The 288,358-nt window shown below is 43.3% G+C and overlaps 2 protein-coding genes across 7 annotated transcripts; one reads left to right on the top strand and one right to left on the bottom strand.

Annotated features, from left to right (window-relative positions):
* Positions 1 to 50,370: 50,370 nt before the first annotated feature.
* Positions 50,371 to 203,311, top strand: LOC137448916 (bifunctional heparan sulfate N-deacetylase/N-sulfotransferase 4). The gene is made up of 16 exons (XM_068153922.1): positions 50,371 to 50,423; positions 95,916 to 96,670; positions 112,036 to 113,281; positions 142,629 to 142,716; positions 148,057 to 148,211; positions 158,653 to 158,838; positions 160,849 to 160,977; positions 181,290 to 181,472; positions 183,133 to 183,229; positions 185,239 to 185,362; positions 186,948 to 187,122; positions 188,158 to 188,328; positions 191,673 to 191,782; positions 196,575 to 196,677; positions 196,934 to 197,469; positions 202,811 to 203,311. Exons 3-15 carry the CDS (start codon positions 112,301 to 112,303, stop codon positions 197,051 to 197,053), a joined length of 2,622 nt encoding a protein of 873 aa, XP_068010023.1. The 5' UTR covers positions 50,371 to 50,423; positions 95,916 to 96,670; positions 112,036 to 112,300; the 3' UTR covers positions 197,054 to 197,469; positions 202,811 to 203,311.
* Positions 203,312 to 242,667: 39,356 nt separating this feature from the next.
* On the bottom strand, positions 242,668 to 284,561 carry UGT8 (UDP glycosyltransferase 8). Of its 6 annotated transcripts, none has more exons than XM_068153920.1 (6): positions 284,555 to 284,561; positions 265,045 to 265,868; positions 249,306 to 249,448; positions 248,344 to 248,420; positions 246,617 to 246,836; positions 242,668 to 245,025 (listed from the first exon to the last, which is right to left on the bottom strand). In XM_068153920.1, the coding sequence occupies exons 2-6, from the start codon at positions 265,864 to 265,866 to the stop codon at positions 244,662 to 244,664; spliced, it is 1,626 nt and encodes a 541-aa protein (XP_068010021.1). In that variant the 5' UTR covers positions 265,867 to 265,868; positions 284,555 to 284,561; the 3' UTR covers positions 242,668 to 244,661. The 6 variants fall into 6 exon arrangements, with proteins under 6 accessions (XP_068010021.1, XP_068010017.1, XP_068010016.1 ...); XM_068153916.1 differs by lacking the exon at positions 284,555 to 284,561 and adding an exon at positions 283,792 to 284,349; XM_068153915.1 differs by lacking the exon at positions 284,555 to 284,561 and adding an exon at positions 283,847 to 284,349.
* Positions 284,562 to 288,358: the final 3,797 nt, after the last annotated feature.

Raw genomic sequence — 288,358 nt, 5'->3', positions numbered from 1 at the left:
GCAAACCAGTTCAGCATGAACAGAAAGGTGCTCTGGGCAAGCTGCAGTTTTGCTTTTGCCTTCAGACAGCCCTGTTTCTCTTGATCTCTGTTGACTTTGAGGGTGGAAGTCTGGCATTCATCAGGTTGCTCGTCCTCTTGTGATCTCAGGTGGCCTCCACAAATTGTCTGCCTGTATTCAGGGGCAACAGCCCTTGCCCTGCATCAGCTGCTGCAACTCAAGTTTGCCTACACTGAAAGGTCCCAATGTCAAATTAACTTTTCTACCTCATTTGGCCCAGCCAGGTCCATTGAGTCATCACAGACATCCCCCAGTGTGAGGCATCCAGAGTAACCTGGTTCCATGGAGGCTATTTGGTGGCCCTCCAAGAAAACATTTCCTGCGCTTTACTGTCACATGCCTCTGGCTCCCAAGACAGAGGTATCTTTGTTCATCTCCTGATTGTTAACCTGATATCAAGTCACCCCCAGGCATCCCTTGGCACACACTGAAGCCTATCAACTACAGTTAACCCCGTGTTATTTTTCCATGCACGTGGGAAAAGTGGCATCCTTCATGATTGCCAGCTCTCAGTATTCTCAAGGGAAAGTCTGAAATCCTCAGCAAATGAGGATGGTGAACTAAAAAAAGAAGATTGTTTTGGGTGATGTGTCTCTAAGCTGCCCTAATGCCCGTTTCATTCGAAGACAGATGAAGCTTCTTGCAACACAGACTGCAAAACCTCTATTTCCCTCACATAGATTAAATTAACTTCTTTGAACCCACTTCCCACCACTTCTGTTCTAACTTAAAAATCATCCCCTTGCTTCTTGTCACTAACTTTTCAAATGCCAAAGCCTACTATATAGCAACAGGGAGTGTCAAACAGCTTTTAATCCCCTTTTGTTTTGTACCGCTTGGCTTAGAGTACAGCTGTACTTACAAGGTTGGCTTTTATTTGTACTTTACCCACCCTCTGTAAGGAGGAAAACACTATTAGCCAAACTGAACAAGATGACAGAGCTCAGATTTATTCCTGTGAGATACATTCCTTCAAGCCTCCCACCCTCTGCCTGTATCTGCCACCATTTTTTTTCACTCTTTTAATTCACAAAGTGTAATATGAGGCTTTTTAAATAGTTCTGAGCACTTGCAGTAGCTGAAGCTATTTGTCCTTAGGTAAACTTGGCTAATAAAGTAGTTTAGTAGTTCAGTAACTTTATTATCTCCGTGTATTTAAAGCAATTTGAATATGAAAACAAGCTCAGACTTTCCTGCCTTTCTCTTTTTGTGATCGCAGAGTCTGACAGACAACTAACAACTTCTCCTCCTCACCAGTGTAGCTCTTTTCAGGCAGCTCTCTGAAATGGAAGACTGCTAATCAATTTCTGTTAATTTGATAAATATAATCAAATCAATCAAGCATTTAAAAAAAAAAAATCCTGGGCAAAATGGATCACAGTAAGTGCAGGGCTTTAAAAGCTCATTTAATCTGGGCACTCTGCTCACAGCTGAACTGCTGGAGGAGGAATCAATTCCATGCACCTCAGTAACCACCTTCCCTATAGGAAAAGGCCTTTCTGTGAGATCATGAGTGTGTGAAATATTTGCAGCTTTATTCAAGATGGTGCAATTTGAACCTTAATGCTATTTTTTCAGATGCTCCTAGTTCTGCATCACCTCTATTTTTATCATAATATCAATTCAAAACACTAACAGAGATCCTGAGTGTGAGATATTACTATTAACAGGCCAGCCTTCTTGTGTTAAAGACGTTTAAGCTGGAGAAAGAATGCACAGGTTAAATGATTATGTAAGTGGATATAGCTGGGACTTAATGGGACAGAGGTTCAAATATCTAATTATACCGGAGGACAAAGAAGATGGGAACAAATCACCTCAGCCATGCTATCCATCCCGTGGGCTTTTTATTATCATGCTTGATCTTACAAGCCATTAATAAGCTGCAGGCAATTAACCCATTTAGTAGTACATCTCAGATGTTTACAAACACTCAGGCTGAAGCACTATGAAGTTCAGCAGAGGAAACCCTGCTACTGAAAGAATCAGATTCATGCTGAGTCAACTACAGGGAGGTAATTGGTTTCTCAAGGACAGGAGATGGCATCAGATCTAATCAAGAGACATCTGCATCTTCAGGAATGAGGAAAAAGGTAGTTTAGGAAACATAACTGACAAGACTGGCTCCTGAGTAAGAAAGAAAAAGAAAAGTTTGGGAAAAACATTTAGAAGTCCTCCTGTAGGTGGGAGCAGACTTAAAGAAGGTGAGCTGTGGAGGGGATTTCCTCTGGTGTGTGCGACTGCAGGCATACAGCAGGCAGAAATACAGAGCACCATAGAAGACATGTCAGCAAGTTACAAGGAGCAGCACCACCTCTCCAGTCTAATCTTTGTGTAAGCTGATTAAATGAGGTTGTTCTTTCATCTCTTCAAACATCTTCTAGAAAAACCTGCAATAACGTTGTCTATTTTGGAAGCAGTAAATAAACATCTTCATTTGCATTACAATGCAGCTTGAGTTAGGAGCAATTACCATGTAAATTGAGAGTCGAATTTATCACACTGAAAGGCATCCTGCTTGTATAAATCAAGACACTGCGCTCCCATAACAAGTGCCCCCGTCTCCAGCAAGATGGAAGGTAACAGCATGTGGTCCTTTCAAAGCTTCCTGATTAGGTGGAGAGTTGATAGCTGAGAGTTCAAGATCCTTTTCGAAACTACCTGTTGTCTTTTTTCTATTTTTCCTCTTTTTTCCTAGATGATCTGAAAATCTGTTGTCAATTGCTCCATTTTCAGAAATTATAAATAGCAGGTACAACAGATATTTAACCTTTCTTCCTTTACATTCATTGCCATCACCTCTTCCAAGACTCAAAACCTTCCTGGGTTAGTCATCCAATGCAAAGATGGTTTGGCTTCCTTTACTGCAAAGGTATAAACATACAAGAAACTCCTTTCCAGCTCTCCCCCTAGGCTTTGATGCTGAGTGAAATTGATATTTTGAAACAATCAAAACTAATGAATCCAAAATATGTTGATATCCAGGGAGAATCCCTCATCCCTGGGGGTAGGCAGGGCCAAGATGAATTGGGCCTTGAGCCGCCAAGTCTAGTTGTGAGGTGACCCTGCCAATGGCACGGAGATTGAAGTAGGTGATCTCTGAGGTCCCTTCCAACCTAAACCATTCTGTGATTTTCCCACCTTCCTTAGAATCATACAATTGTTTCATTTGGAAAAGACCTCTAAGATCATCAACTCCAACCAGCATTTAGGATTGAGCCCTTTAGTAAACATTGTGCTTGTGAAAGACCTGAGCAACACCACCGATTTTTTAACTCAGCTCACACTGTATTAACCTAAGAATGCAATTCCAGGCCATTATGACAATTCTCTCCTCTCAGTCTCTCTTATGCAAAATCAGGAGAGAGGCAAATTTTAGAGTGCTTTTGGGAAGATAAGTCTCAGCTACATTAATTCCAAGTTTGTCCAATTTTAATTACACTATTTGAAATGAGATAATGTGGTACCACAGAGAGAAACTCCAGCAACGTGCCAAATGTTTTTATAATTCACCACAATATCCTTACATCCTGCTGTTCAGCTTACAGTAATTTTTCCTTTGCCAGCCAGTAATACCACCCTAATCACCTCCTATATTTGAATTTTCCCCCTAAGAATTATATACTTGATATTATTAGTGCTCCTGTACAGAACTGTAATAATAGTTCTGTTTCTTTAATTTAATTTTCTAGCTACCAAAAGGTATTTGAATGTGTAAAACTTCACAAGAAATTCAGAGGAGTGGAAGTTTAATATGCAAGCCTCTTCTATGTCGAAAAATGGACAACTTAAAGTCAATTCTTTGCTCACTCAGTGGGTTCACATTTCTGTGGGTCCTGCTTAGCAAAGCAATGTGCACTGGCAGAGCACAAGCTGCCTTTTGGTAAATCTCTTTGAGTGAAGCAGCTATTAGGAGGCTCTGGCAGCCTGATATATGCTCAGGTTGATATATAAAGCCATGAGACAAAGGGCAAGGGAAGTGTGAAAATGCAGCAAGGGCAAGGCCTGTTCTCTTTTAGCTTCTAAAAGACAAACTCTTCATAGTGAGGGTGGTGAGACACTGGAACAGATTGCCCAGGGAGGTTGCCAATGACCCTTTCTTGAAGGTGTTCAAGGCCAGGTTGGATAAGTCCTTGAGCAACCTGGTCTAGGGAAAGGTGTCCCTGTCCATTGAAAATTGCTCAGTGGAGAATTAGGGAATAGGTTCTGGGAGTGCAGGAGCAGTGTAGCAGAGCTAAGGGGTGACCTTGATGGGGAAGGTAAGGCTTTGGGACCTACATCAACGCAACCATCTTGTTTCCCCACTTTGAGACTATTTGTAGCTGAATGTATCACAGCCTCTCGAGGCTGCATTGTGAACAATTTCACACAGAAATGCTGATACCTTTTTTCCACAGAAATTACATTGACCTTTCTGTTTTGTTAACAGTTCTCATGGATTACTTTGACCACTTTACCACAGCATTTGCACCGTATTAAGTGCCATTAATATTTTCTTAGCTAGAAAAGAGGTTCAGTCAAAAATGACCCTGTGCAACCCTACCAATTCCCAACATCACTTGAAGATTCATCAGTTTTCTGTTTCCACACTTGTATAGCTGAGACCTTTGTGCTGATGAGGTCTCCCCTTCCTCACTCTCCATTTCACTTTACTGGTTGAGGAAAGGGGAGATGTTAGTTTTCAAAATATTAGAGTTTCCCAGGATGCTTTATTAATTCCTAACACTCTTTAACTTTATTTCACTACTGATACAGATACATAAAGTACCAAAAAGTTTAGACCTTGTTTCCTTTATATGTTTTAAAAAATCATTATTTATTATACAGATTTTAATGTAGTCTAAAACACCCCTTAGGGAGAGAGGGGCTTCCTATTTATTTCTGGTTAAGTTTAAAACCTCTGGGGAAGATGACTCCACCACCTCCCTGGGCAGCTTGTTCCAGTGTTCAATGACACTGAAGAAATTTTTGTGGATTTAAGTCCATGAATTGAAGAAATCACTTGGAAAAGCTTCACTGAGGGGGGACAGGGAAAAATCTTGCAGCACAGCACCCAGTGCCAAGAAGCCAGCCCCAGGCAGGCAATTTCAGAGGGCAATGCCCCACACACTGTGGCCCCATTCCTACAGCCAAGAGCAAGTTTTTCCTGCTATTTTCAGCCTTAGGTAATCACAATTGAAGTCAATACAAGACTTGCTTAACTACAAGCAGCACACTGTGTTTGTTCCCGAATTATCAAAGGCTATTAGTTCAATTACATCATTCGATTGACAAAATATTCCCTTTATAAGTGCTGCAAAACCCAGTTGGCCCTGGCTCTTTAAAATAAAGGTTGTTTGTCTGAAGTGTGCCTTCTCCATTTATTATTACTCAAGGTGCTGGAGAACAGTTTAAATATTTGCTTTTAATAACAAGAATTGCTAGCCATGTTAAAATGCACTTGGGAAATCATTCAGAGAGTCATTTTACCTGAAAAGAAATATTGAAAAGCAAACACCTTCCCAAATTATTAGTACCAAAAGGCACTTTTAGCTATGGCACTTGATGTTCATTAGGACACACCAAACAGATTCCTTACTGTGTCTGCTCATGTATTAAAAATACTAATGTTACATGCATAGAGGATTTTTCATTACCCTAATAAAGGCAGCACTTCAGTGTACCTGAAGGATTGCCAAAATGCCAACAGCAGTGTTGAAACAAAATCCTCTCTCAATGGCATGACACAGGGGCATGGCTGGCTGTTGTTAGTAGTGATAAATTGGTGGAAAGTCCTTTAGCTATATCCAAAGTCCCAGTAAAGACTGATGATAGAAACATCATGTGGCCCTCTCTCCTTCATGTCTTATCAGGGTTGTGTTGCTGGATTAATATTTTGGGGGTTTATAAATAGAACCTTTTGGGCAAAACCAAATTGAAGCTTACCTGCTCCTACCTAAAATTTCCTTATGATTATTTGGCAAATTCCAATTATTTTCTGAAATATTCCAGTGATTACTCCAAGAAAAGGTCAACCTCTAATAAAGCTTGGGACAATCAGTTCCCTGTTGACAGATGTGGTTTTCCTGTATGCAAAATGGCAAATAGCTGTCTCCCAAAGGCAAAATTTTGAGGAAATATTTGTGGTTTGTTTTTAAATTGCAGATCAGTCAGTATCATTGCTTTCATACAAGGGGTTTATATTTCAGGAAGATTCTCTCTTCTGTGTAACTTTATGAGCTCTCACTTTCTAGAGGATCCTCTTAAAACACCTAAAGATCACCACCCTGATCTTTTGCTTTGAAAGCTGAGGAACTAAATTACATTTCCCAATGATCCAGCACCTCACAGGCAATGAATCATAAAATGGCCTTGATCGAGCAAAACTTCACTGGAACTGGGAGAGAAGGAAAATACAATAACAATTCAATCTGTGAAACCAGAAACCTCCCTGAATTGATGAGCCGCTTTGCTGCCTCCCCAGGAACACACAAGCAAATGTTCTTCCTGGTATCCCACTTCTTTTTGACTGGCAGCTGCTGAATTGCAGAACATCTGGGTTTCCTGAGGCCATCCTAGCTTCAGGGGGTCAGTGCTGGTAGACTGGTAGCTTTGCTGGTAGCTACTCCTCTTAAGAGCATTTCTTGTGTACCTTTTCCAGCTCTAGGGCTGTCTGATAACTTACAGAATGATAGAATAGTTTGGGTGGGAAGAGACTTTTAAAGTCATCTAATCCAACCCCTCTGCAGTCAGCTTGGACATCTGCAACAGGATCACATTGCTCAACCTGACCTGGAATAGTAAGAGTGATGGAGCATATATCACCCCTCTGGGCAACTGGGAATGAGTCTCACCCTCCTCAGAGTAAAATATTGCTAGTCACACAAGCCAACCCACCGGCTGCATCTGTGATCCATTCTTGGACACTGTGACCTGGCCAGCTCTCCTTTTTGCTACCCACTCTCACCCTCTTTCACTTAACCACCCTGCTTGCTTTGTATATTGTTCAGCAACATACAGGTCTACAAAGAAAGAGAGCTCCTTAATAAGGCTTTTCCTTTTAAAACAAGACAAAAATCCTTTCTGCAGTGAGTGTATTTTGGAGAGAGTCTCACATTGCATTGACTAAGGTGCTTGCTCATGCAGTTAGTTTCACCTTTTGCTTACTTAGAAAGTGGTCTCAGCTGCTTGTAAAAGAAGTGGACTGAATACCAGAGGTAAAAATATGGCTATCAAAGCCATGAGGTATCACCTTTTTTTTTTTTTGGCCAGGATTTCCTGCAGCTTAATGCACATTGGTAAGAGCTTGCAGAAATACCCAGAAGTGTGTCATACAGAAAATGCCCAAGGTGGGAACAAATACTTGGCAGCTGTATTTACAGGTCCTACTGTCTTCCTGAAATTTGGAACTAACCCCTTGGCAGAAATGGAACAATGAAAGCTCTTTAACAAATTAGTCTGCCCTGAAGAAAACAGTCTGTCTTCTTGCACTATTTACAGCTATTGAATGATGTTATTAGAGAAGAAGGAATCAGAGTAGGAATTCCACTGATTTAGAGATTTTATTCCTATTCTTTTTCACTTTTTTTTTCTTCCCCCACACTACTGTTTTACAATTAAGTGTGATTCCATTAAAATATCTGCAATTGTGTACTGAGGAACTATTCTTGTAAGAAAAAAAAGGAAGTATGGAATTTACTTAAAATATGTAACCTACAAGATGTGACTGAAGTAAAAAGTAAGAGATACTGTTGATGTTCTACAACATGTATCATGGATACAGGCAGTGATCCTGTGAGCTACACTTGGGCTGTTATCATGCAAGTCTGAAAAGCAGTATGCCTTTAACTTCTTCTCTTGGAAAGTTTATCACTCAGGTTTTTCACACATAGTGGCATATCATCAAGTAATAAAATGCTCTGTGATCAGAAGTTTTCAACCGAGTTCTTACAATGTTGTCGGCTTGAATAATGAATAAATATCCCCACCCAAGAGCTGCAATGCTGTCTTTCAGCAGACACTTACTGTAGCTGCAGCCTGGTAGAAGATTGCAGCTGATGGAACTCTGAGAAGCTTTAATATTTACTTTAAATCAGTGATGGCTTCATACAGGGATTTTGGGAAACACTACCTGATATTCATTTGCTTCTTAAGCTATGTTTAAAATAATGATGTTGGGTTCCCCTCCCCTTTCTTTTTCCTCTAAGTGGGAAATCTGTCTTTTTTTTTGGTCAAGTCCATAAAGCCAGTTCCTAGGCAGATAAACAGAAGGATAAGAAGAGGATGTCAATTGTTACTTCCATACCATCAGAAACATACATCTCCTGAAAGATAAGAAACGGAGCCTTACCCTGAAGTTAACAGCAGCTTCAATAAGCTACATACTAGGCATTTACTGGAGACTTTTGATATGCATGGATGCTCACAGCAATTCAGCTCTCCCTCCTGACAACCACTTTGCTTGAGGGAGAGGTTATTAGATGCCATATAATTACTTCTTTTTTTTTTTTGTAAAGATTGTTTATGTTATAAAGACCAGTAGAATCTTCAGCCCCATACCCTCCTCCATCCAACTGTTCCTACAGACAGCAAGTGGATGGAACAAATGAGAGCATCTAGCATATATCGTTAGCATTTGATGGATGTACACTGGCTTAAGTGAAATGGATTTGTGGTCTCAGGAAATTTCCAGCTGGCGAGAATCCAAGCTGTAAAACGCCATGACCACAACAAGCACTAAGTAGCATTCTCAGCAAGAGGCAAAAGGCGAAGGAGACTGCAGTCCCTTCAGGCTGTGGCAGATAAGCGCCTGCTGCACAGCAGCACAGTCAGAGCAGAGTGCTCATTACTGCTGAATATGTATTTTAATTATTTACATAAAACTCAGCTTTTATTTCTTCAGTGCCAAACTTTCTGTGTCCTTTTGTACAAAGTGCAGGTTGCAGGCACTTCCCACAATGCCCACACTGGATTTTCGGGATTCTCCCCACCAGAACAGTCCTGCCAGAGGTGGTTTCCAGAACATGTGAGGCTAGCAGGGACATGAAAGTGTGAAACTTCCTGAGGAGCTCAGTACTCTCATGAGTGAACTCATGAGAAAGGGAAGTGAAGATAAGAGAGGAGATCTAACCCTGAGTTCAGAATCAGAGCTGGAGCGATCTGATATGTGCTAGCAAGAAATCACTATGACCTCAAGTTCCAGGAGTAGGAGAGTGATTCCACTACAAACAGAGTGATAAAAAAAGGCAGAGAAAGGCAAACGAAATAACTGATCGCTGTGCATGAGATGACCTTACACTCCTGGAGCTGCTGTAGCTATTGTACAAGGAACTTCAGAAACGTAGAAGAGAGATGTTTTGATAAGTAAAACGCAGAATCTTGCAGCTTGATTCAGAACTGGCAGTAATTCTAACAATTACAGGTGCAGAGAAAGCCTTGCAGCCACCTGTCAGAATTACTCAGACATGTTTATGCTTGATATATGTATTTTTAATTTAAACCACCAGGAGATTACTCTTAATAGTCTTGGTCTTTCCCATGACCAAAAGGCAGTCTGGTCTCAAGGGCTATTTGCTAGTGGTGATAATATTTTTGTCTTTTAATTAGCAGTACATTTCATATGTTAGAGCTCTTAAAGTATAATGGGGTTGTTCAAGCTAGAGAAGAGAAGGCTCCGGGGACACCTAATAGCAGCCTGCCAGTACCTGAAGGGGCTACAAGAAGGCTGCAGAGGGACTGTTTGCAAAGGCCTGCAGTGATAGGACAAGGGGCAATGGTTTGAAATGAGAGAGGAGCAGATTGAGATTGGATGTTAGGTACATGCTCTTTAGCATGAGGTCAGTGAACACTGGAACAGGTTTCCCAGTAAGGTAGTTGAGTTCTCACCCCTGGAGATAATCAGGGTCAGGCTGGACAAGGCTCTGAACAACCTGATCTAGTGGAAGATATTGCTCACTTACTGCAGTGGGGTTGAACTGGATGACCTTTGGAGGTCCCATCCAACCCAAACCATTCTATGATTCTATAATATTCCCCTATGATCTTGGAACAAATCTCTATCTGGACACCTGACACAGCGGGCTGAAAGCAGTTCCAATGCTGTTTCTCAATACCCTGTGTTTATATCTTACAGCTTTTTCTTTCTAAATTATTTAAATACATCCAAGTTCTTTGAGTTTATTCCATGTTAACATCCTAATTAAAAAAACAAAAAGAAAGAAAGAAAAGCAGAAATTAGGCTCCCATTCTTGGCCCCCACATGATGAAAGTACTCATGTGCATTTGAAAAAAAGGCAGTAACTCTCCAGCTTTGGGTGACTAAGTTTGAAGAACATTGCTGGAGGTGACACAGTGAAGCTCAGACTTCAGGCACACAAGCCCCAGCTTCCCATACATTAATATTTATGGTATATTTCAACTTTAGTTATATTAAACCACTTAGAAGGAGTCCTGAACATTAGCCAGGATATTTGCTTGTATTCAGAAATGGGCTTGAAGTAATAAATCTAGCAGAAGGAATATTGCCGAAGAAAATGCCTTTATTGTGCTGCTAAGAGAATTTTATAGTCAAAAGATTCTGCCATATGTCAGGACTGGGAGGTTTTCCTATTTGCTTCTCTCTTCATATTGCACCCACCCAGAGCTGATTTTTTTTTCCCCACTAGATAAACAGCAACATCATGCTTTGTGAAAAACGTGGTGCCTCAAACATTCTACAGATGATCAAGGCCTGAAGACAATTCTAAATACCTCTTTCATAAAATCTTAATGGCAATGGAGTGTGGAGGTATGGGGTTTTTTTTTCTTGTTTTAAAACAACAGATGGGGGAGACCTTATCACCATCTAGAACTACCTCAAAGGAGGTTGGAGTGAGTGGGGGATTGGGCTTCTCTTGTGTGCAGCAAGTGACAGGACAAGAAGAAACGGTCTCATCACCAAGAGAGGGTCAGGCTGGATATTAGGAAAAATTTCTTCATAGAAAGGGTTATCAAGCACTGGAACAGGCTGCCCAGGGAGATGGTGGAGTCACCATCCTTGAAGATATTTAAAAGACGTGCTGAGGGATGTGGTTTAGTGGTAGCAGCGGAATTGTGAGCTCTAGGTGAGCAGTAGGACTTGATCTCAAAGGTCCCTTCCCACCTCAACAATTCTGTGCTTCTATGATTCTAAATAGAGAAAAACTTACAAAAAGAAGATAGAAATCATGTTTTAGAATTGTAGACCAAAGAAAAGAAGAGTAGCCACCTTTGAGAATACCCATGGCCCTTGCTGCTGTCTGATAACAGATCCTGTACACAACTTGAAGAAAATGTCCTCTGAATGTGTAGTAAGAGGTGAGGCAATATATGATCTAAAGGATAGCCCTAGAATTTCATGCATACTTCCTAATGTTCAGCTATTTAGCACCTTTTTAAGACAATATTTTTGGTTTAGCTAGCTTTAAGAACCCAGTCTGTAACAAAAAGAGAAGCATTCCTGCCCATTCCATCAGCATTCCTCAGACAGGGTCACCAGCATGAGCTTCACAGCTGGCCCTGAATTTCAAGTGGCGTTTCACAAGCTCCTGGTTTTGCTGTGTATCACAATCAGTGGTGCAGAAGTCAACAGATGCAATTACTGGCAATTCCTGTCTCTGCTCCAGGATATTTGTCTCTAAGTGGCTAGTTGTCAATATCACAGCACAGCTGAGGATCCTCTGGGCCACTTATGCTATGGGGCAATCAGTACACACTTTAACCCATCAGATCAGAAGAGGGTGAAGCATGGATAGAGTATGATAAGAACAAGGGAAGCATTAGGACTGTCAATGCAATGCCATACTCCCAGCAGTCTCCTGAATCATTTCTTGGACTCTGAGGTTGAGGGTTTTTTCCCTACCAGAGAGAACAGATGTCATCTTGGATAAAGTGATTTTACCCCCCAGTTACCAACGAGATGGAATCATAGAATCATTAAGGTTGGAAAAGACCTCCAAGATTATCAAGTCCAACTGTTAACCTAATGCTGCCAAGTCCATGTGGATCTACATGGAAAGAAGGTAACTGCATCCAAGCACATGAAACTGAGCATCCCACAGGTCTAGCTGTGAGTGCTGGTGGAAATTGTCAGTTACAGCTGGAGGTCTATTTACAGGAAGGCAGCAGGATGCAAAAGTGCTGATGGGGACAATCTCAATTTTTTTTTTGTTTCTTTGCTGGTTAGCTGCAAAATGTTCCTGTTCAAGTGAGGTGACCTTGTTGAAGTGATGTATTTATTACAAAAGACCTCATCCATTAGAAGAGCACATAGATCAGGCCCCATCATTAGTGGTAGGAAAGAAACAACGATTTCCACTTACCTAGTATCTCTAAGATACAACAGAAACATGCTGAGTTTGGTGAGATTTTTCTGCTGGGCTACTGGACAGAAACCTGCAATTCTGATTTAAGGCTGAGCTGGGGTTTGGCTGAGAAGTCTGATCAATGCCAGTAGGCAAATAGGAATGGCACTGCAAATGGTTTCACTGGATCTCATTTGAGGCAAAAGGGAAATTGCAGCTACAAGCATACGGGGCACAGTGACCCCAACATCAATTCCTCAGGGCAAAAACGTTATGAGATAAAGGGTGCAGCCTTTTGAAATAACTAAATCTACTGCTGGTCACATTAACAGTGGGAAGAGATTTACCAATTGCTTCAAGGGGAACCACTAGGTTAATACAAAGCATTTTGAATAATGCTTTCCCTCCAGGATAAAGGAACATTTATCTCCAAAAGAACTGAAATCAGCTGTAAGAAAAGACCTTTCAAAGGAGTATGTATCAGGAATTCAGCAAGCAATTCTCTACTGCTATGCACAAGATTGTGAAACAAAACAAAGTTTGCTTTGTGCTTTCATTGTATCTGTCTTTACAGTCAATCAGTTGGCCTCCTCACAGCATGGTTTTTTTTGGCCAGGTTGTTTTGAAGATTTGCATTATGACATATCATGATTTGACAAAGAGAAAACCACTTTATTCCATACTGCAAATGGATCTAACTGAGGAATTGTTCAACACTCCTAAAAGTTTAATTAATAAACCCCAGTCATTTTACCTAACATTCCTTGGTAACCCAAGACAAAACCACAACTCTTGGATCACACAATAAGAAAATGTGCTCTTCTATTAAGCAAAAACACTGAAAGAATTAAGCATTGAGCAAACTCTTACATGATCTTATTGCTGCTTTTTCTGCACAATTTGATCAGCTTTAGAATTCCATCTCTTAATGAAGAAACTCCCTACTTCTAACCCAAAAGAGGGAAAAATATTTTCTAGGCACAAGATAAGAGACAAGGTAGGGGAAAAGTGAGACTAAAATTTCAAATTAGTCTCCTAAATGAGTCCTCTCCAGTGTTCATATTTTCTTCCTGTAAGTAATTAAGGTTTTAGCTGCACTCAGGGATTTTTTTTCCCTAGGCATGCCATTATAAATTCTGTACCTAATTAATAAATGCTTAAAAAAGCTGAATTAATTAATATCAGAAGCTTGTGCTGAAGCACCAGTGAAGAGATACATGTACCAACACATCATATAAATCAGCTCTAGATGTTCCCAGCTATAGGATTTATAGCTCTTGATAAGGAGCAGAAGAGTAAACTCTTCTGAAACACTGTTTTGAAGCGTGAACCCCAGTGAGTGACTGCAGCTATGTCAGGCATTCTTATTCACTGGTCTGATCCCATAACAATATCTCAAAAATAAAATCAGAGAACTGTTACAGTGTTCTGCAAGGTTCTGGGGCCCTCAGTTCAAGAAGGACCTCAGGGAACTGCTTGAAAGAATCTTGTGCAGAGCTGCAAAGATGATGAAGGGAGTGGAACATCTGCCTGATGAGGAAAGGCTGAGGGAGCTGGAGCTCTTTATCTTGGAGCAGAGGAGCCTGAGGGGTGCTCTCATTCGTGTTTATAAAGATGTGAAGGGTAGTGTTGGGAGGATGGAGCTAGGCTCTGCTCAGTGATGTCCAGTGATAGGACAAGGGGCAATGGGGGCAAGCTAGAGCAAAGCGGGTTCCACATGAACATGAGGAAAAACTGAGCAGATAGAACTGTTGCTGTAGAACCAGATAAAGTATGGCTTCAAACCTTACCCCAGCTCACACATACCTACTTCAAGAGATAGAAAGAGTGAAGGCAAAGTATTAGGATATTCAGCAGAAATTGTGGTGACTCATTTACATGGTAGGAGAGAGGGAATAGGACAGCTTTGGGGAGGCACAGCCATAACAAATATGGAGAGATGAAAGTATAAGGGGATAAAAAAAGAGCTAGGCTATAAAGCATCTCATACACAATAGAAAGGGGGTGGGGAATGGGGGGAATAAATAAATAAAAAAATCTTCATTTGGTGTTTGGCTGTCAGTGAAGTCATAAAAACTCAGAGAGCTATATAATCTATAATAAGATGGTCCATCTCTTTTTTTACAGCTTCACTGACAGGTATAGCAGATTCAAATCTTTCCTTACAACAAACTGAGAAGAGTTTTACAGCCCATGCTCTCCTTTTTTCCCTTTCTCCAGTTAGCACTCCTATTGTCATGAAAAATGGCTCACTTGTTCAAGCAACACCTGCTCAGCTGTGGAAGAAGAGCACCTCTCAGTCCTCCAGCCCGACCACAAGCCCAGGCAGACACAGCAGCCCTATTAGAGCTTTTATAACAGGCCCCATTACCACAGTATTTGAACTAAACTGAAACCAGAAATTAAAGGCATACCACTCAATATCCCCCTGTAGGTAATGGCAACATCACTGAGATAATTTTTTAATGAAGCCATCTCAGATATTTTAGTATTGCTAAACCCAAATGATAACCATATTGCAGGAGGGCTGTACAGACCGTGAGACTTCAGAAATGTTTAGCAAGATGCTCATTGCATTTTGATGCAGATCACTCCACAAGTGGCAGCTAAGTAGAGCATAGTGAAGTAAAAAGCAGCATTTAATTTGTTGCTTCTCACTTCTCACTTATTGTCATTTCTCTGCAATATAAAGAAGGGACTGGAAAGATTATTTTAGCATAATTGTCACAGAATCAGTTCCACACTTCCACTTCATGTGTAAGAGAGTGGCATGTGCTTTATTATGCCTGATCTGTACTGATATAAAACATCTGTTCCTGACAGAAATAACAATTGTTGATATAAATTGTGATGCAGGTAATGAAAACATCTGGGAATGGTGGCAAGGAAAGGGAGAGAAAGAGGAGGATGGTAGAACACTTCCATCTAAATGCTGCACAGATCAGCTCAACATTTAACAAGGTATATATCGCATGGTTTAACAAGGGTCTACAGCACCATGGCTTAGCTTTTCAAGAGAGTCAAAGGAGAATGAGAAAAACCTGTCAGTTTTGGCAACAGTTCATCTATACAGGCATTGCAGCAGTATCACTGCAGAAAGATAGAAAGGTATCTATAGGACAAGCAGGCAGGGTAAAGAGGAAAAATGGTGGAATTTAAATGAGGGAACAGTCACCAAATGTGGAATCTGGGCTTAAATGCTGAAAATTTCTCTCTAAATATTATTATGTGGGAACTTTAAATATTCATTTGGAAAGCAGAATCTAATTCATACAGCTGAAAGGCTCCCAATGAACTTTGATTTTACTGCATCAGTCTTCATTCAGCCTGTGCTGATTTTTTAGACATAGTCATTGTCAGTAAATTCTAAGATGATGAAGGTAGGTGTTAGAAAAGAGGCAGATGCAGGGTGTGTGTACAAGTTAACAGCTCCACACACAAGGTATGCAGGATGCAGCATGCTTTTAAATGAGATCACTGGCAAAAGTTAGAACACTTCTACATTCTCCCAAATGTGTTTTCCACTTGCGAGGTGATGTTAAGGCCCTTCACACTGGTGTAAACTACGCAGTAGATAATTACCACCAGTGCTAGTTGCCCTTAGAAGACAGTCTGGGGAGAGCACTATTTTGCAATAGTACCTTCACATCTTCAGAGCCCAGCTTGGTCTGAAGGAAGTTCTAATTAAGCTCACTGTCACTGGGAAAACAAGGGCAAGAGGTGCAAATAGTGATGAAAGCATCAGAAAATGCTCGAGACGTGACTGAGAGCTCAAAGCATGATCTCTCCACATAAGAGATGTAAGATAGCAGGCAGGCTGAATATATATTTTTCTCTTAGGAATAAAGTTTTTCTCTTTAGGTACACACATGGTAACACTTTGGAAAGGAGATAAATTCAGTGTCTCAGGCAAGTCAGTGGGGATTAGACTGCTGTGAGGCTCTGACGCTTTTGGTATATATTTTTTTGATGATGGTTATTTGGAGGCTAAAGATCAATTAATTCCACACAACTGAAACATTTTGTGCAAGTTAACAGATTTTTAGATATAAATGTGCTAACAAAATGAAAGCAAGACATCAAGAAACATTTGAGATGACATTTAGTTAATGCAAAAACTGGCGGAACCACATTTACAGTAACAGAGCAACAGTAGTTGAAAGCTCAGAGCTCAGGCAAAGTGGCTAACTTGAAAAGACACAGGAGAGGTGACCCAAGGAGCTAGAGATAGGTACAGTTCCCCTGCCAAGCAGAACATCACCATACAAATGTGAAACTACTGCTGAGAGCAGTTTGGGCTTCATTGGCAAAGCTACTTCTGACGTGAATGGAGGATTCTTCAGGTATGAATGCAATTATCAACTGAAAAAATGTTTTAGTGGCCATGGTGGTGTTAGGTTGATGGTTGGACAAGATGATCCTAAAGTCTATGAACAGCAAGCCTGTAGCACAAGGACTAGAATATGTCAAAAGTTAACTGTTTACTAGCACAGTAGGTCAAAGCATTCACAGCTACACCCATTATACGATGTATGTTTGCTATCTGAGAAGTCCAACGTCCCTAGTATGACTTTAACTGCTGTGTAAAACACCAGCAATATTCCTACCTTACAAGACTTCTCATAAATAAAATATTCTCCTGTTACAAATGGAACACTTTAGAGCAAAGCTTTCATTGCAGGAAACATCCAGGGCTTTATCTAGACACCTGAAACAACAAACGATGCCCCTTCGGTAAGCTTATGACATAAAAGGTTGGTCGACCTGCTTCATGAACCACACTGTTTATGACATGTAACCCTCTCTGACTGTTTGGGGTCAATAACATCAGAACATGGAAATAAGCCTCACCACTGTAGTTTTGGGTTGTTTTTTTTCTTTACAAATTGAAGTGTCAGGCTGGTTACACTTGCTCCTCGCCCTCCTATGCCTGTTATGACTGCTGGGATGCTAAAATGAGTACACTGCAGTAAAAGCAAATGAGTCAATCATTTACAGATGGCAGTCAATCAATGCCTCTAGAAGATATGCCCAGCAGTCAAGGAAGTGTGCTTTCGCACCCTTGCTGGACAGGGCTTTACACACTGTTAATTAACTTACTTACTGTAACAACAGCAATAAGGGACAAGGACAGCCTGTTAACAGCATGTGTTACAATTAAAAGCTTGGTAAATTGTTTTTTAAGTGTATATAGGATCAAAAAAACCAAGGTGGAGTTCATAAAAATCGTAGATTTGCTTCAGTTGAAAAAGACCTTTGAGATCATTGAGTTCAATAATTTTCTAACTCTCCTTAGTTTGGTGCTAAACCGTGTCCCTCAGCATCACATCTCTGTGTCTTTGAAACATCCCTCCAGGGATGGTGACTCAAACACCTTTATTAGAATAAACCTTTATTAGAATAAACCAAACCAGGTTGGAAGAGACCTTCAAGATCATCGTGTCCAACCCATCAACCAATCCAACCCACCCAAACAGCTAGCCTCCCTGGGAAGCCTATGCCAGAGTTTGAGGACACTTTCCACAAAGAAGTTTCTTTTAATATCCAACCAAAACCTCCCCTGCTGCAGCTTGAGCTAATTTCCTCTCATCCTAACACTTGTTACTAGGGAGAAGAGATAGACCACCTTGCTCCAATCTTCTTTCACATAGTTGGAGAGAGAGATGGTGTTGCCTCTCACAGACCTTGTTATTCAGATCTATATCACTATTGTGACTTCTGACCACAACATTTGCCTTTTGCAATGGTTCTCTGGTAGTGAATACAAACCAGGTGTCCAACCCCAACATTTCTGCTCTGTTATTGAGATGTTCTGTTACTAGAGGTGGTTGTTGTGGTGCTACTTCACCTAGAAATTATAACTGTGTAAGAAAAGAAGCAGTGCAGTGGAATGCAATCATTCACTGGGGGATTGCTTTGTATTTTATATTGGTGTGAAAGAACACAGCAAAGAAAAAAGGCAGACGCTAAACAAAATAACTCAGAGAAAGAAATTCTAAAGGCCATTACACAGTGATGTAGACTGTGTATCTGACTTAAAATTGGTAGGAGACTTATTCAATTATCTGACTGTTGAAAGAGAAGCTAAGAATAGCTGTAGGAAGATAATTACATTCTCATGGTTTAGTGCTGCCATTTGATTACTTGAAATGTCCTTTAGACTTTCAAAAGTGATGCAACAGAAGAACAAAACCACTTATCTCATGTTCAAGTCAAAGGCGTTTTTCAAACATTACATGCTGTATAGTTCAGAATTTATGTAACAGTTAAAGATCTTATTGAGCTGGAAAATAGAGAGACTTTGAGCTTCCAATTTGTTCTTCAGTTATTTTCCAGTCAAGTAATATAATCCTGCTTTAAAACTTAGAGTCAGTAAAAGGCAGTTGACTGTTCCTGGGTTTCCAGCAGTACAAATTGACAGTAATACTTGATAAAATATCGAGAGCTCTGGGAGAAAGTTGGTTTGACAAGGGTTTAAATGTAAGCTTTACCCCTTTATACCTATTATTGCAATATTTTCCTACAACTGCTTTTGGTGTATTGTTATATAGTATACTGGGGGGGGGGGGGGGGGGGGGGGAATGGTTTAAGTGGAGAAATTAATTGCACACACACACACACAAAAGGCTTCTACAGTTTAAAACAATTACACCCACAAAGAAAATCAAAATCCAAATAATATTAATTCATTTTTCTTAACTGAAACTAAATATTAAACTTTTGCTGTGGATCACTCATACGAAGTCAGCATCATGTGATAAAATGATGAATGTATTGTCAATAGTTTTAAACGTTGTCCTTTGTGCACAACTTTGATAAACCAACATGGAAGAACATAACAGCTCCAAGCAGCCTAAGATTTGTCAGTGTTGAAAGGTTTTGTTTCAAAAGCAGAACATTTCAGAGATGCATCACGTATCATAGTATCAGTCAGGGTTGGAAGGGAGCACAAGGATCATCTAGTTCCAACCCCCCTGCCATGGGCAGGGACACCCCACACTAGATCAGGCTGGCCACAGCCTCATCCAGCCTGGGCTTAAACACCTCCAGGGATGGGGCCCCAACCACCTCCCTGGACAACCCATTCCAGGGCTTCACCACTCTCATGGTGTGGGACAGTGTCGAAGGCTTTGCTCAGGTCCAGATAAACGACATCATTGCTCGCCCCTCATCTATTAATTTCGTCACCTGCTCATAGAAGGCCACCAGGTTGGTCAGGCAGGATTTGCCCTTGGCAAAGCCATGCTGACTGTTCCCAATCACCTCTTCGCTATTCTGCTGAGCCAGTAGTGCCTCCAGGAGGATCTGCTCCATCTTCCCAGGCACAGAGGTGAGACTGACTGGCCTGTAGTTCCCTGGTTCCTCCTTCTTACCCTTTTTGAAAATGGGGGTGATGTTTCCCCTTTTCCAGTCTGTGGGGACTGCCCCAGACTGCCATCACTTTTGAAATATAATAGGGAGGGGTTTAGCAACCTCATCTGCCACTTCTGACAAGACTTGGAACATGAAGATGTCTGAAGGTCCAAGATGAACACTCCCTGCTTACTCCTGACAAGACAGACTCAAATCAAAAGTGTGACCTTTCAGGCTAGTAGTAGATATTTCCAGATAGATATATTCCATTTCAAAAGACACAGACATGGGTTTGGTTCATCTTCACACAGACTGCTTGTAAAAAATGGCTGCTGTTCCCTAAACATCATCAATGAGCCATTCCAACGAGGACCTTTTCTTATTATTTGGTTTTAGCTTTCATTAAAAACTTCAATTTTCTTTTCAGGTGAAGCAAACACAAACAATTTCAGACCATCACAGCAGAAGACTGAGGCAGTATGTCACACATTGATCAGGAACCCATCTACAGCCCTGCTGCTATTGCTTAAATGTCATTTGGTGAGTTAGCTGAGATTCACTAACAAGGATGTTTTCTACCTATATGAAACAATTAAATATGATACTATTAGCAGTATCAATTAAGGTAGATAAAGTAATAGTCTAATTGAATGCTTGAGGAGGCTAATGGTTTTGCTTTCACTTCATAATGGATTGCACTCTGTATTCATGTGCCATAAAGCCAGACATGGGATCAATAGTTTCTCCTGCTTCAAAACCCTCCTTGCCTGGAGCATAATAGATACCTAATTTAAGATTAACTGCTCAAGCTTTCTTCTCTTAATCAAGAACTAATATATCATGAAGAAAAATAAAATAAAATAAGAAAGCACTATTTTAGAGACATAATTTCCCCAGTGTTGCATTTTAAGAATGTTTTAAGTAACTTCCTGAGCTTTAATCCCATGTAAGCAAAAGCTCCATTTATCTTCAGACACATTCCGGTTCTGGCTTGGTAAAGGAGAATCTCCTGATCAGCTCAACTGCAGAACACCACCACATTTGGAGCCTTGTGATCTTGAGGAGGCTCTTTAAGGACTGCAGAATGCACTACATAAACAAAGTCTGAATATTTTCAGTTAAATAAACTATGAGAGAAAGAAATAAATTCATTTGGATCATCTCATTCTTTTTCTTGTTCAAGCTCACAGCAGTGGAAAAAGCAATATTTTATAGTATTGGTAACTAGGAGATAGGTCACCTAGCCTCAGATGATGATTGCACACAGACCTGAAGTTAGCTACTGACAAGGCAGCATGAGGCACCTGACTCAGGGCAGAGATAAGTGGCACAGCTGGAATTTCAAACCCGCATGCGGGGCACTGACATTAGGAAAGCACACAGAGGTCACCAATGAGTTAAACAACAGAATTCATCTCTAGATGAACCATTACATTTGACAGATGCCAAGAGAAGGATAATACAAGGATAGAAGAGGGGGAAAGTACTAAAGATTCTATCACTTTGTCAGAGCAATCTTGAACACCACAATTCACATTTGTGGACAGAGTACTTGAGTGGAAACTGATCAAAATCAGGGGCAATATGGTCACCAGCAACAAACAGTCTCCATGCTCAGTTTCTAATCTGTTAGAGAGACATCAAAGCTGCAGAATAAGGTTCAGAGCTTAAAACTATACACAACATATCCTAATATTTTTTAGCCATACTGACTGATCTCAAGTAGTGTGTGAGAGACAGCAGCATTTGTGACTGTTTCTATGGTAAGAGCTGGTGAAACAGTCCCAGAGCACACGCATGGCAGAGCAGGGAGAGGTGCACTACCTCCAAGAAAACGCTGATAACGTGAGGGAGTCCAAGCTGTGTCAGGGATTGAATCGTGTCAGTGAGCTCAGGTAGTGGTTATAAATATTCTAAATTGTGCTCCATAATGTCATTTATTCACTGTTATTACGGCAAAGTTTGACTGGAAAACTGTACTTTTGAGACTAGCGTTATACAACTCAGAGACAATTGGAACAAACACCGAATGAAGCAGATCTCTCAAGTGCCTGGTCCTGGAGTAATTCCCAAGGATTGCAGCCATACATCTTTTCCAGACATGCAATGTAAAATACATTTGAAATACATATTATTAAAGCAGCCTCTTCAAATGACTCCCTTTCCTACTCTAAGCTGAGAAATTTGTATTACTGCACTATCAGTTCTTCTCCTGAGCAATTCCCATGCCCATTCCATCACTGCTTTGGTCTAAGAAGGCTCTACCTCAGGGTTTTACTAAACCAAGAGATTTACCTCAAAACTCTAAACACAGGAAATGCAAATAAATAACTTCTAACACAGCAAGAATGCAGAAAATTAACTGTGAATATTTTTCCATACACAAAAATTCTGCTTTTGCTTCATAGTCTCTCAGACAACAACAAAAAAAAAAGTTAAAAAAGGTTTTAAGTGTCAGTACAGAAGCTGCCAACACTTTTCCCAATAGAAATGTGTATTTATATAAATTTCTAATAGAAGCATGCATTAACCTCAGAAAAATACATACTGTTTCCACTGCTGCTTTTTGGAGGTATATAAATGTACAAATTATCAGCATGAGAGGAACAGGGAACTGCTGGAGTGGGTCCAGAGGAGGGCCACAAAGATGATCAGAGGGCTGGAGAGCCTCCCCTGCAGGAACAGGCTGAGGGAGCTGGGGTTGCTCAGCCTGGAGAAAAGGCTCCAGGGAGACCTAATAGAGGCTTTCCAGTACCTGAAGCGGGATGCAAGATATCTGGGAAGAGATTTTTTACAAGGGCTTTTAGTGATATGATGAGAGGGAATGGATTGAAGCTTCAAGAGGGAAGATTTACACTGAAGACTAGGAAGAAATTCTTTGCAGTGAGGGTAGTGGAACACTGGAACAGGTTGTCCAGGGAGGTCATGGATGCCCTGTTCCTGGAGATGTTCAAGGCAAAGTTAGATGGGGTCTTGAGCAACCTGGGCTAGTGGGAGGTGTCTCTGACCATGGAGGGGGGGGTGCTGGAACCAGATGATCTTTAAGGTCCCTTCCAAGTTAAACCATTCTATGAATCTATGAAAATATTTATTTCTTACTAACTCCAGGACTGACTTGCATGGAGACATAATGCCCTCCTCTCCAGCCAGTGACAGAGTATAAATTGCAACACTACTTCAAAAAATGTCCTGGCTACTCACTGCCTTTGTTCAGCTCCCTATTCATTGAGGTGCTTTTTCCCATTGCAAATTAATCAAAGTAAACTTTTAATGCTCCTTTCACAACCAAATATTTGCAGAGACATAGAACTCCTCTGTGAGATTTGGACTCCCTAAGCTCTGTACAGTCTTTAAGCAGACACATCATTTATGGATGATCCAAGAACTCATTTAAAATAGCTTCTCTTACACTAGAAAACAAGGTGCCTCTTATTAGGAGGGAAGTGCAATGTTCAAGCAGGAGGACAGAGAAGTCAGGTGAAGAAACCTGGCCTTGTGAGCTCAATTACTGCATTTCTGGTGCTCTGAGAATGGATACTTGCAACACAACTTTCAGTTTTAAAGAGGAGAAATGCCTCTGTGTCAGCACGGTGAAGTCTCCAGAATGAGAATGAGAGAAAAGAGGTACAAGCAGAATTGTTTTATGGCCGTTTACCTCTTACCATAGGTGCCCAAGTTCAGAAACTAGACCTTCAAAGCCAGTCTCTCCCCACCTACTTTCTGAAGTTCTTCAGTACATAAGATGTTTTCCAGTAAGATCCCAAGGCTTACCAAGAGCTACTTTAATTTCTACAGTCACACTCTAAACCTAGGATTATCTTCCTTTCCTAATCCTTCTCTGTGTGACCATGGCCCCCAGACACATGTCCCATTAAGCCACCATAAATCAAAGTTGAAGGAGATTTTTTCACCCCCCTCTGCCTACAGCTCCCATTCATCTTCTACACCCAGTAGAGCAGTCTAGAGGCAAACCCATCCATCCACAGTGTCAAAGTGTACATGTGTAGTTCTCCTCTTTGAGGAAAGTGCAGTTCAACTTTCACTCTTGGCAGACACACCATGAAAGGGAGGTTGGGCTTCCTCTCAAAACAGGAGTGCTCTGCCTGCCCAGTAGAGAGGCTGTGCCTCTGCCCCCACACTGCTGTTCCAAGGGAGCAACAAATATCCAAGTGGTTATGAAATTATTTGCAACAAGAAAACCCTCAGAAACTTCCTGAGAACATCACCCTATTTAGTGAGAATGTTGTATCTAAACCTCTTCAAATCTAGACCTGTAACAGCAGGTTTACAGAGAAAGAGCAGAGATAATCCAGGTTTAAGCCTCCCTCCTGCTTTTGTCCTACAGCACATAAATACTTATTTTTCACTCAGTAGGCTTTTGATGGCTTTAGTTCTTTTCAGATGATTTGATTAATAAGGTCTGGGGTTTTCACCTACAATGTCCAGTGGGAAAATGTTTGAAAACACAAGTTTGCAACAGAATAGCCAAAGTATTTCCTAGCCCTGCAAGAGCATAGCTGTTCTGAAGAACCTAGATGACAGTCTTTTGGAGCAATTTATTGGTACTGATTTAACCCAACAGACTGAATTGTTGGTGAGCCTTTTTAAACCCCTCTAGCCCAACTTCACTGGGAGATGCTCTATTCTTCCCCAGTACTCTGCTGTCATAACCCAGCACACACCATATAACAACATGACTTTGAGTTTTATACTGCAAAGAATCTCTACAATTGTGCCCATTTTCAGAAGGTTCTATTTTCTGACAGCTTCTGCAAGCCATTTGTACATCTCTTTGGGTTGGGTCCAGAGGGAAATCAGGTAACACAGTTACAACTCTCACTGGGGTATAAACTTCAAGGTCAAGATTGTACAGATTGATTGCATGCCACCTTTCTGCCACTGTTTACACTCTTCTGTTGTGTGCTCATGCTCTTGCGAATCACGCTCCTGGTTTCCAAACAGGCACCATAATCAAACCACACAGCACTCTATTTGTAGTGATGCTGCCTACCATATCCCCAAAACAGTTAGATGGGGTACAAAGCTCCTTTCCCTCCCTGCTAATCAATAGTATTTTATTCCATGCACCTCCTTGCTTGTTTTCTACATACCCACTGGACATGAAGTGTAAGCAGCTCTCTACCAAATGAAGCCGGTGAGAAATGTTTTAAAGCTCATGAACATGACTGAGAATGACAGCTGGCACAAGGCAGACCCAGCATGGGAAGGGATGGTCTGAATTCAGCCAATCCAGTACAAGGAAGAGCACATGCACATGATCCTTTTGGTCAGGACAAACCAGAACTAGGTCCTACCCACTGGAGAAATAAGGACCAAAAGTTTGTAAGGGTACAGAGAACATTCCCAGCAAAACAAGGTTCAGAGTGAAATCCAGGGAGCTGCTGGTACTTCAGAGAAAAGAAAAACAAAACCACAGAAAGACAACATCGTGCATCTTTGCCCTTATGACACCGAGACTGTTTGTGAGGGTTGTTGCTGTGACAGTCACAGCTCTGCAAGCAGCCTCCCAGGCAGTCAGACACAGCGGCAGCGAAGTGACATCATCTTGAAACTCCCAGGAGAACTGGCAGAAGAATGAGGAGTGACAAAAACACAGAGGGCACTGATTTAGAGCTCTGCCATGATCAAAACTGAACTAATCATCTCACTGCTGCTTGACAAGTGATGTTGAACTCCCGGGGGAATGTGCAAACCCAGTGTGATGTACTAACAGCCTGATCACTTCCTGCCGCCACATCGTGCTGGATACCTCAGGAATTACCAGAGCATTGTTATTCTGTGTGCTGCTTGAAGAGGTTTAAATGTGGAGATGTTAATGTTTTGCTGTTGTTCGGCTTTGGGAGGAAGATGAAGGGAACCACATCCTCAGGAACCTTTCCAGCAAAAAGCACTATTCATTGTGTAGAAACTCATATCATGTCATGTGAAGCATTTAAATCCAGGCCACAAAGCCATTTCCATTCAGCCAGGGAAAAGAAACCGTGAGCTAGGGCTGAACAAAAGAAAACTTATTTTCTTGATTACAGAAATAAAGAAACTTGAGGCAGCAGTTCTCAGCAGCAGCAGTAAAGTCATTCCTCTTCCAGATCATTTCTCTTGAAACAAGGTAAAGAAGTGGCAGTATAAGCATGGAGGCAGTTATTTTGTTATCACTTAGAATATAGAATCATAGAAACATGGAATGACTTTTGTTGAAAGGGACCCCACAGACCATCTACTCCAACCTCACTGTCATGGGCAGGGATGCCTCTCAGCTAGATTCAGCTGCTCACAACCTCATCCAATCTGGCCTTGAATAACCCCAGGGAGGAGGGATCCACCACCTTCCCAGGCAGCCTATTTCAGAGTCTCACCACCCTCATGCTGAAGAACTTCCTAAGATCCAGTCTAAACCCACTCTCTTTCAGCTTCAAACCATTGCCCTTTGTCCTGTTGCTAGTCACCCTTATGAAAAGTCCCTCTCCAACATTTCTGTAAGATCCCTTCAGGTACTGGAAGGCAGCTCTAAGTTCTCCTTGGCCTTATAGTTTAAGATTCTAGCAGGCAAACAAGGATGTTAGTGCATGCATTTTTGGTAGCTTGAAAATCTGCAGCCATGAAGCAGCCCAAAGTCCACACACCCCAAGTTTTTCTGTGGTGCATTACTCTTAATGAAAGAAATTAAATTTGAACTTCAGTACAACATTAGACTTTCATTGCTGAAACTTGGGACCTCAAAAGGTGTTCAGCCAAAAAGCATTCTATGGGACAGGTGAAAGCGCTCACATTTCAGTTCCAGTTATCTGTTGGTGTTTTTTTTGTTTGTTTGCTTGCTTTTTGGTTTGTGTTTTGTTGTTGTTGGTGGTTGTTTGTTTTTAAGCTGATAGAAAAATAGTACATTTTGTACATTAAATATTTCTTTTGTGTTGAAACAAGCAAGCAGGTAATCACAATCCATTTTCTTAACTCATTCTTTATTCATCTTTTTATTGACTACAGTATTGGTAATATCCTTCCTCCTGCAACATTCATCACAATATTCTCATTAGATCAATATTGTGTCTCTCCAAACTGCCTTCTGTGGCCTCCCTCACTAATCTTAGTTGTAGCACATTGTCTCAAATCCTTGTTGTAAAGAGAAATGTTTCAATATAGGATAAAATGTCTTCAGTAGACAGTTATCAGACAAAAGTACCAGGCACAGAACAAAGACAGAAGCAAAAGTCCTTGCAGTATAATTTTCAAATATCAGCATAATTGCAAAGGAAAACTAATCAGGAGAAAGCAGTGGAAAGGAGGAAAAAATGAAGAGTAAAATAAGAGTATTCAGAGAGCAGCAGGTTAAAAGATATTTGGGGGGGAAAAGGAAAGAAAACGACAACTTGGATCTCTTTTTTTCCCTCCCATTCAACACTAACCCCAGCTGCCCCAGAGCTGCCTTGTCTTTTGGAGTCAAAAAGGGGTCAAACAGTATATTTTTGTTCCTTACAAAACTAAGAGGGGGGAAAAAAAACAAACAATATGTTTGGGGTTTTGTTGTTTGGGGTTTTTTTGTCCAAGTATGGGAGAGCATCAGAGATGGCCCCTGGAGTTACAGAGCAGGGAAGGATGCTAAATATTTAATGAACTCTGAAGAAAGAGTAGGCAGAGAATAGGAGGGGTTGCTGCACTGCCTGCAAGCTCCAGCACAGCCAAGGGGACATGGGTTTTGTCAGTCTAAACTGGTAAATGGAGAGGGTTTCACATGTTTCAGCTGACTTTCAGTCAGCAGTTGATGGGAAAGCAGACTCCTTTAAAAGGATGCAGGACCATTTCTACCTGGACAGGAGTTGTCCTCTCTATGGTCAAGTTCTTCCTCCCAGTTTCTACACCAGTGCCAACCTCTCCCTTCACCTGTTGCTGCCTGCAGGCACACCTGTACCAGACAGGTGAACCAAGTTATGCCAGGGGACCGTGAAATGCTCCGAGTCCCCACAGGGGAGCACACACTGCAGTAGGCAACACCAAAGGCTCTTCCTTTTGACCACAGCCCAGTTTCCTCAGTTTGATGGAGAAGGTGGGAGACACAGGTCACCAGCTGTGACCAGAGAGGGCTGACACGCACCCATCCTCCATTCCTAATCCCAAACTGTAGTGTATAGTGTCACACAGAAGAAGAAAGTTTAACTAGCTCTATACCCCACATTGAAAAGAGTAATGCACCTTTTGTGGCTTAAAGAGTTATTAATTCACTGGCTATGACTTATATCAGTTTTAGGTTTTGTTTACTTGCTATGACTGATGATCAGCTGTTATTTCTGAATTTGTTCTATTGATCTCCTTTAACATATCGAGCTCAGAACCATGCTCTACCTGCTTTAGTATATCTAAATTATTTCAGGTTTAATTTGTTTGCAGAGACTTCTGGTTAACTTATGACAAAGGACTCCAGGCCCAGATGTGTGAACAGCAACAAAAGCATTTGATGAATATTCTTTGGACAAGTCATGTTTCCCTAGCGGCATGTCCATTTCTACTCTGTACAAGGTGCTGTCCTTAACATAAGCAAGGAGTTAACAAGTAAAAACCTGTCAGGAGAAGGCATTGAAATCCAGCAACAACTAGAACCCTGTCAGAAGGTACCAGAATCCAGCATTCAGACCTTCCATATTTCACCCAAAATCAGACTGTGAAGAGATGTACTTGAGCTACTTACTTCTACCAGGGTATTTTCCAAGTGAAAATGCCATGCGAGACCCCGAGTAAATATTTGAGACCCAAATGGTGTATGAACTGAATTTCTGATGTGAATTCAGATTTGAGAGTGGCTGCCAGCTTGAGCTGGAAGTTGTGCAAACAGAAATTAGTTTTGGAACCTCATTAGAGCATTATCTCCTTCTATCTGCAAACTTGGCATGCAGCTTCCAGCTGTACTCACGTTATAAAGCTCGCAGGGAGAATTGCTGCTTTCCTGTTATTTGTACAGCATTGGCTTTCAAGGAGAGCCCTGATATATTAATATAAATAATAATTACAGTCTTGATGAGTGGCTTGTAGCCAATAAATCCTTTCTACAGAGTTAAAAAAAAAAAAAAGGGGGGAAAAAAATAATCCATGGGATTAAAAAGTGAGAGTCAATCACAAGGAGACAGCATTAAAATTACTTTTTTCTTCAGAGCAGACAAACCTGCCTGGAACAGCAAATGTGACCTCTGGGTTTCATTTTCTGTTGTAAATAATCTGCTCACTAAAGTTGCTTTGTTCCTGTAGCAGGAAAATATTTTCTTGCGCACAAGCAGGAGTTATTTTGCTTTTATTTCCAACTCCGCTGAGTGCAGCTGAAGGCAGAATTGAAGAATTTGGTCCATAAACTCCTTAAGGAAGCTTGTTGATAATAAGCATTGATAAATTAAGGTAAAATAAGAACTGACAGCACTGTAAAAACTGCCTTCTTGACTACTCCTTTAGCAAAAGTGCCGTACTATGCCTGGCTAAACAAATCTTTTGACTGCTTTGAACTTTGCATTCTTAAGATATGAGCTGCATGGTGTCTGTGAAACATCTTGCAGTACAAAAAGCTTTCTTTCATAATCATTCCTGTCTCCACTATTAACTCTAATAAGGTGGCCTCGATTTTTCAGGTACTACTTATTTTATCTGGCTGATAAAGGAGAGGCTTCCCAGAGGGGTTGTGTTCCTGTGTGAATTATTCTAGGTGACCCTGCTCTGGCAAAGGGCTTGGACTAGGTGGTCTTCAGAGGTCCCTGCCAGCCCCTACTAGTCTGATTCTATGATTGTGTTGTGGAGTCTCTTTCTCTGGAGAGATTCTAAACCTGCCTAGACATGATGCTGGGCAACCTGCACTGAGTGACCCTGCTGTAGCAGGAGGGGTTCCAGAGGTTCATTCCAACCCTTACCATGCTGGGGTTGTGTGATAACAAATTCAGGCCATTCTTTTTCAAAGTCTAAAGAAATTCAACCTCTGAAGGCTGCTGTGTCCACACTAGACTTACTCCCAAGTCCAAAACCACTCTTAGATTTTGCATTTCAAATCTGTTATGAATAAAGGAAAACAAACAAAAAACCACCACCACAACAAACCAAAAACCACCCAACCCACAAGAAACACACAGAGAAATTACTTTAAAACATCATTTAGTCCCATAGTCACAGCTGTAAAAGTGGCATGAACCACTCCTGGAGTGCCTCAAAAGGCCCAGTACAAATGTAAACTCATCTGGCTGGGATGGCACTGCACTGTCTGCTGCAATAAGGATCCCAAGTGGTAAAGAAAACAAACTAACCAACCAACAAAAAACCAAACACTTTCTCCTTTCTATTGCAGAAGGTATTGCTGTTATTTTTCCCTCCAGCGTTTTCAGTGTAGACTATTACAACATCTTCTTTGTCAACAGCATTTCTGAAAGGCTGCCTGAGCTGGTGATTAACAATCCCTGATGTGTTTCTTAATTGGAGCATATGTAGCGTTTTTCTGTCGCCCACCCCACGTCTATTTCCAGAGGCAATCAATATCTGTTTCCAGCAGGAGTAGCAAGATCCACTCCTGCAAACTTTCAGCAACACTTGGAGCACATCGATGCCTGGCTGCATCTCAGGCTCTCTCTGTATGTTTGCAGGCGTATATGGACACTTGGATCAAGACCTGGCCTCATTTCAAGCTGCCTGAAAGCTGAGTAACTCCAGTTAACATTGCTAAAACACCACACTTGAGAGAGAACACTGGAACAGGCCGCCCAGAGGGGTTGTGGAGTCTCTCTGGAGATATTCAAGACCTTCTTGGATGAGTTCTTCTATGACCTGCTCTAGGTAATTCTGCTCTGGCACAGGGGTTGGACTGGATGGTCTTTCAAGGTCCCTTCCAGCCCCTGGCATTCTGCAATTCTGTGAATCCCATTTATCATTTAGACTTGGCACTGCTCTAACAGGGACAAGCCTCCACTGATTATGTTCCCTGGTCAGAGAAAGCAGGGTGCAGGTAGCAGGGTACAGTACCCACACACAGCTCACTCAACCAGCTTGAGACTCCCCAGCACCCGAGCCCAGGAAGCAGATGGAGCCTGGGGCAGAGTCTTATACAGGATGTGTCAACCTTCAGCTTGAATCCATCTTCTGATCCTGCAGAAAGGTCCAGCTGTCTGCATAAACAGCACTGAGGGACCAGCACAAGTAAAACCGAAGAGAAACAAACAAACAAAAAGTCTTGCTCGAGTATGATTGCTGCTGGAATGAAGGCAGCAGCATTTCCTCAGACAGACACAAGCAGATTAAGGCAGTGCTGTCACTCCTCTTAGCCCTGCCAGATGCATGAGTATCCAACAGGAAAAAATTAAGTCAGTTATGCTGTCTCAGGGCAAAGCACATTTAAGCACAGGTGAAAAGCCCAACTAGCCCTGTCCCTTAGCAGTTTGGACTGTCTCGTGGTAGTTAAAAACCACATGTAAGTTTTGCAGTTGCATTTCAGTTAATAAAACTGTCACCAACTACTCCCCAAGTCACAAGAGCAGGCAACAGTGGCCAAAAGCTGAAGCACACCAGAAAAATCACAACTGCTAGTAGTGCCACTGACAGAGGAGGCTGAGTTCTCAGGAAGGGGAAAACAATGGACTATGGCTGTGTGCTAAAAGAGAAATGTGTGAACCTCTCTAAATCAGATGCTGCTAACAGCTCCAGAGCTTTTTATAGCTAAACCCCACCATGTAAACTGGAGTTTTAAGCATAGAAAACACAGACTGATAGAGCAGCACATTCGAGTTGGATTAGGGGGAAAAAAATGCCATCATGCCTCCCATAACTAGTTATGATTTCTCATTATACAAATGTGCCTTGAAGAGTCACATTACTGCAGGGTTATTACACCCAATAACCACTGACCCCTGGGTCACAAATTAAAATCAACCAGATCTACAACTCTATTTAAATTATAATACACCTCTCATTTCATGGAGGAATCTCATCAGGAAGATCATAATTGCAAATTGCCCACCACATACATTAGGCAGAAGTTGGATTTATTTTCAATTAAAAAGTGGCATCTCTTCTACCCCACCAGCATAATGTAAGGGTGATTAAAACATTTGGGAAAGCTCTTAGTTTTCCTTTGCCTTGAACTTTTCTGCTGCAGAAAAAAACAACAACCAACAAGTTCCTTGTTACAAGCAAGAGGAATTGTCAGCAAAACTTGCAAGAATTGTTATGGTTGATACAGTTTATAAGGTGGTTCTCTCTCTCTTTAGGCTTGGCTTTTCTAAGGGGGTCAGAAACAGTTAAATTCATCCTTGCTACCACAGAAGAAATTTAGGAGCCTACTGTTAAAAATGGATTTGCAAAAAAAACAGGGTATTTTGATTAGGTTAGGGGTTATTAAAGTTTATGCTGCAGGGAAAGGAGCATATGCAGCCAAATAGGTGATTATTCATAAAAACATATTAATGGCACTGACAAACTGTCAGCTGCTTGATAATCCAAAGTGGTTACAAGACATGTACAACATTTCTGAAGTGGGTTTTTTTTCTTTCCTTAAAGTACTACTCAAACTTTTTGTTTTCACCTCTCTCATGCATGCCACACAATACAGGCAACAGTAGCTATGACCTAAACTGCAAAACCAGAAAACCAGAACCATTTTCTTCCTGAGATGTTGGTATTTGTCAGCTTCTCACCCATCCTGGTTTCCAGGGAAAAGAAAACCACAGCACCCAGTGGGTAACCAGAGGTCTGGCACTCCAGCAGACAAACCAGTGAACACCTGGCTCCTAGGTCAAGCAGAGATGCTGTGGTCTGACATTCTCATTGTAGTACTGAGACACTCAAGTCAGACATCTAGATTCCCTCCCCAGGGGGATCAGTTGTGTCAGATTTATACAGTAGACATTTGCTTTGTTTCTGCTTTCTGTGGACTTTGTCTGGAGGATAGTGAGTCTTGAAAGGTCTCATCCAGTAAAGATCCATATGATTATTTTCCCTTAGAGTCTGTTTCATTTAACTTTCAAGTACCCCTGTGTTTTTGATAGTGCACAATGCTCTGAACATCACTGTGTGCAAGACTTGGCAGTAACAGAGAGCAGAATATTTCAGTTGTAAGGGATCTACAATGATCAATTAATTCTTGTGGAATAAAAATGATTGATGATATATATTGCACTTGAACTTTACAAGTTTAACAGACTTCATGTACAAAGATCACCTAATCCACTGCCATGCAGTCTACAATAGCTAAATTAATTAAGGCTAGAACTGAAGGCTAGGGATAAAGGTTTGAGAGAACACTGTCCTTGTTTAGAATCTACAAGATTTGATAAAGGACATAAAATTGAACTATGGAGAAGCACCTAAGAAAAATGCATTAAAAAAAAGGAGGGGAAAGTGAAGCAATATTATCCAGACCCAGGGCACTGTGAGCAGTCAGCATTCAAAATAAAAAGCTAACAGCTGACAGGAGATGAACACAAACATTCAAATATCAAACCCTTCCTACAGAGCAAAGGGCATTGTCCAGAATTTCATTGCAGCAGCACTTTCAGAGGACACCAAAGATTATAAACTTGTTGCAGAAAAGCATTGGGAAAGTAAAACCAGATAGGGCTGATCAATAGGGATGAAGTGGAGCAGCACTGGAAAATAAAGGGACACAGATCATCATGATGGACAGTTGATGTGTATGCAGAAGAGTTACTGTCAGGCATTTGAAAGAATACGACCTACAGGTGTTTCCAGAAGTTTTGTCACAAGAAATATGGGGTCAAGGTGGGGAGAAAAAATAATACACAAAAGTGTCTATTTGAAGAGAATGGACCCAAGCAGAACACAACCCATAGATAAATGGCAATGTGAAAAGTGGCAAGGGAAGCAAGGTCCTCTGAAGGTGAAGTGAAAGTGTTTGTTGTGAGAGAAAATTGGGAACCTGGAGAGAAGTACAAAGAGAAGTTAAAAACGGTCAAAGTCACCAACACTTCACAATCTTTTGGCAGTATTTCCAAATCATACATGAATTTGTTACAAAAATTGGGACATTAAGTGTTGAAAGCTTGCTCAGGGAGCAACAGAGCAGAGCACACATCTTAAAGATGCTGTGGAGAAAGAATCTGTAACGGTCAGAGGCACCCGAAAGGCCTGAGTTAAATCAGCAGAAGAAACCCTGAGAACTGAGGTTATAGATACTGAAATCACAGGCAGCTCACAAGAAAAGGAATCAAGCAACAATGTCCCTTGGAGAAAAGGGCAGAAGCAGTCATCTTAAGCTTGATGTAATTGCAAGGAGATGGATAGTGGGATAAATAGATCAAGATATTAAATCAGAAGGAAAACAATACTGAAAGAGGGCTGTGTCTAAGGGCTGTTCATGTGAAGGAAATTATGTAAACATATTCATAGCAGTTCTTCAAGGGGCTCCCAGAGCTGTGATTCTAACTCCTTTCACAGGTAGCTGCACCTCCCTAAATCATCTTTTGAGAATCTGAGAGGATCAGAGTTCTGTTTTTCCTTTCCAGACAGCTCTCTCCCTCATATACCTCTCTGGTTATGATAGAAACAAGGGCAGAGTCATCTTATTCCTCAGCCCTCTGCATAAAATATGTTCCATAGAGCTACAGTACACAATGGCTTCACATTTTTATTCTTGTTCAAATTCAGTACATGCCAAGCATTCTGCGGGCCCTGGTAGACAGTTTAAGCTGAAAGCTTTCAAATCTCATGCAAAATGCAGTCTATCTGTTGACCTCAGATGCTGTGTTTTCATAAGGACATCAAAACAGAACAAATACTCTGCTCTCAGCAAGTTACCAAAGATTCTCAAGGATGTATTTTCAAGAGCTCAAACCGTCCTGATAACCACAGTGTTGATTATGTCGATCTCTGTTTTCTTATTTCCTTTCCTGTAGTCTGAAACCACAGCATGAACCTTGTCTATGAACCTGAACTTGTTTGGGTTTTAACTCTGAAGGCCTGTGAACATGTTGGGCAAAGCATGAAGCTGATCCATTGTTCTCTTCAAGTCTACTTCAAACTATAAAATACAACAGTTTCAGTCATTTCTCTACAGAGGCACTAGAAAACCACACATTCTCATCAGAACAAGGCACAGCCTACTACCCATGCAGAAACTATCATAAGCCACATTAATAACTTTCCCTTCTAGTCAAAGTTGAAAAGAAAAACCAAACCAAATCATAACATTTAGGTCTCTTTTGACCCTAAGAAAAGTGAAATTCTTTCTCAGCAGATTTAGTTCCCATCTCAGATGGGAACAACCAACTCCTCTTCCTCCACTTCGATTGAACAGTGACAGGAATATGGAAGACTGATCTCTGCAAAAGTCTCAAGCAGATAAACTCTAGAGCTGAAGGAACAGTCAAGCATAATTCTTACAATGCTTAGGACTGGGGGTTTTGTGGGGGGAGGTGCTGGAAGTTTGGGTTTTGGTTGGAGTTTTTTTTATATTGAGTTCTTCAAACTCATATTTGAAGTTAGTGAGTTTGAGGAGATTTCAGAGAGAATGGTTGGAATTTTAAAAGTCAAAGTTATTTACTTAGATAAGAAAACACCTACATTCACTATGCAGCAAGGTAAATGTTTTAGCTGAACACACAGACAAGATTTTTCCTAAGCCTGTTTTCCATGCAAATACTCAAAACAAGCAAGTCCACACAGACAAAGGTGGTTTCTTAGCCAAGCTTTATCTGTGCTGAATGAATGAATCATAGCTGACTGAGGGGATCTTTCAAGAGTACAAAGTAATAACCAGAATGATTCAGTTTTTCTGCATTTTTACTATTCATTTGTTGAATCAGCTAGACTATGAAAGTGGAGAAATACCTTGATTGCCTGGATATATCCCATACAAATATTTGTGGTTTCCATTATCATAGAATGGTTTGGGTTGGAAGGGATCTCCAAAGGTCATCCAGTCCAAACCCCCTGCAGTCAGCCAGGACATCCTCCACTAGATCAGGTTGCTCAGAGCCTTGTAAGTCTGACCTTGATGATTTCCAGGGATGGAGCCTCAACTATCTACCTGGGCTACATCTTCCAGGGTTTCATCACCCTCATGGTCAAGAACTTCCTCCTAACATCCAATCTAAATCTGTTCTTCTGTCATTTCAAACCATTGCCCCTCATCCTATCACTGCAGGCCTTTGCAAACAGTCCCTCTGCAGCCTTTCCTTAGGCTCCCTTCAGATACTGGAAGGCCACTATTAGTGTCGCTGGAACCTTCTCTTCTCCAGGCTGAACAACCCCAGCTCCCTCAGCCTGTTCTCATAGCAAAGGTACTCCAGCTCCCTGATCATTTCCATGGCCCTCCTCTGGACCCACTCCGTCAGGTCCATGTCCTTCCTGTGTTGAGGGCTCCAGCATGAGGGCTCGACAGCACTGCAGGTGAAGTCTTACCAGAGCAGAGTAAAATGGTGGAATCACCTCTCTCAGCCTCCTGGTCATGCTTGTGATGCAGCCTGGGATGCCACCGGCCTTCTAGGCTACAAGTGCACATCTTTAGCTCACGTCTACCTTCTCATCCACCAGAAATCCAAAGTCCTTTTCTGGAAGACCGCTTTCTATTACCTCATCCCTCAGCCCATATTGTTCTTTTACAGCATACAATCAACCTTGCAGACAACTGAGTCAAAAAGCTGAATTAGTACAAATGTGGTGGTCAAACATTATCATTAAACTCAGTGCTTTGGAGTTGCGTAGGTGTCTGTTCCTTACATCAATCTTCCCTACGCAATGCAAAGTTCATGCTAAGAAGAAGTAAGGCAACCTAATTGTTAGATATTTTGCTGTTTCCAACCTAATCTAATGAGAAAAGTGGAATACTATTCATGATGAAATGTCTTGTCAGTAACATCCAGGCCATCAAATTCAGTTTTATTTTCTCTAGAGAAGTTGCAGTGAGCTGTTTCATTAGATTGAAATTGTTTTGTCAGCACGTTGTTTAAAAGAGCAATAGGGCTGTGCTGTACAAAAATACAGCTGCTGTTTACTGTAAGTTATCAAAAGAGAGAAATCATATCACCTAGTGATCTTCTCAGAGTGTTCACTGCTAGGAATATGTCAAAATTCATTAAATCTCCAAGTACCTGAGAAGGTACAGCACGAGTACAAGACATTGAGATGAATCAAATTACAACGAAAAACCTTTAAAGATACTTTTTGCAAAGACATTCAGTGAAAACCTAGTAAAAGAGATTTATTTAAGTGATTATTTGATCACTGCATGTAATGAATGTAATGGTGGTTAACCCTATTGTAAATTAAATGCACTTTCTTTTCAATGGCCAAAGCCATCTTTTGCCTTCAGCCTCATCTTCAAACCTCGATGTGCTTTTGATTACCTGTGGCTAAACTGTCGTTTCATCTATGAATAATTGAGAGGAAAAGAGTTTCTCTCTTCACAGTCAAAAAATAAGCAAATTGTAACATAAATACTGTCTTTCATCCTATAAATGTCATTGTTGAAACTTAGCTTTGACATCAGCACACATTGACACAATTAGCCCCATTTTTCTGCACTAAGCTTTGATTATCTAATATGTTACTTCCAGATTCATTCAGGAAATCATAGTGGAGAACATGGGCTGCCATTTCTTGAGGTGACTGACAAGAAGTGCATAATTTTCTCTTAGTCCATAAAGTCTGCAATATACTTGAACTCAATATCCTGACCAGCAAAAGATAATTGGTTCCCAAAGAGCTAGGATTTCCCTTACTGTCCCCCACCACCTCCCTGCTGGTTTACCTACAGTCTATTTTTTTTCAACCTCTCTACTCACCGAGGGTAATAACAGTTATGCAATATTGCTTGTCACAGCTTTAAGAAGTTGAAGAATCCATACAAATTTCTGTTAATATTTGAGGGCTTAAGTCAACCTATTTATGGGTGCTCTTGTTAAGTGTGAGGCTGTTATTAACACCTTTCCCACATACACTGCTTGCAATAGTAACTTACCAGTTACTATTTGTATTATCTCTCCTGCAATGTTACCTCATCTATAAAGAAATAGATCTTTAATGCTTTATAAAGGTCAGTGATAGTGTCTTTCTCCTCTGAAAAACAAACGTGGCTTGCTTTATTTGTACCTTATTTCATACATCAGATATATCTGAAGTCTGTGGGTTTAGAGAGATTAAAGAAGTCTGCTTTGACTCATGTAACTTTCAGTTTAAAATGGAGTGTGTGAATTAAGCAGAATACCGAAACCCATTTTGAGCAGGTAATATGAAGCAGTGATTCTAAACTCTTTCAGGAAGAAAAATGGTATGTGATTTTTGTGTGCTTAGAGTTAAGCACAGACTTGGCTAAAGGCATCAGATTTCAGACTGAGCAAGGCACAAGGATGTATATTTTGTTTAATTTCAAGTACCAATCAGTCAGCAGTCTTTATTTCTCCTGGTTTCCCCTTGGTTTGAATATTCAGAAGCACATATACCTTTCCAGTTCCCTGCACTTAGCTCGCCCTTGTTGAAATCCAACTGAAAATGCCACTAGAAGTGTAAGGAGGCCAGGTCCTTGGAGCATTCAGTGTTCATACTCCACTTGAATTTAAAACTCGCCTTCTCATTTGCAAATTTTTAATTCAATTAGCACTTTTTTCTTCTGATGCAGAAGTGTTGATGAATTAGCCTGGTTAAATCTTCCTCTATAAATTTAACAATTCATGAATACATGAATACAAGTATTTTTCTCCCTCCAGACTCAGAACTCATTTCTTTTGATCCATGCTCTGAAATATTCCCCTCAGAAACTCTTCCTAGTTTGTTTTCAACTTTTATGTCTGTATCAGAACTTCAGCAGCATGGAAAGTTACACTTCATGGCAAAACACATCTGAGCCTGTTGGCTCCTGTCCAGCACTAAAGCACTTGCTGACTCTAAGCATGGAGACAACTTCAGCTCCTGCAGCAAAGTAAAAGCTTTCCCTGAGAACATCTGTGGGGCCAGGATGCTCAGGAGCAGGTCACCTCTCAGATATACCAACACTGGGCAACTTGGTGGAACAAGGTTGAAACCTATAGAGGACCACTGCACAAACCCTTCTGTGTAGTTCCAATATTCATCAAGTTCATCGACATTACAAATCTCACTTTGTGCTTTCTCTCTCCAAATAATTCATAGATTCACAGCTTGCATTGGGATGGAAGGGATCCTCAAATGTCATCTTGTCCAAATCCCCTGCAACAAGCAGGGACATCTCCAACTAGATCAGGCTGCCTAGGGCCACATCAAGTCTGATCTTGAGTGTTCCCAGCACATCCCTGGGCAACCCATTCCAGTATTTTACCACTCTCATTGTAAAGAACTTTCTCCTTTTTTTTCTCCAATTTAAATCTAACCTGCTCCAGTTTAAAACCATTGCCCCTTGTCCTATTGCTACAGGCCCTTCTAAACAGTCCCTACCCAGCTTTCCTGTAGGTCACCTTCAGGTATTGAACTGTAGCTCTAAAGTCTCCCTGGAGCTTTCTCTGCTCCAAGCTGAACAGCTCCAGTTCTTACATCCTGTCTTTGTAGGAGAGGTGCTCCAGACCTCTGATCGTCTTTGTGGCCCTAGTGACACAAGGGAGTCTGAAATGCATTTACTTATGGCTTGCTCGCTTAAAACTATTTCAAGAGAAGGAGTTCATAGCAAGCAAACCAGCCTTAGAGCAAATAAGATTTGTGTAAGGCAAATAAGATCTGAAAGCAGCTGTCAAACGATACAGCAGAATTCCAGCAGGAAATGATGTATTTCAAGTACTTTACAGAGATGTTAAAAAAAATCATAGCAAGTCATCTAAAGCAAATTGTGTTGTATTAGTACCAGAATGGTTGCAGAATATGCTGATTGCAACCCAGGATCTGACCTACTTTGAACTTCCTCACTGAGAGACAGAGTGCCACTTTTCCTTACTGAAACTTTCATCAGAGCAATGGGGAAACAACCACTAGGGAGGCCAGTTTGATGGCATGTCCTGGAATAATTTGAAATAGGAAGCTCCATTTCCCAGGTGAAAAGGCAGTTTCTACTTAGTGGCTGAAGCTATCTACAGGAAAAGTGTTATTAGCACAATAAAAATCATGAGCGGTTCACAGCCACATTCCCAAGTAAGAAACGGAATCTGGATTTATGAGCTACAAATATTCCTGGAGTCAAAAGACACCCAGCATCCTTTGACTATATCCCTTAGCTATGCCTTATCTTTGGGGATAATATGGAATAGAAAGTAAAAAAAGCAGCATACTTGACTGTAAATGAGTGTGCAAAGGATGGAGCTGGCCTTTCTTGTCATGAAGGGTATCTATGTCATGGATGTGTCATCCTTGCATTATCAGCCACCATACTCTGACACTTTGCCACATCCCAACATTGCCTGTACATACATCCACCTCAAGAAAAGGTCTTGAAAATGACACCTAGGTTATGCCAAGACAATTAACATATCCAGGCACACGTCCATAGAAGTTTAGCTCAAACTGATTTAGGGCCACCTGGCTTTCCCGTTCAGATCCCTCGCTGATGAGAGCTGCCAAATTAAGCTCTTCCCTTCAATTGTCACAAGAGTGCTTTATTTCATCTCCAGCCTTGATTGCCCCCTTAATGCACACCACTGAAATATTTGCTATGCACACCAAGCAGGAAGATAAAAGAGTGTAAATCATATATCTAGGGTGATTATCCAAAAATCAGGCTGCTGAGAAATGAAGCATAATATCAGTTAAAGTGTCACTAAACCAGAGTTATGAGTATAGGCAGGTAAAATACTTGATAATTGCTTATTATTTTCAGTGTTTGGAAAACAATTTCCTGGCCAGATGTTTTCACACTGTATTAGATGTTTCACTCCCTGTCAAGTGTTGTACATTTTCTCTGGTTTATGAGTCGAGGTGTTAATCATATCCAGTCTTTCTGGATGATTACCTGGTAACATTAACATACAAATGTACAGAGATTATCTCTGCTTTCCCAAATTCCTTGCATTTTGCACAAGGAAAAAAAAATAAAAGAATAAAAGGAATAAATCAGTCTCCCTCAGCTTGCGTGAAGCCCATTTCAGAAATGAACTTACTATGACTCAGAGCCTATGAAAATTAGCCATTAATCCACATCAAAGCACAGAAAACTTTCACCTGAGCTGGAAAGTAGCAAGGCAGAGTTAGTGTTTTACAACACTCTCCATAATTTTCCAGCAGTCCTGGCTCACTGGCGAGGTCCCAGAGGACTGGAAGCTGGCCAATGTGGTGCCCATCCATAAGAAGGGCCGGTTGGATGAGCCAGGGAATTATAGGCCTGTCAGCCTGACCTCAGTGCCAGGCAAGATCATGGAACAGGTCATCCTGAGTGCAATCACACAGCACTTAGAGGATGACCAAGGGATCAGGCTCAGCCAACATGGATTTCGGAAGGGCAGGTCCTGCCTGACCAACCTGATCTCCTTCTATGATCAGGTGACCCGCCTGGTGGATGTGGGGAGGCCTGTTGATGTAGTCTACCTGGACCTCAGCAAGGCCTTTGACACCGTCCCCCATAGCAAACTGCGATGGGTTAGGAACTGGCTGGATGGCCGAGCCCAGAGAGTGGTGGTGAATGGTGCCACATCCAGCTGGCAGCCAGTCACTAGTGGTGTGCCCCAAGGATCAGTGCTGGGCCCTGTGCTCTTTAACATCTTTATTGATGATCTGGATGAGGGCATTGAGTCCATCATCAGTAAATTTGCTGACGACACCAAGCTGGGGGCAAGAGTTGATCTGCTAGAGGGTAGAGAGGCTCTGCAGAGAGACCTCGACAGGCTGGACAGATGGGCAGAATCCAACGGCATGAGATTTAACACGTCCAAGTGCCGGGTTCTGCACATTGGCCACAACAACCCCAGGCAGTGCTACAGACTGGGGTCAGAGTGGCTGGAGAGCAGCCAGGCAGAGAGGGACCTGGGGGTACTGGTCGATGGTAGGATGAACATGAGCCTGCAGTGTGCCCAGGCAGCCAGGAGGGCCAATGGCATCCTGGCCTGCATCAAGAACAGTGTGGCCAGCAGGAGCAGGGAGGTCATTCTGCCCCTGTACACTGCACTGGTTAGGCCACACCTCGAGTACTGTGTCCAGTTCTGGGCCACTCAGTTTAGGAAGGATGTTGACTTGCTGGAACGAGTCCAGAGAAGAGCAACAAAGTTGGTGAGGGGTTTGGAACACAAGCCCTATGAGGAGAGGCTGAGGGAGCTGGGGCTGCTTAGCCTGGAGAAGAGGAGACTTAGGGGTGACCTTATCACTCTCTACAACTACCTGAAGGGAGGTTGTAGACAGGCGGATGATGGTCTCTTCTCCCAGGCACCCAGTACCAGAACAAGAGGACACAGTCTCAGGCTGCACCAGGGGAGGTTCAGGTTGGGTATTAGGAAGAAGTTCTACACAGAGAGAGTGATTGCCCACTGGAATGGGCTGCCCAGGGAGGTGGTGGAGTCGTCGTCATTGGAGGTGTTCAGGAGGAGACCTGATGGGGTACTTGGTGCCATGGGTTAGCTGTTTGGGTGAGTTGGATTGGTTGATGGGTTGGACACGATGATCTTGAAGGTCTCTTCCAACCTGGTTTGGTTTATTCTAAATAAAGGTTTATTCTAAACAGGCCTGAGTTTATAGGCACAGCTACCTCATAAAGCATGCACCTTCTCTACTTGCAGTCTCTGGTGTTTTCATATCATATGGATGAGACCTACAAAGAGATGAGTAACTACAGCCATCCTGAAGAATACACAGTAATTTACAGTGTACAATCATAAAAAATGAGGACCCTATTTCAGAATGGAGAGGCAATCACTATCAAGTCTCTCTATCATGAAACAGTAAGAATTAGGTAGCAAAATTGGGTCAATTTCATCACCACCTGAATCTAAAAACACTGGAAGTTACTTACAATGGAATTTGATAAAGGAAGGATGATGAGAATACATCTCTAGGTGAAACTGATTTAACAGAAGTTCCATGCAGTGTCTACATTTGTTCCTAGCGGCATGAATACATAGCCATTTGTGTGTGTCTGAATTGATCATGTCCTGCTGCAGAAAGAAACTGGGGAACATCACAAGAAGATGATTGTGTAGAGGCATTGCTATACAGTGGCTGGAATCTGGAGGGTGCTAAAGAGAGAAAAGACCTTTGAACTACTCTTACAAAAATATTGGTACATCAATGAGTCTGGGCTCCTCTGCAGTGCCCAGGTTCCTTCTGCACACCTTGAGGCTGGGCTGGTTTCTCAAAAGCACATTCAGCCCAGGCAGCCCACCTGTACTCTCTACACTTATCCCAGGACATGCCTCCAGTATCCCAGTAGAAGTGCCTAAATTAACCAGGATGCTGTGCTTGTTCACTCACCTTCTGCTCAAGTTTGACTAACACAGCTCACGCTAAAGCAAAATTGCTCATAGGTGCACAAGTTAGAGGTGCAAAAGTTGAGTTATCAAAGCTCATGATTTGAGCATGCAATGAGTGAATTCACGTGATAGACTATAGTCTGTGTAAAGAGAGCTGAACTCCTGTTTGTTATACAAACTGGTTGCCCAGGGAGGTTGTGGATGTCCCCTCCCTGGAGGTGTTCAAGGCAAGGTTCGATGAGGCCTCGAGCAACCTGGGCTAGTGGAAGGCATCCCTGCCCATGGCAGAGTAGGGCTGAAACCAGATGATCTTCAAGGTCCCTTCCAACCCAAACTATTCCATGATTTGGGACTAAGATATTTCTTAATAAGCTCATAAAATAAACTTGAATTTACACAGTACATTGTTCTGTAAATTTGAGATACCCAAAGAGCCCAGGACAAGTAGTCAGAGGCATAAAGCACAACTCTCCTTCATTCTCAGCAGGAATCAGCAATGACACACGAGATCACAATCTGGGTAGGAATACTTGACCTAGATTTACTCACACTCCCCACTAGAAATAATGGGGCCTAATGCCTCGGCTAATTCCTGGTGCTATGCTCTGCCCATTACTCTTGCTTCTACTTTCATGTGGGGCCTTTCATCTGACAGCATCAAGGTTGGAGAATTTGCAAAAATAAAGCCGATTAGTCTTTCGATCATTTCCTTTCTATTTCTTTATTCTGTGCTCTCATGCTTGATACTCCCCACCCTGTCCTTCTGCCTCCTCCACGGCTCTGGCACCGAAAGATATCCTTTTCAAGGAATGGGGGAGAGAAAGCCAAAAGGAAACATCAATGCATGTACATTTTACTTTGTTTTTCTGTCACTCAGCTCATACATATTTCTACTGCAGACCAACAAAGAGTTTCTCTTATCAGGCAGGAGCCAGGATCACCTATTTCAGAGTTGGGTAAATATTATCAGAACACCTGTATTCAAATCCAGAACTGATAAATCGTCACAAGCAGCAACTGAAGGGAGATGTTTCTCTAAGTTCACAGGAAAAAATAATAATATATAAATGGCAAAGTTTGTATCAATTTCATACCAAATGAGCTTCAGCATTCTGTCAGTATTTGATGAAAGTGCTTCTACTCTCCCTCAGTTTTAAGAGGTTGATGTACGTTTTGCTTCCTCACATTGAATGATATCTTTCTTTGCAAGCAATGCCAAGCTGATTACTGAGCTAGACTTCAAGCTCCAACGTCACTGATGACTCCAGCAACTTCACAAAGTGAGGCAGCAACAGAATCATCCACATCCTTCAAACCAAACTTGTGCCCAAATCACCATTCCTTTATCCAATTCCAGGATGGTCCTGATAAACATTAAGGGTGAATTCCAGGCATCTTTGGTTATTTGCTATTCATTTGCATGAAAACAGGGTTTCACTTTAAATTTCACACCTCAAAGCCCCACCAAATGTAGAATATGCTACTGAACAAAATCCCATAAAGACGGGGGGGGGGGGGAGGGGGGGTGGAATCAAAAGAATTAATGCCACATATTTTTTAAGCTACAGGCAAAAGGATTAGAGTTTCTTCACTGGGGTGAGGTCTGTGCAGAGTAAGAATAACAATTAAGACCTGGATTTGTATTTAATAGACCTTGTGATGATTGTATAATGTTCTACAACTTTGGCATTTAATATTAATTTGACTTTTCTTCCTATTTATTCTATGCATTATCCACACACATTTTCTATTTCTATCATTCAGTTTTTCAAAGTTCACCTAAAAAAATAAAATCTGTGTAGGAGTAAGCCTGAGCTTTGCCCCCACTGATTCACCCAAATCCCTCAAGCTATTTAAATAAACTTGTTTCTCAAGGCTTATCAGTTCACAGCATATTCCTTCCTCTGCATATGGGCTTTTAAACTTTATCTGTTGGCTACTAGTGCAGTCTAATGACTCAGGATCTTGAAAGGCTGCATTTGCAAGGCAAGACACTAACTTTTATTTGGTTTTAAGGCTTGTGGATTGGAAAGAGGAAATAAATACAGAGTGATTTAAGGGCACAAGCCCCCAGTACTGCTTTTCATCAAACTTCCCTGTGGTTCCTGAGTGAGATACTGCAAGTAAACTGGCATCAAAGGAAGAGATTAAAAGATTTTTACTTATTATTTTTAAGAAGATTCAAAATAAGAATCAATAAACCAAGTATGTATTCCTTATTCTCTCTCTCTCTCTCATCTTCTGAGCTACGTATATTTTATTCTTTACCACTTTTCCTCCCTTGTCAAAGTGATATCACATACTAAGATTGCAGGAGAATAACCTGTAATTAGCTCCTTTTTAAAGGAATAACTACTCCAGCACAGAATTTGACTTCGAATTTCAAGCTCATTAATCTGTATTTCCTTGTGTTGTTATTCAAGACATTATTCTGTTAAAACTTTCCTGATTATTCAGGAAAAAAAAACCACACAGCAAAGTGAGTGTTATTTCTGGAAAATCAGCTATCATTCAGCATTAGCTAAGAAAAAAAATCACACCAAATGTAACTGTTGGAGAAGTAATTAATGCTTTTTATGTCTATTTTTATTGTAGGACTATATGATTAATGAGCTGCCAGAGTCTTAAGGCATTCATTGACATGTTTCTGTAAGCTTGTTCAGATAATAAGCCTTAAGAGATGAATGAAGCATGTCCTGCCAGATCTGCTGTGATGATTTCCCTCTACTGTAACTGGAGGACATGAAGGAGCTCAGCTACTCCTAAATAAAAAAACAACATAAAAATCTGTCTTCTCATTAATCAAATCCTGCCTTACATTGTGTAAGTGTTATAATGAAGAAGAGAAGCACATGGTCCTAACCCACTCATAGGATCAAATAGTCTGGCTTCTTCCACTGTGTGAACATTGCAAGGTGGAGGGAAGGTGTCAGTAGGATGTAGCCAGCCCCCAGAGAACTATGCCCCAGGGCATAGTGTGCAATAACTTTCACACCACAGTTAAATCCAGACAAGCACAGAAAAACTTCCTTGGCCTGATTAACCATATTCCATGATCTTTGTGAGCAGAACAGTCACCAAGACACAACATACCCTGCCAGACACTATCCTTTCATGTGGAAAGGAGCAAGTTCTTTACCATGAGGGCAGTGAAGCACTGCAAGAGGTTGCCCAGGGAGGTAGCTGAGGTCCCATCCCTGGAGATTTTCAAGGTGAGGCTTGACAGGGTTCTGGACAACCTCATCTAGTTGAGGATGCTCCTGCTTAATGCCTTAATGAGCTTTGAAGGTCCCTTCCAACCCAGACATTTCTATGATTCTATGTGGCCTTACCAAGGAATGAGTAGCTGGAGACAGACCATCTTGGCATCACTGCACAAAAATTGCCTGACAAGGAGGATTTCCTGCATGGAAGAGGACAAGCGTGGTCAGCCAGCTACTCTCAGCAGGGTTTTCTGTACAGAGTGCAGAAGTTTAAAGATCACAGGAAAATATTTACAAAAAGAAGTATTCTGCAGTGAACACAGAGTACTTTAAAAGCATCTTTGCCTAATTTTAGGGAAGTTGGTTTTTTCTGTGGTTGTTTCTTGCTTTTTATGTGTTTTGTTGTTGGGGGGTTTTCAGTTTGGGTTTTTTCTCGTTGTTGTTGTTGGGTTTGAGTTATATCTTTGGCTGGTTGTGGGTTTTTTTAATAGCAGAATCACACTGACTCTAGCTCTGAACAGAGTTCCTGAGTTTACTTGCATCTTACTGTGTACAGCACAAATTACTTTCCTGAGATGTGTCCAGATTAGCTCAGACACTCAGGTCACGCGCATCTGAAAGCAAAAGGTGCGTGTTTGTTTCCTATCTTATCAGTACAAACTCGCAGCAAGAGAGCAAACAGCAAGGACTGAATAAATAGGGCAAGTATCTCACACAACCAAGCAGCCAAACACAGGACGAGAAAGCAGCCTGTGCTTAGTGAGGGCCTTGCCTTTTGATGAATGCCCTGAATTGTGCCTTCCATCACTCCTGAAGATATTGCATCTAAAGCCACAGGGATAGCAGACACTTGCCCAGTGGTCTTTGCTGGCTTATTTGATAAGTTCCTGAAGTGTGCCTGCCCACCTTAGGAAATTATCTAGATGACTTTAAAGAACAATGGAGCAAGACAGACTGAGAACTTAAAGTTGTACCTTGATAGTCCCTCGGTATCTACTGAATAAGGTAGAAACTCAGAGCAGCAGGGAAGCTGGGAAGCTGTCCCAGCACTCCTAATGATAGCCTTGGGTTATTCATCACTAACACCAGCATCAAATGCAAAATTATCTATTAGAAACAAAGTCCTTAGAGCTTCTGGGTCTCTTTTTGGTGCTGTCAAGAGCAGAGCTTTCTATTGCCTGAACAAAAAGGATGGCTTAGCATACAAGTTGTAAGATTTCACATCACTGTCATATGGAATGAATTTACAGGGAACCATTTCTGGACTGAGGTATGTTGCCAGGAAACAAATTATTCCTGCCTTTTTCTTATGTGCTTCTCTAACCTGATTTCCCTTTCTGTGCTCCTGTTCATCACATGCAATGGTTTGTCCATCATATTTTGCACTGTAGTATTTTGACAGATCTAAAGCTTTTTTATAGTCAGCCAATAACTAGGTTTGCCAGTTTTCAACTGCAGAAAAAGCCCTCCCAACATTTCTTATAACTTGTCTCTTTTTTATTCCATTAATTTTATTTGCCAAGCATAGAACAAAGACCAAAGCTAGATGAAGATAATTTACAGGAGTGCAACAGCAAGTCATGACGTTGTCTGAGTTCTTAAACATCCAGAGAACTGGATTTGGGGTATTTTCTTTTTGTCACTGTTTGGGTGGGTTTGTTTAAAGGAAGACATAATCTGAATGATTCTTGAATAAAGGTGTTTCAGTGATCAGAGGGCTGGAGCACCTCTCCTATAAAGGCAGGATGAAAGAACTGGAGCTGTTCAGCTTGGAGAAGAGAAAGCTCCAGGGAGACCTTAGAGCTACATTTTGATATTTGAAGGGGACCTACAGGAAGGCTGAAAAAGGACTGTTTAGAAAGGCCTGCAGCAACAGGAAGAGGGGCAATGGTTTTAAACGGGAGCAGGGTAGCATGGCACTTGGTGCCATGGTCTAGGCATGGGGTCTGTGTTGATAGGTTGGACTCGATGATCCTCGAGGTCCTTTCCAACCTAAGCGATACTGTGATACGGAGGAAGTTCTTTACAATGACAGTGGTAAAATACTGCAGCAGGTTGCCCAGAGATGTGGCTGAGACCCAATCCCTGTGGACATTCAAGATCAGAATCAGTGTGGCCCTGGGCATTCTACTCTAGTTGGAGGTGTCTCTGCTGACTGCAGGGGTGTTGGACACAATGACCTTTAAGAATCCCTTCTAAGCTGCTGCAATCTGTGAATCTATTTTCAAAATGGAAGTAGTTATTGCAAGGTTATCTCCAGAGATTCCTGATGAAAGACAAAAGAGAGCTGAACTATTTATCTTTACAGAGGATAGGACCAGGAGAACTGGATGCAGTGATTACACTGCTTTTCTTGACTGAAATCTAGGCCAGGAAGAGAACATTTGAATCCACTAATTTGACTGCTGTTTCTGCAACATAACCACCCTATGATGATGCTTATGAACCAGCAAAGTCTGTGTGTAGCAAGTGAAAAAGAAGATTTATAACAGCTGAAGTAACAAATAGAAGACAGGGGAAATCTTGTGCTATTCATTTTTAAGCTAATTGCCAAGGAGAAGCTTTACTAGAAACATTTTTGCAGTAACAGGTATGGTTTAGCACATAATTTATTATGAAGCAAGGAAATGCACATCTACATTTACAGCAAGAATTAAGTTCAATATTATCGGATAATTAATGTGACATTGACAAAGTAGCTTGTTGTATGAATACATGCATACATTACTTAGCAGAAATGAAATATATTTGTGCTCTCCTGATAACCAGGGGTGCAATAAATCACAGCAGCAATTTGTATAACTCTGCACACTGGAAGGTAAGGACTGACACCATTAGATCAGGTAATTTCTGGCTCCCAGTATCCCTGCAGTTTTTCTGAACTGGCCATGACCCCTGTTGTGGTTAAGCATGGTAAGGAGCTAAGCGCTACACAATTGCTTGCTCATTTCCCCCTACCCAGCAATACAAGGGAGAGAAATTAGGAGGGCATAAGCAAGAAAACACAGGCTGAGATAAAGACATCTTAGTAAGTACCAGAGGAAAAGATGACAAAGGAAAAGCAAGCAACGCGAAAAGCAATCACTCAGCACCGGTTGCCTGCCCAGGTGCTGAACAACAGAAACCCCTGGCAAACTCCTCACCCCAACCAGTTTTACTGTTGATCACGATGTGATATTGCATGGCATATGCCTTTGGTCACCTTGGGTCAGCCCTCCTAAGGCTTTGTCCTCTCCCAGTCTCTTGCCTACTCCCACTTTGATGTTCTGTAAGCACTATTCAGCAATAACTAAAACATTGGCCACACTTTTGGGTCACAGATCCAAAACATAGCACCCTACAGGTTGCTATGAAGAAAATTAACTCCACCCCAGACAAAACCATAGAATCACAGAATTGTTTTGGGTGGAAAAGACCTCTAAGATCATGGAGTCCAACCATTGACCTAACATCATCATGGCTATTAAATTGTGTCCCAAAGTGCCATGTCCACATGTATCTTGAATACTAACAGGGATGGTGACTCCACCCCACACACATATGTGATGACAACACCTACCAAGCAAGGTGTTTCCTGCTCTAAATGTGAACAAGCAAAGGTGTTCCAGAACAAGTGAGAGTCTGCAAAAATCAACCTCTCCTTTACTCAAGAATTCTTTTTGAGCTTTTATATATGAATCCACCCACACTAAGGTCCCACACATGCTTGCAATTCCAGGCTTTTGGGAGGTTTTTTGGCAAGGGAGAAATAAATGAAGGCTAGAAGATATCAGTGAGCTTACTACACCAAGCTCACTGGAAGGATCACATGTTGTTTTGCTTTGAGCAGGATGACATAAAGCCTGTTCACAAGAAAGCAAAAGTTTTGGAGTGCTTGTGGTTGCTGTGCTCCATTCAACTTCAGCTCAGATACCCAGAAGATAAAAAACCCTTTTTTTTTTTTTTCCACTTAGCTAAGATTGTCACATGTTGTACTTTCTTAAACTAACATAACAAACCACTGAAACCTCAAGTTTTGTTTCTGATTCCATGTGCCCAAGCACAGGAAACCCAAGGTTTGGAGCCAAACAGGAAGCGGTGTTTTGTACAACCCACCGAGCCGCGCGGCTTCACACACTCCGGCGCCGTGGATAATTAAGTAGCTCGCAGTAATTGCAAATGCCCCTGCTTCTTTCACAGTAAGTACCTTGCATTACTGGGTGATGTATTGTAGCTACTGACACATGACAGAATAATTTGTCTTTTATTCAACTCCAACACTGAATTATTGGAAGTTGGAGTTGTCTGTGGCCTAGAGGGAGACATTGTGCTGGAGTTTCATTTGCTGTTATTGAAGGCAAGAGGTTTATAAAAGTTAATGAAATACAGCAAGCAAAGAGACTGTAGAGGGTCTGAATCTCAGAGGCAGCAGCATACAGATGCCTACTGTTATTACACAGGGCAGCAAAAAAAAGCATCAGCCTTTCCAAACTAGGGCTCAATAACATTCTCATTGGAACTGCTACTTCTCTATCATTTGATAGAATATTTACCATATTTTAAGTCACATGTAGCAGTCTCGCAGAAAACAAAACCAACAGAGACATTGAACTGAAGACAGCAGAGCAAAGGTGGTCAGCATTTTCACCCCTTAAGAGACTGACTCAAGCAGTCCACAAACAGGGTTAGCACTTTCCAAACTCTTCAGTTAAGGATGTGTCCTGCACCATCCAGTTGTTAGAGAAATGGTCTTTACCTAATGAGCTTCTTGCATTTGGTCTCTGACTGCAAAAACTGCAAATCATTGCTGAAAAAGCATCCCACATGAGGCACAGACACTTGGATAATCTTAGGATAAGATGATAACTATTTTGACTGGGGGGGTTGGAGGGGAGGGAATCACACTACTGCAGAGTTCTGTAGCAGTTGAGCCATCACTAAAGGACTTAACGCTTGTCTACCTGGCTTGGTTGTGGGGGGGTGTTAAATAAAATTCCCTAATACTTTGAGAGAATTCATGATGCTCTTTGCTTTCTGGGATAAAGAGATTAGAATGACAAGAAAAGCACTGAGTCTTCTAAGATGTGTTATCTACTGATAATGGCTAAGTAACTTTCCCTCATTGCTAAGGAAGATGATTCTGCAGCATAATATCCATGGATATCTGCATGAGCAACTGTAATGAACTTCAAACAAACAAACAAAAACCAGTAACATTTTCCAGCAGCACAACTTGAGGAAAGGAATTGTTCTAACTTTTCTCTCTTAAATGAAACAAGGCAAAAAAACGTGGACCTTGAACATTTCTTTTCTTGAAGCAACTCCTTTAGCTTTGTTACAAACCTGCTAGGTTACTAGTGCTCTGGAGCCAAGGTATACTGTGCACTGCAACCAGTGTTATTCTGGCTGCTGAACCATTTTTGTGAGCTAGACATGGAAAGACCAGGCAGCTTCAAAACAGTTTCTCACTGTCTTTTCTGGTAAATGCTAGAAGCCTGCCTCTATAGGATTGAAGCTTCTGCTTGCACAGCTGAGCAGTGACTGAAAATCTCAAGGAAAACCCTTTCCTACAGTGCCAACATTAAACTACTTCTTTCTCCACCTGAATTCCATCTCCACAAGTGTTCCTCATGCTCTGTCTCTTACCAGATCAGAGCTGCCTCTGGAACACCAACTGAACCCTTTTCCATCCCCTGTAGACAGGGCACCTGATTTTCTCATACACTGGGACGATGCATGTCACAGGAATTCTTGCTCTGCTCTCCTGATCATCTCAGTGGAAGAGATAAATGAATAAATAGATACAAAAACATGGAAACACAGGGGACAGGCAGAAGTGGAGATGAAAAGCATCCCCTGTCCAAAGGGGATAACAGAATAGCTGCCAGAAAGAGCTAACAAAAGGTAAGAGAAAAGGACAGCGTGCATGTCAGACGGGAGGGGAAGGAAGTGGCTGAGCAGTGCTGCAGGTAAAAGCTTTCCTGTTGCTTTTGATTTCTGGTCAGTTATGAGCAAACCTTCTCTACAGTTAAGAAATGGGATCCCTTAAACTACTAAAGAAAAAAATCCTACCCACTGAACTTCTTCATTCTTTGGTGACATTCTAGTTCTTCTGCAGTCAGCTTCTGCTATACAGCCTCATCTGGTCAAAACCCCCTGACTCCAGTTCTCTGTATTAAGTCTAGGTATCTGTATCTGCTTGCACACTGCTCTCTAATTTTGCTCAGGCACTTGAGGTTGGTTTGGCAGAGGGGGAGGCTAGGAGGCTTTGTTTTTTTTTTGTGGATGGGATTTGGGTTTGTTTGTTTGTTTTGGGTGCTTTGCTTCATTTTGTTTTGTTTACTTCTACTATTCCAATTTCAGTTTAGTTGTTCCAAATTATTTAGGTTCTCCTTTCTCATGTTTGCCCCATTTTATCTATCCATGGGATCAGATTGTCTTCGTATTTTCCAAGTGCTACAACAGAAGCTCTGAAATCATGGGGGGACAGGGCCTCCTGCACATTCCTTCAGTGTGGAAGCTTTTGTACAACTGTACAGAATGGGGTTGGTTTTGTCCTGAATAGTAATTCATCAACAATTCTGTAGGTTACAACATGCTCTGCAGGTTACAACGTGCTCTAAGCTGATGTGATACTCAATATTACTTTCTGCTAAATTAAGCACAAATAAACATTGAAATGCTTTTCAGATTGGGGGGGTGGGGAGGGAAATGATAGTCTTCAATATGCAAAACTCACCTTTTACAACATTGCTATGAAAAAAAATCTTCAAGGATCACCCCTCTCTTCCCCTTAGTTTTCCTTTACCATTAGGAAAAACATATTCCCCTAGCAGTCTGTTGAACTTTTGTTATTATTTTGGGGAAGTCCTCCAAAGGAAAATGAGTTAGATAAAGAAGCAAATCTGAATTCAAATTCAGCAACCTAAAAATCTGATGAATGAGCATTTGTGAAGCAGAAGCAGCATAATGTTCAAACAATAGAAAATGGTTCAGATGCTCTGAACAGATGGCCCCGACTCTGACTTTAGCCACGTTTAAAAATACGTAATTTCTTCACAGACAGAACAGAAACAGTTTGGAACGTTCCCACATCTACTCTCTGAAGCAGACACTGGCCTCATATAAAAACAGAACAACAAACAGCTTTTCTGTTCTTCTAAAAATGAGATGCAAAACCATGTCATACCTATAAGTTTGAATAGCTGTCATCAAGCACTATGCATAGAGACAACAGTGGCTTCTTGACTTCACACAAGGTGAATCTTATATTCCTCATTTACTCTCATACTGAATGCTCAGCTGATGTGTAACTGTGAAAATCAATAGCAAAAACCAGAGCAAACCTCACAGGCAAGCTAGCAGAATAGGTGATAAAAACACCCAAGCAAATGATGGTTTTATTTGATCACCCCAGACTGTGGGGCTGCCAAGTAGTTTGCCCTTTTCCACTTCTTCCCCTCCCTTGGTAGGATGCTGTTTAGCTCTAAAAGAATCGTTTCGTTTACCACCATCATACACAGTGCTGGAAGTGCAAATGTTTCAGCTGGAGCACTTACTATCCTGGCTAATACTGACTGACACTTCTCAGTGCTTGCTGTTAATGATAGTTTTGCAAAAGCTAAACTGGTTGGAGTGTGATAGTCCATGCCTGACAAGTGCCTCGGGCCAGTATTTCAGCTGGAAGCTCCGGCTAGAACAGTCTGTTATTTTCAAGAAAGATTATATTTTTCTCTTCACCTCTTCTTTCCTTTTCTCCCTCACCCTACAAGACTTTGTTTCATCTGCACTGAAATGCAGCTATTTTTATGTAGCTATCATCAGGTTTCAGACGTGTTTTAGCTTGCTTATCATGCATTTACTTCGGCGTTATTCCAATCTTTCTCTAGACACAAGTTGGGGGAATCTATTTGCTCCAAAACAATCCATCAGGAACACATTTTTTAGGATGATATTTCAGATATCTTTGTTTGTTGCAAAAACTGGAAGAGGTACATCAGCTGTTTAACCAGACTAACAGGCTCTTAGATATTTTCCTCCCACCTCTTCTGCATCAGAGGAGCCTTGAATTCCATCCTGGAAGGGTTTCTTTCATGGGACTGATTACTTAGGGTTCTTTCATCTCTGAAAGGATGGGAGGTAGCAGAGCTGCACCACCTAGTCCTTCAGCACTAGCACATGAGAATAAACTGCTGAGCATACTCAGAGCCTTGCTTGGTTCTACCTGCCTCTTATCTGCAGCTAGGACCTCTAAAGCTGGACAGAGCCATGGAGGATGTATCAAGTGACCACAAAGTACCTTCTGACACTGCATGGAATGCAAAGCCCTTGTAAAAGTGCATTGTATAGCCTCAGTCTTTCAATCTGAAGTTCAGTGTTTACAGAACTCACATCTTAATTATTAAATCAAAGCAAAGGTACTGTCTCCAGCCTAGGACTATCAGACAACACACTGCACCCTTTCACAACATGCAAAATACTTCTTTTTTTCAGGTACCTTAGACATTTAAAAATGTGTTTGCCCTCCTTTAATAATTTGTTATTTGCTGTGTGGTATTTGCAAAAATCTAAACCAACTTATGTACCAGGCAAACTTCAATGTAGCTGAGGAACTAGCCACACAAATGTTTTTGAATAGCTGAGGTAGCAAACAGGGCAAACCATCCCATCACTGAGCAGAATTTCCTTCCTGAAGATGAAGCAATTGAAACAACCACAAAATGTAAAAGAAAATGTGCAGCCACCACTCTTGGAAAAAAAGAAGGTTTGAGAAGAAACAGAAACTCCTATCAGCTCCCACCAATAGGTTTGCAAAGTATTCCACACACATTGGCAGAAAAGTCAGGGAGAAAACTGTTCTCCTTTAAATTTTTCATCAAGTGCTGTACCTAGTTTAATTGAAAGGGAGTCTTCTACACCATAATGGACATTAAATTTTCAGTTACTGTAGCTTTTAGACTGCATGTCACAGGAGAGCACTCTCACGATAGGTGTTTTGTCTGGCCTGGTGTGCATTTATTTTTCACATTAAGCTGCCCACCACTGCATGAGTTTCTAGCCAAATTCATGAGCTGGCAATGAAGTAATATCTCCTTGCACAAAAGAAACTACTCTCATTTAATTTCCCACTGGGGCAACCTTATTTAAGACAGGAAACACTCAAAAATCATATGGTATGTCTTGTTTAGGTGTGGGTATTGTTTAGGCAATGTGATCAAACAGCTGTCAGTTCCCATCAGTAGAGTATTCCCTTTCCAGCCTGCTACAGTCTGTTGAGCCACCTCCTTTCACCAGGAGAAACAAGACAGAAAAGTTTCTTCTAGCAGCTTTCCCAGGCAGGGATTTGGACCATTTTAGCACCACACATAATTGGTTCAGTTCAGTCAGTACTTTTTAGATTCTGGCTCTCACATTTGTATCCAAAAGGGAGAAATATGTTTTCTTTAGATAAAGATTCATTTTGCTATGTCAAACCTAAGGCCTCATCCCAACTGTGCATAGATCTGAGCCTCAGCACAAAGCAGAGTTTCTAATAGGATCTGACCATGGGGGAACCAGACTGCTTTCAGTGAGACCTGTTAAATTTGAGAGGCTCTGAACCTGAGCAGCCCAGATCTTAAAGGGTCCTTCCCAACATCTTTTGAACTGATTTACAAGTCTGGCTTGGAAGTTCCCCAACATGGATTTACAAAGAAGGTAGCAAGCCTTTATAGGATATGAAATGGCCCTTACAAAACCCAGGGACCCAGCACTTCAAGGCTCCAAGTCAGTGGTTTGTTGACATAACAGAAAGTTTCTTGTACTAAAAGCTTTAAAAGCTTGATGCACATTTCTGTACTAATTCCTTCCCCTCCACCATACACACTCCAGTGATTCAGCCAGCTACATTTACATTATAAAACCAATATTCTTTGGAAAGAAAAAAAGTATTTTCACAGCCATCATGCAAAATATTGTGTTTTCCTCACTACCAAATACCCAAATCTCATGTTTCTTGTACTTACAGAGGTGTGTTTTCATTTCCTTTTTCCTCATTCTTTGTAGAGCACCTCCAAAGAGGAACAACAGAGCTGGTGAAGGGCACAAGTCTTGTGAGGAGCAGCTGAGGGAACTGGGGTTGTTTAGCCTGAATTAAAAAAAAGGCTGAAGGGAGACCTTCTGGCTCTCAGCAACTCCCTGAGAGGAGATTGGAGTCAGGTGGAAGTTAGTTTCTTTTCCCAAGTGACAAGTGATAGAATGAGAGGAAATGGCCTCAAGTTGCACCAGGAGAGGTTTAGGCTTCAACAGAGAAAGATTGCAGGATTTAGTAGTGGTTTACACCCTGCAAAATTTGGCATGTTCTCTACTCTGTGTTTTGCAGTGCTTTGCACATTGAGGAAAAGCAAAATTATTACCTGCTCCCATCTTGAAAACTGGTAAAAGAAAGACTAAGCAGGATTAAATAAGCCACAATAAACCCAAGAGAACTGTGTTGTGTGAAGGTGGGAATAATTAGACCCAGCTCTGAAGGCAAGATTTCCAAGCATTCAGTCAATGCTTTTCACAGCAATTAGCAGCATAGTTTTTATGAACATCTCTAAGATTAGTTTATCTCAGAAGGACCATCCCATTTCTTTGGAGATAAAGCTGACAGGATTAAGGATAAATCCATGACTGTGAATAATGCATCATGTGATGAGTTCTATTGGTTGAGTTTGAGTAACCTCTCTCTTAGAGGTAAATTTAGCAGAGGAAATACTTTGCAGAATCAGGTTCAGCTGCATTAAATTTAATGTATTACAGCAGAAGACATCAGGCATGGCTTTTTCCACCAAAACATGGAAAAGAAGATGGCAAGTTAGGAACTTTTCACATAAGTCAAATTAATTCTAGCGTTAAGAAGCAGCTCTTTTTCAGTCCCATATACAATAGTTAGATTTCAGCCTGCACTGCATGCATGCAAGGGAATACTCCATTAGGTTGCTCCCAGTAGGTCTCTTCCTTATTCCTGTCTCTGCATTTTTATTCCTGTAAAGTATTTTTAACAGCACATTTCTAAGTAGTTTTCTCTCAGCCAGTACAACCTGCCAGCAAAGCAGGAGTTAATAACAACTGGAGGTAAAGGTGCACTCATTGTCATTATTTAAGGTGAAACAAATCCACATTTAGCATATGTTGGTGCTGAAGCCTTATTTAGGTGCCTCATTATATAACTCATCATAGGAAAAAAAAAGTAATTTTGGTTTCTAGATAAAATACCTAATTTTATAATTCATCATATATAATTATACAATCAGGTTTTAGCTTCTGAAAGGAAGAGTTCATTTGCATCATTACTAGTTACCTCAGGAATTTGATGACCAGCCTGATCTATTTTGACTCAAATTACACAGGGTATTGAGAGATGGCAGCATGGATGCCCTGGGAGATGAAATACAAGGAAGAATCCAGCACACACAAAGGTGATGATTTAGTTCAGGCAAGCCTACAGATCTCAGGAATGGGTTTAAGATTTTGTTGATCTAATCTACCTGAAAGGGGGTTGTAGCCAGGAAGGGGTTGGTCTCTTCTCTCTAGCAACCAGCACCAGAACAAGAGCACATAGTCTCAAGCTGCACCAGGGGAAGTTTAGGCTCGAGGTGAGGAGAAAATTCTTCACTGAGTCATTTGTCATTGGAATGGGCTGCCTGAGGAGGTGGTGGAGTCACTGTCCCTGGGGGTGTTCAAGAGGGGATTGGACATGGCACTTGGTGCTGTGGTCTAGTCATGAGGTCTGTGGTGACAGGTTGGACTTGATCTTTGAGGTCTCTTCCAACCTGTAATTTTATGTTGTTTCTTCCCATTTTATTGTATTACTGTGTTCAAGGAGCCACAGCCTAGTTCTGCTTCTTTTCAGGCTTAGGGCCAAATGGAGCTACACAGGTGTAAACAAAGAGTGGCTTTTGTTCCAAACATCCCTTCTAGAGGACTTGAAGACAAAAGGCAAAAAATGGAGTGAGTTCTTTCCTTATGCAATTCCCCAAGTGGCTATTCTATCCTTTAATTACATTTATTTAATTGCAGAACTCAGGAAAATGTTTAAATTTACCCCATTTGCCTGGAGTTTGTGCTCTTAACTTTAGATCACTGGCTTATTAAATATGTCCTGTAGTTCTGTGGCCAGGAACTGCCTCTTAATCTATTTGATGTTATAATTATTCCTGTCACTTAGTTTACAGCTTATACTTTGAACTGAGCACTTCAGAGCAATACCTGCTCAGTATTAACCAAGTGTATAGCTTAGGTCTACAACAACACTGATAAATGAACCAGCAATTAAGCTGTGACAATATACATACTGCAAGCCATTGCCTTCTCTTCAGCAGTGGCAGCAGAACCGTGCCAAGCTGTAAGTTTGTGGCACTGCAGAGCCACTAACCTCTTCCATGTTCCTGAGGACACTGAAGGTTTGGTATGAAAATGCTTGATAAGATTGGCTCTTTCCTCAGGTTTCTCAAGTCTATGAAAAGCAGCATGGAAACAGGCAGGGTCTTAATTTCATTCCAGTGTTTGTCAGCCGCAGCGGTGTTGATCTCAGCACAACTGAGACAGAGTTTTCACACTGAAAACTGTGTCATGGTGGCAAGTAGGACACACAGCACAAACTCCCTCCCTCTTGTACATCAAGAACTTAGGAGCATCCTCTGCATAACAGATGCTCATAAATATGAGAGGGAGTCTTCTCCATCAGACTATCACATCAAGTGGTATTTCTCCTGCTGAGATGATACTTCTAACTTCTGCATTGATGCTTTGCTCAGAGGTTTCCCATTTTGAGTCCTATATGCTTTGTCATTCAACTGCACTTTGGTGTATGAACTAACCATAAGATCCTGCAGGATATAAATCAGTCCCACAGATCTTTCACTCTTCTGTCTTGTTACTTTTCTAATGGAATCTCTTCTGGAGTTCTGGGTCAAACTAAGCACAAGAAATTGTCTCTTCTCCCTGGTATCAGCTGATAGGACAAGAGATCTTAAATTGTGCCAGGGGAGGTTTAGGTTGGATGTTAGAACAAATTTCTTTGCTGAACAATTGGGTCAGGCATTGAAATAGTTTGCCCAGGGAGGTGATGGAATCACTGTCCCTGGAGGAGTTGCCAGAAACATGTGGACGTGGCACTTTGGGACGCGGGATAATGGCCGTGGTGGTGTTAGGTTGGTGGTTGGACTCAATGATCATGGAGATCTTTTCTAACTGAGACAATTCTATGATTCTGTGAGCCATCAAGTCATTTCCAAGGAAGAAATATTAAAATCTACCAACGAACCCACTTGTTTGACAATTTGCATCAATTACTACCACCTAAGAGAAGATAAAGGAGGGAAGAAAATGTAAACATACATAATGATTCATTTCCTTGGGCAGGCTGAATAGTAAACGTGCATTTATTTTTCCCAAAGGAAAAAAGGCTGTAAGAAGAAAAAGGCTTTCTTATTTTCTTCTTTTTCTTTTTTTTAAGTTTTTGCCTCAGAGAACCACTACTGCTTTTATTGGGGGGAAAAAAAAAAGGCATTTAAGATCCATCATTCTGCGTCTCTGAGTGCTATATCCTTGTGCCAGGTTCTGTCAAAACAAAAGGAGGAAAATATTTGTTGTATTGTAGAATTTGCTCATTGAACATAATTAGGAGATAGCAGCCTCCCAACTTGAGCTGCAGAGGAAGCAGAAATGGCTTCAGCAACACCCACTGCAGCAATTTTGCTCCGTGGGTATTAATGCCAGCAACAGGAAAAAAAATGTTTAGAAGTTCAGAACTGAACTTTTCTTGCCAAAAAGAATGATTTAACTGTAAGAGCAATTTCAAAACTAGATCCTTTTCTCTGAACACTCCCAGGCAACCAGCACCAGAACAAGGGGACACAGTCTCAAGCTGCGCCAGGGGAGGTTTAGACTCGAGGTGAGGAGGAAGTTCTTCACCGAGCGAGTCTTTCGTCATTGGAACGGGTTGTCCAGGGAGGTGGTTGAGTCATCGACCCTGGAGGCATTCAAGGGAAGATTGGACATGGCACTTGGTGCCATGGTCTAGTCATGGGGTCTGTGTTGACAGGTTGGACTTGATGATCCTCGAGGTCCTTTCCAACCTAAGTGATACTGTGATACTGTGATACTGTGATATGGGTGCTTTAGCCAGGATAAACTCCAGCCAGGCTCTCCTGAGGAGGTACCTGGCCTGCCTGGTGTAACAGCATATTAACTGCCTGTAATGCAGGACATCTTCATCTTCATGCAAACCATTAATATTTAATTTAGGCACGAATGGAGAGCAAATAGCTAAGTGTATTAATTCCTTTGCAGTCTTCTGATGTACACAGCAGCTGGGTGATTTGATTTGAATTGATTTTGCTGCTACCTCTGGTGACCCCCCCAATAATAAATAAATAAATAAATGAATGTTGCATTCACCACAAAGTGATTTATGACAGCAGGACTCTCTGTTGCAGAAATACTTTCCAATGCATTAGTCAGAAATCCACTATCTTACTTCATTAAAGCAACAAATGCAATCAATTCTTATCTGATCTACAGTTCTTTATGCAAGGAACGATGACCATACCTTAGTGCCAAATGGAGTTGAAATGTGGATCACACAATATGAAGTGTCTCTGCTTCAGTGTGTAAATACCACTAATCCAAATCAGAGTCTGCCTTTGAGATCTTAGCTCTGACCAAATTCTGGGTTGCACTTTAGAAGAATTAAATGCAGCTCTTCATCTCTCCCAGCTAAGCATGCATATGCATGTTTTGATAATAAACAGTGCTGAGCATTAGCACTGTGACATTTTGGAGTTAAACAGCCACCTCATTTCAGCACAGTGGAAAACTACAGGCCTGCCTTCAATATGAGCATGCTACAAATGGCATTAGGAGACAATGTCATCAGCAGCAACACATTAGTAATGTGTCTGTTACTTCAAAACATCCTGAAGCACTTTGTTGTCTGTATGAACATGCTTGAGCATGCCGATACGTGTCTGTTAAAAGCACTGTACACAGGAATCACTTCAATCATATCTGAAATTCATAGATTCAAAGAATACTTTAGTTTGGAAGGGACCTTGAAGATCATCCAGGTCCAACCACTGTGCTATGGCAGGGACACCTTCCACTAGACCAGATCACTCAAAGCTTCATCCAGCCTGGCACTGAGCACCTCCAGAAAGAGGGCACTCATGACCTCCCTGGGCAACCTATTCTAGTGTCTCTCCACCCTCACTGTAAAGAATTTCTTCCAATCTCCAGTCTAAATCTCACCTACTCAATCTTAAAGCCATTCCCCTCTCATTCTATCACTACAAGCCCTTGTAAAAGTCCTTTTCCAGCTTGCTTGTAGAATTCATTCATGTACTGGAAGCCTGTATTAAGGGGATGCTGCTTTCTGGACTGCGAGCAACCCTTGCCAGCTCATCGTGAGTTTGTCATCAACTGACATCCCCAAGTCCTTCTTCTCAAGACTGCTCTGGAGCCACTCCTTGCCCAGCCTATATTTGTTCTTGGCATTGACCCAGCCCTTGCACTTGGCCTTACTGAAATTCATGAGGTTGGCTTGGGCCCCTTTCTCAAGCCTGTCCAAGTCCCTCTGGATGGATCCCTTCCCTCCAGTGTGTCAAATGGACCACACAGTTTAGTGTCATTCACACACTTTCAGATATAGAACTTGTTTCTTTGTATGGAGACAGAGGACAGAACATTTTCAGAAGTAATGCACTGTTTTATTTAAGAGGATAGGTATGCTACTGAATCTACAGCTCCTTATTACAAGGCAGAGTCAATAAAAAGAGCTCTCATCAAACTACTCTGCAACCCATTGATAATTCTGCCAGAACCACTAAACACAGCTTTGCCTGTAGTGTCTCTCTGGCCCATTTATTTGGATAAAAATTCTGAAGTAAAACACAGGGGGAGGTGTTTGGCCATTTATTCAAAATTGATTCTAGCCTTTTCTCTTCAAAGAGTGAGAAACAGTAAAGGTTTTAAGAACCTAAAGCAGAAAATGAAAATGATTCTGTTTTCTGTGCCTGAGTGATTTATACACTAAGATACTGTAAGAGCTCAGCATAAGAAAGATAATTCCCTAACATGTCTTCTATCTCTGGCAGCTATGCTTGACAGAGAAATTAGTGAAATTGCTCCTGCTTACTGCAGGGCACTTGGACTTGATGACCTTTAAAGGCCTCTTCCAACCTAAAGCATTCTATGATTCTATGAAATCATCTCAACCCTCTGAGGATGACCTCCAGAGAAAACTCACCATTTCCTGAAGCTGTTCACTGGCCACCCTTATTTTGTGGGGCTTCTTCTTTAGCATGTTGGCTGTGTTGAACTCCTTTAAACATCCAACCAAATATCCTTTTCCTGCAGTACTCAGCTCATGCTCACTTCTCTTCATGATACTCAGCACAGGCACATCCTCACTATAACCTTGTAGTGTCTAGAGAGCCTAGACAACCTGCAGAGGCTCTGCATGCTAATGTAGGGGCCTGCTTCCCAAACACCAGGCACTGGAGAGCCTAAGTCCTTTTTAAGATTCAGTGCAAAGATGAATGATTAATAGCAAATCCAAGCCATGCTCAAGATTCTGCTGACACACATACTCCCCCCAACCTCCTGCACTGAGCATGGCTTCAATGTAGGAAAGGGTCCTGCCCGCTGCTGCAAGGGGTCTGCACTCCTGTAACATTAATTGCATATATGCAAAGAGTATAGCACATAAAAATGTGACTAAGTGCAGCACACTGAGCAGCTTCTGGCTGCATGCAGACCTGTATCAGCCTCAGCAGGAATCACTTCTTTGACTTTCAGCAACAAAACCTACTCGGCCATCAACACCTGAGCTAAAGGAGTGGCTCACATCACCATCAACTGCCAGCTTTCCTCTTCTTTGTTGGCACAGGTTAGGCAGAGGTGAGAGACTGTTGTCAGCAGACTGTTAGCATTGCATCATTTGCTAGACAAGCTATTTTTTGAGCATTTAGGACTTGCAATACTTGGAGTTCCATGGTGAGGGTTTGTTTAGGGTTCTGGGTTTTTTTCTGTAATGAACAGCAGGACCCCTGTATATATACCTGAGACATCATGGGACAGGCACAAGAATAAATCTCATCCCCTCCAAGCTCCAGCAGTAACTTTGCTAGCTATCAGGAAAAACAAGGCCCTCATTCTGAAGGAAAACATCTGATCTTGATCACAAAGTCTGTGTCCTACACCACTAGCAGAAACCCCAGGAAATACTTGGTAGGATTTTAGAGTAACTGAAGGAACAAAACCACAACTCTTTCTGGTATTTACAAACTGTGCCTTCAGTTTCTGTTCTTTCTTCCTGTGGTGCAACAACAGGAGGGAAAAGACACAAATAACTGTATCAAAGGGTTTTTTCTTTTCACATAAAGGATGCATTATTGTGCTTACTAAAGGGAGCCAAATTGGTTTTGATTCATCTGGACATTTCAAGGATATTATACCTACCACACCTACAGACTTTTTTCAGCTGCTATATTTTTATCAGCTGGTGAAATGTTGGTATGACTTCCGAGAGTTCCTAAATACTAAGCTGCTGCTTCTGGACCTAGAGTTTCTTTTAGTTAGTACAGGCTCCTTGATGGTGTTCCACTAATTCCAAGGTACCTACAGAATTCCATTGCCATATACTATGAAGCCATCTTCATAAATATACAGTTAAGAAAGACAGGAGATGAATACATAGACAAAATCTGACTTACAAAACCAGAGTCCCTTGTAAACAGATCTCTTTCCTTGACAAAGAGAGTATTCACCAATGCCAGAGGTGATCCTGCTTTGGTAGGGCATTTGGACTTGATGGAGGTCCTTTCCAACTCCTACCATTCTGTGATTCCCTGATTCTTAAGACACTCTAGCAAAATATTGCAGTAAAAAAACAGGTAGTAAAGAAGTTTGACAAGTGCCACATCCAATCCCCTCTTGAACACCTCCAGGGATGGGGACTCCACCACCTCCCTGGGCAGCCCATTCCAATGGTGAACAACTCTCTCAGTGAAGAACTTCCTCCTCACTTCGAGCCTAAACTTCCCCTGTCTCAGCTTGAGACTGTGTCCTCTTGTTCTGGTGCTGGCCACCTGAGAGGAGAACTAACCCCCTCCTGGCTACAAGTAGTTGTAGACAGCAATAAGGTCTCCCCTGAGCCTCCCCTTCTCCAGGCTAAACAATCCCAGCTCCCTCACCTTCTCCTCACAGGGCTGTGCTCAAGGCCTCTCACCAGCCTTGTTGCCCTTCCCTGGACATGTTCAAGTGTCTCAATGTCCTTCTTAAACTGAGGGGCCCAGAACTGGACACAGTTCTCAAGGTGTGTCCTAACCAATGCAGAGTACAGGGGTACAATGACTTCCCTGCTTCTGCTGGCCACACTATTCTTGATGCAGGCCAGGATGCCATTGGCCTTCTTGGCCACCTGGGCACACTGCTGGCTCATGTTTAGGTGGCTGTCAATCAGCACCCCCAAGTCCCTTTCTGTTTGGCAGCTCTCCAGCCACTCTAACCCCAGCCCGTAGCTCTGCATGGGATTGTTGTGGCCAAAGTGCAAACGATTTTGTCCTCAGAATGAAGCGAGCCATTTATTTGTCTATATAGTTTCAGGCTTATCACACAAAATTAAGCACCAGAATGCTCAGTAATTAGAAATCACCTTACCCTGGAAAATGGGATAATGACAGAGTCCTTGAAATCAATGAAGGTTAAAGCTGCATGTTTATAATAACACTTCTATAAAACCAAGATAAGATGTTGATTAGGATATTATATCAACTACATAACAATTAAAAAGTTATATTTAATCCTGGAGGGAGAGTTTATTTTAGCATTGCATGACCTCACAAGTTTATCCAGCAAATAAGGCCTCTACTTTGATGCCAAAGATAACCAGCACTGTACTTTGTTCAAATTTGTCCTGTCTCCACACTCTTCTCACAGCTAATCATTCAGAGACATTAACTACACATGAGGGGTTCCTGAAAAAATAAATCTGCAGAAAATCAGGGCTATGTCAGCTAAAGTACAGATAAATGTTCCCTAAATAATAGCTACAAATTGTATGTAGGTCAGTTTGGGATCTATTGATTATTAAAGCAAATAGATCTCTTCTCCCCTTGTCGTGTCTGCCTGAGAGGCTTCCCAACACCTTTTTAGCAAACAAAGGCTACTTCAAAATGTAGAGGAATCTGGGCAACTTCATCCCTAGCATCTTCTCCCAGGAAAACATGACATATATAATCCTCTGTAGTGAAAAAAACCAAGGATAATGATTTCTGTTTTCTAGAGCATCAGATAGTGGCTGTTTCCTACCAAAATATAATTACCCACATCGGCTTTAGAATGTTAATCTTTAGTCATCATCAGGGCTTCTACTTAGTTATTACTGAATAACACAACATAGAAAGTAGTCACAAGGAGCTCAAAAAACCCCAAAACCCAGACAGCAAAAGTACACCTTTTGCTTCCCAGACTTAAGGATGGATTGTTTATACTTTCTCACCTGAGCTTTGCAAGGCTATACTCCCATCAGTTCATACCCCATGCACCTTGCTTAATTCTGACTTGACCAGCAGGCTTCAGCAGCAAGAACAGTTTTATTCTGCTTTACTCTGGAAGGATCAAATTCTCCTTATGTCAGAGGGATTTCATAAATAGTCCAGAATGTAAAACTAAGAGAACGTTAGTGGCCTGCAGTTGTCCCACTCTCATCTTCATAGTGAGGAAGACAAGAGACTTTCTGTACACTCAAAATAAAGCATGTGCTTTGAAGCAAAACCCAGCACCTGGAAGACAGGGTGATGTGGCAATAACTTAGAAAATAAAGTTACAGTTCTGCTTGGTGCAGGGATCAGAAAGATCACTTTGTACAACTGAGAAGGTATTCTAAGATCATTTAGGAAAATCAAGGTATTTCTACAGATAAACTAGACAAGCTTTAAACCTCTAAAAGAATCTACCTGGCATTAGTTCTCCCTCCTGGGTTACATTTGCAAATGAGCTTAAGTTTTCTAATTAAACATTGCAGCAAATCATTTCCATGTAAACTTGGCAGCACTTAGAATTCTGAGGGCAAGTGAATCAACAGAAGCAACAAACACAGGAAGAGTTGACAGCCTTAAGTGCTGCAGATCCACAACCTAGTGGGACAGTTAGAAGAGAACATGCTATAGCCTAATCAAGAAAAAGGCTAGGTGATCATTCTTTCCAGCTCAGCATAACTCTGTTATTATGCCCTGTTTATGGGTTTTAACCCAAAATTTCTCTGTGCTTCTAAAGTGAATGGAACTCAACACTTGCAGCTAGACATTGAGAAATTTTCTACACTCTGCATGCTTCTGTGCCAGAGACTGAATAACCAAACATTCCTTTCTCAAGCATATTGTGTGGAAGGTTATACTGTTTAAACAACAGCTTTAGACCCAGACAGATAAAAACAAAATAAAACACATTTGTTGTTTTTTTTTTCCTCTTAGCCTGAGTATCTGGGTAATAATAAACTTCATTCTCTCAAATGAGGCAAAGCAGCAGGCTTCTTCCTTGTGCATTTTTTTTGCTGCTTTTATTGGGTGGTAAGTTGGCAGCATCAATTGTATTAGTGTTTCTGTCAGCAGCCCACATTAAATATGTTTTGTTGGGTTTTTTTTAATGGGAGAAATCACATTCCAGCCTACTCTGGACATCTAAATTTATCTCTTTCATCACATCCAGATTGAAATCCAGCCACCACCTGGATTCCTGCAGGGTTCAGTTGGTGAAATGCTCAGAATATTTCTCTTCCAAATATCAAGTTAAAAATGAACTGAAGTTTATATTTAGGTAGAACAAACAGTAAACCACAGACACTTTACTCTGTTGCTTCTGACTTTCTGCATTACAACAGATTCCCATAATCCAGATTGGGATTTGGTACATCCTGTGCTCTTTTGGTATTAGTTTAAGATGCATTTATTTCCCCTTGGTTTGCAAATTTAGAGTGCCTTTTTGGTGCTGCAGCCTTCTGCTCTGTTTTCCATGTTCTCTAAAACTAAGAAATAGATACAAGTATTTCAAGAGGGTCTTCTACCATTTTCCTATATATTGGCTGGAGATCTCAGGACAAGAATTCCATCTGAGGGTTACAATTCCTGATTCACAGAATGGTTTACACTGGAATGGACCTTAAAGATCACCTAGGTCCAACCTCCCTGCCATGAACAGGTCACCTTCCACTAGACCAGCTCACTCAAGGTTCCATCCAACCTGACCTTGAACGCCTCCCGCGAGGAGGCATCTACAACCTCCCTGAGCAACCTGTTTCAGTGTCTCACCACCTTCACTGTAAAGAATGTCTTCCTACTGTCCAGTCTAAATCTAACTTCCTCAATCTTAAAGCCATTGTTGCTCATCCTATCACTACAAGCCTTGTAAAAAGTCCTTTCTTGGTTTTCTTATATGGACACAGATGTCCATACAGTCTCTGTTCTGGCCTAATTCTAGAGGACAATAAACTGGTTTTATGGGCAGAAGGTTTCATAGGAGAGGCACTGATTCCTGCCTGATCTCTGCCCCTCAAACCTCTGTGAATGTCCCTGGGTACAGCCAGTTCTAAAACCAGAAACCAAACGTAGTTAGGATGTAGCCCCATGGTCTGAGCAGAAAAGTACTCAAAAATGTAGATCTGCATCAGGAAGTGTGGGATTCATTTCTGCAGAGGTCTGGGCAGCAACTTTACAAGAAAACTCCTCATCAATACATTTTCAGTACTGCCTTGTTCTTGGTGAGGAAGAAGTAAGAGGGACTCCATCTACCTGGCTGCCATGCTCTTTCCCATCTAGATAACAGTGAAGTCAGCAATCTCACTGCCAAAATACAGATTTCTTTTTCCTTTTTCACTTAATCATATGCTTCAGAACGATTGTTTCCAAGTTTACCCAGCAGATCTGACTGAGGGTTTTTTTTGTCTTTCATTGTCACATCAAGAACATAAACCTCACAAAACTAATTTAAGCAGCATTTTAGGCAGGGTACTATTTTTACTATTTCATTTTTCCTTCTGGCAAATAGTGGTGGGTTCTGCTGAAACAGAGTGACACTGACACAATGTCACCTAATCACTTGGAAAACACTGTTTGTCTTCCTTTAGAGTACAATCCTGTTTATGGAGCTACAAGCAACAGGAACCATTAGGACAAAATTGTATTAACTCCTGTATAAGATGTTAATTTGCCACTGAGATCAATAACTTCAGTGAAGTGCACCTTTGCAAAAATAATCTGCTTCACAGCCATTAAGCAATGGGGAAGTTACTTTATCATTCTGCAAAGTGAGTTAAAAAAGTAAATTACCTGGATTCTTAAAGGTATATTTGCACTTAAGTTTTGTGGGCTCTGGATGTTAGCTGCAGTTCTTGCTTTGGCTGTGTGTTATTTATTAAAGACCACGGTGGGATCAGATTTCCTCTTTTTCTGTAGGTAAGACCTCAGACCCCGCTCTTGGTGCTTTAGGAAGCAAATATATACCTTAAACACACAATGTACACCAATACAGCAGCCTGAGATGTAGTTTTTCATTTCACAATAGGCCATTACTGAGTTTTAGTCTGCTGTGTTCAAGATTTCTGTTTCACAGAGTCACAGAAGGTTGGGGGTTGGACCTCTAGAGGTCAGCCAGTCCAACCCCCCTGCCAAAGCAGGATTACCTAGGGTAGGCTGCACAGGGACACATCCAGGTGGGTTTTGAAAGTCTCCAGGAAGGAGACTCCACAACCTCTCTGGGCAGCCTGCTGTCACCCTCACCATAAAGAAATGTCTCCTCGTGTTGAGGTGGAATCTTCTGGGTTCCAGGTCATACCTGTTGTTCCTTTTCTTATCACTGGGCACCACCAAAAAGAGCCTGGCACCTTCACCTTGACACCCAACACTCAGATATTTATAGATGTTAATAAGATCTCCTCTCAGCCTTCTCTTCTCCAGACTAAACAGACACAGTTCTTTCAGTCTTTCTTCATAGGAGAGACACTCCAGTCCCCCAGCCACAGTCATAGTTCTCTGTTGGATTCTCTCCATTTATTCAACTCAGTTATCTCAAAATTATCAGCCACAATCATGCACCACAATCACACCAAGACTCCCAAATCACCTCCAAAAGGAGAATGTTACTGCATGTGGCTTGTTTGCTGATTTTGGTTTTGTAAGACATGACATTGTCAAAACTATTTGATTCAGGTCAGGCAAAGCCATGACAGGCTTGAAACAAAGGTGCAAATTCTGTTCTTGTGAACCTCTACAAGCTATCAAAATTCTAGCTGAAAGGTGAAATTAAGCACATGATTAACTTTAAACATTTGAGTAGACTTGCTGAAGTGAGGACTAAAGCTCCCTGCTTAGACAACATGATTTAACTCTAAACTCAGAACCACTGTGAATGAGCTAATGCAGAAATCAATAGCAAAACCTAATGGAAAGCAAAAACATTTGAAGCTTCAATTTTTCTTTGCTTTCCTTTGACTATAATTATGCCCTTTGAGCACTGTTCCTCCTCAGTCCTCTCCGCCTACTGTGTCATAATTATAAACCCACATTTTAGAACACTAATTAAGAACATATTCACAGCAAGAATAGTGGACGGGTGGACACAAAGTGTTCAAGTACCAGAGAGTAAATTAATACCCATGGAAAAAAAAAGAAAGAGGAGGAGAAAGAGGAGAAAGAAGAGGAAGAAGAGGAGAAGGAGGAGAAGGGGAAAGAAGGAGGAGAAGGGGAAAGAAGGAGGAGAAGGGGAAAGAAGGAGAAGGGGAAAGAAGGAGGAGAAGGGGAAAGAAGGAGGAGAAGGGGAAAGAAGGAGGAGAAGGGGAAAGAAGGAGGAGAAGGGGAAAGAAGGAGGAGAAGGGGAAAGAAGGAGGAGAAGGGGAAAGAAGGAGGAGAAGGGGAAAGAAGGAGGAGAAGGGGAAAGAAGGAGGAGAAGGGGAAAGAAGGAGGAGAAGGGGAAAGAAGGAGGAGAAGGGGAAAGAAGGAGGAGAAGGGGAAAGAAGGAGGAGAAGGGGAAAGAAGGAGGAGAATGGGGAGAAAGAAGAAACAAAGGGGAAAGGGGAAAAGGGAAAAGAAAGGGGAAGGGGGAAAAGAAAGGGGAAAGGGGAAAGGGGAAAAGAAAGGGGAAAGGGGAAAAGAAAGGGGAAAGGGGAAAAGAAAGAGGAAAGGGGAAAAGAAAGGGGAAAGGGGAAAAGAAAGGGGAAAGGGGAAAAGAAAGGGGAAAGGGGAAAAGAAAGGGGAAAGGGGAAAGCAAAAGGGAAAGGGGAAAGTGAAAGGGAAAGGGGAAAGGAGAAAGGAAAGGGGAAAGGAAAGAGGAAAGGAGAAAGGAAAGGGGAAAGGGGAAAGGAAAGGGGAAAGGGGAAAGGAAAGGGGAAAGGAGAGAAGGAAAGGGGAAAGGGGAAAGGAAAGGGGGGAGAGGGAAGACAGCTTGCTCTGTGTGCCAGTAAATAAAGGTAAACTGAAAATTGCATTCTCAGATGTATACCCACAGCCTTCTTTTGTCAGCACTGCACCACTATTACTGTCACATGACTGAACATTAAATGTATTTCTTGGAGTTTAGAAAATTTTATGTAAGCATCTAGGAAAAATTATGAAGCAATGCTTTAGAGCTTCACCCATAAAAGTACAGCTCTATCTGGTTTTGCAGAATAATCAGGTGCTAAAGTACCTCTGGCAATGCCTGTTTACCTGCTAAATGGATCTGTGCAGTCCTGAGTGTGGATACAAATCCTCCAGGAGTAGCTTTTCAGGCAGCATTTTAGGCAACGTTGGATAACAGCACGTGTGGCTGGGCAGAAGCCTGGCTGCACTGGGGAGGCTGGACACATGCAGGAACCCAACTGCAGGTTTCCTTGTTGTAAGGTGAAGAATCAAAATGTCTAGTGTGGGGAAAAAACATAAATAATGATTGTAGCTAGCCAGTACATCTTAATCACTGTAACCATCACAGCTATTACCAAGTAATTCTGTTGGGAAAGAGTAGGCTTTCAGCTCTCTTGAAGAACATTGGCTCTGAAGTTTTACTCATGTACCAAGATGCTTGTACTCAGGGATGCTGATTTGCTAACATGGGGTGAGAGCAGGTAGTCATTAAGATTTGGTTAATGGAAATAAAAAAACATGATGAAGAGATGTGCCACCCACTCTTCAGGAAATGAAGGGCAACCCCATTTGATCCCATTTGATTCCAAGTCTCTTCTTAGCTTGTTCAAAAATATGATGTGCCATATTTTAGACACCCATGTAATCCAGAGCATTTCAGTCCAGGCTTTGTTTCACCTGAGATTTAGAGGTGGAAACCAGCATTTTGATGAAATGTAAGTGTCTGGGAAAATAACCAAAAGCAAGGAATCATAGATAATATAGAAACAGTAGTTCTCTGTCCAACCTCAACACAGCCAAGTAACAGGCACTGTAAAAATATTACTGTTATTTGAAACACTTTTGAAGTCTCCAAACCAATTTCATAGTGACCATCACAGATTTAGTAGCTATAAAAAGATGAAATGGAAGTTCAATACTTAGTGTATTAGGTGTGAGAGATTATAAGTATGACCAGTCTAATCTGTATCCATTTAAAAGAGTAATTATGGAAGGCAGTGACACCAGGAGACACATGCAAAGAAGAGCATGCTGTAAAAGGTGTCCAAAGGTTCCCTGAGCAAGCAGTGAAGGTTTGGATTAGCAGTCTACCTAAATGCTAGAGCTATGAGCTGTAGGAAACCCTTCCACCTAGCTGTCTGAGGTTGATTTAAAATATTGGTGCAGCTTACATAACAAAATCAGTTGAGCTGGAGCAGTGTCCTTAGCTGAATTTAAAGCACAGAAGCAGTTTTACTTTAGCCCTATTGATGAGTAAATTCCCTATAAGGCAATGACATCTATAGGTTCAGCAGAGTAGTAGACCTACTGCCTAAGATTCTAGCTCAACAGTCCAGTCCTAAGATTCCCTATGAATGCCAAATGAAGTAGAAGAGGCACTTGCACTGAAGACACAACTCTCCTTACTGATCCTTGGCATTTCCACACCTCACTGATAAGTTCACATTCAGTTAGCAAGGACTGAGACTGTCTGAAACAAGTGATGGTTTTAAGTCCCAGAAGTTTTGATGCCAAATTTGCAAGTACCTTCAAAAGTGTTGAGTGTCCCTTCCTTCAAAAGCAGCCACTTTGAAATGCTGGAAGTTGAGGAACCACAAGTATGTTAGAACTTGAGGTAGCCACGCTTTGTTTTGTTTCTAATGCAGAATGCCAGAGATAAAGCTTTTTCCAGTATTCACAAGCACATTTTCTTTTGGCAGATATGTCAGTAAATCATTTTGTATGCTAAGCCTGGCTCTGGAGAGCATGTGGAATGTAGAAATTAGCAAAACAAACCACCCTGATTTACCCCAAGCTGTACCAAGTACAGCAGTGAGTTACACAACTGAGAAAACACAGCATGGCTCTGTCATATTTCCAGGTTCTTTGCAGAAGACACTAAGCAACTCAGTTTGAAGTTAGATATCTGGTACTCAGATACTCTGGTCTTATTTGTTGATAAAATGTTTATTTCCTTGATTTCAGAGTGTTCATGAGCAACCAATATTCAAGAAAAACATTGTGATGGAACATTTGGCACTCTCAATAACAAGATGCTTCCTGTTCATAGGCAAGTTCTCAGAACAGCAGAGTCCTGGTGTTTGCATTCACAATTCCCAATGTAATTGCTGTAATGGCTCTGCAATTGTGGCTTTAAACATGTGCTTTGACGACTAGTGTTGATTGCCTAGCTTGTAACCCCACAAGATGGACTAACACAGTTGGCTCAAGTATGAAAGGACTCAGTGTGATGGAGGATGAGGGACATAAAATACTCTCTATCAAATTTGATAAGAGGCTTCTATAATATAAGTCCAAGGGCCGTATTCACCAGGACTGGCACAGGAAATCACATCTGACAAGTCCAAGGCCAGATTCAGCTCTGAGAAGAGATTCACTTGTAACTGCGCTTCCTCCACTTTCCCATTGACCTTGTTTCCCACTTGCCAGCAAATGCTTTGCTCAGACAAGGAACACACTCAGCCAATGTGTCCTCTGGCAGCTTTCACACAACTGCTCCTTCTCACATCTGTGGCAGCAGCAGCTTCTTAGCTTAATGTTTCCCAACACCATTTCTACCTTTTTCCCTTCTACCTTTCCCTCCATTTTGAGACTTCCAGTATGAACACGACTCCAGGTAGCTGGTGGAAAGGTGAAAAATGATTAAATAATTTTGCTGTACAGCAATAAACCACAATTCTCTCACCTATAACCCTTCAAACATGCAAGTAGAGTAGAATAATTTGGAATCAGGCTCTTTTATTTTTTTCCCCTCTCTCTCCATTGTGCTTTATTGCTAGGTGAAAGGCTAATTTAGTCTCAAGAGTGTTCCACGTCCACCCCAGCTATTTCATTTCAATAAATAACCTTGCTGTGAATACATTTTAATTAGTGATTTCGTACTTGGAATTGCACAGTTGTAATACAGTAGGCATGAGGATCTATTCAAATAATACAGAAAAGGCATAATTATTTTCAAAAGCTCTGTGGGAATAATGCAGGTAAAAAAATTCCCCTGCTGACATCTGTTTTCTCTGTCCAAAGTATCGTTAGCACTTCACATTCTCTTTGCACAAAAAGGTAGCTGCTTGGACTTCAGGTTGTGCAGTATGCTCCCCACCTCCCCAAGCCCTGGAGATTTTTCATTCTTTCTTTTCTGTAGCTTGCTGAGATCATTGTAATGAAGACAAGATCCTGACTTTGCTCCATAATTTTGGTCTAATTGACTGAAAGATATTACATAGAAAAATAAGAACAAACCCATGCTATTCCAAAGGATTTTCCTGATTTTGTGGGCCTGGCCTGGGATGTTTTCATGCAGTGTGGAATAAAATGAAGTCGTGCCTAGGAAGAAAAATTCAAAACCTTTTCATATGTGCAACTTAAAGGCAGGCTGACAGGAGGAGTGAAAGAAAAGTCTTTAAGAACCATAAGCTCATTTCAGAAGCAATTCCAAACTCATAAAACAAAAACTTGATGATACCAAGCTGCATGGTATGGTTGACAAGACTGAGAGATGGGATGTCATCCAGAGGGATCTAAGCAGGCTGGAGAAATGTATGAGAAGTGCACAGTTCTGCACCTGGGTCAGGGCAATCCTTGTTATCAATTCAGGCTGGGGGATGATGAGGTTGAGAGCAGCCCTGCAGAAAAGGATTTGGGGGTGCTGGTGGATCAGAAGCTGGACACGAGCCAGCAATGTGCACTTGCAGGCCAGGAGACCAATGGCAGCCAGGGCTACATCACAAGGAGCAAGGCTAGCAGGTCAAGGGAGGTGATTCTGCCACTTTGCTCTGCTCTGGTGAGACCTCACCTGGAGTGCTGTGTTTGGCTCTGGACATATCAACACAGGAAGGGCACGGACCTGCTGGAGTGGGTCCAGAGAAGGGCCACAAAGATGATCAGAGCATCTCTGCTACAAAAACAGGCTGGGAGAGTTGGAAGAGAAGAGAAGGTTCTAGGGAGACCTAATAGACACATTTCAATATCTTAAGGGGACCTACAGGATGGCTGGGGAATGGCAATAGGATGAGGGGCACTGGTTTGAAACTGGAGCAGAGTGGATTTAGTACAGGCATCTGAAGGAAGTTCTTCACAATGAGAGTAATGAAATACTGGAACGTGGTGCTCAGAGATGTGGTTGAGGCTTCATCCCTGGAGACATTCAAGATCAAACCTGATAGGGCCCTGACCACCTTAATCTAGTTGAGTATGTTCCTGCTCTCTGCAAAGGGGTAGACAGGATGATCTTCAAGGCTTCCTTCCACCCCAAAGCACTCTATGAAACCAGACGCTACGCCTTAACCTAGAGAAACACAGTGTAAAGTTAAAGGGGGTGGCAATGCATAATGTGATTAAATCAGGCATTAGTTACATTTACTAGCAATGCTGCTCCATTAACTTGCCCACTGCTCTCAGGACACACACTGTGGCACAGAACAAGAAGAATGATAAAGGCCAAATGGATTTTTAAACACCACATTAAGCCGCCTTTGATGTGCGAGTTCCCTTCAAGGCCTCTTTTTTTTTCCCCTCAAAAACTGCCAGAAATTCACTGGCATGTCAATGAAAACAAGAAAATGTTCTTAAAATGTAGGCAATTTACACCTACTTACAGTGACTATAGTTAAGGAACATGCACACAGAAGCTGTCATATCTGCTGCCTTCAACTCCCTCGGAGTGTCGACGCAGACACCTTGGCAAGCTTTCTGACCCGCACGCAGTCTGAGCGAGTAGGCTGCCTTCAGCTGCCGTACATGCTGGCATCTCAGCCAGGCTCTGCAGCCCAGGCAAGAGCCACCCATCAGCAGAGCATGAGGGGAAGAGTAACAGGATCTTACCATCACTCAGTCTGCCTGCAGAGAAGAAAATGCTGTGGTTTTCCCAAGCTGCTCCCTGTTTCTGGGAAAAGGATGATGGTGGGAACAGCTGGTGAGGGTGTGTCTTTGTGTTCCCTTCTCCCTTTGGGTTTTGTCCTCTCTGATCTCGCTTCAGTTTTGTGCCCCTCACTACAAGAAAGACAGTGGGTTGCTGAAGTGTGTCCAGAGAAGGACAACAAAGCTGGTGAAAGGTCTGGAGATCAGGTCTGGTGAGGAGCAGCTGAGGGAACTGGGATTGTCTGGAAAAGAGGCCGAGTGGAGAACTCATTGCTCTCTACAACTGCGTGAAAGGAGATTGGAGTGATGAGAAAGTTGGCCTCTTCACCCTAGTATCAAGCAATACAGGTAGGGGTTGGTCTCTTCACCCTAGTCTCATAGAATCAATATGGTTGGAAAAGACCTCAGAGATCATCAAGTCCAACCTATCACCCAACACCTCTTCAATCAATCAATCAATCAATCAATATCCATATCAAGCAATAGATGAGAGGACACAGCCTTAAATTGTGCCACAGAAGGTTTAGGCTGAATATTAGGAAAAATTTCTTCACTGAAAGAGTGGTCACACAGGGTGCAAGTTGTCCAGGGATGTGCTGGACTCACCATCCCCGAAGGTCTTCAGGAAACCCATGGACATGGCACCAGGGGACATGATTTAATGGCCATCGTGGTGTTAGGTTGATGGTTGGACTCAATGATCTTAAAGGTGTTTTCCAACCAGAACGATTCTGCGATTCTATGATTCTACACGTACAGACTTTCAGTTTCTCTCTGTTCTGGGGCTGTGCTAGGAATACCTTAGCATGTTGCAGGAGAGGAAGGAAAATTGATTCTATGATTCTATCTAGGATTAAGAGAGGAAGTAGCTGCAAATTTGGATTCAGTCTGTGTCTAAGTTCCAACCCCTCTCTGACACAAATACCAAAGTCTCAATCTTGAGCATGACGGAAGTTCAGAGGGGGAAATTTGCTGCCTGTGCAGCTATGCTTGCAGCTGTTGTGCTATGGAGGGAGCATGAGAGTCCTCAGGCTCCGCTCAGCCACGGGCTTGGAGTGGCAGCTGCCGCTTAATGTAGTGTGGTAGCATCACTGAGAGTGCAGCTGCCTGTAGTAATGCTTTAGCCGGTGGCATGGTTGTTTTGTCACAGAGATACTGCTTTGAGAGCTCTTGTGAAGTGCCTCACAATAGTCAATGGAGAGAAAAGCTTATGGTCTCAAAACAAATTCCTAGGGAAAGCAGTGAAATGGGAGTGTTGATATTCCATTTGAAATTGTACGAGTTCAGAAAATGAGACTTTTAAACCTGTGTAAAATCACAGCTTACAAAAGCAATTTACTGCATCTGCCATGCTGTTAAATGCCTGGCTCACTGCAAGGGCTTGACAACACCTCTGCAGACACAGCCTGTTGAAATGCAGACCCAGCAGCCACTTTATTCATCCCTCGGTGGAGTCCATCATTTCACAATTTCTCCTGACCACTTCTTCAGTTTCTTTGATCGTGAACACTGGTGTCTCCTGGCTTCCAGGAGAAGGAGCCTGGATTCCAGGGAAGGAAGCAGCCTCCTCAGGCAAGCACAACAGCATCCCTCCCTCCCTCCCTCCTTGGGGCAGCACATTGCTGCTAATTAATTGCCTATACATCGCTCTAGGCGAGAAGGCACCAGACAATGAGTAGTTCTGTTCCTAGAGAATCCTCAAGGTATAATTATGTACAGAGGGTGCCACGGAATCATAGAACTGTTCTGATTGAAAAAGACCTCTGAGATCATCAACCTGACACCACCATGGCCATTTAAACCATGTCCCAGAATGCCATGTCCACATGTTTCATGAACACCTCCAGAGATGGTGACTCCACCACCTACCTGGGCAGCCTGATCACACCTTCAGTAAAGAAATTTTTCCCAGTCTCCAACGTAAATCTTCCCTGACACAACTTGAGGCCACTTCCTCTCATTCTGTCACTTGATACTAGGGAGAAGAGACTAACCTCCACCTCACTACAACTTCCTTTCAGGGAGCTGTAAAGAGCAATGAGGTCTCCTGTCTGATTTCATCAATTTTAGGGCTTTGGGAGAGGGGAAAGGAGGCTGGAATATGAGGACTGAAAGTTCAGAAAGCAATCAGGTCACCTGAAATATGGAAGCTTTACAATCAGGGGAAAAAAAATACAGGGGGAAAGGCAAAACTATGAAAGGATTCCCAGTATGAAATGCTTAGTTAGTGATGGAAGAATTGAAAGCCAAGATGGATGTGTCTGAGTTTTTCTGGAGGGTACTTGGGAAGAAATCTGAGAAACCTGCATAATTCAGAAAGGGATGTCTAATGCAGCAACAAGATAGCACAGAGCTTAAGGACTAGAGATAAGATATAAAGGTCACTAAGCAAGGACCCCACCAATTCTGTATTGCATGCATTTTTGACTACCTAAGTTTTTAAGGAGCAGGGAAGTATATTGGTGTTACAAAGTAGTCTGGTTTGTGCAGATAAAGCTTACAAGCTGTTGTGCTTCACCAAGGAAAACAAAGCACAAAAGAAAGTTTTTCTGGGAAAAATAAAGACTGAAATCAAGAACTAAACAGGAAATAACAACATTTATCCACACCTGCTGCCTTGCAGTTGCTGGAAATTGAACATCTTGGATGTGTCTATCTGCACTGGGCAAATAATTGCTGTTTACCATCCTAGGGGAAAGTGTGGAAAGCACAGGGAGATGAAAATCCTTGGGGTATATCCTTCTTTGTCATAAAGTATAGTCAATGAAATTCTTTGTCATAAAGTATAGTCAATGAAGCTCTGATGGCTCAGAGCACCTGCTGATCTGCCTTCTCTAGTAACCAAACCTCTGCTTTCCCCCGAGATGGCAGTTTTAGAAATAAAAGAGCAGGAAAACTATTCCATTGATACCGCTGAAAACTGAGTTAAAACAGATCCTTCTCATCCCACAGGAAAGCCATGTTTGTTAATATCTTGGTAAGGGATTCACCCTTGGGAAATGTATGTGCTCCACAAGGTTGTTCAAGAAAAGGCAGAGGGACACAGTGCCTTTCTTCCCACCTCCCACTCTAGTCTTCATTCGGCTCACTGTGCTTATTTAAGAGAGAGGCCAAGTTTCATCCCTGCCTGATTTTTTTTCAGTTTTCCAGAGATGAGTAAATACCCAAGGCTGCACACCAATGTTATGGTCCTGTATGAAAAACTACTCCCTTTCTCCTTGTACTTTAGTAGATGATGTGGCTGAATGCGAGGAAAGCAGATTGGTGAGGCTCTCTCTACGTTAGCACTGCTGTGCTTTTGGGCTCTCCAAATCAGGATGCAGAAGAAGAATGCAGTCTCTGCCTTAGCCAAATGTAAGGGGAACATTTTTGCATATTTTTGATATGTGATCTTATCAGCAGACAGCTTTTTCTTTTCAGCAAAATAAATCCTTGTAATTCCCCAGTACAGAAATCTGACAGTACAGAAAGTAATCTTTATGATGGCTAAAAGTCTTGGCGCAGCATATATTGCGGCTCACGATAATTATTTATTACTGGGGTTACCATTACTGAGAGTTTAATGCACTTGTGGCCAGTGGGCAGAAAATAAGCAATACCTGGTGACAACAGCAAGAATGCACTTCTTCATGTGGCAAGTAACTTTTTAAGGTTCCTGTCAAGCCGCAATATTTTTCCCCTCCATGCAAGAGTATTAAAATAAAAACTTTGGATATATAAATCAGAGCAGGGTGAGTTCACTCCTGTGCCAGGAGGAAGCCAAATGAATCCTGTGGATGTTAAAGCTGAAAGGGGCCTCCTAGATCATCTTGTTCTGTCTCCTTTCCCATTGCTATTAACAACTGCTACTGCCACAGGAACAGAATCTTAAACAGCAAAAGTATGGAAAAGAAATGCCAGGCTCTCCCCTCTGGTTGCTCATTGGTGCATTAATGTTTCCTACAAAACAATTACTACAGCTTTATTTTCTATACCCTTCTGCTTTCTCACTTAGCCTCACATCATCATCATCACCTCTGCAGTGATGCTGAACTTTCTCTAGCTAAGTTATTCAATGGTAAGACTGGCCTTCCCCTAATAATGCCTTTTCCCCTGACACATAAAGTGAACTTTCTTCTTGTGTAAGCCCATTTTCAGTACCCAGTAATTCCACACCATCTTTAGTGTCACTATAGTTAGATATTTATAGACAAGCATGTCCCTTCCTTATTGCTTCAGTGTGGAGGCATGGGAGTGACAGGCTTATGGTAAACAGCAACACCACTTGATAAACTAAGGAGTCATGTGAGAGAGGATTTTAAAAGCATGAAGAGGAATCAAAGGCATAAAGAGGAATGAGGAATCCCATGCACAAGCATGTATGTGTGTATGCAGGTGTGTAAAACAGGAAGGGAAAAGAGAAAGGATTTCCAGCATGACCAATATTCTCCCACCAGGAATGATTATTTGAAGGTGTTTTCAGAGCAGTGAGATGGATCTATCAATATGCAATTTTGTTTATTTCCACCTCACAAAGGTAAGGCATATGAGGTGAGCCTGTCCACCTCTGTGCTATTAGGCACTGCATAATAATGCAATGTTATGCATTTAGCTTTGTTTTCTGCATTCAGCTGCCCAGCCCTTAAACACTGGGATTTTCTTGCTTTGCTTTAGAGCCTGAGCCCAGTGTTAAGCCTCAGGGCTCTAGGAGAGCAGGTCACCATGACTGCTGCCATATCTTAAGCTATGTTGTGTTTCCTTACCTGATTGAACCAGGACCAGAAATACACAAGTGTTCACTAGAGCCTTCAGCTCATTTCCCTCTAAGTCTGCAGTTTCAGCTCCAGCTCATTTCCCCTTACATGGAATTAATCATTCCACATGTGATTCCCCTCATTTCTTTTTTCATGACATCTTTATTCTCCCTAAAAGGGCTACTGGAAATATAGCCTTAAAAGGAATATCTCATGCCAATTTTATGCTCATAGCTGACTGCAGCCCTTGGTTTTCCAAAGGCTGCTCTTCCTTTCCCGTATTTCTTACCTCACCAATATGCTTATTAAAGCTTCTGGATATCTTTAGCTCATTTGCCTAGTATTAAGCTGCTGCTTTCTGAGTACCAGAGAACTTGCCTAGTACTCTTACTGACACATCATCTGAATGAAGCCTATTTTTTTCCCTATTATGCAAATAATATTTTTACTGAGAGTTTGATCTGTTTTCATGTATATTAAAGGGTATAACAGCTATTACTGTTATCAGTAGCTGCAACTTGCTTACAGCCTGACAGAAATAATGTTAAGACTGGTGGTAGAAGGTTAGTGAAATATATTACACACAAAGAAAAAGTGCTGGAAAACCAAAACTGCTCCATTGGGCTAGCTGGTTCCTCAGACTGACTGAATTAAGTATTGCCAAATAGCAAGTTTTACCCATGATAAAAACTTTCATTTTAGTTCTGGCCTGATTTTTTTTTCCCCCCTCCCCTTTTCATAAAAAGGCTCTTTTTGCTATGGTTCAAAGCACCATAAAGTAGGTGCAGAGATGGTAGCATAGCAACCACCCAAAAAGTAAGTTTGAACACTGAGAAAATTAGCTTTTTTTTTTGCCTCTCTTTTTTTTTTCCCCCTAATAGCAAAGCTTTCATGTTCCTATCTTCTTGCTAGGTTTCAAACACCTGTTTCTAGCTCAGCTGACTTTCTCTGCTTCATTCTTTCAGTCCAGAAAGCTGTGCAGCAGCCCTGAATTACAATTAAGCAAGTTTGGGTTCTGTGAATATTCTCTGGTCATCGACCAACGGTGAGTGGAATTTGGAATGAGGAGGAATTAATTTTGTTTTTAAATTGAATTAGCATTTCCTTGAAGTGGAAGGGGGGGGCCTTGATATATAGCAGAATTACTTCCCACAATGGGCATGAGAATAAACCCACTTTGGGCTGCTGACTCGGGAAAACTTTAGTGATCACATCAAATAAATCCAAGCAATAAGCACTGTGATTTTTAAACTCTATTTTAAGGCTAGGTGCCCTGTCTGACAATAATGTGAACCCTGCCTGGACAGCTGAGGGATTGAGAGTTCAGTGGTTTGGCACATTGTTGATCTGGCCTCTTTACCCGAACTGAGTTTAAGGCTGTGACTCATCTTGGATTTGCATCTTTGGTTTACAAGTTGTTGGTGTCTGGAAAAATGGATGTGAAATGCTGCCTTAAATAGCATCTCTTGCTAGTAACATTTCCTCTGCATGCCTGTGTAACCTCATAACAAGAAAAGCAATGAGGCAGAATCAACAAAGCCTTTTAAACTGTTTCTTCCAGGAATCTTTGTTTAGTTACTCTTGAATCCTTTTGCATTCCCTATTATATTTTTAATTAGGCTATTTTTTTTCCCTGCTGATATATTACCTTCAACAGACACTAAAGGTCATAGAATGGTAGGGGCTGGGAGGGACCTCTGGAGAACAAGTCCACTGCCAAAGCAGGATCACCTAGGGCAGGTTACACAAGAACACGTCTAGGTGGTTTTTAAAGCCTCTAGAGAAAGAGACTCCACACCTCTCTGGGCAGCCCACTCCAGGGCTCCAGCACCCTCACAAGAAGTATATTTTTCCCCCTATTCAGATGGAACCTCCTGGGCCCCAGTTGGTGCCTGCTGTCCCTTGTTCTGTTGCTGACCACCACTGTAAAGAGCCCAACCCCATCCTTTTGTCCCTCACCTTTTAGCTATTGATCAGAACTGAGAAGATCCCCTCCCAGGCTGCTCTTCTCCAGGCTAAACAGCCCCAGGTGTCTCAGCCTTTCATCCTCACAGAGATGCTCCAGTCCCCTCAGCATCTTCTTAGCCCTCTGCAGGACTCTCTTCAGTAGTTCCTTATTTCTCCTGAACTGGGAAACACAGAACTGGACACAATACCCCAGATGTGGCCTCACTATCTTTTCCATGACAACTTCTAAGACACCCTTTACTCTTTAGTTTCCCATTACTAACCCAATTACTCTTTAAGTTTTCCTCTCCCAATTACAACTCTGTTGGCAGCATTTCAGTTGTTGCAGAAGCAGTGCTGTAATACTTCACACCAAGCTGTACAAAGCTCAAAAGAAAAAAAAAATCAAAACCCAAACATGGAGCTTTACAATGGACCTAGAATTCTTCTGACCATGTTACAGTGGGATTATGCAAAGCCCAGAGGTTCTGAAGTTGGCTCTGGTTACACAGAGCAGAGCTCTGAAGAAAACACTCACATCCCTGCTCCACACCTCATTCATACCTAAAGGAAGATAGATCCACTGCCCTAATTAGTTCTCTTATTCATGGTTTACATGATTTTCCAATACATGCTATTGACACATTTTCACTTTCCATCTATGTTTTCAATTGGAATGTCATTGTTGATGACTTAATAGGACTCAAACAATAACCATAAAAAAACCCCAGTGTTGGAGAGCTATTGATTTTTGAGTAAGACGCTGTCAAAAAACTTGAAGTGGTTCATGTTCTTTTACAAGAGTATTTACTAGAGCCAGGAGTTATTCTATAGTTGAGGATGAAGATTCCTATTAGAAGATTTATTTACTTCTCAAATTAATTCAATCTTGCAACAATGTGGGCTTTGATTTGCTGCAATTTACCAAAGCCTGCATTTGGCCAAAAAAATTGGTATAGAAGGTCTTGTAGTGTTTGGACAAGGGGGAATGGTTTTGAGCTGGAAGAGGGGAGATTAAGAGTGCACATTAGGAAGAAATTCTTTACAGTGAGGGTGATGAGACACTGGAACAGGTTGCCCAGGAGGTTATGGATGTCTCCCCAATAGAGCTGCTCAAGGCTAGATATGATGAGGCCTAGTGGAATGTGTCCCTGCCCATGGACCTAGATGGTCTTTAAGGTCTCCTCCAATCCAAAACATGGTATGATATGACATGACATATACATGATACATATGATATATATCCTATCTGATGTCTAGTCTTTGGGATTATCTCATAGATATTTACATTTTCCAGGAAACTCTTAAATACTTGGAAGAAGAAGAAAAGACAGAAGATCAGAATGCGGTTACAGTTCACCTTGAAGTAGGAAGGGAAAGGCTGATTAGAGTCCATTGAGGCAGATTCTGAAAAAGAAAGAAAATAAATAACCCAGAAGACTCTTTTAGACTCCTGTCTCATTTAGCAAATCAGGACTAAAGAAGGAAGAAAGAAATGGAGAGGGTTTTGGACATCAGAAAGATCTTTGTTCTTTTTCTCTCCCATGGCTAACTGCTAGAGCTACCTGTTGCTCAGTGGTTCACACGGATGTCTGTCAACACAGTGTTTGAATCCAGTGCAATCAGATGCAATTCCATTACACTGGAAATGTCAGGCCTGAATTTAGCTCTAAATAGAATAGAAATTAGACTTGCAAAGCACATATTAAGCTTCCTTCTTTCTCATCTTTCCTTTCAGTAGTCTCTGTGACCATAAAAACATGTCCTTCTAGAAAGCCTGAGGTAAATCTATTGGAGTTCATTTCTTAACAGTTTAATTTGTGATCTAATGTGTGTTTCCCAATGCATTCCCCCTGTATTTATAAAACTTGGAAATGATGAAATTGTTGAAGTGGTGTTAAACAATACATCTGCAGGGAACATACAAATACTCAGCTCCAAGATAGGATTGTACAGAATTCACTGCTACGCTACACGGAATAGGGATAATATAGACTGATGGATAGAAAGGCAACAAAGTATCATTAACTCACTTTTAAATAATCATTGAACATGCAAATTAATGAGACAAGAACTCCACAGGAGCACAGAAAAACACGGTCTGCTGAATACTGAATTAATTAAGAGCTGAAAATAGTATTTACAGAACATAGAGCCTTACATTAACTGCAAGATTCCTGTAGCTCTTCTCTTTTGTTGAATCTACTCATTTTTGGAGCCTGTAATACAGACAACCAAAACTTGCTCTTTCCCACTCTTTCCAAATTCCCAAAGTAGAGGAGGGCAGAAACTGAGACATATGGCCCCACAGAGGAGGTGCTGGCTGCCACCACAGGTTTCCATGTCAGCAAGGGGAGAGCCCTTACTGCTTTGCCATGGGTTGAGTTGAATCTGTTGCTGATATTTGATAACATCAGCCTATGATAGCTTGCACATGGACCCCCAGGTGGAGACCAAATACAAGAGCTGGATGGAAATTTTAGTTCAGTATTTATTTATTGAATTTATTTAGTATTTATTGAATAGAGTCTGCTTATACCTTTTCCTTCACCTAGTTATGACATTTTGTCCCTTTTCTGATGCAAGTTACATCCCTGTCTTTGCAGTAGACTGCTCTTGCCTCTAACAGTGCCTCTGTATCCTGCATCACGTGGATGGCCACACCATGCCACTAAGCTCTACTTCTGTACCTCACAAAACACTCTGCACTTAGTCTGCATCCAGTAAGGTCATACTGCAGACCTCTAAACTACACTTTCTGTTGTGCTTAGTTTTGCTGGTGTTCTTTGGCAGATGGAAAGGGGCTTTGCATCCCTATAGGGGCACCGAAACATATGCAGTGGGCAGAAGAGCTACTTTTGTATCTGTTCCTGTTGATTGATTTTTCTTTCCTAGTCCACGAAGATTTCTGAGATGACAGTAACGAGAAACTGCTGTAAACCTCCCTGGACCACTTCTGTTGGTAAACAGTTAGTGAAACAAGTAGTGGCATGGATTTCAGCCTGGTTGACTGAGCTTCAGGGTAGAGCACAGAATTTGCAGTGGGGCTTGGTGTCAGTATCACTTCTGGAATATAGATTTAAAAAAGAATGTACCCATCGCTGCACCCATATCACTTAAATACAGATCAGAGCACACATTTTATTTAGTGTTTAGCTACAGCAGCTTGCAGTAGTCCCAAATGTTGATACCTCTGTTTACACCTGTGAAACATCTTTTCCTGGAAGGGCTCTTTACGGGCACACTAGGGCCACAGGCTGCATTTCCCATCTTGCAACTCAGCTGCACCACCACAGAATCACAGAATGTTAGGGGTTGAAAGGAACCTAAAAAGATCATCTAGTCCAAACCCCATGCCAGGGCAGGATCACCTAGAGCAGATCACACAGGAATCACATCATGCCAAGGTGAGATGCTGTGGAGATTCAGATTGGACATTAGGAAAAATTTCTTCACTACTAGAGTGATTTTGGAGGTCTTTTCTAACCAAAACAATTCTCTATTTCTATAGAAATCACAGAACTCTATAGATTCTACAGAATCACCAAATGGTGGGGGTTGGAAGTGACCCCTGGACACCATTGAGTCCTGGCTTCCTGCCAGAGCAGGACCACCTGTGGCAGGCCACACAGGAATGAATCCAGGCAGCTTTTGAAAATCTCTAGGGAAGGAGACTCTACAACCTCTCTGGACAGCCTGCTCCAGGGCTCTGTCACCCTCACAGCAAAGCTTTTCCTCCCTCCCATACCAACAGATGCTGTGAGCTCAACTACAAACCAGCTCATGAGCTGAGATGGTGAAGAAACCAGCAAACTCCAACAGGCATTTCTGCCTGGTTGATCAAAGGACATTGAGGTTTTCCTCTTAGAAAGTGCTACATGCTGAGAGCAATAAAAATACAGAACCCTGGCCCTAAGTGACCTACACACATTTCAAAGACATCTCATTTTTGCTGCCTAAAGTCAGTCAAGTGCAGCAAACTGAAAGAATAGATCCATGAAGTCATAAGCAAATATTTCTCATTAAACAAACTGAATGTTTAATGGAGGACTGAAGGTAAGCAGTGTGCTAGCTAAAGCAATAATTATTACTGTTTAATTCAGGAGGCCTTTATCAATACATCAACCATTCTAATTTCAGCTGAAGTCTGAGAACTTATCACCTCTTGAGACTTAATCTCAGTCATCTCCAATCCAACTGAATCATTTAAGGACATTTGCAAAGGATTTTTCTTCATATGAATTTTATTGCCTTTGCCAGAAACAACATTACCTGAGAGAGTGAAGGCACTTCATACTTTTTAATTGTAGACATATTACTATGGGGCTCCCACTCCTCTGAAAGGGGAACTTGCCTCTCTTTCATCACTGAGGGTATGATGGGGACCACTCATCATGACACAACTTGACAGCTGAAGTTTTCAGTTATCTACCTGTGAAGCAGGTAAATAAGGACAGGAGAGAAATTTAATGTATGAAGTTATTTCAAAGGGTCATGGATCTTTCCATCTTTGGCTTCCCAGGAGACTGAGAAAGGCTGAAGTCCAGGGCCTGGTGCTGACAACACATCAAAATCAGAGCAGTGCAAAAGTATATTAGAACATTGTATCTGAGGGGTGGGTGTCATGAAGAGGGGGCCAGACTCTTCTCAGCAGTCCCCAGTGACAGGACAAGAGGTAATGGGCACAAACCTGAACCTAGGAAGTTCCATATAAACATGAGAAGGAACTTCTTTACTTTGAGGGTGGCAGAGCACTGGAATAAGCTACCCAGAGAGGTGGTGGTGTCTCTGACCCCGGAGACTTTCAAAGCCTGCCTGGACAGATTCCTATGTGATCTTCTCTATGCAATCCAGCTCCAGCAGCGTGGTTGGACTCAAAGATCATCAGAAGTCCCATCCAACCCTGACCATTCTGTAATTCTGATACAGTCACGTGTGCATTCCACAGAAAACACCCAAAACAGCAGAGACAACAATGAAATACAGGTGATTTCATCCTAGCCAAGACACATCTCTCCACAAACCCTATTCCCAGGACTGACAACACAAACCTGTGTCCTTTTTCTTATGCTTTTGTTCAACCAACTTTAGCAGAAACAAGCATTCAGTGCAACTCAGTTACTGAACCCAAAACATGAGGGGTTTTCCATTGCAACCTACAATTAGGTAATCCACACAATTAATTTCCTTCACCATTAATGAGGTTCTGTTCCATGGTTTGGTGTGCATTGTTGTGTGCATTAGTCACAGCCCGACTGAAGGGGAACGCAACGTGGAATTTATTGTAAGAGCAATTTTCCTGGAGGTGTATGAGCACAGATGAATTGGCAGGTCCCTGATACATGGCCTAAAACCATCTTTTATACAATATTGCCCTCTATGGGAGCACCAGATATAACAGAGTTGACAGAAGCATGTCTTAGCTAGACTTTTTTAGTATGATATCTACTTTCTTCAAACATTTTGTAGCATAAAAGTTTTGTGCCAGCAGGTAAATCAGCCTCTGACCCTCTCATCATTTAATCTGTTTCTTTCAAGGTTCTGTTTCATCTTTTATATTGTAACAAACAGATCTGTTACTGGTGTTTAGCTCTAACATTTTCATTTCAGTTCACAGTCACTGCTCAAAGTGTGTGCACTTTTCTGCCAGGATTTAAAGAAAACCTAACACTCCACAGTGCTGATCAATGGCTAAAGGTGGGACATCAAGAGGATGGGGCCAAACTCTTTTCCATGGTGCCCAGTGACAAGAAAAGGGACAACAGGCATAAGCTGGAACCCAGCAGGTTCCACCTGAACAGGAGGGAAAACTGCTGTGAGGATGCTGGAGCCCCAGAGCAGGCTGCCCAGATGTTGTGGAGTCTCTTTATGTGAAGAGATTCTAAACCCACTTGGACACTGTGAACCTGAGCAGCCTGCTCTGGGTGACCCTGCTTTAGCAGGTAGGCTGGACTAGATGATCCCCAGAGGTCCTTTCCCATTCCCACCTTGCTGGGATTCTGTGATTCAGTCAAAATGCACACAACCCAGTAGTTACACCAGTGGCAGAAAAAGGCAAACAACATTTGGAATACTATTTTTAAAGTGTCCAGAAGTTTTCAGAGATCAGAGAGGCAACTCTAAAACATCCTTATAGCTGGATACTGTCAAATGTAAACTGTAGAGCACGAGCACCATGAGAAAAGAAGGAAAAAAACATGACAAAGTATAATGGTTAAGCATCGAGAGCTTGTTCACCTGGAGTGCTCTTACACTTGATTACTCAATCCATGTTTTCCTTTGACAATTTTAATTAAATCATCTTTATTTCCTTCCCATAAGAAAAATGTAATTTAAAAAAGGGATCCGAATCCAAAGATGATTGTTTGAAGAATGAGGACGCTGTGTATTGTTCACACAGAACTGCACCTGTGCCCTCATGATTTTCTAGGAGAGCAGTGCTGCAAGTCTGTACCTAATTCCTGCTTCAAGGAAAGTGAATCAATAGCAGTTCAACATGGAAAGCTTTTCTTTATCTTATTAACTCTGTGCTTCTCACAGACACTGCAAAGAGATTTCACATTGCTACAGAAAGTCAGTGCACTGTAAATACAGTGCCGTGAGCTTGATTTCCTCTGTCAGACTACAATTTCCTTGAGATATGTTAGCTCCCCTTTTGTTGGGCCCAGGTTTGTGGAGGGGGGGTTAATGCTGAGACACTTCAGAGCTGCACCAGTCTAAAAACAGATTTCAGTGGGAATATTTCTCTCTTCCCAGTTTCAGCTGGTAGGTCATGTTTCATGGTCTGTACTGGTGCGGTTCAGCATAGTATGATGTGGCTCAAAAGAGAAATGAAGAGAGCACTCCAAATGTGTACCAGAGTAAGAGAGAGCTTCTGCCAGGCTAGAGAGAGTGCCAAAATCCCAGCATGGTTTTGAAAGTTAGGAGACTGGAAGTGTTCCCATAGTGAACAGCTATCATTTAATGTAACCTAAAACCACTGCATAATTAATCCCACTGAAGCTAACAGAGATACTCAGTTGAGGCAGACAACATGTTTTCATACCTAATAATCTAACATTTTCCCTTAAAACAAAAGGCTGTACAACACATTCGAGAGTCTTTTCAAGTGCAGGAAATCCATGTATTCAATAACCACTAGGAAGAAATCAGCTTTCTTCATATAGGGAAGACCAAGTCTCTTAAAGTATCATGAACATGGCTCAGAGCAGCATGATTTGCAAAGGAGGAGAGCACAGAAGAGAACAGAACCTGATCTACAAAAGCTTCCAGATTCATCAAGAAAGCTCCAAGATCTTCCATGTTAGCTGGAGCATGAGCAAAAGCAGCTCTTATGAATGAAACCTTCTCCTATAAAACCAGATGAAGAAGAAAACAAATGATATTTGGATTATCTAAACCAAAAGAAATTTACCAGGAGGAAAACCAAAATGCTGTATTCAACAGGATCTGTTAATTACAGTAATGCTGGAATAGCAGTTTGAAAGTGGTTCAGCAATAGACTTTTCACTTTAAGGGTGGGTTTTGGGTTGGTTTTTTTTTGAGTTTTAAAATAAGGATATATAAAAAGCTATCCTTGTGAGAGCTAACCTAAAAAGAAATCATCCTTAGAATGCAATAGGAGCTTGATATCTAGATTGCAAGGACAGAGAAGAGAAAAGGCAAAGATAAATGCTCTTTGTAGTTTCTCCTTTGAAAATATCATTCCTGGTTTCACCTTTTATTCAGTAGTGGATTAGAGTATTTAAAGAGCCTCTGTAGACAGGTTAAAGGCAGCTCCCATTGGAGTCAGGGTCTAATTAAGCTACTTTCTGAATCATTCCACAGTTTGAATAACTCAAAAAAAAAATAATATTAAAACAAAATCACTTAATACATTAAATCAAGAGTTCAAGCTTCTTAGTTCTTCAGAATCAAGGAAGAAATGCTTGGGTTTAAGATCTCTATGCTATTACTCGATTTTATGGGTGATGCTCTTTGTGATAAAGGTTTTGCCAACAGTTGGTTTGAATTCCTCTTTATTAGAAGCCACCTTCCTCTAGAGGTTTCAACAGCATTACTGCAGCTTCACTGTTCCTGACTCTGCTTTCACACAAGGCTTGAAGGACCTCAGCTGAAAAGTGACATAGCAGGAACCAGTCCCCCCAGACCTGGGTTTGCTTCTTCCCTCGCTGGAGGCAGAGTGGAATTGCACATACTCTGCAAATCCCACCAAATGATGGTGGGCTGGCCAGAGATGAGCAGCAGCTGATAACAGGAACTGGTAAAGAGGTTTGCTGAAGTTCATTCCAGAAAAGAGTACTACACAGTCTTCTTGTAAGGAGTTCCTCAAGCTACTGTAAAGCAATGCTGTACAAAACATCCTACCCATTAAAATAAGTCCCTTCTCCAGCCTGAAGCTGGGTTGTGAGTGAGCACTGGAGACTTGCACCACAGCTGCTGCACAATGGGATAACAGCACTTTTGTTGTCTGCAGTACTGAAGATGAGAGAAATTTTGTGATGATCTCCAGTGGAGCATAACATCTGTGAGTCACAGGAGAAAGAAACACAGCAAATGATTCTCCATATTTCCACAGAAAGGGGAAATGGAAGTGCTGCTGGAGTTTCTAGATCAACAAGCATCCATATCTGGACAGTTGGCACTGCAGTGGAGCTGGCAGTGAGCTGTTCTGAGTGAGACAAGAAGATGAATTGGACCTGCTTTTAGTCTAGTTTTGTGGGAGGAGAGCACAAAACAGTGTTCATGAAAACACACCAGCTGAGAAACAGCTCCTGTGTGTTGCTGAGGCCTTAAAAGTGCAAACTCAAATCACAAGGGACTTGCACAGAGCATAAACCTTCTCTACTGCTTCAGTCTCTCCCACTGCATTAAAGTGTAGCCTGGGAGAAAGCTGCCCTCCTGAGCTCCAGTCCTACCTTCAGTTACTTCCCAGGAGCTTTCTGCTGACTTCAGGCCAAAGCTGAAGCCAGAAAGGATTCTGCAAGGAAAACTACGTGCAAGAACCCAAAATGTTTTATGGGTACACAAGGATGTGCTCCTCTTACATGACATGAACCCTTGTCTCAGTGTCACAGTAATGTGGGAAGTGGTGACACAGATCAGACTGTGGATTAAGCAGAGCCAACTCATTTCTTCCTTTGATAGTATCTTGATAACAGTACTTAAAAGACCAGAGTTTATATTTTTATAGTTGAGTAAGCACTCAAGGCATAAAATAGTAATGTAATTAGAGAGATGTGAAGCAGCTCTAATGCTAGATGTTAATGAATCTATGTTGGTTTAACAGATACTTCAGCATCAGTTTGTATCAACACACTCTCTGAAACTAATGCATCTAAACTCTTGCAGGAATAAAACCACACTAGGACACCAAAGCTGTTTTACAAAGGAATAAAAGTTTAAGATGAAGTTCATTACAGAGCTAGACTGCACTGTTCTACCTTCATCACTGGCAGAAGTGTGTCCAACCATAAAGAGGGAAGGGCAAAAGAATCTGAATAGAAGAGACAGTCAGGGAAATCTAGCTCATTTTTGGGGGTTGGTTGGTTTGGTATATTAGTGGGCTTTGGTTTGGGTACTTTTTGGTTGGTTTTGGTTTGGTTTTGTGGGTTTGGGTGATGATGGCTTTTTTTACTGCTTGCAGGACTTTGCATGATTTTTGCTGTGGATGTTGTTGAAGTGCTTCATGCTTAAGGGGACCACTAGCAGCACATTCTCTGCCGCCTGGGAAATAAGAGTGACCCATGACAGAGCAGGCACTTTCAGTAGAAGACATGAATGTCTTAGCTGAGTTGTGATGCATTCAGCTCGACTCCCATCTTATCTATATTCCCATCCCTACATTTCTGAGTATTTAAAACCTCTTAACCATTAAGAGTCAGAACCAAAATATTCAGATTCAAGCCCCTAGCAACGTATTGAGACATCAAAAAGCCAAACAGGCTTTTCACAATGAAATATATGTTTGAACACTCAAAAAAAAATCACATTCTGCTATGCCTTTATGCTTCTTGCACTTTTGATGTGAGCGTAATTAAGTTCTGCAGATCTTGAGGAGCTCCTAGAGAATTAGAGACTAATCCATAACTCTTATAAGTTGTCATACTTTCCTCTGAAATCAGTGGATGTTTTGACAGCTTACATCAGCTGAGGAACCGCTCTGTGTGTTCAATAAAAACCCCAGTGTTGTTTAATCACAGGGAAGTTCATCAGAAGTCTCCACAGCTCAAGCAAAAGCTGGTCCTTTCAGCACCAGTCACTCCTTGTTCTTTTAAACTCATTATGAACTTCAGTGTCAAAAGCCATCTGTCTTTCAATAAAGGCCATAAAGGTGTCTTTAGCTGAGAGAGTTATATGTGTTGCAGTCAGTTTTGAAGCCTGGCTTTTGTGCTGCAAGGTAGTTTTTTGAGAGGAGAAGTAGGAAATGCCTATTAGAACATCGTGGGAGCACTGTAATAACAGGTGAGGAAACTGGGAGCAGTCAGAGAAAACAGAAGCTCACCACAACAACAACAGAACATCAATCCAAATATTTCAGTGAGAGCTTTCAAACAGTCTGGAAGAGTAAAGCAGGGAGATACTACATATTATACCTCTTAATTTCTGAAGGGATTTGCTTGCTCTGCATCTTGTTTCTAAGAAGAGAACTGCAAGAATTGTGGTTTTCTACCTTATAATGTGCTGGAAAGATAAATACATTAAAAAGAGATGCGTAGACATTGTAGCAACAGTCCAGCACTTAGAATAGGTAACTGCATGCATTAAAGTCTGGATTTCAGCGTTAAACAGGAGAAGGATGCTGATTTCCAGCAGCTGTCTTTAGTGTAAATACAGATGCACCTTCAAAAGAAAAAAGATCTGGCTCAAAGTCTTGTCAACTTGCAGCGTGCTAAGCAGGGCCTAGGTGCAAGCACTTGGTTTAGAAAAGCAAAGCATTTGTATGTCTTGCAATGTATGTAAGCTTCAAGAAAATCTACACAGAACAAAGCAACTCTTGCTTCCTCTAGGGAGTTAGAACTAAAGCACACCAAAAGAAAAAAGAAAGCCATCTCAACAAACCCATTTAGAAACCTAAAAAGTCACTTTGGGAAGATAATGCCAATTTTAAGCCAAGTACTGGTAGGTTTTAACTATAATTTTTCAACTACTGGGATAAGAGAGCTAGGTAGGCAGTTGTGATCACCTACCTGTACAGAGTGGAAAGTAAATCAGACAAATATTGACTAAAACTGAATTTCCATAGCTGATGCAAAAACCTGGGCTGTAGGTAAGAGCAAGAGAAACACACATCCTGTGCAGAGGACTTCAACCTAAATACTTCTTTTGCAGGGTGGTTTATTACTAGGATTCCCCTTCTTTTTCTCTTCATGCATACTTCATTTCTGTTTCTTCCTGCCCTATTTTCTTGCTTGCCTATTTTTTTTCCCTAAAGCAGAGCACGAGAATAATATCATGAGTGGAAGGAGATCCCAAGCAACTCCAGTGCCTTTGTGTCAGAGCAAGAAGAGTCCAATTCTCACTACTACCCAAAGGAGAGAGAAGTGAAAATTCAAATTGCACTGTCTTTTCCCCAAGGGTTGTTCTGCTCTTTTTATTACATAGAGAGAGTTAGAGCAATTCTGTCCTCACAGTTCTAAATAGGAGCAGACCCTGGCACAGGAAGCCACCCAAGCCTCCTCTTAAAATGAATCACTAACAGAAGAAACCAAGGCAGCCCAAACCAACAGCAATGAATTCATCTAGCATGGCACGCTCCTAAGCCAAGGATTTAAGTTCAAAGAGCAACTTTAGCATCTGAATTAAAATACACTCTGCAGGGTATGTGTAACCACTTGGCCACAGGCCCAACCTGGGAACATCTGCAGCAATGGCTTCAAAGCAGCAAACCGCTGCTCCCACATCTGACAGCAGCCAACAGCTGTCCTGCAGCTCGCTCACTTCCCATAGCCAAACCCTTCCACTCACAGGAATGTCTGCAGTGCTCAAAGCACAGTAAGGAGTCAAGTGTACCAGTAGAAAGAAGGACAAAACCACCAGACTTTTTCTTTTGGACCATCAGATTAGGAATAGGAAGTGTTCCCATTTGCTATGGTTTTCAACCAATTGCACCAGAAGCCTTCCTTATGTTGGCAAGAGACTCACTCAATTGATTTTGAGGTTTTAGTTTACAGGCTGACTCCACTTCTGGCGGTCACGGAGGGTGCAAGGAGGGAACCCCACACCCAGCTTTGGAAAACTAATCCCACATCCGGAGCCAGCCATAGGTGCAAGTCCCCCAGTGAATGCTCTGCAATTAGAAATTGCAGGAAATTACTCAGACTTACTTTGAATTCTAATTTCCCCCTCAGTTTCTAATTTGGCCAGAAGGAATAAATTAGCTCCCAGTTTGGAATATCTACCATCTTTGAAACCTGGATATTCAAATGCTGAGATACCTGCATTAATCTACAGCTGCATACAGCACTTCCGAGACAATTCGAATAGGAGCAAAACATTCTTGGGGTAAAACCTAAAGGGAAAAGCCTAGCACCACATTGCATTGGCCATCTGATCTAACTTCTGGAGACAGTCAAAATGGTCCTTAGCAAATATCCAGCAAATAGCTCTTCCTGCAGAAGGTCCCAGCTGAAGGATGTAAATGGCAAACTGCATGGAACACCATTTATTTACACTATTTTGGAAACACGAAAGGTTGAGCTGACCCTCCTATGATTCAAATCTGAGTTTACAGCGTCATTCATCATCTCAGAATGGGTTTGTTCCAGTCTCCTTGAACAAAACTATTTTCTCCTCGCATTTGCTGCACAGAATTGGCTGAATTTCAATTCCAAGGTGTGTCGTACGAAGAACGGCTTTGGATTGAAAGGTGTCAAGTTGGCAAGAATGGAAAATTAGATTGGGAGAGAATCTAATTCTTTTTAATATAGAAAACACTTAGGTTTTCCTCTGTAATATCATTTAAAGTTGCAGAACAATCATGTTTTTGGCTGTGAGGGAGGCTGACTTTCTGGCTGGATGAGATAAATGATTTTAATAAGGAATTATGCATCAAACAGGTGGAATTTGTGCCGCATACCAGAGGAAAATACTTTGCACCTCTGGATGCTGCATGTTTGCTGGTATCCACCCAGGGGTGGTGTCAAGGAGATCATTCATGACCAGCTTGCTGGGTGACCTCTGCTTGATTTTGGCCATACATTAAAACCCACCTATTGCTGTCCCAGGTCATTTTATCAGTGGCCTAACAAGTGTAGAAAACAAGAAAGTCTTCTAGTGTTGTGATTCCCCTGGAAGTGCTTAAGACCAGGCTGGACGAAGCCTTAAGCACCCTGGTCTAGTGAGAAGTGCACCTGCCCACAGCAGGAGGACTGAAACTAGATGATACTTAAGGTCCCTTCCAACTATGTTTTTTTGGAGCCTCCTCTAGCATCTGGGGATGGTGTGGGAGTCTGGGAGCTCAAGCATTCTCCTGCCAGAAAAGGAAAAAATGACTCTTCTAACTTTTCCTTTTCCCCAGGTTTTCAGCTGGAGACTCCAGGTGTAAACTCAGAGGCTGAAAGTGGCGTTTTCCTCCGGCAGGCAGAAGGGGAGGTGGTCCAACTGCACAATGACAGATTATGCAAACCCTCCCAGAGCATCTAATCAATCACGGCGCCGGGAGAGGAATGCAGCTCATCTCCGAATTAGCCTCCGTCGCCGCGTCCTCCTCGTGTGAAGCATCCCCCCTCGCTTGGAATGACATCAGAGCAGCTCCGAGTCCTTGAAAGTCTGGGGGTTGATTAGCTGGAGGAATTGGCTGCTTCTGCCAATCACCAGCCTGCAAAGCCTCCTCGATATTCCTGTAGATATGAGCGAGAGGGAGGCTGAGACGGCAAACAGGAGGCACGGCGGCAGCACCGACACTCACAACGGGAGCAGCTGGGCTTCGGGTGATTTCAGAGTTCTCCCAGCCTTTTTGCTGTAGCCTGCCTGCTCCCTGCTGTAAGCCTCATGTGCAAGAAGGAAGCTGCATCTTTAACAGAGTGCTGAACTGAGGTTTGAATCATTCCAGCTGGCCGCTTGTTTTGAAAAGGACAGCCTGTGTATAAATGAGATGTGACCGTGCCGGTAGAGTTCAGTTCCTGGGGCTGAAGCGAGAGGAGCCTTCCCGGGATGCTGCTCAGACAGCTGCTATCCATTGAAAACTCTCCCGAGTTTACCTGGAGCCATGTGAAGAGATTTGAATAGCAGATGTCTCTTTCCTGCACGCTAGGAAGAGAAATTCTCCTCTAGGTAAGCTATTGTTCAGCTTCTGCACATTTTGCTACGTTAACCTGTACTACTGGGGATATGCTCATTCGACTATATAGACACAGCCTGTACTCAGAGATAAGGAAGCAGTACCTAAGCAGGTATAAATATCCACTTGGTGTGTAAAATGGTTTGCCTAGAACCTAATTATGTATGGCAAGTGCTTCAGAGAGCTGCCTAGAGCCTGGTGTTCAAAGGATTATTGGAAAGTTTGCATGCAAGTGCCCTCGATGTAAAGAGAGGGGAAACAGTTGTCTGGCTGAGCGTATGAAAGATCACAGAAGTTAGAGCGTGGGACATTGTGCGAGGGGGAAAAAAGAGGATAAGGGTGCAATTCTTCTTTCATCTGCTCAATCTACTTTGTTTATTTGCTGCCAGCTACCAAAGTTAAGAAAAACTAGCATATCAAAATGACAGCCTGAAAGCTTTCCACAGATATATGGGAAAGATGCACTAAGTAAGAGCAATTGTCCTGTGAGGAAACCGAGACCCACAGATCTGCTTTCTTCCAGCACAGGTATCTAAACATCTGCCAGCAACACTGCCTTTGAGAACAGCATGATGTTTTAGTGTGGAAGCCAGGATTGTTGTAGGTAGTGAGAGGTAAAGGGAAGAAATCAGTGTTTGCTCTCCAGACGACTACAGAGGCAGAACACAGCAGCAGCCCAGTGCTTTTTATCTTCCCGCTGACACACTGGCTGCTCCCAAATCACTGCTGCTGGGAATAAACACTCAAAGGAGAGCTGTTCAGAGGTGAATAAATCCCTTCCTACAAGCACTACACCAATGTAACCACACATACATATAGAAACCACACTCAGTAAGTTCTCCTTTCCCCAGGGAATTTAGCACAACATTTTTTACTAACTTCTGCAGTTCTTAATCACTCTGACTGGATCCTTCTCTCTCTGTCAATAAATGCTGCAGAATCTGGCCTATGCCATGTAGCAGGTAGTTCTGTCTTCCCTACCTCTGAATGTTACCAGAGCAAAAGATCCAGAGCTCTCAGTCATTTGCACCCTGTTTCTTCAGTAGTTTTTAATTTTGCTCCTCCTGCTAGAAGATGCTGTTTGTGGAAGAAGAGCAGAACCTCCTTGTTCATAAAGTTTAAATAGTTGGGGTTGTTGCCAGGTGCTTCCCTGCCTTGCCTCATCGCGTCTGCACACTTTGCTCATGCACATTTTACTATCAGCCAAGCTGCCCTGTCAGACTTGCTCTCTGAAATGCTGCTCTAGAGAAGGGAGAGATGGGGGAAATGCCAAGTCGTGTTTAACTAAAGAAATTCTTGGCTTCCAGTTTTCTTCTGAATGTTATCAATTCAATCAACATGATCTGTTCAGATGAGATGTTCCTAAGGACATTGCTCTGGGCAGGAGTTTAAGAATGTGTATTAATTTTTGTGCCCCTTTTCAGAGCATGGCCATTTCCTTTGCCTTGTTTTTCTTCTTTTTTTTTCCATAACAAATGCCTAATGTCTGAAAGCCTCAAAATTGAAAGCAGAAGTATCTTAATGTCTTGTTGACACCACTGTCTGCTGTGAGGCTGGAGAAGTGCTCCTCTAATTTGCATTTTGCTGGAGAAAATCAAATACAGAGGGTGAGATTTAAGCACAGAGCAGGATGCTTGAGTGACTGATCACTCACAGACAGACACATATATCTACACCCCCACATACACTTCCATTTCAGTCTGAACATCCTGTTAACTCACACTATAAAGTTCTGGAAGTCCTATTAGAACTTTATGGCTGTTTAGAGGTTGTTCCATCTATTGGATTGCTCTTTGTAATGGCACTGATCAAACTCAGCTGATGTGGCTTGCACAGAGGGTATTGTGAGCTTCTCTAGAGTTCAATTACCATTCAGCATGAGTGAGAGAAAAATATGCTAATATTAAAGATTTAATATTTTTTGAAGACTTACAGCACAAGAATGATCTCAGAGGTATCCTATGATCCTGTAATGAGATACTTTAAGAGAAACATAGCCAAATATTGCAAAGCCAGAGCAACACTGAGCGACCAAAATGCTGATGAGGTACCAGTAGTTGTGACTGTGAGTTTGCAGTTGGATCAACAGAAGATTACATTTAATCATATGCCACCAGAAAAAGATGATTCTCATTTAATTTTTCTACAAGCAATAAGGGAAAGGATATCATGATTCTTAAGCAAAAGGGGGGAAAAGTAATTTCCTTTCTAAATCTTTCTGATTTATCCCACAAACAATTTTGATTTGACTGCCTCTAGGACCACAGTGCTGGCTGAGCTTCAGCTGCACGTACAAACTGATGTCTGCTTCCATCAAGTGTTTGCTTTGCAAAGCTTTCATAGTTTCTTGGATGCACCTAAGCTGAAGCACTGCTTTCCATAGCTGCAAAATGGGCTTCTCTGAACAAACCAAACCCTGGGCTGAGAGCAGCAAAGAATTTCACGCTGGGAGCTGGGTGGCAGAAGAAAAGGACAACTCAGAATTGTGCAGAAAGCTGCAATTTCCCCAGCCTGTGGAGTCATTTCAGGAACACAGCACTATACTTAAAGTGAGCCAAGAGCTCTCCACACTTTCCAAGGTGAGGAGAGCCTGAGTTTAAAACCATTTGCAAGGATCAAGGAGTACAGTGTAAGGTGTCAGTTTACCCATAAAATCCCTTATTCTCAAACTTGGGATAGATTTGAGGACCATTAGAGCAAGTTGTGGAGCTGGACTACAGGAGAATGAGGGTCTCTGAGCTGGAAATTGCTCAGAGCTTTAAGTTCAAGTGTCTTCTCTCACATTTTGAGAGTCTCGCAGCAACAAGTCTACTTCTCCTATTGAGATGTTAGAGCAATGTCCCTCAGGAAGTGTTAGCCACCCAGGAGCGCTAGAGACAAACAGAGAATCTGTTTTCCATCTATGTCAACATCTAAATTAGAAAAATGGCTTGAGCTATCAGAAAAATTAACAATAATTACGTGCTGGAAGAAAACGAAAGCCATGCACGTCAACCCGGAGCATTTATTGCATCTCCTGTCAGTAATGATTACAATGAAATCACAGATCCTTCTAAAATTAACAGTTGCTATAGAAAACTAATAATATTTTATCTAAACAGTAATGCCACCAAATCACATGGCAACAGCACAGCAGTGTAGACACCATGTCAGTATTTGATGAAGAAAACACTGAAGTAATAGGTTGTAATGAGGTGGTTTAAACTCAGCTCTGCGAAGGGCAGAGAAGTATTTAAAGCCATTTGCTTCCCTGTGGCTACAGGAAGGGTCACAGCTGCTTTCCCCAAGTGCAGGTAAGAGGAGCAGATGAGTCCTCCCTCTGCTGAAGGATGGGGTTTGCTGACATAGAAGCTGGGGCAGGCTTGGCTGCTTTCATGAGAACGGAAGCAAAAATAAAGGGGTTCCCCCTTGTTCCAAGGAAAGTGATGAAATAAGACCAGTCCTTGGCTTGCTTAGCTTGGCTCAGGGAAAGTATGTTTGGTTTGCTTTTCACAGCCCAAGATGCCTTCCTCTCACAAAGCATGCCAAGACAAGGTACTCCTAGCACAGCCCCTAGACAGAATCACATGAGTTGTTTTGGTTGGGAGAGACCTCTAAGGACCTCTCATCAGCCTAACATCACTATTAAACCATGACTTGAAGTGCCATGTCTACACATTTCTTGAAATCTCCAGGGATGCTGACTCCACCTCCCTGGGTAGCCTGTTCCAACACCTGACCACTCTTTCAGGTAATAAATTTTTCCTAGTCTCCAAGCCAAACCTCCTCTGGCACAACTTGGGGCCATTTTCTTTCATTCTGTTACTTGATATTAAGGAGAAGAAACTGACCCCCATCCGGCTGCAACTTTCAGCCAGGAGGTCTCCCCTCAGAGTCCTTTTCTCCATGCTAAACAACCCCAATTCCCTTAGCTGCTCCTCACAAGACTCCTCACCAGCTTTGCTGCCCTTCTCTGGACACACTCCAGTACCTCAATGTCTTTCCTGTAGTGAGGGGCTCAAAACTGAACCCAGTATTCGAAGCGCAGCCTCACCAGTGCTGAGTACAGTGGGGGACAATCACTTCCCTGGTCCTGCTGGCCACACCATTCCTGATACATGTAGCTGCTGAGGTGGTTGTACTGCTGAGGATGAAGTATGTCCCAAAGAGCATAATTTTGCACCCAAGGCTACTGTTGCAGCATTTTGGCTAGGACAGTCTTCCAACTTCAGTAAGCCCTTACACAGTCAGAGGATGAGAGAAGCATCTATTATCCTGTCATGGTCCTCAAGCTGCACCAGGGGAAGTTTAGACTGGATGTTAGGAAGAAGTTCTTCACAGAAAGACTGATTTGCCATTGGAATGGGCTGCCCAGGGAGGTGATGGAGTCACCATCACTGGAGGTGTTTAAGAAGAGACTGGATGAGGCACTTGGTGCCATGGTTTAGTTGATTAGATGCTGTTGGGTGATGGGTTGGACTTGATGATCTCAAAGGTTTTTTCCAACCTGATTAATTCTATTCTATTCAAGAACACCAAGAAATGAATGCAGAGCTAACACTCAGGTCTGGTCTGACAGTTGTGTACAAGGAGATGTTAGGTTATGGCCAGACTTAATGATCTTAAGGTATTTTTCCCAACCAGGCAATTCCATGATTCTATGATCTACAGCTATTGAGCTTTACCAGTGCCTGGGTTTTAATCTCCCACACATATATATCATTATCAGACATGCAGCAGACAGAATAATGTGAACAGGCTCTTCCCTGAGCAGAGCTGTGCACAAAAACCTATCCTTCTGAAGGACTATCCGTGTCTACTTATTTCAGCCTGCACTCTGCCAGCCTTCCATTGAAAGGATTGCATTTAGCTTTTAGTGTATAAATAAGTGTTCTGATAAATAATTAATAGTAGCTACTGGCCATAAACAAGGCAACTGTTTGGAAAGTTAAAACAGTCTGTCATGAAATATGCACCCACTTCTATGTTCTAGTTTCAGGGGATGTTTTATCCAACATGTTTTCCTTTTGCATGGGACGACACTTTACAATAAGAAGACCAGAGCTTAAGTTCCAGAGCCTCAGGGTATTCTTTGAATTTATTCTCTCTCACTGGGATATTTATCACTCTCCAAATCACCAGAGGGGAGGGCAGGTGGTCACTGATTCACAGAGAAAGTTTGGGAAATGAGAGAAACATGCAGCAGTGATTACACTTCTGGGAAAGATACAGACTTTCCACTTGCTGGTCACTTCTGATGTTAAAGCTCTCAGAGTTGCAGGTTGGTGTTTGTTGGGGCTTTTTTAAATTTAACAGAAACAGGACCATCTGCCTTGTCACTTGTGCCAGACCACCTGCATCTTATCTACCTATATAGATGCTACAATGAACAAGGGCATTTTTATTCATTACTAGTCAGTAGACTGTATTTATTGTGTGTATTTATTGGATGTGAGGAGGAGGTTCTTCACCATGAGAGTGGCAAGACCCTGGAATGGGTTGTCCAGGGAGGTGGTTGAGGCCCTGTCCCTGGAGGTGTTTAAGACCAGGCTGGATGAGGCTCTGGCCAGCCTGATCTAGTGTGGGGTGTCCCTGCCCATGGCAGGGGGGTTGGAACTAGATGATCCTTGTGGTCCCTTCCAACCCTGAATGATACTATGATACTATTTAAATGGCTTCACTATTCTATGCCTATATTAAGTGTAGAAACATGCATGCAGTGTTTCCTTACTCTGCAGGGCACTGAACAAACAACAACTATGTTAGCAACTGAGGGACCAAGTTTGTTTTTAATTGACAGGGATAAGTCCCTTCTCCCTCATATCAGGTGGCAGAACAAGTGGAAATGTCCTCAAGTTGCGCCAGGGCAGGTTTAGGTTAGATATTGGGAAAATTTTCTTTCCTGAAAGAGTGGACAGGCATTGGAGCAGGCTGCCCAGGGAGATGGTGGAGTCACCATCCCTGGAGCTGTTTAAAAAGCACAGAGGTGGCACTTCAGAACATGGTTTAATGACAATTGTGGTGTTAGGTGAACAGCTGGACTTAATGATCTTAGAGGTCTTTTCCAAAAGAAACAATTCTATGATTCCATGAGAAACAGAGCAAGCAGTGCTTGCCTCAAAACCCTCACCACTCTCCGACTCCCATGAGACACAATCTTCATCAGCTTTGAAGCAAGCTCCACATGGCAGCTTGAATGAGAAGGAGTTATTCTGCATGGTCAGATTTGTAATTAAAGTACCTCCAAAAAGGCTCTCTCTCCTCCATGGAAAATATCTATGTTTAGAAAATTAAGTATTTATGCATATATTGTCTAAAAGAAAACTTTATAGCTTACAATGTAGCAGTGCCAACTAATGAGACATCATTCTGGAGAAGGTGAGGCTCAAGGGAGACCTTCCAGGTCCCTACAACTCCCTGAAAGGAGTTTGGTGCCAGGTGGGGGTTGACCTCTTCTCTGTAGTAAGAAGTGATAGGACAAGAGGAAATGGCCCCAAAGTTGCACCAGGGGAGGTTTAGCTTGGACATTAGAAGAAGCTTCTTCACTGGAGGTTTTCTCTACCACTGGAACAAGCTCCCCAGGAAGGTGGTTGAATGCCCATCCCTGGAGGCTCTTAAAAGACACAGGAATGTGGATCTGATGGACATGGTCTAACAAGTGTGATCTACCACCAGATTTGGTAGATTCTATGATACTACCATCACTTTATTGGCTTCTAAGCCCCTTCCATGAGCCAGAAAGCTAGGTTGGATTTCCTCTTCCAGGATGCGTGCTGGAAAACACAGTAAAGCTGCACACTCAGTTCAGAGGAGAGAACAGGAACCTAAAGAAACACAGCTCACACCAGCCTGGTGCAGGGACAGCGTGTTTAGAAAGATTTTGAGAGCCAGATGGACTTCTTTTGTTCCTCTTTTGTTCCATTCCCTACCTCCAAATACAAATTAACGCTTCAGTAGTTCAATAAGCAGAGATTCTTCATGAAAACAACAGGTTAATCAAAGCCTCACTATTCCATCACATACCTCTAATGCTATTAGTTCTAGTTCCAGTCTCTGAGCTTAGCATGACTCAACACACACAAAAAAATCCCTTGAATTCCCAAGTAGGATCCTTATCCTACTAGTGGCATTTCTAAATTGAACTCTATCTAAACAAAACAAAGCAGAGTTGCTGTGAAAGGAAACATTTGTTTATATTTTGATCCAAAAAATGAGAGAGAAAACCCAGTATCTATAGGTCACAGATGACACACCAGAAATCTCAGAAGAGATCTTTCACTCGACTGGCAAAGTGGCTTCTCTCACAGAAACCCCATAAAATAGCAGCAGAAATGAACACAAAGAAATTGAAGCAGCACATGAAGCATAGGGGCAAAAAAGGAAGCAAGCACATACATCAGAGTGGGAATTTTGCACTGGTTTCCTTGCATGCACTGTTTGCACCATCCATGCTGTACACAGTTGAACTGACCAAGGATCACCTTAGAACATTTCACAGCTGATGCAGATGGAAATGGTGAGGGGGAGTATTATTTTTACAACCCAAGCAGGAAAACTGAAGTACTGGCAAAAAGACAGGGGCCCCCAGAGGGTGCTATAGGGAGCTGGGATCTAGTCTGGAGAAGATGAGGCTGAGGAGAGATCTCATTGCTCTCTACACTCTCTGAAAGGAGGTTGCAGTAAGATATGGGTTGGTCTCTTCTCCCTACTATCAAGTGATAAAACAAGTGGAAACGGCCTGAAATTGTGCAGGTCTGTGGAATCTCACTCTTTTAATTTACTCTCCTCAATCTTTCTTTGTCTGAAAGCCATTGCCTGCTCCTACCACTATAAGCTGGCTAAGACCTGCCAGGTTGTCACCAGTGCTGATGACTTAGGTGATGCTCTAGCCCACACTCCTGCTCTCATCATAGGCAGCTCACTCACTGTACATTCAACCCATTTTCCTGCTAAGTCCTCTCAATGATTACAAAACTCTTCACCCAGGGTGGGAAAGATGGAGAGAGGGGAGTGTAGTAGAATTCACTTTATAAATAAATATAGAGAAGGTGTTACAGAAGCAGTTGATGTATCTAGAGCTCATGTGGTGAAGGCCCTGCTTGAAGGATTTAGGTACAAAGTTTTTGTTACCTAGGTTTAAATAGACTTCCTTTGCTGTAGAAATAGATCATTACCATGTGACAGAAGTAGTATCTCTGAAATAAGTTAGTGGCTTCCTAATTCCTTGAACACAGATGTGACCACATCAGACTTTCTCACAATTAGTCCCTGTGACAGGATACAGAGACCACAAAACATGTCATCTGGTGAAACATATTGTCGCTGCTCTAAGGGTGGAGACATTTCCATTATCTTCTATGGTGGCAAACATTCTTAGGCTCCATAAAAACAATAGGCAACCAGAAAATGTGGGAAGCCATTAACTACTTAAATAAATTATAAAGACCAAAGAGTTTAGCTTCTATTAAGTTGTTGCAGAGCCTGTTACAAGCTGCACTAGGGGAGGTTTAGGCTGGATATGGGGAAATATTTCTTCAGTGAAAGGCTTTGTCAGGCACTGGAATAGTCTGGCAGGGTGGTGGTGAAGTCACCATCCCTGGGGGTGTTCAAGCAGTGTGGGGACATGGTTTAGTGTTGAGCCTTCAGTGATGGGTCAAAGATTGGACTGGATGATCTTGAAGGTCTCTTTCAAGCAGATACCTTGGAGCTGTTCAGTCTGCAGAAGAGAAGGCTCCGAGGTGACCTAATTGTGGCCTTCCAGTATCTGAAGGGGGCCTACAGGAAGGCTGGGGAAGGACTTCTCAGGATCTCAGGTAGTGATAGGACTAGGGGGAATGGAATGAAGCTGGAGGTGGGGAGATTCAGGCTAGATGTGAGGAGGAGGTTCTTCACCATGAGAGTGGTGAAACCCTGGAATGTGTTGTCCAGGGAGGTGGTCGGGGCCCCGTCCCTGGAGGTGTTTAAGCCCAGGCTGGATGAGGCTCTGGCCAGCCTGATCTAGTGTGGGGTGTCCCTGCCCATGGCAGGGGGGTTGGAACTAGATGATCCCTGTGGTCCCTTCCAACCCTGAATGAAACTATGAAACTATGACTGTGTGTTGTAGGCAAAGGGCCCCTTCTTGAGAACAGGAGCAGTTAAACTTTTCTGTAAGAAACCTCCAAAAAGCAAAGCAATTCTTGGTCAATTTTCAAAACAGATACAGCAAATCTGCAGTTAGTCTGCTGCCAATAGCACTATTAAAAGATTTTTGGGTTTTTTGAAGGATTTTTTGTTAATGCCTTAGCTTTTACAAAGAATCAAACAAGACATACAGAGTTTGCCTATTGCATCGATTGACTTTAAGGAGTTCTAGTTAGGCAGCCATTATATTGCACAAATGTTGTGTCTCAACTGACTTCACAACACAAATCATTCTATTGAAAGTGGATAGCTAATTGACAGCCTTGTAAAAGCAGAAAATGGCAAGAGAAAGGATGGACTGTAATAAAACATCTGATACAGCACCTCACAAAAGTTTTATTTGAAGAGTGAAACGAAGTCAAATTGCCTTCCATTGAAGCATTAAACTATGAATTGAAAAGTGATGAAGAGCCATTAACCACGGGAGATCAGAAGATTTGTTGCATGAGGGCAGGGGAATGTTTTGCAGGCTGCCTCAGCAAAACAGCAAAGCCTGCTTTAACCACTGATTCACAGAGAATACCTGTAAGGGGGACTCTCACTAGCAAAGGCTACAGTCACCTGTCAAAAAGTATTATCAGGAGAAAAGCCCCAAACACTTGGTGAGCCAGCAACTTCAGATGACATGTGAATTCATGAGAACTAGCTGTGTCTGTTTACACACTGCTATGGCAGCACCTCTATCATATGTGTTCAGGAGAGTGGGACTTGTGGCAAGTCAGCGCTGGCTATCAGGACACCTTTGGAGGTATTGCAGGAATAGAATCAGTCATTACAAGGCTTTCTCTAACCACAATTCCCCTGCCCAGTTAAAAGATGTGTAAAACACTGAAAATAAAGAGAACCCCCTCATCAGCATGCTTCCCATCACATCTGACAGCACTAATCATAAAAACAGATAACAGATCAACTTTGGTGGTCAGGGAGAGAGGCAAACTGTTAGCTTTGCATGAATCCGTCTTTGGCAATCAGATATTAGCAGCTGATGAAGAGTGAAGAGTTTACAGACACAAAACACATTGCAACTTTAAACTTGAAAAGAAATTAAGAACAAAATTACTTCCAAGGAGCACCCAAGTTTGATGAGCTCAGGGAAAAAAAATATATCTCTTGGAAACTATTCTGAGAAAAGAGGGGTGGGGAGGGAAGGAAAGAAAAGGAAAGAGAAAAAAGAAGCTGTTTTCAACCTCTGCAGTGATTCAAAACCCTGAACTAATGGTCAACAGGAGTCATTTTCCATTCAACTCAGTTTGCAGTGAATGAGCAATGTAAGGAGTAGCAGGCAGGTACCATGGATCATTGGGCTGCTAATAGATGGCAGGAGTCATACAAGCTTAGCAAGGAAGGAAAAGAGGAAAGACTTTATTTTTTTAGCCTAAAGGGAAGTTTTATACATGGAAAATAAAGCCATTCTGACTCCTGACTGATGCTGGAATAAGTTGAGAGGAAATCCCTGACCTGCCTTCAGATCAATTACATAGAGAGTTCCACACAACCTTGCACTCTGGTGCAGACAGACTGGACCATGCTGTGGTGACACAAGTGTCTTCACTCCTGGTGGATGATGGAAGACAGCAACTCTCACTCTTCATGGAGTTTTCTCTATTTACCCAGGCAATAACTTTGTCATTTCAGTTACCCAGGCAATAATTTCATTATTGCAACAATCCCTCATTAGCATTTGCAATATCCAACTGTCTTTGTAGTGTGTGTGTCCCATTAATTGCACCTAATTTGGTCAAGATGCTTGTTAAATCACTAACTTCTGGGAGGAGGTTTGCATATAGGAAGTGGACCATGAGAGAATCAGCTTTAATCTCTGATGCCACGTTAACACATGGCACAAATAAAAACCTCTTTCCCTTCACCATTGTGCTATTGGTTTTAAATAGTTGAGCACTAATCTCCCAATCAATCATCCTCAAAATCATCATGCTTTAATCATCAATCAAGTGCATTTTTAGGGGGAAAGCAGGAAGTATTATTTAGCTAGGAGGCAGCAATTTTTAAACCACTGTTTCTTTGGCTTCCTGATTTCAAGAAAAATTACAGTTCCTGCAGATGGTTTTGGCATCACAAAGAGTTGTACTGCAGAGTTCTGCTAATCCTGGGGAAAGGCCCCATGTCTAGGCAGTCAGCTGAGTGCAAGATTGAAGATCTACTGAAGGACCAACTCTGGATGAATGTAACCTTGATTCCTTGATCAAATCTACCCAGCTTTGGGCTTTTTCCCTTGAAGAGTTAGTGAATGCTGTCCAGTAACCACAGGAACACGGCACCTCAACCACTGGTTTCTAAAATGAAACTCCATTAGTAACACTAATTATGAAATATAGCCTATTTGCATGTTTCTCAAATTAATATAGCACAGAAATACTCCACAGATATTTGAATTTTTCAGTGACTATAAAGCTGTTGAACTTTAAGGGGGAGACTTTCAAAGGCACAAATGGCACTTAACTTCCAATTATGCCTTGGAAAATGTCCCACTAATGGCTAACAGAGCTGATTTATTTTCATAAACTTTAATTACTTCACACTTTTCCTTTTCTGCTTTTTTTTATGTGTGGGTTTTTTTATTTCCCTCCAACTGAACAGTGCAATCAGTTCAACTGAGCAGTTCAAACAATATGCAAACTGAAAAGAAGATCTGCTCTGTGCCAGGATTCCTTACCAGGTCTAACATTCAGACATCTACATCAGTGGGAATATTTGCACCTGATATAACAGCTGCATAAACAGATGTATGAGTTTACTTTTAATATGATAAATATTATCATGGAATCATAGAATGGTTTGGGTTGGAAGGAACCTCGAAGGGTCATCTAGTGCAACTCCTCTGCAGTCAGTAGGGACATCCTCTACTTGCTCAGATCCTTGTCCAGCCTGATTTTGAATAACTCTAGGGATATGGCCTCAATCACCTCCCTGGGCAACCTGTTGCAGAGTTCCAACATCATGGTGCAGAACTTATTCCTAATATCCAATCTAAATCTGCTCTCATATCAAAACATTGCCCCTCATTCTGTCCTATCACTGCAGCCCTTTGTAAACAGTCCCTCTGCAGCCTTCTTGTAGCCCCCTTCAGGTACTGGAAGGCTGCTATTAGGTCTTCCTGAAGCCTTCTCTCCTCCAGGCTGAACAGCCCCAGCTCCCTCAGCCTTGTCCTTGCAGCAGAGGTGTTCCATCCCCCAGATCACTTCCATGGGCCTTGTCTGGACTCACTCCACCAGGTCCACGTCCTTCCACGTTGAGGTCTCCAGAGCAGGACACAATACTGAAGGTGAAGTCTTACCAGACCTAATAATATTATTAATAATACTATTTGAAGATTTTATCAATGTTATTTGGATCAAAGTTTTGGGGACACAGACCACATTGTTGTTTTGGCTAGAATGAAGTCATTGACTTCTCATATTTTAGCAATGCAAGCAACAGGAGCAGCAAAGATCTGGCCCATGAAATGGATTCTTGTGGCAGCTTTGGGTCTAGAAAGATCCAAGGAGGAAAAACTGTGCAGTTTTAGGTCTCTCTGCATACTATTCTGATGTGCTACAGGGTGCAAGCTGAGGCATTTGGCGAGTACTCAGTGTGACAGAGTGGCTGATTCCTTGAAACAGAAGTCCTGGCTTTTACTGATTTTTAAACACAAGAGCTTTCATTAAGGTGGTTTACCTGCCCTGGGGGATTTCTGAAGCCCTTGTGGAAAGAGCCTGCCCGCAGCCAGGGCTGTCTGCTGCCAGTCAGGTAATAGCAGGTGCTGGCTGCTAAAAAGCAAGAAAATATTGCCCTCTAGTGCTGAAAGCAACGCAGAGGATGCGGAGTCAACAGGGTTTCATCGTTATTTCCAAGAGAGCTGCCTATCTCTTCCTGCCAAAACTGAGGCTTGCTGCAATTAGCTGTTCTGGGGACAGGTTAGCCACCAGCCAGGCTGCCCTTCCCACCGGAGCAAATCTCCTGCTCCAGTAAAGCCTCAGACTCAGTGACTCATCACCATCACCAAAACTGGAGCACTTGATCCAGTTTTATCTTTTGATAAAATCTTAATTGGAGGTTTAATAAGAAGGGAAATCCCAGCAAGCAAACACAACCACAGAACAAGGGAAGCACCAAAGGGGGGGGGAAATACTCTTACAATTACCAGGATTATTTTAATTTCCTAGTGATAGCTCTGATTTCTTTTTCTATTCCTTCTCTCACACATAAGATATTACTAAATACAGAACACTTCACTTCTGTCCATGGATAAACTCTCCACCCCACTCACCCTTTGGCCAACTGCTGTGTGACACAGCAGGGTCCCTGATGGAGCAGCCCACAATACAGGGGTAGGAATCCCCTAGCAAGCTTCCAACTCAAAGATAAAGCAGATAACCTGAACCTAGGAAGGCCATAAGTGGCCTCAGCAATACCTCCCTCTCTCTAGACATGAGAGCAACAACAAGCCTCTCGTGAGCAAGCATCTATTCATTAACAATTGCTTCAGCATCCTGTTCATTGCTCAATAAGCTCCCCCCCAAAAAAAGTACTCTGCTAGGGAGTGGCACACAAGGCATTTAAAGCAAAATTAAAACATCTCCCTTGCATTTTTAAGACCCTGACCTGACACAACCAAGAGGTTCCTTAGAGCTATCTACCAGAGTCATAAAATACAGTTAGACAGATTTCTTCAGCATGTTTCTTACAAATGTTTTCCTCTCCTAGGTGTAAACAGAAGGTTGAATGAGTAGTCTGCAGAATGAAACTCAGGTGTAATCAGAGTTAATGGAGGAGAACACATCAACTGACACATATCTGCCTGGAAAGAGTGTTTCTTCCCTGCAGTTCAAAACCCATCTATTGTTTACAGTCTCACATTGTTCTGATAGACAAACAACCTAAATAATTCAGAAAGCTGTTAATTCCTGTTGAAAGCCATATTGCAGCATGGCCTATTTAGTTAGGTAGTTTTAATTGCCTCTGATTCATACAGCTCATTGTTACCAATGGGAATTTGGCATGAATTTAGGAATGCATAAGGGCTTCATCAATGGCCAGGCTCAGATTTAAGCCCCTTGTACCTCAGCCAGACAGCAGAGCAGGGACAGACTGAAGTCCCAGTCCTACAGCTGGAGGTTCATTGGTAGATTGATAGAATGGTTTGGGTTGGAAAGGACTCTAGTTCTGACACCCCTGGCACTGGCAGGAGCACATTCCACTATACCAGATTGCTCGAGGTCTCATCCTACCTGGCCTTCAACACCTCCAGGGAGGAGGCATCCATGACCTCCTTGGGCACCCCTGTTCCAGTGTCTCAACATCCCCACTATAAATAATTTCTTCTTAAGATTCAGTCTAAATTTCCCCTCTTCCATCTCAAAGCCATTGCCCCTTATCCTATCACTGCAAGCCGTTGGACAAGTCCCTCCCCAGCTCTCATGCAGCCCCTTTCAGATACTGGAAGGCTGCTATAAGATCTCCTCAGAGCCTTCTCCTCTGCCAAACATGTCTCAGGTTTTGTTTTTGAGCACACAACAAGGCCCAGGGGCAGCCTCATGTCACAGGGCACACACCTACATGCCCACCCAGCACTCAAATTACTCCCTTGTGGTACTTTTCTTGCCCATACCACCTCCCTTTCACCCCTGATGGAGGCAGAGGTATGCACAACCATACCCTGCAGTTTTAGCAACCCTCTCATTCACTTGGAAAATCCATGCACCATCCTTAATGTCAAAGACAGTCCTTAGGCTGTAAAATACTGATCACTCCACTCTCAAAGTGTCTTTCAATTAATTCTCATTAGTTTTACAGCCCAACACAGGCTTTGTCACCCCCTTCAAAATACTTATCTAGTTTGAGTTTGACATGGAACAAGCCCAAACATTTCCTTTGTCCTAATCTTGCCCTACAATCTTCACTCATTCCCATCTGCAATAGCAATGAACCACTTTAGATAAGAAATGGCCACACATTAGGAGATACATGTCCCCAGAAAGTTCTGTTTAGGCTGTATTTTTATCCCCTAAGCACATGGGAGAGCTGTTGAATGCAGATTTGATTTAATACATCACCAAAGCAAGTGACACCAAGTGCTCCTTGAACTGTTCATAAACTTCCCTCTTAGCTCAGATTACCAGCATCAATCACAGCCTTTATCAACATGCATTTTTAATTGCTTTATGGATTTTACTTACTCCTCTTTCACTTCTCGTTGCAGATGATGCTAAGAGTCTCCTTCACTGATTATTGGCATCTGCTGCATTCTGAGAAAACATCTTTCAATTTAGCTTTCTGGATGCTTTCACTCCCTGCTCCACCAGCTTTATAACCTCCTCAACAGCTTCATAAATGCTCTGCAATGGTGACATGAATGCCTTTGGAGGGGAGCTGGCACCTCTGCATCTCCTCATTCCTATGGCACTTTAGGAAGAGAGAAGCAAAAGAAGCAGCAAGTCCCACGGAAGCTGGAAGCCCTGCAAAAGATGAATCTGCCCGTGAAGCTCCGCAGAAGTTTCCGAACACTGGTCATCCTCCTGGCCACCTTCTGCCTGGCAAGTATCCTCATCTCTGCCTATTACCTCTACTCTGGCTACAAGCAGGAAATGGCCCTCATAGAAACCACAGGAGAAGCAGAATGTGAAGACCTCAAGCTTCTCCCATACAGATCTGTGGAGCTGAAAACAGCTAAGCCAATTGACCCATCTAAAACTGACCCCACTGTCCTGCTGTTTGTGGAAAGCCAGTACTCCCAGCTGGGGCAGGACATCGTAGCCATCCTCGAGTCCAGCAGGTTTCAGTACCACATGGTGATCGCGCCAGCCAAGGGGGATATTCCCCCTCTCACAGACAATGGGAGAGGGAAATACACAATTGTTATATATGAGAACATTTTAAAGTACGTGTCCATGGACTCGTGGAACAGAGAGCTTCTGGAAAAATACTGTGTGGAATACAGTGTTAGCATAATTGGTTTTCATAAAGCCAACGAGAACAGCTCCCCCAGCATGAAACTGAAAGGACTGCCCTTGGTGCTTTACAATAATGTAGCCCTCAAAGACTGTGTGGTCAACCCTCAGTCTCCCCTGCTGCACATAACCAAAGCACCAAGGGTTGAGAAAGGTCCACTGCCCGGCGAAGACTGGACAGTTTTCCAGTTTAACCACTCCACTTACCAACCTGTGCTGTTAACTGAGCTGCAGACCTCCAGACCACCCCCTGCAGCTTTGCCAAAGGCTGCTCTGTATGCAACTGTCATCCAAGACTTGGGGCTTCATGACGGGATTCAAAGAGTTCTCTTTGGAAACAACCTGACCTTCTGGTTGCACAAACTGATCTTCATTGATGCCATCTCTTTCCTGTCAGGGAAGAGGCTCATACTATCCTTGGACAGGTACATTCTGGTTGACATTGATGATATCTTTGTTGGGAAGGAGGGAACGAGGATGAACATCAATGATGTGAAGGTAAGGCAAGAGCTGGGAGATACCATCCCAGACGTGTGAATGGGTATTTGAAAAGAGACAAAGCCTGAAAAAGCTGTCAAGCTCCATTTCCTTGTGAAGGCTTTAAGTGTACAAATGCAGCTTGCAGATGCAGAAACCACAGCCTGAGATGATTTTGGAAGTCTGTTTCCTCGCCTCTGTACATTCATGTATGAGTCAACATGCTGATGCACAGAGGTGGCCTCATGCAGCAATGCACATAGTGCCTCCTGCCTGCCTCTTGCTTGTTTAGGTTCTGTTCAAGGGCTTCACCCAGAGCACCTGGCTAATTTTACCTCACAGAGATCTTTCTTTAAACTAAATAAAAGGATCTCTGTTTCTGGAGCAAGCTTGCTGCTGAGATACTTGAATTTTTAAACAGCATACTTTACACTGCATGGAGCAAATCCACCAGATCCATGTCCTCCCTGTGTTGAGAGCTCCAGAGATGGACACAGTACTCCAGTTGAGGTCTTACCAGAGCAAAGTGGCAAAATCACCTCTCAATTCGCTTGCCACACTTCTTCCATTACTTGCAATTTTCCACATGTGGGAATTATCATATTCAAAGATTGGCTGAAGTCCCTAAGCATGCAACACCACATTCCCAAGACTTTCTTCTAGAGGATTTTTCCCCCTATAAGTGCCCCAATGCTTTTATGTACAAGCCTTTTGTTTTAAGCTTAGATTTCTATTTTGCTTCAGTTTTCCACTTCTACATCTCCACTTCTTCTCTATTGATCTTCCTTCTCATCCAGAGCATTAAGAAGAAAGATATCAAAGTACCCATCCCCAGCAGTAGTTAAAAGAGTTTTGCACGTCAGCACAGTTAGAGTGATTCTGTTAGCCCAACCAGGCATATGAATGCTCATCAGAGCTGATTTCTAGCACCAGGCACTCCGAGAGCCTGGTGCCTAGAGATCTGAGCACTGTACTCACTGTTCAAGCGCTCTCTCTCTCCAGAAATACATGGTAAAAAGCTCAAAGGAAGGGCTTGTATACAAGAGGAAATTAACTGAAAAGGCAATTGTGGAACAAATTTTTCGGTGACAGCTTTCTGCCCATGATTTTTTCTGAGGTGGTTTGCTCCACTAAGGAGGTCTCTTATCCCACCACAGTTAAAGAGTCACTGGCACTGTAAGAAAAGTGTCATAGAATCATAGCTTCATTTTGGTTGGAAAAGACCTCTATGATCACCTAGTCCAACTGTCAACCCAACACCACCTTGGCCAGTAAACCATGCCCCAAAGTGCCATGTCCACAGGTTTCTTGAGCACCTCTGGGGACAGTGACTCCACCACCTCCCTGCCAATGCCAGACCATTCTTTCAGAAAAGAGGTGTTTTCCTAATGCTCAATCTAAACCTCCCCTAGCACAATTGCAGACCATTTCCTCTGGTTCTATCACCTGATACACAGAGTCTCCTGCAAACGCAAATCATACTTTTGCCAGGACTTTCCCCAGTGATTAACAAGAGAAGGCAAACCTTTCCACAAGGGCTTGGCAGAGCAGCCACACTTCCCTCCATGTTACAGGAGACAACAGAAAATTCCAGATCCAGGGACTTCAGTAGGGGCTGGATGGCAGAATCAGAGCCTTTAAAAGCATTCAGCAGCACTTTCATGTGCTGCACACCTTTACCCATCTGAAAACCAAGCTGTCCATGCTGCTGAATGTCTTGAAGATAAAAAAGCCTCTGAGGGGATTCAGAGTTCTTTAATTATTATTAGTATGGTGACTCTTCTATATATTATATCTGACTGAAGGTATGAAGGGAAGCTTCTATTATTCCCACATATCTCCAGTGCTAAATTAGCAGCCCACTTCCATCAGAAAACCAGCACTAACTCCACTCACGGGGTAAATCCCCTCCTCACCCCAAACAAGTAATCACACCACAAATGTTAGCCCTGGGGAGGAATCTTTTGCAGGCAGACAGTCAGAACCAACCTTCCCATCCTTGGGGGTGATAAAAAGTTTCTCTCTTTCAGACAGTTTTCACACCTAAATCCATGCATTGATATTCTGTCCTTAGCATCATGGGTTTCATTTCAAATCAGTTCCCTGGTACAGATTTGTTCCTTGGGGTGTTTGACAAATGCTTGCTACACAAATCAGTCTGTTCTTACAGACTGGACATTCCCAGGATGCATTAACATTCTGAACAGAATGCTTGCTAATGAACACAAGACCGAAACTGGAGTCTACCTTGGGTAGTTTACAGTAAAGGGTAATTACAGCTGCTAAGAGAACAATCTCCCAAGTCACTTGGGGAAGGAGGCAATTAAGAACCAGTGGGCCTGCCTTCACCCCATAGGGCAGAGCTGCTCCTCTGCTTAAAAGGTAAACACAGTAAAGGGAGATAATATTTAAGGGGCTGGTGTTTAAGTGGTGTCAGAGTATCGCTGTGCATTTTGAACGAGGTGCTGAGAAGGCTGGGTTTTTATGGCAGGTGAGGGGCTGCTGCTGACAGAGTGTAAGATTTAGGGGCATGTTGTGCTCGCCCTGTAAGAAAAGGGTGGGAGTGTGACAGGCTTTGATAGCTAAAGGGATTAACACGGGCTCTGTTTGTTCTTCGACAAGAATGTAGCAGAATTCGGATGCATTCCTGTGTGGCCTGTCCTAGGTCACCCTGCTTTAGCAAGAGGGTTGGACTCCAGAGGTCCCTTCCAACCCCTACCATTCCATGATTTTATGATCTCCATTCTTTCCTGAACTGCACATTACAGGCATATTTAGCATGAAATACAAAACAAAGAAAACCCCATATTCTACATTTATAATGCCATGCACCTCAGAACTCATTTCAGCTGCAATGAGTCCCCTCCAATTGTCATCTGCAATGCAAGTTCAAGATACCAGCATCACCAACACAAAACATTTGGTTTGATTTTGATAGCACTATAGAAATAAGAAGAGAACCATATGAAGCAGTGCTGGCATTGCAACAATTTCTCAACACAATATAACCACTGCATTGTGCCACATCACAACATCCCCAGTTCCTTCAGTTCTTCACGTTTGGTGCTCAAACAGCATCAGCTCAGTATGCAGAGGTATGTGGATGCTGTTAGGCTCTCCTAAGGTGCCACACACCCATGGGAACAATTTCTTGTGCAGCTGTGTGCAAAAAACCTTCCCATGAACAGCTCCCCACCTCCTAAACTGTATGAAAACCAGAACTAAATAACACCACTCTGGTCAACCTCTTAGGCATTTCCTTTTAGTCACGGAATAGATAACTGCCAGCCCAAAGGACACACAACTAGAGCTGACCCTTCTGCTGCCAGTAGTGGTGTGTAACAAAAAGACAAGTAATGCTGTTCTTGTGTAATTACTTCCTGCAACTCAAATGTTTTTATCCCCTCACAAAGCCATTTCTCAATTAGGTGCTTCAGGGATATGTATAGTTTTATAAAGGGTGGCAGGAGCTAGAGAAACAGAGATTAGAGAGCAGAGTTATTATGGGCTGTGTTTACCACAAAAGATCTCCTCGTCCCTTCTCTGACAGAAGCTGTGCAAGGTCATATCTGGCTAAGTAATTAAACAGGAACTCAGCAGAGCCACAGAAAGCTATTTTCCCAAGCTTTGCGGAGATCTGTCTTGAGTCTACCAAGCCCCTGCAAATGAATTTCTCCTCTTCCCTCCTGCCAATACTTTATCTCACTGCTTGGCCTCAGAAGGCAAAAGACTCAAGAATCCATCAGTCAATTTGCAGAATTCCAGAACTTGCATACTTGCAAATTATTTTGGTTCTCAGCCACACAGCAAGTCCACGATCTCTGGCACCAGTGATTTAGCATAAACCCCTAGAAACATCTTGGTTTGGCTGCCTGGGATTGCTATACAGAGGGAACACACAACTCTCACCTTTCAAGTTTCCTTACAACTGAGCACCAACAGAGCTGCATTGCCCAAACAGGCAGTAAGACCTTGCTAAAGTCTTTTGAACATAAAAGTCATTTTTGTTGCTATACTATGAGCTAGTACAATATTCAGTCACCCAAGAAGAGCTCAGCGCAGTGACCAGGATTTTCTCAGCACCTGTCACAAATACACTTTCTAATGTTAACTCAGAAAACCCTGCAAGATCATTAAGCTCTTGCTCTTTAATAAACAAAGCAAACCAAGAAGCATTAGCCTTTCACTTGCTACCCCAGAACTCACACTGCAACATATTTTCCCCCCTCTATAGCCTTACTCCAGGTGGGGTCTCTCAGGAGCCACCTCCTTCTCTCTCTGCCCCCACTCTCCCAGCTGGAACCTAACAAAGAAATTGCTCATCCCAGCACTGGCACACTACAAAGCTCCTCTATCTACAAGCTTCTAGCATCTGTAGTCCCTCTAATTGCTACCAGAAGGGCAGAAGCATCCTTGTGCTTTCTGAAACACTATAAAATGATGGAGCAATGCTTAAGAATGTCCCTTGTGTTACTGATGACTGCAGTTCCTCCTCCTTCTCACAGCACTGAATAGCCCATTTGCATTCTCACCCCTTCTTCTATTCTAAGCTTCAGTCCACTTACTTCAGTGGAAATAAGAATTGCATTAGACTCTGACACCTCCTCACTTCCACATGTCTGCACTTTGTCTTTGACCTTCACCATCATTAAAATGCCTTGAACACTAAAAGGCTGCAATTTCTTGCCCATTTTAGTATTTTCAAGACAGGAATTCATTTTGGAGTCACATCTTTTCTGATAATTCCAGATTAAAGGGAACTAACTCAGCAGGAGGCTGAGCTCAGTAACTGAATATCTCCAGCACAGGCTTTTTCTGATCTTTCTCCAAGGACAGTTGCTTTCAGGTGGAAAAATTAGAAATGCCTGGGCCACATCTCCAGGCACAGCAGAACAATGGTCAGTAGAAAGCTGGGCACAGGGTGGGTAAAGGTCTCCATGCTGCTGTGTGCAAACTCTCCTCCCTGTCCATGCAAAGTCTAAATGTCCTTTCAAAGGAGTTTGATAAGCAGTAGTAGACCAATGCCCATTCCTGTTTCATTTGTGTGTGGATGCCTTACTTCTGATGCCATTTGGAATCGGTGGGAGCATAGACTGGTTTGGGTTAGAAGGGGCCTTAAAGTTTGATCTTTGATGGTTGGATTCAATAATCTTGGAGGTTTATTTGAGCCAAAACTATTCTAAGATTCTATGATCATCTAATTCCAAACCCCTGCCATGGGCAGGGACATCTCCCACTAGACCAGGCTGCTCAGGGTCCCATATTGTCTCTAGAAGCTGATTTTCCTGGTTACCAAAGGAAAGTCTACCAAAAAAAAAATCATAAATACATAGATTCTCCACAGTAATTTTTAACCCAAACTTAGCAAACTAGGAGATACCTAGAAAGAAGTGGTCTCTAAAGCAGGCTTTCAAGCATTCACATAACACTGCCTCATGTATTACAAGTCCCATTTTCTTAGTGGGTCACAAGCTGAAGATGACTTAGGACATCAAAAGCATGATCTGCAGGATGGGATACCCAAGCCAGACACGTGGGTGATGAAACTGTTTAGCCATACACAGTAACACATTGCTGCATCCCTTGACAGAATTGGTCATCCACTGTCACAGAATATTTCCACAGGAATTTGCCAGCAGTGCTCAAGGCCAGAATTGAGCGTGAGGAAAGGTTATAACAAATACCTGGATTTCTAACTCAGGATGCTGAAGAATTTCTCTGGATGCTCTATACTCTTGTACCCATCTTACGCTCACACCCTGCTGTAGGGAAGATGATGATGAAAGCTACAACAGCCCAATACCTCAGTTTTCACCAGTTACTTCCAAGTGTGCTCAATATCGACCCCCAGAATCCTCAGTGCCTGAGCAAAGTTTGAAACTGGTGCTGTAAAGAGGCACTAGAAACAAATTAGTTTTTCATTGTTTGTTCCTTCAGCAGAAGCTGCAAACAGCAATCACTTCCTTGCTGCTGATGTGAGATACAATGGCCATCCCTACAGCCTTTTTAGACTAATAAACTCCTGCCAATGGACAACACAGGGAGAAACTGAAACGAGATGATGTATGAGCACAGGAAGCTGGAGGAGACAGCCAAGCATTTGTCATTATAGGTTGTGTTGCTCTTATATCACCTTTGAAAGCACTGGAGAGTGGCAGCACAAAACACAATGAAGTGAAATTCTGAAGTTCCCACTCTTGGATGGTCTTAAAGACTTCAGAAATGAATTGGAAAAGCAGCTGAGAAGGCATGAGAAGTAAAAATCTAATAATCAGACAATCTTCTTTCAAATGGGAGTGTCAACACCACTCTGCTTTAGCAGAGATGACAGTTCATTCAATATTTCCCTTCTTCAGGTCTCTTGAATCAACCAATTCTTCCTGCAAGAATTTGAGTGTGGAATACTGCTCAAGTGCCTTGTCAGGACACATCACACAAAACATTTCATACTTCTGCTGTTTCACTACAGCCAGCTCTTTCATTCAGAATTTCCATCCCTGTGTGGTTAAAAAACACAATTCCTTTGCCATCAGCTAAATGTTTCTTTCCCTCCTTGGTGGTCTGGGGAAATGACTGGGACAAGCTGAGGGAGCTGGGGTTGTTCAACCTGGAGAAGAGAAGACTCCAGGGAGACCCTAATACCTGAAGGGGACTACAAGATGGCTGCAGAGGAACTATTTCCAAAGACCTGCAGTGATAGGATGAGGGATGATGGTTTGAAATGAGAGAAGATTCAGATCAGATGTTAGGAACAAGTTATTTAGCCTGAGAGTGGTGGAACACTGGGATAAGTTGCCTAGCGAGGTAGTTGAGGCCCCATCCCTGGAGATGTTCAGATTCAGGCTCAACAAGATTCTGACAGCCAACAGGTCTAGGGAGGTTCTCCTCTCCATCTACTCTGCCCTGCTGAGACCACACCTGCAATTCTGTGTCCAGTTTAGGACTTCCCAGTTCAAGAGAGACAGCAATCTGCTGGCAACAGTCTAACAGAGAGCTATCAGGATGACTGGGGGACTTGAACATCTCTGCTATGAAGAAACACTGAGAGACCTGGGGCTGTTCAGTCTGGAGAAGAGAAGGCTGAGGGGAAACATTATCAATGTTTATAAATACCTGAGGTGTAGGAATCAACATGAAGGTGCCAGGCTCTTTTTAGTGGTGGCCAGTGATAAGACAAGCAACAACAGGTACAAGCTGGAACACAGAATATTCCACCTCAACATGAGGAGACATGTCTTTATTCAGAGCCCTGAAGCAGGCTGCCCAGATAGGTGATGGAGTCTCCTTCTCTGGAGACTTCCAAAACCTGCCTGGATGTGTTCCTGTATGGCCTGTCCTAGGTGATCCTGCTTTGGCAGGGGGGATCAGACTGGATGATTTCTGGAGGTCCCTAACATTCTGTGATTCAGAAATATCTGATGCTCACAGCAATGCTTTCTTGTGACACATTCTTTTGTCTGTGCTTCTTCTCATCTCCTGCCTAGATTTGCACTTACTTCTCAAATCCCTTCTCCAACATCATTCTGGAGCCACAGGTTACATCAGACTGCAGTGTATTTCAGGATATATGTGGTACTCAATTTAGCTTCATTTAATTTAATTTCAATCATTTTCCTAACATTTAAGGAATCTGTAGGAGCCAAAAACCATGACTGCTTTATAGCAACCTCTCAAGAGATCTACATTAACCTGTTTTAAAACAGTACCTAGGAGTTTAAAAGGAGCAAAAGCAATTGCTTCCTGCACAACAAAATAACACTCCATGAAATAATCAAATACCCTTCTAGAGAGGCCAGGCAGTGCAGGCTTTGAGAACAGTCATAATTATTGCCTTAAAAGCACTTGATGCAGCAATAAACACATTACCCTGAGTGCCATATATAAGGCAGTTACTTTAGGATGTTTAAATATGCCTTTGTCATCCAAATGGGAGCAGAGGAAAAAGAAACTCAGAGCAAAAGCTCTGCTTGCTGTCATTAGCATTATTCAAATGATTTGAAAATGGCAACGCCCAGAGAAAGGAGGAGTGGATGGAAGGATGGACAAATAGGTGACACCACAGAGAAAATCTCAAAGGGGAAAGGAGAACTTTGAAAATTCATCTACTTAGCAATAGTTAACTAGACATTTTCTGTTCACCTCTGTGCCATAACCTACACCAAATTCATCTAGTTCCAACCCCTTGCCATGGGCAGGGACACCTTCCATTAGACCAGGTTGCTGAAGGCCTCATCCAACCTGGCATTCAGCACCTCCAGGGAGGGGGCATCTGCAGCCTGTTCCAGTGTCTCACCACTCTCAAGCTTCAATCCATTCTCTCTCACCCTAGCACCACAAGCCCTTGTGAAAAGACCCTCCCTAGCTTTCTTGTAGCCCCCCCCCCCCCCACCTCTGCCATCAGGTACTGGAATACCTCCTCTTCTGCAGGCTGAACAGCTCCAACTCTTGCAGCCTGTCCCCATAGGAAAGGCTCTCCAGCTCTCTGATCACCTTCATGGCCCTCCTCCAGAACCAATCTAGCAGCACCATCCCCTTCTTAGGCTGGAGGCACCATGCCAGCATGTGGTACTTCAAAACTGGCAAATCCTAAGCAGGTTATGATATGAGATAATGAGATAACCTCCAAGCTAAACCTCCTGCTGTATCTCAGGAGGAAAAAAAAAGGGGCAAAAAAAAAGCCTTTGGTCCACATTTGGTTGTGATCATTGCTTGTAGTGAGCTGTGTATTCATCTGTGGGAAGATTTAGGCATTCCATAAAGAGCTGGACAATTTCCATAAGGGCTTCCTTTTCCTCTGGACATATACAGATACCAAATATTTTTACAGGGACTTAAGAACAAGTGACCTTCTGACTCCATCGTTCAACATGAGTCATGCAGAGCTTGGAATCACTGGAATGAGTCACATCTTGCTTTCAGCAGAGAATGGTGCTCTGCATACAAACACATTGATTCAGCTGGAGAAATTCACTCCACAAGAATCTGGTTTATTTAGGAAATTTCATGTGGTCTGTGTGGAGCTACTTTAATAAATGAGCAAAAAATGAATGATTTCACTGAACATTTGAAATTGTGACAGTCTGATAGAGTTATTTGAGTGCTGAAGGGGATGTCTGTGCATCAGGGAGCTTCTCGGGGCTTTTTGCAATGATCATAAGCACACACAAAGAATCAAATTTGATGAGAAAATCATCCTGCCTTTTATGTTTATGTCACCAGATAATATTCTGGTGACTGGCCAAGCAAGACAGGATAAAATTGTGCAAATCATTCAGGGTTGGCTGTGAAAGCATAAGCTGCAATAAAACAGTATGTGATGCACTGTGGTTTTTCCATCAGATGCTGACCAGTTAGACATGATGGTCAGGTTTTGACCTATGACCATGGGCATGGCAACTCTCCAACCCTTTGTGGAGACACAAATCAAGGCTCTCCAGCTTAAAAACAAAACTGCACATGGCAAGTGATAGGTAAACCCTTCATTATTTGAACCAGACCCACATGGAAGATCACCTTGCTCTCCATTCCCACAGCCAGATGGGAGCAGGGCAGGTTTAGGTTGGATATCAGGGAAAATTGTCTTTCCTGCAGGAGGCATTGGAACAGGCTGGCAGGGAGGTGACAGAGCCACCATCCCTGCAGGTGTTAAAACAAGGTGTAGATAAAGCACTTTGGGAAATGGTTTAATGGCTATGGTGGTGCTAGGTTGCTGGTTGGACTTTTAGTATCATAGTATCATTCAGGGTTGGAAGGGACCACAAGGATCATCCAGTTCCAACCCCCCTGCCATGGGCAGGGACACCCCACACTAGATCAGGCTGGCCAGAGCCTCATCCAGCCTGGGCTTAAACACCTCCAGGGACGGGGCCTCGACCACCTCCCTGGACAACCCATTCCAGGGCTTCACCACTCTCATGGTGAAGAACCCCCTCCTCACTTGGTGATCTTAGAGGTCTTTTCCAGCTGAAACAACTCCATAGGTTGTGCATAAGGCACTCCAAGATTTCCTTGCAGATAGGAAGCAAATGTAATTTGAGGCATGCTGCCCATAGAGCATCATCACCCACAGAGAGGAAGCCATACATGACATCTTTATTTTGATGGCAACCTCCTATCCTGGAAATATTGTCCTGATAAATCAATACTTCTCCTCACAATTAGCCTTCTCTCTGTGCCAGAATATGCAGTGCTCCTAAAATCAACACTTCTAACTGGTTATGAGATTCATCTGAGTGGGACCTTACAGCATCAACGTCTTTTCATTTATTAAGATCATCTTTCTTTCAAATTCTTGCTTTTATTATTGAACATGACACTGTAGAAAAACCTTCCCTCGTTCTACAATCCTCCCATTAAAATGATTTTTGATGTCTATTAATTTTTTTTTTTATAGAAGTACTGAGGAATTTTTATTCTCATGAGCAATTAGAAGACTCTTTAGTGACTTAAGCATATTTCTGCAGACAACGTTTCTAAACTCGGAATAGGAATGTTCAATACGATGAAGTAGAATTTCAACAGTTGCAATATTTTATAGAGAATGCTTCATAACAGTTAAGAATTTCACTCCCCAGAAATAGCAGGGTGAAAAATCAGACTTTTTTTTCCCCTTAACCTTGCTAGAAATTCATTTTCAAGATGAACAAGAAAATGAGAGGGGAAGTTATAATCCCCCACAAACCAGAGTATTAGGAAAACCATGCTGGAGCTTTCTGAGCAGTACTTTTGTTCATTAGGATTTGATTTACCATCACACATTGCACATATTAAAAGGTTTTCTGATTTAAAATGCTAGTGTTTAGCATTGATGACTAGAGAACGTGAGAAAAGGCTCTTCTGTTTCCAGTTAAGGCTAGCACAGAAAGACAACCAACCAAAATTATGTCCTTCTGAGAGTTTCTTTAAGAGTGATTTTTGCCTGTTAAGATTCCAGTTAGTCTTAGCTGAGTCTGTGGTCCAAGTCCATACAGCTCACAAATGTGGTTAAAACCATAGAATGGGTTGAGTTGGAAGGGGCCTTAAAGATCATCTGGTTTCAAGCCCCCTTGCCATCAGCAGGGACACCTTCCATTAGCCTAGACTGTGCAAGACCTCAACCAAGGTAGCTTTGAACACCTCCAGGGAAGGGGCATCCACAACCTCCCTGGGTAACCTGCTCCAGTGTCTCACTGTCAAGAATTTCTTCCAAATCTCCAGTCTAAATCTCTTCTCTGTAAGCTTCAAACCATTTCCTCTCATCCTGTCACTACAAGCCCTTGTAAAAAGTCACTCCCCAGCTTTCTTGTAGCCCCCTTCAGGTGGTGAAAGGATGCTCTAAGGTCTCTGTGGAACCTTCTATTCTCCAGGCTCAACCACCCTAGCTCCCTCAGTGTGTCATCACAGGAGAGGTTCTCCAGCCCTGTGATCATCTTCACGGCTATTGTCTGGACCCAGTCCAGCAACTGCACATCGCTCTTCTGCTGGGGGCACCAGAACTGAACACAGTACTCCAGGTGGAGTCTCAGAAGAGCAGAGGGGCAGAATCCCCTCTCTCATCCTGCTAGTCACACCACTTTTGATACAGCCCAGGATATGGCTGGCCTCCTGAGCTGCATATTTCACCTGGGAGAAACTAACACCTCCCCCTCCCCATAAATTTTCTGTTAACAGAATTTCCCCTTCGATGTTTCTCTCTCATAAGATATGTTTGTGAGAAAACCAAGCCACAGCTTACTATTTCTTTTTCGCCCTTCAGGAGCCCAAATTAGAAACACAATTTAAGGAGCCATGGCAGTGTCTAGATATCAGCAAACCTCACTCTTCCCTATGCTTTTAGTCTTTCTTCATATTCTCTGCACTCTCTTAATCTGCTGTTCACGTTTTCATCCAGACAGCACCCAAACAGAAGTAGGATCTCTGGTGTGGTGCACACTCAGCCTCTCCAGCACATGACATCCATGCTATTTTTAACACTCCTGACTGGAGAAGGTTGAATTAGTTATATGAGTTTTATGGTTTTAATTGGTGCAGTCGTTTAATTGGCACTTTTGCATTCATTACAGGAAAAAACCCCACAAATTAAATATATTAAAACTAGTTCCTACCTCTGTCATGGATGACTGTGATACCACCACAACTTCCCAATGCTTCCTAGCCAAAGTATAGTGAAAAATCAAAGAATTGGGGATTAGGATTTGAATTTTCCTTCCTTTCAGCTCATTTAGCCATTTATCCTTGGACTAATGATCTTGAAGGTCTCTTTCAACCTGGTTTATTCTATTCTAAATGGGTGAAAAATCCATCCAAATTGGCAAAGTGGGAAGGCAATGGAAAATGAATAAACCAAACCAGGTTGGAAGAGACCTTCAAGATCATCGTGTCCAACCCATCAACCAATCAAACCCACCCAAACAGCTAACCCATGGCACCAAGCACCCCATCAAGTCTCCTCCTGAACACCTTCAATGACAGCGACTCCACCACCTCCCCGGGCAGCCCATTCCAATGGGCAATCACTCTTTCTGTATAGAACTTCTTCCTAACATCCAACCTGAACCTCCCCTGGCACAGCCTGAGACTGTGTCCTCTTGTTCTGGTACTAGCTGCCTGGGAGAAGAGACCATCATCCACCTGTCTACAACCTCCCTTCAGGTAGTTGTAGAGAGCGATAAGGTCACCCCTGAGTCTCCTCTTCTCCAGGCTGAGCAACCCCAGCTCCCTCAGTCTTTCCTCATAGGGCTTGTCACTCAATCCATTTGGAGTGCTCCAGTGAAAGAGTTTCCAGTAGCGAAAATATTCATTTATTAAATGAAGAATGTTCCATTAGAATGGGATTTAAACATGATAGACATAGAATGGTAGGGATTGGAAGGGACCTCTGGAGATCGTAATAGGAAGAATATAAATGATAGGAAGAAATTCTTCACTGTGAGAGTAGTGAAGCACTGGAACAGGTTGCTCAGAAGTTATACAGGCTCAAGGGTGGAAGTGTTCAAAGCCAGGTTAGATGGGGCCTTGTGGAACCTGGTCCAGCATGAGGTGTCCCTGCACATAGCAGCTGGAAGTAGATGATCTTTAAAGACCCTTCCAACCCAAACCATTCTATCTGTTTATTATATTGTTCCAGCTCACCTGCTCTGGCAGGCTGAAGGAAAAGTGGGCTGTTTGAGGAATATTTAAAGACAAACCCCAAAAGATCAGAATTCAGTGTAATTTGGGTATTGCTGATACAGAGAGTTTTAAGAAAAGGACAAATAGCTCACACTCTGCTGAGCGACTCTCTCAGCAAACTGACATCTCAGGTGTTTCCTGCCTCTTCCCTTTGTGTAAAATCCAGAATTATTAATGTCACTTTTACATTACATATTAAATCCAAAATATCAACATCTAAGCCATTTCTAAGAGTTGTCTTGGTATGGTGCTTGATCTGCATCCACTGAATCAAAGCCATGGGCTTACAGGACCTGTTTTTCCACCCCAAAAAATCAGCCCATCAAGCACAGACTGCTTGAACTCCCTTTTCTTTTTGACAGCACACTGGATTTGCTCACCTTCCCCCAAACTCATGAAATATTGGCTCTTCAAATTGTCAGTGATTCTGGAAAGCACAAGTGCTTTTTTGGTTGAGATCCAAGTGTTTTAAAAGGGTAAATCTGTCTAATTTTCTATTCCCTGGGTTTTTAAACTCCTCAGAAGCCTGGAGAGGTCTGCACATTAAGAGTGCAGAATGTAGATCCAAAGCCAAGATCAAGATTATTTTAGTCAATAGAAGTTTTGATATTGATTTCAATAACAAGATGGTTTGACCTCGGAAATATGTTCTTCAAGAGCAGCTCAAGACATGATGTCAGGGCTATGGAGAGTGGAGAGGCCACATCTGTCCACATCTATTGTGCCGGAGTGCTCCTTCCTGAAGTGATAACCACAGATAAACCTGCTCTAAGCACAGAACCTGCCACCTCTGTCTGGTCCATTGCTGCAAGCATGTGAGGAGAGAAGGCAGGAATCTTGGATGGGAAAGTGGCTGTAAGATGCCACAGGCAGCAAGTTGTACCAGGAGAAGGGAGCCTGGTGAATAACACAAGAACACAGTTCCCGTTCTGGTGCCTACAGCACAAGAAGGACATTGAACTGTTGAAACAGGTCCAGAGGACAGCCACAGAGATGATCAGAGGGCTGGAGAGCTTCTCCTAGAAGGATGGGCTGAGGGAGTTAGGGCTGTTCAGCCTGGAGAAGAGAAGGCTCCAAGGAGACCTTAGAGCAGCCTTCAGTGCCTGTAGGGGGCTACAGAAAAGCCAGGGAGGGACTTCTTACATGGGCCTGTAGAGATAGAATGAGTGGGAACAAATTCCAATTTGAGAAGGGGAGATATAACCTGGATATTAAGAAGAAATTATTTACAGTGAGGGTGGTGAGACATTGGAACAGGTTGCCCAGGGAGGTTGTGGATAATCCCTTCCTGGAGGTGTTCAAAGCCAGGTTGGAGGAGGCCTTGAACAGCCTGGGCTAGCAGGAGGTATCCCTGCTCATGGCAGGGGGTTGCAAGTAGATGATCTTTAAGGTCCCTTCCAATCCAAATCATTCTATGGGTCTATAGGACAGAGGCTCAAGGGATGAGCATGAATATCTGACCTTGGATCAGTGCTGTGTACTCTACATTTTCCAGCAGTATTTAATCCTTAAGGGTTATAAAGGCTGAAGATCTCCTTTATAATAACATTTACTGTGGGTTTTGCAACAAATTAGCACAAAGGCTTGGAAATGAATTGAATATACACCGACAAATAAGCATTAGTCTTTATAGATCTAGAATTAAGGCTAAATACTCAACAAAATCTTACTGATTTAGGAAGTCTTTAATGGCACTCCAGGCATAAGTGTGAGCTGCTGAGACCATACCCTGCATGGTTAATAATAATTAATGCATTTCTCCTAAAAAAAAAGATACAGGTTCACCTGCAGAATGTGAATTCCTTGATAAAGAAATAAAGCTCTGCATGTGTCTCCCTTGTAACATATTCCAAGGTTCATATGAATCATGAGCAAATATGTCTGTGGTATTACACATTGTAATTCCACTGTATTTGTTATTAGGAAAGGGAATAAGGTTTCCCATCTGTTTTCACTATTATTTCTCTGGTAACTGGGAGCATGCTGCCAGTACATTATCAGGAAATCAAAGCTACCCATCACTGCTGTGACTATGGCAAGGTGGCTCTGTCACAGACCAGAGGGGATTTACTCTCAGCCTTCAGGTACATTTCAAAGCTCATCAACAAGAGGCAAAGCCTCAGAGCAGTGACAGCTTGTCATTTGTTTGCTTAAGATAAGGAAACATTTTGAGTTGAAGATACACACATTGAAATCAGGAGTTTAGGATTATGCCAAAAGGAGGTTTAGAAACTCCCAAAGATCAGCATCTCAGCTGAGACTTGGATGTGAAATTACCTATTCTCAACGTACTCTGTCTCTGCTTCCCAGATTCCATGAATCAGAGAATGGTTTAGGTTGGAAGGGACCTTAAAGATCATCAAGCTCCAACTCCCTGGCCATGGGTAAGGACACCTTCCACTAGCCAAGGTTGCTCAAGACCTCATCCAAGCTGGTCTTGAACACATCTAGGGAGGAGGCATCCATGACCTTCCTGGGCAACCCGTTTCAGTGTCTCACCACTGATGGACAAGAGGGGATTCCTTTCCCTCCTGTCGTGTCAATAGCTGATACTACAGTGTGCTAAGCCATAAGGGAAAAGAAATTGTCTTTAGGAAAGGGAGTTTATTGCTTTCTTGCCATCATTATTGTGGTTTATGTTGGGGGGGCACAGCCAACAAGCTCCTCTATACCACACTGGGCATTCTCCTCAGGCAATACGAAGTCCATCCCTTGACATGAGGGTACAATAGGATGGTTGAACACCATTTGAATGTTTGCCAGGCTAGAGGAAAGTCACTTGAAATTGATTGACTAAATGTGCTGGGGGAAAAATGTTTGGCTGAACCATGTTCTTCCACAGGTAGCTGTCCTCCCTTTTCCTCAGAAAATATTCTGTGCTACGCCAATGCAAGGGCTTGTAGTGAGAGAGCAAGGGGTAATGGCTTTAAACTGAAAGAGGGAAGGATTTAGGTGCTAGCAGGTACTAGCATATTATAAACTGGGGAGAAGAATAAGAAATCTCAAAATTACATTCACATTCTCTTCCAAGCAGCCAGGAAAACATTGCCTAAGAGACATCAGTAAACACTCTCTGATTAAAAACTGCTTGCTAGAAATGTTTATTCTCCCTTCCAAATAATTCCCTTTGTGTATTTAGGGCATAACACAGCTTTCAGCCTGTGTCATTGAGAAAATCAGGGCTGAGGAACTCGAAGAGAGCACAAGTATTACTTTTCTAGGAGGAAACACTTTTCAGAGGCATGATACTTGGGGAGATTCAACGCATTCCCATACCAAAAGAGCTTGCTTGTCAGAAACAGTTTTAGAAGCCCTAGGGATAAGTCGCCCCTGTCAAGAATGATTTAGCACTACCTAGAAAGGGATGTGCTCCATCAGATGGTAGGAAATTCACCCAGACCCTCTTTTTCTCTCTGATGGTTCAAATTCCCTGCCAGACTTTCCCCTGGCAGGGGGAGGGAGTAGCTACTGTCCTTGCTCAGGGTCTCCTCCAGAGGCTGGCAAGACAGCTGGTCCTCTTCCTCACTCAGGGGGCAAAGACAGGCTGGCTTGCCAGGAGCACCTACATAAGGTTAAGCTGGGAAGGCCAGAGGGGAACATTAGGATAATTGATGTGACATCCTAAATAACACAAGCTGTAGAAACTCACCCAATGATCTGGGCATCCAGCTTCATCTGTCATAACCAGCAGAAGCCTAGACTCGGTCCCTGCTTCTGTCTTAGCTTGAGATGTGAGGTAGAAACACCTTCTGCTATCAGAAGTTTCCCTCCTAGGAAGTCACTGGAAGAGCTGAGATACTCCTTATTGCTTTTTGAGAATTACACCCCTTCAACCTAGAGGGCTCTGAAGAAGGGCAGTGCTTCAGCTCTGCTCTGAGTAATTTTCCTGCTTTTTGGAAAGCTGTGGTGATATTTTTCAACTATACATCTATCACCTAAAGCCTTTCTTCTGGCTCTTAGAGAGACTTGATCTCAATTTTACCTAAAACTCCTTAATTTTACATAAAAGTAACGGCTGGAATCACAGAATCATAAAGGTTGGAAGAGACATCTGAGATCAAGCCCAACTGACACTACCAAAACCATGTTCTGAAGTGTCAGGTCCACACATTTCTTGAATACCTCCAGGGATGATGACTCTACCACCACCCTGGGAGGCCTGTTCCAATGCCTGACCACTCTCTGCAAACTATTTTTTCCTAACATCCAACCTAAACATGCCCTGATGCAGCTTGAGGCCATTAACCTCTGAAATGGTTGACTGCAAATTTGTCAGCCTCTCCTGGTAATCTGCCTGGATTGTACTGGAGAACAGACTGGTCTTTGATGTTCCTATTCAAGAGAACTGAGTAGAAGCTTCCCATAGGTGTTGCTATTTTGCTTTGGAGCTTCCAGCTTCCTTGTCTGGGCTACACAGTCCTCACATTGGGAAGGATCATAAAGCAGTGGTAAGCAGGAGGATTTGCTGGGGCAGAGGGATTTTGAACCCATCCTTGAGGACAAAAGAGACTATCTCCCTCAACTCTAGAGCTGAAGGACATGGGAGTGGCAGAAGCAGTTTGGCCTCTGGTAAAAGAGATGAGCGTGCTATGAAGAACATTTGCCTTGCAATTCCCTTTTCATTTTACAGAAACTTCCAATTCTGGTTATCAGACAATCAAAACACTGAAGTGAACTCCCTAGATAATGCAAGACAGCATCAAGGAAAAGGAAGAAGGGTCAAAAAGGTTAAGCTCTGCTAGAGAAGTATCAAACATCTCAAAAATATTAAAAAGCAAGACTTAATCCTAGTGATTTTTAAAGCACCTCCTTCTCTGTCAAGATTTTGCCAACTGCACTTTCCAGAATAGCTGACACAAACATGGAGGTCTCCCCAGCACCCCCAGGGCAAGCTGAGTGACAGAAGTTTCCTAGCAAGCCATCCTCTTGTTTGAGCCATTCTATGAGCCTAGGGCATTCCCTTTTTCTACTACTGATAGCAGAAACAAAGAAACCAGTCAGCTGCTGTGGTTTTCTTGTTCTCCCTCCTGTCCTAGAGCTTTAGAAGCTCTCCATTTAAACACATGGTGGCACTTTCTTGAAGCCACTTGTTCCATCCATCATCACTGCATTCAGTTTTGGGCTCCTCAGTTTAAGAAGGACAGGGATCTACTAGAGACAGTCCAGCAGAGGGCAACGAGGATGATTAGGGGACTGGAGCACAAGCCTTACAAGGAGAGAGTGAGGGACCTGGTGCTTTTCAGTCTGGAGAAGAGAAGACTTAGAGGGGATTTAATAAACGTTTATAAATATCTGAGGGCTGGGTGTCAGGAGGGAGGGGACAGGCTCTACTCACTTGCTCCCTGGGATAGGGCAAGGAGCAATGGATGTAAGCTGCAGCACAGGAGGTACAACCTCAGCACAAGGGGGAGCTTCTTTTCTGTAAGGATCACAGACCATTGGAACAGGCTCCCCAGAGAGGTTGTGGAGTCTCCTTCTCTGGAGACTTTCAAGGCCTGTCTGGGTGCATTCCTCTGTGACCTGAGCTAGATTGTATGCTCCTGCTCTGGCAGGGGGGTTGGACTTGATGATCTCTTTGGGTCCCTTCCAGCCCCTGACATGCTGTGATCACACAAACACACATTCTGGGAAATGCAGGACAGACCTCAGTTTTGAATGCATCACCTCAGTTCCAATCTCTCCTTTATGACTGAATGTGTGCTTAAAAAGAAAAAAAGCTTAATTCCACCACAAAGGATATATATCAGTTAGATTTTCAGCAGTAAATTTAAAGCAGAGATTTGAGATTGCTGCTAGGAGAATTTGGAGATAAATGCCCATCATGAGAATTGTAAGGAATTTTTATGTTATGACAAGGTTACTCAAGTAAATGATCTCCTAGGGCAGTAAAAGAGCAGAAAACCACTCTGATTAAACCTTAGTACACCCAAATCCATAAATTAAAGAAGATAAATAAGGTTTGCCTCCATTAGTCCAGGCCTTAAATAATTTATAACAGCTGAGTGCTCACCTATCACAGGTTGAAAGTTTCTTACAGCTGGGTTTGTTTTTTTTTGCTTAAAGAAGCAATTCTGAACAACCAAGAAACAAACAGCAAAATGGCAGAGAGCATACAGCTACAAGAAAACAACACAGCAAGGAATGTTACTATGTGTTAGTGTACCAAAGGAGGAGATCCTTTGATCTCCTTTTGGCACAGCCCAAGCAGAACTTGCGAGGAATTGTCAACACCAGTCTCTGTGTTTTGCTGACAGCAACATGCAGCACAAGGAATGACACCACCACACTTTGCTGCAACAGGATCCCACTGCTGAACATGAAATGTTTTATTAACCTACTCTTTGGAGTTTGGATGTTGTCCCATTAAAGCCTTGAGATGCTTTCCTTGTTCAATGCTTATTTTAGGGTGTTTTTTTTGCCTGACCATCAGAGCTAAGCAATGGTTCTGCCTTTCTGGCCTCTCACGCTAGCACTTCAACTTCCAGAGGTTTATTTTGCTGAAAATGCTTAAGCATCTGAAAAATCAGAATTGATAAGAAATTAGTTGTAAGCTCCTTCACTTTCCTGCTGAAAGTGCCACTGGATCCTATCCCTGCTATATAGAACCTGTGGGGAGGGACCCTGGTCAGCAGTGGGGCTGGTGCCACTGGGCTGTGTCCCCACTGGCCACAGGGAACATTCTCAGCTTGGGCACATGCTGGGTTTCTCCCTTCCAGGATTTATCAGCAGATTTGCTTAGTATTCCCCTCCAAAAAAAAAACTCCTCCAGGGTCAGTAGTGATTTATATTAAAGACCCTCAGTGATTTCCCACACAGGCTGTAAATCTTTCCAGTGGGTAACACCAACCCAGAGCAGCAATCACTGCTGGCAGGAAACCACTGCAGCTAGACTCTGCTCCCACAGCCTCAGCAGCAGGTCCTGTGGCTGCTCACCACACTGCCTAATGCCTTTGATCTTCCCCAGTCAGATGCTGCTGGAGAACTGGAAGTAATTGCATTTACTCATCTATGTGGACCTGGTTAAAACAAACCTCACTTTTTATTAATGCTCTTTATTTTTAATTTATACTTTTTGCCCTGTTAGACTCTCCTCTTGCTCTTCATTTAAGCTTTTTTGGGTGGATGTCCTAACAAGTACGTGACAGTTGGCTATGAATTCCTTCTTCCAGGAAGAGAGACTGAATTGCCATGGCTGTTTCTATACATACACCCACACATGTGCTCTCAAGGTCAAGGTGCTCTCACTGCTGGCTATGTATCACTGTCACAACATCATCTCAAGCCACCTTCTGAGTTCTCAAGTGATGTTATTAGCCACTTAGTCATGAGTAGCTAGTGAATTTTGAGGCAGTTTCACCCCATTCATCTCCTTCAGCTGAACCTTTCCTGGAACAAACACATTCTTCTGTGTTGAATTAAATGCAATTAGACTCCTGGTAGTTTTCTGACATTAGAACAGAGAGATCAGAAATAGCAGAAGTAGGTCTGACAAACTGTGTAGTCCACTCAAGGGAAAAATACATTCTTCTGCCTGCCATAAATACATTACATGTGAGGGCAAAACATGGGTTTATTTTCTTCCTTCAAATAAAGCCACATATCCTCTCAGACCTCACACTAAGACAGCAACTCCAGGGACATGCTGAACAGACTTAAGTAATAGCTCTATAATAAAAACTAGATCTGCAGACAGAGCTGGCTGCATTCAGCACCATCAGAGCCCTTTCTAGCAATTATTGCTGTGGCACCAGAGATTAGCATAGGGCTTTGCAGAAAGAAATACAAGCAGCAGTGAATCTCATAGCTCAGGAAGGCAGGGTGACAGCCAAAGCCCTGCTTGCTTCACTGGGGGTGGTGGGTGATCTGCAGCCAGCACTGGGAACGACACCACTTGTGTAATGCTCTGGCTGAAAAGTGGCTTAAGAGGAAATGTGGATCTGTGAGGGCTGACAGCTGCCCATTGATCCAGGGCCTGTTTAACACCAATTCCAATTGGTTTGGGCATAAGATAAAGAGTGAGTTCAAAATCCCATTAAGTATCTGACTGATTTTTACTCAAATTCCTTTCAAAATTTACAGATTCACAGATTGCATTGGGTGGGAAGGGGCACTCCAAGGTCTTCTTATCCAACCCCCCTGCAGTCAGCAGGGACACCTTCAACTAGATCAGGCTGCCCAGGGTCTCATCAAGTCTGATCTTGAATGTCTCCAGGGATGGGGCCTCAACCACATCCCCAGGCACTCTCACTGTGCAGAACTTCATCCTGATGCCCAGCCTACGTCTACCCTGCTCCAGTTTCAAGCCATTGCCCCTCATCCTATGACCACAATCCCTTCTAAACAGTCCTTCCCCAGCCTTCATGTAGCTCCCATTCAGATATTAGAATACAGAATTAATGAGGTTAGAAAAGACCTTTGAGATCGAGTCCAACCTATCACCCAACACCATCTAATCAACTAAACCATGGCACTAAGTGCCTCATCCAGTCTCTTCCTAAACGCTTCCAGTGATGGTGATTCCACCAGCTCCCTGGGCAGTACATTCCAATGGCCAATGACTCTGTGAAGAACTTCCTCCTAACATCCAGCCTAAACCTCCCCTGGCAGAGCTTGAGACTGTGTCCTCTTGTCCTGTCACAGGTTGTCTGGGAGAAGAGACTGATCCCCACCTGGCTACAACCTCCCTTCAGGTAGTTGTAGATGGCAATAAGGCAATATTGAAATATAGCTCTAAGGTCTCCCCAGAGCCTTCTCTTCTCCAGGCTGAACAGTCCCAAGTCTTTCAGCATGGTTTCATAGGAGAGATGCTCCAGCCCTCTGATCATCACTGTGTCACTCTTCTGGACCTACTCCAGGAGGTCTATGTCTTTCTTGCTCCTCTAGCCAGTAAGTCAGTAATATGAACTCTTTATAATTCCTACTCCGTAGCATTAAAGAATCTTCTATTAGAATTCTGTTCTGTGCACATGCAGTGGGCTGAAATGCTCACCATGTAGAAATGAATGACTCAGCTACACCAGATTTATAAATCCCTCTCCAAATTGTTTTAAGAGGTTCAGATAGAGCCAATCTGATCGTCCCCCTTAGAGCAAAAACTTGTGCTCCAATCCAAGCACTGAAACTAAGGAGCCTAGAGTCCTGGTCTTGCAGTGCCCTTGTCAGTGGTGTCAGGCTAGACATTGCTTTTTTGTTGCTGCACATAAGTCAGTTTTCCTATCAGGAAAACTGTGACTAGCTTTCACAACCTCCTTATGATAGCTGCTCTGATTATTACTATTTCTTGATAGCGCTGTGAAGGTTGCACTGGCTTTGAAGACTGCCAAAACCACATTGTCAGATTATTTTTCTTTCCCCCAGCATAGATTTCAGAGAGGATGCAAGAGCAGGAAGAGGCAATCAAAAAATCACATTGTGACAGCAGCTGCTTGCAGTGGAAAGAAACATTGCTGAAAGTATTCCTTGCCTTCCCCCCCCAACCCCTACAAATTTTCAGCTGGAAATAAACTTTGTAGTCCTCCAGCTTCCCACAGACCACCAGTAAATTGCTGCATACAATCACTCAGGAATGAACTTCAGGGCTACATAATTGCAGAAGCATTAAGGACAGATGTTAGGAAGCAATGTGTTAAAAGAGTTCTCGCTGTTAATAACAAGTATGTACCACAGAAGCCTCAGAAATCTGTCTTAAAGTGGAAAATGCAGGGGAAAATTTCATCAGATCTTAAAAGAAGTTTGTCTGGAAGGGATTTCTAGAGGTGACCCAGTCTAAGCCTCTGCTTAAAGCAGAGGGAACTTCAAAGTTAGATCAGATCATCTCTCAAAGGAAGGAGATTCCCCAGCCTCTCCAGGCAACCTGTCCCAGGCAACAATCCAGTTTACTAAGCAATGTATATAAATATCACCTAGGGAAAGATTTACTGCAATGAACACCTACAGTGGCACATAGTTTATCTCTAGAGCACCTCTAAACAGTGATGTGTATAAAGTGAGCAGATGTATTGATACATGTTATGCACACACAGATGAAAGTAAAAGCAATACCTGCAGCAGCGGAATCGCTGCCCAGCAGCAGGATCCATTCCTAAATGAATGATGACTTTGACTAATGGCAACTTCTCCCATTTTTGACAAGATTCTCAGTCATACCCCTCAGATGGTGATGGGAAAACATAACCTTGGCCATGTAGCCCTGGGATGCCAGACACTGGCACATCCTCCTGTGCCAGAAGCACTTCCTAGAATGAATCTGTGGAAATAAAATAATTCATGATGACAGCAAATTACAGTAACACTGAAAGGCAGAAATATCAAACTTCCCCTCCTTTCTTTGATCTCCTTCCAAACTGTGTAAAGAATGATGTCTCTTCTCATCTGCCCTCCGCATTGTGCAGCCCTCATGGACAGACTAGGTAGTAATCTGGCATCATGTTTCCTTGGCCAGCTCTGCTTACTGGAGCGCCCTAATAGGCTGAGTTCCTTGAGCACCATGATCACAGAGATACTTGCCCAAGAGACAGAAACCTCCAAGATCTTAAGTTTTTGTTGGTTCCCAAAATTCACATTCACAATATTGCCTCTGGAAGGCCACATGTATGACCAGAAGCCTGAAAGAAACATTGAGCTTCCTGCACCCCACTGAGGGAATATTGAATCCTGCAAATCTTGTGTCCCTGCCAGGTGCTCCTGATGCTTTTGGAGATATTCAGCAGCTTCTGGGAAGGTCCCTGAAACACCTGCAAGAGCTCAGTTTTACAGAAAGAATATTCAGAAGTCACAGAAAGATTTTGATAACTTCAGTTTTCACTCTAAACAATATCTGTGTTTCACAAACTGTTAGGATTTGCCTCCAAAATCAGGTTTGAAGTTTTCACCAGCTGGTCCCTTCTTCCCCAGCTACCCTTCCTGCTGCAACATGAGCAGCTTCTTACAGGCACAAGAACCAAGGTTTGGAAACCTGCCTTTAAGATGATGAGCAGGTATAAAATGCTAGACAAAGGACAAACATCTGTGTATTAGTTCTGTTTGGTGTAACTAAAGTTTCCACTCCGTATTTTCCAAGCAAGGTCTGATCACCAACCCCCTTTATGTGCATTTGCACACACACACAGCTGCATGAAACCTCTGTCTGACTATGAACAGCCCCCAGTATCAACCACTTTTTTCCCCCTCACTTTTCCTGCTAAGAAACATGAGATTAATTTTTGTTAGCTCAATTAATCTGGCATCTGTCCTCTGCACCCTACAAATCATTGCACATGCAAAGAAGGGCTCAGGCTTTAGCAGTAATATTGATCCAGGCAGACCTCTGGGTTAGGAGTAAAGCATCTTTAATTACTTTGGCTGACTTTCAGGAGTTGGGTTGGTTTTATTTCTTAAGAGTATCTTGGGAAGTCTACTACCACATCTTAGTGTTGTTATCACTTAGCTTAGATTTGGAATTGTGGTCCCCAGAGGAACACCTTCTACCTCAGCCTGGCTTACCCATGATTGCCATCAAGATCAGAAAAAGTCCTCTTTTACCTTCTCTAAGGATTTGATAACCTCTACGCTTTCTTGAGCCTGAGGTGTTTTGACCTTTAATTAAAAGGAAAATTTGTTGTCTTCCATTCAGAAGGCAGCAAATAATGAACTCATTAAAATGAGGTTAGTGTTCAGGCCTTAGAGCAATAAGAGCTGAAGTCTCATTAGCAGCTAACAATCCAGAACATGGCACATAAATAAACCTAATATGGCAGAGCAAAATGCCTTGGTGCATTAAATTTGAGCAGAATCAAATGTTTACAGTCAATGATGTCTGGGGCATGAAGTTTTAATATGCTTAATAAAGGAAAGCAAATTGCTTCCTATTAGGCATGAAATGTTACTGCAGAAATTGCCCCAAAAAGTTTATTATGTAAATGAAGGGTAGAGTTATAATTAACAAGGACAGAGCAGGAAAATATCACTTCTTCTTAACAGATGCACCAATTATGGAGAATAAAGACACGGCAACTTCAAACCCACAAAAGGTAATTGTATGGAGGAACGGAAAAGGCTGCTGGATGTGAATGCAATGTAAAGGAAAAATCAGATCTTGGGGATGGCACAAAAAGAAGCCTCATTGGCAAAACAAAGAACCAATTAATACAATGAAACCCATGGGTTTTGAGAGATTCCAGGCAATTAAAGGTCTCTATCTGAAAGAACAGCTTGGATTACCTTACAAAAAACCCAAACACTGCACTTTGCTTAGCCTGGCACTGAGAGATGTCTCTGCCTGGGTGCAAGTTCTTTCCATGGAGAATGATAATTATTTAGCATGATCTATTTAACTGCCCAGCAATAAAACACCAGCAAGTTCTAGCTCATGCTTTAACACACCCTGTGAGTTGGAGAGGGAATGCCAATTGTATATTCAGATGCAAGCAGCTTTTCTCCACTTACAGCTTTTTTAAGCCCCAGTACCCAGAGGGAAAAAGCCTAATCCCACTGACTCTGAGGAAAAGACAACACTGGCAGAACTTAAATACTGTGATGGGGTGAAATATTCAGGAGAAAAATCTTCTCTACCGAATAAGATCTGTCATACCCTTTCCACACACACCCCCTCCTCCCTACCTACATTCCTCTATATGAATTTCTTTTCTGCTGAATTACAGGCAGCCCCTACCATTTCTTCTACAGCAAAGGCAGCAAAGTCCCAAGGTCAGCTTGCAACAGGGACAGGGATGGGACAAAGAAGAAGAGCTGCCAAGGGGAGCTGGGGAAAGCACAGCAGGACCAAGCAGAGTGTGAATTGCTGTGGTTGCACCTGGCTTTCAGAAGGATTTCCAGCTGTGCAAATTCAATAGCCCTTCTCCATCCTGCAAACCTCTTAGGAATCAAATAAATCCCTTCCGCCTCATGTGAAGGCTGCACAAGTCCCGGAGAGGTTTCTGGCACTGGATGCCAGGGATGTGCAGCTCCTTCATCCTGCACCATTCAGGAACTGGAGGACTATCTGAGCAGCAGGTTTTGCAGTCATCCTCACAAAGAGGCACACAAACAGGGCTTCACTCACCCAAGAAAGTGCAAGAAAAGTGATGGAAGAATCACACACCACAGAATACATCAGTTTGGAAGGCAGCCTCAAACGTCATCCTGTCCAAGCCCCCTGCAGTGAGCAGGGACATCAACTAGATCAGGTTGCTCAGGGCCCCATTAAGTTTGACCTTGAATGTCTCCAGGTATGGGGCCTCCACCACATTTCTAGGCAACATATTCCAGTATTTCATTCTTCACTGTGAGGAACTTCCTCCTAATACCCAACACAAATCTACCCTGCTCTAGTTTAAAAGATGAAAGTTGTCTGCTCTACTGATAAGGAATGTTTCTGTGCACTGCTAAGGTCTCTACCTACAGGAGACAGAAGTTCTCACTCTTTACTGGGCATCATGATCAGTGAAGTCATTATGCCCCCTACTGTAAGGGAGACAGATCCTAATCACCTAAACAGGTTGGTTTTTTATACCAAGGGTTTGGAAGATGTTTACCTCCCCCTTCTACAAACAAGCAAAGGATGACAAAAGTTTGGACTGATTACTGACAATATCTTCCTAGTATGAAAATGAGATGAGGGCACAAAAATGAAGTTTAGCTGCATATTATATGAATTATTAAGCATATAGAGAAATAGCAATACCAAACAAAAATTAATTCTTTAGGACCAAGCCAAATGCAGTTGAGTGACAGATTTGCCCTTTAGACAGAGGAAAATGTTTGACACACTGCAGGTTGCAGGATTTACATCTTAATCCTCACTCTGTGGTTTTAATGAGGCCTCACCGGGCTAGAAGGCTTCTGCCTATCCTGCAGTTCTGTCATGTTGCTGAGATAGGAAACCAGAAAGAAAAACCCCAAGTGATAAAATGATGCTTGTTTTGTGTACCTTCTTACCCTGTATGGTAGGTGATTTCTTAAGATAGTCTTTCCCCTAAAGTTTAATTGATTTTGCTCAGCCCATCAGTCTCTCTCAACATATACAAAATGCTCTAGATAACTTGCAAAATTATACTCTAAAATATAATGACTCCCATTCTATGCTTGTGACTTTAATGGTTTTAATTCAGTGCCAGTTTTCACCAGCTGAGGATTTTCCTCAATGTCTTAGCTAACAGTGATTTCATAGTATCATTCAGGGTTGGAAGGGACCACAAGGATCATCTAGTTCCAACCCCCCTGCCATGGGCAGGGACATCCCACACTAGATCAGGCTGGCCAGAGCCTCATCCAGCCTGGGCTTAAACACCTCCAGGAATTTGATCTCTAAGAGTCGACATTTGAGCAACATTCAGTTGCTACGCATTATGTAAATATAATCCCACATGTGAAATTGTCACAGCATTGAAATAATCAACTTATTAAATGCCTGGCAAGATAGGCAAACCATGCTGCTATCTTAATATTTAATGCTCAAGCAGATCTACTGTCATTAGAGCACTTGATATCCTTTAGCAGGGAAAGGAATTTGCTTGGTGACTTTGTAGCTGATAGCCACGTTGTTTTACATCTTCCTTACCACCCAATAGATGTTTCTATTTAAAAGATGAAGGCAGACACACTCTGTCTGACAGTCTTTTGTACTCCACTCCTAAACTGCCTGGCACACGACTGATGCCTCTTTAGAAGGTGGCTGTTAGCAAGTGATACTTCAGAAGAGGCTTGTGCTCCAGCACATACAGTGCCCAAATACCTGCATAATAAAGAGGGAGTCAGCACCTCTAAGCAGTTAATGTCCTACAGCAAATGCTGACAGGAGCTGACAGCACCTCTCAACCCACTGCAGCATAAAGGAAATATGATAAACCATGAGACTGCAGAAACCTGACCTGCTTAGCTCAGCTCTGGAGCAGGACTGCACAGGCCATCAATCTGCATCTCAGCTGTTTAATCCCTGGTTTCATCATTTACTCTGGACTGGTGACACATTTGGTTTACGGTCACAAGTAGAGTTTGGTGGTGGTGGTTTTTAAATTAAAGCAGGGCCTTGAACAACAATTAGAGCTATTTTCTTGTAATATTAAGTGAAATTAGTAATGAGCACACAAAACATTAATTTTTCCAAATGAAAGGAAACATTAGCCGGACTCAGACTGTGTGTACACCACTGCATCCATTTTGTCTTTGAACTGTGCAAGAACATGAACACTCAATCAATAGAAATGTTATTAATAGATAATGGGGAAAGTTCTCAAGAGCCACATAATGGAGACACAGAAAATTGATGAAAATAGAGCTTATAACCCATTCAACATTGGCAGGACCAAGAGGGAGATAAATGCACTATCCATCTCACATGTAGGACCTCCAAATTATGTGGGCTGGTGACTGAAGGTGGACAGATATCTGTGCAGCAAGGGCTATCCTTAGCAGCAGTGCAGAGCTGACAGTTAATAGTCAATGTAGATGCCTCACACAGGCTGAACCATCTTTTTTCTTTCTCTGGTGGTTGGAAATATGTCCAGCAAAAAAAGAATGGAGAAGTGGTCAAGACTACATCTGTGTCTTCTGCAAGCAGTATCATTTCCCTCCATTCCATTTAGATTGGGCTTGTCTTTGCTTGGAGAAAAGACTAAAAACAAACAGGGATTTTATTTCTGCTATGGACACTACTTTTACCATCAGTCAAAACTGGAGTTTTGCTCATTCACACTGAATACTTGGTATTCAGACACAGGCAAAACTCTTTCTGCAGGTGAGTAAATCCCAACACCTCCACAACTGGACAGCAGGTAGCATTCCTGATTTTACTTTGAGTTTTAAACACCTACTGTCAAGTTTCATTGATAACCCAAAGCATGTGTGACTTAGCATATCGCTGCTTATGGATGGCTGGATTCAAGTCCTGCCATGGGTCACTGAAAACAATGTTTAGTATCTTGGTCCAGCTTACAGAACCATGAGCTGCTTAGGTATTATTGTGAGCATTGTTAAAACCATCAAAGAATCATAGCATGGTTTGGGTTGGAAGGGACCTCCAAAGGTCATGTAGTCCAACCCTCCATGCAGCGAGCGGGGATATCCTCCACATTAAACCCTGATGGAGCAAATTAAGGTCACTGAATTAGACCAAACTACCATGTGCCACATTTTACAGGACCTTTTTTTCTATCTCCTCAGTTGGACACAGATTTTCAAAGAAGCCATTTCCAAAGTTGCTACTCATTTTTCTAAACACCTGTTCATTTCTTCTTTATTTCAGGCTTTGCTAGAGACTCAAAATTTACTGCGGACTCAGGTTGCAAATTTTACCTTCAACCTTGGATTTTCAGGAAAATTTTACCACACAGGTAAGAAGGAATTCCATGCTCTCAAGTAGCTACATGTTAAATAGGTGGCAGGATTTGAAACCTAGCTTTAAACATGCCCTTGGTAAAGAACACCTTGACTCAGCGGAGGAGTGGGAAATACACCCTCCACCATTTCAACATCCAATGTCTTAATTCAGTATCCAAACAGGCAATGCTATGGATGAGCTTCTCAGCAGCATATAGATGCCCTTGGTGCTCTTCTAAATGATGTGTAGTAGTAAATCTTAAGGTTATATATAGCTAATAGATCTTATAATCCCACAAAAGACAGGGCAGCACAGAAGACACAAAGGGTTTTTTTTTCCAGTACAATGGATATGATTGAAGACAAAAGATTAGAAAAACCCTCTCTCTTAACCTCTGAAGAGGCAGAAGTGTTAGAATGGGATGCACAAGATTGTGTTATGACTGTAAAGGTAATCTGTCTGAGAGGCCTGCAAATCAGGAGGGATGATAAAAGGAAAACAAGATGAAAAGAAATTCACACTGAAAGCCTTCTCCTTTCACACTCTGTTCAGGAACAAGTCGCATGCTTGCACTCTGATTTTGTGAAGGATTCGACGCTTTTACATCTCCTCCTCCTCATAACTCCTTTCTCTCTCTGCTCCATTTCTCCATAGCACAATGCCCCCTTTTTCATTTATTTTTGGTCTTTCGGAATTTTTAATATTTTTTAACTTTTCCCTTGCCTTAACACTCTGCTGCACCTCCACTCAGGCTTCCCTCTGCTGCCACTGAGCCACGCTGCTCCCTAGTACCGCTAAAGCAAAGGTGGCTTTGTCCTTTCCAAACCCAAAACTCTTCCCACCTTGGAAGACCAGCTCAAAAATCCTCAGCCACATTTAGAGGCCCTCCCTGGGTAATGCTAGAGAAGCTGAGAAGGTTATCTGGAGCAGAGGAGGCATTACAACAGCAAGAGGATGGGAGGGTACCTTTAAAAGCCAGGAACTATGCGATCTCAGCTGTAACAGGCCACGAGCTATCTGGGGAGTGAGGCAGGTCTCTCCTCTCAGTGTAACTATATCAACACTCCCCTCTTCATTGCCAGCCTTTGAACACCAAACATGACCTCACCCAGGTCTTATGTCTCTGTTTCACCACTCATAAAGAGACTGTAGAGGTACTTGGAAGAAAAGGAGATGAGGAAGCATTTCAGAGACAAGGAGAGAGAAGTAAACCAAAATTATGTATTTGTATCTCCATTGCTTTCAAAGTCCAGGCTGTTTTCCCTTGTGCAAGCACATAATGCTAAGCAACTGCTGCCCAGGAAACCTTACAGGCTAAAGGCACAGGCTGGAGAGCCTGAGAAAAATGAGAAGTAGAGAGAGACAGAATTGTTTGCCTGGAGTCATATAACAAGGCAGTGGCAGACCTGTGATTAGAGAGCAGGTTCAGAGACAGAACTCCAGTACTGTCCTCACTTCATCCTGACCTGCCTGTGCCGTTATTCCTTCTGGAGATTAATTGGACACATGTAATACAGCAAAAGAAAGAAAAACGGCCCGAGGCTCAGAGCTGCTTCAAAGGAGGAGGCTCGGTTGCGGCCATCTAGAGCAAAGCTGGTATCAGCCATTCCAGTGTCCACTGCAGAAAGAGGGAACTCAAGGAGGGGAGAAAGTGGAGAGAGAAAATTTATTATGAGTAGTATGACAAGCAGAAAAGTGGCTGGCACCAAGCCTGCAGCCTTTCCCCCAAATCAACCCTGACTTGCCAATGCATTTTTCTTTCATTCATGCCAATGGCCTCCAGATTGCTGTCACAGATTTTCTTGCCCAGTTGCTCTAAGGCTGACCAATTTCAGAGAAAACAGGAGAATATGCCTATGTGCCTGCCCTCCTAAGACTCTCCAGGCTGACAAAAATAGCCCAGAACTACTCAATGAGTTGAAGCATGTCATGGTCTCCATTAAGAGACCTGCTGCTGCCTGCACTTAGCAATGCAGCTGAGTTTTGAAGTGAACACTTCATTTACAAGTTGGTGGTGGCATTTTGTCACATCAGCTTAGTGGAAAGGTTTCAAAGTATTCTCCATGCAATATATACTTTATTGACTCATTATAAATAAAACAGGGAAAGGTATTCTTTAATTACTGTGAATGTGGATGGTTTGCCCAGAGAGGTTTTCAGTATCCAATATTCAACATGTTTTATTAGCACACTGCAACTGCTGTGCCTTATTGACTTCCCTAATGTGTGATTTTTGCTCTCCTTTCCCAAACTTGAATCATTTCAAAGATACAGGAGGGAAATGAGCACGGGCATGTGGTGGCAGATTAAACAGTTATACATTTTCATCAGAAGATGTTGCTGACATCTGTACTAGAAATACCAATTCTAGTTGGTATGCCTGTGCACAAGGACAATAGCTGACACATCAGCCTTGCTGCTCATTCTCTCACCATCTCCTCTCCCTTCTGTGGCACTGGCAAACTCAGCACTAGTAGTCAGTCATGCAGTTTCAGCAAACACTTTCCTTTTGTTAATTCTGTGGCAATAGAAATCAAGAGGTTCTCAGGATTTACATCACAGATATATAAGATCATAGAGTTGTTTGGGTTGGAAGGAACCTCCAAAGGTCAGCTAGTCCAGCCCCCTGCAGGGAGCAGGGACATCCTCCACTAAATCAGGTTGCTGAGAGCCTTGTCGAGCCTGTCCTTGAATATCTCCAAGGATGGGGCCTCAACTACCTCCCTGAGCAACCTGTTCCAGTGTTCCACCTCCTTCATGGTCAAGTTCCTAGCAGCCAATCTCAGTCTCCTCTTTTCTCCTTTCAAACCACTGTCCCTTGTCCTATCCCTGCAGACCTTTGCAAACAGTCCCTCTGCAGCCTTATTGTAGCCCCCTTCAGGTACTGGAAGGCTGCTATTAGGTCTCCCCAGAGCCTTCTTTTCTCCTGAACAGTTAGGGCTGAAGAGCCCTAACTCACTCAGCCTGTCCCTATAGGACAGGTTCTCCAGCCCCCGATCATTTCTGCGGCCCTCCTCTGGACCTGCTCCAAAAGGTCCAAATCCTTCCTTTATTGAGGGCTTCAGAGCTGGACCCAGTACTCCAGGTGAGGCATTACCAGAACAAAGTGACAGAATCAGCCATCTCAATTTGCTGGCCATGCTGCTTTTGATTACTGACAGCAACTTCAAACTTAATTCCAGTTTTGAGCTCAAAAGAGACCTCTAAATTACGGTTGCAGTTTGAAGATATAGGCTTATTTATTATGCACAAACTCTGAATTATTACCTACTTGTGTAAAGTGCATACTACATCTCAAAGCAGATCTATGTTCAGCTCCTTGAGTGTAGGGCTGCTGCATTTTTCAGATTTGATGTTAAAATGAAGATGGAAAGTTACATCAAGAATGCTGATTGTAAGGGAAATGCAGACCTCAAAATCCCTTGTTTTGCTTCCAACACTAAGGGATTAGGCAAAAATATTTAAACAAATATAAGCACTCACCCAATGCTTCATTAATCCTTTGAAGGAGGCTTATTGCAAACAGCACTACTTAAGAATTTATAAACATCAAACAGTATTCTTTCCAAAGGCTTCTAAAGCAAATTATCCTCCAAAGTGACACCACTACCACAAAATGTTAACTTCCAACCTTCCTGGTTCAGCTCAGCTCTGCCCTTACAGAGTGGGGCTGGTTTTGTTTAAACTGGAAAGTGTTGCATCTAATAAGTAGTTGCATCTAAGTTCACAAGGAAATGGTAGGAAAAAGCCAGGATTTCAAAAGGTATTTTAATAATGAAGTGATTTCAAGAACCATGCTCTACCTGAAATGGTAATGAGGCACTACATTATACTTTGACCTAAATCTTATGTCAAGTGATTGTAGTTCTTTATACATTTATAGTATCCACTTCCCCCCACCCCCCCCCTTCATCCCTACCTTCAGTTTTCTACCTTTGAGTTACCATAGAAATCTCCAATAGCCTCACAAACTCTCTCTTCTGTCCTATTTTGAAAGCCTATGTTAAGTTTCTTCCCCCAATCACATTTCCTTTCCATGTGCTTGGGTGAGTGAAAGTGAACCAAGCATCTCAAAAAACAGGAGCAGTACACAAGGTTTGCACAAAGGTGCAGGCATTCACAGGAGGAGCAGCTTTTCAGTAAGGAATTACCTGCAAAACAAGGTTGTTTTCTTTTTCCAGCAGCACTCCTACCAGCAGGAGCTGCTTTCTTAGAACTTGTAGAGCGCTGCAAAGAGGGAAATAAAGTGTTCCAGTGACTCCAGGAGAAAGTTTCAAAGTAAAGCTCTCCTAGTGCAGTAGCATTCTTCAAACACCACTGTAGTAGTGAAAACTAAAGAGCCAATGTGTGTGCTCCAAGCAGCCACCTCTGCATGCTCCTGCCTCACACCACAAAAGTAAGCAGCAATATCCATGGAGCACTTTTTTCCAGTGACTTTCACACCACCTTGAATGCCTTGTAAGAAGACTGTACTCGCACTGTTTGTATCAATAGAACTGATTTTGGCAACTATTTCTTTGACTGAAGCTACATAGAACCACCTAAATGGTAAAGGAACAAGAAGGAAAGCTGCTAATAACCTGAATAATGTTGGGCAATTTGAAAGTGAAGTTGCTGAAATGACCAAAGCACCACAGACATGCCTGCAGATGCTAGAAGCTGTGTTGTATCCCTTCTCACCGGGAAGGTTTTCTTTGTTCTAACCACAAATGCTTGCTTCTGCCTGCAGCAGATACTCTTCAACACAGGACTCTTTTTTTCCCACTTCAAGATTATAGCTGGCAAAAAACTGAACACTGAACCATTTGGAAAGCTTTAGTCATCACAATTTCATGTTTTACACCTAATTATATTTTGCAACTACCACAAATTTGTTTCACACTTTACCCAAAATGATCAGATTTCAACTTACTGAGGCTAATAAAGAAGTAGCCACAATCTGGAGGGGGCTTGGCAAGGCTGTGACACACAGCTGTCTGTGATGCCACCCTGGCCAGCTACAACTGCAGAAGTGGCTGGCAGGACCAAAGCACATGGATACAACCTCCACCTTCATGGGAAGCCTGAACTTCTAAATACTCCCAGAGCACTACCCAGCACAACAATCAGCCCTCAAAAACTGATTCTTGTTTGAGTTACTGTCAGTTAACACCATGCCAGGAATAGAAAGGAATAGCTCCATCCATAGTAATTCACCTCACTTCTTTTGAGATGAAATGGTAGAATCTATCTGAAGCACAGTGAGGCATCCAGGCCAAGGAAATTGGGGTTTATGTCAGCCTCTTCCTGTGATTAAAAAACAATTATGGGCATTTCCTACTGGCCTTTTTTTTTCCCTTCCTTTCCTTTGCAGGAACTGAAGAGGAGGATGAAGGTGATGATCTGCTGTTGAAGTCTGTAGATGAGTTTTGGTGGTTTCCCCATATGTGGAGTCACATGCAGCCTCACCTCTTCCACAACGAGTCATCACTGGTGGAGCAGATGATCCTCAACAAAGAATTTGCAATAGTAAGTAGAAGTTACCAAAAGCTCTCTTGAATACCTTTCCATGAGATGACCATAAAATCATCTTGGAAAGCAGAGCTACCTATGGTAAATAATATATACCTATATTATTATTCTATATTTATATTGATGTGCAAATAAAGCAGCAAAAGTGGACACAGCCCCCAAAAAGCCTTTCTGTGACCCAAACTGGGGCTGAATTTTATCCTGGCCTTTTTCACTTGACTTAGGCTTTATGGAGAGGTAGCAGCCTTTCACCCAAGCAAACTTAGGGGGGACCAGAAGCAATGAAATCTCAGCAGTTATCAGCTGGCTTTTCAAGCTTCAGGGAGTGTCTATACTCAGGCTACCAGCTTCCTGAAGTCTGGTGCAAATGTCCTCAACAGGAAGGAGAAAGCTGCAGTGATCCCCCAATGTTGCTTACAGTTTGTGAGGAATCTTGAAGCTAGTGAAGCACAGGACAGAAGCTGCTGGATTTTGCTGTGATTTTTTTTCAGATGACCTGCTTTAAAATATGATGTTTTTACATAGCTAACCTGTTGCTAATATTTATAGGTAATGATGCTTCATTTCTGCTCGTTTGTGTTGTTAACTTACAAGAGCTATTCTGTTAGCATTGCCCAGGGCTCAGAGTACTTGTACTCCAAGGTCAGGTGGGAACTGTTTAGAGTCTTCCAAGGGTAATTCTACTTGCCTATTGAGCATGACAAAGAAAACCTGAAATCCATAAGTGCTCACGTTGGATAAGACACTGTGTGGTCTGTGACAAGGCATAGAAATGCCAAGCAAGCAGAGCCACTCCAAAGAGCAGAGTGACATAGTGGGGCTTCTGCCGCTGCTCAGAGACCACAAGTCTCAGCCCTTCATAGCTCATAAAGGCCAAGACAGCAGCTGCCCCTTCCTCCCATCCCTCATGTGAGCCAAGGCATATCGAGAACTCAGCAGATGCCTGAACAAGCAGTTGGAAGCAATTAATTCTCTTGTTTACAAAAATATTTTCTTAACAACCTTTAAAGAAAATTCATTAAAAATGGCTTAGCTGTTTACTCCTCTTGCCAGACTTCCCCCTTCCCACCTCCTGCTTGGCAGGGTGTTTGAGCAGAGGCGGTTTGGATGGCTTTTTTCCCTTTCTATAGCTCTGCTTTACTGTCAGCCCTCATTCCTGGCATGGCCTGCTCATGCCTTTTGTGCAGCCTGGCTCAGACACCCAAATAGAGTTGGGATTTTGAAAAGCAAGAGTAATGGTTGTTAAATAATTTGTATCTCAAAAACCCATGGTCTGATCCTCTTGAGGTCCATAGGGAAATTCTCCTAGTATTTGCAGGAAACATGAAGTCCTCCAGGTCAAATGACCTTTAGGAGTAAAATCTATAGCATAGCCTGGAAACAGAGCTTGTAATGGAATCTGTTTGCAACTCCAGCTACAGAAGGGTAAAGCCCACGTCCCTATCATCACTGAAGGGTAGAGACTCCTTAGGGTGCCTATAAATAAGGAGCTGATGTCAGTGAAAGGCTGCTGTTATTACAGTTTTATTTCCTGCTAACATTTGGACAGGGCTTGTACCAACCTCTTAACCTTGAATCTGTATGAGCTGTACAATTTACTTATGAGAACAGCTATTTCCAAAAGGCTTCCTGTGAAATCCTCTCTGTGGGAGAAATTTATCTTCCCGCTATGACAGCCTTCCTGATAGCCATCAGAGAGGTCCCAGCCATGACTTCAGAGTAGCTCTGTATCCTCCTCTGCTTTCTCATTCTCAGCATCATATCTTATTTGGGGAAGGAACTCGCTGCTCTGCAGCAACACTTCGATGAAATCTCCCAAAACTGAAGCCAACTCCTCTTTACTATTCTTTGACTTTCACAGTGTGGATCCAGATTTAAAATCAGAGATCTAGAACACCACCCAAAAAAAAAATCATCTTAATGTTATACATGTTTATTTGTGCTCTGGTGTCTTTAATGCTCTACACTCAGACACAGCTTGATGGTGATGCCATTTTCTCCTGCATTCCCCATTTGAAGCTGCAAGTAGAAGTGACACTTTGTGTCAGCTTCTGCAAGGAATGTAGTAATTATTTGGAACCTTGATCACATCCATTCTTCACCTAAAGGTGGTAATTTCTTCAGTTTTTGAACATGGGTAGGAAGGAAATGGGGTCTTCAAGATGGGAGAGCACATCATCATGACTGAGAAGTACACAGTCAAGGTTGCTTTCAGATCCCGAAGAGCACAATAAACATTCTGTTCCTGAAGACCTGTTGGCTTCTCCTGGCTTTATCATTTCAGAAAATAGTTAAACCAGATCAGACTGCTCAGCAACCTGCACCCAAATCCCATCAGCCAACAGTTTCTCCATGAAAAAGGGCATCAGGCTTGGGATTGATGTTGTTCACTGTGGGGGGAAAAAAAGTTTTATGAAGGGAATGTCCCTCCCTTGATTATTGTAGATGAAAGTCAGTCTTAAACACAAAGCAGTGCACCTGAAGCAGCATTTCTTGGGTATTATTGTCCAGAGCTCTAGATGCACGTCAGCACAATTTGTATGGTCTCTTGTATTTGCACTGTATGCACACAACCTTTGGTTTGCAGGAGCTCTCACACAGTCTGATGAACAGCAGTGAGCAATACAGCTGTTACAGCTGGCACCTAGAGAAAAGAGCTCATCCTGTTTTACATGGATATATCCATGCCTTGGAATGCTGCTCTGTAGAATGGGGGCTTACAGCAGCCAGTCTCAAACAGCTGCATCACAAAATGCATATTGAAGTTGAATATCTAAACAGCTTTGTATACATATAACTAATTGCTAATTAGGTATCTAATTGCCTTGATTTCAGTGCAGGTATACCTCTGTGTGTCTGGGGCTTTGTAAAATCAACAGTCTTTAAAGGATTCCTTTGCATGGGAATTGCTTGTTATCCAGGAGACTGCCTTTAACAAGCACCCTCCAAATTATTAGCTTGTGCCTGACATTTATTCCTACTGTTTCACACCTAGCTGATCAGTGGAAGAGATTTTCTCACATTCTGTCTTAAATGTTATAAACAGCACAGAAAGTTCTGCCTGGCAAAATCCATGTCCACACATGCCTGAGCGATGGCCTATCCACAGCCTCATTCCCACTGCCCTCACTGCCACAGCTCTCAGTTGCTCATGATATCCTCAGCCTCAGTAGAACAGGAGGGAGAGACTTTAACTCTGCTGAACTTGCAGACTACCCCAGTGTCATCTTATGTAAATATGGATGGCATGTGTCAGAGCCTGGATAAGGAAATGGCAAATGACATCTATTGTGATTATCAATTGGAGCCTACTTAATTATATGGAGGGGGGGTTTCCTGTCAGAAGATCCTAAAATCTTTTAAAGACATTAATGGATTGAGCCTTGGATTGAAGCTTGCAAAGTGGTAATATCTGAAGTATTATTCCCCTTGTTCACAGGTCATGCAATCAATGCAATAAAAGAGAAACAAATTGCTCAAGCTGAAGTCTGAGAATACCTATTAAAAAAAATGAACTAGGTTTTCACTGCCATCCTTGAATCACAAGATATTCTTCCTCCTCACTTTTGTATACTCTTATCTAACAAAACCCAAACAGAATATATTTAATCCAAAGCCTGTAGCTCTTCATTTTGTCCCTCGATTGGTTTGTTCAGTAATTACCTTCTGTGCTCATTTACAAGCATGTGTGCCCAGAGCACAGTCAAGACAGGGCAAAAATTGCCATCAGCTGTAAAAAGGGGGCTGGTATCTGATATGAAAAAGAGACATGTACAAAACAAGCACATTGATTCAGAGATGCACAGAGAGAACAAACAAATCAATTCAGAGCCTGTCCAATAACACTCCTTAGCTTCAATCTCCTCTTTATAAACCAGCTACAGATGCAATTCCCACTGCCTAAAACTTTTCAGCTGCTCAACCACAATGAGGCCAAGAGCTTTTAATATACCAATTAAATACCAAAAGATATGAAGATCAGAGACCACATATCAAAGGCAAACATGATGCAGAAAGTCTAATTTGTCCCATTATTAATGTTGGAAAGGAGAGAACCACTGGAGATTGTCTCTGAAAGTGTTCAGAGCAGAGCAAATGCTCTGCATAGATAGGATAACACTGCCCTGTGCAGACAGGATGAGATTTATTCTGCCCAACCTTAAGGTCCTTCTGAAGCACTCCATCTTCATTACTGCTTTCATCCCAGCCAGAAGCATGCTTTGACAGCACATCTCTGCCTCTACTTTCTCAGCTCTATTTGGTACCACAAGCATGCAGAGCCTACAGGTTTCCTAGTCACGTACAGCTTGCTCTGTGCTGGGCTGCCTTTCTTCATCTCATCCTCAGAAATCCAAGATCTTAAATCTCAACATCATCTCTGCTACTTGACAGTGTGAGGCATGCCTAGAAGAGGAGTCATGGTGGTATCAGGGAGACTCCTGTGTAAGACGCATGAAAAGCTGGCTTTCCCCATGGCCCTGTCAATCCTTTTCAGCCCTGGATCTGATGGACAAGACAGAGAACTTGCTTCATTATGACCCCTTGTACTCTCTGCTTCATGCATTGGGCAGCTACAAGGCAAAGCAGCTCACCACAGAGATGGAAAAACATTGGTGAGAACAAATACCCCCCCACACAGAGCCCTATATCTCAGTAACAATCACCTCTTTGCTGAGCTAGAGAGCTTTTAAATAGACCTCTAAAGTTTAGGATTGAATTAAAAGTAATTGAAGGCTGAAATATTTGTTCCATAAAAATTACCCAGACATGTAAACCTTGAGAACAAAAAAAAATCAAGGATAAAATACAACACAATGTTTTTGAGTGCTGAAAGAAGCAAATTCACCACTGTGACTCAACAGTGTGCTCATGCAGCCCAGAAGGCAAACTCTGTCCTGGACTGCACCAGTAGGACTGTGGCCAGCAGGGAAGAGAGAGGTTCCACCCATTTGCTCTGCTCTGGTGAGACTCCACCTTGAATATTGCATCCAGTTCTGGTGTTGCCCAGCATAAGCAGGACACCAAGCTGCTGAGCAAGTCCAGAGGAAGCCATAAAGACGATCCAAGGTCTGAAGCACCTCTATGAGGATAGGTTGAGGGAGCTGGGGTTGTTCAGCCTAGAGAAGACTTTGGGGGGGATATGAGAACTGCCTTCCAGTACCTGAAGGGATCCTGCAGGAAAGCTGCAGAGGGACTTTTCCTAAGGCTGTCTAGGGACAGGATAAGGGGGGATGGTTTAAAGCTGAGAGAGAGCAGGGTTAGACTGGATCTTAGGAAGAAGTTCTCCAGTACCAAGGTAGTGAGACTCTGGAATATGCTACCCAGGGAAATTGTGGAATCCCCTTTTCTGGTCATATCTAAGGCAAGACTGGATGAGGCCTTGGACAACCAAGTCTAGTTGAGAGGGGTCCTTGCCCATGGCAGGGTGTTGGAGTAGACAGTCTCTGAGGTCCCTTCCAACCTGAGCCATTCTGTGATTTACCAAATAAGGGAAACTTAAGATTTTAAACTGCCATAGCACTATATAATCTCTTATAGGAAATCTCCTCCATGAGCAGCAAGATCAGAAATACATCCCAGGACTAAAAATATCCAAAGCTTCTGAAAATCTCTTAGCATTGGAAGGTAACATTTTTAGAAGTGCTACGTTTACTCTCCCACCTACTGTTGGACAAAGTTAAAAGGTTCAGCAAAGCTGTCTGAGGTCGTATTGTTTACTTTTTCATCTCGTAAAAGTCTTTACACCAAAGGGAATCCTGCAGTTCAGCTGATGGTGTAAAGTTCTACAGTATCTAAGATTCAATAAATAAAGATAAAAGATTGCCTCCTTATTCTTTCCCTGACAGTGGTCAACACTGTAAAACACCTCACCAGTGATCTTCAAAAGCCAGAGTGCTGGCTTTTTGCCAACAGTTTTAGGTTTTGTTTCCATAGTTTTAGGGTTTGCCTCATTTTATTTCTAACTGCATTTTAACAAGGAGAAGTAATATTGGGTGCAATCAAAACCTGAAAGGTTCAGCTGGACAAGCTCCTGCTAATAGGAAGAATCAATCTTCCACACAGTGTTTTTCATTCAGATTTCCAACACCTGCTCACAGCAAAACTGGAAACTTGCTTGCTGAGGATATAACTCCTTCTGGGGAGCAGTGCTCATCCTGCACTACCCTTCCCTTTCTTCAGCAGAGAGGGTTTTTTGCTAATGCAGAGTAAGTACACACAGCACATGCTGACTCCTGGCAAACACAGCTTGTTTCTGTTCAAGTAGGAAGGTAGGTCAAAAGAGGTTAGGAGTTGCAAGCAAATCTTCACTTACTTGAATGAAGCTGATAATTGAGAGAGATAAGCAGCCTTGGGAGATGGCTGCAGTCTTTCAGATCACCCCTAGAAGTACCTGCCCTACACACAGCCTCTGGGCAAAGTAACTTTGGAGGGTGCAAAGATGAGCCAGAGGGCTTTGGCAGGACTTTTTGTTTCCAGTTCCCATGGCTCTGGCTTGGGTGCATGGGCATGAGACAGCAGTTCCCTGGGGACTGTCATGGGAAGGGCTGCCCCGGCCAGATCTGCTGCCCATCAGAAGGAGGGTTATTTTGACCTGGTAGCAATCTGATCCACTACTGCATTTGGTTTGGCTGAGCTGGAGTTAATTCTCCCCAGAGCATCTTTCTAGTGCTGTGTCTAGCAGTGCTGTAGCTGGGTGCTGATAACACACAAGTATTTTGGCTACTGCTGAACCTACAGCACTAGAAAGATGCTCTGGGGAGAATTAACTCCAGCTCAGCCAAACCAAATACATCCACATACCATGAACTCACTGGTGCCTGGAGGACAGGAGGTATGCCCCTAGACAGAATCCTCTACTCTGGTCTAACCCTTAAAACAAGACAAGTTGTGTGCTCTCAGATGGCTCCTAGGTGCAAACCAAAGCATGGGAAACAGCAACAGCTGAAGGAATTTCTGCCCAAAATGCATCTATTTTAATAATCTACCTTCTATCTGACAGTTTATCTCCTTTACTATTGAACTCCTCCACTGCTGTAGCTTTAGCTTACACAGTCCTTGAAATCAGAACTGGAATTCCCTTCATGCATAATTAAAAATGTAATACAAATTTAGCCTGTCTAAAACTAATGGCTCTGGGCTCCCATCTTAAGCACACCAAAAGAATAATGTAATGCTGCTGTTTTGAGTGCCAAAAAGGGACAGCAGTTTCCCAAACCAAGCACACAACTTTTTTTGCACTAATTTTGGAAGAGAAAACACCCCCCAACAACTCTCTGGAAGTCTTGAATGTAAAAATGAAAAATCACCCAATAAAATCATGTGGGAATCTGTTCCTTAGAATTCATATGAAAACATACTCACTGCAGGCATCTCCCAAAGGATACATCCCAGTATCACAGTATAACTTAGGTTGGAAAGGACCTCGAGGATCATCAAGTTCAACCTATCAACACAGACCCCATGACTAGACCATGGCACCAAGTGCCACGACATCTTAGACTCAACAGCTTTGATTCAAATCTATATTCCTCCTTCAACAGATTAGATCCCAAACCAAATTTAATAATAAAATGAGAGGAGAAAATAAAACAGAGCCAAAGAAATCACTAAAAGAGGACAGACAATGTTGAATTTACTCAAGTAAAATGAGGATGGAACTGACCAAAGAAATTCTGGTATTTGTTAGTTGTTTCTTCTTTAAATCACGTTGGGTATCAGTGACTGAGGTGATTTCTGTGATGAGCCACATAGTCTGCAGGTTTGATTCAGTAGCTAATTAGCTTTTTATATTGAGAACTTACTAAAAGCTGCTTTATTTCATATGTGAGTGGCAGATTACCAGTTCACCATTCTGTTACTATGGCAATAGCAGCAGCAAATACTAAGTAGCAAAACAGGATTTTGCATGTATTCATCCAGATACCTCTCTTGGACAGACCATTCAGAGCAGGGCTCACCATCTCAGGGCACTTTTGTCTTATGTTTATATGTCTCTATACACCTAATATGTTTGTAGATTCAATTTAATAGTGCAGCATCACAGAAGGGTTTGGGTTGGAAGAAATCTCCAAAGGTGATCTACTCCAACCCCCTGAAGTCAGCAGGGACATCCTCCACTAGAGCAGGTTGCTCAGAGCAGCCTCACCTTGGATATCTCCAAGGATGGAGTCTCAAATACCTCCCTGGGCAACCTGTTGCATTGCTCCTCCATGCTCATACTGAAGAGCTTGTTCCTAACATCCAACCTCTACTTCCTCTTTAATTTCAAACCATTGCTCACCATCCTATCCCTATAGGCCTTTGGCACCAGTCCCTCTGCAGCCTTCTTGTAGCCCCCTTTCAGGTATTGGAAGACTGCTCTTAGGTCTCTCCAGAGCCTTCTGTTCTCCAGGCTGACCAACCCCAGTTCTCTCAGCCTGTCCTCGTCTTGTGCTCCAGCCCTCCAATCAGTTAATTATATTTAAGTTAACACTGAAATAAATGAAGTATATTTAGATATAGTTATGTATACTGAAGTAAGCACTGTATTTGACAGTGAGCATTGCAGGAATAAATGGCCAGATTTATCAGGAAATTTTAGATACAGCTTTTCCCATTAAATATCCTCACGGAAAAAAAAGTAGAGAAAAGAGTGATTTAATACCACTCCTTCATAGATCTGTTCTTTGTTCCACCCTTAAACTGACTCATGCCTTTACGTAGATAACACCACTAATAAGCAGAGGAGGTTCTTCACCATGAGAGTGGTGAAACCCTGCAATGGGTTGTCCAGGGAGGTGGTCGAGGCCCCGTCCCTGGGGGTGTTTAAGAGCAGGCTGGATGAGGCTCTGGCCAGCCTGATCTAGTGTGGGGTGTCCCTGCCCATGGCAGGGGGGTTGGAACTAGATGATCCTTGTGGTCCCTTCCAACCCTGAATGAAACTATGAAACTACATTTTGCTCTCAGTAAAATAAGAAATAGCAACTTTGGGTTTCTTTTATTCAAGATCAGCCAGTGAACCAAGATCTTTACTGATAAGGAATGGATGATTTTAAGCGGCTGCATCACATGATGTATGAACAAGTATTTCCCCAGATTTAATTGATTTTTGTCAATAAACCAAACCCATTTCTTTTTGAAATACTTGAACAAGCCAAGTGGAACCTTCTGGTCCTGGAATTAAAGTAATTAACAGTTCTTGGATGGTGTGGGCAAGAGGATGGACCAAAACCCCAAAAAGAATCATCATCTCAATTTTAGCCTTTTCCCTTTGAACATCAATTTCATATGAACAGAGAACAGCTGATGCTGCCTGTAGTACCAGGAGTAAAATGCATTCAGTAAATACCTGGAGCAGGGGAAGGGATCCAGTGAAGAGTCACCCTGCAACGTGGAGATGCCCTGGCAAAGTTAAACAGAGCTTTTACTGGACCTGCTGGAAATGAGCTTCAGCAGAAGAGCAGCTGATGATGAATGCCGGATGTGTTTCTGAACAGTCGCTCAGACCAATGAAGCTAATTACCTCATTTTCACATGTATAGTTTACACTTCAAACCATTTGCTCTCTTTTAAAGATACCTCAGGCTATAGATGTGGTTAGCAGGCCGCCTCGTCAGATGGGCTTTTCAGACAGCCCACGCTAAGTCAGAAGCGGGAGGGATAAGGAGCAGAACAAAGGCAGGAGAGTGGCAGGAGCGAAGGGAACATTCAAGGGAACGCTTGCAGTTAAGCTTCTTCCTTAATTCCTTCTGCCAGCACATTAACTACCTCCTTGTGCCATCAGAAGATATTTTCGAGATAACCTCTAGATTATGCTCATGAAAATGCAAATATTTCCTCACAGAAATGGACCTGAATAAACATTTAGGAAATGAAAAATATATCCTTCCAAGTCCAGCTTTTTAAATGTTTTTCTACCACCTTAATACCATGGAAAATGTAAACAGATTCAGAAGCTGTGGGGGATAGTTATTCATTTTTTTCTTTAAATATGGAAGGAATCATGTTCTAATTCCAGAAAGAAGAAATCCCACATATGTCACTGCGACAATTTGTTTTCCAATCTGTTTACTGCTCTAATGCTGTTTGATAGCTTAGTAAATAAGCAGCACCAGCTTAGTGGCTTGCCTTTGAGAAGGCAGCAGACAGGTAGGATGCATATTAAAGTACCCACAATATGCAATGAACAGGCAGGCAAGTCTATCCCATGTAACAGCGACTCAACGCAATCCAAGAGGATTATTTATCACTCTGCGGTTATCAAACTGTAATTCCAGTTCCCCTCGTCTCCTGCTACCCTGACATCCCCCCCATTTTTTAGCGGGTGTTGCATACAAATAGACACAAGTTCTCCAAGGACAACAGCTCCTCCAATGCTGCTGTCTGCAGCAAAAACAAGGTTTGAGTGATTCCATGTACTTCTGTTCCTAAACATATTCCTCCCTCTGCTGTGTTGCAGGAGCACGGGATACCGACCGGCATGGGCTACGCGGTGGCCCCGCACCACTCCGGGGTCTACCCAGTTCACATCCAGCTGTACGAGGCCTGGAAGAAGGTCTGGCACATCCGAGTGACCAGCACAGAAGAATACCCACACCTGAAGCCTGCACGGTACAGACGGGGCTTCATCCACAATGGCATCATGGTACACTGCATTTCCATGCTTCATAGCAATAGTACTTTAAGGCCCTCAGAAGTATGCTATTTTTACCAAAATGCTTCAACTTTTACAGCAGTCATTAAAATTCTCTGCGATCGAGGGTTTGTGAGGATGCCAAAACAGGGCATTTGTTATGCAGCTAGCTTTAAAGAAAAAGGGGGGGGGGGGAAATAAAACCATATAAGTCACACAAACTCAAGCAATTGCAACTGTGATCCTCAGAAACTAAACGTGGTCTCATCAACTATCAGCCCAGTTATAAATGCATACTTTGGAATTCCGACTGCCTAAGACCTATGTTCCAAGCTTTGGTTCATCTTTATGTGTGAATGGATCAGAAATCCACCACCTGGGAAGGTGAGCAGCTATGAGGAACTTCCTCCAGCAAGCATGATGCTTCCAAGGTTTCCTTCCCAGCTCTGCTTTGAAACTCCCAGAGCCAAGAACAGGACATAGAATCATAGGACTGTTTCAGTTGGGAAAGACCTCTGAGATTGAGTCCAACAGTCAACCCAACACCACCATGGCTACTAAACCATGTTCCAGAGTGCCATGTCCACTCATTTTTTTTAACACCTCCAGAGACAGTGACTCCACCACCTCCCAAGGCAGCCCTGACCACTGTGAAAAATTTCTTTGCTTCAGGAATCTCCAGCCTAAGCCTCTCCTGACACAATTTGAGTCCATTTCCTCTCACTCTATCACTAGTTACTTGGGGGAAAAGACTAACCCCCACCTCACTACAACCTCCTTTCAGGTAGTTACAGAGATCAATGAGGTCTCCTCTCAGCCACCTCTTCTCCAGGCCATGCATTTGTGTGGATAGAGAAGATTCCTCACAGACACACTTCAGCTGCAGAAGAACAGGAAAATGTCTGTAATTTAGACTGCAACGCCAGACAGCTATAAGCCTACAGATGGGTGAAACAAACTGAATATGCATAAATGGAGTTAGAAATATTTCAGGGCATGCTTCAAGTCCCAGCTGACTTGCATATTGCCTAGGCATATGAAGTCACAATTGTGATCCCCTAAACAAGACAAAGGAGTGTCTTCATCAAGCCCAAGAAGTTCCTGCCCAGAGTCCAATTACTGCTAGAACAGACTCCAAGTCAGCAGCACATTTACACATAAATTAAAATGCTGTGGTGAATATAGCATTTAGTTGCTGTTTTAACCAAGTAAAAAGGCAAAAAAAATACCTGACTGCAGGGAAACAAAAAGCATTCCCCAGGTGAAATGTGTCTCTTCATGGATTAGGCAATGCCCATAAACTCAAAGCCATAAACAAAATCCCATAAAGCTTTTGGCTTTACTTTACCAGAGCTTTTAGATAGTAACTAGCTAATAAAGTGACCAAACTATCTCATTCTCCAGGACAAGTTTTGTTTCCCTTCCCTCCATTTTGACAGGCAGCCTCTTGATTAGTGACAGGACAGGGAGCTGACCCCAGACTGATCTCATGGGAGCATCCCACCAGTCCTGCACATAATTCAGAAAGAGGAGTGAAGGGCTCAGTAAGACTTGGAGGACTGAGGGAAATACAAAGCAACAGATCCATTGTGCTCCACAGCCTTGAACACAAATTCAGTTCAATAAGATTAATTGTCTGAGATAGCAGAGATGGCCAGGAAGCACTATTTATCTGCTAATAAACTAACTTTGCTCAAGGAAGAGAGGTTTAGCTTTTTGTTTTCTTCCAAATGCCAGGAAGCAAGCACTTATTCTGAGTGTAGGAGCTGAATAAATCAGGCTGCATGAAAGCTCGGCACATATGTCACAGCTTTTCAGAGCTGGCATCCGGCAATCTCCACATCTGCAGGACCACAAGAGTCCAGAAAACACAAAGAAGCCCACAAATAAACACACTACATCAGAGAGGCAGAGGGGTTGCTCTGTGGTTTTTTTTGGGGTTGATGGAAGGATTCAGGTAGTTGCATCAGGGTGAGCTTGCAGAAAGAAGTTAATATCACAGCGCTGTTGTTTTGTTCTCAGGTGCTCCCTCGACAGACCTGCGGCCTTTTCACTCACACGATTTTTTACAAGGAATATCCTGGGGGTCCTCAGGAGCTGGACAAAAGCATCCGAGGAGGGGAACTCTTTCTCACCATTCTCCTGAATCCCGTAGGTACCTTCTTTTCCTATTTTTGGGTTGCACTAACAGGGTGGAGGGAGGAAGGAAGGGAAGGAGCTCTGCTGTCTTTGAGCACTTCTGGGAAATAAAAATCTAGACTACTTGCTGAGAAGTAACCAGCAGCTGAAAAGGAATGGAACAAAATGTCTCTTGCTGATTTTTAACTACGACTGGATGCAACAGGTCACTAGGAAATGCATTAATTTCAGCTATAATGTTTCCCAACCTGAAGCCAGGTCCCCATTAGAGAAGAGTGGAAGGACTTGTCTGAGACTAAAAGAAACCAGTGAGGGTGGGGGAAACTGATCTTATTCCACATCTTTTTTTTCTCCCCATAAGCTTGGCTCCTCAGACACTCCTGATAAAGCTTGATGGAAACCCCAGGGCTCAGACTTGGATATCATTCCCCCACCACTGGGTCTTCAAAATAGATTTTGAGGAGCTAAAAAAGGTACCCCAAGCAGCATAGAGCCTTGTAAATAACACGTTGGCTTTGCTCAGTGCTGCACTTGTTTTCCTCAACACTACATGAATCGAGCTACATCTAAGTATGTGTGTGCACATAACTGCATGTGTAACTACACAGGGTTGCATCAAAAGTGCCATAGTTTTCAAGGGCAGCTTGCACAACTATCACACAGTTTTGTCTCTCAGCTAATAAAGTAAGCTGAACTCTGCTGTGTTAATGCACAAACACTCACATCATGATGTAGGTGGCTGGTATAGCTGTGATGAGGCTTAAATATCAAGGAAGATAGCAACCTGACTGCAAATGCTGTATTTTGGAGTTATGACTCTCTTGTCTATGAATAAGAGTCTGGCACCATATAGAACAGCAGCCTAGAGGTGGAAGAAGAAAGGACAAGAAAAAAAATTCACATCTAATTATTTTTTCTCTATTGTTTTTCCTTGGTGTTCCACCCAAACAAGCCACACTACTCACAAGATAAATGTCTTGTGTCTTGCCAGCTGGCCTCATTTTCAGTGCTCACTGACTTCTCTGCACAGTTAAGGAGACTTCAGGTGGAGCTAACTCTCAAATCCAGGTCACTTTTATTTAGAGTCCCAAATATAAATTTGGGTACAATATAATGAAGTGAAAAAGTTTGGTTGGGGAGCAGAGCGAAAGATGCAGTGGACTTAGAGAAATAGGACCTTTCTATTAAGAATTTTTCTGGACCATATATGTGACAGCTAATTTGAGAATAAAAAATATCCCTGTCCTTTATCCTGTCTCTCCATTACCCACAGTTCTCTCAGGGTAGCTTTTCTTCCTATAGTTTCCTTAGGTGTAGCTTGGCTCATCAATTTCTTAGGATGCTGTTGGAATCCATCTTTAGCTTTAGAATGCTTTGGTCAATACCTGGGCACCTTCCACTGCAATCTGAAGATTTCCTTAGGTTTAGGCAGTGCAGCAGTCTGTAGCAGAGTACATTCTTACCCCATGAGAGATGCAAAGAACAACCCCAATTACTCAGTCCATCACCATGTCCCAGCCTGTGAACATGCTCAGGCCACCCCAACTTGCAGGCTTTTCTCCTCCAGGACAACAAATAAGCAAGGCACAAGCTCACATTTGCTTGTTAGAAATTTCAGCCTTTGGATCTTTAAAATGATTGCATCATAGATCATTACAGTTGGAAAGCACAACTTCAAGATAACCAAGTGTTCCTTCCAAGGACAAGCTGAGGCTATGGGGAAGGATAGTTCTGCAGTTACTTCTTGAACTCTGAATGAAATCAGACAGGCATATACCACCGTTTTATGCACTCCCTATGATCCATTAACCTGGGCTTCCCAGGTAGCTCTGAAACAAATTCCAGCACTTTGGGGACTGGTCATCTTTGCCAGTTTCATCCCTGGAAAAATGGAGGCATGTCCTGCAGCACAGAAAGGTGCTCTTGATGCCCTGCTGAGTACGGCACAAAATACTTCAGACAATGCTACCCTCTGCCTTTTAGGTTTCAGGAGCAATGCAACAGAGACAGGACGTGTCCAAGGAAAGCAATATGCAATGGCAGGCAAAATGCCCCAGACTGAATCATGCATCTCTGATGTTCCTGACAGTGTTAGAAGACCATTTTCTAAAGCCAAAAAAAGAGGAGGGGGAAGATTTTATTTGGCTTTCTGCAGTACATGAAGCCATTGTTTTGACCAAGCTATATTCCAATAACCTGAGAGTTCAGTGCATGTTTGGGGGTGGTATTTGCAAAGAACAGGTTTTCTATACTATTAATGTTTGATTTCCCCCTCCATCTTTTATGATTTTCTATCTTTACTTCATCAAAACTGCTATTTTATTGAGCTAAGCAACAGAAGTGAAATACTGACATGCACTTGCCTAACTCTCAGTTCAGTAAAAATCTGTTCCAATGTAAGTGCTTATTCAGACAGGAAGAAATATAATTTAATCATGTGTGAGCTGAAGTAAGATATACTACAAGCTCCCACCATCAGTCAAGGCAGGTTGGTACACACTGTGAAATACGCTGACTGACAACAGTAAAAGCAAAACCTCACCTTATCTCAGAGGGAAACTGGTGAGAGTAGGAAATAAAGTCAGCTATATTCACAGAATCACAGAATGTTAGTGGTTGGAAGGGAGGGCTTGAAAGTCTCCAGAGAAAGAGGCTTCACCACCTCCCTGGGCAGCCTCTTCCAGTGCTCCTTTGCCCTCACTGTAAAGGAGGGTAGCATTGTGCTGAGGTGGAACCTCTTGTATTCTAGCTTGGAACCCTTTTCACCTTGTCCTATCACTGGGTAACACCGAAAAAAGCCTGGCACCTTCATCTTGACACCCACCTCTCAGACATTTAGAGACATTGACCAGATCCCCTCTCAGCTTTCTCTTCTCCAGACTAAACAACCCCAGGTGCCTCAGTCTTTCTTCATAGCAGCATGTTCAAGTCCCGCAGTCATCCTCATAGATCTCAGATGGACACTCTCCAACCAATCCCTGTCTCTCAAACTGGGGAGCCCAAAACTGGACACAGTATTCCAGGTGTTGTCTCAGCAAGGCACAGCAGGGGTGAAATGAAACTCCCTAGACCTCTGGACACAATTTTCTTAATGCACCCCAGGGTGGCTCTCTTGGCCACAAGGGCACAATGCGGTCCCTTGGAATACTTCCTGTCCACTAGGGCTCCAAAGTCTTTCTCCATGGAGCTGCTTTCCAGCAGGATGACCTCTAATTTGTTCCGGTGCCTGCTGTTATTTCTCCCCAGATGCAGGACTCCTCACTTGTCCTTAATGAACTTCACCCCAAGTTTTGGCCAGTACAAAGGTACACGTGGGAAGACCTCTCTTTTATGCAGTTTAACAGAAGGTGGAGTGTTTTGGTGGTTATTTTGAGAAGGTTACAGAGTGGTATCTAAAAATTCATGGCATCTTCAGAAAAGGATCCAAGTACCTATTCCACTGGCCAGTCACAAATTCACTTGAATAACAAAAAATATGCTTTGAATGTGAAGTGTTCTCCAACCTGGCAGCAGTTCTTACTGAATAGCAACAAGACACTTCACATCTTATATCCCAGAAGCTTTTCACATGCTTTAAACATTAATATGCTTCCTTAGTATTTTGGGTTATAGAAAAGAACAGACTGGAATGTGAAGACCTTTTCAAACCCATAATTTAAAATTTTGTGGAGTTACATAGAATGAGGTACTTAATGCAGTCCACAGATAGAAACCATATCCAGAAAACAGAGTCCTAACCAGAATACACTGTCCCCTCTAGCATATGAGACAGTGGTTTTAAACTAGAGCAGGGTAGATTTAGGTTGGACATAAGGAGGAAGTCCTTTACAATTAAGGTGGAACAGGTTGGCCAGAGATCATAGAATCATGGACTGCTTTGGGTTGACAGAGACCTCCAAAGGTCATCTAGTCCAACCCCACTGCAGTCAACAAAGACATCCTTCCCTAGATCAGGTTTCTCAGAGCCCATCCCTGGAGACATTCAAGGTCAAACTTGATGGGGCCCTGAGCAACCTGATCTAGTCAGAGATGTCCCTGCTCACTGCAGAGGGGTTGAACAAGATGACCTTCAAGGGTCCCCTCCAACCCAATGCATTCTCTATGGGCTGCTTTACCCACTCTCACAGTTATCCTGTTGTACATCTGCCTAAACCATTATTTTTGCATTATTGACATGGTTCACAAATATTTCCCATGTACTCCCTAAAAACATCAGCCAGACATTTCTAGTGGGGAGGAGATTCTCAGAAATAGAGGAGCTCCCATTAATTCTATTGCCACAGTACTGCACAAGTCTCCTGCTCAGCAGGCTCTGGTCTCAAATGTGTCATCAGCATGAGGTAAAACAGGAAAAGGGCAACCCCTCCAGTGTGCTGTGCTGGAGGGTTAAGATGGGAAGGAGGACATAGCATGTGCATTCTCTCAGGGCTGCCAGGCTACCATGACAACTGAAGTTACGTGCAGATTATGTGTGTTATTCCCATCAAACACCATGTTCCAGAGTCCAGCGTCGGGTTACACATCTCCTTGTGCAGGTAGTTATTTGCCCTGTAGGGTGAGGTGCCATTTGAAAGTCACAGGGGCAACCACCAACCATAAAAACAACAACAAGAAACCAAATACAAAAAGGGAATCTCTAATTTCATAGAGCCCCTTCTACAACTACAGCACGGAGAAGTTCATGTTTCCTCAGGCTGTTCTGACATGCATTGATAATCTTTTATCCCATCCCCCCAAACAAGTTCAAGTAGGAACACAACTTAAATTTTGATTAAACATTGGGGTTTTTTCCCCCAATTAGTTTGACTACTGAAGCACATTTCAAGAATAATTAAGTGTGGGAAGCAAATGTACTAAATGAGAATAATGTATCAGATGGGAAGAATTTCTTTACAGCTAATTTAAGGTCAGATACAACTCTCTTAATGTTAATAGGAAGCAGAGCTTTTGATGTCTGTCTTCTGTGATTCTCTGAATATTATGGGTTGGAAGGGATCTCAAAAAAATAATCTTCCAGTCCAATCACCCATATATAGCAGGACGACCTAGAGCAGGTAACACAGGCAGGTTTTGAATGTCTCCCATGAAGGAGACTCCACAACCTCTCTGGGCAGCCTGCTCCACATACTTCATATATTAGAATATCACAGAGTGGTCTCAGCAGGGAGCAGGTGGGAAACAATGAATTTTTTCACATGGGGTAAGGAATCTGCAACCAAACATTGATAAAGACAAGAGAGCTGAATATCTACTAGTTCTTCCTAACTGTAAACCATGCCACCAAAGATGATTACTGGTAAATTATCTCTCCCCCCTCCCCCCCCCCCCCTCAAGCCTTGACAAGCAAGTGGCTAACCCAAACCCTCTCTATTCCTCAGGCTGGAGCTGGCAATTTTGGAAAACACATTAGAAATAAATGTTAAACTTGTCTACCTAAAATGTTTGCAATTCCATGAAAGTACACCACATAGATGGTTAAATTAAAATGCCCAAGTGACCTTGCACTAGGATTCAGAGTCTGCAGAGATTGCCAAGGGGATCTTCCAGTGAATTTTCTTTTTAAATGGCTTCTGCTGAATACTCTGTGGCTCAGAAAGATATTTCCACTTTCTCATTTATGAATCCTAAACATGAGTCATGTCTGGCAGGGACAATTTAGCAGCATGCAGAGGAGGTATAAATTCCACCAGGACAGAGAAATCAAACCAACTTTCCTTTGAGCTTTAAAGGCAGCTACAAGAATCCCAGCCAGACTTCTCCAAGCTCCAGCTAATGCAGGAGGCTGCTCAGGTCTCAAGTTTGGGGTGCTTACTCTTTGCATAAACACTTCAAAGCAAAACTCAATCAAGTTAGTGGGAAAAGCCTCAGTGAGCAGACTAGGTTTGAAATAAAGGTACCACTCTTTCAGAAAGTATCACTTTGCTTCTCTTTCAAGGGTTTCCTTCATTTAGAGGCTTAGAACAATATCAAGGATCTTCAGATGTATTTACAAGTAAAAAATACACAGTTTGGAACACACTTGGAGACCACTGTGCTCTTGTTTTTGTCCTTTGCTGTGCAATACAAGAAAAGCATTGAAGCATTCAACTGAAATATTCTTTTCTCCCTTGCCAGATCAAAGCTAGATGTTCAGCCAGTGTTTTGCTATTATCAATGTTATTTACATTGTGGCTTGACAAACATCAACAAATCAGTGGTTCTCTAAATCTTAATTAGGGCACAACTCTTAAAAGTCATTCATAACATCAGCACTTGTGTGTCAGTGGTGGAAAGAAAGCAGCAAAACCACCACAATGAGAAGAAAGAAGGAAAGGAAGAGAGAAAAAGACATCTACACCTTCTGTAGAAAACAAACAAAAAAGTGTTACCAAGCTGGTTTTGTACCTAGTCTAATTTTGACAGTAAAATAAAACCTTTTGCAAGACTAAGCTTCTTCCCACTGTGCTAGCAGATCAGCTATGTCTGTCTTAATAGCAGTCAGATCTTAAAGTAAGAAAGGTCATTATTCTGAGCAGCTCTCTGCGAGGCAGCATCACCCTCATGCAGCCCAGAAGGCAAATCGTGTCCTGGGCTGCACCAAGTGGAGTGTGGCCAGCAGGGCAAGAAATGGGACTCTGCCCCTTCATTCTGCTCTTGTGAGAGCCCACCTTGAAATCTACATCCAGTTCTGGCATCCCCAGCATAAGGACACAGAGGTTCTGGAATGAGTTCAGACAAGGGCCACAAAGATGATCCAAGGGCTGGAGCACCTCTGCAATGAGGATAGGCTGAAGGAGCCAGAAGTGTTCAGCCTGGAGAAGAGACCTTAGAGCTCCCTTCCAATACCTGAAGAGAACCTAGAGGAAGGCTGGAAAGGGACTTTTCATGAGGGTGACTAGAGACAGGACATGGGGTAATAGTTTTAATCCAGGTTTAGACTGGATCTTAAAGAAGTTCTTCAATATGAGGGTGGTAAGACTCTGGAATAGGCTGCCCAGTGTGGCTGCAGATGCCCCTTCCCTGGAAGTGTTTAAGGCCAGATTGGATGAGGCCTTGGGCAACCAAGCCTAATCAAGAGGTGCCATGGCAAGGGAGAGTTGGAGTAGGTGATCTCTGAGGTCTGTTCCAACCTAAGCCATTCTATGATACTATGCTTATAATTCAAGAAAACACATTGCTGTTCAATCTATATCTTCAAAAACACAAACTGAAGAGCACCAGGGAAGAAGACTAACCGTGTCCTTAATATGAATACAACACTCCCCAGCTACGTAACCATGACAGAAGACTGCCTCTGAGCAGTGTTGTAGCAACTCCATTCCTTGTGGAAAAAAAATATTTACTTTTTCTGCAGGTGTGCAACATTCCACTGCTCCAGGAAAAAAAGAAACAACTAAGTCATCTTTTACATTTATTTACTTTGCAAACCATTTCAAATAGCATCATTTCCTTTTCTCTCTTCCTCAACATTTGGTGATTTTTACAACCTTTTTGCGCTGCTTTGAGATTATTTCAACTTTTCTTATTTTTTTTGACTGTTTTCTTCACTGAGTTACATAACTATCAAAGCACGACAGCATTTGAAGGAGTCCAACATGTCAGTGGCCTTCAGCATTTCATTTTTATTCTACTTATTATTTACTTAGCTTAATTGCCCCTTTGAAGCATTTTATCCACTTCCAGGATATGTTTGTAAAATCCCACTTCCTCCAGTGAACAGACTCCTCCTTTTCAGCTAACTTATTCCTTTTCTTTGCCCCCCCCCCCCTTTTTTTGTTTCCCATCAAACATTAACCAACTTTGCATGCAGAGGGACCTCGACAGGCTGAACAGATGGGCAGAATCCAACAGCATGAGATTGAACACATCCAAGTGCCAGGTTCTGCACACCGGCCAGAGCAACCCCATGCAGAGCTACAGGCTGGGGTCAGAGTGGCTGGAGAGCAGCCAGGCAGAGAGGGACCTCTCTGTTGATGGTAGGCTGAACATGAGCCTGCAGTGTGCCCAGATGGCCCGGAGGGCCAAAGGCATCCTGGTCTGCATCAAGAACAGTGCAGCCAGCAGGAGCAGGGAGGTCATTCTGCCCCTGTACACTGCACTGGTTAGGCCACACCTTGAGTCCTGTGTCCGGTTCTGGGCCCCTCAGTTTAGGAAAGATATTGATTTGCTGGAACAAGTCCAGAGAAGGGCAACAAAGTTGGTGAGGGGTTTGGAGCACAAGCCCTATGAGGAGAGGCTGAGGGAGCTGGGCTTGGAGAAGCGGAGACTTATTGCTGTCTTCAACTCCCTGAAGGGAGGTTGTAGCCAGGTGGGAGTTGGTCTCTTCTCCCAGGCAACCAGCACCAGAACAAGAGGACACAGTCTCAAGCTGTGCCAGGGGAGGTTTAGGCTGGATGTTAGGAAGAAATTCTACACCAAGAGTGATTGCCCATTGGAATGTGCTGCCCAGGGAATTGGTGGAGTCACCATCATTGGAGGTGTTCAGGAGGAGACTTGATAGGGTGCTTGGTTGCATGGATTAGTAGATTAGGTGGGTTGGATGACAGGTTGGACACAATGATCTTGAAGGTCTCTTCCAGCCTGGTTTATTCTATTCACTTCCATTTTCAACATACACAGAGAAAGACAAGTTACCTGGTATTAAAATAAACCTGCATTAAGATCCCTACACTCTTTTAAAAGAGCTTTGGGATGTGCCAGTCACAGTAACATGTTTCCTAAGGCACATTCACTCATGGTCACATCATCTGCTCTCATGAACATAGAGCATGAGGTGGAGTGAGGAAATAGGATGAGCAGAGCAAATCCCTTGCTTTGCTTCAAAATGTAAGCCATGACAATCTATAATTAAACAGTCATGACATGCTGTTCCCAAACAGAAATATTTTAACTGCCAAAAAAAAGGGCAACTTTCTCATAAGAACAGTAAGGGAACTCTGGTGGAGTGCAAAATTTAAAGGAGAATTTTCACATCCAAATGTCAGGCTCCAAACTAAGTGGGTTCAGTCCATGCTCTCTGACCATTGCTCTTCATTCAGTCTCCTGAGGAATGTGCTTACATATTTAAAGCATGCCTTCACAAATTGTCCTATACATCACATCTGCAGCATCCACAAGGTCTTCCAGTATCTGTTCTCTAGTTCATCTCCCTTACTCCCCTGCTTCGCTGACAATAAAGAACAGTCATAAACCTTTAACAGCCAAGATAAGCTAATAAATACAGCCCTAACTATTAATGCCCCTACAAACAAGAGCAAGAGACATTCCTCCTGGAAAAAAATAAAATGGAAACTCTCTTTAAACCAGAAAGCTTTTTATTAAGCCAGCAAGTGACAGCACAAAAGGCACCTCAATCTAACACCAAGAGTAAAGCTAAGTGCATCAAGCTTTGAGAAGAACTAGCAAGCCTTAGCTGCTCAGCTAAGCAGTCAGTTAATTTGATTTACTTGCCAGTATGTTTTTCTCACTACCTATTCACTTTAAACAGCTAACAGATAAAACTTAACCCTGCCACCCTCCTCCCTGCAGCACCCTTCCTGTTTGCTGCTCTGCTTCAGGTCTGCAGCCACCAACCCTTTCTGTAAGGCAGCATGAAGTCAAAGTAGCCATAGACCTTGCTGTGTATGCAAGGGCAAAGTTTCCTGCCAAGTATGACCCAATCCTTGGCCACATTTAAATAGTGCAGAAAAGCTTGCAGAAAATAAAACCTAATATGAGACTTCACAATGTCAAGACACTCCCATCTTCATCCTGGTCACAGCTGAACACAATGGATGAAGGTTTTCTGTATCCTGAACTGAGGTGGTCAGATATCCCTAGAGGTGGTTAAGCTGAAGATCTCTACGAAGGATCAAATCAGATCATGATTTATACCCAGTGTCTTAACTCATGAGATGCTCTGATAAGTCATTCCTGCAGGTATACATAAACCATTTTAACTCTTGATTTATATCTGTATTACCATATTGTATCTAGAAAGGCATGCATGCCCTGCACAAAACTCTTTGTCCACAAAGCCAACAAAATGAAGCATATTTGCAACCAGCAGATTGAGCCATTTTTGACGTTAAAACGAAAAAAGGAAAAGTAGCTTCAATCAAATGTCTCTAAGATGCTTTAACATGAGATGAAAACGCAGCATATGAATCTCAGAAAGATTAGCTGCTTCTGCAGGAATTTGGTTGTCAAGAGTGAAGTCAGACTTGCGACTGAAAGGTAACTTTGAACTCAACTCAGGAGAAGCTGCAGACAGTCCATAATAAGGGCCTTTATTATGCTTGATTTGAAGGAGGTGTAACCACACACTGCAGGGAGAGGCAGATCTTTCCCAGTGTGGTGGGACACTTCATTTTGAAAACCACTTCAATATGTTTAGGTTTTTAAGCTCTCCCTGTACCTAAATGGTTACTGTTGGTTTCCAGTCTGGTAGGTGTAGGTTCTGCATGTACCACACGTGCCACACTCAGGACATTTTGTTCTTGTTTCCTGCTCTCACCCCTCACAAAAGCAGATGAGAATCACACATTACTGCTTTGGAAGATTGAAAGTAAATGCAGAGAGGGGTTAATTTATACCTTCCACAAGAGAATTGGGAATGTTGTTGTGAAGCATCTGGAATGCTAATAATATTTTCCTTTTTATTTACTTTGTTTCTCTGAGCATAGCTGTAGGAAGGATAAAAACCAGTCTTGGCATTGTAGGAAACGTGCTGCAATCCAAGAACAATTCACAATGCACTTCTGCTAAGAGCCCTGTGAATTGGGCATCTCACACCTTCCAGGGGACAGGAAGAAGAACGCAAGCACCACCCTCCCTACCACAAAATGCCAATACTTGTTGAGCCATCATTAGCAGCCTACTGCCTACAGGGACAGGCACATCCCTCTTCCAACATGACAAGAAGGATATCTTTGTTTTACCAAAAGGAGTTTTGTGATTAACTCAATATGTCAGTAATATGTCACAAACATACCAACCCAAATGCAAAAGAGTTGCCTTCTTTGAACAGGGGCTCATTAACCAGACAGGAGAATCAGAGAGGCATAGAATGTTTTGGGTTGAGAGGAACCTTTAAAGGTGATCTAGTGTAACTTCCCTGCAGTCAGCAGGGACATTTTCAACTCGGACAGGTTGCTCAGAGCACCAAACAACCTGACTTTGAATGCTTCCCAGGATGGAGCATTTACCACCTCTCTATAAAGCACCGTTTTACTGCATGAAGTGAGTGTTACAGTGAAGCACAAGAGACTGGCCAGATATTCACCATCATGGCCGTTAAACCACATCCCAAAGTGTCACATCTACACATTTCTTAAACACCTCCAGTGCCTCCACCACCTCCCCAGGCAACCTGTTCCAATGCCTGACCACTCTTTCACTTACTTTTGCCTGAGGAAGAGGACAGTATCTCTTGTTTATTCAGAAAAGCTCTTAAACCATTTAATGACCATGGCACTGTTAGGTTAATGGTTGGTCTTGATGCTCTTAGAGGTCTTTTTCAACCACAACAATTCTATGATTCTGCATCCCCTGCATGTTCAGCATCATAAGCCCTTCATCTGTCTTCCTACCACATCAGGAGCCCAGGTTCAATACAACCCACACACAATTGGTTGGAAAGACAGCACCCTGCAGAAGGTGCATCACCTTCAGCAACTAAAAGTCCTGCAAGCACTGATAATACAATAGAAGTATTATACAAGCATAAAAGTTGAAGCCACCTTTATCTTCCAGCTCCAGGTGTATGATTAAATCCACTCCAGCCTTGCCTGGCCTTTTGAATCGGCCTTTGTTTCCCCTTTGAAAAAATCATTCTGGCTTTCCCCTTTGTAAATCATGGGCTTAAGTTGAGCCAGGGGAGGTTTAAACTGGATATAAGGAAAAATTTCTTTCATGAAAGAGTGCTGAGCTGTTGGAACAGGCTGCCCAGGGAGGTGGTGAAGTCACCATCCCTGGAGGTGTTCGAAGAATGTAGTGCTTCAGGAACTGGTTTAGTGGTCATGGTAGTTAGGTTCTGGTTGGACTCAATGACCCTAAAGGTCTTTTCCAACCTTAGTGATTCCATGATTCTTTTTTCCTTCACCCCTCATGGCTACTCCAGCTGCAAAGAGCTGCTATAGGAGAACATTATCCCATGGAAACTCAAGCCTTCAGCAGCATATTTAGAAACTAATTAGCTTGAAATGCAGAGCATGAAGAAAATATTTTAAGAACACATCTCCTGCCTTTCCTACATGACATTTTCCTTCTTTATGGAAGCTGATACTCCACACCATGCCTTTTGGTACTTTATCAGAATTACTTCCCAGCAGGTTTAGGTGATGGCAGAAACAGTAATAAATGACTGTGTGTCAACAAGAGGGTTATTGGGTAAAGAGAAATAGAATCTGTTACCTTCAAGCACATGCCATACAATAATTTATTAAAGTGTCAGGAGCAAGCCTTTAAGGTAAAAATGAGCTGAGTCAGAAGTCTCTGATTATTGAAAATGAGTCCTTAATAGGAGTAAATGGACAAGAACCAAATTTCCTTGCTGTGTTCACCATTCAAAATTAATTGGAAAGTGGCTGATTTGAGAATATTATATCCTCTAGTGAACTGAAAATGGTGGATTTTTTTTGTGTTGCCTTTTTTTTTTCCCCCCTCTGAAACCAAGAGTGGAGAATTAAATTAACTCTGAGATTTGTTTGCTCAGAGTAGGCCACCAAAATGGATTAATTAATCATCATTTATGAATACTCCATGGCGTAAAGCAGTCAGCTCTTCATAAAACTGCTGGAATAGCAACATGACAGCAGAACAGTTATAAAAACAAATGATAAGTTTCCTGCATCTCTAATCTATATCAACGTGCCTGGCATATCTTCCTTTGCAGTTTGGATGTAAAGAACCCTTACTCAGTATTTATAAAAGGGCTCAGTTTGAAGAGGATGATTGATAGTTGTTGTACAACTGTGCGCTGCACAGGGTCCTGGGCAGCCATTTCCACAGGGAACGTCAGCTAGGCTTGGAGAGGCACTCATCCTCCTGGAGACTATGAAGTGCCATATTACTGACAGTAGACATAATTCATCCCATCATTCAAAACACAAAATCAGATTTTTATTTAAGCACATCCATAAAGAGAAATAGCAAAGAAGCAGTCATTTATGGATGCTCATCCAAAGGAAGAAGGATTTTCACCATTATTTACCATTAGCGGATACATGAGCACATGTCTCCAGAAGTTCAGCTAGCTCAGAGGTTTATGTTTTAATTGCAAGGGTAAATAGAATCATAGAACCATTAAAGTTGGAAGAGACCTCTAAGATCATGGAGTCCAACTGTCACCTCAGCAACACCATGGCCCCTAAATCATGTCCAAAAGTGCCATCCCCAGCCCACCTTCCTGCAGGAAGAACAGGCTTGATCCATGGCTCTTTCCTACCCTTCCCATGGTTGCTGTGCAGCACCAATCAGCACTAACGCCCTGTGACATATTTCCACAGAATCATTTAAGTTGGGAAAGACTTAAGAGCATCAAGTCTAACCATTAACCTATCACTACCAAATCCACCACTAAATCATGTCCTTTAGCTCCACAGCTACACAGTTCTTAAATTCCCCCAGGGGTGGCAACTCTACCACTTCCCTGAGCAGTCTGTTCCAAGGCTTGACAACCATTTCAGTGAAGAGTTTTTTTCCCAATATCCAAATTAAAGCTCCCTTACTGCAACTTGAGGCCATTTTCTCTTGTATTATGCTTGCTACTAGGGAGAAGAGACCAACCCCCACCTCACTCCAGCATCCTTTCAGGGAGCAGTAGAGACCAGTGAGGTCTCCCCTCAGCCTCCTCTTCTCCAGACCGAACAACCCCAGCTCCCTCAGCTGCATCTCACAGGGCTTGTGCTCTATGATCAGGGCTGTCACTATTTCACTCTCTGCAAACCCAAAAGCTAAAATGTTTACTTTACCCATGTATAGAAGAGAGTGTGCTATTTAGAATTGGTTTTGCATTTCTCCATGCTGGGATAAATATCAGGCTTGGAAGATAGTGCTGCCTATGGTGCATCACTCAAAGGCACTGCAGAGGCCCTTAGACTGAGGTTGGCCCATGGCGGTCATTAAGCCACAAGCTCAGAACAGCCCTCCTGCTGTGATGGGGGTGCTGTCAGGACAATGTTTGTCACATTAAGGGAGAGCTGTCATTATTTCACCGCAATAATAGAGAAAGCTTCACAATTTTCTGTAGATGCAGCCAGAGTGGGATGCAATTTGGTGTCCTAAACTGAAGCCAAGAAATGCTCACATTATTCACTGGCACAAAATAATTGAGGCTGAGCTGATTTTTATCTGCAGAGGATTGTGACTAAAGAGGTTGACAGCCTCATCCAGCATTTTGTAGTTGCCTGATAGACGTTAACAGAGATCAGGCAACACATACACCATAGGGGAAATAGGTTATTGATAGCTATCTCCTTAAACTCCTTTGATCATGTTTGAAAGCTGAAGACCAAACCCATCTGAGACTTCCCAGAACCATCTCTTTGATGGTACTTTTACTGCTCTCTCTGAAAAGCTTGGTGTACAAATCTGACTTAAGACAGTAGCACCCAAATCCATTTTCATCCGGTCTGTTTGCACAAGTTGAAGTTGGGGTTATTCTCGAGTTTGAGCTGAGAGATTATTTTTATTCTTAGAGGAAGTTTAGTCTAAGGAAGTCTTTTCAATGAGAAAACACAGATGGCAACCAAAATTCCTGTATCATGAATTTCACTTCAAACTGCAAATATTTGCTTGTAAGAGGAGGATTGAATTGCTCTAGAGCTCTGCAAAGAGTTCATGGGAGCCACAGATGTAACTGATAGCACCACATTTGTGCAGAATTCATTAAACTCTGGCCACAATTAGATGTGCTGCTGATCACTTATACAAGTGTGACAAATGAACAGACATAAAAAAAAAATCCATTTAGGTTTTTCCACCCTAATGCAGCTCTGCACTGATTGCATAAAGTCATCAACCAGCAATTTTTCTGCAGGCTCTGAAAGCAGACCCTGAGAGTAAAAATTAAATAATAAACATTAAAAAGCTACTTTTTTTTTTATGTAGGCTTTAAAAAATTTGAAAATATAATTAATGGAAAGTTGAGGCTGTTCAGCTTGGAGGAGAGAAGGTCTTACAGCAGCCTTCCAGTACCTGAAAAGGGCCTACAAGAAAACCAGGAAGGGACATTCTACAAGGGCTTGTAGCAACAGGAGGAGAGGGAATGGATTGAAGCTTGAGGAGGGGAGAGTTAGACTGGAGATTAGGAAGAAATTCTTCAGTGAGGGTGAGGAGACACTGGAACAGGTTGCCCAGGGAGACTGTGGATGCCCCCTCCCTGGAACTGTTCATCACCAGCTTGGATGATGCCTTGAAGAACCTGGTCTAGTTGAAGGTGTCCCTGCCCACAGCAGGGGCATTTGGAAGTAGATGATCTTCAAGGTCTCTCCCAACTCAAATCATTCTATGAATCTATCAAACTTCTAACAAGCTTTCACCATCTAGGACCCCATGTGTGAAAGATGTATTAACAAAGGGAAGAGTTGCTGTACTGGAATATGGTCATGATTTCACCTTATTTTAGTGAGAGACAGGTAGATATCAGAGAATAAAGATTAAAAAAGAAACCTTGACTCTCAGTAGGGAGAGGAGCAGCACACAAGTTTTTTTCTGTCAATAATAAAGAATTCAGTCATACCACCTAAATAATGGAAAAGCAGAAAGTATTCCTAGGTAAAAGAGGAACAATTTTGCTCTTTGAATAGGGAAGGTTAAAACAAGACAGATACACTGCAGCATGCATAGGGCTGTCCCAACACCACATAACTACCACGGCCCAACAGCACTGTCCCCTCCCATCACTGAGGAGCACTCTGAGTGGAATACAGACACTAAAATAAAACACCATCCCAGAATTTTGCTTCCCCTACAATAAAAGACAAAACTGTTCTTTCCAAACCCTACCTTTGCTTCCTTTCTTTTAGAGATTCCCCATTTGGAAAATATTTTATTGTCCTGTCAAGAATGCTAAAACACAAAAAGATGTGCAGAGTGGGAATAGAGGAAAACCGGGGGGAAAGTGATTTTCAGGCACATAAATGATTTTGCTTCAGTGGCAGAAGGGTCATGAATATGAATAGTGCTGAATTCTAGAGAAACAATTTGTCATTATTAAAATTAGTGCTTTGTCAACACTAAAAATCTCACTCCCGGCTTCCTTTTCGTGCTGCTGCACAAACAGCTGCATTAAGGGCCCCAGTGTTCTGGGATTCATTACCAGTGAATGGGGCTCTGGCTCATAAGGTACCAGAAAAGTCTGTAATCCCTAATGGGAGGCTGTCAGGATGTGAAATATATTAAACACTTGAAACTGAAAGAGGTATTTCTGCGGTCAGCCTAGCATAGAGCTACTTGGAATTAGGAAATGGACACTTGACAGTTTTGCATTTCTCAGCCATGACATCCCATTTACACATCCAGAAATACAACACGCTGCCATCTAGATCCAATTATGAGAGTTGGCTCTTGGAGCAACCCTGCAGCATTTGCTGAACACAATGGAAAAAGATGGAAGAGCAAAATTCATTTTCCTGGGCAACATTCATGCAAAGAGAGGAGCCGAGAAGAGCAGTAAACACACCACTGCATTTCTACAAGACTGGGATCTCTGTGCCATCTATTTCCCTATGCCTTTGTCTCGTCATACCTTGGTTGATTTTGCTGACATAAATTTCTTCCTTCTTGCAAATTTTATTTAAGAGGTGCAGAAGCATGGGGGGGGCAAAAGAAGTTGTTGACAGTGAGCAACAGGTTCCTCCTAGAGGAGCAGGATTCCCACATGATACCTACCACCTATCCATAGGCCTTCCAATACAAAAAGCCCATTGCAACAGCAAAATCAGAATTCCCACCATCTGTGTGCCACAGCTCTCTATTTAATGTAAATACAATTGGGGCCCTGAGCAACCTGATCTAGTTAAAGATGTCCCTGCTCAGTGCAGGGGCATTGGACAAAATGACCTTTGAGGCTCCCTTCCAACCCAATGCATTCTATATAAATACAATGCTCCTGGAAGTGCTGCTCTCTGCCTGTTTTGTCACTAGCAAAACAGTTTGGGGGGGAGGGGGTCAAGTCTTTGCTATAACATTCAGTATTCAGTATCACTAAGGTTGGAAGAGACCTCAAAGATCATCGAGTCCAACCTGTCACCACAGACCTCATGACTAGAGTAGGGAGGACACTACTGCCCACTGCAGGCTTGAACTCACAGCCTTCCCATTAAGAGTCTTATGCACTACCAACTGAAGGCCATACCTAAGACATGTAGATGTTCTTACAATAAAAGGAAAGGCTACAAAACCCATCTCAAATAGTGTTTTTGTAACAAAAGGATCCTGGTTGAAGAAAAGAGAAAGTGATGCTAAGAAAACCATATTGGGGGTATGAGAGAGAGGCAGCAAATGACAACTGGATGAGGGAACACAACCAGCACCAAAGTAACCCACACCCAACCTCACTCCCATGGCACGTGGAGTAGAAATTGTACAGCAACAGCAAGGAGCTTTACTCAAGGCCTCCCTGTGCACTGGTGCAGCACATGGCTTAAGCCATTTGAGTCTTAGAAGTAATAGGATGCAGCCAGAGCCCTTTTCCCAGCCTCAAGAATTCCAAACAGTTTGTCTTTGTAGCACAGGGTTGCAGAGAGCAGCATCCTGTCTCCTTCCCAGAAATATTAGTCCCACCTTGACAAAGAACTTCTTGCTGTGTTCTCCAGCTGACTTTTGGTCTTAAAGCATGAAAACAACTCTTGGCTTCTATTTACCAATTTTACTGAGACCACTGTGAGAAAGCATAGTCCTTGAATTTTTTTTTTCTTAGGCTCTTGCCCTGGATGCTGGTTGGGAAGCATTTTTAGGTCCACCAAACAAGCACATCATTGCCTACCCTAGTTCCAGCCTCGAGGCACACAGCAGCATTTTGCCACCTCAACACCTTTCTAGACCATTGCACTTCCTATGGATCGGTGCAGCAGCATGGAAACAAACTTGTATGTCTATCCATGCTGTCAACATGAACAATTAATATCCATCTCCTTTTGTCCCAGCTGATGTGAAGATACAAAGGAATTAGACATGATTTTATCCCATCAATAATGCATCACATTTGGAAGTTTTTTAATTTAGAAAGATCAGTGGAGCAAAAAAACTCCAGAGAGGTGCCCAAGATCTTTTGAATCCATAAAGAGTGGCCAGTTGAATCCTTTGAATTGGACTGCAGCCTAATGAAACTCTTAAAATAAGCCAATATCCATCTCCTGTAAGTCCATTTTTATATTAAAATATTGTTCCAATTCAAGGGGGGAAGGACAAAAAGAGCAAGGAGATTTGCTTGCACACTTTATTTGTTGCAGTAATATTCAACTGGTGCAATATTAAATGGCATTCACAGACCTTTTAGCACTTATCAAAAACCACTTCAGAGACAAGATGATATTCTCTACCAGCATCTCCCCTAAGATTTTTCCTTCTCATCACTTTAACATAGTTTGCAGGAAGCACTCATCAGACATTGAGGAGCTGAGCTCTGAACTGAGAAGGATACATTTGTACTGTGTTGTTTGTTGGGATTTTTTGCAGTGGGGAGGTCACTAAACTGGCAGTGCAAAGATTCATTACCTTGCTTATAATTTCCTGGGGTACTACAGAGATGGGCAAGGTCCATGACAACTCTAGAATTCACTCCAGTTATGCCAAACACCTACAGTCACAGAACACAAAGGCATTGGAACCCACAAAGTCAAGCCAACAGAAGGGGGAAAAACAAAGAAAGAGATCTTGTACAGTTGCCAATCTTTGCTCAGCTGAGGCTCAGAGCAGAATAAAAGTGAAGAATAAATTACCTTTTGTGGAATGAAGTGGGCACAGCACAAACACATTGCAGACAGGCCATGAGGGACCATCCATCCTCACCTTACAGAAGTACTAAAAGCCTTATCAATGATTTACCAAGCTAATGGACGTGTTTTTAAACATTGTGGGCTGATGCTTAAAGGAGCACCCCCTTGGCAGAGCAAGATAGTGGAAGGGGAAAGGTTGTGGCTTTTTAGTCAGTGGTTATTTTGGAAGGCAGGACAGCCTGGTGTGCTACCAGCACATTAATTCCTTCTACTAAAGCTCAAGCCTGGGACCACAAAGCAACAATTTTCATCTTCAGGTGACAGCAGTGGTTTGTTTTGGAAAGTGCTTCTGAGTCAGCAAGACCAAGGATCAGAGATAACCTCCCCGAGACACCACTGGGCATTTTGCAGTCATTTTAGGTGTGAAAGTCATTTTCAGACTCAGCACTTTCCACCAGCTTAGCTACTGAGGAGCCTAGTTGCCACCCAGTTGAGATATGTGTTTCCAGGGCACTTAACTCAGGGTCTGGGGTGCCAGGAGAGCCCACCTGGTTTCCCAGCCATAGCCTACCCCAAGCAGGAACAGCTTACACCTTCACATCTCCATCTTACCTAAGACCTGTGTCAGGCTTTGAAGGATTGCGGCTGAAATATTCAAGAGGCTGGACCAGACAATCCTTGAGGCCCCTTCCAGCTCAATATTCTGTGACTCTAAACATTGTCTCCTGCATCTGAATTGTGCAAGGAATCACTCAAACTTCATCCAGTTTCCCTCAAAACACCAATGGGGGGGAGAAAAAAAGCTCACTAACCTTAGCACAAAGGATGGGGTGTGAGAAGCCCAGGTGTCCAGCTGCAGCTCCCAACTGAGGCAGACCCACACACCACCCTCTCTTCAGCAGCCCCTTTTATAAGCTCACCCTCAGCCCCACCCTTTCTAATCACTCACAATGAGATTCACCTGGACATAGCTGCGTGCAAAACAAGCACCTGACCTGTGAAGCAGGTGTCCTCACTTCTGGTGATTAATCTCTTCAGAGTCAGGTGCTTCAGACCACAAAATATGCCTCAACTATAGCCCTAGCCCTGCCTGTAGGATTGAGTCTTTGCTGGGTAATGCAACACAGCTGGCTATTGCTTGAGCCAATTTTCAGTCGTCTTCCCTCCCAAGGGTGTACAAACCAGTTTCCTAACCAAAATCAGGCACATAGAACCCATGCTCATCTTCTGAACCCAGTCCAGCCTGAAAGTGAATGGATTGCTCTTATGTTCTTCACAAATTCAAGGCTTTCATTGTCTTCTGTTGGGTTTGGGTGGGGGGAAGACGGTTTGGCAAACCTCCTGGGAGCCCCCAGACCTGCTCTTCCAGCCAGATACTGCTACCTCCTGATGTGCCATGACTGAAAGTTTTCTCTTGCCTCTCAGATCAGCATCTTCATGACCCATTTGTCAAATTACGGGAACGATCGCCTGGGGTTGTACACCTTTGCTAACCTAGCCAGCTTTGTTAAGAGCTCAACAAACCTGAACCTGCAGACCCTGCCCCCAGTTCAGCTGGCTCAGAAGTACTTTGAGCTCTTCCCAGAGCAAATAGACCCTCTTTGGCAGGTAATGTCACATCCTCTTCCTCACATCTCGGTTGTTGAGACTGGAATGTAAAAATAAACTTGCACACCTCCTGAGGTTATTTAATTAGTTCAGCGAGGCTACTGCTTTTGACTGGGAATGGACCAGCTTCCACTCACACAAAAGCCAGCATGGGAAAAACACCTAACTGCCAGTTCAGTGGGGGAAAACTTCCCTTCCCCTCCCTCCTGTATGCAGTTTTGCTGAAGCACTGTGTTGTGTTAACTAATGGTGTTGTACCATCAGTGAGATGCTCACAGCCAGCTGGCGGCCAGAGCTGCCACAAAGCAAACGATGAAGATTCACTGCACCACTTAACAGGGCATCACTGACGTGGGATCACTGCAGGACAAGGAGGATTTCTCACCATCTGAACCCCCTTCAGTGGAACAGTGAGGAAAAAGGAGGGCAGGAGGGGTCAGAATGGGCAGCTCTTTTAAGAGTGGAAAAGGATTTCCACGCAGACCATTTTGCTATCTCTGTTTCAAACACACAATAGTGCTGCTTGTAATCTCAACACTGTAATTTCCTAATCATTGTCACACATATCTGGCTCTTCTCTTATTCAGAGTGTGAAGTGCCACACTGGGCTTTTCGCTATGCAGGCAGAAATCCAGAGCGACACCACGGAGATCTGTGCAGTTATTTTGGGCTTATGCTGGCAAAAAGGAGCTGAAAATTTCCCTATTATTTCTGGCCTGAATGCAAGGGAAGCAGAAATCCATAAAATCTCTATTGAGTTGAGTGGACCTGCAGTGATTCACATCAGTTAATGATTTCCTCCATTATACTTTGTTAATTTTATTCACTAGCAAAGTGTATCTGCTATTACCAGCCACTACTATGCCAAAGCATAATCCATACATTAAGTGCTTTAAAGAGCAGTCAGCCCTAACCTTTTCTGTCGAGCCTTTTGTTCACGTGGGTCTTTAGTTTGCATTCATAGGTAGCAGAAAGACAAGGAGATGAATAATATCCCTCATTTCTATTTGGTCCTTCCTTTTGGGTTCTTATGTAAATTCAAATTGGCACTAAGTCCCATGCATCTGAAACCATTTTGTCACCTAAGAAACTAATGCCTTGAAGCTATTTTAACAGAAGTTTCCATTTTAACCTCAAATGAAAACTTGATTAAATCAATGTTTTAATCTATTTTTCTCTTCTGTTCCTTTTTTTTCTTTTTCTTCCTAATGACTGAACTTAATCCTCAGTCATGCAAAACCATTATAGACAGACTGAATTTTAGGCAAAGGGACCACATAGGTGCCTGTGGACTCTGAGTTTATGAAATGAGCCTGATTAACAGAGAGGAGGAAATGCAGCAGTCTCACAGAGTGTGGCTTTTGAAACCAGGATTTGCACAACTCTGTAGCATTGCTGATTTCACTGGGACCACTGGAAGGACTGGTCCTAAAGGATACTCAGGAGTTTGTTCCCTCTGTAGTTGAATGCTTCCACAGATCTGTACCAGAGTGCTCAATATCTGCCCAGAGTAAATTACTAGGAGGAAATGTGGGATTTTATTACTTAGTGTAAGGCTCTGGTGTTAGTGTGCAACATTTACATCCTGCAAAGACCTGTGTGCATGCAAACCTCTAGGATCCCCACAAAGTGATATTTACAACCACCTTTTCTTCTTCAGAATCCATGTGATGATAAACGACACAGGGACATTTGGTCCAGAGACAAAACTTGTGACCACCTACCCAAATTTCTTGTGATAGGACCCCAGAAAACAGGTAAGAGGTAATGAATTTGTAACCAAACCCGGCCTCTGTGTCCTGTAAACTGAAATCAGCTCCCTGCTGTGGAACTGGGGCACTCCTGATCCTTGTGGTATTGAGATAATAGAATCAGATTCACAGAATGGTTTGGGTTGGAAGGGACCTAAGATATCATCTAGCTTCAACCCCTCTGCCATAGGCAGGGACCTCCACTAGACCAGGTTTCTCAAGGCCCCATCCAAGCTGGCTTTCAACAATTCCAGGGATGAAGTACCCACAACCTCTCTGGGCAGCTTGTTCTAGTGTCTCACCACCCTCACGGTGAAGAATTTCCCCCTTTTCAGTTTAAAGCAGTGATTCCTTTTCCCATCAAGACATCCTATTAAGGATCTCCACTGCCAACAGACAGGGACAACTGTTTTATATAGTAGAATTGCCTTCATTCCCCATAATCCATCCCCTACTGTCAGGCTGCTCTGTCTTCAGATTGTTACTCTTTGGCAAATTATTTCAACATCATTTGAGACCCTAACTGACAATACATTATTTTCCCACTTTGCAGGCCTCCAAGGGTCTGAGGCCAATATTTGAATTAAGCCACACATTCCCAGTCCCAAAACAGTGATTTACTGTTGTGGAGATCTGATAGAAAGTAGATGCTGAGGTAGGGAACTAAATGACTAATCCAAGGCCATATAGAGATACCGTGACAATGAGAGAGACAGCAGGTCTTGCTTCATAGCTCAATGGTAATTGAACAGCATGAAATCATGGCCTCAAGGGGATGTTTAGGTTGGGGATTATGAACAATTTCTTGACTGAAAGTGTGGTGAGGCATTGGAATAGGCTGCCCAGGGAGGTGGTTAAGAACCCACCCTGGAGGTGTTCAAGAACCCACCCTGGAGGTGTTCAAGAAACACAGCACACGGTTTAATGCCTATGGTGATATTGGGTTGGTGGTTGAACTCAATGATCTTAGAGGTCTTTTCCAACCAAAACAACTCTGTGATTCCATAAATCATTGAAGAGCAAGTTAAGAATTACATTCTCCAAAGTTCTGGTTATTATCACTTATCTTTTCCAGTTGCTTTTGTCACAAGTATCTAAAGTGCTGTTACTGGGATTTTTAAAGCACACTTCTCACATGCAGACTTGTCAACATTGAAAGAAACAATTTATTCCTCAATAGCAGGCCTCTAGAAAAATAGAGGGAGAGCAAAAGTGCAGTTCTGGGAGCAAAAAGAATATATTCCCACAATTAGTGTACCAGTGTAGTCTGGAAATGTGAAATGTTTCAGGAGCAGGAAAGTTTGCACATATTCCTCCCCTTCCCCTGAAAGCTTCTTGTGCTTACACAGGCCTGCCATCAACAGGAAACTTTCTTGTAAAAGGGGATCTCTGCCTGCATCTGGAATATTGTGTCCAGTTCTGGGCCCCTCAGTTCAAGAAGGACCTCAGGGAACTGACTGAAAGAGTCCAGCCCAGAGCCACAAAGAAGCCAAAGGCAGTGGAACATTTCACTCCTGAGGAAAGACTGAGGGAGCTGGGGCTCTTCAGCTAGAAGATTGAGGGGTGACCTCATTCATCGTTATAAAGATGTGAAAGGCAGTGTTGGGAGGCCAGACTCAGGCTTTTCTCACTGTTGTCCAATGACAAGGCAAGGGGCAATTGGGTGCAAGCTGGAGCACAGGAGGTTCCATGGGAACATAGGGAAAAGCTTTTGCACTGTGAGGGTGCTGGAGCCCTGGAGCAGGCTGCCCAGAGTGGTGGTGGAGTCTCCTTCTCTGGAGACATTGAAAACCTGCTTGGATGCATTCCTGTGTGACCTGCTCTAGGTGATCCTGCTCTGGCAGCGGGGTTGGATGATCTTTGATGGTCCCTTTCAGTCCATAACATTCTATGATTCTGTGATCTCATTTTCCTACCTCTCTCAATGTGCATTGATTTAAAGCACATTGTTGATTGAATAAAGTCAAAGGGTTTTTTTTTCTCTCTCCTAATGGCATCTCTTTGCATTGTTGTAGGAACAACAGCACTTTATTTATTTCTCCTGATGCATCCTTCCATTATCAGTAACCTCCCTAGTCCAAAAACTTTTGAAGAAGTTCAGTTCTTCAATGGAAACAACTACCACAAAGGAATTGACTGGTAAGAAGAATAACCACAAAGGAGTGTTCAGTATTAATGCATGCTAAATCAGAATGGAACAGTTCCAGAAGCATGCATAACACCAGCACCACTACTGGCTGAATTTGTTGTGTTTGGCTTTATCAGACAGAAAGAGAAACTAATTTGGAATGAGGGGACATTTCATCAAGCCCTTAATTTTGTTTAGGTATTACAGTAACCATTTCCTTAGTCTTTCACAAAGGAATGCAATAGCCAGCTCAGTTTGGATGTGTCCCTTCTTGCTCAATAGCATTGCTGTCTTTCATAACTGAGTAATTCTACAATGAATTATCCTCTTTTCCTTCAAAAGTGGCTTTCCATGAAGTGAGGTTTGATTTATCTCTTCCTGAGAAAACCCCCACACAAACACACTGTGAAGCATTCCAGCTGCTATTCCACTCACCATTTTAAATACTGCTTTTACTATTTTAGCTTCAGAAAAGCATTTCTTTGTCAGGCTTTCATTTCCACAGGGAACAGCAGTTCTCATCCTTGTGTGAAAACTGAAATACGACACAAACATCATACCACACCAAAACTGATTCCTCTCCAGTGCTTTTCCTCGCCCACGTAGGGTATGGAGAGCGTGAGGAGCTAATGAGGCTGGCCCATGAAAGCAGGTTGTCCCTGCAATGATCAGACAGCTTCTTAGTTCAGGGTGTCATGGAAAATAAGGGAAAAGAAATGTTTGGAGGTTGTTTCCCCATGCTGCATAAGGAAAAGATCACCTATGGCTTTCATAAAGTACATGGTGCAATAGACTCAGAGAAGAAGCAGCAGTGACAGAGGGCAGCTTGCCTCTGCAGCCTTTTGCACAACCATGTAGAGGACACAATGCTGATGCAACTCTTCACCAAAACTGACCTGCAAGTCCAAACATCAGTAAGGTCTTGTGTGCAGGGTGAGAGGCCCCACATACTCTGTTTCCTTAGAAAGGACACAAAAACCAGTATCATCAAAACTGGAAGTTCCTCCTGGAGTGCTCAGCAAAACTAAACAAACCCCAAAATGCCTTCAAACCAGTTTCATCTTTTCCTTCATTTGTATTCTTCCCCCTTTCAGCTGAACCTTCTGGCTTATGATTTTAAATGGAAAAGGCCACTCAAAGCCAAATTTCAAATCTTGCAGTCTCCAAATGTCTGAAAGAAAAGATATGTCAGGTCCAAAATGAAATACTTCGACAATGTTAAAATGAAATGGTTGACATTTTGAAGCTTCCCCCCCGCCCCTTTTTTTTCTGCAGCTAAAACTGAACTCACTCCAAACTGGTGAATGATATCCCTTTGACATTGAACTTATTAGCAAAAATCCCATCCATCAAAGGGAAAAATCTAATTACCTGACTTCGTGGAGGCTTTAGCTATTTCCAGCACCATGTAAGAGCCAAGATGTGTTCTCCCTGTTCCAGTTCTGGAGTGAGCTGGGAAATTCAATTTTGTTTCTTAAGAATTATGTCTGAAAATTTACCTTTTCACCCTCCATGAAAAGGCAAACAAGGATGGTCACACAAGGATATAAGCCTTTGGTCATACTGCTAATTCTAACAAGTTCCTTCACCTCCCAGGTACATGGATTTCTTCCCCACTCCTTCCAACATCACCACTGACCTCCTCTTTGAGAAAAGTGCCAACTATTTCCACTCTGAGGAAGCTCCTAAGAGAGCTGCTTCCCTCATCCCCAAGGCCAAGATCATCACCATCCTCATCGACCCCTCTGATCGGGCATATTCCTGGTACCAGGTATGGACCTTGCCTTTGAGAAGCGGCCAGTGAAAGCAATGGCAGGGGTGATAATGGCCAGCATCAGGGGGAATTGGTGTCCTTCAGCAAGAATGGGATTGATTGCCGAGCATTTGTGCTGTGTAGAAGTGGAAGGGTGTTGAATGCCAGCTTTTGCAGTTGGCACCTGTGACACTAGTGTCATAAATGATGAAACTTCTCGGCACAGGGCTGCCATGAGCTGTAAACAAACAGTTTAATCTCAATTACAGCTGACACCGCGGAGAGGAAAAGCAGTGTTCCTCACCCGGGAACAGAAAATGAACATGGCCTAGCCAGAAAATCAGAGCTATTAATGCTGAGGAGCGGGTGCCTCAGCCCTTCCTTCCTGAGCAAGCTGAGCAGTGATGTACAAATGCATTCAAAGGCTTCTGAAGTTTCCAAGCAGTTAAAAAGAGCTGTCTGGAGAGTTGAGGGGTTTTTTCCTCCCTCCCTTTGGAAACAAAAGAAAGCCTACTGTTTTTCCAGGGAAACTCTGGGATGCTCTTTCTTGCCTTTTAGTGAGCCCACACTTTTCCAACAAAATCTGCTCTGCTTAAAAACTATTTTTGAAGAGACGTTGAAGCACACAGTCATACAGATAAAGGAAATGCTAAAAGCAGTGTTAAAACAGAGCCAAAAGAATACTGTTTCAATAAGCATAAACCACACTGGTTCTCACCCTGTCATTATGAGCTCTGCAAGGAATAAAACATGCCCTGAAGCTGCCATTTCCACCCTTTTTGATGTTTCAATTGCACCTTTACAACTGCTGATGATAGATGCAAAGTAGTAAAAAAATGCTGTGCCCTAGTTTGGTAGAATTTGGCTTCTCCTGCCTGTTCCTTGAGTGAGTGGTGGCCTATTCCTGCTTCCTCTCCCACCTCCCTACTCCTACCCAGCAGAACTGGCCCTAGTGGGGAGGCAGTGCCAGCACAGCCCTCCCAACAGCTCTTGGGACACTCACAGCTTCATTTTCAGCATCCTTTTGATATGTGTGTACTTATCTCCTGGTAGCACCAGCGATCCCATGAGGACCCCACCGCCCTGAAGTTCAATTTTTATGAAGTCATTACATCCACCCCTTGGGCCCCCTCCGAGATCAGGACTCTGCAGAAGAGATGCCTGACCCCCGGCTGGTACGCTGTCCACATCGAGCGATGGCTAGCACACTATCCTGCTTCACAGGTAATTTCCAGCCTGCTCTTGCACCGAGCTCATCAGCTCTTGGGGTGTCCCCAGATGAGTCTGGGCTCGTCATTAGAGGGTAGCACACAGCAAGTTCTCCGTGGGACAGCAATGTGCCCTTGTGGCCAAGATGGCTAACAACACCCTGGGGTGCATTAAGAAAATTGTGTCCAGCAGGTCTAGAGAGGTTCTCCTCCCTCTCTGCCCTGCTGAGACCACATCTGGAATACTGTGTCCAGCTTGGGGCTCCCCAGTTCAAGAGAGACAGGGATCTGCTGGGTAGAGTCCAATAGAGACTCTAAGGGTGACTGGGGGACCAAAACATCTCCTCTATGGAGAAAGACTGAGAGACCTGGAGCTATCTAGTCAGGAGAAGAGAAGGCTGAGAGAGGATCTTATCAATATCTATAAATATCTGAGGGGTGGGTGTCAAGATGAAGGTGCCAGGTTCTTTTCAGTGGTGCCCAGTGACAGCATAAAGAACAACAGGTACAAGCTGGAACACAGAAGGTTCCACCTCAACACTTCTACACTGTGAGAGTGATGAAGCACCTGGAACAGGCTGCCCAGAGAGGTTGTGGAGTTTCCTTCTCTGGAGACTTTCAATACCTGCCTGGATGCACTCCTGTGTGACCTGCCCTAGGTGATCCTGCTCTGGCAGGATGGTTGGTGTCAATGGTCTCTGGAGGCCCCTTCCAACCTATAACACTCTGTGATTCCCAGTTGGAACCTCAGCTGTTAGGAAATGCAGATTTGACAAGATCAGGATATTTGGCAGAAATGTGTGGACTTTTCCTGTCTTCTGATGGAAAAGTTGCCACAGGAGGATTCTATAAACTGCCATATGGGCTTGATGAAAAACTTTGGGGTTTCCCTCCAGGATCAAGCAAGGTCATCATGGCTTCTAGGTCCCATGAAACAAGCAGCTGCATCATGAGATACTGTAGGTAGGTTTGACAAGTTCATTTAGAAAATGCCAGGGCTTTTTCTATAATGAAATTTGGTTCTACTTCCCACTCACTTCCTTTCATAGAAAATTTCAGATTTGTTTGATCCTGATACAGATTTAGCCTTTCTCAGTGTTACAGCAAAAAATCCCTTTTACCCCATCTCCCTCTAGACATTTTATTGAATTGTCTTTGTAATCTTTCCCACGAAACACACAGAGACCTAAAAAATACTCCCACCACTAAATAACAATTGGCTTGCAGATACAAACCTAAAGCAACATTTTAGTACTACAAAATACATGCATGGGCCTTCTTTCCCCATGGGCATTGTCCAAAGTTCAGTTCATGCCTATTTACTGTGTGAAAAAGTTGTCAAAAGGTGTTTAATGCACAAGCTAAATGAACAAATGTCTCCAGAGACTGCTCTATGTGGGACAGAATTTTGCTGAGAGGAGGCAGAACTCAGTGTTGCCTATTTAGTCAGGGACCTGGAAAAAAATACAAACAAACCAACAAGAAGAAGAAACAGAAGCTCTGTCTTTTTGCAGTCCTCACTTTTCTTTTTATATAGTCTCTGTTGTACAACAGACAGGAGAAGCAGGTCAATCCCATTTCCAGGAGAAAGCCTCAGTTAGTTATTTGCTTTCTTTTTTCATCTCTGGCCTTTCTACTCTTTCTTAAGTGGGGAAGGAGCACTGTCAAAATCAGCTGGGCTTACAGGGAAGGCCATCCCTGGGCAGTAGTAGGCAGTAGCAAAGAGAACACACCTCATCAGCCACCATGCCCTGACTTACTCCTCCAAAGGAGAAGGGGTTGGCACACTTGGAGCAAGCAAAGGGTGCTGAACATGCTATGTCCTGTCACCCACGCTCCTCCTCTGCCCTCACCCAACTGCTGCCCCACCTTATGAAGATCTCTCTTCTATAGCACAGAGCAAGTGCAGCCCCTTATTAAACATTCAGGGGCCCATTGACATACTTCTTGTAAAAGCAGCACCCACTCCTCTTCCCTCGTTAGGGTGATTAATTTTACAAGATACACAACAAAATGCACTCATTCTTAATACAGCGCACACGGAGAGTGCACTCGGGGCGCTTACTAATGGGCACTCAGTAATGTGCATTCACTCAGCCTGGGCACTCAAAAACTTAATAATTCATAATAAGCCCTCACAATAAATACAAAACAGGTCTGCCCAGAATAGTTATTAGTAATACTGCCTGGTACTCCACTAGACTTCTGATGCATTTGCTGCTGGAAGTCAATGTACCTTTATAGCATATCAATCTTTAATTAAAAACAAAACAAAACCCACCTTCTTGCTAACAGTTTTGCCTGCCTGTATGGTTGATAGGCTGCTGGCAAGTTTCAAACACATTGCCACAGTATTACTTCTGAACATGTAACTCTATAGAATCATAGAAGTGTTTCATGGAAAAGACCCCTAAGATCATTGAATCCAGCTGTCAGCCTAAGACTACCATAGCCATTAAACCCTGTCCTAAAGTTTCCTGGCCATGCATTTCTTGAGCACTTCCAGGCATGGTGACTCCAACACCTCCCTGTGCAGCCTGTTCCAATCTCTCACCACTCTTGCAGGGAAGAAAGTTTTCTTAATGTCCAACCTAAATCTCCCCTGGCACAATTTCAGGCCATTTCCTCTCATTCTATCACCTGATACTAGGGAGAAAAGACCAAGCTCCACTGAGCTCCAGCCTCCTTTCAGGGAGCTATAAAGAGCAATGAGGTCTCCTCTCAGCCTTCTCCAGACTAAACAGCCCCAGTTCCCTCAGCCACTCCTCACAAGGCTTGTTCTCTACACCCCTCACCAGCTTTGTTGCCCGAAAGTTTCTGAGCATTTCACTCTAAGATATATTTGAGCTTTTTGGTACTTTTCTTATTCCATGCACAACTCACAATATTTTTGCTGTCCTTCTTTATCTTTTCCTCAGAATTCTCCAAGACTTGTCTTGGGCTTGTGTAATTTAACTCTTCCATTTGACTGATGTGCAACTCACAGAATTACAAGGCGCCCTCCCTGACAAATTCAACAGTGTGAAGTGAAATATAAACCTGACAAGAGGTTCACCCATATGATTGTTACTAGCACTGTACAAAGCCATGTGCTAATTTCAATCCAAGTTCTCACAGAAGGGGAATAATTCTGTGTCTTTCTTACACAGAATCACTGAGTCACTGTGGTTGGAAAAGACCTTCAAGATCAAGTCCAACCATTGTCTAACTCTACCAAGGCCACTACTACACCATACCCTTGAGCACCCCTAGATGGCTTTTAAATACATCCAGGGATGGTGATTCAACCACTTGCCTGGGCAGCTTGTTCCAGTAAATCTTAGTCTTATTTATAAATAATAAATTTATTTATCCCTACAGTTGCTTATTATTGATGGACAACAGCTAAGAAGTGACCCAGCTACCGTGATGGATGAAGTGCAGAAGTTTCTTGGAGTCACTCCTCATTATAACTACTCCGAAGCTCTAACGTGAGTCTGTTCCTTTATCATCTGCCCTATGGGATCAGGGTGTCCATCCCCTCCTACCAAGATCACTTCATCATTAACTACAAACAAACAAACCAACCCCACATTCCAACACTGATAATTTTGGAAGTTTGGGCTTTCCTTAAAGCAATGATGAACACTCACCCAGCTTCCCTTTAACTTCCACAATACATTGCAGAATTTAGTTGCATGAGCCTACATTTCCACATCTGCAGAACACACAGAACAAATTACTGCTGAGCCTTTTGATTAGACACAAAACAAAACCCAGATTCATGTAAAACATGTGTCAGGTGTGAAGAGTTTGCCTCCAACATTTTTATCCCATTCTTATAGCAGTCTGAGGACAGAGAGTTAGAGGCACCCAGTAGGAGAAGATTCATCTGGTTGCATGGTTTCTTTGATTGTTTGCCTTTAACATGGACCAAATCTATCATTCCCAAATCCCAGTTTCATAGATGGTTGAACAAATTCTGCCAGCCTTTTACCTGGCAGCAGCCAGACACACAGCACAGAAGAATTTAGTCTGTACATATGAGCTTGACAAAATGATAAGCTACTAATAGTACATCCCTATCCTGGAAGTGCTGGGCTCCTGGAGCCTGGGGAGAAACTTGTGTTTGCCTTTGAAGCACAAACACCTCAAACTGAGAAGCCTATTCATAGCCTGGGTGCCAAAACTGCAAGTGCTCTGCAGGAGCCCAAATCAAGGTCCTCTGAACACAGGGAAAACCCTTGGATTACCTTCCCACAGCCTTTGCTTTGAATCTAGCAGCTGTGACGAGCTCAGATCCCATTTCTCATACTTGCTGCCCAGAGGGTGAGGCTTTCCCTGTGCAAGAGGATTAATAGCCTGGGCGGCACTCTGTGACACTCCTCAGTCCCCTGCAGGAAAGCAGAGTCCCTGCTGGGGTGAGAGTGGGCTGAACTTCTCTCTTTTAGTCCAGCAGAAAACTGTAAGCGGCTTTAGCACTGAGCCTCCATGTATGAGGAGCATCATCTCCTAAGGGGGCTGGGCTGGGAGAGCCCTGGGACATGCATGAGAACCCTCACACTGTAGTGGAGGTTTCATCACATCTGTGTGCAAGCAGAATGCCTGCAAGTAGAGTGGGAAGTCAAAAAGCTTGTAGCTCACCTTCTCTGCAAGCTGGTACCAGGAAAAATGGAGGGGAAATGAGAGCAAGGTCTTTTCACCTGCCCTCTGCTTCTGCTTATTGGTTGATGTTCCCTCTACTGGGAGAATTCTAGTTACTTATAAAGTGAGAGTTGAGTGCTTGTTGTGCTTTGGGTCTTAAATATGTTGCTCTGGCAAATTCTTTCTTTTTTTAAGAGGGGAAAAAATTTTGCATTTCAGTCTGTGAATTTGTCAGTCATTGCTTTCTGAAGTGGACAGACAGGAGGAGGGGTTTGAATACACAGCTGAACTAGTGATGCTTGAACAACTGCTGCTGCACATCTGCAGTGCCTTCTGCTAGCTTTTGAAAAATACACACCCACAGACATAGATCTTCCTTTCTGCAACTAAATTAAAGCCATTGGAGTCACACAGCAGGAAGAAAAAAATTTGGCCTCTCATATTTGTTTGGACAGGAAAAATGGATTGTAAACAGATCTATAAAATTATGCAATCACTGTTTAGAGGCATCAAGAATGCAAATGTGCTGTGGAAGCACACACTTCAGTATGGATTTAGGATGGAAGAGAAAAATGCATTAAAGAATGGAGTTGCTTTATGGCAGGGCTGTCAAAGTAAAAAAGATTGCCTAGGATGGTGCCTAGTCATTACTGCCTAATAACTGTGCACCACACATTTTTAAAGTTGTCACAAAGCAGCCTAAGGACCCAGGCCTGCAAACACCAGTGAGCAACAAGTTCATCACCCTGACTAATGAACGTCTTCCAGGAGAGTAAATTCAACCCAGGAGGAGGGAAAGTACTGATCAGAGCCATGGAAAGAGAGCAGAGAGAAGGCAGAGGCAGGACTCAGGCATCTAGAGGGAAGGGGAGGTCACACCAAGTTAGTAAGAGCCACGGCTGAGATGGGCAACTAGATTGTCACTTCTTACACATACTGCCCAATTCAGACTAGATATGAGGAGGAAATTTTTCACATTGAAGGTGGTGAGACCCTAGCCCAAGTTGCCAAGGGAGGTGGTAGATGCTCCACCCCTGGAAACATTCCAAGTTAGGTTGTTTGGGGCTCTGAGCAACCTGCTCTAGTTACAATAATCTCCAATAATAGGCTGGGCAAGGTTAAAAACAGGAAGGTTCATCCTTCTCCAAAATTAAGTCACAGAATCATAGAATGGTTTGGGTTGGAAGGGACTTCCAAAGGTGAACTAGTCCAACACCCCTGCAGTCAGCAGGGACATCGTCCACTAGTTCAGGTTGCTCAGAGCCTTGTCAAGTCTCACCTTGAATATCTCCAGGGATGAGGCTTCAACTACCTCCCTGGGTAACCACTTCAGTGTTCCAGCACCCTCATGCTAAAGAACTTGTTCCTAACATCCAATCTAAATATCCTCTTCTCTAATTTCAAACCATTGCCCCTTGTCCTATCACTGCCTCTGGAAACAGTCCCTCTGCAGCCTTCTCGTAGCCCCCTTCAGGTACCAGAAGGCTTCTATTAGGTCTCCCTGGAGCCTTCTCTTCTCCAGGCTGAACAAACCCAGCTCCCTCAGCCTGTCCTCATAGCAGAGGTATTCCGGCCCCATGATCATCCTCATGGCTCTCTTCTTGACCTGCTCCATCAGTTCCATATCCTTCCTATGTTAAGGGCTGCAGAGCTGGACACATTACTCCAGGTGAGGTCTCACCAGGGCAGAATCACTTACATACAGCAGCCAATTGCAGGCGTAGGGATAGACCCAGGGCAAAAACGGTAGGCTGTGACTAATTGACACCATGTGCCAGCCAGTTCTGCTTCCCAAACATCTGCTGAGAAGCACAAACCTAAGTTTTTCCAATGTTTAATGCATGCTGCAAGTCCCAGAGCAATAAATCCCAAACTTAATGCCACGTCATGTTTGTTCATTCCTCAGTGAGAACGTTGCTTAAAGCCTTAATCTAAAATGTCTATCTCCTTGAATCTCAAACATCAAAATCAAATTGCATATTTCAGAGAAGGCTGCTAGGACAGTGTTTATGCTCTAATGCCATCTCTGGAATGGAAATTATATTTAGATCTAATGATAGGGAACCATCATCCTCTCAGGTGCAGTTAAATTATCAACAAACCAGAGGTTCCTTCAGTAGACCTGAACGCTGCATATTTCACCTAAAAATCAACATGAAACATCTCAGTGTTATATTCCTCACCATGCAACAGCCACACACTTCTCTGTATAGACCCAGAAAATGACTCCTTTCCTACCCAAGTCAGCAAACAGATCCACTTGCCCTTTTGAGCCCCACTCACCTTCACAGTGCTGACCTACATCAGCATCAGCTCCAGCTGGCCATACTGGTGACCCCTTCCTGGGCCCAGCTGATGGTGTCCTAGAGAATGTAGCACATCTAACTCCAGGAAAAGAACCTATTAGCTATTTCTTCAACCAAACATTCTTTGGTCAAGTGTCAATTGATCAAAACATTAACATCTCGGGGGGATAAAGAGATCAGTTTGACATGGATAAAATCTCTGACCAAAACCAGACAATAAAAGATGAGTCACAGACTGGAGTGGGGCCATGTAAGGTCCTTGACACTGAGGTTCAGGACTTAAGTGGAGTAGTAAGTAGTAAGTGGAGACAAAAAGCTCAACATGAGCTCTCAGTGTGCTCTTGCAGCCCGCAAAGCCAATCAGATCCTGGGCTGCATCAGGAGAAGTGCGGCTAGCAGGTCAAGGGAGGTGATCCTCCCCCTCTACTCAGCCCTGGTGAGACCCCACCTGGAGTACTGTGTCCAGTTCTGGAGCCCCTATTACAAGAGGGATGTGGAGGTGCTGGAACGTGTCCAGAGAAGGGCCACAAGGATGATCAGAGGGCTGGAGCACCTCTCCTATGAGGACAGACTGAAGGAGTTGGGGCTGTTCAGTCTGCAGAAGAGAAGGCTCCCAGGTGACCTAATTGTGGCCTTCCAGTATCTGAAGGGGGCCTACAGGAAGGCTGGGGAAGGACTGCTCAGGATCTCAGGTCGTGATAGGACTAGGGGGAATGGAATGAAGCTAGAGGTGGGGAGATTCAGGCTAGATGTGAGGAGGAAGTTCTTCACCATGAGAGTGGTGAAACCCTGGAATGTGTTGTCCAGGGAGGTGGTCGAGACCCCGTCCCTGGAGGTGTTTAAGAGCAGGCTGGATGAGGCTCTGTCCAGCCTGATCTAGTGTGGGGTGTCTCTGCCCATGGCAGGGGGGTTGGAACTAGATGATCCTTGTGGTCCCTTCCAACCCTGAATGAAACTATGAAACTATAAGAATCGTGGAATGGTTTTGGTTGCAAGGCACCTTCAAAGATTATCTAATCCAACCCTCCCTGCCATGAGCGGTTTGCTCAGAGATCTATCCAACCCTTGTACCTTGTATGGTGGACAAGTAGAATGTATATTAAGCAGTGCAGGTAAAAAACTTCTTCCCTTGAGCCACTCCCAAGGCAAATTTGTGGAGAAAAATAAATTCCCAGAGCTTTCCCAGGAGAGGAAAGCTGTTTCCCACTCTGCCTTCAGTATTTCAGTCATCTAGAGAGATGTATGCAGCAGTCATTGTTGGCTAACACTGATGCCTTTGTAGCTGGGAGATTCTTCTGCAGTGAGATGTTTCTAAAAACAGAATTCTCTCTAGGTTTGACCCTCAGAAAGGCTTTTGGTGCCAGCTATTGGAAGGAGGGAAAACAAAGTGCCTGGGGAAAAGCAAAGGTCGAAAATACCCACCAATGGACCAAGAGGTAAGGGCTTGCTGGAGATTGAAGTTAATTTTGTTTCATATTGCCCTTGTGTTTGACTCCTGAAATAAACCCATTAATTGCTTCTTCTTAATTATTTTTGCTGGCTTGATATTTGTAAAAAAATCAGAAACTTTTAATGAGCTTTGAATGACAAGAGATTAACCACCCTGTCAAGAGCCCCTCCTGGGAGCTCCCCAGACCTGCCAGCAGGTCAGTTTCCATCACCTAACTGTTGTTTTTTTCTGACCCTTCTCAGTCTCGAGCATTTCTGTCAAGCTACTACAGGGACCACAATGTGGAGCTGTCCAAGCTGCTGCACAGGCTGGGGCAGCCCCTCCCCTCCTGGCTGAGACAGGAGCTGCAGAAGGTCAGGTAGCACACAAAGGCAGGGGACCCAAACAAGGACCATTTCCTTCACCGTCAAACCCCTTGCTTCTCCGACTCACTTGTGATCGTCAGTAGAGGACCTCATGGACAACACTCTTTCTATTGAAAAAAAACCCATACAACAAACCCCACAAAAGAATGAAAGAACCCAAACCCAACAACTGGTTTTCTGCACGCGCTGACAGCTCTTAGCATCGACCCCTTTTGTCAGCTTCCAGGAAAGAATGCAGAGCTACGCGGCATTACTCTTTCTCCAGACCAGGATTCCTGGACAGCCTAGTTCCTCTGTTCACCAGGAAGTACCAGAAACTGTGTGTAGGATGGATTGACTTCATGACTACATGACAAACTGTGGTCTGTCAGGACACAAGCAAAGGATGGGATCATCTCTCACTGGACTGTGAGGTTGGTCATCCCTTATTCGTTTCCTGTTGCTTTTCTCTTCCTACCCTGCAAGTTTTCTGACCATTTTATAAGGAGATATTCAGCACTTTGCAGTAGGATCCCTGCTGGGTATGATACATGGAGTATTGGTGCACCATCATTGCTTTCCCCACAGAAAGAGGTAGGCTAAGTCCTTAACTCACCTGCTTCCCTGGGATTCAGAGATTCATAGAATGCTTTGGGTTGACTTTAAAGATCATCTAGTTCCAAACCCCCTGGCACTGACAGGGACATGTTCCACTAGACTAAATTGCTCAAGGCCTCATCAAACCTGGCTCTGAACACCTCCAGGGAAGGGGAGGGCAATCATAGAATGCATTGGACTGGAAGGTTGGATTGGGTTGAAATCACAGGTTCCTGTAATCATAGAATGCATTGGGCTCGAAGGGACCTTTAAAGGTCGTCTAGTCCAACCCCCCTGCAGTAATAACTGTTGTCAGTCTGTGACCTTTCTTCTGCTGAGTTTTGGGGCTTTTTTTCCTTCACAACAAAATCCATCCTGCTTTACTGGAGCCATGTGCATTGTGAGGTGCAAGGCAGGGAGGTGGCCCTCTTCCCAGATCTCAGTGAAATCCATTGCCTGCTTTTTGGCCGTGGCTACTTTACCACCCTGATCAGGTTTACCATCGCATCTGTTGGGTTCCTACAGCAGCTGTGACACTGAGATGTGAAATCATATCAAATATTTGGTCACAATGCCCCCAGGAGTCCTTAAAACACTATCAAATCCTGTCAAAATCTGAGCACACCATGCAAGCAGTGCACTGACAATAGCCTAATATCACCAGTTTGGGGAAAGCAATGGTTTTGTTCTGAAGCCTTCCAAGTAAGAGATTGGGTTAGTCATTCAGGGTCCCAGTCATTTAGGGAAAACAACCAACCAAACAAACAAACAGTGGCTAGAGCATGACATGCCCAGCTCCACCAGTGCTGCACTCACACAGGGAGGTACAGGAGCACACAGGGAAGCCTGAAAGGCAAGTGCTGCCCAGCCTCATGTTTGCTTTTAAATATTGAAATGGGATTCATGTCACCTAAGTGAGACATCTCTTTTATTTTATAGGTGATGAAGGGAAATAGCGCTTCCAGGCCACCATTCATCTCAGCACAAAGCAGGCTCCTTAAATGAGCAAGATTAATCTTGCCTCTTCCTCTCCATCGATTGTAAAAGAACAATAGACAACTTGTTCAGAGGAAAAGCTGGAGAGGGGATGCTGTTTTATCTCACAGGCTACAGCTGTGGGAGATGAGAAGGGGCTAGGAGGGTCTGAGGGAAGGTTTTGGGTTTGGCTTGTTTTCCTAAAGTAGTTCTTTTAGTTCTGTTTCAAACTGGAGAACACTTCAAATGAGCCAGGAAACACTTCAAATGTGTCAAAGGAAAGGAACTTTATGTAGGATTTTGGAGGGCTTTTTTCTTCCTCCTTATTTTCGGAATCAGATTTTTTTCAGTTGGAAAAGGCCTCTGAGATCTTGAGTCCAACCATCAACCTAAGACCACCACAGCCATTAAACCACGTCCCTAAGTGCCATGCCCATGCATTTCCTGAACACTTCCAGGGATGGTGACTCCACCACCTTCCTGGGAAAACCTATTCCAATGCCTTTTTTAGGGAAAACCTAGTTACATTGGCTTTTAGCACTGATAATGCCCAGGATGACTAGTCTGAAGAGAGTCAGAAAAGGATGGCTAAATCAACCATTTGATAAAATTTAAGCTGTTAAAATGAATAAGGTTTGACTCATCACTAATTAAAAGATGACTTTGTAACTCCTTGATAAAAAGCTAAATAAACATGAATCTAATGGCAGAATTTAACAGCATGAGATTTAACAGATCCAAGTGCCAGGTTATGCACATTGGCCACAGAAACTCCATGCAGTGCTACAGGCTGGGGTCAGAGTGGCTGGAGAGCGGCCAGGCAGAGAGAGACCTGGGGGTGCTGGTTGATGGTAGGCTGAACATGAGCCTGCAGTGTGCCCAAGCAGCCAAGAGGGCCAATGGCATCCTGGCCTGCATCAAGAACAGTGTGGCCAGCAGGAGCAGGGAGGTCATTCTGCCCCTGTACACTGCACTGGTTAGGCCACACCTCGACTACTGTGTCCAGTTCTGGGCCCCTCAGTTTAGGAAGGATGTTGGCTTGCTGGAATGTGTCCAGAGAAGGGCAACAAAGTTGGTGAGGGGTTTGGAACACAAGCCATATGAGGAGAGACTGAGGGAGCTGGGGTTGCTTAGTCTGGAGAAAAGGAGACTCGGGGTTGACCTTATTGCTCTCTACAACTACCTGAAGGGAGGTTGTAGACAGGCTGAGATTGGTCTCTTCTCCCCGGCAACCAGCACCAGAACAAGAGGACACAGTCTCAGGCTGCGCCAGGGGAGGTTTAGGCTGGAGGTTAGGAAGAAATTCTACACAGATAGAGTGATTGCCCATTGGAATGTGCGGCCCAGGGAGATGGTGGCGTCATCATCACTGGAGGTGTTCAGGAGGAGACTCGATAGGGTGCTTGGTTGCATGGTTTAGTTGATTAGGTGGTGTTAGATGACAGGTTGGATGTGATGATCTTGAAGGTCTCTTCCAACCTGGTCTATTCTATTCTATTCTATTCTATTCTATTCCATTCCATTCCATTCCATTCCATTCCATTCCATTCCATTCCATTCCATTCCATTCCACTCCATTCTATTCTATTCTATGAAATTGGTTTCAGGAGGTTTTCAAGGAAATGAGACAAATGCTATAAAATCTGGAGAACTATTTCCTGTTCTTAGCTTTAAAATTAGGGGGGGAAAAAAGAAAGAAGTTTTTTCACCTCATTTGCAGCCTCCTGTCCTTAAAGCCCCCTGGGTATGTCTGCAGCTCATTGTTATTTTTGAGTTTGAATGGACATCCCATTCCCGACAGATCTTGCCTCCCCTTGAAAGCTGACATTTGAATTGACTTCATTCTGTGTCATACAGAGATGAAATAACAGTATTTCAAAGTTTCATTCCTTCCACTTGTAATAGGGCCCATCAACACAGAATTTCTCTGCACCACTGTATTACAGAGGAGCCTTTGTCATCTAGCTGTAAATGATCTCCATTCCTTTTATGCCTTTCGTATCGCTGTCCGCGTAATTGTGGGGATTCGGAGAGACCAGCAAAACAAATGCAGTAAAAATGAAACATTTATTCATGGCAAGGGGGCTGTAGCTGTTGAGATAATGCCAGCCCTTCTTCCCTATTCAGACTTGACAGGATTCATCTCCACAAGCCCTCCATGCACTGCAGGCTGTAAATCAATAGGGGTTTTACACACCGGAGGGCTGCAGCTGCGGTTTGTTCCAATTCCCCTGAAAATATGGATTGCTGCAGAGGTTTGAGGGTGCTTTGGCATGCTGAGGACCTGACCTACTGCCTGTGGAGATCACTGTGAGTCTCCTATTATAGAATCATGGAATTGTTTTGGTTGGAAAAAACCTCTAAGATTTTGTCCAACCATCAACATAACACCACCACGGCCAATAAACCATGTCCCAAAGTACCACATCCACACATTTCATTAACACTACCAGGGATGGTGACTCTACTACCTCCCTGGGCAGACTGTTCCAATGCCTGACAATCCTTTCAGTGAAAAAGCTTTTCCTAATGTCCAGCCTAAACCTCCCCTGGTGTAGCTTGAGGCCATTCCCTCTTGTTCTATCACTAGTTACCTGGGAGAAGAGATAGACTCCCACCTCACTTCAACCTTCTTTCAGGTAGTTGTAGAGATCAATAAGGTGTCCCCTCAGCCTTTGGTCCAGACTAAACAGCCCTAGTTTCTTCAGATGCTCCTCATAAAACTTGTTCTCTCGACCCTTCACCAGCTTCATTTCCTATCAATTCCAGCAGGCCCCAGCTGGCCCCCAAAAGCTGGTTTCACAAGGCACAATCTGTGCGGTTCCAGCATCACAAAGCCCATTCACAGTTGGAAATCCATCACCAGCTTGATGTCTATTACTGAGTGCTGATTTCTTCCCTACATCTCTATTGTCTGGTGCTCTGCCATCTTCCACCTCCAGCACCCCACCACCAAGTTTGCCAATATGCTGTTTCTGGTCTTGCTTTAGCAGGCAGGTCCCTGACTGCTCCACCCTCCCACCTCCCTGTCTGCAAGCAACAGAAAACCTTGCAGACCAGACAGAGGGACTGGGGTCTGTGGCAGCACATCTGATGATTAAAGCAGGACTCTGGCCCTCAGCAGCTCGAGCTGTATAATCAAGGTTGTCTTTGACTGAGAAGCAATCAGAACGGAATCCAAAATCTTCTAAATTATGCATTGACCTCTCAAGGTCTAAAATAAAGTTGCTGGATTAACTGCTCAGAGATGTTTCCTAATAAAACAAATTTTCTCTCTGATAGGGAATCAGACTGCTGAGTGTCCCCAAAACAAATTAAGATGGCGGAATTAGAAATTCTTGGGGGAGGAAAATGTTGTGTAACGAAAGCACTGATGGGTCCAGACTCTGATGTGATAATAAAGCAGCAGGGACATGCCCTGAATACAAAAGCAGACACTGAGTATTTTCTCCTCTTCCTCCCCCCTCCTCCTTTTCCTTCCCACTCCTCCTTTTCCTTCCCACTCCTCCTTTTCCTTCCCACTCCACTTTTTCCTTCCCATTCAGCTAAATGTTGAGCCATCATAGTGCATCTGAAAAGCATGTGGGAGGCAGAGCCCATGAGGTGGGGGAACATTACTCATCTCCAGAGTGATTAAATTGGGTGCAAGGTGCTCATTTTCTCTAAGATGGGCCACCTTCAAGTTAGCCATTAAGTCCAAACTGGTCATTTGGTTTCCATCAGTAGCAAATCATGCTTATAAGTGGTTTAGAATGGATGCTTTCAATAGGTGTGGGAGCATGTGGCAGCTGTGTAAAGCTGGTACAACACAGGTATATAAATCAGCAGAGACTAAGTGTCTAATTTTATCTTGGGTAAGTAGGATTAAGTTCTCTGCTAGCATCAGGAGAAGCTCTCTTTGTACATGCAATTTAACTTTGTCATTCTAACTCGTAGCTTGCAGTGTCATCTCTCTCCTACCAGTAGATACTCCCATTCTCCAGGAGCTGAAATCCCAGATGAGCACCTCACTGTATTTACCCTTGTTCATATCAGATCATGAAACTCAGCTTTGACATCCTGTCCATCACTGTACTAGCTCAGACATCTCTGCCAGGAACTGTTGCTTTGGAGATTCTTTTTTATTTAAGTGTATGTTCTTGGGATAGGAATTTCCCTGTTGGACAACATTTCTCACATTGTTTTCTCTTTTGTGCCTTCCAGTTCATCCTTTTAATGTGACTGCAGAGGGTGGATTCAACGGATGCCAACGGATTTGATTCCTCTATCACTATCCTATCCAGACAAGCTACAACAAAACAAACAAGGATTTGCAAGTGACACAGATTCTGAAGTGTTCAGTGCCCCAGTGGCTGGAAAACTTTTTTAAGACTTATTATCATTTCTGTAGAATTTCAAAACGAAAGACATCCTCTTGACAGAGCTGAGGAAAAACTTCCCTCTCTTGCTCAAGCTCTTTTCTTTTTGGTTTGGTTTTTTTTTTGGCCCCCCTTTTCTCTCCCCTCCTACGTGATGGCAGCAAATCCAGTTGAACAAATACTTGGTGTGGAAGAAAAAGGAGTCAAATAAGGTTTTGTTCACTCAAAGTATTTTTGTTGGGGGGGTGGTGAGGGAGGTCAGAGGCTGTATTTGCTGGAATTGTTTTACAAGATTGATGTGCACACACCTTATCCTTGGTTCTTCTCACTGCCACAGAATAAACACTTCTGATGGTGTATTAGAGGGAGAGCTTTTCTTCTTTCCTTAAAACCTCTTTCCCATCTTCCAAGCCAAAATCTGCTCTTCAATAACCTCTGCCAGCTATTTCAAGTCGTGCACGGACTTTGCTTCTCCTCGAGGCTTTTCCTTGCCCTTAATGCAGCGGCCGTGACAGTGTGGGATTTACAGTGCTGGCTGCACCAGAGCTGGGAGTGCCATCAACCCCATCCTCTGCCTCCCTGCTTCTCCTCCTCCTCCTCCTCCTTCTCAGCAGGTGACATTAATTCAGGCAAGTTTTACCATTATATACATACACCATTACGCATTACCATGCATCCCTGGGCCCCAGATTTGTGGGCCTGCCTTTCCTAAGCCCTGTCTGCCCTCAGTGAGAGGTGTGGATATTCAGACAGCCCTACACAAGCTTTTTCTCTAATTATCACACCAGGCTTTTGCTCTGTTTGAGGAATCTTTAAAAGCCTGATTTCAGCTGCCGCAAAGTGCCTTGAAGGTGGCTCAAACCATGAACTCAGAACCACACACACACCCCCACTCCCAAATACCATAATGCTTCTCTTTTTCACTATAAAATATTCATTTGCTTTACAGCTCTGTGTCAGAATGAGGTTAAATCCTATCAGAGTCAAGGATTCTTAGTACAAACCTTACAGAATAGCAAATGACTCCTTGCTAGAGCTTTTATCATTCAGCAAATTAGGAATGACATTATAGACATCTTAATACCACTTTGGGCTTCTTTCCAGATCTGCTTGATGCTTTCAGACAAGGGAGAGATGATAGGTAAAACTTTCAAAATATTTTAGGACTTTAAGTCTGAGGTTTTTTTAAGTAAAATAACTTGTAGGTCCTTAGAAACTAAAAAGCAATTGGCTGAGGGAGCCAGGGTTGTTCAGCCTGGAGAAGAGAAGGCTCCACGGAGGCATAATAGCAGCCTTGCAGTACATGAAGGGGGCTACAAGAAGGCTGCAGAGGGACTGTTAGCAAAAGCCTGCAGTGATGGGATTAGGGACAATGGTTTCAAACTAGAGAAGAGTACATTTAGGTTGAGTGTTAGGAACAATTTCTTCACTGTAAGGGCGGTGGAACACTGGAAGAGGTTGCCCAGGAAGGTAGTTGAGGCCCCACCCCCAGAGATATTCAAGGTCAGGCTCAACAAGGCTCTGAGCAACCTGATCTAGTGGAGGCTGTCCCTGCTGACTGCAGAGGCTTTGGACTAGATGACCCTTGGAGGTCCCTTTCCACCCAAACTGTTCCGTGATTCTGTGATTCAGTGATCTGTTTGTGAAAAGGGTTTTTTTTTCCTCTATAGAGATTTTGAGAGGAGAAGAAGTCTACTTCAAGCATGTAAATAGCCACATTCCACTTAGCAATGGATTTCTAGAATTACAGAAATGAAGTCTACATTACATTTCTACTCATATTTCCATTCATGAGGAATTAAATATTTCCTAGGGAGACCAGATTGATATTTGCATTTTGGTCAGCTGCAGCTGTTGGGTGGGGAGAAATGCATCTGAAATATCTAAATGAATCCATTCCTGCCCCTTTAGGCTAACAAAGCCATTTGTCCTGGGAGAGCTAACTCTAACCAAACACTGGCTAGTTTTATAGTGCTCCTATTTCTTTGGGAATAGGAATGTGCCATATTAATACACAAATCTGTTCTCATCACAGAGGCTCAACTAGCTTTATGAGCTGGTAGTTAGAATCACCCTGGGTTTTTCCAGAGGTTATTTTCAGCCAGAGGAAGGTCAGCAGTAGGTGAAGTGGGATTCCTTAATCTAACTTCCAATGCCATAAAATGCTATGGGGGTTGCAAAACAAGTTTTATAATTTGGGAGATAATTGTGTGCCATTCAATTGACTTTGTGCTTGCTACTTTCCTAACTCTGGCGGGTGCTCTGCTGGTTGCAGAACTTATCTGTAAGACACATCCCCTGCTGTGTAATTTAACTTCCCTTCATAGGATGATCTGAACTACAAGGAAAAACTGCATAATGAGGGGGGAAAATTTTACAGACCTTACTGTGAGGCAGATAGTTATTTACAGAATTTTTCTGGCATGTTCCTTTTGGGTTTTTGCTGCTTTCCTTGGCTGGGAAACCATCTCAGTGTTAATCTGCATGCCCTCCAAAGACCCCCAATTCCTGTTAGCATCAATGACAATTCAATATTCACATGAAGCAGAGAATAAACCCACCAATGGGGAATGTTACTTAACGACATTGTAGTTACAGCACATCTTCCTGCAGCTCTTTCTGTAATCACACCAAGTAAGCAAAGAAAAATTGTTCTGCAACGTGAAGCTTTTAAAATTTCATAAGCAATCTGTGGATTAAGGAAAAAGAAAAGGCAAAATTCACCTTTTGGGTACCACATCATGACTAGAGATTGAAGTAACCCACTGTATGTATTGATAGGAAATCCCCCCTGCACTACATAGCTGGAGAGATGTTCAGATGGAGAACCAAAGGCAAATTTGCTGCTGCTCAGGTTCGTTGCTCAGGGAGCTCACCACTTCCAGCAGCCTGAGGCACATCTAAGCTGGCACACCACAAACTCAAGGTTTAAGGAATCTGACATGTGGTGTCCTGGCTACATTTGGCAGTCCATGTCTTGGCTCTCCAGTGCTTAACCCCCATACAGTGCCCGAACATAAAAGTCACCAGAGCAGTTGCTCAACTCCCATGTCTAAATCTGTGGACTGGAGCTGGATCTGCTTCAGTAAGGGGACCTCTGATCTGCTCCATAGAGTTGGGAAGCAGACAAAAAGACTCCCACGTCTCTGAGAGCTATCAAACATCTACCACTGCCTGAAATTTCTATGCTGCACCTGGCAGTAAAAACCAACATGAATGGAAGCAAAGAAAACAGAAAACATGGACTGAACAGGCTTCACTTCTGTGTGTTTATTGTGTGGATATAAAGGGCCTATGAATATTTTATTTAAGGAGACAGTTTTCTGTCTTAGATATTTTTTTCTCCTCCTGAAAGGCCTCTTCCTTGCCATACTGCATCCTGTCTACCCTCCATCCCTTCCTACCCACCCACCCTCCTTGGGGCTACTTCTCAGCACTGAGACCCTTTATCTCTGTATTTCAATACCAACTGAATTTCTTTCTGGCCTAATTTCTTCTGCTCCTAGCTTTCATGGAAGAAAAGAATTGCAAGTCTCCCAAGTAAGCATCATCTTTCATTTCCTAAACCATACTCCTTTTAATTACTTTTAAATACCCTAGGTAATTAAGACAGCTCAGCACACTGAGCTTTTTTGTTGGTGCTGCTCACTTTCCTGCCTTACTTTCACACTTTTCCCACTGTCAGATACCCAGCACCGACATGGGGAAGCTACTCAGTGATAAAGCAAGGCGGAGTTGGTCGGCACCATGTGTAAATCTGCCATCATTAAGTTGGGAGCTGCACTTAAATTATACATTGCCATCTTAAGTAGGAAGAACATTTTTATGGATCCCAGTTCACCCTCTGCAGACTTCAGCTATTTCCAGTAACTGCCACACAGAACATATTAAAATTTGTCAGCTGGAGAGGAGAGAGTTGAGCCTGGAGACCTAATTCCCTTCAATCTTCTTAAAAGATGTGACCTGATACCTCAAGATAAAATCATTGCCAGCCTAGGCAAATAATGGAAGGGGGGCAATCCAAAGCAGCCAGACAACTGGAATGGACAAGCAGCACAACTCCAAAATCCATTTTTCCACAGGCCAGATGCATAGCCATGAAGCCACCTCTTTTCCTTTCCCCCCATGCTACAAGATCTGACTGAAGAGGAAATATTTCAGGGCTGGCCTGGATCACTGTAGTGTAAGTGTTATAACAGAGACCATGTTCTTGTGGTCTTTCTAAAGCCCATTTCATAAGAAACAAATATTATCCCCCCCCACTTGGGACAAGCTGAGATAGAAGATTTTGACAGACATGTTTTATATTGGTGACATCTTGCAGCAGTGGTTTTGCTCTGGTGTGGGAAACAGCTGTAGAGGGGAGAATTTTTACAACCACAGGAGCCTGCCTGGCAGCTGAGGGTTTTAGTGCAGGTCCTAAATCACTACTTCTGTTGTGCTGTAAATTCTTTGGTTTTTTTTGAGAATAGCTCTGTATGTTCATAAAGCCCAAGTGCCCTCACTTCAGTCCTAGCACGTTCACATAACAGAGCTGACCACTAATCAGGCAAGAAGGTGAGCTGCGCAGAGAGAGAATGTCCACACACTAATAACCACATGCCACTCACACACTAATAACCACATGCTAATTACACACTACTCACGCACTAATCGTTGTCCTCCTTCAGAAAGACCACCCTGGAGAATCAAGCTGTGAGGAGAACGAAGAGAAGCCTTTACCAGCAGCCCACTCCTTGCTGTCTGTTTTCTTGTCTTCCATAAGACATCATTTGACAAAACACTGACTACTAATGTAGAAATATCCTTTGCAGAAGTGGATTTCCCATGGGCCTATTTAATACTGGCACATTAAGCCCAATTTTATAGAGTGGAATGGAATGGAATGGAATGGAATGGAATGGAATGGAATGGAATGGAATGGAATGGAATGGAATGGAATGGAATAGAGTAGAATAGAATAGAATAGAATAGAATAGAATAGAATAGAATAGAATAGAATAGAATAGAATAGAATAAACCAGGTTGGAAAAGACCTTTGAGATCGTCAAGTCCAACCTCTCACCCAACACCATCTAATCAACTAAACCATGGCACCGAGTGCCTCATCCAGTCTCCTCCTAAACACCTCCAAGGCAATTTAGTGGCAGACAAATTAGCTTTCCCACCTTAAGAGGAACTTCTGCAGGATCAGAGGAGCAAGTGCCACATTTAAATGCTCTGGATCATTAAATGCTTTAGCATTGTAGCAGGAGGGAGCTGGGTTCACACACAAAACCCCTTGCTGGAAGCAAAGCCAGCTGGGCAGAGTCTCACTGGGGATTCCTACTGCTGTTGGAGATCTTGGGGTCTACCATGTGCATCACCTGCAGAAAAGGGACTGGCTTGGAGGTCCTGATCCATCTGACAGCTTGCAAGAGGATTTTTTTGGGTCCTAGACTTCCTGGGAAAGCCAAAGCTGGTTTTCCCCAGCAAGCTCCACTCCTTCCAGTTTGAAACTTACACCATGTATGCCTGGCTGTGATTAGCTGGATGAATGGCACCATCGCTTGCCAGCTTCCCAAAATAATCAAACCTCCTGGGAATCCAAATCTGATTTCAAAAATGCTTCCCTGAAGCTGGAATTATTTGAGGTATAAGGCTGTAATCCTATTATGGTGGCAGAGTTTAAACACTTTCCCTTATCCTCCAGCGTGATGATGAGATCCCTGCAGCACAGCCATCAGACCAGGCTGGAGATGCTTTGCGGGAGCCTCCTGAAAACCCAGATTTGTGGCTGTAAGAGCAGTTAGGGCTAAGAAGGACCATGTCCAGATCTGCCCTTCTAGCACCACAGGAAGGAGAAAACAGGGATCAAAGAGAAAAGCTGCATTAATCTCCAAAATCCCAAACCACCACTTCAGGAATGAGAACTGTAACGCCCTAAAACCCTTTGGCTGATCCCATGAAGCCAGGAGGACTCAAGGGTCTTAAGTTAAAGACCATGTAGGAAAATCCATTCTGCTGAATAGAATAAAGCTAAAATAAGGTGATTTGAACTCAATACATCTGCAGGTACTTGGAAAAATCTTCACAAGCTTCCACAGCTGCCTTAGCTAGAAGTTAGCAGGTAACTTAGATAGAAATCACACAGACCTCCAAGTCAGATATTGCCCCTCAAAACAACTCCCAACTCAAAGTTTCATGAGATATGTACAATGCCAAAAGTACATTTTCTTTGCTTTGTCTCCTCACAGCATTCTGTGCTGGTGAGTAAAGCAAGAACCACATTTGAAACATATCATTTCCTTAGCAGTCTAGACCACTGTCGTAGAGCTCTGCCAAAAATGGCTCGGAACTCACCTGAGCTATTTCCTGTGCTTCATTCACTGGGATCTGTTTTCTGCTGACAGCACTCTAAACATTTGTGAAATAACTAAAAATCTCTCTCTTAAATCCATGGGCTCACCCCCATGCATTCCTGTAGCTGCTGCATTTACAAAACACACAGAAAACTTCACCAGCTTCATCTGCATTTAGTGCCACGGGTTTCACAGGTTTGTGTTTTGCAGCATGGGTTGCAATATTTTCCATAAATCACTGGATTTAGACACCAGGCAAAAATTGCTCCTTGCTGTAACTCCCTCTGACTGTAATAACACCAATTTCTGTTCCTGGATATGTCATTTTCTTGGCCACTGAAGCATTCAACAGAAATACCCAACCCTGTCTCACCCCAGCACAGAGACCTCTCGATAATACAACACTGGTTAGGACACAGAAGCTCTTTCGCTTGTCCAAAGATATTTACTTTTTTAACCTTCTTCCTATCCATTTTTCATGCTTTATGCAAAGCCCAGCAGCTCTGCCTTCCTCTCCCTGGCACCCAGCCTTCAGAAAAGGGTCAAGCTGCTGCTTTTCTCAGCTCTGCTAACCAAGCTCCTTTCCCAGTGACAAAAAAAGGTCAAACCCAAACTCATCATCAATCATAAACTGCTACTATTAAAAGAAAAAAAGGGAGGTGGGGAAAGCTTTGCCAAGACTTTAGCTAGAGTTTAGCCAAATTTAGCTAGAAATTAGCACAGCATTCAGCCTCTCCTTTCTCTGCACCTCTAAATATCTTGCAAATGTTTAACAGCAGATTTCCAGAGTAACCTTTCACGTTTTTCAGACTCATAATTATGAGCTTGGATTTTGGGGGGGTTGGGGAGTTTTTTTCTGCACAGGGGAAGAACAGAAACCAGGATAAATACAGCTATTTTTGCTCCCAGAAAACAACAATGGGGAGCTAAAACCCAAGGTGGCCCCTTGTGTGCACGTGTGTGTGAGCAGCTGCAGGCACACCAAGCTTTTGTAATGCAGGTTTCCCTTGAGGAACCTAAAAACCTACGAGTGAAATCTGAGGATTTCAACCATTGTTGTCTGGGAGAGGCACTCCTGGAGGAGAACAAGGACTGGGACTACAATAAAGAAGGAAACTGAAGATCATCTACGCCTCCTGACATGTTGTGAGCAGACAACTTTCAGGCTGTTTTGATGGCACCCATGTCATTGTGCACCATTACTGGCTGGCATTATTCTCCCAAGCATTATGGGACTCACATTAATAGACAGCAAATGAGGAATCACAGGATCATAGAATTGATTTGGTTGGAAAAGGCCTCTAAGATTACAGAGTCCAACCATCAACCCAACACCACCATGATCGTTAAACTGTCCCAAAATGCCATGTCTCCATGTTTTCTGACCAAGGCTTGATAAAGATTGGTACAACAGCAATATAATCTGTGTTTAAAGGATCTACCAGAGGAAATCTCGAGTCTTCAGCCAGCACAGAGCCCTGTGGAGCTGTCTGTGCTCCATGGTCCAGCCAGGGGTCAGACATCAACCCCACATCAGGGACCATGACCACCAAAGACTGTCATATCACCACCGAACTCCAGGGGTAACTGGGTGGTCCAGGCTCTGATGTCCTTCCAGTACCGAAGGGGGCCTGCAAGAAAGCTTGGAAAGGACAAAGGCTTGGAGCAATAGGACAAGGGACAATGGTTTTGAATTAGAGTAGGGTACATTTAGACTGGACCCCAGGAAGAAGTTCTTTACTATGAGGTTGTTGGAACACTGCAACAGGTTGCCCAGGGAGGTGGTGGAGGCCCCATCCCTGGAGATATTCAAGGTCAAGCTTGATGGGACTTTGAGCAACCTGATCTACTTAGGGATGTCCCTGCTGACTGCAGGAGGGTTGGACTAGCTAACCTTTGCCCCTTCCAACTCAATGCATTCTATGATTCTATCCCAGCTCTCTGCCAGCCACTGGGTCTCACTCAGTGGCATCAATTCCCCCTTATTTTCTGAGCCCTGGGGCACATCTGCGATCACAAGTCCTTTTGGCAGTGCAGGTAGGAAAGTCTTCTTGTCATATTTCACAACATTAGAACAAAAGTTCACCCACCAGGAGCCCTGTAGGTGCTGAGCTGCAGAGGTTAAAAATAAGATTCCTCCAGATGTAAAGTTCCCCTCCCTGTGTGTCAGCCTTAATTTCAGTAGCAGCCTAGCAGCGAAGGAGGCACTTTTAATTAAGTGCAAAGACAGCTATGGAAGACTGAGCTGGAGAAACAAGGAGGAATAGGATTATTATAATCCAATGAGACATAATTAAATGCAGAAATCAAAGGCTCTTAGTGGCACAGAACTTGTTAGTGCCTTGAAGTGAGTATTTGCAGTTTAAGCTGACATGCTGCAGCTCCTGCAGAAAAACAAAGCTTTTCCAGAAGGAATGAAATGATGACAGAGACATTCATAAATCATTTAGAGAAAAGGCAAAATGAGCAAAAGAAACCCACCCTAAATCCATAAAACATCATTACAGCAAAAGCCTGTTCCTAAAAGAGAACCAACCAACACTCCCTGCCCCACACTGCCCCCCCAGACCCCAGGCAGCACTGATGATATTATTTTGAAATCTATGCTCCTAATTCTGTCTTAATAATAATAATCTCCATGCATCAGAACTGGATATCAGGAGGAAAGTAGCATGACTCTGGCCAGCTGCATCTATCTCTCATCACCATTCATCCCAAGTGACTGTCCTGGTGGACTCAATACATAGAAGCTCCCAGACCTCACCTGAAGTTTGCTTTGAGGCAGTTAGGATCTAACTGAGATGAAATCAGACCTGAAATCTTGGGGGGGATGGGGAATAAAGTAGTTTCTAAGTCTATGGTTTTCTGTGTAGAAGCAGCTCCCAGGGTATTTCAGCTGCTTTTATTCCCTGATCACACAGACCATTTATTTTCAGTAGCTGAAGTGGTCATAGTGGAGAACATCAAGGGGTTGTGAAAGAGCTACACTGGGAATGGTGATGATAAAGTTTCAAAGGGGCTCTGTAATGGGAGATGATTTGGTTTCAAGCAGGCTGCTCTATGGACTGGAGTCCTTCTGGGACCAAATCATCATCACAGACATTTCTTATCCTTGTGGAGGGGAGGTTAAGGATTAAGCTGGGTTGTTATTCATGTCCCCCCCCCCAAAGCTGTCCCTCACTCAGAGCACAAAGTAAACAAGAGTTCACATGCACAAGGAGGATTCTCCCACAAGGGAAAAAGCATCACTGTAGAGGATTAAAGCTTTATTTAAAGCTCTCATTTTTAATAGCTGTGTTGTCACTTAAAATGCAGTTTTCCCATGGATGTGATGCTGTGGCATCATTATCACACATGTGTAGATTTGCTTTTCCACTGGAAATTTCCAAATCCACATGAAACAGCCCAGAGGCCCCTGAGCCAGTGGTGCCACTCGCTTTCATCTCCCCTGCCTTGGCTGAAGCCCTCGGCAGAGACAATGCAGCCAAGGGTTACACTTCTGCAAAGATGATTCAAGGGCCTGGGAAGCAGAGAATTTGGGACATAAGCCAACAAGAAACTCCACATTCATGGATGTGCAGATGTATTTTGCAACAAAAGTCAAACTTTTCCTCTTTTGGTCTTTTGGGTTTTTTTTGGCAGAAGTATCTTAAATCACTTCTTTGGCTCCTTTGTGATGCCTCCCTCCTGAGGTTGCCACCTTGGGAGAGCTGGAGTTTCCCAGCTCTTCTCCTTCCAAAGGGATGATCACCTCTGAACCCATCAGGCAGCCCTAGACCCCTCTAACTCCTCCCATGCATGCCCTTCTCCTGGCTCTTTCATATCTATCCTTTTCATCTTATTTTTTATTAGTATTTTTTAATGCAGAGCCACACCTGACCATTTCCAGCTGGCCCTTAGTTGTTTCAGATAGTGTCACAGAGTGGCAGGGGTTAGAAGAGGCCACTGAAGATCATCTAGTCCAACCCCCCTACTAAAGCAGGATCATCCAGGGAAAAATCACATAGGAACACAACCAGGCAGGTTTTGAATGTCTCATGAGATGGGGACTTCACAACCTCTCTGGGCAGCCTGTTGCAGTGCTCCACCACCATCACAGTAAAGACATTCCAAGGCTGGAGCACCTCTGCTATGAGGATAAATTGAGGGAGGTGGGATTGTTCAGCCTTGAAAAGACTCCAGAGGCACCTTAGAGCTGCCTTCCAACACCTGAGGGGATGCTACAGGAAAGCTGGAGAGGGACTTTTCATAAGGGTGTCCAGAGACAGGACAAGGGGGAATGGTTTGAAGCCGAGAGAGAGTAGGTTTAGACTGGATCTTAGGAAGAAGCTCTTCAGTACAAGGGTGGTGAAACTCTGGAATGGGCTGCCCAGGGAGGTTGTAGATGTCCCCTCCCTGGGGGTGTTCAAGGCCAGGCTGGATGAGGCCTTGAGCAACTGAGTCTAGTTGAGAGGTGTCCCTGCAGTGGAGCAGATCATCTCTGAGGTCCCTTTCAACCTAGGCCATTCTGTGATTCTGTGACTCTGTGGTTTTTCCTTCAGCTCAAGTGAAACCTCCTGTGTTCCAGTTTGCACCCACTGCCCAGGGCAGGAGGGTGATTTAAAGCAGGGTGGTTGCTGTATGTCAGCAGGGAGAAAGGTTGAAACAAGTATGAGAAGAGTGATCAACAGTAATTTGTCAGGAGTCCATCACTCCATTTGTCATTAAGCAGAGTCTGCAGCTCCCTCTCCCTGCCTGCCCAGGCAGCAGCAGCAGCAGCAAGCTGTGCACGCCGTGTAATGGCATTTTGATGGACTGCCCTTCCTGCAGCCTCCCCGAGATTGGACTGCATAATGTACACCCCCAGCACAGCACTGCCTCACTGCTCTGCAAGCAGCCAGACCCCTGGCCTGCTCTGATCAGACTGTGATGAATTGGACACCTGCCCGTGGAGCTGGGCTGCGCCGATGGGAACGATTGCCTAGTGCCTGGGACATGGCACAGAGCTGGCTGGCCCTGGCTGAACAGCCTGGGGGGCTGTGCTGGTCCATCCTGCCTCACCTGCAGGGTGAAAGAGCAGCCACCCCTTTATTTGAGGTTGAAAGTATGAAAAAAAGCAAGGGAGGTGGGGGGGAGGTAGGATTAAAATAGGCGAGAGAAATACTGGAACAGGTTGCCCAGAGAGGTGGTGGACATCCCATCCCTGGAGGTATTCAAGGTCAAACTTGACAGGATCATAAGCAACCTGATCTAGCTGGGGATGACCCTGCTCATTGCAGGGGGGCTGGACAATGAGTCTAAAGAATGTGAAACCCCTCAGGAAATTTCCACAGGGTCCAAAAAAAGCACTGTGATTTTTTTTTCAAGCCCCATCCCCAACAGCAACCTTTCCCCACAACCATCCCTCAGAGGAAGCTCATGGTACCTGAGATTTATGGGAGGGGAGAATCATGCAGATTTTTCATGTGAAAACAAGAAAGAAAGCAAAAAAACACAACAGGATCTACAGGCAGGCTGCAGAGCCCAGGTGCTGAAAGGGTCTTTCCCCAGGTGGTAACCCACAGACATACACTTGCTGACAGATGCCACGCAACAGACTCACCAGAACCTCCAGTTGGAAGATTAAAACTAGTCTGGGGAAGATTTTTCAGGGTTTGGGTGATTGCAGTCTGTGTTCTGCAAGGGTGATGATTTGGACAGATGGAGTAAACTTCCTCACCCCAGGCAGGTTCCAGCTTTTGCTTTTAATCCCAAAGTTCAACTCTGTCAAACAAAGTGGCTCATTCATCTTCAGCAGCAGCCTCTCATTCAGCCAGATTCCTCAATTCCTCCTCACACTTCACTGTTTGCAGTGTAAAACCCAAAATGAGGTGACTTCACCAGCTATTAGAAGAGCACACACTTGACAGACAGGTTTATTCTTAGATACTCACAGACAATACCACTGGCAACCCTTGCTCACAACCCATGGGAATAGAGAAACTTCTTTTTTTCCCCATCAAACATGTTTTTCTCTTTTTTACTGATGCCTTTCCACCCACACCCTCCAGCCACATGCCACCCTTCCAGCAGGAATTCTCATCAGGGCTCATGTTTTTTTCACATCTAATTACCAGTGAACAATTATAGAAGCCACATGAGTGATGTTATCAATGAGGTGGCAAATAGATGCAGTGGCTGGGCAAGACCTGGGTGCAGCCACCAAAAGCTTCATCCAAGGTCATGCAGCATGGCCACAGCATCCCATCTGCTGGAGATGCTCAGCACAAGGCCAAGTGAAAGGGCCTTGGGAGGCAGGAATGCAGAGCACCAGCAGCAGGTCCAGCCAAAAACAATTTAAGGACAATTCTGTGATGCTCTGGAAAGGTCTTGTGTGTATGCTCCTCCTTAGATGATGAATGTGACTCACTGCAGCCAGAAGCACACAGCAGCTCAGGGATGTCCCTTTGCTGGGGGATGATGCTCTGAAGCTCACTAACTTGCCATAGACAGTTACTTTTTTTCTGAGTGTAATTTCTCCACAGGGGCAAAGCTTTACAGATGGAACTCAGTGAATGGTCACAATGGTTTCCAGTGGGAGCTTGTCAGTGACAGGCAATATTTCATGAGGAGCTAGGAACTAGGGCACAAAGCTTTGGCTCTTCCCCTCCTAAGACCTTGCTAGGCTAAGTCACTCACTTCTCCAGGCTTCACTTCCTCTCTAACCTGATTTACTACTTGTGTTGCTGCAGAGCTACAGTCCCCAGACATGAACTTATTGATGGGCAAAGACCAAACTCACACCCCAGAAAGATGATTTCCAAAGAGCACCTGGCTCCTGAAACTTGGCTCATTAATCTGGGGATGCATGGACCAGGTTACAGTACAGGTGGTTCAGAGGATAAGACAGAAGCAAGATTTTTTGTCTTCTCCCAGACCAGCCATTTAAAGCAAAAAGAAAGAAAAAACCCAAACCAAACAAATAAAGGGGGGGGGGAAGAAAAATAGGGGAGGGGAAGAAAGTGAAAAAAATGAAGTAAAATTGATAGCTCCATTTAACAAAATGACCGATAAAACATTAGCAAAATAATCAAATCATGTCTTCCATATGCATCACTGGACCATTTTCAACTTCCAACATCTGCACTGTGTCTAAGAAGAATAACTAACTCTACCCCAGCTGAAAGCAGGATGCTGTGGAACAGCAGCAAAAGGAGGTGACATGAACTAGAGCTGGATTTGTAACAGGACTCTACAGCATGCTCTGAATCGAGAAAGATTGTGTGGTCATTCTTTGCTGACAAGCAAGGGGCATATCTGAAGAACAAGCTTTGCTTTGCAGATGTCCTTTGCTCATCTGTTTCCTTTCACTTCTCTCAAAAAGAGCAGACATTAAGGAGGTGATGCTGCATTTCCATACTGCTCTGATTCCTGCTTTCCCTCCAAGAGCAAAGAGAAGTGGCTGGTGCTGGACTCAGGTGGGAGCAGCACTGAGATGTCAGAATGCTGTGATTGTGTAGAACAAGACATGAATCCTATCCCCCCCTCCAAAATTTAGCATAACAACTACATTTTATTAAAGATACCAAGCTCAGAATATTCCACTTTTCATTTGGGTCCCTCACTCCTCACAGAGCTTCTCTGGAAGGCAAGAGGCTTTTTCTGATGGAAACAATTCAAGCTTCTGCAGTCTAATTGGGGAGATAAACTCAAGAGAAGTGTTCTTCAGCTGGTGGCCTTCCTGTCTGCCCAGTTCTGCAGCAGGCTGTGCACACACCCAAGAGCTGCTGCATTTGGAGTGGGCAAAATTGCCACAAATAAAGGGCTCCAGTGTTTGCAGAAACAAGGCTAGATGCTGGCACTACAGCAGCCTGCAGGACACAGCTCCTGCTTCCCATGGCAATGGAAAGTAACTCGATTCATTTGTTCAATACTTCAATACTAAAACAAATATTGATTGGATTAATAGAAGAATTTCAGGAGTCCTCTTCTGATCTGAGGCTTTTTTGTGTTTGGGTTTTTTTCCCCTCTTTTGGCATTCTTTCCCTTTTAGCTGTCATCATCATTTTCTCTCCTGCCAAGACAGAAAAAGAGGACAAGAAGTCAAATAAGAAAAACTGCAAGACCCAATACCCTCAAGCTCTTGCCACCTTTTTTTCATCTTCTCAGAAGGGAGAAAGAGAAAAGAGGAGGAGGCCATTTCTCTCCTTTTAACAGGCTCACAGACAGGATGGGAATATACACAAATTTATTGCCACCCCTTTCTCAGCAGCTGGTGATCAATGCACCTAAAGAAGCATTTCATATTGATCTCCAAGCTCTGGTACGCTTCTGCTGGTGTCAAGGCTCTGCACAAGGATCCTGGGTGGTGTATAAACAGAGGAGAAAAGGCAATATGTCTGTTGTAATATATTGATTAACCAGTGATAAGACCATTTTGGAAGAGTTATCCATAGGTGCCTGTCATTTATTGATGTCAAAGGCACGGTGCTTTGGTTGGAAGCACCTTTGATACTTAAAGAGATTTGATATTTAGGGAAGAGAGAGCTCTGGGAATAAATACTGAGAGCTCTGGGAATAAACACTGTGGCTCATTTTAGCTGACTGAAGCTTTGTTTGGAGTGTGAGGTATCATCTGTCTCCACTTCAGAAAACTCTTCTCCCCACAAGCCACCACTGACAGGTTTACTCTGAAGTCCTTGGCTGATCTGTGATGATACAGGGAGGTGGTGGAGTCATCATCCCTGGAGGTACTTAAAAGATATGAGGATGTGGTGTTTAGTGGCATGGTTTAGTGGTAGCGGCTTAGCAGAAGTTGTGGAATTGAGAACCCTAGGAGAGTGGCTGGACTTGATCTCAAAGGTCTCTTCCAACCTCAGAGGTTCTATGGGTCTGTGATTCTATGATACATGTGTGCTGGGCTTTTTTTCCCCCCTTCAAAATATATCAGCCTATGCTCACACCAGAACCCTCGGAAATGGGTACACTCACCTCCTGCGTCCCAGCAGACACAACCACAACACCAGTCCAGCCTGCCCTGGTCGATGAAAATTCACCTGGCTACCTGCATCACCAAGTATTGCTTCTACTGAGCAGGATCATTATCCTAATGATAGCTATCTACCCATGTGGCACAAGACACTCTGCTCTGATGCAGTGGAGTAACATTGCTGGACAAGCTTTGCTCCTTTGTGAAACCACAGGATGACAACCCAGCTCATTGAACCCTCATCACTTGAGAGGCGCCTGCAGCACCCCAGAGACACCACAGCTTCATCCCAGTACATCAGGAAAGCCATGGGGGAAGTGGAAAGCTATCCTGATGCAGTCCTATTCAAATAAACAGGCAGACAACCCCTTGGCTGCAAGGGCACACAGATGTGGGCAGAAAGGAAAGGATCACTCCATGGATTCAGGTATCTAAAGCTTCCGCTCTCACAGTGCTGGCCAGAGCCCTTTCCTATCAGACATGAGAAATCAGCAGGAGTTTTCCCATGATTATCAGGAAAAACAAGGCACAAACACCCTCAAGAGAATTTTTTCCCTTTCCCTGACTTCAGCCCTTTGTAAAATTAACACAGTGATTGTCTTCTTGTACAGTATTCTTCTCTCTCCACCTTTAAGAGGTTAAATCCTCTCAGTAGCAAAGACCAGTGCCTTCTTTCCTGGCTGAACTTATTCAGGTTCAAATGCATTTCCTTCCTTTTTTTATCTTCAGTTTTTTTTTTTTTCTTTTTCTAATACATTGAGTGTTTCAGATCCATTTGATGTCAGATATGAGAGGCAGCAGTGAGCAAAACAGAAAAGCACAGCTGCAAAGCCACATACACCTTCTGCTCTCACTGAAGCTCTCTCAGTCACCCAGGGTAAGAAGCTCCACAGTGCCACCTTGCCCATTTATTGTGCAGCAGCAAGAGAGACCAGAGAACAGGAGCCTTTTCCTCCAGTCTCAGCAAGCATCCTGGTGCTGCTAGCAAGGCACCAAGAGGAACCATTCTTCCCCACAGACAGCAGGCACATCCCCGGGGCTGGTTTAGAACCGTTAGAATTTCTGGGAACACAAAGCTCTTCACCACAAGAAAGGGAAAATTACTGGCAGTGATAGCTTAAGCTAAAACCTGTATTCAGATGTAGATTCATCCACAGGGTCTAGGCTCACACCTGCCCAGCCCAGCCCTGCTTTTGTAAAACCCTCTGCAAAGGTTTTACATGCTGGGGGATGAAGATATGTAACGTGTGTAATACATACATCAAAGCAGGCTGAAGAGCCAAAAGGGATGCCCTGTGCTAGGAGAGGCATCCCAGGCACAGAGGGAGGAATAGCTCAGGAGTCCTCTAGAGGTGCAGGAGGTGACTCTGCATCCACACCTTCATGGCTCTCACTCCCTTTACTTCTTTCTCCATCAAAAGCAGTGCAGAGGAGCATTGCCCCCACTAAGCTGTCTATGCTATCTGCTATTGGAAGATTGAACACGATCAGCAGATGCTTCATGACTGACAGCCTAGAGAGTCAAATAGGGTCAAAAAGGTGACTGGAGGTGATTGGTGATACCTACCATCCAGAAGCACTTGTCCACACACATTGCAGGCCACATGACCTCTAGAGACTGCTAACATCTGTTAATCATCTCTGCACTACTTATACATGTGTTAATAGCAAGTTTCATCATAAGGTTAGCAGCAACAATCTGTTCTTGCTTTGAGACTGTGTGGATGAGCTCAGCAAAATCAACTTGAAGGGCAGGGGAAATGTGCCCAAACATTTCCTACTGAGCACTTGCTCTCTCCACAGGAAGGTCAGCTCTCCAGGGCCATGTGAGAGAAAAGAGCTGTCTTCCTTATGTCCTTTAAAAAAATTCCACAAGTAGGAAAGCCATAAAATCTTGAAACTTATGTAAGGAAAGGTCAGTCCCAGATGATCTGGCATTAAATTGGTGAACTTCAAGATAGTTAATGCATTTTAATCTACATCTCAAGGACTACAAATAGAAACATAAAATCATTTAGGTTGGGAAAGACCTTCAAGATCATTGAGTCCAATAATTAACCCTCTCTCCCAAGTCCACTACCAAGTCATACCCTCAAGCACTACCTTTGCATGGCTTTTAAATGCATTGAGGGATGATGATGCCACCACCTTCCTAGGCAGCCTGTTCTAATGCCTGACAACCCTTTCAGTGAAAAAACCTTTCCTAATGTTCAGCCTAAACTTCCCCTGGTGCAGCTTGAGGCCATTCCCTCTTGTTCTATCACTAGTTACTTGGAAGAAGAGACCAACACACACTTTGTGACAAGCTCCTTTCAGGGAGCTATAGGGAGCAATGAGGGCTCCCCCCAGCTTCCTGGCACATGCAGGGACACACAGGATTTACACCTGCTCCAAGCCTGCCAGCATGCACTGTGCTTGATGTGGGAGGAGAGAGGTGACACAGGTGCTGGCAGGGCCCCTGCCTAGAGGGGCCCCTGGAAAGGACACTCTGAAATCCAGGGCTGTGGTTCAGATGGGATCAGTTGATATCTAGAAGTATTAAGAAGAAATTTAGAAGCAAGCCAAAAAGACTGTTTCCATAGTACCCCCGTGGCCATGGCACTGGGTGGCTGCACACATGGTAGCACAGATCAGTTGATTAATTGATGATTTGGCTAAGGAGCCACATTTTCTACCAGCAGTTGTGACTCTGGGCACTTGGTAGCATTCAGCAACGCACTCTGTGCTCAAGGAGCCCCATGTCTCTGAAGCACCAAGCAGCTACAGCACCTAATGAACTTTTCAAACCCTCTTCTGTGCTCCGCTCTTCATGCCCACTCCAAACCCTCTACAAAATTGCTGCTCCAAGAATGTAAGGAGATAAAAAACCAAAACAAACCAGACTTAAAAAAAAAGCCAACCCACCCTAGTCATTCAATGCTTAAGGCATAAATAAAAGTTACATTTAAGCTGTTCTTATCTGCTGACTCACAAGAGCCCTCCCGTGTGTGTGAGCCTTGATCCCCGGCTTGTCAGCGAGGCGCTGCGAGAGCGGGCGACTGACAGACCATTTTGCCTGGCAAAAAGAGATTGCACAAGGTCACACTGGGGCTTCTCCTGGGAGCAGTTCGGGAAGTCACTGAACTAGGAAATATGCTGGTGTTTAGATCATCGCCAGGAGCTGAATGCTGATGAGCCGCTCTTCCCACCGGCAGCATCCCATCCTGTCACGTAAAGCTGCAGGAGCAGGTCCTTCTGGTCTTCCCCTGACCCATCTCTATCAATTTTGTAGAAGCTGCTCTGCACTTACATCAATTCACTTAAAGCGGGAATTGGGGAGGGGGTTGTCATTTCCCTCCTATTGTACTGGACAGGCAGAGATTGAGACCTGCTTTCCACAGACACCACACAAGGTGCAAGGCAGCAAAAAAGCTTTCCCCTGGAGTTTATCATCTCCAAATGCTTAGAATTAAATTCTTGAGTCTAGATTTTTCTTTTTCTTGCCTTAATTCCTTAAGCTCAAAGCTGCCATAAAGAATCAAGCTTTTGCAATGCCTGGAATACTTCTAAGCTGCCAAATAGAGGACCTGGCTTTATTTTGTATGTATTAATTACATGCTGCCAGGTGGGAGGCTGTGCTCTCGTAGGAACACCTGCTAATCCAATTACAAAGTGTCTTGTACTGGGGCAAAACACGATAAACTATCCAGTGACTTCACCAGGTATGGAGAGAGAATGTTTCATAGATAGTGTCAGGGAGTGGTGGTCCTCATTCTGCTCTCTTTGCTCACCTCCATGGCAGGCAGTGATTAGCAGTTTATTGGTATCACAACATTGGGATGTGAATGTACCCCAGCCTCAGCAGTCCCAAATTATCAGACGCCCTTTCCTAGATCTGCTGCATTCCTGCCCCTGCAGACTTTCATCTGGCGAAGGCCCAGCAGCAGCAGCTCTTCCTGAGCAGAGCTGAATTACTGCCCATGTAGCATCAATGCCAAGCTGAGGAGAAATCATTGCTGGCTCTCACCTGTGGTTTTCCTGTGCCACAGCAGGGCAAGTCATTGGCCATTGGAATGTGCTGCCCAGGGAGGTGGTGGAGTCACCATCCCTGGAGGTGTTCAAAAAGGGATTGGACACGGCACTTGGTGCCATGGTTTAGTTGTCATGAGGTGTTGGGTGACAGGTTGGACTTGATGACCTCTGAGGTCTTTTCCAACCTTATTGATTCTATGATTCTATGATTCTAAGTCCCCCAGGTTTTGTAAGTCCATTGCTCCTTCCCTCCCAGGGAGATCAGCTGGGATCAGTGCAGTCAGGTGGGAGGAGAAGAGGAGCCCCATACACAACACTGGAATCCTGCTAATAATCACCAAAGATTACATTTTAGTGATACTGCAAAGTCTTATCAGTGCTAGGGAGAGTCTGGACAGTGCCATTTCTTTTTGTTGCCAGCTGGTTGCTCTTGCATCTCCTGCTGCAAGCCTCAGACAGTCCTTCTACACTTGGGACAGAGGACAAGCGGAACAGAGCCCTATCACAGCTCCATGTCTCGCCCTGGTAAGAAATGTGTCCAAAGCAGCATCAACAACAGGGGCTTTCAGCAGCACTGGTTAAGCAGACTGAGCCTTTGAGTCATCTCCATGAAGCTGTCAGCAGTACATCACCCTCCCCGGCTCAACTTCTGGCTTCTGCTTGTACACATAATCTGCTCTTTTGTCTTCCAGGAGAGCTAGCCAAAACTAAAATGAGCATTTACAGCACTCCTCCTCTTCCTAAAATCACCCAGTGAGAACTTCACTGAGTTTATTTGCTCTCTGCTCAAGCAGAAATTGAAGAGGGGCTCTGCGAACAAAGTCACCTTTGTGGCACTTGTCAACAGAGTTTTATTACCATTTCAATCCCGATGGCCATCAAGATAAAATCATCCAATGGATGTAATTTAGTAAGTGGTCAACAAGACTGCCATGAGCAAAGAAATCTTGTTCCTTTTCTTTTCCCCTCTCTCAGAGGTAGTCTCCCATCCCTCCCCTATTAATCCTCATCTGCAGCAATGGTGCCAACAGAGCAAACACGTGGGTGCTGGGGTGATGCCACATTCCCTCATCCTTTCCCATGGGCATGGCTACTGCAAGCTTACTGTCTTCTGTCCACAAGTCTCTGTCAGAGCTTCCTCTCCTTAGCACTTCATGGGGAGAAAAGTTTTCAAGAGGCACATTGTCCCTTGAGGGCCATTGGGTCTTGCTGAGCAGAACCTTCTTCAACCCTCAAATTTGGTCATACATTTTCAAACTGAGATTTCTTTTTTCCCTCTGCAGCCAGCCATATAAATTTCTCTCCAATTTCTGAAGCAAGGCACTTAGATGCTAAAGGGCATGCTTAAAGCAAGGGAATATGTGACAGTAGAACATTCCTGACCTTCAGTGTGGGACAGATCACAGAAATCTCAGCATGGTGGGGGTTGGAAGGGACTTTGGAGATCATCTAGTTCAGCACCCCCTGCTAATGCAGGTATGTCTAGATCAGGTTGCAGATGGTTAAATGTCTACCCGAATCATGATCCCTTATAGAAGATAAAGATGATTTTCTGGAGAAGACCTGGGTTTGCACAGGCACTTTCCTTGTAATTAATCCCCTCTCTTCCTTTACAGATCTTTGTAGTACAAAATTACAATGTCTGGAGTCCTCCTCCAAGAAAAATGTCACGACCTGGCTTTTTAGCACCATCTGAAATCCTCCACTCTCAGAAATGAAAAATAAAACCCATTTTAGACTTGTTATTAAGAGGAAGAAATGTGCTGATAGTCTAGCAGTACCTGGGAATTATAAGAGCTGTATGCACGGAGACAAGCACTGAGAGATTTACAGCTGGAACAGAACCATCCACACGGCCCTGGAGCTCCCTTGTTCCATCCAGATCCAAACACCATCTGCCTTTGCCATTGCTTAGGAGGATGGCTGAGCATCAGCCATAGCCATCAATATTCTGTCACCTCATAAAACACTTCCTTAAAAAACAGGTTCCTGAACTCCTGACTGAGCTTCCTTAGTTTGGAGGGTTCCATCACTCTGATTTAAATTATTCAGGATCCAATGGCTATTTTTTTCCCCAAAGTCTCACCAACAGATCCAAGCAGAGGGAAGTACCATCCACATTTCATAACCACACTTCAGCAGGACAAAAGTGCCTGAGCTCTTAACATAACCAAATTCTGTTCCACCAAGTCAACAATTAAAGGACCTAGACTCCTGAGGAGGAGCAAAGGTGTCTTGTGGCAGACACCAGCCAGCCATCACTATTTAAAGGTAACAGCAGAAGACCCCCAGCAGAGCTGCTGGTTGAATAAATATTGCAAGAGATGGGCAAATTATTCCCTGGATAAATCTAGTCACCTTGGCTTGCAGCCACTTCTGGGCTTCCCAGTTCAAGAGAGACAGGGAACTACTGGAATCCAGCAGAGGCTACAAAGATGCTGAGGGGTCTGGAGCATCTCTGAGAAGGAAAGGCTGAGAGACCTGAGACTTTAAGCCTGGAGAATAACAGCCTGAGAGGGGATCTTCTCAATGCTAAAAAGCATTTCCCAGCATAGCTCTGATGAAGACCCCTGGTTAATAAGCATATTGTCTGGAGAAGTCTGAGAGACCTTATCAATGTCTATAAACATCTGAGGGGTGGGTGTTAAGACAAAGGTGCCAGTCTCTTTTCTGTGTGCCCAGATATAGGACAAGGAACAACAGGTTCAAGCTGGAACTCAGGAAGTTCCACCTCAACATGAGGAAAAACTCCTTTATTGTGAGGGTGCTGAAGCCCTGGAGCTGCCCAGAGAGGTTGTGATGTCTCCTCTGGAGACTTTCAAAGCCCATCTGAATGCACTGCTGTGTGGCCCACCCTAGGCAGTCCTGTCATGGCAGGGAGGTTGGACTTGATGATCTTTGGAAGCCCCTTCCAACCCCCTCACATTCAATGATACAAATTTGTAAGGAAAGGAATATTTGTTTAAGGTGTCATCAGGAATTCACTTGAGGAGATGTGGTGGGTGCTTGGTGTTCACCAAGCTGCTTGGAGCACTTCTGCAGGTACCAAGCAGACTTTTGCCAGGAGATTCTTAGAACCTGGGCACTCCTGCTTCCACATTCCCAGTTTATCACAGCAGAATAATTTGACAGGGTTTCATTATACCACCCATGGGGCTCTTGACAAGTAAACATATTACAAAGTGGCAAGAGTAGGAAGCATCCTGCAGACTCTTGCTCCTCTTGCACTTTCCATTCTCCTGGTGTGCTGCGTGGTGGTGGCCCTTTGTGAGACTGAAGACTGTCATCTTTCTGTCACTGTTCTGTCAGCTGCCTCTGGGGAATCAGGAATCAGAGGGAAAGTGCAGCTTTCACCTCCTTCTGTCTGACAGCAAATCCCCAGCTCTTCCGCATGGGTTTATTATCCGTATCAGAAGTGTCTCCAGTTTGCAAGCAACAATTCAGGGGAACAGGATGTGTGCAGTGACACTCCAAAAGACAGTGGCAGGCTGGGCACTGAACCATGAGGCTCAGGTCAGTGCACTGAGTGTGTTTGTCCTTGTTTGTGTATAAGATGTGACTCGTGTTTTTGCCCACTTAATTTCTCTGCGAATAAAGCCACTCGCTGAGCTCACTCAGCAGATGTTGATCCTCCCCCTGTCAATCAGCATAAACCCCAGCAGTGGCCAGAGCTACAGACTTTGTAGGGAAATAAATTAAGAACTCACACAGATCTTAGTCTTAAAGAAGCTTTCCCTTAAGTTTAAGGTTACTTTTCACCACTACATCCATCTCCCCATCTATTTCCGTTCCTATCTTCCCTCACTGCTTCATCCCCAGGTGCCTAACAGGCTTACTGGTGCACACACCTTTTGTGCTTTCCTCTTTTTTTCCCCTCCAAAACACAACTTAAATGGGATTGGTAAGAGAGAACCACAGTAAGAATGCATTAAAAAAAAACCCCAAACCCAAGAGTTTCTATTCATGTTATGATTGACTGACAGTAAACATGCAGCAAATGGCATCCAACTGATGATCCCTTTCCTGATCCCTTTCCAGAGTCTGTCACTAAGAGCTGGATTGATACCAACATAACTCTGGTGACCCTCACACAGGAAAACCTCCTGGCCATTTTCTCATTGCTGGAACACATTAAATACAGTAGGTTAGCTGCAGTGCCAGAGCTTCCTCGAACCAGGGCTTGATCCTACCAGAAGGAGCATTTAGACCCTGTTCGAGGAAGGAGAAATAAACATGTGAGCTCAGGCATTAAAATATTCCCCATAATGGGCTGTGGGACTGCTGGTGTGCTGCAGGGGATCAATACTCCCTGCCTGGGTGGGCTGAATGACCTCTGCTAAGGTTTTAAATGCACAGAAACCTGCCATAGAGTTTGGAACACATTTTCTAGGCTTTTTACTAACTGGTCTTGAACTCTGTCATCCTTAACTGGTGGTGCCAGCAGTATGAAGGAAGAGACCTTACAACTACATTTTCATATCTGAAGGGGATAGTGATAGGACAAGGAGGAATGGTTTGAAACTGGATCAGGGCAGATTTAGGTTGGACATAAGGAGGAGGTTCTGCACAATGAGAGTGCTAAAATACTGCAATAGGCTGCCCAGGGATGTGGTTGAAGCTCCATCCACAGAGACATTCAAGGTAAGACTTAAGGTGACCCAGGGCAGCCTGATCTACTTGCAGGTACCTCTGCCCACGATGAGGGGCTTGGACCCTTTGAAGGTCCCTTTTAATTCAGTGCAATCTGTGAGATGGCAGAGGAATATCCACCTCCCTATATCTATCCCCACTAAAACTCTTAGGCAAGCTGCCCCAGGCAGACTCTAAGGCCTGCAGGCCCCTGGAGCACGCTCCTGTTGCACAGATACTCACACAGCAGCTGTGGGATGTGCTATGAGCAAATAGCTGCAATAGGTGAAATTCCGGTCGTCTTGGGAGATCTGCCAAGCTGCTCAGGCTCCCAGCTCCAGATTCATCCATCGTGAAGACCTTGTCTACAAGGTAGCTTCTGTGTCAGACAAAAATCCATCTGATGACATTTTATTTTTGAAAGCACCATCCATCCAGAGGAAATGAACCTTTGCTTTCTAATCTATTTGGTCCATCTCCAAGATGTGGCAGAACGCTTTGTAAATGAGGATGTTACCAAAAACATCTCCCATGTCGAAACTTCTGCATTCCCTTGTGTGCCTCAGCCCCAACACTGCAGGCTTCCATCTCACCAGAAGCATGAAACCGTGGAATCACAGAACGGCTCAGGTTGGAAGGGACCTTAAAGATCATCTACACCAATCTCTCCACCATGGGCAGGGATACCTCTGAACTAGATTCGGCTGCTCGAGGCCGCATCCAGTCTGGCCCTGAACAACCCCAGGGAGGAGGCATCCATGGCTTCCCTGAGCAACCAGAGACTCACCACCCTTGTACTGAAGAAATTCTTCCTGAGATCCAGCCTAACCCTACTCTCCCTCCCTTGTCCTGTTTCTAGACACCCTTATGGAAAGTCCCTCTCCAGAATCTTGTAAAACCCCTTCAGGTATTAGAAGGCAGCTCTGAGGTCCCTCTGGAGTCTTCTCTTCTCCAGGCTGAACAACCCCAGCTCCCTCAGCCTGTCCTCACAGCAGAGGTGCTCCAGTCCTTAGATGATCTTTGTGGTACTCCTTTGGACTTAACTCCAGGAGTTCTATGCCCTTCTTATAATGGGGACACCAGAAGGGGATGCAGTGAATCTGTGCTTGCCATGTGGATTTAGTTATGTGCCAACTGTCTTTCCAAGCCCTCCTTTTGTAGGAGAGGAGTGATGGAAATTCCCTGTGGAAGAGGAGCTCAGGCTGTTCTGCTGCTTTGCTGCAATCAGGAATTTGACAAAATATTTTTCTCAAAGCCTTTGGCCAGTTAAATTATTGAAGCCATCGAGACTTCAGTCAAGCAGAGCCTTCGGGAAAGGCTGATTTCCTAGCTTAGAGTAATGACCAGAAAAGCCTTTCTGCATCACTGTTTATCAGGCACCTCATTTACTTTGATATAATGCTGATACTAACCCAAAGTTCAAAGCCTGTGAAAGTCACGTTCTCCTGCATGGGAGAAGCAAATGTTCTTCACCTGAAGCATCTCAGAAGGTATGATCTAGCTCTGCCAGGACTACACAGTGTCCAGGCCAGTTTTGGTCCTCCCACATCTGCACATGTGCCCCCTTAGCCACAATTCTGTCTTATTCTGAGCACCCAAAGAGGTGGAGAAAAAAAAACTTCACAGAAAGAGAGACTTTGCAGAAAGTCTCAGAAAAGGCTGCAGAGAAGAATAAAATGGAGACAAAAGGAGAACATGGCCCAGAAGCAGCACTGAACAGCTTCCATTGGAACACAAACAGCAAAGTTTAGTACAAAGGCCCAAAACAACCTTTCAGTGGCCAAACCAGACTGGAGAAGGTGGCAAGGTGTTGGTGACACAGGGACTTGGGGAAAGAGCCATTTGCAGGTTAGAAATTACAGGCAGCATTTCTTCACAAACAACCCAATGGGATCACTGGAATTTATATCCATAGATGCAATAGGAACAAGACAGCTGTCAGGGGAGCATCAGCTGGGGGGAAACATCCCAGGGCACATGTGGCTTGATGCCTGTGCGGAAGACAGCCTCAGATATGCAGCTCTTTGCAGACAAAAGACTCAGTGAGATTATTTGGCACTGGGATGAGCAATGGTCTCTAGGAAAGAGGTCAGGAAAGTTCCTCCAGGAACTGGAGAAAGCAACGGACCATGAGAGGTCACTCAATCCACCCTTTAGCCCCAAACCAAGTTCAGACACACCTGGCATTGTAGGAAGGTGTTTGACCTATCTGTCTGCAATAATCAAAGATAACTCCCAACACCAGAGCTGCCTGGCAAGCTCTGGCAGTGCTTCTCTGGCCTAGATATTCCATGGCTTTCCTCAGGCCTAGCCAGAACCTTCCTCACTCCAAACTAAGCCTGTTCTTTCTTGTCTGATCCTCACAGTTCACATTGGAGGTTACCCCCAAGACCATCCCCATGGAGAGGAGGTGTCACCAGCATGCCTGGGCAAGGCAGGGAAGGGATGTGTTGAGGAATGTTTTCTGCCTGGTATTGAAAAGCAGAACATTCCATGTATCTATCCTTCCTGCAGATAAACCAGATGCAATATCCTGTGTGGCATGTGGATAACATCTGGATTTATCAAGGGCTTTTCTAAAGCCATGCCAGGCTCCTGCACTCCTTAACCTCCTTCCTACAGCTTTTCCATTTGTTTGCTTGCTTTTTGTCTTTGTCACAGGGGATTGCTGCTCTCTGGGTGTCTTCATAAATTGAATATGTCCACCACAACAGAACTCCCAGAAATGATAGGCAAAATAACAAGGTTGCAAAGCCATGTGCTTAATTTCACAGTCCAGCTCCTCAATATGGAAGGCAGAAACATTCCTCTCCTGCGTTCTCCAGCCTCACAGGCCTGTATTGTTCAGCAATTTATACTCATCAGCCCCTTGACATCCATTTTTACAGATGAAACTTCCAGCCCAGAGCCTATTAAATTGCCAATCCACAATGCAAAATTTATTAAAAGCTTTAAAACTCCTCTGTCACCAGCTCCCTGACCCCATGCAGCTTCACTGCAGGTAGCAGGCAGGCAGTAACTCTGATTTCATACAGACATGGAATCAGTACCTGCACCTAAAATCTTTTGAAGCTTGAATTCACTTTGGGAGGATGAGGTTTTCACTTGGGTCATTCAGGCAATCACAGGATCACCTGGCTGGAAAAGATCTCGAGTCCAACCATAACCCAACCTCTCAGGTTTAAGACTCAGCTTGACAGGATGCTGGCCCATCTCATTTAAACTATACTATCACCTAGAAAGTTTGGACCAGATGATCTTTGGAGTCCCTTCCAACCTGACATTCTGTGCTCTCCCTGTACACAACTGTTAGACCACAACAACTGTTAGACCACATCCCTAAGCTCCTCATCCAAGCATCTTTTAAACACCTCCACACAGCAAGGCTGTGGCAGAACTTGGCCCTGTGCTCTTCCACACCTTTCTATCCTCTCCCAAAGACCTGCTTGTTTGCAGCTTTTGTCTTTGCACTGCAGCTTTTCCAACAGGCTGAATGTTTGTTTGGGTAGAAGCTAGCCCCTGGAGCTTCAGACTATACCTGGCATGTGTTTTCATCTTCTCTGCAATAATTTTTCCTCTGTACAAGCAGACAAGTAGCACAGTCTGGTAGGGGTAAATATCCCAGTGTATTAATAAAGCTTGAAGCAAAGCATTGCTAGAACAAACCCACATATTTACAAAGCACATCAGGAGGAAATGTGTCCTGGGGGGAATCATATCTGCCAGATGAATCACCTCACACTAAACTGCACTGACATGGTTTGTATATGGGTTAAATCAAAATAAGAAGCTGGAATTAAACCCCTTCACTTCTGTGCTGGTTTGATTCATGTCTGCTGATGAAAGATCTGAAGTGCTGCTTAAGCTAGAAAACCTGGAGTTTAATGCCTCTGAAATCATCAAGGATGGTTAACCATAGAAGATTTTCCTCATTCTGACAGAAAAAGAGGATTTCACAAAACTGAACTCCTGAGGAGCACCCTGACTCCACAGCCCTGGCTCTGCTTCTGTCCAGCCTCTAGAGAAGAAGCAAACCCTGACAGTACAGTACCAGCTTAATTTGGTTTTAAACTGGACTTGACTAAACTGTTGTGGATTGGTGTGAAATAACAGTTCTTTAAGAGGGCATCCATAGGAAGCAAAACATTTCCAGGGACTTCTTCACAGGCAAGGTCCAGAGAAGCAGAATTCCTTTTGAACTTGGAAAATATTGACTCACTTGTATTTTTAAACCATTGTTGCAGAAGCTTGAAGATGAATGTCAGAGGGAAGCAATTCAACAATGTCACCAAGGCCTTCAACAGCCTTCAAAGTCACCTTGAGGAGGTTAGTGTGTCAATTTATCAGGAACAAAATACTGTTTGCAAAATTCAGTGACTTCCAATCCATGACTCATTTGCATCTTTCCCAAGTGAGGGCATACTTTGCTCCAGAATAAGTAGGAAAAGAATGCACTCAAGTCTTGAAGTGGCAAGACACAACCTTGTATACCTTAAAAGTGACCCTGCTGAAGGAGACAGCACTACACCTTATCCTTATTTCATAGTATCATAGTATCATTCAGGGTTGGAAGGGACCACAAGGATCATCTAGTTCCAACCCCCCTGCCATGGGCAGGGACACCCCACACTAGATCAGGCTGGACAGAGCCTCATCCATCATAGAATCATAGAATCACAGAATCATAGAATGCCTTGGGATGGAAGGGATCTAAAAGATCATCTAGTTCCAACCCCCCATGCCATGGGCAGGGGCACCTCCCACTAGCCCAGGGAGCTCAAGGCCTCATCCAACCTGTCCTTGAACATCTCCAGGCAGGGGGCATCCACAGCCTCCCTGGGTAACCTGTTCCATTTCTTCAGGCTGACTTTCCTGGTAGATGAGGGGAACTGGTAACTTGGATTCATGCTTGCACACCAGGGCATCATTCCCCACCCAACCCAAATCTCTGCCTGGCCATATTTTTATATCACATTTCTTTGCCCTCAGTATCTCCTTTCACAGCTGCGCTTACATCCAGCTTTTCTTTTCTTCACATTTAAAATGGAAGACTCCACAGAGCTGCAGAAGATTAGCAAAACAAGGCCCTGTCCTCAGCACAATACACAGGCTGCAATTTCATCCCCCAGATTGGGCTGCTCCAGTTGAATTGTGCTTTTGTGCCCAGTGGCATCAACAGGAACATCTTGCTGAATCGCCGCCTTGTCTTCAGTTACAGACAGCACCCAGCATTGTCCAGCCTTCTGCAGGACAGCTTCACAGAACTCATCCCCAGGAAGAAAAGCCTGGAGAGGGCTGGAGGAAGGAGCAGAGCTGAAGGCAGAGCTATTCAGTCCCCAGCCTTCCACTTTAGCACTGGCAGCACTTGTTCAGAACCGGGTACATCACAGGTCACCAGTGGCTGTCACAAGGTGCCACGGGCTGGTTATGAAGCAGACTGGAAATGGGAGCGATCCTGTTAGTTCATGCTTCAGAAAGACTGTGGTGATTCATCCCTCCTCTGTCCTGGAAGTTCACTCTTAGCACTGATTACTCAAGAGCAGGGCTCTGCCAGCATTTTTTACAAGGGAAAAGGTTTGTTGAGTCTTTGGAGCTATGGCACCATCCCAGAAACCAGCAGGACCAGCAAGACCCAAACCCAGCAGCTGGCATTTGCTGGGTGGATTTCTTGCAAAAGAGAATCATTTCATATCCTGCTCACAAAATAAACATTGTCCTTATCTGTCACCAGCCTTCAGCTCCCAAGCCAAGCATACTAACAACTGATTTTCACCTCTGACAACAAAAGTCCTAATTCTGCCCTCGGAGACTTGCACAACCCAGGTGATGGCAAGATGTGAAATGAGGGAGAAAGCAGATCTCCTGCACCACAGCCTTGCTTGGCAGGAAGGGAAAGGTGAATGTGGAGGGCTCCACATTATTAATTCAAGCAGTCATTCAGATTAGCTGGACATTTCCCAAAGGTTATCAACTTCCCAGAAATCTGCCCCAAAGAAGGAGGATGAAGCACTGTCCCTTACCCTTACACTGAACACAGCAGCACTGCATCAGCTAGCAGCACAACTGAAGCAGAGACCACAGAGTACCCATGTTTGGACCCCTACAACCTGCACTGCCTGGGGTAGCACCAGCTGGGGAATGCAGGGAGGCACCCAGGATGTTGGGCAATCCCAAGCAGAAACAGGCTGGGAGGAGAAGGACTTGGGGGTGTGGGTTGACAAGAAGCTTAGGGTGAGCTGGCAGTCTGTCCTCGCAGCCCAGATGCCATCTGTATCCTGGTGTCATCCCCAGCAGTGTGAGCAGCAGGTAGAGGGAGGGGATTCTGCCCCTCTGCTCTGCCCTGCTGAGACTCCAGCTGCAGTGCTGAGGTCAACTCTGGAGGCCTCATCACAGCAGAGACATGGATGTGTTGGAGTGGGCCCAGAGGAGGCCACAGCAGTGGTGGGAGGCTGGAACCCCTCTGCTGTGAAGACAGGCTGAGAGAGTTGGAGCTGTTCAGCCTGGAGAAGAGAAGGCTCCACGGACATCTTGTGGTCTTTCAGTACTTAAAGGGGCCGATCAGAAAGCTGGGGACAGTCTTCTGAGCAGGACCTGTTGTGATAGGACAGGGGGTGAAGGCTTAAACTAAACGAAGGAGATTCAGACTAGAGGGAAGGAAGAAATGTTTTACAATGAGGGTGATGAGACACTCATCTCATACTGCCCAAAGAGGTGAGAGATGCCCCATCCCTGGAACCATCCTAGGTCAGGTTAGACAAGGCTCTGAGGAACCTGATCTAGTTGAAGATGTCCCTGCTGACTGCAGGAGGTTTGGACTAGATGACTGTTAATGTTTCCTTCTAATCCAAACGAGGCTGTGATTCTCTGCTTGCAAAGAGTCTAGGGCATTAGGAAAAGAGTGGGAAGAGAAAAATGGGAAAGAAAGGGAAGGGAAAAGGGGAAGGAGGAAGGAAGAAAGATGAAAGGGAACAGGGAAAGGATACTGCAGAAGGGCTTGAATCCCAACAGAATTATCTACTGATAATTTCCAGTAAAAACACAATAGCATCTAATCAAACAGGCAGGTCCAGCTCTCTGGGAGACGCCAGCAACAGCCTTCTGCTTCAGGGTTTTTTCGTGATATTTGTGTGCGGTTATTTCTTGGTTTGGTAGTGGTTTGGGGGTTTTCTGAATGTAACATCACTCGAAAGGCAGCAGCAAAGCCTTTTCCTAGGGAACATCGCCCCTTCCCGGCTCCCTCCCGCAGGTGGCAGCGCAGCCCCAGCCAATGCCAGCAGCGAGGGGATAAACCAAAATAAAGGAGGGGGGAGAAGAAAGATGGAGGGGGGGAAAAAGGCAGCGGGTTTCTAATGGGCTGCCTGCGGCAAAGCAGCCCTGCTGCGGGAAAAGCTCCCAGGGATGCTGCTGTTTCCAGTCCCTGGAGAGAGCAGCTGCAGCCACTGCATGGCGCAGAGGACACGGATGCACGGACATCAGCATCCTGTGACATGGATGCATGCATTTGTTGCTCCTCCTCACTGCAAAAATGTCCAATAAGGAACAGAGATTTCAAAAAATGCCATAAACTGGGAGTTTATCCCTTCCCCTTTCCCTGACTATGGGGTCAGGTTGAATGGAGCTCTGAACAACATGGTCTAGTGGAAGGTGTCCCTGCCCATGGCAGGGCACTTGTAACTAGATGATCTTTAAGGTCTCTTCCAACTCAAATCATCAGTTTAGGAAAGATGCTGAGTTGCTGGAAGGTGTCCAGAGAAGGTCAACAAAGCTGGTGAGGGGTTTGGAACACAAGCCCTATGAGGAGAGGCTGAGGGAGCTGGGGTTGCTTAGCCTGGAGGAGAGGAGGCTGAGCAGAGACCTTATTGCTGTCTACAGCTACCTCAAGAGAGGCTGCAGCCAGGTGGGGGTTGGTCTCTTCTCCCAGGCAACCAGCACCAGAACAAGAGGACACAGTCTCAGGCTGTACCAGGGGAGGTTTAGGCTGATGTTAGGAAGAAGTTCTTCACAGAAAGATTCATTGGCCATTGGGATGTGCTGCCCAGGGAGGTGGTGGAGTCACCATCACTGGAGGTGTTTGAGACTGGATGGGGTGCTTGGTGCCATGGTTTAGTTGATTAAATGGTGTTGAATGATAGGTTGGACTCAATGATGTGGAAGGTCTTTTCCAACCTGGTTAATTCTATTCTATTGTATCTGAGAATCTATGAAAATGCCTTAGATACCATGAATCCCCAACCACTGCCCCTGGTCTATGCCCTGTTCACTGAGGATCTCAGGGCTCCTTCCTCCTGTCACTGCCACAAATGGAAAGATTTTATCTTGTGCAGCTGTTAACAACCCTTCTTGGGGAGCTGGATAGTCACCAAGCACCTCCTCGGCTGCTGACCTGACCTCCAGCTTGTTAAGCAGAGAACTAAGTGTACATTGTAGCAATCCAACCACAAAACCCAAGCAGCACAAGAGACATAGTGAGTTCTCAACATCATTTCACAACCTCACCCAAGAGAGGAAGGCAGCAGCCTCCCCCTTTCCCACACGTGAAACCTCTCGGTGTGCTTTTGTCCGTATCAGCATTTCCCGGTATCGGTGCTGGGGAGGTGAACGTCCGTTGAGCTGGGACTTCTCTGGGAGGTCCTTGTGTCTCCAGACTGCTCATGAAGCGAGGCCAACCATGAGGAGGAGAACACAAACAAAGGCAGTGAGGAGAAGCAGCCAGCCACGCTTCAGAATTTCGAGGAACACTGACAGGTGGCTCGACTGAACTGGGCTGACACAGAAGCCGCACATCAGCAAACTGCTTTGCTTTGCATGACTGGCATCCTGCAATGGATGAGAATCTCTCCAACCCACTGGTTTGTGGTCCTGCTCTTGGCAGGGCCTGGACACAGTGTTCTTGCACATCTCCCAACCTGAGAACCAATTGTTCTGTACCTAGAAATTTCTGAACCATGCAGATATGGGAGGCTGAAAAAGACAGGTGGGAGACCTTGCCACCCAGATCTCCAAGGGACACTGAAAGTGGACCTGCAGTTTTACCTCCATTTTATGAAGATCATAGCCATTCAAGTAACTGGACCTAGAATATCCTTGAAATTCATAGTTTATAGTCAGAGGGCTAAAGGCTTAGGAAATAAGAGAGTGTCAGAAATTATTTCTTCCTTAAAGAAATAGGCCCCCTCCTTCAGCATGAATGCTGACATTTTCCTTTCAGCTTGACCCCAACAGCCAAGCAGCCATCAGTGGGGCTCACATACCACCTATACTCAACAGCTCCTTTATTCCCCACTCTTATGCCTGGGTTTAGCCAATGTTCCCAGGCATGAATACAAGAAAAGGGGTGTCTGCTCCCAGGAGGCATCTCAGCACAGCTTTGGTCTCCAGCTCTTTATTGCTCTTGAGCAATATTTGTGAGGAGGTGCTGCTGGCCAAGCCCAGCATGGTAGGACTAGACCGTCTGCCCAGAGCTACCTTCCAGCAGCTGTTGGATGTTACTACCAGAGGAAGGCCCTTTTCTTTCCCTTTCCTACACAAACAACAGATAGAAGCAGCTGGAAGGAGGTTGATCAACAGTTGAGAAAAACAAGTGCTCTCTCGATCTGCTCAACTCATAAAACACTGACATATGGCCTGACCAGGCACTATGATGAAAAGCAAGCAGGAAAGCAGCACCAGCCATGGATAATCAGCTTCTTCCCCTGGAGTCACTCAAGAGGTCACAAGCAGATTGTCAGCTCTGCCAAAATACACCCACAAAAGCAGAAGGCACTGCCCCGACTTCTCTGGTGTGACCTGAGAAGGTGGTCACAGAAGGCCAGGTAATCTCAAAGGCTGCTGGCAAGAGTTGCCTGGGGCCCTTCCCCATCCAAAGGACCCCAGCATGTAATGGAAAAAGAGTCTTCTATCTGCACAGTCTCCCAGTTTTCTCAGGACCTTGTAAGACAAGGACAGGATACTTTCAGAGGACTAGGTAAGATAGTGCAAGGAAGTTGGTGACAGATCAGGGAATAGCCTGTCCTAAAGGAAGTTGCTTCTATGTGATCTGATCAGTGGTGACAAGTTGTTTGGGACTTAAAGAGGATTCTCTTACCCATTTTAAACATTTCAGCTTTTTTTCCCTTCACACACTTCAACATTTTCTACAGCAATCCCATCAGTGGTCCCATGGACAGGCTGGAATGTTTCCTGCTCTTGGCTTGAGGTGCTCTTGATGACCATTAAATAGACCTTACAAAAACCAAAGGAAAAAAAATAAGAGAGCTGTTGACTCTCCCACACAGGTGTGGAGTCATTTGCCTTTTTGGCAAAGCACAGAGTTCTTAGGTCCTTGTTTCTCATTACATGTCATTCCTTACCCACTGCTTCCTTCACTGCTCCTCCTCCTTTAATAAGATGTTCTGGAAAAGGAACAAAGAGGGAATGACCCAAGTTTTATTTCCCCAAGGTTATTTTTAACCTGGATCTTCTCACTGGCTTTGTTTATGGTGCAGCTCCACAAAAAAGAGATGGGTCTGCATAACTGAGGAGGCAGCAAGGTGCAGCTCATGGCTGAAAGAGAAGCCAGTAGCAAGGAGTCCTTAGAAAAGAACAGAAAAAGCTCTTGCACCCAAGCAATGAGTGATGTGATCCAGGATAAAACCAAAATGTTGCCTTTACTGTACCCTACAATCAATCACACTATGAATTCCATAGGAATTCATTTTAAAACCCCCATCAATTAGCTTTCTGTTTCCAGTAATGTAGGTTTTTCACTCATACATCTTCTTCTTGTCATGCTTTTTTCAGCACCACCAGAAGACTCAAGATTTCATCTTCTTCTGGAATGTCAGACAGAAGCTGCAGAGCCAAGAACAACAGAAACAAAAATCAAAACAAGCATTTCTTTCACCAGGAAGCTGACAGGTGAGGCTCAGAGTGTTGAAAGGTGTTATCTGCAATGAAATCAAGCTACTGAAGTTATGGTCTTAGATCCCACCTTGGAAACGTTCCCTGGGCTGACAATCCTCCAGCAGAGAGCCAACACAGCCCAGCCAGGACCTAAGGGGTACATAGGAGCTTCCTAAGCTTTCCATACGAGCAGAAGAGGAAATTTCAGGCACTTTGGAAATACACTTATTAAGATGTCTGCAAATCATGTACTTGATGAGGAGTGTTTTAATTAAAGGGGATCTAAGTTTGAAGTCTGCTGCTTTTCTGGCAAAAGCTGCTCTCTTAAACTTTAAAGAGTGCCTTCTGTGGGTCACCACTTGCAAGTCACCAAAAATGGGCCTGACAAATTATCTGAGAAGGAAAAATGGAAACTGGACCATTGGACCAGCTTCTGAATAGTTATACCACCAGGAGCATGACACAGGAAAGCTGTACCAGAAGGACTGGTAAAAGCCACAGGGCTTGGGCCAAGTGGCAAATCAACACTTGATATGCACAAAAAACTAAACACACTAAAACTCTGGAGAGAAAATTTGTTGCATTATAAAGGGACAATACAGAAATACAGAATCATAGAATGGTTTGGCTTGGAAGGGACCGCCAAAGGTCAGCTAGTCCAAACCCCTGCAGCCAGCAGGGACATCCTCCACTAGAGCAGGTTGCTCAGAGCCTTGTCCAGCCTGACCTTGAGTATCTCCAGGGATGGGGCCTCAACTACCTCCCTGGGCAACCTGTTGCAGTGTTCTACCACTCTTACAGTGCAGAACTTGTTCCTAACATCCAATCTAAATCTGCTCTTATTTCAAACCACTGCCCCTTGACCAATTCCTGCAGGCCTTCACAAACTGTCTCTCTGCAGCCTTCTTGTAGCCCCCTTCAGGCATTGGAAGGTCTCCTCAGAGCCTTCTTTTCTCCAGACTGAACAACCAGTTAAGAGTAGAAAAGCACAAGAGAAGAACCTCTTAATAAGGCAGGCAAACACTTGAATCCCTTACAGAGCTCTGTATTTTCTAGGTGTATTTGCTTTCTTCATAAGGAGTTTTCTCAGAGGGGTGTCTTCTGGAGCTGAAAAAATGTTTTCCTTGCTCTAGATCTCACAGGAGTAAAAGAAAGAAATGAATTCCAAGCCTGTATCTGAGATTATCATATATCTGCTAGTTGGTTTCAAGAAATAAACAAGTTGTTTGTGTTTGGAATGAGAACATAGTCTTCCTCTGAGGCTGCCAGAGGAATTCAGAGCATCTTTCCACAATGCATTTTGAAAATGACTGTCTAAGCTTTTGCCACCCTCTGAGAAGCACAACTGAAAATCCTACAGGCATTCAAAGTACAGATCTAGCACCTCTTTCCTCAATTTATATTGATATTGGGTTTAATATTTAGACCAAACTTATCACATGCAACCTGGTTAATGACCTTTGAACCCCAATATGATCCCAGCAACATATATTGGTTGGGTATTTTATTCCCCTTTCTTAGGCCAAAAATTTTCCATTCCTCTTCTAGCTCATTGCTGGGACTCTCCTTCAGCCACTTATCTATTGAGAGTGGCCAAACCCCAAGGAATGAGAGAAACTTCTCATCAGTTAACTTGCAGAGATTTATCCCTGAGCAATGGGCTGCTTAACACATCCAAGAGCATGCTGAATATTTGTATACCAGTCCCTTGCAGCTCATCTCAAGCCAGCCACTTACTCCAAATTTCCTCTCTCCTACTTCACCTTCATGCCTAAATTAACAAGGTCCTGCATCACCTTTGCCCTTTCTGGTTTTGAACAGCTGATATAATTCTGCATCATATATAAACACACAAAACGTTGCTTAGATCTCTCCCAAGTTAATAATTACACTGTAGAGGTTGGTCAATGGAACACAGTGCCAGGAGAAGCGGGGCAAGGAATTCTTCCTACTACAGAAAGAATTATTTCCTCTTCACCCACACCTGGACATGGTTTCCTAACCTCAGCTTCACCAATTAGTTTCCTCAAAGTCTTTCACCAGGGAAAACAATCCACACCTCTGGAATCAGAGAACTGTCCAAGGTCACGAAGCCCAACCACTGACCTAACACCCTCATGACCATTTAACTATGGATACACAGTTTTTGGATCCTTACATAAGTAACCTCCCACTTTCATAGGACATCTGATGATATAATTTTGACCTTTAGTCTGTCCTAGCTGATCTTTAAATATGCAGGAACGCAGTAAAAATGTTTATTTCCATGAAACTCAGATAATGAACAATATAAAACTCCTGTAAAATCTGGTTTGTGTCATGCAGTCATCAAGCATAAGCAAAACAAGTGAATGGACACACACACTTAACTTCCTCCTTATCTCTTTCATCACTGTTGGTACAGAGGTGCACCAGATGTGAAATCTATTCCAGTCTCAGCCTGGAATAAAAACAGCTATCTGCAAATTTATGTTGTCTTAATTTCTGGACTTTTGTTATGCCTTTGACACAGTCCCTCACAACATCCTTCTCTCTAAACTGAAGAGATATGGATTTGTTGGGTGGACTGTCCAGTGGATGAGAAATTGGTTGGATGATCACATCCCAGGGGTAGTGGTCAACAGCTCGATGTCCAGACGGAGATGGATGACAAGTGGTGGCCCTCAGGGGTCCGTACTGGGACCAGTGCTGTTCAGTAACTTCATCAACAATATCGACAGCAGGATTGAGGGCACCCTCAGCAAGTTTGCTAATGATACCAAGCTGAGTGGTGCAGTTGGGAAGACTGAATTATGTGATGGGTGTCACCCAGAGAGACAGGGACAGGATGGAGAGGTGGGCTGAGGACAGTTTCACAAGTTTCAGTAAGGTCAAATGCAAGGTTCTGCACCTAAGTTGGGGAAATCCTCGGTATCAATAAAAGATGGGTGATGATGAAATTGAGAGCAGCCCTCCAGAGGACTTGCTGGTGCTGGTGGATGAGAAGCTGGACATGAGCCAACAATGCACACTTGAAGCCCAAAAGACCATTGGCATCCTGGGCTGCCTCAAAAGAAGCATGGCCAGCAGGTCAAGAGAGGTGATTCTGCTGCGCTGCTCTGCTGAGACCTCACCTGGAGTACTGCATCTAGCCCTGGGGCCAACAACACAAGAAAGACACAGACCTGCTGGAGTGGGTAGAGAGGAGGGCCACCAACATGATCAGAGGGCTGGAGCAGCTCTGCTATGGGGACAGACTGAAAGAGCTGTGGTTCTTCAGTGGGGAGAAAGCTCTGGGGAGCCCTTATAGCTGTATTTCAGTAGATGAAGGGAACCTACAGGAAGGCTGGGGAGGGACTGTTTAAAAGGGCTTGTAGCAACCAGATGAAGATTGGAAACTGAATCAGGGTAGGTTGAGGTTGGACAAAAGGAAGAGATTCCTTACACTGAGAATGGTAAAATACTGGAACAGGCTGCCCAGGGAGACAATGGATGCCCCCTCCCTGGAGGTGTTCAAGGCCAGGTTTGACCAGGCCTTGAGCAATCTGATCTAGTGGGAATTGTCCCTGCCCATGGCAGGGGAGGTGGAACTAGATGATCTTTCAAGTCTCTCCCAACCCACACCCTTCTATGACTCAATTAATATAAACTCTAAAACCTTTAAACTGCCTGTCACTTGACTCAATGTTCCCACAGGAAACAGATCTACATGTACAAAATATAATCATTGTTTAATTAAAGTATGTATCACAGTATCACTAAGGTTGGAAGAGACCTCAAAGATCATTGAGTCCAACCTGTCACCACAGACCTCGTGACTAGACCATGGCACCAAGTGCCACATCCAATCCCCTCTTGAACACTCCCAGGGATGGTGACTCTACCACCTCCCTGGGCAGCACATTCCAATGACGAATGACTCTCTCACTGAAGAACTGTCTCCTCACCAAAGAACTTTCTCCTCACCTCAAGCCTAAACTTCCCCTGGTGCAGCTTGAGACTGTGTCCCCTTGTTCAGGTGCTGGTTGCTAGAGAGAAAAGACCAACTCCTTCCTGGCTACAATCACCTTTCAGGTAGTTGTAGACAGCAATAAGGTCACCCCTGAGCCTCCTCTTCTCCAGGCCAAACAATCCCAGCTCCCTCAGCCTCTTCTCATAGGGTTTGTATCACGGTATATGCTGAGAAGAATGTCATAGTCATGAGGTCTTGGGTAATAGGTTGGACTTATGATAGTATCATTCAGGGTTGGAAGGGACCACAAGGATCATCTAGTTCCAACCCCCCTGCCATGGGCAGGGACACCCCACACTAGATCAGGCTGGACAGAGCCTCATCCAGCCTGCTCTTAAACACCCCCAGGGACGGGGCCTCGACCACCTCTCTGGACAACCCATTCCAGGGTTTCACCACTCGCATGGTGAAGAACCTCCTCACATCCAGCCTGAATCTCCCCACCTCCAGCTTCATTCCATTCCCCCTAGTCCTATCACTACCTGAGATCCTGAGAAGTCCTTCCCCAGCCTTCCTGTAGGCCCCCTTCAGATACTGGAAGGCCACAATGAGGTCACCTCGGAGCCTTCTCTTCTGCAGACTGAACAGCCCCAACTCCTTCAGTCTGTCCTCATAGGAGAGGTGCTCCAGCCCTCTGATCATCCTTGTGGCCCTTCTCTGGACACGTTCCAGCACCTCCATATCCCTCTTGTATTAGGGGCTCCAGAACTGGACACAGTACTCCAGGTGGGGTCTCACCAGAACTTGATGATCTTTGAGGTCTCTTCCAACCTTGGTGATACTGTGAATGAATTTGTGTACCCTCCTAAGCATCCACATCCATATGCATTCACCCACAGAGAACTCCAAAATAAACAGCATTCATTTGAACAAAAAAAACCACCATACTTCCAACAACAGTATTTCTCTATTAAATCCACGTTTATTGCTTAAGTTTTATCACAGTGGAGATTAAATTATGCTTAATCATCCGGTCAGTGCTTTTGTACCTTCTTCAATGCCAAAAGAAAAAAAAATAATAATACATTTAAACCAAGTCATTCATACACTCGAAGTTCTTCATACCACCCCACCACTCATCGCCTCTGTGTGCTCCTTTAGTTGCCACCGACTGCAAGATTGTAAAAAGGTTTAGCTAATAGGCTTATTTATAATACCATTTTCTTCAAGTATTCAGAAAGCAGTACAAGAAGCTGTACTGTACATTAGAAACATATCTGTACTGTTATTTATTGCTACAGGATAGAGGCTCCTGATGGAATGATAGTGAAATATTGCATCACTGTGTATGAAGATGATCTCAGCATCCTGTCCTCATCACAGCTCTTCCCATGTTAGTGAACGACACTAAGCTAAATGGGTTGCTTTCCTTTCTCTTTCAGGCATGGGATTTCAAACCACAAATAAATAAAGCATACACTCACAACATGTGTAGTGCAAATTCCAAGTAAACAGAATGACATGGAAATAAACTCATAGTTGCCAACGCTGGTTGAGCAGGGCGGGTGTGATTTTATGCCCGGCGCCCTGCCTCCCCACCCTTGGTGCGCACCACCGCCAGCGTCCCACGTCGGCGACAATGATTGAAGGAGATTGTTGCAGGGAGGGGCTATGAGCAGGGCAAAGGGGGACACGACCACCTCTGCAAACCTGGTGCCTGGGTGGCCAGGCTTCAGCCCACACGTCCCGTCACACCGCGGGAGGAAGGCTGGTCACCCACCTCCCACGTCGGAGAAGTCATATTGGCAACTATGTGAAATATGGATTGCGTGGCCCAGACGAATAAAGGTAGTATTATTTTTTTTTTTCCAGGTACAACCATTGAAAGAGAACATCTACAACATCGTGATTTAGAAAGAACTTAATAATAATGAGAATTAATAGGAAAGACATTCAACTCTGGGGTGGGAGGGGGGGTTTGCTGGGGGTTTTTTTCTCAGACTGGTTTTATTCTGCACAGCTCTGGGCCATTCCAACACCTTCTGCACCGAGCACAGGGCTAATTTTTCTTTCTGTTGTTGCTGCTGTCTGTGTCATTTCTTTGCCTTAGTTATGCAAATCTACTTCCCACACAGCCATCTTTTAAACTGAAACGAACCTCACTAATATTTTCATTGCATAAACTTCTATCTGCAGAGAAAGGCAACAAATAAAACTTTGCATCCATTAAAAATTAGGACGTCGTTGTAGACTTACTCAAGACCCTTTTCTCCAACATACTGGTAGTGAGCAGAAGAGTCATGCAGCTTATCAGTAAAACAAGTACATATTTTTGCCATTTTTCTTCAGTGCTCATTTTAAGTTTTGGGTTTTTTTTCTTATTTTTAATGTCTGTGTTCTCAGTCTGTAACTTCCTTTTTTTTTTTGCACAAAGACTGGGAAAAAAAATTAAGGTGGTGTTTGTTTTTAACAGCATGTTGAACCTTCCACAAAGAAAACACAGAATTAGCACTAAAGTTCTCTCAACTAAGAGATGGATATATGAAAATAATAAAAAAAGGAGGGGGGAGCGGGGAGAGGAACCCACAACAACTCTGCAAATAAAAATAAACCTCAGCTCCTTTGGGACACACATTTAGCTTTTAAAAACTTAAAATCCATAAATATGATCACTGGGTAACTTCAGAGAATTAAGGCTTCTAAAAACTTCAGTGCCAAAATAGCCTCTCTGCATCAGTATTAAGAATAAAACACGTTCTGGTTTAGGTTGTGCTTGCCTTTTCTGTTTCTTAAAAGACTTTTCTTAGTTTCATAGGATCTTGTCACATAATATTACATACTGAAGGGGAGTGTTAGAACTGCTTATTGAGGTTTTTAAGTAGTTGTTAGACTAAGTTACAGCGATAAAATTCGATTACTGATCTGATTCAGGACTACTTTACAGGGGGCAGTTGGTTCATTTCACCTTCTTTTCATGTTTAATGTGGCCATTTCTTCTATACTTGCCATTCGGGATCCCATTCTGGTAATGTCCATTGACAGCGCTATGTTTGTCATTTGACCAAAGGTGTTTGCTTTGTTTGCAGATAAATTTTGTTATCCTGGCCAAAATATAATAAAGTAAGGCAGCACCCACTAGTAGGACAAAGGCAATATCCAGTAAGAAATACTGATAGAAAGAGATGCTGTAAACAGCGGCACGTAGATGTTGGGCTCCGTTGTGGCGGAGGATGTAGTTAATCCAGTACACAGTTCGGTTAACGGGGTGACCGGGTTGGTCTTTGTGAATCTCAGACAGCCTTTGGGCCCGCTGGCGGTAGCTGCAGGGAAGAACAAGGAAGAAAAGGCAAAGAAAGGAAAATTGGTTGTCAGTGCTGTGAGCAAGGCGAGCCTGCCAACACCTACACAGGCTTAAGCCTCTCCAGATCAAACAACGCATTACCGCGGGGCGCTCGCAACCAGCAGCATGCAGCGGGCTAGACAGGGCAGCTAATCTGCCTTTAAATCAGTCCTTGCAGCTGAGAGGTGAAGAGTGACTAGAAAAGCAGACCCATGTTGTGACTAAAGGCAGAAATTCACCCTCCAGCAAAGCCATAAAGAGCCAAGCTGACCTGACCTGCTGCCAGAGGGGAATCTTATCTAATCCAAAATGAATCCTACCGAGTGAGACGCATTTGTCCTTCCCACTGTAAAGTGGCAACCATACCCTGTCTAATGCATAGCTCATTTATGGGATTGTGCAACTGAATTACTAGAGAAACACAGAACAACGAGAAAATCTTTTTGATTGCACAATAAATTATTTTTTGCTCAGGTCCAGAGTTTGGCCTCAGATTTTTTCTTCTTTGTCCCCAGAAACTGATCATGTCAGATCACTCCTCTCCCACCTCACCACAGCTGCAGGGTCGACAGGTTATTTATGCAAGACTTGCCTTTATACCCAGGACAATTGCACAAGGGAAAGGTGATGCAACTGATGTTATCATCAGGCTCTCTTTAGCAACCCTCCCTTTCACTGCAGTTCTGCTGCTTGCTCCTTCTCAAGGCAAGCACCCCCTAAAGCCTTTGCTCTCGTGAACGCAGGAAGCGTTGTCAGACCCTACTGCAAAACTACACCCAGCACAAAACAATAAACCAACAGCTAACACATCCTGATTTTCAATCTGGAGATGGTCTGAACATCACAGGCATTTAAAACGGAACAGTTCAGAACAAACTTGTGAAGTGACTCTGCTTGCACTTGAATACCCCTGGGCAAATTAGTCTGCTGGAACTAGGAAGAGTTATGAAACCCAGTTTGTCAGCTTTTTGTTATTCCATCTGATTAATAAAGAAGCAACGATAAAAAACAGACTGCAGTCCTCATATCCATAATAATTGGTTAGAATATTGTCATTGCAAACAAACACAAATGACCTTTCTGACCTTAAAACAGATATGACTGGCCAGAAAAGTAATATCTGATTTTATTTCCAATCAAATCATGGGACTTCAGAAGAGAGTCACTCCATATTTTTTACCTACAATCTAAACAATTGTAGAGGTGTATTTGGCTGCAGATCCCTTAGGAAGCACAACAGACAGAATGCTAAACACAGAATAAGGAAGACACGAAAGAATTCCTGCAAAGAGTGAGACCAGGTTTGTTTCTGTAACCTTTCTGCCCTTCACATGGCAACTGCCACAAGAAGCAAGCCAGACCGTTGAGTTTTGGTGTGCTGAGCAATGATCTTAGCACCTACCCAGAAACCCCAACAATTGAGTAATCTCCTGAAATGAAACAGATGACCAAAGACTTGCCCCAACTGTGCACACAGATAAATCACAACATGCACAAACATTCTGTACATGCACATTTAACCTGTAACAGCAGCTTACAACACAAACAATGAACAATTGCTCGTTCCATACCTGGGATCATTAATAACTTTTACTAGGGCTTCATACAGCTCGTTCTCAGTGACTGTCTTCCAGTTCAGCAATATTCCCATGCCTTTGGCCTGCACACGAGTCATAGTATCATAATGGTCTCCAAAAAGGGGAATCCCCACCACTGGGACTCCGTGGTACATGGTTTCAAAAATGCTGTTCAAACCCCCGTGGCTAAGAAAAGCTTTAATGTTAGAGTGACCTGAGAACAGAAGAGGCATGAAGATTAAAAAACACCAAACCAACAACAAAACCAACACCATTTACATCTCCTTAATGTAAAGTTATTGAAGCAATTAGGTGCAACCCCTGTCACTAGGTTTCTAAGGCTGCAATTCAGGAAGGTGAAAATGAATACAACTCATTCTGAATTTCTCCTTAAATTTAATCTGCTGAAATTTCACATACATTAGATGGCTTCCTTACACTAAGAGAGATGAAACTGTCAAAGAAAACTCTCATGTATAAGAGTTGAACAAAATTGTTAATGGACTAATTAAAAAACATTGTTTACTCCCAAGTAACTGCAGGTGGTGACTACAACCAGTTCAGCAGTACAAATTAAGTTAGGAAAAGAGTGGTTTTCCTCATTATTCATATGAAATACAGGCTAATAACAGGACAAATGATGTTACATTCTCTCTGAAGCTTCACATGCTTTACTTCAGGCTAGCAAGATCTGACAATAATGATAATAACCTTATGTAATGGAAAAAATGAGACTGCCTCAGAGCAATTTAGTAACCACAACAAATCTACCTGCTCTAAAAGTCCTTTGCCTAATCACTGCATTCTGACAAACATTCCAGCTGACATGCACACACACACACCCTGATGCTCAACGCATGCTCAATGAAGTCATCAGCACCCAGCACAGCACTGGAGCTGTTGTGTGAACATACAACCATTCACTATGGCTCTCTTGGTTCTGCACTTCAGATACCCTTTGACTGAGAAGGAGTCATGGGGGGAGAAAATAAAAAATACATAGACTCTCTTTACCAAAAGAGAGAACACCAGCAAATTTTATCTCCACACTTGAACAGCTGCACTACCTCAAGTTAAACAGAGCCATGCTTTTTCATAACAGAAACTGACAATTGCAGTCATCCATTCCCTAAAATGGCAGATTGAAAACAATTCCTACTTATTTATCTTTAATTGCTGTTGTCTCAAAGTACTTCCATGGTATACATGACACTTTGTCACAGCCAAACAGTCTTCAGAATACATACATGCTTACACCTTATTAACTTATGGAAAAACAATGGAGACAGCACCAGGGACAGATAATCAACACCAGCAAGGTCTTTCATTCATACAAGAATTATACAATCGTAGAATGGTTTAGGTTGGAAGGGTCCTTGAAGATCATTAAGTTCCAACTGCCCTGCCATGGGCAGAGACACCTTCCATTAGATCAGGTAGCGCAAGGCCCTGTCCAACCTGGCCTTGAGTACCGCCTGGAAGGGGACATCCACCACGTCCCTGAACAACCTTGGAATTCTGGACCAATGCTATATTCTTGTTCTATGGCTTCCATTACAAAAATCATCTTAGCTTTAGGACGACTGCTAATTCAGTTAAATATTGTTAGAAAAGCAACACCTAAACTTGATTGAGAAGTAGTGATGTATGAAGGTTGGAATTTTATGATCTTAGAGGTCTTTTTCAACCTTAATAACTCAATGATTACAACAGATACTCACCAAGAAGGTCGTTTTGTGGTAGCCATTCTATAAGCTTGGTATTGTTGCCCAAGGTTCTTGGTTTGTTTCCTGAAAACCTACAAACAATACAAATAAAATTGAGGCTGAGTTATCAAGATGTCCAAAAGGGATCAACTCATACCAGAGAATCAAACTAAATCCATGAGCCTGAAGCAGATCTTCAGCTAGATGGGATACTCCTTGCTCATTATTACAAAAATAGCAAAATAAGCTCAAGCAAAATGTTGTATGCAGCCCAAAACTTCTAACTTCACGTTTGCACCGTTGGGTTTCCTTGCAATCTGCCTTGTTTTCTAGTAACATCATATAGCTCCTTCTCACAACATATCAGGTAGCACTGTGACTGGCAGGTGGTCTTATAACTTCTCCATGCGTTCAAGTGCATGGTTTTACTGAGAACTCTGGCTGGTACTAGCTAAGTAACTCCACCATGAACATCTCACCCACACACAAATACTAATCAACACCAGACACTCCCTTTCAGCTGTCCAGTTTCCTGTAGCTCCTGATAATTGCCACTGTCTTACTTTAGAAGCAGCTGCTAAAACCAGGAAGGCAAAGGCTGACAGCTCAGCTTTAGAGGCAAGAAGCTACTGATGACCAGTTTGGGATCAGACTGTGAGACAGGTGGATTTTTCTTGCTCAGTTGCCTGGAACCCAGTGGCAGTGTCACAAACACTGTAACCTCAGTCTCTCTTTTCCCTCTCCCCAATCCTTCTACAATATACAAACTGAGCACAGGAGCATAACCTATGTCTTATGTTGCCACAAAATTATTGCTCCTCCTTACTACTAGGGACTACAATGTTCCCAGAAAGAGTCTTTCAAAAGAACCCAGGTCCTCTGCACCAGTCCAGACTGTGTCAATCTCAGTTTCTGCAACTCTAGAGCAAGCTGGCACAATAGGAAATAAGGGTGTTTGAAATCACCATTGCACTTACCTCCAAATCACTCTCTGAGGCAGCCTTGCCAGAGCATGTGCTAGCTTATTGGCTATATCTTCCGACAGGTATTTCACTCCAGCTCCAAAGGAGACGAGGACAAAGCCATTTTCATTAGCACCATTCACCCATGTCTGGAGATCCTGTTAAAGTGAAAACTTGTACTGAGCACTGAGGAAGCAGGGTTAAAACAGAGGAACAGACTCAATAAACAGTGCTTAGAAAGAACAATTGTTGGTGTCTCTGTTGCTTCACAAGCCGAGTTTCAAAAGTCATAAACCTTTTAGAAATGCCCAAGCACAATGACCTGGACATTCAGAACAGGCTCTGAACAGCAGACTTCTTCCAGGTTCACTATTTCTTAACTGAGCAGTTGACACACATTCCCAAGTCAACACAGCACATTTTAAACTCAGCTACATAAACAGACCTATCTCATACTACCAGCCTGCAAGTATTGCACAGGAAAGAGTCTGTGACTTAACTGGGTGATTTCTAGCCTTAAAGGAAGTGAGAGCACTTCACAAGGGTTGGGTTTCTTTCATTTATACAAAAATAATAAATGTAACTTGAAAGAAGCCAGGGTTTCCAAAAACACTCAGTTTCCAGTATTTCGAGGAAAAAGGAACAATATTGTATCTGTATGGCCAGCACGGGCTGAGTGTCCCTTTTCCTTGGACCCATACACTTTGTCACCTTCTTCCTGTAGTATGTGGTGATAGGATAAGGGGCAATGGTTTGAAGCTAGAGCAGGGCAGATTTAGATCAGACATTAGGAAGAAATTCTTTACTATGAGGGTGGTAAGACACTGGGATGGGGTGCCCACAGAAGCTGCAAACACCATCTCTAGAAGCATTTGAAGACCAGGTTGGGTAAGGCTTTGAGCAACCTGCCCTAGTGGGAGGTGTCCCTGCCCATGGCAGGGATGATCCTTAAGGTCCCTTCCAACTCAAGCTGTTCTAGAGTTCGCTGATCTTACACCTAAATGTGTGCCTCTTCCACAGCAAGTTAGCAGAATTACATTAAACAGACACAAGTGTAATAAAAGCCAAAGTCCTTTGCACACTTCAGCTCATACTTCTAATTACTCTGAAACTGAGTCTCTTTGTAACATCATTTTAGCTGATCTTCTTCACTCAAAGGCTATCTCATCTTAGGCAAGGAATGCAAGATCAAACTCCCTGCCCTCTGCTGCACAGAGCTTTGGGGCTCACCAAGGGATGCTCACCCAATGCATGCAAGGTCTCCCCACATACAACCACAGCTGGTCCTAGGTTTCATTGCACTGAATACCTCAGTGGGTCCAGCCACTGGCAATTCCTTCACAGCTGATGCTTCAGGCAAGCCACAGTTAATTTGCAAATGAGACCACAAAATCCAAGTGCCAGGTTTGGACTGGTGGTAACAGGGTTTGTGTCCCTGACAACAAGAGAAGCCAGTGGATCACCACCAGCTGCCACCAAGACAGCAGGGCTCTACAGGGTCAGAGGAAAAACCATCCAAGCATACAAGAGAGCACAGAGCTGCCAGCTACACAAGTCTCAGAAACAAGAACAATGTCATTTGGCTTCAAGCAGAGGGAAAAATGATGGAAAAAAGGTAAAGAACTCAGTGCAGCCTTTGCTTTTTGGAAATGTAGATTTAAATGCTGGGGTTTTTTCCAATGCAGCTGCTGGCAGTGGAAACTAAAGTTTCTAGCACTGATATCAATATGCCAACCTGCTGAAGAATATCTAGTATTTCCCATATTAAACCCATGGTTTAATTCTGGTCTCATCCAACTTAAGCATAAGCCTGCTCAACACCAGTACAGCAATAGGAAACGAGTAAAAGGAAAAATGAGAGCCTTGTTCACAATGCACCTCTTGTCCTAGCAATAAACAGCAGGGTGGACAGTAAGAGTAACACTGTGCTATCCTATCTCAGCACAAACCCACAAAGCCACCACAAAAACCACCAGGCAAAGGACACTGGGGGGGGGGGGGGGGGGGGGGGCACAGTGAAAAAAGGGATTGATATTTTCTCCAGAATCCATGCTTTTGCATTTTTCTTCATCCTTTCCCAGTACACTTTCTTTCTTTTTTTTTCCCCTTTTTCCCATGTATGTGGAGGGAGGAGGGAAAAAGAGAAAGGAGGGGAAGTGTCTGTGACCTGCCTTGAAGCTGAATCATGTATTACTGGCAGAACTTCTGACATGAAAGTTTCCAAGTGGTTATGTGATTTATTTAAAGTTTGTCCTTGAATTTTGCTTAAGGACCTAAGGCATGCTGCAAATGCATATATGCACAAATTCACAAATGCAAATGCACAAACACAGGCTGGGCAGAGACTGGAGGGAGAGCAGCCCTACAGAGAAGGTCTTGGGGGTGCTGGTGGATGAAAAGCTGGAGCTGAGCCAGCACCTTGTGCTGACAGCTCAGACGTCAAGTGCATCCTGGGCTGCATCCCCAGCAGCATGGGCAGCAGGTCAAGGGAGGGATTCTGCCACTCTACTCCACTCTGGTAGGATTCCACCTGCAGTGCTGTATATGTGGGTAATGCTTTCAGGACTGCCTCCCACCACAGCCTCCCAGATTAACCAGTGAGGTACTGGCTACAGCAACAGTGAGGTGGGACTGAAACCTGGGTGAACTGTGGGCCCAGATGAACTGTGGCACAAAGTCCAGCCAGAGGCACGCTTGCTTTATCAAGGATGAGAAGAGGAGAGCTGCCACTACTGTTTAAGTGTTTCTCATTCAGCACAGGGAAGTCAGAAGAGGTAAAAAATATTTCCTTACAATGGAATTTCTAAACTAGCACTCAAAAATCTGTGTATGGTAACAAATAGCTATTAAATACAGAGTTTTATGGGGGGTGGGGGGGAAAAGAAAGGAACTCTACTATTTGCCACAGAATCAGTCCCCTACGAACAGGCTTTTGCATTTTATGGTTGTGCAATAGCAAATCAACCTGCTTCACATTCTTCTGGCTGATTTCATAGCCAAATCTTTGTGACCCTTCCCGTTGAAGGTAATCCCACTGCTTCAGTGGAACATCACACACACAATAGGGAATTACAATCTTGACAGGCAAGACAAGATCCTGTCATCGGGCTCAGGAAATGGCATTTGTTTGCCATATTAAATGGGATTACATTGAAAAAAATAAAGTCAATGGAATACAAACCAGTTTACAGTGTAATTTGTATCAACTAAAGCCTGTTCTCCAAGTGCTCCCTCTCCTGACCCACTTCCTAAGTGTGGCAATGAACAAATGCCCACTTGAAGCTCTCAAAATGGGATCTGAGCAACAGAAGTTTGCATGGGAATATTTTTATTAACTTCAGAAACCAAGCCTGCTTCTCCAACAGACAGGGCCACTCAAGGAAGGGACAAGCAAAATGAGGTTTGCAATGCTCCAAGATGCTCAGGAGTGAGTCAGCTCCTGAGGTACAGACCCATTAACACAAGCGCAACAAAGACCTAGCTCAGGTAGAACGGCCCAGACCATGTCTGGATGATACTTGGCCAACCAAATCAGAAGTCTTCAGGATTTCTTTTAGGATGCTAGATTATAAAGAATATGATTTTTGACTCCTCAGTTCAAGGTCAAAACTGTCCTGTGCCACCCATTATAACATTAATCACCTTCCTTCCTTTCCATTCCATCAATCCCAACCACTAGGCTCAATAGAATAAACCAGGTCGGAAGAGACCTTCAAGATGATCGTGTCCAACCTATCATCCAACACCACCTAACCAACTAAACCATGCAACCAAGCACCCTATCGAGTCTCCTCCTAAACATCTCCAATGCTGGTGACTTCACCACCTCCCTGGCAGCACATTCCAATGGGCAATCGCTCTCTCTGTGTAGAATGAAACCACCACTCCAACACTGTACACTAAGAAGTTCCACAGACACGTAGGCTCATTCTCTATGGATTCATGCCTGCCTTTTTCTTCAATCCACTTATATCTTTGACCTCCAGCACATTCTGTCTTCCTGATCTAATTACACACCATATGAAAACACAGAGTCAGGCTGAGTCATTAGAGTTGCCTTCCTTAAGAGCGACCTTCTATGTCCAGGCAGCATTTTACAGCTCCTTGCTTGCAGCAAAGTGACCTCCTTTTGCCCAGTTTGAAGGATGTTCAAGTTCATTCTAAATTCAAATTTTTTATGTAAGAGAAGTAAATGGAACTCATCTAATGCACTATGTCCAGTTCTGGGCTTCCCAGTTCAAGAAGGGCAGGGAACTGCTTGAGAAGCTACAGCAAAGGGCTGTGAAGATGAGAGGACTGGAACGTGTCTCTTAAGAGGAGAGGCTGAGGAACTTAGGGCTAGATAAGAGTGAGGGGGGTGGATTCTAGCAATGCTTATCAATACTTCAGGGGTGGGTGTCAGGAGGATGGGGACAGTCTTTCTTCAGTGGTGCCCAGCGATAGGACATGAGGTAACAGGCACAAACTTGAACATAAGTTCCATCTAACCACGAGGAAGAGCTTCTTGACTTTGAGGGTGGCAGAGTCCTGGAACAGGCTGCCAAAAGAGGTGGTGGACTCTCCATTTCTAGAGTCATTCCAAACCTGCCTGGATGCTGTGCAACTTGCTCTGGGTGAACCTGCTCTGGCAGAGGTTTTTGACTAGGTCCCCTCCAACCCCTCTCATTCAGTAATTCTGACCTTGCCTCATTCTCCTTTACAAATTTGGCTGCCTATCAGCAGCATCACACAGAGATCATTACATTAGTAGGAGTGCAGGTTTGGAGTATGTACTGGTCCTCCCTTTCTTTCTTTCTTTATGGTATGCACTGGTCGTTTTTTAAAGATGTACTGGTCTTTTACTGAGGTGCTCCCTGTGCTTGCACAGGAAGAATAAGCACTTACTGATCTATGCTATACTACAGGCATGGGGGGTAGGAATGAAAAATAAAATCACATCTTTTTACCATTCTCAGACAGGAATGCTATTGTGCCAACCCTACTGTGTGAGCTTTGTTCTGTTTGATTTTCTAATTAGCTATTCTTAGCAGGCTCAGATGCTAAATGCACAGCTGTGAGTATAGAGTGAGGGCCCAGCTGGCAGTAACCAGTGGTGCCTAATACTGAGCTTTGTCTCAGATCAACGAAGTACACAAATACAAACATCACCGGGTTTAATACCCCAAGCTTTCCCTGTTCAGCTGCTCGATTCAAATGGGTAATAGCACAAATGCCTGTTCTTTGAATATGGTTGCAAACCACCCTTCCCCAATGAAGAGCACAGGCATACTATGTAGCTTCTACTACAAAATGCTGCTCAGAGTAGACAAAACCAGATCTATTTCCAAATAAATAAATAAGAAGGCACATGAAGTGATCTTTAGAAAGGAGATACTGGAAAATAAAGAGAAAGGTACACAGGCCATTTTTATGGGTGGCCTAACTTTTCTGGCATCATCTAATTAGCATTTCTCTCATGTGAAATATTTAAATGCTATATTAAAGACATTTTTAATCTCATTTGAATTTTACTAAAACACCCCCACATTTCAGCACAGGCAATTAAAGGTCATATAGATGTCATTATATGCCCCTCCTATCACTGAACAAACAGGGTCCTATGATACCATCTGAAAGTTTCAAAGTAACATCTCAGTCCACAGCAAACCCAGAGAAGCACCACCACTTTAGGTCAAGTATGCTCCTTGTACACACTTGCCATGAATTTGTACATCATTTTATAGTCAAAACTAGAGGGCTTTAAGTTATTTGCTATACCAGACAAAGGGCATGGGACACCACAGCAAACGACTGCACCAAGCAGAGGATGGCTTGCACCTCCCTGACTCAACACATCCAGCTGCCTTCTGCTGCCTCAGCCAAGGTCTCTGCTTCAGCTAGCATGGATGTCACACTGAAGGTTATGTTTCTAACTAAATTCCTGTCACTTACAAGGGCAACAAGGCAAGCATGCTCATCTCATTTTATCCAGGTTTATTCCTTTTTGTACCATCAGGCTCAGTGAGTTCAATTAGCAGCAGCCACACTGCTCCCTACCAAGAAATGATCCTTCCCCACCCCACTATTTCCTTCTGGATTCATTGAAAGTTAATTGTTCTCTGTCCTCAAATACAAGTTGCTGTTGGTAAAACTTCTTTCTGTTGAGAGCTTGTAACCAAACATATTTTTACTACTCTCTTGCTTTCCTCTCCATTTATTCTGCTGTGTGACATCAAAATGAAACAGAAAGGGTGGAGCATTTGTAAAGTCTCAGCAAATTGATGTTTTGTCTTCCCTACATGTGCTGATGTTGGCTGATGTCTGTCAGGTACCATTAAGATGTTGATAAATCTTATTCTATTCATAAGCTCTAACTTACACAAAATCCATGCAGTTAATGCTCATAATATTTTTTCACATTTGGTGGCTCATGTTAGCACAGAGTAAGATAATTCCAAAACCCAAGACACTGTAGACATTAAAAAGCATATTCAGTTTATGGCATTAAACTACAGTCCTCCATCTTCTTACTGGTTAAAGCCATGCTAACATTCTGATAGGGAACAAAGTGTGAGATCTGAACTGTTTGTCTCTCAAGACCCCTGAGCACTAAGTGCATGATCTTCACATATTAATCGAATAACGCTGCAGATAAAGAGCTGCTTCAATAGCACCAGACACAGATTCAGCCCTACTGAAATACACACTTCATCCTTTTGTTGCTTCACAGTTGTTATATTTAGTATTTAGACTGTGTATTTGGCTTATCAAAATGCACTGGGGAGGGGGAAATCCTTACAGCCTCGTGAAGCTTTACAATGTCTAAAATGTGGCATTTTCTCATTCCTGACCTCTGCTGCCTTCTGCCATTTAACATCCAAAGCAAATGGACCTTTTAAGTCCACGTAACCTTAAAGAGGAAAGAAATGCAGACTCCAAAACACAGGCAAGAAACAGTACCACAAGCCTTTGTCTTTTCCCCTGTACCTCAGCCCTCTCTAGAGTTACAGGCGTATCCAATGAAGCCTCCAAGAACAGAGCCTATCTACAACTAGAGGTCAACCAAAAAACTGCCATGCAAGCACTTCCCTGATGCAATGCTCTCCGTCAAAAATCCATTACTCACTGGACCTTTGGCAAGCACCCTGGGAAAGCAACCTTGCCTTTCAAGTGAATGGAAGGCAGTCGAAAATAGAGGCTTGCCCTTCAAGAGAGGTTAGGAAAAGCACTGCAGAGAGGAGCAGGTGCAGCGGTATCCTCAAATCCAGGACTGAAATCAAGAACCTTGTTGATGTTACCCCAGAAGCAGTATTTTGTTAAAAATATACCAAAACAGTAACAACAAAAAAACAATAAAAAACCCCACAAACAACCCTAAGCAGCAAGCCCTGTTGTGTAACTTGCAAGCATAGATAGAAAAGCTTGACTATTAGATGTAAAAACAAACCAGGGATTTGTCAATGCTCCTACAAGCAAAAGTTAAGAAAAGACACTTTTAGGTACAGAGTTTCCACTTAAAGAAAATCAGACCAAATTAAAAAGAAAGAAGAAAACTGAAAAACAGCTGAATTTTAAATCCATCCCTCTGCATTACAGATCCTGACACAGCCTCATCCACAGTGTAAACCAATTCAGGTGAGAAATCTTGTCTTTCATTGCTCTGGTACAGCACCTGTGCTCTGTGGATGGCTGCAGATAAAACTTTCACCTGCAACTTTGATTTAATAAAGGTAAATTGTTCTTAGCTTCCTTTTCAGATTGAATAGCTCTTTCTTTTCCCTGAAGCTTACCTACTCTCTTCCCCCTCTGTAAAACATAACAATTACAGATCTTTTCATATATTATTTATATATTTAAGCAGGCCATTAGTCACCAGCCCTTCTTTAAGAAGCTTAAGATCATCTAGCTTCTAAGTCTCTGTTTAAGTGGCAAGATCTCACATCCTTCAATAAGACTTCCCTAATCTTTTTCTGATCCTTTGCTTAGTTGGGGTGACCAGAATTGCACTCAAACTCTTAGGAGGGGCCTCACCTACCTGTATGTGTCCCTTACCCCTAGGCAAAAAGCATGAAGAGAGACTGAGCACCACAGCTGCAATTGCTCAGTTTCTCCTCTTAGGGATGAATAAAATAAAACCACTTGGATGACACTGTTAACAACAGAACTCCTGCTCAAGGTGATGCTGTAACCTTCAACAAGGTCACTGTCAGGACTGCTCAGTCAGGATAGGAAAGATGACTTTACTTCAGGTCATCTGTAAAGTACATCAAATGAACTTGGGCACTGAAAAACATTACTGTACACCAGGTTTCAGCCAAGCATGAACTGACACCCTGAACCTAGGATTCCCTTGAAGGCAAGCTTTTAATGAGAACAGCATTATTTCAAAGACAGATCCTTTTTTTAGGCAGAAAAGATAAAGATAGATCACTGATTTTCCCAGCACTCTTCAGAAAGGTCAGGGAAGAGGTGCCTGAAAGCACATCACGCAAGATGCTGCATACCAGGGCCTCTTAGCCACTAAAAACCACAGCAGGGAGCCAGGCATGGGACTGTCCCTTCTCCTCCCCATCCAATCACATTCAGTTCTCCCTCAGAAACCTCCATCCTCTCCTGTAGACCCCTTACCACCCCAAACAACAGCTGCTGTCTGGCACTGATCCAGCCACAGAATAAACACCCAAGGAGATTATTAACTGAACACAAGTTACCCATTTCACTTAAATAGCCTTTAAGCAACTGGAACTTCTGAAAAGTTGGCTTGAATACAACAAAATTATAATAATTGCTTCTCTTAAAAGTCAGGTTTGCACACATCCTAATTTCCCAAACTATACAAACTCAAGCACATTCCAAATGCTACAGAAAATAAACATGCCATTGGAAGTAAGTTCCTATCTTCTGTTTCTCTCCATAACATTAGAAACTGTCCTAGAGTATGCTAGAAGAGGACCACGTCAAAAACACCAGCTCATCATTTGGGGCATTAGAACCAGATGTTCTTCAAGGTCCCCTCCAGCCCAAACCATTCTATGAATCCAACCTATGCAACATCCAAGATCTGAATGAGACCATTTTCCATTCCTAAGGCACACAATCACTTGAGATAAATAGCCACCTCATACACATGAGCCAAGTAAACTTGCTTTTTGAAGGCCAGCACAGGCTTGCTGAAGAGGTCTTGTGCTCATTCCCCAGACAACTGGATGCCAGCTTACATACTTGGATATCCTGCCTTCCTGACCAAATTTTACTGGAGAGTTAACTGACTTCTGCAATCAGCCCTGCATCCTTTTCCCTGTCTTGCATGACTTAGCAGTTACCTTACCTGTGTAGTGTATCTTCCCAAATACAAATGTAGCAGTCAGGCAAAAATAGACATGGTTCACCAACCTGGTCATACTGGAGCATCTGAGACTACAGCAGTTTTATTTCTCTGGGTGCCTGAAGAGCTCAGGTAGTGCTTACTTGTATAGCAAAAGATCAGTCACCGCTGGGGGGTGGGGAGAGAAGGTTTAACATGGAAGATTTCAGTGCCAAAATACATGATGATACGGTTCAGCCCAGAATTTACATAGTGCCCCATAATCTCCATCATCCTGAAAAGACTTTTTGTCTCCCCAGTTGACAGGGACGTGCGTTTTAAAACAGCTTTACAGTTACTTCACATCCCCAAGAATCCACTGTCAAAGGCAGCTCTAAAAGAACTACTGCCCAGACTTTAAAAATTAAAAAGATTATTAAAAAAAATAAATAATCAGATGCTGGTGCTATGCCATGTGCAAAAATCTACTGCTACAGCCTGCAAGAGCTCGGACTGTGTCCTTGAATTGGAATGAAGGAGGAAAATACAAAGATTAAAGTGTCTCTTTATTCCTCCACCTAATTTTACTAAATACCAGCGGATTCATCTTTAAACATGTAACTGTCAGCAAGACTCAGGGGGGGAAAAAAAGAAACCACAACTCCAAAACACTTTTAGTGATGACATGTCAAAGCCACCAATTTGTAGCACAGATCTGGATCTATATGGTAACGAGATAGGAGATGTACAGGGAGGAGCAAGTAAGTTCCTGTAATTACTATCTGTTGACAGCAATGGCTGGAATAATAGCTTATCATTGTGAAATGTGAACAGCCTCTTTTGTAGCATAAATTTCATTTACTCAGGTACAGAAGATTAAGAAAAATACAACTGTCTTTTGTTTCCCTTTTCCTATCAGTGACAAATGCCTTTCAGTCCACAGTACCACCTCAAGAGCAGCATTAAAACAAGCGCAGTATGACACACAGGTAGTTAAAAGAACTTTAAAAACCTGTAGCTGTGAAAAACCAACAGCTCAACTTACAAACTGCAGGGGATGCAGCATTTTAGTTTGTTGTTCTGTTGTTGGGTGTTTTGGTTTCTTTCAAGTGCAACTGTATCCAAACTGCAGGATCCATGCTATGTCCAAACTCACCAACATCAACCAGTTGGTGGGAAGGAGTCCTTTGGAGACACTGTTCAGCCACTTTTCCCACAGCAAGGACTCCTACTTGTTCCCAAAGCCCTCTATCCCCTCCTTAGCGGGGAGGGCGTTTCCCAAGGCAGCTGCTTGAAGCATCCGTTGGGTTTCTGGCCCGATTCAAGGACGTATACTATTGGACTGATTAATGTCTACTTACCAACCTAGTAACAGGATACAAGTTCTGTAACAGAGGCTTCCCCATTGATTCCTAAAACGTGCTGCTTTAAAAAGCCAGCTTTAGCCAGCTTCCCAAGATCCCTCTGAAGAAGTGTAATAAGGAAGAGACAGAGAAGCCTTTTACTTTGCTAATGGCCACTGGCATTTACCTGCAAAATGCTGCCAGGTAGCACTGTATACTTAATAGTTTAAGTCAGCAATGACCTTAAAGACTTGATATTCAGTCTGTCTCCAGCTCTTGATTTTTTGAGGCTAATTCTGCTGGTGCTGTCCTCTGTGCAACTCAAAATACACTTCCTGGAGATAACTATACAAATCACAGACTCTATTCACTTAGGAGTGATGGGTGCAGCTACATTAACCATCTCCCTTTCACAAAGCATACTATACACGCAAGGAGCACCTTCTGCATTCACACACTAATCAGTGAAAACAGCATGCTAGCTGCCACAGAAGACAATTTGCAGTGTTTCTTGCCTTCACCAAGCTTTGTCAAGCAGTCATCAACCCTTCCATCACAATGAAACAAGTGACAGGTTCTGCTCAGCTCCATCCACTCGCAGCAGGGCTAAGAGCAGCACAGGAGGAAAAGTGCCACGAGGGGGACGTTCAGTGACAGCCTACGTCTGTATGACCAGCCCAGCCTTGCTCTGCTGAGGAGCAGGCTGCCGCAAGCCGCCGCAGGGAGCCGGGCAGAGCGGTGACCTCCCAAGGACTCGCCGCTCTTCCTCTCGCCGGCTCTTGGCTCCCGCCCCTCGGCTCGCTCAGCACTGCGACCAGCCGAGGGACACTGCGCCAAGCGCAGCCCGGCCGCGGGACGCTGCCTCACGGGAGGATCAGAGTCTGACAAGTCTGCCCGAGGCTTCTGGGCGAGCTGCAGCCCAAAGACACGTTTGCAGCGTGGGTGCTGGAGCCCAGTGGTGCACCCTGCAGCCATCGTTGCTGGAAAGCTTAGCAGCAGCTACAAACCATGCCTGCCACGCAAGCTAGCTGCATCATCAGCTCCTGCCGCTTTCTGGCCTGTGCAGGGCAGAAAGGATATGGAATCACAGCGTTGTTTGGGTTGGAAAAGACCTCTAAGATCATCAAGTCCAAACATTGACCTAACACCACCACGACCATTACACCGTGTCCCCAAGTGCCATGTCCACACATTTCTTGGAGAGGGACTGCACCTGAGCAGCCTATTGCCATGCCTGACCACTCTTAGAAGAAAGAAACTTTTCTTAATATCCCCTAGCACAATCTCAGGCCATTTATTTTCATCCTATCACCTGATATTAGGGAGAAGAGACCATCCCCACCTCACTCCAACCTCCTTTCAGGCAGTTGTAGAGAGCAGTGAGATCTCCCCTCAGCCCAAGGCCAGTCCCCTTCATGGGTGACGCACAGGTAACATACGGTCCCTGCAGAGACTGCAGCCTGGCCCTACCCGAGCCCCGTGCCAGCACAGCAGAGGCTCTGCGTACACTGTCCACACTCCAGCAGCTTGGATTGCAGCCCCAGAGCTAACATCCCCCCCATGAAGCACGTCACTTAAAAAGACCAAATGCTGCTATAGGCCCTTATGTTCTCCTACCAGACACCAGCAAACATTCGATTTGCAGGTAAAATAAAGATTACATCTAAAAATCCCCCCAAATAAATGTAGTTTACCTGCACCAAAAGTACTCTACAAAGAGACCCTGCATGCAGTGAGGAATTCATATAACTCTCCATTGAGCAACCACAGAACAGAGCTATCACATCCCCTAGAACTAAACAACAGCCATCTCCTTACAGTTCCCTAAGGTCTTGACCTCTGTTTCCTCTTTAATTATAACACTCTGCCTTTTCTCTTCAAGTTATCATAAGCAGAGCTTCTCAGATAGGTATAGGAATTCCAATGTAGTTAAACTGTGGTTTTGTTGTTTTTTGGGGTGTTTTGGGGTTTTGGTGGCTTCAGGTTTTGTTTGGCTGGTTGCTTTTTCAGGGAGGTGGTGAAAAAGGAAAAAAGTAATTACAAAACAAGGTAGTTGTGCCATTGCTGAGGTTCCTGGTTATTTTGTGTCAAACAACTACTTTGTACTTGAAAACTCAAACATGGATTTCCACCCTCCACCCCCCCAATATTTCTCTACCAGAAAAAGTGCACTAGGCACAAGCAGTTCTGGAGAACCTAAGAAACCTGAATGGCTTACAGAATAGCTTCAATTAGCCTGCTAATGCTGTTAGATCCAGCCACATGCCCCTCTTTTCTGATGACCATCTCTGAGCAGAAACATAACTTTTATCTACGAGAATCACAGAAAGGTACTTCTGCCTTACCTTACAGCACCAGGCCAAAAGCTGCAGAAAATAAGTTAGCAAAGGCTCCTGCCTCAGAGATGCAGCAGTAGCTGAAAAGTCACAGCACTAGCTATCTAATTTACATCAGCCAGAACCAAGCAATTTTGTGAGTTTTACCTAGCTGTTCAGTAAAAACAAAATGATTGCCTAATAATTTACCTACAATACACACCACAGTGGATTATGTGCAACAGTTTAGGCATGGACAAATGATATAGAAGATGAACACACTCGCTTTGTCTTTCTTGCATTCCATCAAATGCCGTGCTTACAACACTAAGAATCAATTGCCTGATAAAACTGAAGAGCAGGTAAATAGTGTTTCAGATCAAATAACTACAGAAGAGTTCCTCCCCTCGCTGTAATAAGTGTTTTTCAGCAAGTACTCTACCTAGAGGTCTATTTCAAGGTCACTGTGAGCCTTGCTATATTCAACATTTTACTCACTTTTTCCCCTTCTTGCATACAATATTGTAAACAAGCTAACATCTGTGGTTCCAGACTAAATTTAGAAAGTAGACAGATTCTCAAAAGGCTCCAAATATATAAATGTGTAGGTACAAACATATTTATACACAGGCACATCCCTAGAGCAGACACTGAAAGATGACTGATCCTTTCATTTCACTTCCACTCCATTTTATAGCAAAAATAGTGATTACCTTTGAGGACTGTTAATTTTTTACCCTATAGGCCAATTTACAGAGACAGAAAAAAGCAGACAGTGTTAATGTAGTGCCCAAATTTATCATTCAACAAAGACAGCTTTCTTCCTACAGAACAAGCAAGGACCATTTTGGAGAATCGGGAGCTGAAGCTCAACCCAGTCAGGAAGTTTTTCCTGGAGAGAAACAGGGTTGAATTTTGTTCAGATGGCACAGGGGTACCTTAAGTAACTTTCTCAGGATATCCATGCAGCCTGATGCTTCCTAAACATGACCACGTTAATGTACACACAGGAAGATCAGTGAGAAGCATCACTTTAAGTGTGGCCAGCAGGAGCAGGGAGGTCATTCTGCCCCTGTACACTGCACTGGTTAGGCCACACCTCAAGTCCTGTGTCCAGTTCTGGGCCCCTCAGTTTAGGAAGGATGTTGACTTGCTGGAGCGTGTCCAGAGAAAGGCAACAAAGTTGGTGAGGGGCTTGGAACACAGCCCTGTGAGGAGAGGCTGAGGGAGCTGGGGCTGCTTAGCCTGGAGAAGAGGAGACTCAGGGGTGACCTTATTGCTGTCTACAACTACCTGAAGCGGGGCTGTAGGCAGGCAGAGGTTGGTCTCTTCTCCCAGGCAGCCAGCACCAGAACAAGAGGACACAGTCTCAGGCTGCACCAGGGGAGGTTCAGGCTGGAGGTCAGAAGGAAGTTTTACACAGAGAGAGTGATTGCCCATTGGAATGAGCTCCCCCGGGAGGTGGTGGAGTCGCCATCACTGGAGGTGTTCAGGATGAGACTTGACAGGATGCTTGGTTGCATGGGTTAGTTGATTAGGTGGTGTTGGATGATAGGTTGGACATGATGATCTTGAAGGTCTCTTCCAACCTGGTTTATTCTATTCTATTTGATGACACCTTGGAGCACAGACAATACACTTTGGGCTATAACCAGTAGCACGTTCAGAGTGCATTGCCAAGTGCTTGCTCTCATTCAGCTCAGATACATTTGAGGCTGAACAGGGGAGGGAAAAAATAAAAAAGAGATGATGGAATTGGCTCAGTGCTCAACATCCTGCAGCCCAAATCAGAGAATTGTTTGATGCTTTTGAGTTGGTGAAAATACTGTGAATATTACCAAGCCAAGACACTATCAACAGTGCCAAGAATTTCAAAAATAAAAAAAATTCAAATAAAAAGGAGAAAAGAAAACCCAGCCTTCCACAACCACTCTGCAGCAAAAAATGGGCCTGGCAGTTTTCATGTGAAAAAGCAAAGGCTGAAAAATCCATTTTTAGAAACAAATTGTTGAGCACTGCAGGTCTACCTACCTATTTATTAATGGACACTTCTGGCTGGGGGATAATTATCTCCAAGAGCTATTTCTTTATGCATACATAAATAGAGGTGGGAGTGACATGGTTTTCTGTGAAATTTTGTTCTGCCTGTCCCTCACCATTGTGTTGCTAAACAGAGGCACCCTTGGGTATCAGGTAGCACAGATCACATGGTACACTGAAGTAATCAAACTTAATTATTAACCTGTGCAACCAGGACTTCTGGAATCAGTCCAGCCACTATCACTAGCTCTGTCTAAAGTTCAGGACTGGATGCTCAGCAGGTGTATGGTAGAATTTCATATTTGAGTACAACAGTGGTGCCATTTATGTTATAGATTCACAGAAGGGTTAGGGTTGGAAAGGACCTTGAAGATCATGTGCTTCCAAACACCCTGCCATGGGCAGAGACACCTTCCACTAGCCCAGGTTGCTCAAGGCCTAATTCAGCCTGGCCTTGAACACCTCCAGGGAGGAGGCATCCATGACCTCCCCAGGCAACCTGTTCCAGTGTCTCATCACCCTCACTGCAAAGAATTTCTTTCTAATATCTAAATCTGCCCTTCTCAAGCTTCTATCCATTCCCTCTCATCCTACCACAACAAGCCTTTGTAAGAAGCCCCTTTCCAACTTTCTTGAAGGCCCCTTTCAGGTACTGCAAGACCAGATTTCTTCAACCAACAACAAAAGCCACCAGACCCCATTTGAATCTACCATTCATCATACAAGCTCAAGCAGATAGCACAGGAATGACTGTAAAGCTCAGCAAACCTTACTTCTGGCAGAGGGCTGGCCGGTTTGGTTAGGATTCCGCCCACATAAACAACGTTGGGGAGAGTAGGTCTCGGAAACTCCAATGCTACATCAGTACAAAGCATCCACAGGCTGGACCCATGAACCAAGTCATACATGGACCGTTCCGGCAGAACCTTGTGTTTCTGCATTATCCTTTCGTATTTTGGCAGAACCAAAAAACTGACTCCAAATCTTGAAATAAGATAAACAACAGTATTTTTAATCCTCTCCAGTAGGTTCATGTGATCTGTGAGCAGCGAGTTAAATTCTGGGACGTAAGACAGGGGAGCTGGAGCACCCACTTCGGCTGGATACCAGAGGCCGGTGGAAAAGACGGCGTATTTAACCCCTAAAAGATGAGCTATAACAAATCCACACATCTCATTGGGATCAACCAGGAGCAGGTCAAATTTTTCCTGTTTGAGGGCACGCATGAGGTTTTGGTTGCCAACGATCATGTCACAGTTCTTGGAATAGTGGTCCAGGATATCGAAGAGTTCAAGGGCTGTCAGCCTCCCCGAGAAGATACTCCTCATCTTGGACTGGAGAAAATCATCCGAGGTGCTGCTGTTAAAGATCCCTGGGTAGCGCTGAAGTCTATAGTGATTAGATGGAGGAATCTCTCTGCCCTCAGAGAGGAGAAACACTGTCTGATGACCTTGGTCATGCAAGGCTGAGGCCAGAGTCTTGAAAATATAAAGATGGCTTTCAAACATAATTGGCGGCACGACAACAATTTTGGCAGCCCTCGCTATCCCAACAGCACTCCACAGGAGAATGAGAGCTGGAGCGTACGGCTTCATAGCTGAAAGGAGAAAGAAAAGCATTACATCAACAGCAAATAGATTGGTGTGCTACCTGGGAATTTTAAAAGTTAAGCTTTCAAGTGGGACATCCACATCATATCGCATCTCCCCATCTCAAAGACATCTCTGCAACAGTCACGGGGAACAAGACAGCTGCTCAGCTCCAGAATGCATTTAGTAGTGCTTGGTTTCCCGCAAGATCTGAGTTTCCCTCTCCCCTGCTTTTCCCTCCTGTTAGGGGTAGGCAAAAGGTTTCTTCCAACACAGGTACTAATAGGTCACCTGCAGTCAATGGCAAGAAAACCTGTTCAAACAATGAGGTTGGTACCCTCCACAGAGATGCCACATGCACCGCTTTGAATTACACATGCCACCCAATAGCTCTAAGGTCTTGAATTCAGATCCTGCTACATCTGGGACTGTATTTAAAGCACAGCTGCACTACTGTCATAGTAATATATTACATGACTAAAAGATACTGAGTTCAAAGAGCTGAAGTCTTAAAGTCCTGCATTTATTCACACAAGACCCAAAGGATGCATTGGTGATTTTCAGTGCAAAGGATTTAAGATGACTCCTTTGTAAGTACAGCTCAGCCTTGCCCCCTCACCTGGAACATCTAATACTCCTATTTTGGTTTTGCAGTTCAAGCACACCACCCATTACACTACTGTTAATGTGGTTATGTGCATTTCTACCACAAGGTCCTGTTTGACTGTCACCCACAACCTTCCAGCTGCCCTCCAAGTTGCAACTCTGTTCTAATTTAAAGATAAAAGGTTTTGTTCTTTTATTTTCACACAGTCAATAGGACTAAAGAAGAGAGAGGTATTTCTTTTTCTCCTAAAAGGACATGCAAAATCATGTAATTTTTTTAGTACCAACATTGGTTGGACAGATAGGAGTAGAAAGTCAGAATCTGGCAGGAAGATGCTGCCATTGAGTATCAACTTTAAGTACTTTGAGCTTTCAAAAGTTGCTCTTTGTCTATGAGAACAAGTGAACGAGTTAGTATTTCATATGTAAACATCAGAGAGTCCACTGAAGCACCATTGTAAGTACTTGATTCTCGACCTGTTTAATGCAGTACTTGAGCATGCACTCAACCACGAACTCTAACCTATGCTGAAAGCCCCACAGCTCCTGACAGAAGCGGGCTGCCACAGAAAGGGAAAATACCTTCCCCCTCCCCTCCCCCCCCCGCCCCAGGATTTGTTTCATAAAGCCAATAAAACACTGCATGCACCAGAAGAAAGCAAAGTCCATTAAAGCACAGAGAAGTCCTCAGTCATTTTAACCCTCCTAGGACAGAGAAACAAGTGCAAGCCAAAACAAACAATCTGCTGTTTTCTTCTGCCAACACAATCCACATGGAAACTTGAGTCTGTTGCAGCGTCCTTCATAAATAAGCACAACAGAAACAGGTAGCGTTGCTACTCAGTCTTTGTTATCTCCTTACAGTGTAGTCTTACAAGCCTTCTACAACAAGATAACAAGCTGCTCATGACTTCAGATTTCTTTGCAGGACATGTGGGTTTTTTAAACCTTCCATGGGTTACCAGCTCATCAACAGAGAATCTTGTATTTGTATTGCTACTGTGTAAGACTGCCCTTCTGAAAGGTGCCCCTATTTTCTCCTACTCCAGCTTCTGCAAGTGGTTTGATTTTGAATCACATCTAAGCCTGCTAGTGTAAAGTTGGAAAATCACCACAAGCTACACCAACTATTCCAAGTTTCTCACATGAGGAGTTTCCTGTCTGGATTTGAAGCCTCTTCCACATCTGTCTTCAGAAAGTGTGAGCCACTGCCTAGGAGATTGCTGACCACCACTTACAAGAACTCTCCCAATTTCCTATTCAGCAGCACTATACAGACACATTCATTTGGGCTGACATACAATTTCACAGCAGCTTTTGGTTTTATTCTCTCCCAAGACAAAGCTGGCAGAATGAAGATGTATGGCAAGAACCCAGGGGCAAGTTGTGAGGAACTGAACATGAAGAATTTACCGAGATTTCCACACCACCACCAGTCACAGGCTGATGTAACTTTCTGGTTAGTACTCGGAGGCTTCACTGTTCCTAGGCACAAAGCTCAGCTTTACAGAGATAACACTTCAGGGCAAGAGGGAGGAAACCACTTGCTGCAAATATCACCAGTAGCACATAAGATCTTCATTAGAGTGCACCCTTGCCATTGACATCAGGAGTGATTGATTTGTTTAAGCTGTTTCCATTAGGGTGTTGGAGATTACCCTTAAACATCTCCTTCTTGGCAAATAGCAGTAGTTAAACTAAACAGCAATCCTATTCGCTCTCCAAGGAGCATTCTTACTACATGAGAAACCTCCCATCATGAGGGTCTAACCTACTGGAAACTTTTAAGGTATTAAATCTGACTTTTTAGTTTAGGCCTTTGCTTTCACAGGAAGCTTTCTAGATAACCACAGCATCCCACAGAGCTCAGGGAGCGTCCAAGGAGCTCCCATTCAAAGGACATGCCAGCACCAAGGCCCTCTCACCATACCACTTCAATCCTGACCATAAAACTCAGTTTCAAACCATAGCAGAGGCTTCTAAAAGCATTCAACATTGTGCCATGTGCAGCTATCTTCAGCAGGGCCCCACTGGAGGAAAACACTCCAGCTAAGTGAATGTGGTTTTAAAAAACAAGTAAATAATGGTTTGTCAATCAAATATCCAAGAAAAATGCTTAGTCAGACATGGACAAAGCCCATTATTGATTACATCTCCCCATACTATAAGCATTCCCACGGTATTAAATTACAGCTCCTGTCAGCAATAGTGGTATTACAAAACCATGAATGGAGGTGTAGGATTGGGAAACTCAGAAACAGTTAATGTTCCTATCAGCAGCACAAATCAAAGGTAGCAGGAGCCTACAGGAGCCTAATGGCTAAGCATGATCCAACAGGTTGCCAGTTGCAGGAATCCCAGGGCTCCACTTAGATTTCCTGCCCCAATACAGGCCCAGAGCACAGCAGGAAGATACAATCCTTAGCCCTAAGGTGCATTTTCCACAGCTGAGGTTAAGCACATGCCACCAAAAGGCATGGGGACTACAGCAGCACATCCCTGGGATGATGACAGTACCATCCCACCACTTCGTATCCCCACCCTCAACAAGTGGGCACATAAATGGAAAGCACATGGGTATTTTACTCTTTATGATGGCTTTACAAAGCACAGCCCACCTAACATGAAAATCTGTCAACAAAACTACAAGTAATTTAACAAATTACAATTAGATTTTCCTCTTGATACAAAAGCTTCCCCAGCAGTCTGTAGCTTGCAGTATCTTCAGAGCCAATTAAAATACTCCATTACTTCCCAAGAATGTATCATGCACCTTTCCTTTTCAGTGCAAGCATCTTCTACAGGGACAGGAAAATCTATGTACAGGACCTGCCAAGCCATAGAGGCATTAAATGCATGATGCTATTAAAGAAATGCCACTTAAGTGACATTTTTACTGGGAAAAAAAGCACTGACCTTACATTGAACTTTTGGCAGGAAGCTGCAGGATGAAGCCTCATCATTTCATCCCCTGGTCAGCCAGAAGCAAGGGAAGGTTTGTGTTTAGCAGGAACAAGGCAATATCATAGTATCATAGTATCATTCAGGGTTGGAAGGGACCACAAGGAATAAGCCAATTCATCATGAGCATAATTCCCATCTGGCAGACTGGAAGGGGGCAAGAGGTAGGTACTTGGTGCCATCAGCAAGGCAACATCACAAGATCAGGCAAGCTCAGCACCAGGCTCAGTCCAAGATGCCCCTTTGTTCCAACCTTCAGCAACAAGTTCCTCCAGCACACCAGGTATTTCTACCAGGACAAAGTGAGCCGCTGAGGCTTGCCTATTTCCATGGGAATTTCTGATTCGACTCTCCAAAAGCAGTGAGCAGTGCCTAAGCAGAGGAGGGTTTGCAGGATGAAGAAAATTAGGAGGTGGTGCTCAGCTGGAAGCCAGCTAATCAAAACCAGAGCACAGCGACACTAGCTTCCAATCATACTCTTGCAAATACCCACAACACATCACTTGCTAAAATAAAAAGGATCAACATTCAATGTAACTGCTTTCTGAATGCAAGAAGCATGAAAAAGAATTGTCCAGTGTTGTAACAGGGTAATAAAAAGAAAGAAACCCCAAAGTAAGAAGACACTTTTCTCTAAGAACAATACAAAACCATTTCCAACCTCCATCTTAAGTTGTTCTGCTTAGATTTTTCCTTCATTAAATAGGATTGGTTTTGTGTCCAACCTGGTATGCAACATCCTTTTATAATAGAGGGTGAAAAGAAAACTCTGCTTTTCAAAAGTGTTTAAAAAAACCCAAACCACCACCCCACAAAAAAAAAACCAACACACTAAAAGAGCCCACACCACAAAACCCAAAATCACCCACAAACACCCCACAAAATCATCACCAAACTGAAGCCAATAGTGCTTGCAGCCAAAAAGCCCTACAAGTAATTGAATGGAGGAAAAGAGATGCAGAGTGGCTTTATATGAGTGAAACCAACAGCAAAGAGTTCGCCTATAGGAGTGCAGCGAGAGGAAGTTAAACAAATACCAAGAGTTAGTTAAACATTCACTTATTCCAACAGCTTCTCACACAGTTAATGACCTACATGTGGGGTGTATTCAAATGAAAGAGAAAGTGTGAGTTTTGAAGTGTTACAAAAAAGCAAGCACACCCACAGCAGCCTGCTGGAGGGATGTTTTCAGCTGGCCAAAACAGTTCCAAATCCTGATTTACTTAAAAAGTTGTATTATAAAACTGAGCTAATACCACAGTTACATTTCAATCTGAAAAATGGTTTAGAAGTGATTCCAATTAATAATTTATGTAACAGTCTATTGCAGCACTGGAATACCTACTGAAGATTAGATTGACTGCCAAGCCTTAATAATCTGCTAATCACTGTGTAATTAAAATTTATAGGTAAGTTTGGAACTTTTGCTGCTTTATATCCTTGGCTGCCTACCTACTATTTCTTAACCTCACAGAAATAACCATTTTCAAGCCAGCAATACCACTGACAGTGCTTTCTTCCACTGCAGTGAGCTCTAGAAGCTAAAAAGGCTCTCAAGCACCTTCACATGCAGCACACCTTGAATTCAAACTATGCAAACACTCCTGAAAGTAAACAGTTCTTACGTGTTTACATGTACCATAACTATATGGAGTCCTTTTAAATCACTAGTAACAGCTAACGCTGACTTCTAAAGCAGCAAAGGAGGTTTTACAGAGATTTTGTTCAGTGATGCTATTAACTCTTGCAGGTTCTTCCCCTCCTCTCAGCCTTTTGTTGGATTTATCAAGGTTTGTTGAGTTTACCTGAGCAGTCTGGTGAGAAGACCAGGTCCTCTGCCTGGAAAGGTGCCCTTCACACTGAAGAGCAGTGCTGTACTGGCAGCTCAGGAGCAATCTTTCTAGCTGCTGATCACTCTCACCTTACCCAAAAAGCTCAAATTACTCATTACTATTTAACAGATACCAGGTATACATTAAAAGGAGCAGGCTTATCAACCAGGCTTCCACCTCTGCAGACCCACGTGTGGATGCTAATTAGCACTGAAATGACTCTGCCCCAGGAGAAAGCTAATAGTGTGCATCACACAATTATCCAGAAGGGGGGAAATCTGAGATTTGCATGTGTTTTAGCAAACCCTGCATTCTGCAAGCTGCCACCAGAGTTCAGCTAATGTGCGCATTTATTACTTAATCTTGCTCACTGTATTGTCCTCTCTCTTTACTACTAGTTTATTACATAAAACCTCATTATTTTAGAAGGGAGAACAAACCCTGCTGTAAGCTCCCCAACATTTTACGTTAGTGATATGGTCCAATTGGAACAAAAGGCAGAAACAATGACCAAAAAAAAAATACATTCTATCAGCAACTAAACTTTTAATAAAAGTTTCAAATCTGATTTGGTTTCCATTCAGGGAGAGTGGATCTTGACCAGTTATGGACCACAACTGCCCATGGTGGGCTCTAGGCCAAGCTGCGGAAGAGCCAGTTTGTTTTCTTTCAAACTCAACATCAGTTATCCCACCTGCCTGTATTTCCATCCAAGGTTAAAAACTGCAGCAGCCAATACCATCTTACCATGCTCAAGAGCAATATCCACCCCAGGTAAATGCACATATAGAGAGTAGTTATTTCTTTTAAGGTATCATGTACTGGAGCTGTAAGAAGAGACACAGACAAAAGGATGGTAAGAAAAAAGCCAAGCTGCGAATGAAAGACCACTGAGAGCACTACAAACTCCCTCTCAACAGCACATAACCAGCTACTAGCTGTAGTTTATCACAGTTCTTCATAAAAAAGAGAGCTTTAAAGAGGAGAAAGATGTGAGCACAGATCTCAGATTGTTACCTGATGCATTACCTGTGTTACCTGTTTTACTGAAGCTTCAGTTTTGCCCTACCTGCTCTAAATCCCATTGACATGAACTTATTTTATGTGCAAATCTGTTTGCTTTAGCTGTTATTAAATGGGTTTACAGATAAAGAGAAGTATTCAGTCTTCACAGGCTTGGATACATTTCAGTTAAACAAATACAGAACCAAGCCCTACAATGCTAGTTGCATGACCAAAAGCCCTGTAAGCAAAGCATTTTATCAAGCCTAAGATAGCAAGGAATGACTAACAAAAAGCCTTTACAGTTAATTATAAAGCTGAAAGAGGAAGAAAATATTTCAAGACAAAGTCCTCTAGCATTGGTTATGGGACGATGCAATGATAAAAATACATGCACCCAAACAAATTCTCAGTAGTAGAAGCCACATGCAAGCAGTTGGTATTAAAGACCATAATATGTACATACACCTAAGCAGGAATGCAGTGGCATTGAGTCAGAACTGGAGAACAGTGAAAACAGGTCTGTCTTTTTATTTGTGAGATTGTCCAAGACAGCACTTGAAACAAGACAAGTGATTTTTTCAAGCCCCCCTCAAAATATTTTCTGCAAGATTTAATACTAGTCAGAATCACTATTTTTTTTACTGAGTACCAAAGTAAGGAAACACTACACATGAGGAATGACACTGACCCCTTTATGTAAAACAACAAGTCTCACAAGATGATCAAATTATCACGGGCACAGAAAGTACAACTTGACTCCCAAACTTTTTAAGATGGCAACTACAAAATGTGTTCTTAACCTAGAATACTGTCTGCTGTACTGGACATATTCCATAGATAAAAGGAAACACTACTCCCTAATCCTTTAGGATTATCAACGTAAGTCAGGCCTGTAAACTGACTTCAGGCAGCAAATTGCAGTTCAGGACCAGGAAGCAGATGCTACTAAGCAAACCCAGTGCCATAAAACAGGAAAGCATCAGAAATGTGTGAACAAGGCTTGGAACAGCAAACCACTCCATTATCTAGGAAGAGATTGCTAACAGGTATTGCACAACCTTTAGATTTATATTCCAAAGTTTTTCCTATCACACATCTTGTTACTAATTGCTGAGGTAGCGCACACAGTGATTGTTACTTTGTGTTGTAATGGTTGAGATAAGCAGTAAGATTTGGCTTCTAATTACAACCAAATGAATAAATGAAGAAATTAATGGAAATTAGCAAGAAATCATGTGCACATACACAAAACCAGGCTTTTGCATTTACTTTGTGTAGCTTCTTGAGTAACAACTACATCCACTCTCCAATGACTGAAGAATTTCAATGGGTACTAGAATGTCACAGTTACAGATAAAAAGAGAGGAAGATTTACAGGCATTACAATGTCACTGTAAGCATCTGTCAGAGACTTATTGTGTCAGTTATGCAAACAACAAAGGAGTTGAGAGACAAAAGGATATGCAGTTTATGAAACCCCTTTTAGTAACAGCTTCCTATTTATGCAAGAGGTTTTATTAAACACTGGAGGGTTTTACCTAAGCATTTATACTCAGAGTTACAGAAAAACTGATTTTTAAAAGCCTCACTCAAGAGGTAGCAAAGGTAGAGGAATAGACAGACTTCTCTTTCAAAATACAAGGTTTACAGTCAGTAAACACAGTATTTTTCAGTAGACATGCCAGTAAGAAGTTACAGAGAAACAGAACTCTTATTCAAGGCACAATGCCCTGGTAAAATGAATTTATAGCAAGCCACCAAGGTGTAACATTCACAGTAGCACTTTGCCACTGGCTTCCTGATGGTTACAGAAAACAATCTTACAATCTACCTTTCCAGAAGTCTATCTAAAAAGATTGAAGGTTTACAAATATTATCTTTATTATTCCATGAAGAGATGCTAAATATATACAAGACTTCTAACTGTATTTGTGTTAGTAATGTTAACATTTAAAAATCAAGTCACTTATAAACTAAAGCAAGGCCTGCAGACTTCAGGATTATAATACTCCAGTCCTGACGGCCTCAGTCATGAAGAGATTCACCTGGGTGTGAAGGATTCAGGTCTAATTAAATGTTTCCATAACATGGAGTATGTTACACCAGGGCAAAGACAAGATCCCCTTCACGCCACTTAGGTTTCTTAACACTCCCCACCCTATGTAGCAGGGATCAGTACTTGCAATCTGACAATGTTTTGTTAAAGTGATACTGAGAAGCTCTGTAAAAGGCAATGCATGACGTAAAACTTTACCCTTTCTGCTGCTGGCCTAGGTCCAATACGTTACAGCAAGACCAGAACACACTTCTATCCCAAGTGCCTCAACTACTGCACTGTACCCCAGAACTGAAGCAGGGCATAAGATGGCAGAAACATCGATAGGACAGCTCAGGTCACACTGTGCTTAGTATTCTGGGCTCTGAACCAGAGCACAGCTGACCATGTCTGCAGGAGGTGTTGCAGCTGAGCTGATGCGCTGTTCTGGACCTCAGGATGGAAGCAGAGGGCAGAAACCTGAGAAACAAAAAGCCTGCTCCAAAACCTCGGCACCTTCAACTGAGTGCAACCTGACCCAGTGTGCAAGCGACTCAGATTTCTCTGCATTGGCGCGCTCCATTATGCAGGTCGTCTCCTTGCTGCCCATGGTTATTCCACTCCCAGCACCTTGGAAAGGTAAATGCTGACTGTGTGTAGTGAAAAAGCCATCTATTTGCAAGTGAGACAACTATATTCCTTGTTGAGAGACTTGTCCAGTTCATTCAAAGCTATATGAGAATGTGTTCTGAGAAGGTCTACATCCTCACAGCTCCTGTGAATTCACTGCAGATTTTGGCACTAACGTATGTGTCCCTTGACAAAGTCCCCCCTCAACTTCTGGAGACCTTTCCACCAAGTACTGAGATACGAAAGAAAGGTTTCCCAACCTGCTGCAACCATTTTGCACCAGAAAGTAAGCAACCAGAAATAAGGTGGTGAAATCAAGGGGTGGGAGCATTAACAGAGAAATTGTCACGGTTACTCCACATTTCCTAGACACCAGAGCTGTTTAAGATGTTATTACTGGCTCACAGACTGCTAGTCCCGCTCCTGTTGTGTGACACTACACTGCCCAGGAGAGTCCAGTGACATAAGAATTTATGGCAATGTTTCATGATGCACAGTCAACAGTACACGCAGAAAGAAGAAAGCCTCCTACTCGCAGGGAGGAGGGGCATGAGTGCCACAGTAGCTGATGGAGACAAAAATGCCTCCCCTGAGAGGTCAAAACTGCCCAGGAAGCTTTCTCTTTCACACTGGCACCAAAAGGCCAGTCAAAATACTGAATTAAGTATCAAAAAGGAATTAAGAAAATACGGAAAGACTTGCCTCAGCCCGATTTTAAACACTGCCATCAGCAACAGATTACCTTCTAATAAAATGACTCTCTGAAGGAGGAGCTCGAAGAAATTGCAGAGCACAGCTTGTTGTAAGCTTAATTGGTGCAACAAGCACAACGTAGTTACATACTACCACCACACAAGCGTGATATTTTGCCTCATGAACAAGCCTCAGGATCTGAAACAACAGCAATTTTAAGCTTATCTGCATTTCACTGGGATTTTAACTTTAATAATTGTTTGGAGGGATGCTTCATTTTTTTCACTACAGTTAGCTTCAGCTTGGTACAAGCTCTCCCTGATCACGCCATCACATGACACCTAGAAGCCCTGAATGAGTTTCTTTGTTTGACTTCTGACTTCATCCTATAGCAAATAACTACATTTTAACCAGCCACACAAACAGAATCACAAGGGAAGCTATAGCAGGTGTTTCTGCAATAGGAAATAATACTTTTAATCAAGTTAAAATACTTCATGCTTTGCTCTTACTCAGCTCAGTTAAAATAACTGCTCAAGACTGTATGCAACACCACCACACACTCCAACATTCAGCTCATTCAGTCTGCTCATCACTAGGTTCTGTATTGAAATCTACAGGTAGGTCTTTTCACAGCCAATTATTCTCTTTTGATTTTAGATTTGTTTTGGAGTGTCTGCTTTGAATTGCCTCTTAGTAGCATTTGCTTGTTAGAATAAGGATAGAAGTACTGTGTGTCATAGCTTTTTCATTCTTAGACACTTGATTTTAAGAGCAGGACCTCATCATTTAAAGTGAAAGGGGACAAATTACCTCAGGACCCTTCTAAAAAGTGATACACTCCAGTAAGGTCTGAGAGACTACTCAGGGTTTGTTTTTCTTTGCAGTAGCTCTATTTTTTTAAATACACAGAAACTTCCTGCCAGTTTCTAGGATCAGTAGTTGACTAAGGCTGGAAGAGGAAGAGGAAAAGGAAGAGTCTAAAGACAGGGTTTGTGGATTTTCTAGGACAATCTGAAGCTTCAATGCAATCTGTTAATTCACAAAGTCTAGTTGAGAGGTGCCCCTGCCCATGCCAGGGAGACTGGGGTAGATGATCTCTAAGGTTCAGTCCAACCTAAGCCATCCTATGATTCTGTGACATGAAATATTATGGAATTAAGAGACAGAGAGCAGAGAGCCAAGATGAAGATGATTCATAGACTACAGTTCACAGAGGATAATCTGGGTGCAAAGACAAAACACATCAACCACAAACCATCCAGATGAACATCAGTCAGGTGCTTCTATATGTGTACATGTGTCTGCTCCTACTCAAACTGCATTTTCTGGGAGATGAGAAGACATCTATCAACTGTCAGGACCCACAAGCAACAGACACCCCAAACACTAGACTGATCTATCTAGTCATGTTACTAAAAACAACCTGAAATGTTTCACTTCAGAGTGTTCAGAAGAAAAATACATGTAAATAAAACTTCCCACAAGCATTTTATGCTCAGTTTCTTGGAGACTTCTGTGTCCAGGGACCAAACACTGTTCATGTCAACACCTCTCAAAGTTCAGATTCTTTGAATCCAGGGACAGGAAATAAGATTCTTCCAAAGACCAGCAAGGTTTAATCAAGGGTCTAATTCTTAACAAAACATTCTTGGTATTTACAGTACACTGGTGTACAAGTTTTAGACTACTTCAAGTCTCCTACAAGTTGGCTCAGACCTGAGCCTTAGTGGAAGAGAATCCAAGAAGAATGCAGAAGAATCAAGATCTTTTTTGCCAGCAAGGTATCAAGCAACAGCAAGATTCTCAATCTGTGTAGCTCACCTCACAGAGCACCAGCAAGCTTCCTGCATGAAAAATTGACCCAACTCTTCCACCACAAGAACATCTGCAGCCAGCACTACCTATGGCCTACAAGCTATGAATACCATTTCAGCTGTTGCCCCAAGGGCCATCAGGGACAAAAACCTGGCTTGGCAACCTGATAGAAATAACAGTCAAAAAAAACCAAACCCAAAACACCCACCACCACACACACCAGGAACAATCAGAGGATGCATTTGCTTCCAGCTTAGCCAGTCCATCTTGTTGGCTTTTCCCATTAGCTTCGCTGTCAAATTCTTTCCCTATCAGTTTGTCATTACTGGAGGGAATGATAATTGCAGCTTGAAAACCTCAGGCTGGCACTAGAAAATCCTCTTCCTCTGGAAGAGTGGTGTGGCAGCAGGAAAGGTTACCAGGGAGGATGGGGAACCTCCATCCCAGCAGGTGTCCAGAACTTGGATGAAAAAGAGCCTCAACTGACCTGATCTTTTGTTGCCAACAACTCTGTACTGAGTGGAAATTCATACACGACCTTCCAGAGACCCTTCTAGCCAGCTTTTGTGACCTACTGACTGCAGACACTAGAGCTAGTTAACCCTTTCATTGCTGCAAGGCTAACTCCTGCAGAGGTAGTGCTATCTATATCCTGAGTGCTGCCAGTCAAAACTCATCTGCAAGCCCTTTACTGACAGTGACATCTAGTCTAAAATGCTCTGGAGAAAGATACAGCTACCAAGGTCCAAGTTCAACATCTGAGCTATGAAAAATGTATGAAAAAAGTACTTGTCAGCACCTGTTTACATTATGATGAACTGGCTGCCCCAGCAAACTCACAAAATAAACATTTAACTACTTGCAAACAGCATTCTCTAACAACTACAACTAAAAAAAAGGCACTAAATATCATTAATCTGAAATAGATACATTGTAAATTACTACCACAGCTCAGTAACTGCTTCTGAAGTGAGAAGGGAGAAATTAAGTGCACACTCGAAGCAGTATTTCATGATAGAATTTCCAGCATTATGAAACGTTTATGGTTTTGGCACAACACCTCCTACATTTGCATTCTTATTCCTATGTCTATTTCCCATGTTTCATCTTAGACAAATAGAGAAAACATTTTCCAAGAAACAAGCCAGGTTCAAACCAGTAACTGAATCTGCATTCAGTCAGTTCAAGGACAGGTGTAACCAAGAGGAGAGACAGGCAGAAAGCACATCCTACCACCCAGTTGGAGTGGGCTCCTCAGCCATACTCCCCTTTTCACCTTAAAAGCAAGCTGTGCATCTACACGCTATTTAAATTATTCTAATGGTTAAAGCAGTATTCCAGCTGAAATTCCTGTTTTTCACCCAAATTTCATTCAAAGAGATAGGCTTTTCTGATCTCATTCATAGTAGAAGTTGGAAAATATCTGAAACTCAGAATTTCTCAATTTAAACATTGAGAGGACAGCAATGGTGTTCATAAGAGGAAGTGAAAAGGAAGTAACAACACATTAGTACTGGTCATGGGGCTTTTTACACCAGTGCTTTACTTTTGTTAAAGACTTCTACAATTCTTCCAAAAGTACTTTTCTCTTATGAACTGCAGTTCAGAAGCTGAAGCTGACCAAAGATTTCTGATTAACTCTCCCTTCAATTATTGAGTAGGAAAGGAAAAATGCTTCAGTCCCTTACTTCTGATGAAGTTAAGCCACCCACTGACAGGAAGAAAGCACAACAGAGGAAAGAAAAAAAAAGCTATACTCATTCCCCTTCACAAACAACATTTTGTGCATGACAAGTGTGCTATGTAAGTATCCAAACAACTCAGGTTATAACTACTTGTTGCAAATCTGAACTGTATAATTTAGAAAAGTTATCTATAATGTCTTTCAAACCCCTTAACTACCACATTTATAGTCTGCAAAAATGCAAAGTATGGTGGTAATTTTTCCATTTACCATCACTTCTTTCCATATGAAAAAAACTAATCTTTTTGAACTGGGCTAGTAGCTAGCAATTCTTTCCCTAAAAAAATAATCTATTGATCAAAGAGTTCAAGACTGACCAAGGACAGTCCCAGGTATAGTCAATTAGGTGTACTGCTTCTAACAGCTAAACAATGAAGTTACTCCATAAAACCCCAAGTGGTCTCAGCAACTCCTCCCATTTTAAGGAATTACCAAACAAAACTCAATGTTAAAGACTAAGCATTTCCAAAAGCTTCCAAAAGGACTCTCTACCATTCCAACACACTGGCTCCAAGTCAAGAGCTGTAGCACAAAATCTTTCTTATAATTAGCAAAATAAAAAAATAATTCAAAAATAGCATGCTGTGATTATGTAACAGCAAAAAGCAGAGCTGAGAATTCTTCTGTTAGATAAACTGTCATTTAAAAAAATTAACAGACTTGCAACGAAAAACAGTGGTAAGCAACCTTTGAGGGGTTCTTTAAAAAGCTACAGACCACTTAAAGACTTCTTCCCTGCACGGACTATTAACAGAACCCCACAAAGCATTGAAGAGCTATACATCCCAAGTGTTATAAAACAGGGTTCAAGAAAACAAATGTCACAAGTCTTAGAAATTCACTCAAAGTACAGTTGTTCCGGAGGAAAAGGGGGGAAAACCACATTTCAGGAGAGAATTATACTAAATATTTCAAGTGTATTTTAATTCCTGGCAAATAGGGAAAAGAGGCCTCTGCAATGTCTGTTCACAAACAATGGGTTGCATCAGAATGTGAGTTTTCAGCCCAAAGATACTTTCTAAAGCAACAAAAAAAAGATAAATCCATAGAAACATTTTTTTAAGGGATAAAAATAATAGCAAAAGAAGATGAATTACTTCAAATGCTTCCACTATACCAGCATTTCTGAAACAATCTCATTATCTTTTTCAATATCACTCTAATACTAAAACAGAAACAAAAGTATTTCCATTAAAAGTTAAGATCTAGAGAGGAAAAAGTATTTAACTTGCTAAGCATCTCTTCAAAATCTTAGAGCAAACATATTAGTAGCTTTTAATACCATAATGAGATCTTTCTAGTAACTATGGCAGTTTAGGCTGGTTGCCTTTAAGAAACACCACAAAGTTGAGACCTCCATTGTCCAGACTGTCCAATCCAGCGGGTGGACACAGGCAACAGTGTATTTCTACCCATAAGTCCTGCATCCCTATAAAACTGTCTGCAAGACTCAAGATGAGATAAACCAAGATGATTCTTGAAGCTATTCTACAAGGAAGCAACCCAGCTTAAAACAATGATGTAGAAAGATGCACTTGAAAGAGCCTGAGCAGTAAAACACAATGGAAAGCAGGTGTGGGCAATGAAACACTGCAGTTGAAGTCAGAAATCATGTAGTTCATGCTCAACAATGTCAATTACAAACTAAAGTCAGGACAGGCATTGTTGTTACAGTTGTTATTACAATTAATTGCAGAGCATTTTTGAAGTGGTGGGAAGGGTGTTTCAGCAAAACACATGCTCTATTCAAGACTCAACAGGCACAGAAAAGGCCATACACAATGCTATGCTCAGTGGTATTGCTTTGTGGATGGTGAGGCATACCACAATATCTTCTCACCTAGTATCTGAACATGTAGTACCACACCTACTACTCAGCAAGAACTTTGATAGATGTGATTTATTATTTTTTTTCCCCCATTCCTGGAAATAAAACATATTGCTAGAAATCAGCCAAGCCAAGCAGTAGCAAATTACGTACAGCAGCGAACTATGGCAGGTTCTCTTTTCCTCCAAGTGGACCAGCTAATAGTTATCATCCCAAAGGGTTGATTTAGATAGCTATATCTGAAGTGGTTTAGATATGACAAATAAGGCATTAACATTTCATGGTAGTTCTGATTATCTTTTAGAGAAATTAAAGGTAACTAAAATATTTGTTTATCACAGGGCAATCTGGACCTGACAGTTCTAGCTTGATCACAGGCCAAGCCCAAACTGTAGCTGCAATGACTACTGTTTAAATACACCAGCTAGTAGCCCCTCACTAAGTTGAAGTTGCCAGCAGATCTACTACTTTGTTAGCAAGTCAGCTGCCCTCTCACCACCCACATAGGCAAGGAGAGGGCTCTGACAAAGTTCAGGTGTGACACCACCCTCTGCAGAACTGATGCGAGGATTGTCCTCTCCTCACGTCCTGGCTAGTCCTCTGGGTTTCTTCATCCAAATCCCGCTTCAGAACAACCCAACTGCTTAGAGCACTCTAAGAATGCAAAGTGTACGGGGGCATTTACAAAGCACTCTACCAGGATTCTCACAAGTCTGTATACTTCACAGACACAACAAAAAGCAAATCACTTTTTTCTTGCTTCCTGGAAAAAGCTTCTGTTGATGGCAAGCATTGTGCAAAAGTAAAAGCTACAATGTAAGCAATCCAGGCCAAATATTCATTTCTTCGTGTTTCAAACAAAAACATTTTCACAATAGCATGAAAGCTCTCTGAAAGAGCCTGAAGACTAGCACAAACTGGTTAGTAGTTTTCAGAAAAAAAAATAATAAATAAAACCCAACTAAACAAACAGCCACTGCAGCATGCAACATTCCACCTGGATCAATGACAGAAACAAAAGAACAAAAACAAGGAAACGTGAAGCAAAGGTTAACTGCATACTATGTTGTGTTGGTGCTATAAAACTAGCTCAGCTGAAATAGGTTAAGTGACCTTGTGTGATAATGCCTTGGAAAAGCAGGAAAGGCAGCTTCAGATAGGCAATATAAAGATGATCTTTAGAATTTTCTGTGCATCATTCCCAAAGTGAAGCCACCTGGTCATAACACAAAAAAATAGAAATAGTATTTTTAAGGTGTCTGCTTTGAGGAGGGGTGAAGAGCCTTCAAGGATCTCTACTATTAGTGACCCACTGCTGCTCATGCCCAGGTTACTCTGATGAGCATGCAAAACAGGCTGCATATTTTTTAATGATTTCCTATTGTTCCATAGGTAATACTAAAAGCAGTATGTGCACAAGTTATAAAAGACAAGAAACAAACTCGTAACTGTTTAAACGCTGCAACTTTATTGACATATTCCCTTAAAAGTTTCTGCTTAACCGTTTTCCTTCTTTTTAACCCCAGAGAGGGGGCATGGCAGCCCTGGTGCAATGTTCTCCCCTCAAAGGCAAGGCAGTTTTGATCCAAGCTCAGTTAGCATTCAGGGAAAGCACAGCACGCTGCAGGCGCGTCCCAGGCCAAACATTCACACAGAGATCTTTCACATTATGTGTTCAAGTTGGCAGCCGGGTAATAAAACATTTTCTCGGCCTCCACAAGCCAATGTGGCTGCCCGACTTACATAACTTTGGGACGGCTGTGGGTGACAGCCTCTCATGGCAATAGCGACGGCTGAGCGACCACTTTAACTAGCTAATCTAGAAAGGGCAAAGTGAAACGCAAGGCTGAACTCAGCCAAAAATCGGTGTCAGAAACGCATGGCTCCCTCCCCTCCCCGCTCCCGCCGGGGCCTGCGGCAGCGCCGGTCCGAGCTTCCCGCCCTCGGTGCCCAAGCAGCAGGTAACGCACGCCCGCGCCCAACGGCCGCTGCCAACGGTCGCGGCACGAGCCCCCTCGCCCCTTCCCCTCACGTACTGACATTCTCCCCAGCTCCTCCTGAGCGCCTGCCCTCCGCTAAGGAATTGAGAGCTTGCCTCAGCGCCAGCACCCTTGCGGCCCCGTCCTCCCTCCTCTTCCTCCTCCTCACACGACTCATGGCGCTCAACTTCCTCAAGGCGCAGCGTGGGCACCTGCCCACCCGGCACCCCCCTCTCCTCTCCAGTGACTCTCCGCACTCACCGCTGCGGCGCCGGAGGGCGACCGCCTGACTGCTCCGCTGCCCGCCCCGAGGCTGTGCCACACAGGTGCCGTGCCTGCCGCGCAGCGACCCTCTCGTAGGGATGGTCGCACTCCCTGCTGCCCCTCAAGCCCCTTCTGTCCCCACAGCAACAGCCCAAGCTCACCTCAGGGTAAGGACGAGTAGCCAGGCGTCCTTTTTTCGCCCCTCAGCACCCCTGCAAGGACTCGGCGCTGCCCGCCGCCCCACTCCCAGGTCACACCGTCCCCACCGCGCAGCTCCCCTTGCTCAGGGACACCGCATCGCCACGGCCTCCTTCCCCTGCGGCTTCTTGCCAGTCCATCCATGCTCACCGCCCCCCGCACCCACTCCCTCAGTCGCTACAGGGTGATGCAAGGCGCCCAAGGCTTGCTCTTGCGTTACGGGAGGGAGGAAGGAAAGAAAGCAAGCAGGAGGAGAGAGAAAAACTAAAAAAAAAACCCAAACCCAAGGTGAGAAGAGAGCCTCCCTCCTCCCTGCCGGCTGCGCCCAGGACAGGTACCTCTGTCCGCCTCGCCCCCTTCTCGTTGCCCCTGGGTATTCCCGAGTTCCCTCACCGCTCTCCCTTCTGGGCCGTTTCTCCGCGTCGCTGCCTCTGGTAACGAGATGCAAATCGAAGCGAGCTACTGCTCGGAGCTGCGCTTGCCGCTCTTTTCCTCCAGTCGAACGGGCGCGGGGGCTGCGCGGTTCCGTCCGGCCCAGCCTCAGGCTCTGCTCCCGCCGGAGACCCTCCGCTGCGGCGTCGGGAGCGCCGGGCCCGCCTGTGCCCTCCGCCCAGGCTCTGCTGCACCTGCTGCGGGGCTGGGTTGTTGCTGCGGCACGGGCCGAGGAGAGGGCACCCTCGCTCCGTCCTCCCTCAACTTCTCATCACTTTCCTCTGTCCGCACTCCGTTCTGGCACCCCACCGTCCGCCGGAGACATGCACCGGCGCTGCTGTCGGCCCCCGTGGAGATGCTACTACGGGGCAGACGAGGAAAGGCTTCCCTCGCTCTTCTCCCCTTCGTTGGCGCGGAGAGCAGCCGTCCTGATCCCCGGGCACCCTCCCGCCCCATGCACTGCCCCGGCTCCCACGACAGCGGGGAGCTCCCGGCGGGGCAGGTCCCCTGTGCCCGCCTCTGGCGGGTGGGACCGGGGCCGCCCTCCGCCAATCAGTCCGGACACGGCGGCAATGCCTCCGGAGATACCGCCGGGTGCGCCCGCGGCGGCTGCGGTAGTCTAGGGGGAAAGAGGCCCTGCCTTATGGGAACAGTGGAGCTGCTCCCTACCGCAGCTCCGTGCAGTCCGGCTGTTGACTCCATGCTTCACAGGTTCCTCATGCTCGCCAGCAGCCGAGCACGCTGCCGTCCAGGCGTTGAAATGCGCGCTGCGAAGCGTGGAGGATTTACAAGCCGGTACCCCTCTGGGGATCTGGATCTCTGCCTGTTGTAACCAGGAGGGGTATCAGGACAGAGCTGTGCTCTAACATCAGTCTTTGTTTTTTATTGTCAGATAGCTTTGGTTAAAAACAGAACAGACAAGTGTTTGAAAAGCGCCTAAGCATTTTCTCTCTAACATTCCTTTCATTAGAGCTAAGTGCCGTTGCCTAACTGATCCTGCCCATGCCAGTGATACACGGTCCTTTCCTTCTGCAGGAAACGACATTCTGCTGCTCCCGGCTTGGGGAAGGCTAGCGAAAAAGGATGTAACACTGACATACTCCACTTCCTCCACCATCCAGAGAAAGATCTGTTTGTAATCTTCAAAGCCATCACCTGAAAAAGCTTAAATACTAATGGTAATTCTCCAATTAGTTGTGTGTGTGGTTTGTTGTGTGGGGGTGTTTGGTTTGGCTTGGTTTGGTTTAATTTTTTTTACCTGCCACACACTTAAAAATCGAAACTTTTCCCCTGCTTAAGTTATAAATTTTAGAGTGTTTTATGGATCCATCAAAGGAAATGCTTCTTTTGTTGAAGTTTTTGTAATGGACTTTAGAAGAAAAGGCTTTTCAGACAGTCTTTCTGATTTGGCAGATCAAGTTAATTCTTTCTTAAAAGTTTAAGTTTCATCAGACAAAACAAGAAAGTTAATGAAATTTGAGAAGTTAATGAAATGCATGGTAAGAAAGCTGAACATAAGCTATAAATTGATCTCCATTCTAGTAAAAATAGTTTGCAAAAGAAAATTAAACTCTACTTTCATTCAAATTAATCCAATTTATTTGGGACGTAGAATTTCTCATGATACTCATTATAGAGCCTTTTAAAAGCTCCTCTGTTTCCCACATATAAAAGAAATCATTAATTTTCTCAAAGCTCATGCCTCATTTGACATCCAGTGAATATTAAATGAGATGGTAGGCTTTAACGGGTGATACTTGAGTCCTGCCAGCTGATAGTGGCCTTTGACTTTGAGGTAAGTATTGAGCTTCTAAAAATGAGGTTCTCAAGTTAAATGTTTCCTAATCAAGAGTACAGAACAAGTACTTGTTGAAAGTTTTAGTTACTTGCAGGCAAATTTCAAACTGTAATGCGCATTGAAGATGGTAGGTAGCAGTCAAATAAATTCATCTTCTCTGCAGATCTAAGCTACTCCGGTGGTAACTGATCTAGTCAAATCCAAACACAGCAGAACCATACCTAGTTTAATAGTGGGCTGAAGACTAGATTTGAACCGATTCTAAGTTTTGTCAGACTTCCCTGAGATCTGTTGGTATCTGTTGGCTGCCAGGGAGGTGGTGGAGTCACCATCCCTGGAGGTGTTCAAGAGGGCATTGGACGTGGCACTTGGTGCCATGGTTTACTCATGGGGTCTGTGGTGACAGGTTGGACTTGATGATCTTTGAGGTCTCTTTCAACCTTGGTGATTCTGTGATTCTCCTTCATGTTTCTGCATATTCATTTTATTCCTTGGGTAGCAGTTTTAATAATGCTGGCCTTGCTGTAGAAGTATCAGTGCTGAGAAGTAGCAATTGATTACCTGGGGGATTTTATTAAAATTAATTATCAGACCTTGTTAAAGAATTAATTTGACAGTCTGTTCATGGAATATTGTACTGCAAATGTCTTACAGTGATGGTAGTATTTCAAACTTAATTACTATAGACAATTCAATACCAGCTCAGGAAAGAATGTTACTTCCTTCTCCTTTTCCTGGCAGCAAGTCAGCGTTGTTTGATTTTATCAGTGTTCTGCCTTCCCAATTTCCTATCTTCAGCAGAGCAGCATAGGTCAGACAAAACATTTTATTGAAAATTAATGTGCTCAGAGTTAATGATTTCCTCGTAACATTGTACATTGATTTTAATGTGATGTAGTAATCCTTCAGTGCAAATATTTCAACTCCAAGTGCATGGTATTGTCCCGTTGTTGCCCGTTATGGCTACATGGTATTGCAAAGCTGATTTTCTGTCAAACACCAGATATGTCACAATTAACAATCTTTTATTTCTTTCAAAGATGGTCTTTGGAGACTTGATGGGGTGCTTGGTGCCATGGGTTAGCTGTTTGGGTGGGTTGGATTGGTTGATGGGTTGGACACGATGATCTTGAAGGTCTCTTCCAACCTGGTTTGGTTTATTTATTCTAATTCTATTCAAAGGGAGTACTGAAATATATGGTACCTCATGTTACAGTAGCAGCTGCTCTCAGACTGGCTTGTGGATTGGAAGAGTATCTTCAAACCTGAACACTCAGTAAAATCTCAGTTTACTGTTTTCTAGGCAGCTAATCCTGGATTATTTGTTTAATATCTATTTTTTTTTTCATTAGTCCAAGAAAAGCAGCTTGAAATAGTGACTGTAGCTGAACCTCTTCTCAATGACTTCTTTGTATAGAGGACCTCAGAGGTACTAAATGTTGATTGTCTTGCCTTCAGTGTTTAAATACAGAAATACAGTGTACTTTGGGTGAAACCTTCTAAAGTTTCATATCACACTCATTTTCCAAAATATTTGAAGCCAGAATTATTAACTTGTGTGATACCATTATTAGCACACAATACCAAGTTGCATCTTGTCACATGTAATCTCTCTTGGAAATACTGAGCACTCCCAGAGTTTTAATTATGGGATGCTGGCAGGTAAAGTAGTATTTTATTCTGGACTATCATGTCTTGCACGTGACAGCTGCAGTCTTTTATTGTCTTGTTATTTTGATAAAACAATACAGTGATGTTCATTTACTTCTTTTGTCATTGAAGAGATGCAAGTGAACTGTAGATTGATTTATGCACCCTTTTAATACAGAAACAAACTATTAGGGTTTTTTCCCTATGTTTTTCTGTTTATTTCTTACTTGCTACATACTCACAACAACCCATCTGTGGAGACAGTAATTACAAGGCATGAATTATTAATTAAGCCTTTATTATAAATATAAGGTATATAAGGAATACAGCCTAGTACTGAAATAGGGAATTTTGGTTCTCCAGTGAATTCCAGGAATTCTGTGTTGTGAAAAATGTTGGAATCTTGGGATTCCAAGTCATGATAAGGAAACCAGTTTCACATAAAATAATGAAGTAACAAAATTCTATAAATGTGAAGCATTTTTCATTTTCATTAAGATTTTACAGGGCTAATACACAGTTCTGAAGTGGTTTTGAATAGCCTCTTCTTGTTGTCAAAAGGGACATCTCCATATTAGTTTTAAAAAGAGGAATTTAATTTGCTTTTCAGATGAACACTCTTGTCACCAAGGTTATTTTTACTAACTTAGGAACAAAAAGTTGAGCTTGACATGAAATGTTTCAAGGGAAGGGCGAGTTAAAACTTGGTGCTTTTAGATGAAGACTAGAGTGCAACAGTTGCAGAGCACTTTTCCTCTTGTGTTTTCTTCCCGCTAGAGTTTTTGTCCTACCAATAAAAATACTGAAATGTTAGTTCCAGATCTGTGCTTCTTCAAATCTGGTTATTTGGATTGGTCCATGTGTGTGAGTTGAACTGAAGATCATGTCCCTTGTGTTTTTCTCCTGATTTGCACTGGTCTGTTGGCAGAAGAGAGAATAATTTCCCCAGCAGATTTCTGGATCATGATGATTCACATGCAGTTCTTCAGGTGTTTTTTCCCTCGTGCCTTGATTGTTTTGTCTCT

This window comes from Melanerpes formicivorus, unplaced genomic scaffold (assembly GCF_026170545.1).
Source record: "Melanerpes formicivorus ecotype bairdi unplaced genomic scaffold, bMelFor1.0.p_v2 SCAF_27, whole genome shotgun sequence".
Lineage (NCBI taxonomy): Eukaryota > Metazoa > Chordata > Aves > Piciformes > Picidae > Melanerpes > Melanerpes formicivorus.
This window is presented reverse-complemented; position numbering and strand designations above follow the sequence as displayed.

Coding starts and splice junctions, on each gene's coding strand:
- LOC137448916 (XM_068153922.1), top strand. CDS start 112,301: ATGAATCTGCCCGTGAAGCTCCGCAGAAGTTTCCGAACACTGGTCATC. Junction 142,717..148,056: donor AGGAAAATTTTACCACACAG/GTAAGAAGGAAT, acceptor TTTCCTTTGCAG/GAACTGAAGAGGAGGATGAA. Junction 185,363..186,947: donor TACCACAAAGGAATTGACTG/GTAAGAAGAATA, acceptor TTCACCTCCCAG/GTACATGGATTTCTTCCCCA.
- UGT8 (XM_068153920.1), bottom strand. CDS start 265,866: ATGAAGCCGTACGCTCCAGCTCTCATTCTCCTGTGGAGTGCTGTTGGG. Junction 249,449..265,044: donor CGGCCAGCCCTCTGCCAGAA/GTAAGGTTTGCT, acceptor TCACTTTAACAG/GATCTCCAGACATGGGTGAA. Junction 248,421..249,305: donor CCTCAGAGAGTGATTTGGAG/GTAAGTGCAATG, acceptor TATTGTTTGTAG/GTTTTCAGGAAACAAACCAA.